Below are 288358 nucleotides of genomic sequence, written 5' to 3'. Positions count from 1 at the left end.
TATTTCTCTAAAATTGAGTGGGACGGCCCTGAAAACTCAAGCCACTGATCCTTTGTTTGGAGAGGGGAGATTGAAGTACGTGAATGAGACATGGGAGAAATGGGGACTTTCCTTAAGAGATACCGAGTTTGAGATGTTACAGACTTTTCACTTCTTTGCGCCTTTCTGAGTTTTCTGAAACTTGTTATATGAGTGCTTTTCGCCAAAAGGATAGCCATTCTAATAAGTACAAGCCGGACACAAAACAAAACAAACAGAAAACCCCAAAGCAACTAGTTTTATCAGTTGTGTGTAAAAGGATTAAAGGATAATTAACAGGTACGTCAGAATTCTTCTTGGGGACAGACAGTCTCTGTTATAATACCTTCATGGGTAATTGAGTATAAAAGACAAATCAGATCCAGAGTCTGGAAGAAGACAGAAGGCTAGAGTGAAAACCAAATTGTTCTGCATTCAAATCCGGGCACAACTAGTAGGGCTTGGTGGAGATTATGACACCTGAGAGGCAAGCAGGAAGAGAAGAGGGAAGGGACCCAAGAAACAGTGGGCGTGGTGCCAGGGGTTGTGTTGCTCTTAGAATCTCTGTGCGTAGAAGTGGCCAAGAGTCTTCCTAACCTTGAGAATGGGGAGGTCTTTAAGTTATTGTCGTTACCGTGACACAAAGACCTCCTTCAACCTTCTGCTACACCCACAAGGGTCTTGGCTTTGTTTACTCTATTATTTATCTATCTATCTATCTATCTATCATCTATCTACCTATCTATCTAATCTATCTCATGAGGTTGGGTAGAAATAAAGGGAACCAAAAAGATGAGATAGCACTTGTGGATAGGAAATGATGGCAGAATTATAAGCTCTAAATCAGGGCTGATTTGGAAAAGCCACAAGCTCCTCCCACTCCACAACCCCACCCATCCACAGTCTATTCCAAACTGCTTCTACATACCTGCAAAGGGGTTTGAGCTACTTTCATTGGTACCATACTATAAGCTTTGGGTTGAGAAGAAGGGTGGGACCATTTGGATAGAGATCAAGTAAGAAGTCATTATAAGGACATCCTATCTACACACTCACCTTAATCCTTTCTAGACCACTTCTCCTCTCCTCTTCCAATTCATTCACCACATGTAAAAATAAGGGAAAAAAAAAAATCCAACAGATGAGAAAGAGGGTAATACAATGATTCTTACTGGTATCTGGAGACTGTTCAAGATCTCAGTCCTTGCTAAGATATCTGACTACTATTTTGAGTCCAGAACATATTCCTTCTCATTATAGTCTTTCTTCCTCTGAAGAATCTTCTATTTAAATAGTAAGGACTTCTAGTAACACTAATTTTTCAAACTATTATCTATTGAAAGCCCAAAGTTCCAAGACAAATTGTCTCTCAACACACCCATTAAAAAATAGTGGAGAAAAAAAACCAGGACAACCAAAGATTTGTAAAATTTCCAGTTTAAAAAATAGAAGAATGGGAAACCTCGGCAGTCATTAAGCAATAAGGAAATAATCAGTTCTGTTGAATAAGAATAGCGATGACTTCCAGCTCAGGTATTTACTTGGTTGGTGATTCTAGAAGCTGCCCTCTGGGATGAACTCCCTGCTAATTATCCCATGTTAATTCATGCTTGGTGAGTAATAAAGAACATAGCTTTCTTGGAAAATACACACCTTCCATATACTTCTTCATGCTGGTGCAGAACTAGTGGCCTAGGATTAGTTTTAAGGATAAAATCACATGTGGTTGCCAGCCAGGCTTGAGGTGTCTTTGACAATGGGTTTCCTAAAAATCTTAGTTGCCCTCTCTTCCACTTCCTGTCAACTGCATGTGCATACAGACACAGCCAGAGATCCTGTGTGGACCGTCTTTAAATAGGAAGATTCCCTCTCTTTACATGTGACATTAGTGATCTGTCTCTTCCTTACTCCTTCTTCGATGTCTGCTTCTTTGAGACGATTTGAAATCATAACTTTTCATGGTGAGACACCCCTGAACCTGAAATTTTCCAATGGGTCTGAACAAGGTTTTTTGCTGAGAACTTTTCTTTTTTTAATTTTTATTTTAGAGAGACAGAGAAAGAGTGCGAGTGGGGGAAGGGCAGAAGGAGAGAGAGAGAGAGAGAGAGAGAGAATCCTAAGCAGTCTCCATACTCCACATGGAGCCCAACTCATGATGCCACAACCCCAGGATCACGACCTGAGTCAAAAATCAAGAGATACTCAACTGACTGAGCCATCCAGGTGCCCCTCTTACAGAGAACTCTTAATTGATGGGATAAAGTCACACAGCATTTCCAGCTGAGGCTACTAGCTTGATGTCATTGTTTCTAAGTGCTTTTTGGGGGGATAAAGAAGTGGTTGTCTTTGTCAGCCTTTCAAAGCTCCAGATCTTGGGGATTTTCTCCACCTCAGGTTGTGGCCACAGTCAGAGGGCACCTCCTCTAGGAAAGCAGTAATGGCTAACCCTAGCACTTGGTGCATGACAAAAGATACCTCACCTCTACCCAACTGTGGCTCCCATCCCCAAACCCAATTCCACATTTTAGATTTACCCTACTTTCACTGACCAAATGTGTTTATTAGTTTTTCTTTTCTTTTGCCTGCCTGCTTGCTTTCTTTCTCTTTCTTTCTTTCTTTCTCTTTCTTTCTTTCTCTTTCTTTTTTCGTTCTTTCTCTCTCTTTCTTTCTTTCTTTTAATTGCAAACTATAAAATCCATGCTGCTTTAAGCAGAATTCATTAAAAGTTATTTATTAAGATGCATCGGGAGATCTGAAGAAGAAGCTCAAGGCTAAACCCCTAGGAATGCAGCTCAGAACCTCATACTGAAGGGATATTCCTGCCACCACCACCTTCACCTGCAAAATGAAGGCACAGTGCTCAGAATCCAATCTGTTTCCTCATGTTGCTGACTTCCAGGTCAGAGTTTCATGTGGGTGTTTGATTGGTGGATCTTAGGGCACATGCCTGCTCTTTGGCTGCAAGGGATGCTGGGAAGTTCTTACCTGGGAAAGTAAGACTGGTGTAAGAAACTACGAAAATGTAGAGCAGGGGTATGACAGAATGGCAGGTATCTGTTAACAGAAAATTTCTTGTTAAAGTTTATTTACTTATTTTGAGAGAGAGAGAGAGAGAGAGCGAGCGCACAAGTGGGGGAGGGGCAGAGAGTGAGCAGGAGAGAGAAACCCAAGCAGGCTCCTGTGCTGTTGGCATAGAGCCTGACTCAGGGCTTGGGGCTCAAACTCACGAACCATGAGATCATGACCTGAGCAGAGATCAAGAGTCAGACGCTTAACCAACTGACTGAGCCATCCAGGCACGCTGAGAATTTTTGTTTTTTTTTTCATGAACAATTTTTTCACAAGACCCCCAGAAAGATTCAGGCTTCAGAACCACTGTGTACCGCAGAGAGTGAAGATGAAGCATGAGGCTAAAACACAGTTTGGTTGAAGGTCTATAGAAGGTAGATCTCTGGGTTCCCTCATCCACCTCTGTGCAGCCAGGCATTTATATTTCCACCCTTCCGGTCCTCTTCTCTCTCTTCTTAGAAGACTAGACATTTGTTCTCTGCTGAAGTCCCATGCTCAGGGATGCCAGGCCGAGAGGAGGACCAGGCCAAGGTGCTAAACTGAAAACAAGGAGATGAAGTTAAATCTTGCTTGGTAAGTGTGGAAATGATCTATTTTCAACCCCTGAAGTGATACTTTCGGCTATCTCCAGCTATATTCCTGACGCAGGCATATTAGGAAACTCCGCTCTAATTCCAGACATCTTTGCTGTGGGCTGGGGGAAGGGGGATGGAGTAGGTTGTATTGATCATTTGCTTCTTCTCTCACAACACACAGGGAGTTCTCATTCTCTTCTTCTAAGAATCTGTCCTCTGCCTGTCCTGCTATTCCATTCCACGCCACCCGGTGAGGCTCTCAAGAGTGTTCTGCACAAGCCTGTTTCCAGTTTAAGACGCAAGCAAAATGGTGTCCGGGTTATATTTAGTTTTGTTTCCACCACAGGTAACCTAGACATCGTAGAAAGACAGCCAAATTATCAAGCACAATAGCTAATAGCTGAAAGAAGCACACTTTTCTTCCTAACTAAAGTTCAGAATTTTATGGGAGAGAAAAGATGGCTTTCCCAGGTTCCAAGTGTCCAGGAGCCTGATGCCGCATGCCATCTGCTGGTCTTAATCTGTATAGCTCCGGAGTAACTCCAGAGAGGGAACAAAGGGAACCCTCACCTCCTTCAGAGGCGGAGACTCCAACAGGCCTTCTGCTACAAGTTTTAGACATGAACACGTCCAGACCACCACCTTAAGACGAATGAAGAAAACGAGGGCTATCCTATTTGGGCACGTATCTCAAAATTGTCATCATCCACTTAAAGTTCATTACCACAATGACATTCCTACTTATTTTCCCAGGTGTTGTAGAGTTTTGGGGTGGGAATAAAATTTCACTTCTAGAAACACAAGTTAGAGCACCCTGTATTTTACACCAACCCTCCTCTTTGAAACACAGGGCGTCTTTTAAGGAATTGTGTCGCGGAGTCTATACCAGGCTAATGTTGTAAGACTGCATCCTACCGAATGATCTTCCTTGGGTTTCAATCTTTGTTTCCTGCTGTGGCTTTTTCAGTGGCTGCCAGATAGCAGATACATGCAACCCACACCTTCTTAAATAGAAAATATCACTAAATAATCTTAAATAATGGAGGCCAATTCTACTCTTCTCCCTGCTCCTTGTATTAAATTGCCTTTCTGAGAACAAACTGAGGGTTGATGGAGGGGTGGGAGGGAGGGATGAGCATGGGTGTTGTATGGAAACCAATTTGACAGTAAATTTCATATTTACAAAAATAATAAAAATAAATTGCCTTTGATCAAAATTAAATTATTTGAGCAAAGCAGTGCTGGCCGTCTCAATGGGGTACCTAGAAAGACATGCTAAGGCAGCAACAGGTTTACTTTCAAAGTTTACTGCCAACCTTTTATAAACCCAAACACAAACAAACAAAAGTTTCTTTCACGGGGCACACATTTCTATTTGATCCAATAATCCATCAAAATGAGTGACAGAAAAATCACATTTATTCCTGCATATGAAAAATGTACTTAAGTCTGACCATTGTTTGCAAAATTGTAGCACCAAAATACACTATCAACGCTGAAAAGAAAAGAAAAGAAAAGAAAAGAAAAGAAAAGAAAAGAAAATGGTAAAAACAGTGTTTTCATAGAGTCTATGGCCAACCTACATGCAAAAACTTAGAATTCCAGAAACTAAGCCATTAGCCCAGAAGTGGAGAAAATTCCTGAGTCTTGTTCAATCAAGTCACTTTGAAAACACACACTCACTAGCTTGTATAAATCTAAAATATCCAAGGGATTCTTTCCCTGACATCTTGTACAGTGGATACAATGAGCCATTAATTGATAAAGCAATTGGCTTGGCATCTGCCCTGGTTGTTCCCTGCAAGAACATGCAGGTCTAGAAAACACCACAAGAAGGCTTGGTAGTTGGGGAAGAGGTGCAGTGGAGGGCAGGCGGTGGCACATGGATGTTTTCCAATCCTGCACAGACCACTGATAGAGCCTTCGATAGGCCATCCTTATTCCACACTCAATATATGGCGACCATAATGGCCAAAATGCAGATTCTGAATTCTTGGGTCAGTTCTGCTGTTTAGGTCTCCAGGTACAGAGAGACAATAGCAGGTGGGAATAAAGAGATATTGAGGTCTAGGCTGGATATCCTGAAAGCTGAGTTCCAGACCCAGTGTTGCCAGAAGTTAGCGGAGAGCCTTTCAGAAGCTGATTTACCTTTCCAAGCTGCAATTCTCTCGTCTTCCAACTCCTACTCGTACCCCTTTCTCACTTTCCCCTGCCCGCCGCCTGCACCTTTCCAGGCTGGGGAGAGGATGGGGAGCAGCAGAAAGTTCCGTGAGCTCCTTTCTCAAGTGCTAGAGTAGTGGGCCCAAGTCCAATGGAGTAATTTTTAAAAACACATGACTGGCCTGTCCCCCTCCCTGAATTTGGGCCAACCCATTACTTGACCTTTCCTTTCTCAGTTTTCCTTCTCCCTCCCTTGGGTTCTTTCCTGTCCTTCTGTGTCTATATCCACAACCTCCTTTCCTGGTACCCAACAAACGCTCCCAATTCTGTTTCACTTTGTTGGCCTAAGATGCAATATTCCCATGGCTATATGTTATGCCTTTTTAAAAATGTTGTGTGCATGGGTAGTTGAACTTACAGCAGAAAGTAGGGAAAATATAGAAAAGCCCATAGTAATGACAATGATAATGATGATGATAGCCATGGTTTTATTGAGCACTTGCTCTTTGCCAGGCAATGTGGAAAGCATTTCACATGTATTCATTCATTTAATTCTCCACTAGATAAGTGCTGCTATTATCTCCATTTTGCAGGTAAGGAAACTGAGGCACCGAGATGTTAAATGACATAAAAGAGAAAGTTAAAAGTTACCCACAAAATCATGCTGAGAATAACAATAACCACCCTGAAATCCTTATTTCTGCATGAATGGAAGGCCCCTTGCCTCATGCATACATTTATTCTCTAAAAGCAATTTTGAAGCGATTCTGTGCTGCCCTGGGGCCAGCTGTGGATTTAAGGACCTTTCCTGATAACACATTTGAGGCATGACCTTTTTTCATTAAATGCAGAGGGGACTTCTGGCCAGTGGAAGGAAGAAGTAGACTGAAATTCACTGCCATCCTACATCCTACATCCTTCCTCCCAGATCTGGTCATCCCAAAGACAAAAATCCAAAGAAGAACACAAGATCTTGCCAATAGCCAGCCTTGGAAATGAAGGTATTATAAATAGCAATCAAAAAGCGCCTACTACGTCTGCCCTGAGAGCAGTCACTTCAGTAACTGATATGTGTCCCAGGAGAACAAGTGTTGTCTTACTCCCATTAGTGATGGCAGAAACTATAACACACACACACACACACACACACACACACACACACACTATGCGTGTCTGAGAACAGGGAAGTGCTCATGATGGAGGAGAATGAGAACCACTGAAATGAATGTGTGTGTGTGGTATGATGGCAAACATTGTTTAAAAAAGGGGGGGTGGGGGGGACCCATATGCACTGCAAAAGTACTGGAATTAAAAAAAAATAGAAAAATTAGTGATTCTGCCTAAGGAAAGGTTATAGGGGATTTTTCTTTTTTTCTTTTCTTTTATCTTTTTTTTGTTTTTTTTTTCTTTTCTCTTCTCTTTTTTTTTGAGATCCCCAAATTTCTACAAAGAACGCATATTATTTTTAAGCTCAAAATGGAGGTCAATGAGGTCATTTTAAAAAAAAAAGGCTCTACAAGTCGATTAACAGTTGAGTCAGTAGATTATATTCAAGTGAAATTCAGAGTTCTTATTTTGTAAAAGGGAAGAAAACTAATATTTAGTAGCTAAGCATTTTCTCTTACATTACCTTAGGCAAGCTTTGTAAGGCTTTGTTTTTTTGAAGGTTTGTTCGTTTGTTTTTTAAATTTTTTTCATGTTTATTTATTTTTGAGAGAGAGAAACAGAGACAGAGCATGAGAGGGGGAAGGGCAGAGAGAGAGGAAGACACAGAATCTGAAGCAGGCTCCAGGCTCTGAGCTGTCAGCACAGAGTCCGATGTGGGGCTCAAATGACCTCACGACCGTGTGAGGTCGTGTGAGATCATGACCTGAGCCGAAGTTGGACGTTTAACTGACTGAGCCACCCAGGCGCCCCTGGCTTTGTAAGGCTTTGTAAAGTCAGTATTCTGTAGCTGTGGGGACATTAAGTAATGTGCCCAAGGTCACTCCCTGAGAAGGGGCAGAATGTCCAATTCCTACTGACTCCCAAACTCAGATTCTGTTCTCCAGACCAATGGTGTTCCACTATTTTATCTTCTAACACAAGTATAGTAACTATTTTCCTCTATGGCTCTTGGAAGCAGCAATGGAGAGAAAGGATGGGGAGTGAGGCAGGCGGTACCTCTCAGAACTAGCTGAAGGCTCCCATGTGATCTGGATTTGCTCTGACTCTATCCTCTGTCCCCCCGAAGATGTGGAAGTCTCAGGGGACCCATTGAGTCACGAACATGATTTCCAGGACAAGTGAGAAGGGCCATCAGCAAAACACGTCTCCAGAGACATCCTCTGGCTTAAGAATCTCTGTGCCTTTGGCTAAAATGCACTCGGCTGGTGTAAAACTGAATTATCCAATAGATTTCTTTCTCTGAGCATAAAGATGCCTTAAACCCTATCACTCTTAGCAACAAATAAGTTTGCCAACTTCTCTCCCAAGTGGACAAGAGGGTGACTATGAACTCCAAGGAAGACACATACATGGAAGGCAAGAAGGGCACCGAAAAGCCACGAGATCTACATGCCCTTCTTCACAGCCCTGCCAATGGCTGGCCTTGATTATAATATTTAGGTTTCTGTGTTTATATCTTGTCAAAGGAAAGCAGAATATCACATTCTATCAAGTCGCTTGAAAAGAACCACTGATTTACAACTCCGAGGCACTAACAGAGTGTTTGATTTAAAGAAGTGTATCTATGTAACTGAAATAAACACACCACACTCCAGAAAGTCTGTAGAGAGCTTCTCTGGGAGTAAATGGCAAAGAAGAACCACGACTTGTTTATATTCCTTCCCTTGCCTACGGGTTATCAGGGCCTTTTTCATCACCTTGGAGGGAAAACAAATGATCAAAAGATGGGTGACCCCTGTCCCTTGCATATCTCCTTCCTGGTATGTCAAAAGGCTTTCCAGCAAGGCAGGGCAAGCTAATTATTTTCTTCTAATCAATCAGCTATTTTAATGATGTGTGACACTCCTGATCTATCAGTGCCATTAAGATAATGTCTGCTCTGTTGGGTGGCAGCGAGTATACACACAGTTGACTAGCCAGCCTAGACCCTCTACAAATTCAAACTCATATTCATCTGGGTATGTATTCCAGGGTCTCAAGAGGGAAAATCAGACCCGGATTCCCCTGTCTAGGTGGAAAGGACTTGAGGAATTACTGAAATGTAAATCTGCCTCCAAAGGCCTACCACAGAATCTGAAATTTCCACTTATTCCTTTGAGGATTTTTAAAAAGTTGTTACATGCGTGTATGCACGTACATCGGTACGTAAGTATGTACGTATGTACTTATGTATGTATTTTTGGGTCTTCGAGAGAAGTCACTGTTAAAAAAAAAAAAAAATCCCCAAACGTACTGAGGTGTTACCATTTCTTTCCAAAGTACCTCAGAAATCTTTGTCAGAACAGCCGCCTTTCAGAATGCAAAGACACGAAAAGAAAGATCCGGAATACAGTCTTGGTGTCCCAGCTCTACTACTCCGGGGAAGGCGGAAATCAGTGGGAGAGCAGGAGGATCCTCGGGGAAGGAGTGGGAGACACAGTGTTAAGAGAAGGTGGGAAATTCTGACAAGAACAGGGACCTAGGTTAGCACGAACACAAACTCAGTTCTGCTCACCAGGTTGCTAGAAGTCTGCCCTTCAGATCGTCCATATACTAAGCAGAGAGTGAGTCCTCATTCTCACGGGCCTGAGTTCACAAGCACAGGCCAAGCAGGAGTCTACTGGTGGCCACCGGGGAGAGAAAGAGTGGAGAGAGTGAGCGTGGCTGTGCCGCAGGCCTCGGCCTTCCTGACAGCCTCACCCCAGGGCGGGCCGCTCCTCCTCCTCCTCACTTTCTCTTTGGCTTCGGCACTCTAGCAGTCTCAGGAAATCAGATGGGGAACTCGCTGGTCTCCGTCTCGCCAGCTGACAGTGGCCCCGACCAGATGTTTCGCCGGAAGTTTTCACACCCCTCTCCCATTAGGCGGTAATGGCACTGGGGCTGCAGGGGGAGGGAGGGGTGCTGGGCTGCTGGGCCACAGCTGGCAAGCAGCTTTTGTTCTGGATGACTTCAGCTTGAAAATCTGCCTTGAGAATGTTCTCCTCTCAAAGGAAGGGAAAACCCTATCAAGGCATGGACACAGGCTGCTTTCACCTCTGAATGGGGCCGGTGCGGGGGAAGGGTGCCATCCTCCCTGTTCATAGGCAGCTCTTTGTTCGACGGTGGGGGGTGGGGGGAAGGATTTGGGACACCACCATCAACCCTGCCGCTTGGCAGAATTCACCAGGAGTGGCCAGCTTGCCCTGCATCCTGTCTCTCTCTGCGGTGTGTGTAAAAATCTGCAGCCTCCTTGTAAAGGTATACTCCATGTCTCCTGTCCTCAGAGAGCTCCCCATTACAGCATAGGGGTCCAGAAATATGAACACAGAATTACAATAAGGTGTCAAAAATGCTAATAGGGATCTATGTGTGTAGTGTGGAGACACAAAAGAGAGATAAGAGAAAGCCTCACAGAAGAAGAAAGAGTGGTATGGGTCTTAAGGCAGAATGAGTAGGAGTTTGGAAATCGGGTGAGGGGAACAGGCAGTCCAGACAGAAGGAGCTGTGTGTGCAAAGGCACGGAGGAAGGGGAAAATTGCGGCCCATACAACTAACTGCCTATACTTTTCTGTGAGAATGAAGGGGAAAGAAGTTCAAAATTTATTTACTGCTTTCCTCAGGAGGCCTGGGAATGCCTAGCTGGAGGCCCAGGACTCCCACCTGGAGAACCTGTGGCTGCCAGGGCCTGAACAGATCTTACCTCCTCCCTCAGGCAGCCCTCCAGCCCAGGCCCCTTCCTCTTCACAGAGCTAGCGAAAGCAGCATATCAGTTCTAAGACACTACGACTGCCATGGCTTGGGCTGGAGCATTTGGCTACGTTCCCGGCCTCTCGTCCCCTTCACTCCCAACTCCCTGATAAGCCACAGACAGCCAGCCCGGGTTTTTTGCAGGGTTGGGGAGCGGTGGAATTGATTCCCCCACAGTCAGGGAGAGTTGGGGGCTACCATGTCCCGTTCGCAGACTGCACGACCCCCATCTTGGGTTAGGGGGGCTCCGTCAGCAAATGACTAGGAAACAAATGGAAAAAGATACTCACCTTTATGAGAGCTCAAAGAAATGGTTATTTCACTGCAGAACGTCCTCAGAGCCAAAGGTGGCTGGGTTGGTGGAGACCCTGGGAGACTGAAGCGGTGTGTCTGGAGAGCAGTTCCAGAATCAGTAGCTTGAAAAATGCTCATTTGCTCAGTAATTTCCCTTCTGGGAATGGGTCCTAAGGTAACCAGCAGACATGGCGGAAGAAAAGATTTGTGTATAAAGCTGTATCTCATAGCCTGTTACAACTGGGGAAATGGAAACAGTCTAACAATAGGGCAGTGGTTATGGAATTCAGCGTCCCCTGTAGGAAGATTATGAGGCCTTAAAAAAAGACGCTTGAAAAAAAAAGCCTTAATGATGTGGGAAAATATGCATAACGTTATATCATGCCCAATTGTCTTAATGGTAGAAACAACTCCACCGAGGAAAATTGCAAAGAAAGAAATTTAAAAGCAATGTGCCAAAGTGACACCTTGATTGGCTATAAATCTGGTACTTTGGGCTTTTTGTTTTGTTTTTGTTATTTTTGTTCTCTCTTTTCTTGCTTCTCTGTGACTTTCTGAATTTTCTACGTTTTTCTTTCACCGAAAGAAAAAATAATAATAAACCAAAAAAAAAATCTATTGGAAAAAAAAATTTATTTACTGCTTTGGCAAATATTTCCTGGACACCATCTTATGTTTCAAGCACTAAGGTATGGTGGGGAAACACAAATGAATGTGAACTTCCTGGAGCTTATGGGTGGACAAAAGAAAATAAATAAGCACATAAATTATAAACCAGGGCAGCTGCTTTGAAGGAAGTACAGTAGTCCCCCCTTATCCACAGTTGCATTTTCTGTGCTTTCGGTTACCCGAGGCCAGCTGTGATCTAGAAGCAGACGACCCTCCTTCCGACAGACCGTCATGTCAATAGCAGCCTAATGCTATGTCACAACGCCTACACCATTCACCTCACTTTGTCTCATCACGTAGGCCTTTAATCATCTCACATCATCCCAAGAAGAAGCATGAGTACAGAACATTAAGGTATTTTGAAAGAAACCACATTCACATAACTTTTAGTACAGTGTATTATTATAATTGTTTCATTATTATTGTTGGTCTCTTACTGTGCCTAATTTATAAATTAAATTTTATCATAGGAAAAAATTGTCTGTATGAAGTTCAGTCCTATCCACAGTTTTAGGCATCCAGTGGAGAGCTTGGGAACATATCCCCTACAGATTAGGGGCGACTACTGTAATCAGAGTTTATAACAGAGAAAAAGAAAGCAAGGGAGGGTTTGCCTTAGACAGGATGCTAGGGAGGCCTCTTGGAGGTGAGGGGGGATAATCAGCCAGAGAAGAGCCTTCCCAGCTGCAGAAACAGCCCATGCAAAGGTCCTGAGGCAGACAGAGGTTTGGAAAATTTGGGAATCAGAAAAAGTCACTATGGATGGTGGGTAAGGAGAGAAGAAAAAGGTAGGAGATACCTTTGATGACTTCTTAAAGGGCTAGATCATGTAGGGTTTTGTAGATGAAAGCAAAGGGTTTGGAGTCTTTTTTTTTTTTTAATTTTTTTTTCAACGTTTTTTATTTATTTTGGGGACAGAGAGACAGAGCATGAACGGGGGAGGGGCAGAGAGAGAGGGAGACACAGAATCGGAAACAGGCTCCAGGCTCCGAGCCATCAGCCCAGAGCCTGACGCGGGGCTCAAACTCACGGACCGCGAGATCGTGACCTGGCTGAAGTCGGACGCTTAACCGACTGCGCCACCCAGGCGCCCCTAAAAGCACAAGGAGAAGATACAGCATTGTTCTAAACAGAAGAGAGACATAATCTGAATTTAGCTGAGAAAAAACTGCTGACTTTTGTGTGACGAATATATTGAAGGAAGTCAAGAATAAAAAGAATAAGAATAAGAATAAGAATAAGAATAAGAATAAGAATAAGAATAAAAATTCCCCCTAGCCCGCTAAGAGCTTATGGTGACTCAGCCAACAGTGGTAACAATAGATATGGGAGAGGTGCATGGATTTGTGGTATTAGTTTGTCATTTTGGTTCTCTTTCCTGTCTCACAGTACTTTCTCTCTTTTGGGTGTCATAATTTAAGCTCCTCCAAGAACACTACACCATTTACCTTTATCCTTTCACTGTAACAAGTACGTGATAAGTGTCCTTGGTCTAGAAAAGAAGGAGGAGCCACAGAGAACTGAGGTGGAGACTCCAGCCCAATGACCCCTCATCACAAGAGACTCTTGGAGCTTCCCCGGCCTTCTTTGCTCATCCTTCTCCCTGCCCAGCCCTGTCTAGGGTGCCCACCTCAGGCTGAAATTAGAGAACTGTTCCTGGAGAAGAGCAGCTGAAGCCAATCTCCCGCCTCCCAGACACAAAGTACTCATTAAAAGCCATTCCTGGGGTGCCTGGGTGGCGCAGTCGGGTTAAGCGTCCGACTTCAGCCAGGTCACGATCTCGCAGTCCGTGAGTTCGAGCCCCGCGTCGGGCTCTGGGCTGATGGCTCAGAGCCTGGAGCCTGTTTCCGATTCTGTGTCTCCCTCTCTCTCTGCCCCTCGCCCGTTCATGCTCTGTCTCTCTCTGTCCCAAAAATAAATAAACGTTGAAAAAATAAATAAATAAAATAAAAGCCATTCCTCCCATAGTCTTTCTTGCTTCCTGGGGTCTGGGTAGAAGACACTCACAGGCATTTCTGTGCATGAGCAGCGTTGGCACATTTCCGGGATGTGTTACATTGTCTCGTCTCCATCCTTGACCCTGAGGTCTGGCAGATTACCGATTAACTGCCACTCCAGATGTCCAGGGACATGTCTGCAGAAGGAGATCAGATTGCTTTATAATTTATAAGGTGCCTCCCTCTAAAAATCTTTGAGGGAAGCCTCAGTCATTGTCAGGATCCTAATTCAGTCTTCAGAAAGTCTCCACACAACCTCCCCTTTTGAGAAATAGGAAGATTTATGTCACATTCTCTTGTACGAGACTTCATCGATTCTTTAAATATGCTTTGCCGTGACTAGAAAATAATTATCCCAATGTGCGTGTGTGTAATCGCCAATACATAACACATTAGCGTTTATAAATCACTTTCCCATACATCGTCTTTTACTACAACCCCATTTTACAGATGAGATGGGTCTCAGAGAGGTAAGGTTATGTAGGTATTGGCATATAACTTGTAAGTTCCAACAATGGAGACTTGTAAGTTCCAACAATGCAGACTTGTAAGTTCCAACAATGCAGACTGTGTCTGCATTGTTCTCCATTATATCTCTGAAGCCTAACAGAGTGCCTGGCACATAGTAAGTGTTTGATAAGTATTTGAGGAATTAATTAATAAATGAATTAGCGATACCTTCACACGGCTGGAATTAAAATTCTGAATTCTAGGGGCGCCTGGGTGGCTCAGTCGATTAAGCATCTGACCTCGGCTGAGGTCATGGTCTCACAGTTCATGGGTTCGAGCCCCACGTCGGGCTCCGTGCCGACAGCACAGAGCCTGCTTGGGATCCTCTGTCTCCCTCTCTCTCTGCGCCCCCCCTCCCCTTTCAGGCACATGCACTCTTTCTCTCTCTCAAAAATAAACTTTTTTTTTTTTAATTCTAAATTCTAAGTAACACATGTCAAAGCTGTATCACGTTTTAGTGACTCTACCCATTTGGTTTATCGTGGACTGAATGCGGCCATGCAGAGAGGAATTCCCAGACTAAGGGTTTCCCACCATGCTTTAGCTCCATGTCCCTTTGCGGTGCTTCCCCCCGCCCCCCACACCCACATCCCAGCCCTGTAAAACGTTCACGTATTGCCACAGGCCGTTTGCACACCATTTTGTGGAGCTCACAGTCAAAATCCCTACCCAAGTTCAAGACTGTCTTTGGAGAACCTTTTGCCAAAACAGATGTGTCACGGATAGTAAGTGCCCTGCCTCCTGCTGGGCTTCCAGGAGGAAGCCAGGAAGGAAGGAGACACAGAAGTTCCCCCAAAGTGGTGCTCTTTGTTGCATCCACAGGGAGACAACAAGTCTCCCCACGAGGATTTCCAGTTGGCTTGGAAAGCCACGGGATAGCCAAGTTTGGTGAAACGATTCTTTCAGACCCTCCGACTCAAGAAACCCCAGAGCAGCCTGCTGTTTAGCTGACTAGCTTTTCATTGATTTCTGAGGAATGAGAGAAGGTTGATTGTACATTTAAATCCTTGCTGACCCATGGCGAGGAGCTGAATAGCCCGGCATGCTAGGCTGTTCATGTAAATACGATCTACGTCGTGACTGATTTATCCTCGGAGAGGTTTGAAACCCAGGCCATCTTTTTGCCCCTTCCCCCCACTACTCTTCTTGGTAAACACAAATAGAGTGGTTTTATAAACACTCTTTTAATAAACCCCAGAAACCGCGCCAAAACTAGCATCCACAATCCCGCTTTCGGGAACCGGCCCCCTTCCCTCAGATCATTATTCCTTGTGAAAATACCACATTCGGTTAAACAGACTTGCTGGTGTGGTCACATAAAATGGTAAGACGCAAAATAAAAAACCTTTTGTGTGCGGGAATGAATGAAGTGAAATAATTCTCCTGCCGGCTCAAGTACATCCGAACATCTCCGGAGTTCCCTGACCTTCAAAATACAGATGAATTTGTGAAGATTAGCAGTGACAGCCATGGGAAGCAGAGACAGATAGCAGAGTCCAGCCGAGCTTTTAATGAGGAAAAAAGAATTCAACCATTGAGAAGTCGGGGGGCCCCAAATCCTGTATATAGCAACTGAACATAATGTAAGCTTCCCATATCCTGCCTGTTACCACTGTGCCCTCACTTTAGAGAGGCCAACTTTTTCCAACAGAATGAAAATCGTGGGCTAGCCTTATATAGTATATATACTTTTAAGCTATCGGAGAAAATGTACAAATATGTGTGTAATGTAACAAAAATAGGTACTTGGCAAAATAATGCGTAATGACAACATGCGTTCGTAAGTCCCTGTATGTATAACGTGTTACAGAAACTTTTAATACTGGCACAATCTTGAAAGTAAGAAATAATGACAGTCCTTAAGGCTCGTCGTGTGCCAGGCACCGTTGTCAGCATTTCACATGTGTCATCTCGCTTGATTCCCACAACGTCCCCACGAGGATCCAGTTATCGCCATTTCACAGTTGAGGAAACAGAGGCGCAGAGAGGGTGGGCAACTTGCCCAAAGTTATACAGCTAGTAAGTGGCAGAGCCGCTTTAATTCCAAGCTGTCGGAATCTAGACTCTGTGCTTTTGATCGTTACTCTAAAACAGAGCTCGAGGTCAAGGTGAAGACGGAATTCTCCATGGGCATGTTGGAGCTGGAGGAGCATCATTTGTGTAGGATGGGTATTAAAAGCACATACCCTATATGTACTGCAAAGCGGAACCCCAAATTCTGCCCCAAACGGGACACCGGGATATTCTGTTTTGATGTAGCCCTGGGAAAATTCTGTCCACAGGTTAGGGCCACAGGATATGGCACCAAAGAGAGGAAAGTCGTTTGTGCGCAACAGAAACCCTGAAACCACTCTATTCAGGAGCGGGTTCTGAATTCCCACTGCATAACACGGGGATGAGGCATTAACGTGAAAACCATTCCACAAGCGCACTTTTGACCTCCCCCAAAGAGATGCCTCCAGTGGCAAGGAAGGCTTCCTGAGGATGAGCTCAAAAGCACAAAAGGAAACAAACTCTCATGACAGACAGTGAGCAAATAAATACACAACAATAGCGATACCTGTGCAATCTGAAAGAGATTTTAATTAGTGTTTTCTAAATATTCAAGGCAAAAAGAGAGAAATGGGCAAAAAAGAAATGCTTTGGAGAAATCATGGGAATTTTTTTAAAGAGCAAATATAAATTCTAGCTAGGAAAAATACTGCCATTAAAAAATGTGTACAGGGGTGCCCGGGTGGCTCAGTCGGTTAAGTGCCCGACTTCGGCTCAGGTCATGATCTCACGGTCCGTGAGTTCGAGCCCCGCATCGGGCTCTGTGCTGACAGCTCGGAGCCTGGAGCCTGTTTCAGATTCTGTGTCTCCCTCTCTCTCTGCCCCTTCCCTGTTCATGCTCTCTCTCTGTCTCAAAAGTAAATAAATGTTTAAAAAAAATGTGTACAGCCTTAGCATATGCGTCAAACAGCAAAATAGAGCTGAGGAGAAAATTAGTAAATTAGAGATTGTGAGGAGACCATCAGAGCGCAGTTCAAAGGGAAAAAGCTGGGGCACGCAAGAGGGAAGAGGAAAGATACGGAAGTACAGTGAGAGGTCTGACATGGGGTAAAAATGTTTTCAGACATAAAGGTATAAAGAAAATTCTGAAACCTCACATTGAAAAAGAACATGGAATCCAAGGGCACCTGGGTGGCTCAGTTGGTTGAACGTCTGACTCTTGGTTTCGGCTCAGGTCACGATCTCACAGTCGTGAGATCGAGCCCCACGTTGGGCTCTGCACTGACAGTAAGGAACCCGCTTGGAATCCTCTCTGCCCCTCCCCCCACTGGCGTGCACTCAACCTCTTTCTCTTTCTCTTAAAATAAATAAATAAGTTTAAAAAAAAAAGAACATGGAATCCAAATATCATAATCAAGTACAAATGCATACCTAAATGCATATTGCTGAAACTGCTTTTATATAAAAAAATAGAGAGGCCACCAGACAGAAAAGACATATTACCTTAAAAGGAATGATAGTCAAATTAAAATGATGACTGACTTCTCATCACCAGTAATGGATTCCAGAAGACAATTGCATAATCTCTAAGGGCCAATGGGACATAGTTGTCAATTTAGGTTTTCAAGGGACCACTCTTAAACGATGGCAAAAAAAAAAAAAAAAACCTTTTCAGACTTCCAAAAACTAAAGCAGTTTTCTACTCAGATCTTCATGGAAAGAATTACCAAAGGATATACTTCAGCAGGAACAAAATGTAAAGCAGAGGAAAGAGATGCAGGAGAAAGCACGAACAGAGAAATAAGCAAAATACATAAGGAAATGTAAATGAGTATCGACCTGGGACATTCAGTGCTCTGGCCAGCAGTAAAAACCAGAAGAGACAGTGACACTGTGGAATTAGGGAGTTCTCGTGTACTTGCCTAATTCAGGAGAAACACAGACACGGATAAAATTCGCACTTTGAAAACTACGTCATAAATATAACAGTATAAAATACGCTAATCAAATGGGTGCTATTTACTACTTTCTAGTCTGTTAACCAGTCATTCCTAAATCCCTTGAGATGCTTTTTATTTTTTTTATTTATTTATTTTTTTTCTAAATGCAGAGTCCTTGGTTCTACCCCAGAACTACTGCCTCAGAACAGTCGAAGGTGGTGCCAGGGAATCTACTTTTTTTTTTTCAACGTTTATTTATTTTTGGGACAGAGAGAGACAGAGCCTGAACGGGGGAGGGGCAGAGAGAGAGGGAGACACAGAATCGGAAGCAGGCTCCAGGCTCTGAGCCATCAGCCCAGAGCCCGACGCGGGGCTCGAACTCGCGGACTGCGAGATCGTGACCTGAGCCGAAGTCGGGCGCTTAACCGACTGAGCCACGAGGCGCCCCTTTAATTTTTTTTTTTTAACGTTTATTTATTTTTGAGACAGAGCATGAATGGGGGAGGGTCAGAGAGAGAGAGGGAGACACAGAATCTGAAACAGGCTCCAGGCTCTGAGCTGTCAGCACAGAGCCCGAAGCGGGGCTCGAACTCACGGACGTGAGATCATGACCTGGGCCGAAGTCGGACGCTCAACCGACTGAGCCACCCAGGCGCCCCCTTTTTTTTTTTTTTTTTGAGAGAGAGAGAGAGAGAGAGCACATGCGTGCATACGGGGGCGGGGCAGAGAGAGAATGAGACACAGAATCTGAAGCAGGCTCCAGGCTCTGAACTGTCAGCGCACAACCGGACACGGGGCGCCAACTCACGAACCCGTGAGATCATGACCTGAACCGAAGTCGAAGCCTAAATGACTGAGCCACCCAGGCACCCCTGCTTCTGTATTTTGTAAAAGCTACCCAGATAATCTTGCTGGGCAGTAATAGCTATTACTGACTAGCCCAGTAGGCCTTACTCTACGGGTTTTTTCTCCTTGGGTCTCCAAGATGGAGAGACAAAGGGGGGTGGGGGGGGCACGGGTTTTACCCTTTCCAAAGGGTGGAACCCTTTGGAAACTCAATGCACCACAAAAGAAGCTCCTGCACCATAAAAGAATCCCTGTCCTGGGATTATAATGGGAAAAGCCTCTTTATTCTCTCTGGCATGTAATGTTTTTTCCAGGTGATTGGTTTGAGGAGGTAATTTAGTAGATCCTGATAACTGAAAACAAACTATTCTGAAGTGATGATTTAAATTGTGTATTGGCAAGAATTAAATATTTAGGCACGACGACTGTGAGTCAGAAAGTGATTTTTGCGATGAGGTAACAACTGCCAGCATTCTGCATGCAATAGCCCAGAGGTTTAAATGCTTGAAGGGATGAGCAGTGCTGCTTGCGAGAAAGCGCTTTTTAAAACTAGGTAAGAGCTCTCAGCTCCTTCTTTAGCCTGGGTGAAAAGTATAGGTCAATATCTGAGAGTCCCATGAAAATACAGTGTGGCTGTAATAAAAATGGGATATCACTTACCAGATCCTTGTGTTGAGGTCCCATGATCTATTTTTGAAGAATATTTATCAGTGGAGCCCAGTTCCCCAAACTCAGCAATGGATGCCCTACGTATAAAGAGCCAAGGTCTAGGGAAATGCAAATGTGCCTCTTTTTCTAACACCTGTTCTACTGAATTTACAGGATTTAAAAAAAAAAAAAAAAAAGATGTGTAGTGTGTTATGTTAAAGCCCTCCGCCTTTTGTTTGAAAACCTTGGGGTATGGGAATAGTTAGAATTTAGGAATCATTGGGGTGCCTGGGTGGCTCAGTTGGTTGAGTATCCAACTCTTGAATTTGGCTCAGGACATGGTCCCAGGGTCCTGGGATCGAGCCCTGCGTAGGACATGGAGCCTGATTGAGATTCTCTCTATCTCTCCCTCTGCCCCTCTCTGCTGCTCATGCTCTCTTTCTAAATTAAAAAAAAAAAAAAAAAAAGAATTTAGGAATTTAAGAATCAGGAGCTCTGCCTATAAAGTTTAGCATACCCAGCATTGAGTAAGAAGAGAATTATCCCTCAGTTCTTCCTATTGACAGCAACCCTTTTAAGAACAAGATCTGGTCACCCAAGTCACAGTGCAGTGTCTTAGTCCTTTGAGCCAGTTCCCTCTGTTACACCATAAATTCCTCAAGAGCGCTGGCTCGGTCTTATTCATCAGGGAATCTCCCGGTCTAGCCTTGTGTCTAGCATATAGTGGGTGCACAATGTATTTTTGGTTTTCAGTGAGTGAGAAAATGAATAAATGAAGTCCCTGAGGTCAATGTGCTTAACATCACCTCAGAAGAACACTTCCTCCCCTATCCAATGACACCCTGCCCCATGTAACCTGGGCTAGTTCAACACTTGGCTCACAACTTTCCAATATGGTAGCCACACGTAGCTATTTACATTTAAGTTCATTAAAATTAAATACCATTTCGGTTCCTCAGGCACACTAGCCACAGTTCAAGTCCTCGATAGCCATATACGGCTACTGGCTACTATCTTAGTATAGCCAGAGTATATCCGAGATAATAGAAAGTTCTATTGGACAGGGCTAGTATAGACTCATGCTGGGACTCCTGGAGCTCTATGCTCATCTCTGACTTTACCAGTTATTAACCCCGTGCATGCTATTCCCTCTGCCTAAAGAGCGCTTTCCTCATGGAGTCGTCTAATTAACTCCTTTCCTTTCAGGTTTCAGCTTACTTAATATCCCAAGCTAGGTCAAGGCATCTCACAGTACCTTGTACAATTCCTTGTCAAGGCTGACGTTTTATACAGTTTTAGGTGATCGCTTGATTAATACCTGTCTCTCATAACAAATTATCAGCTTCTGGAGGACAGGAACACGTCTGATTTTGTTTAGCATCGTACCCTCCGCGACCAGCAAATGAGTGACACTATGTGAGCTTGCAGTATTTGTTGAACAAACCAATGAATGAATGAACTGTCAGTTTCAATGTCTGTACCATAGCCATTGTGAGTGGTTGGTCCTCCAGTAGACTGATGCTCAGCTGAGACACACAGTTAAGGCTGCATCTGTTGTTCGTGGCCATCATTCCTTTGATTGCTAATTGCTGCCGGTGCTGAACATTTTCAAAACCGCCCCAGTGATTTGCCGGCATAATTAAAACTCTCAAGGTGAGTGTAGTGAGCGTACCAATGACACATTCACAAAGTAAAAGAAGAACACGACATTTCATGTAGGCATTGAGACAGGCACTGTTAATCTTCGTATCTACAGGCCACTCATCAAACTCTCCATCAATCAAATCAAAAACCTGGCACTGAAACCCTGGGGAGTTTTCTGAACAGTAATTGTCCTCCAGAAACCTCCCACCTCCAGAGGTGAGCATTCAGCTCAACTATGAGGATTATATATGGAAAGTTCGAAAATACACATGTCACGGCTTCAAAATTCTAGCTACGCTTCTCCCAATGGCCTCAGAGGTTTGCAACTGCCGGGCTACCCTGTGCATCGTCCCAGTCCTCTTGTTTCCGTGGAAACTTCAGGGAGTGGGGGCAGGGACCGTCCCCTGAAGGGGTTCGGGTCTGCACATACTGCAACCATTGAGTCCAGGCGAACCAAAACAGCAACAAAAAAGTCCGCCCACTCGGGCTCCTGTGAGCCTTCATGTCTGAGTTCATGCGGCTCTCACTTAGAAACGGAAGTGGAAAACCAAATAAAGTCAACTCCGTGGAGGTCCTGGGGACTTAACACTGAGCAGCCACACAAATACCAGAGCGATGCATCATGACTCATGTTCTTACAATAAATGCCTAAGAAAGTAATAAGGATTTGGCACTTAGTAGAAAGCATTGGCAAGACAACCCAAAGTTTTCTGCCTGTCGTAAAGTAGCCTGGGACATTTTCTCTCATTGAGCTATAGGCATCAGCAACGTTATCTGCAGCGGCAAAGGAGTTACTCATAAAGCTTTATTAAGGGATATCAAGACTTCTTTTTTTTAACGTTGGTTTCTGTTGTGGGAAAGGCTTTAGAGAGGCACTAAGTTGTTTTTCCCCAATGTGTCTATTCCAGCCCAATATTGGAAGATGAAACACATACCTGGAAGATTAGCAATCTCGAAATCACCTTTCCCAAAGTGATTCATTTTGGGAAAGACGTGCTGAAAAGTTAAACAAGTACCCTCTTGACTTAATCCTGCTCACATTTACAGGATAGATTCTGCAAAGGACAGAAACAAGTTGAGGCAAAGATCATTCCTATCGAGCAAGCATTTGGGGAATAACCAAAAGGCAAAAAGAAAAGAAAAAGACCGGATGGTTCTCCAGACCCTCACAGTATGAGGAAGAGTGTGATGCACAAAGGAGAGGGGCTTTTTCATTTAGAAAAATAAAATAAATAAAACTTGCATCTCTATGGCGGCTCGTCCAGCATTTCCATCCTGGTCCACTTCAGAGTGGACAAGGCTTTTGCTGGCAAGTCAGTTGTGTGATAACCTGTATTGCTCATGAAGGCAGCTGAAATAGATAGGAAAGGTGCAGGCCATTTCTCTGGTACATCCGCCATTTCTTCCTGGTGGATGGGCTGATGGTGTGGATTCTTGGTTTAAGAAAGAAAAGCTGGGGGCGCCTGGGTGGCTCGGTTGGTTGAGCGTCCGACTTCAGCTCGGGTCATGATCTCGCGGTTCATGAGTTCGAGCCCTATGTCGGGCTCTGTGCTGACAGCTCAGAGCCTGGAGCCTGCTTTGGATTCTGTCTTCCTCTCTCTCTGCCCTTCCCCTGCTCACACTCTGCCTCTCTCTCTCTCTCTCAAGAATAGAAAGAAAGAAAGAAAGAAAGAAAGAAAGAAAGAAAGAAAGAAAAGGTGGAAGAGGCCTTGGGAAGAGCTAGTCTTCTCTACTCTCCTGCTTCATGTGAGAGGTGCCTAGATAGCATCCCTACTGGTGTTCCAGATCTACGTTGTGAAGCACCGTGAATCTGAGGGGAGATCAAAGGGCAGGGGGACACCTTTGCAGGACAACATGGGCCCATGACAGGAGAAGGCCCTCCACCATCTGTCCCCCAGTCTCCCGACTTCCTCATGATCTCTCCTGCCTCTGGGTCTTTGCACACATGGTTCCTTTGGCTTGGGACCCTCTTCACTCCCCACCCTTCACCAACCATGCCTGGCTCACTCCAACTTCCCCTTGTTCGGAGTCATTCCTTCTGCCAAGAAGCCCTCCTCTGGACTTGGCAAGACTAGGTGAGACGCCGTTCCTTGAAGTCCTTCCACCCATCAGGGTGACCAACCACTCCAGTTTGCCTGGGCCTGAGGCGCTTCCTGGGATGTGGGACTTTTAGTGCTAAAATCAAGATGGTCCTAGGCAAAGCAGAGCAGTCACCTGACGTCCCGTGCTCCCCGCACTCACTTTCCCCAGATGTAGGGTCTTCCATTGTATCTGCCCATTTACTTGTAGTGCTGGAGACTCTCAGTTCCCTGAGGTCAGGGACGGCGTCATTCGTCTCTGTGATCTCGCTGCACACCTAGCACAGGTCTGGCACATGGCAAACACTCAAGAACCATAATTGGAATAGGTACTTAGTACTGAATGAATCCATATAAAATCGACATTCTGTTACAGATGGTTCACTCATCCCTGCTTCCTGCAGCCTCCTTCGTCTTTCCTTGAATCCGGGCATAGATCCTGCTATTTGCTATGGTACCTTTCCCACCAGCATCCGAGTGGCTAATATATGCCTAGCAGAGACTCCTGCATACAGATTAGACACCTTCCCTTCCGCTCCCGGCCACCATTTACCTTCAGCTACTGCTATAAAGAGACCAAAGCCCAGGAAACATACTTTTGTTACTGTTGATTTCTTTGGCTGTCATTAACTGAGAGCTTACACGTCAAGCACCACGTGGGGCCCCTACATTCATTTTCGGACTTACAACTCAAAATATCCCTATGAGATACTTCTCCCACCACTTTCCAGATAAAGATCCTGAGCTCCAGAGAAGTTAAAGAACTTGCCCAAAGTCCCACAGTTGGTTACAGGGGACCCAGGTCTAGAACCCACACTGAAGTCGTGGCTCCAAAGCCTATGCTTTCAATCACTACCCTGTACTGCCAGAGACTTTCCATGGAAGGCTTTACTGTCCAGTTGACAGCACAGTAAACTGAAGCAAGACACACACCGGACTGTTATGTCCATTGCCCAGTGTCCACCCTGAGCCTAGCCCCCATCTGAGCGAAAGGAAGCAGCGTTCAGGCAGGTGTGCTCCTGAATTTCAGGGAAGACTGGCCCAGTGGTTTTATGAGAGAGCCGAATGAATAGCTGGTAAACTGTAAAGACTCTCAAGCTCTTTATGTGATCAGTGAGACACCAGGATCAAGAGAGGGTTGTCCTCTTGTCCAAGGTAACACAGCCAGACAGTGGCAACACCAGCCTGAGACCCTAATCCCCCGACTTCCTGTCCACGTTGGGTCCCCACTTCCTTCCCCCATTCTGTGTCTATTAAAAACACACAAGGCGCTCTTTACCACATTCCTTGGGTTTTAAAACAGCTGCTCCTACTATCGTCCCTCCTCACTCAATCCTACCAGGTTTTTCTTTCTAACATCTGAGGAAGAAGGTGTTATGGTTAACAGCATTTGAATTCCAGTGTCCCTGTAACATGTAATACTTTTGATTCTTTATTATCAAAATGCTTAAGAGCTGCGGAAGACGGAAGGCTTTTCTCTTCCTTCTGATGCAGAGCTAACAGGTTTCCTCCTGTCATTGGCTGGGGGGAGAAGGGACTCACCTAACCCTCTCAGTGCCCACAGGAGGGGCCTCCACGATTATGCTGGAACTGCGCGTAAATGCCAGATTTGTTTTCACGCGGCCTTTGCCGTCCTGAGAAAGGCATGCTCTCCGAAACACCTATGCAGCGACCCAGGACCAGCTGAGTGAGCTAAGGGGGAAAGTGGACCAAGAGTCTGGTTACCCCAGAATCCACAGTAATCGGAAAATTCTGTCCCAACATAAGGGCTGCAGAAAGCATGGCACTTTCGAAACCGGTCTGGCAAACAAACCTTGGGGATGCTTCTAGTACTTTTTAAGACTGTGGCTAAAAGAACCAGACACTCTAAACCTTCCCCAGTCACCTCCATTGTGCTCCATACCTGCAACCCAGGAATTTCGCTTGCACTAAAAAGACACCTTCCAGAAGGACCTATGAACTTAAAAACAAACGCTGTTTCATTTGCCATTCATTAGGGGTATATCTGGCTTGATTTACTGCGGCCTTCTGACCCCGAGTCTTTGCAACAGCATTCCTTCACGATTAAGCGGAAATAGGATTCACGCGTGACTTTCAGGCATAAGCGTAGAAGGTACAATACTTCACATTTCTCTGTATCGGGTAACCCAGAGGAAACGCTCGACCCAATTCAGCAATGAAAGCTCGTGAGCCGGACAGGAGTTTGCAAGCTTTCTGACCCAGGTTTCCCCGAGCCTTTTCCTAAGGGGATGTGGCCGATGCTGAGCCACATACAATTGTTCAAAGAAATTGCAATCCCTTTTGATGCCGAGGAAGTCAGCTCTTCCTGGTCACTACCCAGGAGTGGGGGGGGGGGGGGGGGAGAAAAGAGAGAGAGAAAGAGAAAGAAAAAAAAAAGGCGGGGCGAGACCAGTGCACCAGGGAGAATAAACTGCTACTGTTAGCTCAGTAGGTCAGTGGTCATCAGAAAATGAGAAAAACCCTCAAAAACACTCAGGGCGGAGGGCCAGCAATTGCCCTTTAAAACGACATGGGCAGCCTCTGGGGTGGGGGGGGGAGTGCGCGGGGGGGGGGGGGGCACAAGCGTAATTACAGCAATTAAGAGGAAAGACTGCAGTCCCTTTTTGCTCTTAATGTGTAAACAAAACCATTCAGGGACTTGTAAGCCAAAGAGATTTTGGTACATCGGTTAATTTTTATCTACTACTGTGGCTCCCCTGGCTTTAACTGGCTTCCAGGAAAATTCCAAGGGCTGGGGCCCTTGTGGTTGTGGTTGTAGTTAAATACACAGATTTACCTGGAGCCCGGGTGGGGGAGGGAGAGCGGAGGGCTTTCACTGGCTACTCAGCTCCCTACAGACCAGTGAGCCCCCCAGGCTACCCCTCCGGACCTACCTGAAAGGAAGTGAGGCCACCTGAGGAAAAGGGATTCAGGATGAGGGCACCCTGGGCTCCAGCTCTTCCTGTGAGGCCCTGAATACCGTGTCCCCCTGGAGCAGCTGTGAGTGGATCTGACCTCCACTTCCTGCGGTCCTCTCCCCTTTACCGTCCTCCCACCCCAAAGTGGCACGAGTCCGGGTGGCTAGCAAGCATCCGAACTCTGTTTTGTTTTCCCGTTGAAGCCCAGTGGACATGGAAGAAATACGAAGAGTCCGGGGAGGTAGATTGGGCTGGGAAGTTGCTCAATTCCCGTGGTTCGGGAGGTTACTAGAAAGTCCTCGGATCCAGCCTTCTCGCCCAGGGCTGACATCCCACCATCTGCGAGTGTCTGGCTTCCCTAAGGATTGCTTAGGATTTATTAACGCAACTACATACAGGAATCCCTGGCTACTAACCGTGGAGCTCAGCTACATGGAATTACTGCTGTGAAAAGCAGCTTGATTGCAAATCAAGGCCCGAAAATTCTCCAGAGGATGACTTTCTACCTCTCCCCAAAGAATTTGGTCTAGTCTAGCTGTAAGTCAGACCATCCTAAACATAGCCTCTGAACATAGCGACGAGCCACGCAGCTATTTTCTCACGATGCAATCACAGGCCAACAGACAGAAACTGAATTTTGTTGATAGGGATTCATTTCTTCGCTTTAAGAGTTCCCTTACATTTCTCTTTCGAACGCAAGCGGGTTTGCTCCCCTATGTTGGTATGCATGCAAAGGGAGGGGATCTTATCTTCAGATGAGGCTCACGGAGGAACTGTTCGTGGGTAGGAGCTGGGAGACCGGAGCCCTCCCACCAGCTCTGGGGCTATTTGTCTGGAGAATCAAGAAGCTTTCCGGTTAGGCTCTCTCACTGTCTTGTAGACCTGAGCTCTCTTGCTGCTCATGCCTTCCAAACTCAGTCTCTGCAGGAAGCCCTCACCCTACCTCATGACCTCACAAAGCCTGCCTGGTCTGAAAGGGGCTAGAGCTACCCACGAAACCTGGAGGAGGCTGCCGACAGCTTCCCGAATTGAGATGGGAGCTAAGTCAGCGCAGCCCCTCCAGAAGGTTCTTCAGGGGTGGGTGTTTGTAGAAAACCACTTACCGATGCTTCCGAAAGCCTGGGCCCGGGGTGAGGGCCTGGGGCTGAGCCAGCAGCTCAGAGGAAGGAGAAAAACCAGAGGCCCGGCAGAAACTAGGAGGCCCGGCAGAAACTAGGAGTCACTTGTAGGAAAATTATGTTTATTCGGTGGTTTTTCCCTCCACACCATTCATGAATGTCCCGGCGGCAATATGGCGGTCAGCTCACTCTGGCCCACCTCCCAGTTATCACCATTCTCCAGTGATGACCCAATGTGGTGGTCGGGGAGAGGCGAAGCCGCAAGGTACAGTTCTGCATGTTCCTGACTGCCCCAGCTAAGCCCCTCCCCATGAGTACCTCATTCTTTCCTCGCTGGCTTTACCTTCAAACTCTTCTGCCACTCAGCTACTCAAGCCCTCTTGGCTCATAACCTTTGTCTCCTTTGCTCTGCATCATTGAAATGAAAAATCTTCACGTCCTCGGACACTTACTGTCCTTTCTCCGTCCAAGCTGCCCAGAGCCCTGACCTTGGAGAGGTCCTCAGTTTCACTGGGTCTTTGTAAATGGTGCCCATTTACACCACAAGGGGGCCAACAACCCTCACTGGGTTATTGAGAGTTGACAAAATCTAGTGAAGTGTGTGAAATAATGTCTAGAAAAGGGTTAACACAAGTAAACCCTCCGTTAGAATCAGCATTAACACATACGCTACGCTGTCTTTCGTTTTGTTTCCTCTGAAGAGAACCCATTTGTGAGAGGATGCTGAAACGACGCTGGCTTCAAAAGACCATCCTTTTCCTTAAAAGTTATTTAGCAGATCTGCCTGGATTTCTGTCAGACACTGCTTCCAGGAATTACAGTCTGAGACATTCCCTAAAGCCTCTAGCTGACTGATGGCAGTCGCTTGGCATAAAGGGAAACAAAGAAGGCACAGAGCAGGCAGAGGGGAGCATATTTCTGAAAGTTCCCCACCTAGTGCTAGGAAGAAAAAGAGGTGGAAATAATAGAAGAAAAGCAGTAAAAAAAAAAAAAAAAAAATTGCAGACGAGGCTTGGAAATACGTGGGGGGCGGGGAGGTGGGCAAAGGGACATTGAGTGGACAGCATATTTAAAGGGTTAGCGATCTTAGAAACCATCTACACAGCTGTTCTGTAAGATTGACCCCGAGGGTTCCAGGTGAGTGCTCCTTGCCCCGGCGGCGTGGAAGAGGCGTCGAAGGATTCCGCTTTCCAAACTGCTCTGAGGTCTGGTGCGGAGTTCAGTTGGGTGACCTCTGGAGCACCTGATAAGCTTTTCGCTTTAAGGAGACCTGCACTTCATCAAGCAGAGGAATACTTAATACAAGGCGAAGGGACAAAGCTATTTAGTGTCAGGCTGTTGCCAGATCTTTTCATTTGGAAGCACAGGGTTGAGCCAGGGCCAGAAAGAAAGAATGGTTGTTGGGTTGGGGAGAGTGCCGGGGAGGCGGGGAAGCAGGAGCATAGGTGTGATTCTTAGTCCCACTGCAGGACAGAGGGTCTCTCAGAGTCTCCGTTTCTGACGGCAAAGCTAGAGACAAAAGTCTTCCGCGCTCAGGAAATGCATGACCATTCCAAACGGTTTATGATGATTTTTCTGGGAAAATAATGTACAGTCAAAATGCCACGAGAGAATCAATGGGAAAATGCATAAGTACACAAGACGCTCCACCTCCCCACCGCCGTATAATGTCGTATCCCATCACGGAGGAGAAAATAGAAAGAATAATGTGTCCCTAGAGGGTTTAACAACATCTCAAGCCTATCTGTCCCATGAACGCAAATGTTTACATTATAGAGCCAGAGTGCCATATTAGGAAATTGCTTTTCTGCAAGGTTCTCTCAACTGGGTAATGGGCAAATGGATCCAAACTGATAAGAGAAGCATTACTTCTGTGGTTCTCCAAAGCGTCCTTATGACCATCAGACCCCACCTCCTTAATGACCGTCAGACCCCACCTCCTTAATGTGTAAGCAGGACGGGGGTGTCTGAATAATGCTTGCCCTTTATGGGAACATGGCAGGAATGGCCCCTGGGACTCTAACAACATCTATGGCAGGTCTGGGCATCACAGGCGCCACTGACAAAGTCCTGCGTCCCTGTTCATGGAAGCTCTACTCAGCGTGCAACTCTTCCCAGTGAACATCTCCATGACCAGCAATTACAGAGATAACTCCCTGCCAACTCAGGGACGGTCCCTGCGGTTCCTCCTTTGGGTTTGACTCGGCCTCCACCAAAGAGCAGCTGCATTATCTCTGGCAAGTTACTAGGCTTTGGGTGAGGACAGTGACACCTACCTCGTGGAGCGACTTTAAAGGTTAAATGGGCTAATAAATATAAGGCACTGGAAACTGACTAATGCTTGTAACAGTGACTCTCTCATCTGTAACAAACACTCCATGAAAGCTCACAATGGTTACTATTGTTTCTCCTGTGAAGGTTAGTATTGTTCTTACAAGAGTATACCGGCTGGCTTTCCAAAATGCCCAAAAGTGTATGTTAAAAACCTTGGTTTGGGTGAGTCCAGTATCACTGTCAAGTAGGTGAACGTGGTCTCCGGGTCCCCTTCCTTGGGGCCAAGATCTGTTTTCTATTAACCGTCGGAAACCCTTGACCGGACTCAAACATCTCTCCAAGCCCCGAAAGGCCCAGCACGCTCCTCCCCACCCCTGACAACACGCACGTCACCGACGACGACCGCACACAAACACCACCGTGCTTATCGATGCGGCCCTGGAGGCCGCTGGTTTGTGGCCACGCCGGACCCGCCCAACTTCGGGATACAAGGAATTAGGAAACTGGTCTCTATGAGGCAGCCCACATTACCGTGACCGAAGGCTTCTGCACGTAAGACCATCTCCCACCTTTCTGATCTTGCAAAGACAGAGGGGAGGGACTGGCTTTCAGTCAATCGTGAGCTTACAACCCGGGCTCCTTGCTAGGCGCTCACAGCGGCTTTCTCTGAGGCCTGCCATGTTCTCCTCTGCTAACAGAGAATGCACTACGAGGGTCAGGGCCAATCCTTAGTATTACAAGATCCTTTGCAGTGAGAGCCCTGCTTAATCATTCCAGCCAACTCCCCAGCAATCCTCCCCACAGACGGGCCTTGCTCTTGAGGCTCTGCCCGTGGTGCATCTTATACCGCTTCCTGGCAAACTCTATTCAAAAGCCGCATTCCCTGGTGTACTTTCCTAAACTCCTAAGGGTACAATTAGATACCTGCTTTGCTCCCGTAACACTTTTTTTTTTTTATTTTTTTAACGTTTATTTATTTTTGAGACAGAGAGGCAGAGCATGAACAGGGGAGGGGCAGAGAGAGAGGGAGACACAGAATCTGAAACAGGCTCCAGGCTCCGAGCTGTCAGCACAGAGCCCGACGCGGGGCTTGAACTCACGGACCGTGAGATCATGACCTGAGCCGAAGTTGGACGCCTAACCTACCGAGCCACCCAGGCGGCCCACCCCGTAACACTTCTTATTCATCTGTATGTCTGTCCTCCCAATCAGACCCCGTCTTGACACTATTTTGAAAACCCACCATTCCTACTAAGAACATAATAGATGTTGGCCAGGGGTTAATAACTTGTTGTCATTGTTTTGTCTTGTTTTGAAACAGTTGTTTGTAATTCAGAATTCAGATCCTCCTTTATGGGCAGGATTATTATATGTCTAACCAGTGTCTCAGCTTCCGGTCTGTTCTTGCCACCCAGTTGTGTTACTTCCGTGTACAGAAACTATCAGCGGCCACGCATTGTCTGTAGATTAAAGCCTGAACTCCACAGTTTGGTGTTCAGGGCTGCTCATGTCTTGCTTCACGCTTTGTTTCTTTTTTTTTTTTTTTTTTAATTTTTTTTTTTTAACGTTTATTTATTTTTGAGACAGAGAGAGACAGAGCATGAGTGGGGGAGGGTCAGAGAGAGAGGGAGACACAGAATCTGAAACAGGCTCCAGGCTCTGAGCGGTCAGCACAGAGCCCGACGCGGGGCTTGAACTCACAGACCGCAAGATCATGACCTGAGCTGAAGTCGGGCGCTTAACTGACTGAGCCACCCAGGCGCCCCAGCTTCACGCTTTGTTTCTATCCTCCCCACACGTCACTCGCCACTGGTCACTCTGGTCACTCATGCATCTGTAGCACTCTGGAGTTTTTAACCCTACTGCCCATAATCCCCTTGTCCCCTTCCCAGCCTTCAGAGCAGAGCTGAAACGTCACTTCCTGAAGTCTTCTCTGATCTCCCTCAGCAGCACCAACTGCTTCCTTCTCTGGGCTTTCACACACCTGTTATATGTGGTTTTGTCCGTTGAGAAGCTCCTGGTCTCCGTGAACAGCGCTCACCGGAGCTGTGTGGTGCCCAGCTTATGGGATCATTTGCGAAAGCTCCTGGGAACAGGGAACTTCCTGGGACCTCCAAATGCACCGCACAGGAGGCATCTCTGCTTTCTGCAAACAACATGCAGCCTGTACAGAACGATGCCCTCTCACTTTCAAAGGAGATTATATTTTAGGGACCAGAAGCTAGAAATTGACTCCGCCAAATTAAACTTCTCTTCTCCTGATAATTGTTGCCTTTAAAAGTCTTCAACTTACCCCCGACCACAAATGACGTTGTTCTCTTGCACTCCCCACTTTTCCAGGGGATGGGGAGAATTTTTCTGTTACAAAAGAATATGTAATTGATGGTTCATTCACAAGCCAGTGAATGCCATCAGCTCTGGCAAATCTATTGCTACTTTAAGTTCATTCATTCATGCATTCATTCGACCCAGGTTCATCTGGGCAGGGACTGTGCTGGGGGCAGGAGGCAGACAGGCAGACATTTCCTTGCCCTGAAGATGCTCACTGCCCGTGGCTTTCCTTTGGCTGCCGTTAGTCCTTCCATCCCTTCAAGGCAGCTGGCTCACCAGATTCCAGACCTGGGAGGGAAAAGCTTTCACGCTAGTGGAGGGAGACACCTCATCAGGAGAAACTCTGTAGAGCATGGTATCTTTACCCAAGACTGAGCCAATGGCGTGCCTGCAAAAGCAGTACTGAGCTGAGGTCAAAAGCCCAGTATTTTCTTTAAAAAAAAAATTTATGTTTATTCATTTTTGAGGGAGAGAGAGAGAGAGCAGGACAGGGCACAGAGAGAGGAAGACACAGGACTCGAAGCAGTCTCCAGGCTCCAGCACAGATTCCTGACCTGGGGCTCAAACCCACAAACCATGAGATCATGACCTGAGCCAAGGTCAGATGCCCAACTGACTGAGCCACCCAGGCGCCCCCAAAAGCCCAGTATTTTCTAATGGAAAAGAGAATGTATGAGTCAGAGGACCAGGAATGGTAGGGGCAGTCAGGCCAAAATCGTGCACAGTTTCTGGTCCCGGGGAGTCAACCTGGACCAAGCGGCCAGCACAGAGCTGACTCCTCTCCGAGAAACACACACAGAGGTCCCCCCATGCGAGGTGCTCCACTAGCATCCCAGCCGCTGTGGCTGCTGAACAAATCACCCTGAAACTTAGTGGCTTAGAAGTCGTTTTATTATCACCTCCCAAGGCTCTGGCTCAGCTGAAGGGTTCTCCCGTACACTCTCTCATGTGGCTGCAGTTTGATAGCCGCAGGGCTGGAGCTGTCTCAAGGCTTGCTTAGGGAAGTCTGAGATCGCTGGACGCCGTGGGTGGCGGCTTGGATGGGGTGTGGGTATCAGCTGAGCACCCACACGTGGCTTTCCTGTGTGACCGGGCCGTGCACAGACTGGTGGCTGGGTTCCAAAAAGAAGTACCCCTGGAGAACCAGGGGGAAGCTGTGTTAACTTTTATGACTCAGCCTCAGAATCATGTAGACTCACTTGTACTACATGCTACGGGTTGACCAGATTCAAGAGGAGGGCACATAGCCCAGCTTGATGGAGCATTCGAAGAATTTGTAGATGTTTTTAGACCACCGCAGCTAAGCGGAGGAGCTCAGTAAGCTGTCACGGGGTGACCATGACCTCATTTTTTGTATCAGTGGTAAAATGAGACCAAACATGTTGCTTGGAGCAGGAGCTTCAGACTGTAATGAATGATACGCGTCACCGTAAGTCCTCGCGGGCTGGGACAACGGCATGAGCACTGGACTGGGGATCCGAATACGTTTGTTCCAACTCTGCTATCTGCACTGCCCATTCACTGAACTTGGGCAAGTAACGTAACAGCTAAAAACCTTGATTTCTTCATCTCTGAGGAAAGGATAATAATACTGAATCATTCATGGTTGATGGAGATTTACAGGAAAGCAATGGAATGAAGAATACAAAAGGACAGGGGCGCCTGGGTGGCGCAGTCGGTTAAGCGTCCGACTTCAGCCAGGTCACGATCTCGCGGTCCATGAGTTCGAGCCCTGCATCGGGCTCTGGGCTGATGGCTCAGAGCCTGGAGCCTACTTCGGATTCTGTGTCTCCCTCTCTCTCTGCTCCTCCCCCGTTCATGCTCTGTCTCTCTCTCTGTCTCAAAAATGAATAAACGTTAAAAAAAAAATTAAAAAAAAAAAAAAGAAACTAACTCCGTGATATATCCTCCGATTTTAAATCATTAGTGTGAACAAGAGGACCTTATTTTTTTTTAACTGGTAAAATTTATTTTAGATTGTAATCAAAATGGAAACGACAAAATTAGAAGACAACTACCGTGCGAGCTCTCCCGAGACTGGATCGGATGGTCCTTAAGACGCTGTCCACTTCTCTGCGTGATTCTGTGGTTTGTGGGGTGACTCACAGAGCCAGCTCCTGTTCTGAGTTATACGCTGTGAGAGAAAAGGGACGTGTCGGCCATGTCTTTGAATCCTTCAAGGCATTTTGCATATAGGATGTACTCGGTAATTTTTGATCGAGAAGCAGTAAAAATGGACATTGGTAGTGAAAACTATAAACAGGACAATAAATTCACATTTGAATCCCATCTTTCTGCCGAACTAGTGCTTTATTATTGACGATCTTACTACTCCCCAGTGGAGGATGCCAGCGGCCTTGTGTGTTTTAGGATCGAATTAGCTCAATAGGTTCTCGCTTCTAATTAAACTGACAGTGATAGAAAGTGGTTGAAACAAAACTGATTGGAAGGAGGATTGAAAACATAAGATTCTTCTCTTGGCATTCAGGTCCTGCCTTATCTGGGCTGTCTCTTTCTCTTGAACCCCCTCGGAGCCACTTGCCCTCCCCTTTGCTGTTCCCTCTGTTTGGAACACTGTTCTCTCCACTCTGCCTAGATCTCTCCTTTCTCTCCTGCAGGTCTCTGTTTGAGTGTCTCTTCCTTGGCACCTGTCTGAGCCCTTCCATCTAAGTCAAGCCCACTGTCAAACTGCCTCCTGGCACCTGTATCTTTCCTTTACAGCAACTATTTATATTAGTTTTTGAGTTTGTTCAATTGCTGTATTTTCCAACTTGACCATAACCTTCATGAGGGCATCTAGTTTGTACATGATTGTCTCCCGAATACTAAGTATAATACCTGGCACAAAGCAGACAACTTTATAAATAAGCGAACATTTACCGAATACATAAACGGAACAAGCAAACAGATTTTTTTTTTTTTAAGTATTTTGTGGCCGTTCAGCACTGTGTTGCCACAAGCAACTGGTAAGTTTCTCAACCTATCGAAAGAAAAAAAAAATCTTCCCCTAAAACTAAGATTTCTCTTTTAAAACCACACAGCCCAGCCCCTGCTGCCTGTCAAACATGGCCACATAAGCCAGAGTGACTAAAACCAGATCTACTCCAGGACCCTGTTTCACACCGTTTCCAATAGGATGTGAATCAGACAAGATACCATCAACCAAGCATTCAGTCAGGAAACAGGACCTTGGTAAACCTTTCGGGGTGACCCGTCTTCCACTGCCAGGATCCAGCCCGACTGACAGCATCTATTAGAATGCTGCGGAACGAAACCCCCTTAAACCCCACAAAATGGGCTTTGGAGCAAGGCGGCGGCCAGCCACGGGAAGTGTGCTAAGTGTGGAAATTCCCTGCAAGCTTTTCAAGCAGCTCGAAGCCGTGAGCTCAGGAGGGACTTCAAAACTCCGAAGAGAAATTCCACTTTCCTTTTCCTCGGCCCCGGGTCTTTCCATTCCAAACACAGCCTCGCCGGTTGGAGCCACTTCATGAATGTGGGATTGTTAGGGGTGGTGCGGAGACGAGCCATTATTTTTCTTAGGTTAACACACACACACACACACACACACACACACAATTTGGCATCCACGTTCTCTTTCATTTGCCCTGAAGAAATCAATATCCCAGTCTGGGGTTACCAGCTGTGGTTCATATATATCCTGAGGCATAATTGCTTTATTTTATAGCTGCCGAGATTCTTTTCTGGAGCCCCAAGGCTTCTCTCTGCTCCATGCTCAAAAATGGACTTAACTGTGTAGTCGGTGCCTTCACGAGGCCCTTCTTTGGCACCGTGGTGAGGACTTCCCCTAGGACCCAACCTTCCTTGTCTCCACTCACTTTGCCCTGTGTGCCCGGAAGCCATTTCTAAGGAGGCAGCATGTTATCTGCTTGTTTTACAAACTTAAGGAAATTGAATTTTAATTTGTTACCGACTCCACCACTAAGCTCTGTGTTCGGGGGAAGTTAATTTTCCTCAAAACTTTAATTTCTTGATCTGTGAAATGGAAACAAATAATTGCATCTGTTCATAGGGTTGTCAGAGGATTAAAAAAAGATCCTGCAAGTACAGCACTTATCACACAGCCTACTTATAGTGGGGTAGATTAAAGATGGCCACAATTTTTTTTTTTTTTTTTTTTTTTTTTTTCTTTCCCTTCTACTGAGAGGTAGAGTCTAATTCCTCTCTCTTGGGATATGGGTATTAGTGACTTGCTTGATGAATGGAATTCAGTTCAATTGATTTTCCGAGACTCCCAAGTGTAGGTCATGAGAAAACTTCTGGCTTCTGTCTAGTCTCTTGGAAGGCTGATTCTGGGAGATACGGCTGGCATGTAAGAAGTCCAACTGCTCTGAGACCACCATGCTGTGAGGAAGCTCAAGCTAGTCACAAGAAGCATCTGTGTGGACAAAAAAAAAAAAGATACCAAGCCGGCCCTAGCCCTTCCAGCTGTGTCCAGGCACCAGTCGCGTGAGTGAAGAATCTTCATTTCAGATCCAGAAGGATATAACTTGGAGAAGAACCAAGGAACCAGACCACTTTCAAAACCAAGTCCCCAGCAGATGGCCCTAGGCAAGGCAAATATTCTCCAGCCATTTGAGCCACCCAGCTGAAGCCCCATCAAATGTGAAGGCGACACAAGGGCCGTGGAAGTTCCCAATTTCCAACTGCCCAAATTCCTGACTTGCCAAATTGTGCTATTTCACACCACTAAGTTTTGGGGTGGTTTTGTATGCAACAACAGAAAATCAGAACACGTAGTGAAACTCTAAAAACTGGTGATTATTACTTAATAAAAACAGTATCGTCAGCATTTGGAGAAGAATGTCACAATTGCTCCTTAAACTCTGAGTTTTGTAGTCTACAGGACACATTCTTCTTGGGGGCAGGTGGTCCTAGAAGGATCACAAAGCGACAGAAGAGAGGGTGTAGCATGGGGAGGTAAAGGCAGAAGAGAGGGTATACCCTTCCATCTCCCGGTGCCCTGCACCTCACGGGCACTCAACAAATGCTTTCTTCATGAATGACTGACATCATACATCTTTTTAGAATATCAGTTTTACTCCAGGATTATCTTTCCTATCTCACAGATTTTATAAGGGAATAGAGCACAGCAGTCTTTAAAATTTTAAAGATGAAATATGAGACTTCCCCCCAAAATTATAGCTCAGGTTAGCCATTCAGCTTCTGACGCCACTCCTCTGGCTTTGAATTCCCCCTTCTCTGCCATTAGGTGTAACTAACTGATTTGTTCATTGAACAAATACGTGAGTGTCGGGCACTGCTCTAGGTACAGGAGATAAATAGTGAACAACAACAAAAAAAATTACCTGTCTCTTGGAGCTAACATTCTAGTTGGGGGAGACAGTGAACAAAAAGATTACGTGTGTGTTGTTGAATGCTATGGGAGAAAATTAGAGCAAAGTGAGGGGGATCAGAAGTGCTAAGAAGGGGTAAGAGTCACCCTTCTTAAAAGGATGGAGAACAAGGAATGCCTGGGTGGCTCTGTCAATTAAGCATCAGACACTTGGTTTTGGCTCAGGTCATGATTCGTGAGATCGAGCCCCACACCAGGCTCAGCACTGGGCATGGAACCTGCTTGGGATTGTCTCTCTCTCCCTTTCTCTCTGCCCCTCCTGCACTCACACTTTCTCTCAAAAAAAAGAAACTAAAAACAAACAAAAAAAAAGGATGGAGAACAAAAACGTCACAGAGAAGATGACATTGGAACAGAGACTAGAGATAGTGGAGGAGTAAATCACATGCGTATTTAAGGGGAGACAGTGCCAGGCAGAGGGAACAGCGTGTGTACAGGTTTATTCAAGGAGGGTCAGGGGAGCAATGTGCCCAAAGTGAGAAGCATCTCCATGAGAATGCTAAGAGATAAGGTCAGAGAATTGGCTGGCCACCAGGGCAGACCCTGAGGCACCTCGTGGACTTGGGCTTTTTATTCTGAGAGAAGTGGGGACCCACTAGAGGGTTCTGAGCAGAGAGATGTGATTTGATATTTCATTTTAAAGAAAAATGGGGTGCCTGGGTGGCTCAGTCAGTTGAGCGTTCAACTCTTGATTCTGGCTCAGGTCATGATCCCAGGGTGATGGGATTGAGCCCCAAATCAGGCTCTGCTCTGAGTGTGGGCCCTCTGCCCCTCCACCCTGCTCATGTTCTCTCTGTAAAATAAAATAAAATAAAATAAAATAAAATAAAATAAAATAAAGGAACTCTTCTGACTGCTGGCTGCAGAATCAACTGGTGGAAAGTGGACAAGAACAGAAGCAAAGAGACCACCTAGGATGGCGACTTGGTACAAAAATTGAAGAATGGAGCTCTGAGCAATAAGAACCCCAACTCTGACTCTGGTGTGGTGAAACCAAAAGGGGATTACTCTTTTTGGCCTTTCGACATGGCTTACACCTATCTTGGCCTAGTGTCTAGGTGTCTAGGAGAAGCATCCCAAGAGTGAGTAATCCAAGACGCAAGAAGTAGAAGCTTCCAGTTCTCTCAAATCTGTGCTAGGCGCAGAATTGGTACAATGTCACTTCTGCTATATTCTATTGATCAACACAATTACAAGTTAGCCCATATTTTAGCAGATGGAAGGCAGAGAAAGGGAAGAAATGACAGCCATCTTTAAAGGCAATCTACTATATGGAGTATCTCTAGAAAGTATCTTCTAGATCCAGTAGAAGCAAAGGGCCTTCCACTATTTAGTGGAAATCAACTGGAATTGATTGCAAGACAATTGAACAGTTATGGAGGGGGGAAAGTACATAAATAAATAGATTTAAATAAACCTATTTGTAAAAACAACAACTACAACAAAAAACCCACAACCAACCCATCTCCACACCTCCTCTGTCCACACTAATGTTGCTCCCTTCTCCCCACACATACACCTGGAGGCAGAATGAGGCAGTTCAGAATTCTAGCAAACCAGCTGGTAGGGCTGAGCTGTGGAGTAATGGGCTTATGTCACTGTCTTCTCATTTAACTATTCCCCCAGCTTGGTATGGCCTGGAAAATTACCTGTTACACATAAGTAAAAATTCAGACCCCAAGGACTAAGATTTACCCATCATCAAGGCAATTCAAAAGAATATGCTGTAGGTTTGAAGACAATTTCCAGAGAGACATGCATTCCCAGAATATTTCTAGTAATGGCAAAATCATTGGAATAAGCAGTTGACCTCCTCCCTGGGGGACCATGCTCATTAAGATGTATGCGTTCGGGACTGTTAAAATTCCAACTCATTACCTAATAGTTGCACCTTATGCACTTGGATACCTCTGAAAATGCTTCCAGCCCTTCCATGTCAGTTGTAACAACCAACTGACAGTCTCCTATGCCTTCGAGGGGCTTCAATAGAATGTTGCTGTAGCAACGTTTAAAAGGAAAAGGAAAAAAACGCAACAAGGAAGTACTATTGATAATCCTCTCTATCCATTTTCTTTGAATTAATCTAAGATGCATGAGGAATGAATGTTTCCCAGTTTGGGGGTCAGCGCTCAAATCTTCATTCACTCCTTTCTCTCATTAATTCCTACACGCCACCAGGGAAAAAGGTAATCCAACCTCAAGAACAATTCCATAGCCCAAGCCAACAGAATCTTGGAGGCAACATCAACCAACATTCACTGATTACTAACACTTGTCCTTCAGGATCTACCTCAAGTATCCCTTGTGGAAGTTTCCTCTAATCCTTTCCTTGGGATAGTCATGTCATTCCGGCCATGTTCCCTTCACCCTTCTGTTAAAGTATTTGAATCTTTCTTCCCCCTATATTTAATTCTTTGTTTTTCCTCTTTCTCTCTTACTAAATTGGAGCAGCTTGATATCAGGGACCACATCGCATCCATCTCTAGGTACTCAGTACCTAGCACAGTGCCTGACACTGTGGGGAGCACTCAGTCAATGTTTGCTGAATGAATAAATGTGGTGGGTAGTTCTACGATCAATTTGCCAATCAGGTACACGGAGAAACCAACAAGGTAGGTTTAATTACAACCACAATAAAAGAGGCCTGACCTTAAGGAGGTTGCCCTCAAGAACAAAAAAATAAATAAAATTTGTGGGTGAATAATTATCAATTTAGTCAGGTCAGAATAAGGTATATAGAAAACATACTGGCTTATGAAATTTGGGTTCTAGGCCAAGCTCAGGGAATAAGGAGCTTTGATTTGTCCACTTGACTATTTATTGACTGCCTTCTATAAACCATGTATATCCTTCTTCCCTTCACTTAAAGCCTTAATTTATTCCTGAAAATCCTTCCATGAAATGGAAAACTGTTGAATGCAAAAGTATTCATATTAATATTAAATTAAAGGGAAAAAGTATGATGTGCTCCACTTCTGAGATAACTAACAATTTTTCACAGGTATAAAAATACACAATTGGACAACAAAAAGAGGTATTGATAATACACTTGGAAAGGAAAGAAATGCAATGTAATGTGAGGATTACATTATAGTAGGTGGTGGGAGGGACTCATTCTTTGGATGCTACATTCTGCATCATTATAGTTGCCATTTTTAATTCAGGGGAGCTTATAATTTCCTTATGCTCCAACTGTACTTATAAATAAAGTTTTACATGAAAAAACATTTGAGGGGCACAATATTAACATGTCTAAACCCAAAAGTGCTTCAAAGTGCCTGGAAATAAGGCATGCTCACAACAGCCTAAAGAGCTATAGGTGACACCCATCTGCCTCGCTTAAGTACAGCAAATAAAACGCCTTGGTTTATCCAAACACAGCATACAATTCAAATTAGTTCACATAATATTCCCTAACTAGGAACTGTTGGGTTGAATAAGTTGTTGTGTTTTTCTCTGCCTGAAATTGGAACACTGAAAAGTACTTCTTATGGTGTATTTATTGTATTCTTGGACAAGGAAAAAAAGCATTATAATGACAACAACAATAAGCCAGCAGTTGTTGCGTAATATTTAGTGCCTCATAACAAATTATCTCAAAATGTAGTGGCTTAAAACTACATATAAACTTTTTAAAATTGGGGTGCCTGGGTGGCTCAGTCAGTTAAGTGTCTGACTTTGGCTCAGGCTATGACCTCACAGTTCGTGGGTTTGAGCCCCACGTTGGGCTCTGTGGTGACAGCTCAGAGCCTGGAGCCTGCTTCAGATTCTTTCTCTCTCTCTCTCTCTCTCTCTCTCTCTCTGTCTCTGCTCCTCCCTTGCTCATGCTCCATCTCTCTCTGTCTCTCAAAAATAAACATTAAAAAGATTTTTTTAAATATTTTAAAATTATATTTGTTATCTCACACAGTTCCTACAGGTCAGGAATTCAGGCGCATTTTAGCTGGATAGTTCTAGCTTGAGGTCCCGTGAGAGGCTGCAGTCAAGATGTTGCTTGGGGCTCCAGTCATCTGAAGGTTTGACTGGGGCTGGAGGATCCATGTACCAGATGTACTCACAGGGCTGCAAACTTAGTGCTGGCTATCAGCAGGGGGTCTCAGTTTCTTGCCACATGGTCTTCATAAGGCTGCTGAGTGTCCTTACATGACAGCTGGCTTTCCCCAGAATGAGTCATCCATGAAAACAGGGCAGAAGTCATATCTTTTATGATCCAGTCTCAGAAGTTTATGCTTCACCATTCTTGAAATATCCTATTGTTCAAAGTTTATTTATTTTCACAGAGAGAGAGAGAGAGAGAGAGAGCACAAGCAAGAGAGGAGCCAGAGATAGAGGAGAGAGAAAATTCCAAGCAGGCTCTATGTGCTGTCAGCACAGAGCCCAACACGGGGCTTCAAGTCACAAACCATGAGATCATGACCTGAGCCAAAACCAAGAGGCGGAAGCTTAACCAAGTGAGCCACCCAGATGCCCCAGAAATATCCCTATTGGTTACATAGGTCATTCCTATTTATTGCAGGAACGGACTGTGCTTGAGTGTGAATACTAGAAGAAGAGAATCATCATGGACTATTTTGGAGGTTGAAACAACCAACAAGTGGTATGATTTTTCAAGAGCCATGAGGTGGAAAGTTTGTTAGCTACACAGGTAGGTTTCCTCCTTTTATGGAGCTCATACTCAAGAGGAAAGGAGACAAAAAAACAAAGGAACAAATAAGTTGGGGATTTCATTCAGCATTCATTGTTGTGAAGAATATAAAACCAAATGAGATGAAGTGAGGCGAGAAAGGGTCTTTTTTTCTAGTAGACAGTCAGGGAAGGCCTCTCTGAGAAGCTGACGTGTGACTTGAGAGATGGATGAAGAGAAGGGGCTGGATCTGGGAAAGAGTGTCTCAGATAAGAGGAAGAAGAGGAAAGATCCTGAGGCAGAAACATGTTTGCTATATTCAAGGAAAGGATAAAAAGAGCAAGGAAAACAAAGAGGACGTAGTAGAATATGAAGTCAGAGATCCACTTAGGGGCTAGACCATACATAGAGCTTTGGAGGCCAGAGTAAAGAATTTGAATTTTATTCAAAGCCTGATGAAAAGCCTTTGGAGGGTATTCAGCAGGTCAATGACATGATCTCATTTACATTTTCTATGAAACACTTTATCAAGGAGATTCTGTAAGAGTCTATTGCAATAATCCTGACAAGACGTTAGTTTACGCTAAGATAATAACGGGGTAACGGGAAGTTGGTAAGTCAGGATATATTCTGGAAGTAAAAGCATTCACTGGATTGGATAAGAACAAAGGTGAGGAATCCATGATAAATCCATGGTTAGTTTGACACATAAAGAGAATCATGCAACCATTTATAAAATGGGGAAGGCAGGTGGATTAACAGGTTTTAAGTGGAAAAAGCAAGAATTCTCTTTGGGCACGTTAACTTGAGGTGTGGATATGTTATCCAAGTGGATAGGGAAGTTGATCACATTGGACAGATTTCTACGGAGCACAGAGGACATAATATAAATATCTGGGATGTATCTTCTTCATGTACACAAGTTAAGATAAATTTTGGTTGTGTGATGTCAGAAGAGGAAGTGCCCATGTCTCACTGGGCATATTTTGGATGATTCATGGAGGAAATGGTGGCATTTGGGCTGCCCTTTCAAAGAAAATTTCACCAGTGGGGATAATGGAGGAAAGTTTAAAGAATAGAGGAACAGTCTGAAGGAGGGCAAGAAGACCAGTTAGGGGCGGCTGCAGTGAAGCATCTGAGGGGTGGAAGGGGCAGTGCCGGCCGTGACTGGACAGGGGGAGAAAGGGCATCTTCCACACACTTGGTACAGGTAGTCGAAAACTACCATGCTGGACTAGGAGGAAGAGAGAGGAGTCAAAGGAGAGGGAATCTTTGACCCCCACAAGTGAAGAATAATGCTGAGTCAAGGAGCTGCTTTGGGGTTTTGTCTGTTCATGGGGAAGAGGGGAGAAGAGATGGCTGTAGGAAGATGATGATTCTAAAACGCCAGTGAGACACCCAAATGGAGATGTCCATTTCTGTGCTCTAGAAAGAGGAATGGAAATACAAATTAGGGTTTTTGCTATCTAATGGTATTCCTAAGGATGAGAGGGAAAGACATGGTTAGGAGAAGAGAGAGAAGAAAAAGAATGGGGTTGCCCCTGGCTAGTACTCATGGGCAAGGCAGTCCTTCAAATACTCAGATGACAAGTAACATTTAAAGGCTGATGCTTCGGCTCTTCTTCCCAGAGCCTCATCCTCTTAGTGTGGATTAGGTGCCCAAGAAATCCGTGAATTCCCCTGAGTGGTGACTATCCCTTATGTGGCTGCAACTGTCCCCCAGTGTCCTCTCTTCTTAGCTGTAGCTTCTCCCATTGCCCCTCCTATAGACCCCAGGGTGCCCTTTGCCCTCCTCTGAGGCACAACTCATGTGGATCGGCTCTGAGTTGTTTCCCTAAGCATGGGGCAAGGCGACTTGTTGTGGGTGAGGGTGGAAATACTTATTGTATAATTTAAACCCTAGTTCTCTCTTATCTTTCATTGTTTGCTACTTGTCCTACCCCTGTAAAGTGCTGGGCATATGATGGGGGTGAGCTAGGGGTGGGGGGCGGGGGTGGGGAGAGGGTGGGTGGAGCTCCACAAGTCAAGTTGAAAGAGGGAGGCCTAAAGTCATGTTAGGTACACTGTTAATGTCTCACCTCGGAGACATTAAAAAGAGGTACATCCATGAAGGGTGTATGTTTGGGTGGGGAGATTTATCCTTAGAAACCCCACACATTTCTGTTGTTTACATAAAAATGAAAAAAAAAAGTCCTTTAGCAGGAAACTGCCCCTCAGTATGTCAAAAAACACCAGGGTAAATAATGCAATTTCATGAAATGTTTTACGTTAGGGAGATGATTTGGGCATTAAGATATTGCAGCCCCTGCCTAGGGTATTGGTGAGCTCCCCAACGGACACAATTTGCTATAATGTAGTATCTGTCACAGACTGACTTCATTTGTCCCCAGGAAAGTGACTGGATCGTCACATCACACCCTCCAAGTTAAAACTGCTCACGTTTCTTGGTTCTGACCCAGGGCCAATGAAGCCTTCCTTTCCAACAATGTCAGCTGTGAGTTTGAGGTATCACTCGGCCTTTTCTCAGGAATTCTCATTTCATGTCTCTCAGGGGCCAAAGCAAGGCTTCATATGAGTTGCTATTTAGGTTCTAGTCCCCAGGCATGTCCTTCTTCTCGCCTCATTTTTCTTCCTTTTGGACTGCAGTGCGATCGATCTACCCTGACTCTGATCGGACAGGCCTGCTCTATTTTTAGTCCGGCGAAATGATTTATCTTGCTTCCCAATAGCATCGGTGCCTTCAAATCCAAAGGCCAAGAGTGTGTCTTTCCCATTTTCTGCCTTTGAAGCTTCTGAGAGCTGTGTTCTTCGGTCAACTCTTCCTCATTCTGCATGACCAAGTGCTCATTGTGGTAAGCCTGGCTTTCTGCTTTTCCTCAGGCCTCACTTTCCCTGCTCTCTCTCCCATGGTCAAAGGTTAATCCCCAGCTCTCTGGGAAAGAAAAATACCATCTTTACCCGCTCACCACGCCGTTAAGGTTGAGAGCAGAATGGGGCCAGATCCTATCTCCAAGGAAGGGGAGAAAGAGAAGTCTTATAGTAGTCTGCTTGGGCTACAATACAAAGTACCACAGACTGGGAGGCTTAAGCAACAAAGATTTTATTGTCTCATAATTTGGGGGGCCGGACATCCAAGACCAGGGTGTTGCCAAGGTTAGTTCCTTCTGAGAGCCATGAGGGAAGGATCCGCTCCAGGCCTCTCGCTCTCTGGCTTGTAGCTGAACATCTTCCCTCGGTGTCTGTTCACATGATCTTCTCTCTCTGTGCATCTCTATCTCCGAATTTCCTCTTCTTATAAGGGGACCGGTCATACTGGATGAGGGCCCACCTTATTGACTTCACTCTAACTTGATTACCCCCATTAAGACCAAATACAGTCACATTCTGAGGTACTTGAGGGTTAGGAATTCAACCTATGAATTTTGGGAGGAGACACAATTCAGCCTAGAGTAGATCCCACTTGATTATGAAAGCTGGATCTAGGGTCAGGCTGAGCCCAGCCGAGTACCAGGAACGCCTCCATAGTACGCATCTCGCGTCCTTGCTGCTGCACCACGGTGGCCTCTCGAACTAACTTGCTTCTACGACAGTTGTCTTCCAACAGGGACGAGTTCATGAGCTTTGTGCTTCTTTCAATTTGGCGACGCGGAATATGTCTCAAATCTGTGGCGGATAATTACTGCTACTTTACAGCTGATGTAAAAGGCAGTGAAGAGGGGGGAAGCCCATCAAATTATGTGATGTTAAATCTCTTACGGGCTCCTGTTCTTCCTTTTTATTTATCGCTTGGGTCATACTGAAGATAGGACGTGAGAGGGTGGGATATCTTCTGCCAGAATTCCAGTATCCTTCTTTCATGAAGTCTTTCTTGTCCATCTCCAACCCCCCCCCCCAAACCCTGGTAAAGTGAAACCCTTCCTCCTGTGACCGCTTACATTCCTTAATTTGAATATTAACCATATTATTCTGATTGTTTGTGTACATATCTATCAATGCACCCCAACTCGCCAGCCCATCAATGAGAGTATCTAGTCCATTCAGGCTGCTATAACAAAAGTCCGCACACCGGATGGCTTATAAACGACAGAAATTTATTTCTTACAGTTCTAGAGGTTGAGAAGTCCAAGATCACGATGTCAGCAGATTCAGGGTCTGGTAAGGACCCACTTCCTGGTTTACAGGCGGCCATCTTGTGACTGTGTCCTCACATGGCAGAAGGAGCAAGGCAGCTTTCTAAGGTCTCTTTTATAAGCGCATTAATTCCTGTCAGGAGGGCTCCACCCTCCACATACCATTGTTACGGAAAACCCATCTGGATCACCCCGCAGAAGAACCAAGCGGCACTCAGAGATCTTGGAAGGAAGGAGGTTTATTTTACACCGGTGGGCCCAGAGGAGATCATTCTCCAGAGATCTGAGCCCAGAGCGTCAACAGAGGGGACAATTTATAGTCTGTTACTTCCGCCTCCCTCATTAATAGTAATTTGGCACCTGCGGCAGGTGGGTAGGAAGGAAATCCCGGAAGGGGAGCCTTCTGGCAAGGACTGGAATTCCCTCATCAGTCCTGTCGGTCATCTAATAACAGATTTTTCCCTAACACCATCACATCAGGGGTTAGATTTCAACATAGAAACTTGGGAGGGCGAATGGGGCATAAACAAACATTCAATCTATAACATCTCTGTCTCTTCAGCATCACTCACGGCATACCTAGTCAATGTTTTTATTCAAGGTTGAGTGACTAAGTAAAAGAGCCAGCACGCGTCTGTACATCAGAAAAGTTGCTGATACTATACAACATAGAATAATAGCCTACTTAGTATATGTGTCACGTCAGGTCCCCCAAAGCAGACACCAAAACAGGGATTTAGACACATAGCGAATGATTGCTGTTATTTGAGGGGAATTGTCTGTAGGAGAAAATGGGCTGTGGGGTAGGGGGTGGTAAGCAGAAAAGGCAGGGAGAGAGCCTTCAGACCCAGTGTGGTTCTGACCCCCGTCGAGGAGATGGGGTAGGAGAGTCTCGGGCACCAGTTCAGTTCCCAGAAACGGATCCACGCTAAACTCCTGGGGGTGTCCTTGAGCGGAAGTTGCCAACAGAGAAGTCCCAGGTCTTCTCGAGAATGAGCACACGTGGGCATCCCTGCCTCTTCTGCATCAACGACTTAGAGCGGCCAGCAGGAAGTGTGGCCTTGGGGCGAGCACGGTGCAAACTTGGATTTAGAGCACAGCGGCTGGGGCCATGTATTGTGCACACACGCTATTTACTTATTTACTTACTTCATTACTTATTTATTTTAGGACCACCTTCCTCCAATTCCTCTGCCCTCCAACTCCTGCCTCTGGTAGCCACAAATCCAATCCCTGTACATAGTTTTTTTTTTTTTTTATTTTGAGTATTTTATAACGTTTTGACATTTTAAAAAAACCTTTTCTGGCTGGAGAGGGACTGCTCCTGCAGGGGCTGGCCAGATCTGGGATAACAAAGACCTCAGCCAGGAGCACGCCTCCGATGTGCAAGCTAACCAATCCAGAGCACGAAGCTCTTTCTCTGGCCTGAACGGCCCAGGAGGCAATAATCCCCTGCCTTAATTATGCCAGGACCAGGTCGGAGGCAATTAGAGCCCACGCTACGGCCCAGAATCCACCGAAATTATTCTTACTAGTCAAAATCCTAAACTGTTTCCTCTGCCCTGCCTTGCTTGCAGAAACCCCAACGAAGGTCATGGTGTAGGCTTTCCTGTCTTCTGTCACTTGACCAGAACCGGGGTCTTCCCCCACCCCCCACCCCCCACCGTGGCCTTGCATGCCCTACGGTAACCCCCTGTCTAGGTCCCGTGAGTATAACACACTGTTTTCTTGTGTCTCCCCTGGGGTCCCTTTTGTGGCGCACCTGACCGATCGTGACCTGCAAGAACATAGACCAGTCCCTCGGTCAAGTACTGTCACTGCAGCAGGAGGTCTGAGCGGCCCCATTGGTGGCAGCCGCAATACAGATCGATAATAATCATCAGCAGGTGTCAGCGTTGCGTTCCACGTGTCCTACGCTTCGTCTCCTTACTGCTATCAAGACTCTGAGGTGGCCTCAGCTAACATGAGGAAAGAGAGGCATTAGAATGTATCTCTTCCCCCTTTGGCGAGCTGGCCAGAACCCAGGTGGCACCCATGGGTCGCTCAGCGGTCCGACACCAAGAACAAAGAGGGGCCTAACCATCTTGCGGCCAGGCCCTGGGGGCGACCACGGCAGCGGCCTGCGCCTCTGCCCACCTCTTGATGCTCAGAGCCCTTCGGTGGCTCAGCTGAGGCCTGAGGTCAGTGTAGACCCTTTTGTGTCCGACCCGAGTTTGTGCTTCCCTGGGCATGTGCCTGCTGGGGTCCGCCGACAGGGAGCGTGCGCGGCTGTCTGAGAGCTGTGTGACAGGAAGACGGCCGGCCCTGGGCCATGTGCTGCTGGCCGCGGAGTGTGGATGCTCTTTGTTAAGCTCCCAGGGTCTGGAAGGAAGCAGCTATGCTCTTGTTTAATTCCATATGAGCAGCTTTTTTATTTTTACAAATAGTCCTCTTGCTGTTAGGGAGTGAGTGAGCGACATAAATCATCATCATGTCTTTGGCAGCCGGGATTTCTCGGGCATGGTCCTCATTAAAGTCTTTAGTTGCAGGGTTCCTGGAGACCTTCCTTTGATACCTAAAAACATCAAACTGAAAAAGCCGTGGTGAGGAGGAGGAGGAGGAGGAGGAGGAGGAGGAGGAAGGGAGGGGGTGGGCGGGGAGGAGGGGAAGGGGCGGAAGCTCGCAAGGATCCCAGAATCACGGTCGGGAAAGGCAAGGCAAAGCTAGACTGGTTATTATTCACAGCTTAAAAAAACAAAAGAAGAAGCAGAAGAAAGAACCGCAGGAGCCGAGCGGCAGAAGCAGTGAGCCTTTCCTGCTGAACGGAATCCAACAAGCCCGTACAAAGAAGACGGAGCGACGCAGGCGGGAGGGGAAGCTTCTCGGAGGCGATGCACGGAAAGGGAAAGGCTCCCGGAGCCCCTTCCTCCGCAGACCTCAGCCCAGCAGGCTGTGGCAATCAAGGAACTCACCTTTTCCTAGGGCCCCGGTCTCCCTGCTGGGCGGGAATCCAATCCCCGGGCAAAGGTCACTGGGAATACCAACGTGCTGCTGGCGGCGGCTGTTCATTCACAAAATGAGCTCCTTTGTGATAAAAGAAGGGAGCGCAGCCCCGGGGTTTGTGTGCATTCCAGGCTGGTGGAGGGAGCTGCCAACACGCTCGGTCAGTGGGAACCCAGCAGCACATGCATCTCAGTTTACACGATTGATGTGGCCTCGCAGGGCCTTGTATGTTGAATTCCTATAAATCAAGTCACATTTTAAATGCACTAGGGGAGCTGGCCATTTAAAGGAACCCTGCAGCGAATCTTTTGGAGAAGTGAAAAATCACGGCTGAATTGATCTCTTTTGGCAGGCAGTAACAAATATTTAGGAGCCCTTATCATGTGCCAGGCAAAATGCTAGGTGCCACGGGCGGTGTTTAACATGAGGTGTCGTCCCCCAGCTCGAGGACAAGCCTTTGGGAGGGAGGTTTTTGTCTTTGGCGCAACCAGGACGAGCTGAGTACAACAGTGGGAAGAGAGGCTCCAGCTGGAGCCGCGTCCTGTCATTGCCATAGGACATGTACCAGTTGGTCTCCCTCAGAGTAACCACAGGCAATATTTCTCATTCAGGAAGACAAGCGCCGCTCAGTGTCTTTTTCAGGCCCGAAGCAGGAGGCTAAGGGCAGGGGCTCTGGGAAAAGACCAGGGCCTTCTGCAACCTGAGTCAGGCTTTCAAATCAATACCCACGGTAGTGGCCATAATCTCTATCTCTGGTTCTCTCCGGAAATCTCAAATGTCCAATTTATTCATTCTAAGCTCTGGCATGTACAGTTTGGTGTTACACAGATTTGCATATCCCTAGGGTCAAATCCTATCCTGAAGACGTGTAAGTGCTAGCCTCTAGCACTTGAGAAACGTATTGTGCTTGAAAACAGATCCTAAAATAATCGAGGCTGTGGGGAAAACAAAACAAAATCGAACAACATTTGCGTGAATCCAGATTCAGCTGGCGGGCAAGAGCACAGACTCAAGTGTTAGCCCCAGTGGAAGCCGGTTCTACCGTGTTGTGACATGACCTTGGGCAAAGTGTTTAATCAGCTCTGTGTGTTGGCTTGCTCACCTGTAAAACGGGCATAAATAATAGAATGTACCTCCTAGGCTATTTGCAAGGATTAAATCAAAAGTGATTTTACATCTGAAGGCTTAGAAGAATAACTAGAATATAGCACATACTCAGTAACATTAGTTATTATGATGTTGGAGTTCATTTAAAAAACAAAACCCTACGGAGCGCCTGGGTGGCTCAGTTAAGCGTCCGACTTCAGCTCAGGTCACGATCTCATGGACCCGTGAGTTCGAGCCCCGCGTCTGGCTCTGGGCTGACAGCTCAGAGCCTGGAGCCTGCTTCCGATTCTGTGTCTCCCTCTCTCTCTGCCCCTCCCCCACTCGTGCTCTGTCTCCCTCTGTCTCAAAAATAAATAAACATTAAAAACAAAAACAAAAACCCTAGACATACATAACATGGTTTAAGAAGTCGGCCGGTCTGGTATTAGCTGGTTGTCACCTGGATGAAGCATCATAAAGAAGGGACTGTGCATACACTAAAGTCTTACCACCGTTGGAAGCACATTCAGTATCTCCAAGGGGAAAGGAACTCTAAGTAAGCCAGGGAATATCTTTGCAGATACTATTCAGAGAAGCAGCTTTGGCATTCAGGATGGAAAACAGATCTTGTAAAGGAATCATTGGGTCCATCCCAATGATTTGTAGTGAGGACAAATAAAAAACTCAGATGAAGTCAGAGACTCAGCCAGGATATACATCTTCTCGGTTAAAAAAAAAAAAAAAAAAGAGACAAAAATTTAAGTCTCTGACCTTTCAAACCACCACGCGGGCTTCCCAGTAAGAAAGGGACTTTCTCTGCAGCTAGAATAACACATGATGTGCTTCATCAAACAAAGCAGATGGTTATCACCTTTCTTTTGGGAAGGAGCTGGGCCGGGGGAGGGGAACAATAATATATCTTGTCCAAATAGAGACGCAGATAGGTAACAGGTTTAGTAATAAAGTTCTTGTTTTTAGGGCTTGAAGTGTGTCCCAAAGTTCTAAGGAGATCTTTGAAGGCAATCATGTCCTCATGTGACAAAAACTGTAGAGTACAAGATGTGTGGGGGCCTCGGACGCAGCATGGCCGTTTCCGACGCCCGGAGGACATTCGTCCTTGGACCAACCGGGATGACGCCCCCGGACCACCACACCCAGTGGGAGATCAGAGCACGGGGAAGAATTCCTCTATGAGGTGGACCCTTCCAATAGCGTACCGGCCCTGCTCCTGTGAACCAGCATAGGGGCGGGATCCTTACCTCTCCCTTTGAGGCTCTTCCCTTTGAGGCTCTTCCCCCGAAGATTTAGTGGCAAGAAATCCATGTTGACCAAGCAGTTGCGGATTTACCACAGGCAAAAAGAATTCTTTTTACCTATATCAGTTCTGTAGGCTGCACATGCTTCCCAGATGCCGTCTTCTTCCATGTTCTTTATTAAAATGGAATGTACTGAGATAATGTCTCTTGGAAGCCTCTCAAGCTGAGCACAGATCCTAGGGAATTCCCAGAGACTTTCCCTGGCATCTGGGATAGAGTCCACACTGATGGGAGGAATCTCCTTCCCTAAGTCTTCTCAAACCTGTCTTCCCCAGCTCCGAAGCACAGACTTGCACTTGCTCATAACCAATGACAAGGCCGTCTTTGTCCTGGGGCTCTTCTTCCAGATCCCAGCCCCCACTCCACTAGCCTATGAGACCCACGGTAAAAGCACCCCGGCTGCACGTGACCATGTTTCAAAGTTAAAGCCGCAGCATCCCAGATACCCACTGATGTGAAGAGTAAACGAAAAGCTGTCTCAAGTCAAAATAGGAAAAAAAAATAATAATAATAATAAGGCTTGGACAACCTGGTCTCGAGGTGAGATGAAATCAGAATACAGATGACGGCATCCAGAATGGGACAACAAAATGACAGTGCTATTCAAAAGTGTCAATGATAAAACCTCAAAGGCAGTTGGAAATGCCGCGGAAAGCAAGTGAGACAGCCACGATCCTCCCCCCCCGTGAGGGCTGCCAGGAGGTGACCAGCAGAACAGCTGAGACAGAGAAATGGTAAACTGCGTCGACCTCCCTCCGTCTGCAAGATGATCCAGGTGCAGAAGCTTGAGAAGGGAAAACAGGTGGAGAAAGATGCGCTGTGTCCGGGAGAGAGTTAGGCAGTGCAGTGAGGCTGTGAAATTCTTTGGGTTGATATCCAAAGAATAGAAATCGTAGGCCAAGCCTGATGTCGCTCCTGCCCTTGGTACTAACGGGAAGCAGGAGGGCAAAACTCACCGAGTTTTGATCGAATTTTACATTGAATTCAAAGCTCTACATTCGCAGAGAACCAGACGGAGACTTGCACTTCAGTGCACATGGCAGGTCCCTGGGTTCTTGCCTGTGTTTTCGTCCTGCCCTCAGGGAAGGAGATAAGGCCACTGGCTGGGTGATAGGACTCAGTGCCTCCTTCGAGAAGACAGTGACCCAGCTGGGAAAAACAAATGACAAGTCTCTCCAATCCTCAGAAGGGGCTTTGGTGCCAAATGGTATGGGCTTCATGCAACGAAGAAATAGACGTGAGGACTTCTGGGAGCGTCTCTGGACTATAAGCTTATGAAAAGTAACGGTGGTGGCATTCTCGTTTTTGTCCGCCCCTGCTGAAGCCGGCTTACCGTTGGTGCAACGTGAGGGGCTGTTGAATGAGGTAGCAGGACACTGCGTGCGTCTTCGAGTCAGTCTGGGGGAGGTGGGGTCTGTCCTTGCACTGACTAGCCCATGGCCTTAGGCAAGCTCGTTTGGATCCCTGAGCCTCAACTGTCTCATCTGGAAAGTAACAACAACAGCGTCCACCACCCAGAGCGGCGAAGAGGCTGGCAGGGGAAGCCTCTCGTGGATCCAGCTGGCTGGCTGCCTGGCGCTCAGAAAACTCAAGGAGGCAGCCATCCTCGTCCTCCCCTTCTAGTTCTCACCCAAGTCTGTGAGCAATGCATGTCCAGGCAGTGACCGATATTTCCAGTCACCGAGGCAGCCAGGCCAATCTTCCACCTATCCCTTATGCAGTAACTGCAATGATCATCAAGTTCCTCTGTCTCCCCCGCTGAGTTCTAGAAGGAACTCTCTCTCTCCTCCCAGATTGCTAGCGTCTGAAATTTCCATCGCTTCTCCTGTCCTTGTGTGGCCCTCTCCCTGGGGCACACTGTGCCTTGTCTGGGAGCCCTGCCCCTTCAGCCTACACCCACTAGGGGGCAGGACCAGCAGCAAAGGGGAAGGGAAAGAGGGAAAGCGCTAGAAAGGGTCATCCCTAACACCAGCCCAGGAACATACCCCTGCCTCAGCTTCTCTCCCTCCTCACCCCTTCACTCCCGTCCGCTCCGGGGAGCAAAGGCCCGGGAGACAATCAAGTCTGGGCCTTCCACTTCTGTGAGGAAAGGCCCCCTAAACAGCACTGCATGCAACCTCAAGCCTTCACGTCTCCAAAACCCCACTATTATTCCTCAGCTAGCTTTTCTCCTTCCTGAGGGGGTCTAAGCGGAAAAGACGAGTCAGTGGGGTTGAGGACGAAGGCTTCTTATGGCTTGTCTGTTTCATGTCTTTGTTAGAGGTACAAACCCTTATACAACCTCAACATGAGTACAGTCTGTCTCCTCAGGGAGGGGAGAGTAAAGCGTAAGGCTGGCTTCCGTTTCTCCTCATCTCAGAGTGGAGTGAGGATCCGTCTGAATCAACAGGTAGGGGCAGCATGAAGAGGAGCAGACCATTCATTCCTTGTGGTCCAGAGGAGAAAGGGGAGCAGAAGACAAGGGCTGAGCAGGGCACTCACTTCCACAGAATTCTCCTCATTCCGTCCTCACCTCCCACTGCCTCTGCTGCCATTGGAGTTCCCACCGTCAGCCCTTAGATTCACCACTCATGACCTCTGAGCTAATAGAGTCCCCATTCTCACCATCCAGTTTGACGCATCAGGACGGGGAAGGGGGGAGGCTGCCAAGGTTGGGAGGCCATGGGGGCAAAAAAACATTTGTTCCTGTTGCCTGGGTTGAACTCAAGAACTTATGCGCCAGGGAGATGTTGGGAGTCATGGTAATCGGGCTCGATTACCAGGATCCCAAGATACAGGAAACCCAAGCATGCTTGAAACAGCATGTCCTCTTGAAAATAAAGAAAATCCAGAAATCCACGAGAAGCCGTGTTTTCTATTCTACTAAGCACGCGGAAAAGAGGGCCAATCCACAGAGTTTTCGGAAAACAAAAAGGCCAGAGGGAGGAATGCCGCTTTATGAAAGAATCTGGCATGGCCGCCATCATATGTCTAGGGATGCCTCCTTAGTAATAATCAGAAAAGCACAGACTGATATAAAAGAAGAAGAAAGCAAGCTTTATTTGTTAGAGAGAAAACCCGGGAGCGACGTAAGAGTTTATCGATGGGGGCATGATCCAGTGAGCCTTGACATACCCAAATAGCGGGGTATTGTTCAGTCACTACCGTGGAAAAACATCTGATGGCATGGAGAAATGCCCAGAAGGTGTTAATAAAATATATAAAGCTATATAATTAGTATGATCCCAATTATGTAAATAGATGCACACAAAGACAAGACTGGAAAGAGAAAAATGTTAATAGCGGTTATCTGTAGGGCATGGGTTTGTACTAGCTCTTTTTCACCTTTCTAATTCTTTTGCATTTAAATTTTTTCCTATAAATAGCACATTTATTTTTTGCAGCTACGAATGCATTTTAATTGTAATTAAATGAATAACTTGAAAATAAAAGTTTTTAAAAAGAGAGAGAAAAGCCCTCCCTCTTATGACCAAACAGGGCTTGATTGCTTTCCTCCCTCAACCGCTAACCTGCCAAAAAAAAAAAATAGGGGCAAATCATTTAACCCCCTCGATAAAAATAAACAGCATTGTCTTTATGGAACTATTTTGTATCTTAATCACTTTTGAGGTCTGTGTTTGAATTCTGCTGCCATAAGGAAAAGCCAAGATTTTCTACGTAGAGGGAGAGTTAGCACCCAGGTCATTTCTAAATCTTCTTCATCTCAATTCTTTGATGCAAAACCCGAGTGCCAGGCCACTGAGCTAAGCACCGTGGCATCTCTGTCCTCTGTGCGTTACCCCCAGAGAAGACTGTAGAAAGGCAGGCCCTCAGCATAGGAGCTGTGGAGAGGTCCCAGGAGATGTCTACGCGGGGTCCCCTGAGGTGCTTAAACTTTTTTTTGGTCAAGGTCCAATGTCAGAATTGCACCTTTGTGAGTCTCAGAAACTCGGAATGGGCCCATCTCCAGAGAGGGCAGGTGAAGACGGAGACAGGCAGAGGTGGGGCAAGGGAGTGAAGTAGACAGGGCGTGGAAGGTTGTGACCATTTTCACATGGCTTTTAATTATCCCTTCTTCCACCTTGCCTTTCATTCACTCCCCACACCCCCACCACACAACCGCAACCCCACCGCCATATACACCACAATTGAAGTGGCTGCAATTTTCACTGTCTTTTCATAAATTACTTAAAAGCCTTTCTGTTGCTACTGGGAAATGCCAGCTTTGGGAGCCTTTCTCTGCAAAAGGGACCCTCCAAATCAAAACGATACTTGGGAACTGAGATAATACAAATGTCAATGTTTACCTGAAGTTCTGTGATTTCCAGGGAAGATGCTAAGAGCACATCTGCAAACCTGGGACATCCCCTTGGGCATCGGGACAGCTTGAGCCAGTGAGCAGCAGGCTCTTCAGGAAGCAGACAATTCCAGAACCCTGAGGGATCACAGCAATGAACAGCAATAGCAGACACTGCTCATGTTTCTTTTTCCAACCTGAAAGGAACAAAAAAAAAAAATTTTTTTTTAAGTCCTTTCCTCCTCGTTCTGCCCTGGACTTTCTTAGCCTTCCTCACCTATCTCCCCCAGTGTGATTCTAGTAAAATATAAAATCCCAGTTAAATGTGGGTTTCAGATAAACAACTAGTAATTTTTAGTATCAGCGTACCCTAAATATTGCATGGGACATACTTACACTAAAAAATTATTCATTGTTCATCTGAAATTTAACTGGGTATCCTGTATTTTTACTTGCTAAATCTGGAAACCTGCCCCCCCACCCCCAGTCATACCTATTTTGAGAAATCACAAGAAAAAAAAGATTAAAGGAAGCCCACCATTTGCCTGAGACACAAAAGAAGGAGAAGAAAAAAAATATCCCTTTACTGGTCAGGAACCCTTATGACTTGGGATTTTAAACTTTGGACTTCAGGAAGAGGGAGAAATAAATTCTACAATGGACACATCCTGATCATGTTTAAGCTAGCATTAACATTAGTTTGAACTTAAGGAGAAAGAGCTAGAATCATTGTTTGCATTGTTAACCTGAAAGTAGTATTGTGGTCCAGCTGGCACATTTGGGGCTGCTTTGAATTAACTCTTCCTTTATTAGGAGCAGTTCTTAGGTCTGCTTCCCAGTTCAGAGTTTAGAAAACACCGACTCTTGCTTACCTGCGCTCCTGAAGTCTAAAACCTGGGCATATGGATTCTGTCTCAGGCCAACAGCAGCCACCTCAGACCACAGATAGGTTTTCTTGAGAAAGAGAGAAACTTGTTTTGGAGAAATACTTCTGTTGTTTTTAATAACGATGCTTTATCCCCTCCCATATGTAAAGTTATAAGAAATATTTCAGTTACCCGCACCAAATACCCTGAGTTTTTGGTAAGACTTCGTCTTGCTAAAAGGACTGAACAACCTCAGCTGGGCCTTCTGCTTCTGGGTAAGACTGCACTTAGGTCATGCCAGCAGAAACAGATTTTCTTTGAACCTTGTTTAAGTCAAAAATTCCAATTGTATTCCAAGTTACTGAAGCCACAGCAAAGTATTTTAGGGGAGCAGGGTAGGTGAATGGATTCAGATCCAGGATTCGCCTAGTGTCTGTGGCATGGTTTTGGTCAATTTAGTTACCCACCGTGTGCTTTGGTTTCCTCAGCAATAAAAGAAGGGTCTGGGGAGGATGAAGTGAGCTAATGTACGTCAAGTTCTTAGAACTGTGCCTGGTGCAGAAACGAAATCCGCAAGGAATGGTGACAATTAATATTATTATGTTGTACTACTGAGGGGGGTGCAAATAAGAAATAATTACCAGGAAACAACACGGCAATGGTATCAAGAACTTTATTTTATTTTATTTTATTTTAACGTTTATTTATTTTTGAGACAGAAAGAGACAGAGCATGAACGGGGGAGGGGCAGAGAGAGAGGGAGACACAGAATCGGAAGCAGGCTCCAGGCTCTGAGCTGTCAGCACGGAGCCTGATGCGTGGCTCGAACTCACGGACCGCGAGACCGTGACCTGAGCTGAAGTGGGACGCTTAACCGACTGAGCCACCCAGGCGCCCCGGCAAGAACTTTAAAGTTGTTCTTCCGTTGGACACAATGATTCCGATTTCTAGAAATCCCACCCTAGGAAGCTAACTGGAGATGTAGACACACATGTAGATACAAAGAGACGCATCACAGGGTGATTTATCATAGTCAGATACCAATAGCTGCTGAGCATCAGGTGCAACACCAGGGAACCTGTTAAGTAAACAGAAATGTATCGATTTGACAGACTATATGCGCTGTCACTAAATATCTCATTTTTAAGGAATTCTTATTAAATGTCACAGGAAATTATTATGATTAACTAGAAAAAGGAAAAGCATAGTAAAACATAGTTTTGTTTTATTGCATAACCTACAGTGACAGCCCCTAGTTATAGCTGAAAGGCAAGGGCTACCGGCCATGTGTTTATCCTTTTAGATGGAGTTAGACTAATGGCCAGTAGGAGAACCCTCAAAAGTAACATATGTATATTCAGTCTAATGGAGTAGACAGGAGAAGCACAGATGACTACAAACAAGGATCATACTAACATGCTCATGAGTCCAAGAGAGGGAACACATAAAATGTGTAGAGAGATGGCCTGACGTCCGCCAAGTGACTGAGACTCTGGCCCAGCTCACGGAAAACATGGTGGGATCCATTAGTGATATCTGGTGATGTCTAGGCAGTATGCGCAATATACACGTGTCATCCCTGACACGAGTGATGAGCGTGCCCAAGGAATCAAAGAATGGTGAATTTGTCCAAGAAAATTTCAAGGAAGAATCTTAATGAAATGGGGCTAGACTCTTTAACTTGTAAATACGTAACATGTCACACTTAACCAGGGGTAGCCACAAGTAAAGGATGGACCGGATAAGAAAGAAAAGCTGGGGAGCCAAATACGTTGGACTGGAGATCCAGTGATCTCCAGTGACTAGATCTGTGTGACTAGAGCAAGATCACATAATTCACTCCATTTGTTGGAAGGTCATGAAAAGCCAGGGCCCGGGGACATCTTGGTCGGGACCAAGGAGCATGCTGGTACCAGAAGTCAAAACAAGGATTGTCAAGCGTTTATCAAGCATTGGAGGCATTTAATCATCCCAACTCCCTCATATGGTAGGAAGTGTGGTCCTTATTTTACCAACAAGGAAACTGGGGCTTAAAGATTTTGGGGTCCCACAGCTAGAAAGGGCAGAGCTCTCTTCAACCACAGGTTTGTCAGATGCTAAAGACTGGAGGTGTATCTAATTCCCCAGCCCTCTTGTCTCTGACGGTGAGGCAGAACCTGCTGCTTGACTGTTTCTCGAATTTGCTCTCACACCGTGTTCCTCCTCAGGGTTATCTGATTTGTCCGGATCCACTGATAATCAATAATTTTCAAATGGCCAAACACTGAGCTAAATAGTTATCTCACTGAATCTTTACCACCTTCCTAGGTGGTAGGTACTATCACTGTGTCCATTTCACAGATGAGGAAAACGAAGCTTACGATAGTCTTCTGTCAAACGCCTGGGGATACAATGATGGTAAAGAACATCCTGTGAGGGTTTTTGTCCTCCAGGGTGTACTGAGAATGTCAGAGAGAGAGAGAGAGAGAGAGAGCCCGACATGCCCACAGGTGCTAAACAAGCCCAGGATAGACCTGAGACCTGGCCCAGCTCCGAGCTTTCCTCACTGCGGACTCAGCAGCGGGGTCGACAGAGGCTAAATCCAATTCCGTAAACACAGACTTCTGGTAAGCAAGTGCTCTCACTTTTGCTCAGTGTCGGCTGGAGGTTGCATATGGCTTGAGTACTAAACAGTTCTGCAGGGAGGCCAAGTGCAGAAATCCGTGCCTGAGATTTTCTACATTTACAAGAAGACTGACCATGTGGGGCTCTCAGCCAAGGTCAACCTGGAACTGGAAGGCTGAGCCCAGGCTCGGAGGAGCCAGAGCCAAGGTGGAAAGCTCCAGGCGCTGGGAGGGCAGGGACGGAGCGGCTAGCGTAAAAGGCCAAGTGTGGGAATGTTTCTTGAAAAGAACGTGCCGGGGAGGACCCAGCCCTCACGCCTCAGGGATTTGGGAGCTGGCCGTCTACAGAAGACAGTCCTGCCAGATGAGTTCAGCCATTCCCACTTCATAAAGTTCTTGGTACAAAACTGAATGGCAAACCCAGCCGTGAATGTAATTTCTGAAAGGAGATGATTGGGAAGGTGGTTCTGCTTGTTCAAAGTTCTATTCCGGCGGTCAGGAGAAGGGCAACGGGGAGAAAAGTTCCTGGACATTTGCCAACACCCCCATCGCGGCCCAGAGCCCCACTATGCCCTAGCAGCAGGACGAGGGGGAGCCCTGTCTTCAAAGATCTCTCAAGAGGAGGAGGGGGCTGCAGTCTGGGCCAAAAAGAACCCACGAGTCTGGATCTGGTTGCCAGAAGAGGGTGGAAGAGTGGCAGGGTCAGTAAAGAGGACAGGTCATGCACTGGTGTCCTCACACACTGACCCTGAAATAACACGGCCCCGGATTGCCCTCTGGGTGACGGAACTTCAAGGCGTACATTAGGCAGCTCGAGGAAGAGACACACTGATTACATATCTAATTTGCTGTCACTGTCCCCACGACATCACATATGTCCCTGTGGTTTTCCGGATTACTCTCGACTCTGAACACCCGAATCTATTTTCCCTGATGAGTCAGTATGAATTTTTTTTCTTGGCCCTGGTGTTATTTTCTTCCTTCCCGTCGGCTTCCCTTCTCAGATCTTTGCCGGTGTTTTTGGTGTCTCCCAAACTCCCGAACGTACAGGAGCTTTTTCTAGACTGCAGAGTCCTCTGGCCTTTCTCTCGCCTTATCACTCAAAATGATATCAAGCCTCACCAAACTGTCTGTCATTGCTGCCTCCGGGTAGATGTGGCCCAGCTTTTCCCCCTTGATGTTTTGCACTGTGTTCAGGGCGAGGGTAAAGTGAAGTCATCACAAGTGCTCTTTTAAGCTTAAGGAATTTGATAAATGAAGTTGTGTGGGGTCCTGGCAGGCAACATGTTTCAGCAAAGTACAGTGACCATCTGTGGACCAGTCTCCTGGTTTATTATAGGCACATATTCCAGTTCAAATTGCTTTGTGAAACTTTTTTTGTGGGTCTCTCTCTTTTTATATTTCAGCTTTATACAATTATTCCCAAATCCTCAAAACTGACAGTGAGGGAGAGTAATTTGAAAGGACTGCTCAACGTAAGTCTTTTGAAGATTTGCATCATAGCTACATTTTTCTAATTTCCTGGCATCTCCTCTGTTCTCCTGGGCTTTTCGAAAACAATTACAAGTGGGCGAATACGTTTAGTAACCGATTCCATCGAGACTTCTGGACCATCTTTTGGACTTTCTGTCTCTGGACATTTTAGATTTTAAAATTCATTTGGCACCCATCCGTGTTTCCAGAACAAGGAAAACGAGTGCATATTCTCAAGGATCTCATGATCTAATGAAGGGCAAGGAAGAGGTCCAGATTCATATGTCGTTTCTGAATATAGAGAATAACGTCAGGAGGAAAGAAGAAAGTTAGTAAATTAATTACCCTCATGTTCAGAATCACAGAATTTCTTTCATCCACTTTATCGGCTTGGGAAACAAAGTCATTCATTTGTTAAGTTTTCCAGATAGAATGTCCTGTCTTGATCTCTAGAGAGCAACTTTCCTTTTTCCCATCCCTGAGATTCTTTGCCTTCTTGTGACAAATGAAAAAGATGTGAGGGCCAGTTCTGATCCTAACTGCTCCAGTAAAATTTGGTTTCATCATCAGAGGCGATCTGGGGTCTTGAACTACTGAGGACGTCCACCAGAGTGCTGCCGGGAGCACTGAGGACGCGAATTGTCACCTCCGGTACAATGAGAACTGGGGTGTGCTCCTTTGAAATGGAAGTTCTGCCACTACCCCCCAAAAGCTTGGGAGGGGGGACTCGTGTGCTGCTTTTATAAACCGAAACCCTTCCCCCTCTGCCAGGGAAAGCCAGACCTGCTCCTTGCTTTGACTAGAATTTCCCTGAATTAACAGGTTAATTTGGGAAGAATTGGCATCTTTCCAGTGTTGAAGAACATCGGACTCTTGGTTTATTCAAGGTTTCTAGTAACATATTATCCTTCTCTTCATACAGGTCTTGCCCATTTATTGCTACATCTGTTCCTATGTACTTGAGAGTTTTTGTTGCTACTATGAATAGGGTCTTTCTTCCCTTTAAATTTTCTAATTGAGCATCACTACTGATCAGATCTCTTTTTTTTTAAGAATTTTTTTAAAGTTTTTATTTATTTACTTTGAGATACAGAGAGAACACAAGCGGGGGTAGGGGCAGAGAGAGAGGAAGAATCCCAAGCAGGCTCCACACTGTCAGCACAGAGCCTGAACCAGGGCTTGACCTCATGAACTGTGAGATCATGACCTGAGCCAAAATCAAGTGTTTGCGCTTAACCAGCTGAGCCCCCCAGGCGCCCCATTGACCAGATCTCTTATATCTGACTACCTTGCTGGACTATGTTAGTTCTAATGGTTTTTCACTCCAGCATCTTGGATTTTCTACGTAGATCGTGCTCTCTTTATTTCCAATCTTTGTACATTTTTTTTCTTGTTGCATTGGCCAAGGCCTTCAATGCTATGAGCAGTGATAGCTGGCATCATTGTCTTATTTCTACACTTAGGGGTCTGCTTTAGTATTTCATCAGTAAATACAGTGTCTGTTGCAATTTTAGGGTAGACAGATACTCTTCAGATAGAGTTAAGAAAAGAGAAAAATTTTTATCCCAAGTTTGCTAAGGTTTCTTACCAGGAAAGATGTTGAATTTCATCAGATGCAAAATCTCATGAAGCATAAGATTTCCATAACAATTTTTGATGATTCAGAATAAGCTTATCTTACCACAACTCTTATGCTTTTACAGCCTTTCCAAATTGATCAATATCATAGCCAAATATCTATAAGCAACTGTCCTTCTCAGGATTTTTAAAAAATCATGGTGGGATCCCATTTTTAGAGCTGTTAGCAGAACACAATGTATAATATAAGTCATTGTTCTGAAACAAAGTCCGCATTACAGAATACTATTTTAAAGGGTTTTTTTTTTGTTTGTTTGTTTTTTTGTTGTTTTGTTTTTGAGAAAGACAGAGATAGCACAAATAGGAGAGGGGCAGAGAGAAACAGGGAGAGAGAATCCCAAGTAGGCTCCGTGTTGCCAGCTCAGAGCCCAATGCAGGGCTTGAACCCATGGAAGTGTGAGATCGTGATCTGAGCCGAAACCAAGAGTCGGATGCTTAACCGACTGAGCTACCCACGCGCCCACAGAATACTATTTTAAAAATGATCAAAATTGTGAGTACCAAACCCCAAGCTACAGGTGTCATTTCATGCTCTGATGAAGAGAAGAAAACCTCAAATCTTACCTTTATAGATCTAATCAATTTCCTCACTCTAGGTCTTAACAGACTTCCTTCTTTCACGATATATCTTGTCTCTCAGTCCCAGTCTCAACAAAGGAACAGCAGGAATAAAGATCGTAGTTCTCCACACCTTGGAATCATACTTCACTTAAAACACACAACTGGTAAAAATCCAGACCCAACAGGGATGGAACGCTCCACAGCTTTGCCTTTCGTGTGGAGGAGAGGGAACTAGGCTGTGTTCTAGAATGGGGACCGATATTGGCTGATGTCTGGAAATGTCAACACAATTAACATGAAGTACCAAACTCATGTGACACCAGGGGCCTGGGGGTGGGGCCCCTGAATGTTGCCTCTACCGTGCTGCACACCAGGACCTTGTGGCTGACCTTGTGTGCTTCCCTAAGTCCTTGACTCTGCCCCTTGCAGCATCCCTGTCTCTGTGGATTTATGATGTGTTGCCAGTGTTATTACTTTCCCTGCTCCCACCCCTTCCACCCCAAACATTTTCAGCACTGTAAGTAACACATTTCCACATAAAGGCGCTGAAAAGTCAAGAAACAGAATTTCTCGCGAGAGGAGCTGTAGGTAAAGGGCCTCCCCCACCTCATCACCTTCGAAGCTGGCACCCAGGAGGCCCTGTCCACTAGTGAGAAAGACGGAGTAGAGAGAACGGGAGGAGAAGGATGCTCAAGGGAGACTGACTCATCTGGGGTCATTTCCCATCATGGTCAGTGCCAGGCCAGCCCTGGGAGCAGAGAGCTCCTCCCAATTTGTAGGGGCAGCCTTGATTCCCTTAACAAGAACCGAATGCCTCTTCTTCTGGTCCTGTGGGATAGTTGGTACAGTGAAAAGTTTTATTCATATATGCTGTCACCATAGGAACCTGTACGTTGGGGAACCAACCAGTGCTTCTAGTCTGCTATCGCTTTTGTAAGAAGTAAAGCATTGATGGTGACGTGGCTTTTCATGACAAATTTCTCCTGTCTCTTCTGGAACAGAACTGCTATTGTCACTCTTATGTCTCTCTTATTATTTAAATATGGGATCCTTTTGTCCCCTCCCCATGTTAAATACATGCGTGCTGACTGACTGATTATTCCTCCCTGGTTGATAATACAAAGCAAAAGTAGGCCAGTAATGACTGCTGAGGACATACTCTTTCTCACCCGTTACGTAATTCCAGCCAGAATCTATCCCAATCCCTGGATACTGTGCTGCCCCACCCAGACTACCATGCATTCCCTTCAGGATCAAGACTCTCAACTTCCCAGCTGCCAGGGGTTTGGGCTCCTAGCTGAGTCTCTTCAGCAATTCCCTTCAGCTAACGGGAGCTGCCTCACCCGCGGTTAAATGATGCCTCTTTGAGGCCCGGCTACATCCAATGCCTAGTCTGGCTTCCTTATGTCCATGGGACAAGTCAGAGGGGCCATCCCAGCTTCAGGGGATCCCCTGAGTTCTCTCATGCAAGACACATTGCGGTTCAACTTGTCCCTTGGTCCCATTCTGATTGTCTTCCTCTCTCGGGTATTGCTCCTACCTGAGTATTCACTCCTCAGTATTCTGCCCATAAATCTCCACCTCAGAATCTATGTCACAGGGAATTAAGCATAAGCCCCTTCCTCCCCCTGTTGGTTACTTTCTAATTGTTTCTTCATATAAACAGACATTTCTATCTATATATGGGATGTGTATATGTTGGATGTGTTTGTCATACAGGGACATATAGTCTGTATTCGCGTTTAGTCTGTATTCCGTTCCATCAGGGCCTGCGTCCAAGGACAAAACCCTGCTCTGGAGATGGCTTGGGATCTACTGGCTCACAGAATGGAGAAGTTCAAGAAGTAGTCTGGCTCCAAGAACAGCCTGATCAGGGGTTGAAATGATGTCACCACGACCTATGTTATTCCCTCCCTCAGTCTCTTAGCCCTGTGACTGCCATGTTGGCCTCATGCTGAAAGAGGCTGTATCAGTTAGCTGTTATCATAATGTGTGGCTGAACCAACAGCCACAAAGTATCAGATGGTGTTCAACAAGGAGCATTTCTTTCTCAGACACCTGCTGGTCAGCTGATGTCAACTGGGCTTATTCACCCCCTTGGGGGTCAATTGAGTTAGATTCTGGGTGGCTCTACTTCACATGGGGGTCCATTTGAACTTGGCTTCTCAACGCAGGCTGGGGATTCATCCTGGGGTTGGGCTGTGGGGGGGTAGCCACTACTCTGGGGGGTTCTTCTTATGGCTGTGGTAAAAGCACAAAGCAAGCCCACTGCACAAGCACACTCCATGCCTCTGTTTTTGTTCCATCTGCTGACATCTCATCGGCCAAAGCAAGTCACATGGCCAAGTCCAAACTGAAGGGCTGCCCACCCGCAGGCCAATCACATGGTCAAACCCATGTCTTCACAGTGAAGAAGCATATTCCTCTTAGGGAGGTAAGGGGGCTGGGAGGGGGGCGGGGAGGGTAAATGTTTGAATGGATAATCAAACCTAAAACAGAATCCTTCCCCCGTCCCAACACAGATACAGTCTCTTCAGTATCCACTTTTTCTCAACCTCATGTCTAAGGAGAAGCGTGCCTGCCTCAAATCCCAGCAGAAGTCATGGTGTTTCTCACTGGCCCTGGTGCATTCCCACCTGTCCCTGCACCAGTTACTGTGCCAAACGTGGACTAGAGCTAGGAGGTGGGTCACCTGACTCAAGTGGCACGGGTTAAATTCTACACACAGAAACCAGGGCACAGTTCTAAGAATGAGAGTCAAACGATCCTGGGCTGCAGGAAACCTCATCTGTCCGCTGTGGGGACCTCTCCCCCCACCCCCCGCTGTCTCTCCTCCTGTTCTTGCTTTTAGCACTGGGGCTGTTCCTCATGGTCTTGTGCCCGTTACACACCCTGCCCCTCTCTCGGGTTCTACACTCGAGAGTCTTGCTTTGGCCTCTGGAGCGCTGCCCTTGGCCTCCCTCGGGCTTGCTTCTCCGAGTGCTCTCCAAATTGCCTTTTCCCGGAGCATCAGCCTCAAGACAGCCATTTCTCCATAGGTGCCCATCTTGTTCGCAGGCTCGGAAATCAAAGACCTCCCTGGCATCACCCTCCTCTTCCCTGGGCCGTGTGGACACTCCCCACCCTCCGACCCCAGCCAGGGGCTGCAACCTGCCAGGCCACATACTGGCCACCATGACGGCCAAATTGCTAGACCTTGTGGGTCTCATGCGGCTATTCTGGGGCCTCTCTCCGGTCTGTTCTGAGGAGAGAGATTTATTTCCCTGAAGTTTTAGGGCAGGAAAAGACTGGCTTCCTGGAGGCATGCCAAGAAGGAGGCAATCCACCCAGGAAACAAACAAGACCCTTTTCTCTATAGTCTTTCCTGTTTCCCCATGGCAGACCTTCCCTGCTCCTCCTGAGTGAAAGGAAAGCTGTCAGGATCAAAGCCACGTATTTGTGATGAACGGCTGCTGGCTGGACCCGCCCAGGAAGGACTGTCAGCACTTTAACTCCTTCTTACCCAAGATGTGCTTGCTGGCTGCCTGCATATGGCTTCCGGAGTCGCGTTTCAGTAAATGAAACATCTTTTTATGAGCAGAGAGCCATGCCAAGTGGAGGGTTCGAAAGAACGTCTAGGGACTCAAAAGACAACAAAATCTGCCTTGGAGGATTTCTTGATCTTTTTGCAATTGCTTCATAATACATGATCTAACATATTTGCCCCAGCAGAATGAAAAGACTAAGAACGTGGGCCCTGGAGGCAGACTGGTTGTATTATTTTCTTTTCTACCTCTCTCTACCTGGGAGAGCTCAAATAAGCTCCTTAGCCTTTCTGCACCTCAGTATCCTCATCTGTATAATGGAGCGAAGAATTATTAAGGACCTCACGGTGTTATTGGAGGGAATAAATAAGATAATGCATAAGCTGCATTTAACCTAGTGACTGGCACATAGCACGGGCATCATTAACTTTCACTGTGGTCATCATTGTTACCATTTTTATTCTTCCAAAGGAGAGGAGACAGCACCCAGGCTCGCTGAAAGCCAAGTGTCAAAATTTCAAGATGTGCTCCGCATAATCAAAACTCAGCCTCAGAGTCTGTTAAATAAGCACGTGACAGAATCTTTGCCACACCTCCCAAGACAATGAAATGTGATCATTTACAGAGAAAAATGAGTTAGAACCTAAGATTACTGAGCAATCAATTGTATAGGCAGAACTGGGTAGATTATTCCCCAAACAGCTTCTAAGGACCCTGGCGTCAAGATGCAACAGTGAACAACAGGGGTTTGCAAACAAATGAGAGGAACAAAGCTATACATTGCTAGTATCCCTCTGTGCTAAGTGCCCAAAAATATAAATAAAACATTCTGGAAGGATTTTGCAACTCTGCATTTCTGGACTCCACACTTCCTTATGGACACTTTAAAGTCTGTTGTGGAGCCCATCTTAGGTTACTTCTGACTCATGGCAAAGCTAAGACATTGAGAAAGCACCTGGTGCTTTTGAGATTCTAGAGTGTTCCATTGAATATATAAATAAGAACATGCTAGGGCTTTGGTATTTGGCCCTGACAATTTCTAAGACGTACAAGCTGTCAAATAAATTTTATGAATTTACGTAAATGGGGTTACAGCCATGAGACTTTCTGATACCTGCCACTATCACCCAATATGGATCTGGAACCGTTGTAAACCATAATATCCCAAGTAGGATGGTCGCAATGCCCGAGGAAAAAAAGTGAAAAAAAGTGTCACTTGTGGTTTATTTTTGTAAAGCCATATTAAGGAGAAACAGGGCAGTTTCAAGAAAGAAACTATTAAATTTATGGAGTCAAGAAAAATCTTAGTCTTAATTAAAGTCTAGACTGCCTCTCTTGGCAACCATCTCACCCAACACAGAGTAATTTGTAGAAATGTGGGGTCAAGAAGACAGCAAAAAATGAGGAGTAGCTTATCTGAGCTTGATGTAGGAAACCCACTTCCTCTCCACTTGCCCAACAAGCCAAGCGGATAGAAAATTAATGAAGGACAAAATACTGAGATAAGACTCTTATCTAAAAATCCAGTAGACATAGCAATGGTAGTGCTTCCAGATTCTTTATTTATCCCTATGGTATTTATATGAGAGGGAGAACTTCCGTCATTACTGGCCTTAAAATGCTGTTAACTGAAATAACATTCTTTGTTGACCGTAAGGAAACCATGGGTCCAACTACGCTGTAAAGCCTCCCAATCCTCTTTTGCACAAATAAGTTTTAAAGTGTTGGAGGATAAAAGGGGTTGATCTATTTAAAGAATTCCGATAGAAAAATCAGATTTGAAAAATGTTCGACACTGTAGGTTTGGGCAAAATAGATATCGATGAAGAGGGAAGGGGTTGTAGAGAAAAGTGAATGACATGGTAATAGGTTACCAAGGGAAGTTTTCTCTTACAAAAATGGAGGAAGAGGGGCAGAAGAGGGGCATTTTTTTTTCACATTGCCGATTTAAAAGAAGAACGATGTGATGAAAGGCATTGTGAAGTCTTCCTCATTGCTACGAAAGAAGTCTCTTACAAATTAGAGACCTGTGATTTAGAGAGAGAGAGAGAAACACGAGCATGGACTTACAACCCAAGGAAAATGGAACCATCCTTGATTAATGCTGCTGGACAGCCAGTCAAAGCCACGGTGACGAGAAAGGAGGCCCCTGAGACCAGCCAAAGCTCCTCACGGACTTACATGGTGTGTAAGTGAGAGAAAACTGTGCTCAGAACTGCCTTTAACTTGTGCAGGGCCCAAAGCAAGAGTGTAAATACAGGCACTTCTATATTATGTATAAAGATTTTAAACTCTTAGGTCAAGCTCACAGACTCCTAAATAGACATTTTTTTCCTATCTAACAAATGTATTCTATTGGACAAATATTTTTTCATAACAATAAAATTAAATAATAGATGTAAGTATATGGTTTTTATATGAGTGAAAATCAGTAAAGTAGCAAAAGACTAAATTGCTTTATTATTGCTCTGGTTGGGGCATTCTGTTGGTGGTCAGTGATGTCCAGTGACGTCCAGATGAGTAATAAAATAAAAACATACATGATTGATGACTTATATATTCATTCTATAAAATAGTCTTTTCCTTCATTTAAGTTAAATTTATGTTCAACTGACAAGAATGATATGAAGGATTAAAATACAAAGAAAATTATATTCAATGTGCACAACACTTGTACATATCTTATTAAAATGTAAACTAGGCTAAAAGTGAAAAATAAAATAAAATTATTTTTCATTTAGGAATTCAGAAGCTATTTTCCACCTAAAATATCGAAAATTAGCTCTTAAAATTAAAATTTTATAATTATATACATTTATATAATTACATAATTATATAATTCACAAATTATAATTAATAAATACAAAAATATTAAATCATACTTAAATAAAGCTAAATATTTATTTAACTTTTTGAAAACCTTCATTAAGTCTTATTCGACATTTTTCTATAAAATCAAACTGTTTCCAGTTCTAGATAATCCAATGTGCATTACCTGTCATTGTAAAGAATCGGTACTTTGTTAAATGCATTTCAAGTCTAGATGTGTGTGTGTGTGCACAAATTCAATAGTAATATGAGTTGCTTAATGTCACAAAATATTCCTTAGCCACCATGTACAACTCTTGTGAATGCACAATAATTCATGAGTACCTCTGGAACATTTTTAGAATACAAAATGAAGCAATTAAATGCACTCTTGGGACTATAACAATGACTTTTTGCTTTTTTTTTTAATTTTTAAAAGTTTATTTTGAGAGAGGAAGGGAGGGAGAGGCGCAGAGAGCGGGGAGAGAGAGAATCCCAAGCAGGCTCTATGCCATTAGCACAGAGCCTGACTCCGGGCCTGAAGTCACGAACCATGAGATCACGACCTAAGCCGAAACCAAGAGTCCATCCCTTAACCGACTGAGCCACCCAGGCGCCCCTACAACAGTGATTTTTTTAAAAAAAAAATTTTTTTTTTAACGTTTATTTATTTTTGAGACAGAGAGAGACAGAGCATGAACAGGGGAGGGTCAGAGAGAGAGGGAGACACAGAATGTGAAACAGGCTCCAGGCTCTGAGCAGTCAGCACAGAGCCCGACGTGGGGCTCGAACTCACGGACCGCGAGATCGTGACCTGAGCCGAAGTCGGACGCTTAACCGACTGAGCCACCCAGGAGCCCCTGATTTTTTTTTTTTTTTAATGCAAAATCTGTTGCATCTGCGCAGTGGGAGAAAAGAAGGATTTGACACGTTCATAAAAAAATGTGCTTTTCTCTAACTGGGGGCTTCTGCTGCCCCAATTCTTCCTGCACTCAGACACAGTGCCTGCCTCAATCTCAGAAGTACAAGGAACCGCAGACCTTCATGGCATTTGGGCTATCAGCCTTTGTCTACAGCTAAGGGCAAACTAATATGGAGAATCGGTTCTCCAGGTCCTCAACATTGCAAGGCATGAGAAAGAGCTCGGTTTGCGGTGTTGGGTTGTATAAGCACTCAGGGCCAGATTCCAAGAGGTCAGTGTGCTATTTGTGATATGTGGGGAACGTCTAAAGACCCAAAGCAGGACCATTTCACCTGGGGGTGAGAAAGATGCCGGTTGTGTTTCATCCTCAAGGCAAAACAAAGGAAATTTATGTTAGGTTGTAAAACTGTAATTAATAGTACAAACACACCATGCCCAATTGATTCTTTTGCAGTTATTGAAACTTTGTTCTTGCTTGTCTATTTTTACTTACATATTTATTACAGTGAATAGTTAATACGTGAAATGTTGGCCACCATCATGGGGCCTTGGGCCCATCATTGTCTGTCTGTTTTCTCATCTGTAAACAGAAGTGGATGGACTGTATAATATCTGCATTTAACATGCTATAGTTCTCGAGTTCTATTCTTGCTTAAGGAGAAGGAAGCTTTAGTAATGGGGAAAGAACAAAGGCTCTGGAGTCAATAAAACCTGGTTGGCTCTGTGATTTGGGACAAGTTACTTAATCTCTCTGGGCCTCAGTCTCTTCACCTGTAACAATTATGTATATAGATAGTTATGTCTATATATGTCTTATGTCTTCATATGGAGACAATTATAGCTGCCTTATAGGAGGACATTCAGGATTAAATGAATTAATGCATATTAAGTTCCCAACAGAGTACCTTCCATACAGAAATGGATATTAGCTAAAGTTAAACTCACATTTGGAAGAGAAAGCAAGAGGGAACATGCGTGTGTATACACACATGCATACGTGTGTGCTTGTATGTGTGCATTTATTGAAAAAATTCAAGATGTATAGCGCAGATTCTGGGGTGGGGATGATGGGGGAATGGGTTGGAATTCATGGAACCAGAAAAGAAATTGCTGATTTCTGAACTGGATTTGGTAATTGGAGAAAATGAATTTCTCTGGAATTCATAGGGGGAAACATCTATGTCTGAGAGTAAGCTCTTTATTGAAGTGTAACATACACAGAGAAAAGTTAACGGTTCAAAGAATGTTCAGAGCATGCACACTCATGCATCCAGCATGTAATGAGGAAATAGAACACTAGGAGAACCTACACAAGCTCCCCCATGACACCTCCCACCCACCGACTAATCACCGCCACACCCCCTGGCAAAGGGAAACTCTTGTCTGATTTCTAGCTCAAAGAGTCCTTGGCCCATGTTTGAACTTTATATAAGTGGAATATGTAATTTGAACTCTTTGGTGTCTGGCTTCTTTCTCTGATTATTGTGTTTGTGAGGTCCATCCGTGTTTCTGGATACAGATGTAGTTTGTTCATCCTCAGCGCTGTCTAGTATTTCAGTGGGTGAACATGCCTCGGTTTACTTACTCATTGCACTCTTGCTGCTTGGAACATTCTAGTGTATGTCTTTTGGTGAACATTTCTGCTGAAGGTGTACACAAGAGGGCAACGGGTGGGCCATAGGGTATGTACGTGTTCAGCTGTTATAGATACTGCCAAGCAGGTTCCCCAAAGGACTATAGTAATTTACACTTCCAACAGCAGCACCCCCACCGGAAAGTCCCAACATCTATTGTAAGATACTTCCCAAAGAAAGGACCGGATAGCTTGGCTTCTTTTGTGGTGTCGGGTTTTGGCGAGAAATTATAAACAACTTCTCTTCTTCCAGAGTTCTACTTTGGTTCACTTTGCAATGTGATGCCACCTTCACTACAAACCTTCCCACACCCTCTGGTGCACAGTCCACTGCTGGGTGTATTCGATGGGGCCCTCTCCAACTTTCCACAAATTGAAGGTCTTTTTCGGTGGCCAGTGCAAGCTGATGGTCCAAATTGACCATGATGATTAAGACATACATATATGCACACAGAGCAGAAATGACCTTGCGCAAAGCGAATAGAAAGACTTGTTGAGCAAAGGCATTTGAAGGACAAATTCACACCAGGTACAATCACTTCGCCAAGGGAGAGTGAATTTTTGGCCCAAAGTCTCCCCGTCTCCCCTCGGCTAAAATTTCTGTGTTAATATACAATGCCAGGGGCTTTCCCATTACTGTCACCCCCATTGAGCTCAGGCATGACCCCAAATCTGCTCCTTGTTGCCATGTGGAGAAAGTTGAAACAAACTAGCCATCCCTCCCCCATCTGAGCCATGCTGGCTCCTGGAGAACTGGTGACGCCAAAGCGCGAAGCTGACACTGTCTAATTGTCTTTGAGCAAGAAAGTCTGAATGACCCCATTTGAATCTCTCACTTTCATGTGGCAATGGGAAAAGCAGGCCGTTTGCACATGACGGATAGAGTGCAAGACTTGCTGTAAATGTTGTTTATATTGCCTGGGGCAGATCAAATGACTTGAAGGATTAACATATCAGAATAAAAAAAACTCAGATGCATGAGGAAAAGCCAGAAAACCCCACTCTCCTCAACACTGAGTCATTTTTTGACAGATTCAACTTGGCAAAAAAACCCCACAAAACTATGTTGGGCTATAGTCCCTGCTCTGTTATAGGAGACTTTGTATGAAAGCAAAATGTAAAAAAGGCAACTGTTGCATGAAACCATTAGACCCTAGATCCAATGCTCTTTTTCTGTCCACTCTTTCAGGGATCTCCAAGCCAGGGAGGTCTGCAGACAGAGCCTGTGCTGGCCCGTAGGTATGGCCTTCTCCTGGCCCATTGCTTTTCTTCTTACAGTCTCAAGGAGGTAGATACCCAGAGCTTGTACTAAGTCGGGATCATAATCAGCAGCACATGCAGTGATGAGCCCAGTACTGAGCCATTTACACATTCTGGCCATTCACACATCTGCAGATTACTGGGAGAATGTGGGGATGGCCCGGGTGGGTCATTTCTGGAAAGCCATCCTTCACACACCATGCTTGTCTGCCATACCCCAGCAGTCAGTCCCAGGCCTGGTATTTATGTTCGCTTTCAAATCCCTGTGTCATATTACAAACAGCACTAAATTCCTACTGCTGCCTTTTTGGGGTGGGGGTTATAGTATTTTTCCAGCACTGTTTATTTTAAATTTCGAGTTATTATTGTTATTTCTTCTTGGTGGTTAAAAGTCCAGTTGGAAAAGTTTTCCACAAGACTGAAAATTCCTGAGAAACCCTGACAATATTCAGCATTCATGATTACCTAGACGGACATATTTTATGAAAATTGCATTGCCTTTGAATGACTTCCTATGAATGAGCTTGAATGTTGGGATTCTGTTGGATTGGATTTCAGAACATATTTAACATATTTCCATCTGGCAACCTTGGGATGTCTCTCAATAACAGTGATTATGAAAGGATTGTTATTTGGTATAAAAACATTTGCTCAGGTTGGACAAGGCTTCCTGAAAAATGTTGTACATCTTTATGGCTGACGTTTTTGTTGTTTTGAAATCGGTGGGTTTTTTCTACCACCAGTTTGAAATATTTCACCATAAAACCCTCCCTATCCCACCTTGAACAAAGCTGGCAATTTTCCCTCAGAATTGTAAGAACTCAAATTAAATCAAATCCATGAAAATACTTTTATTAGTGGGGAGCTCAAGTTTCCCATGTTTGTATAAAAATACTGATGCTTGTATAGTTTCTCATTTCTTAGGCTGGAGACGCAAGGAGCTGAAAGCAGGAGTACTCCTAAAATTTAATTTTTTAATGATAGACTTCATGTTCAAAGGAAGTTAAGATTTTTTTTTTCTTTTAAGTCTTCAAAATATCTCTTAAATAATTTGTGATATTCACAGCACTTAGAAATATCCAAATAAAACAATACTAAAGGTCCAATCTTTTGTGCCTAAGGGAGAGAACTGACATGAAAAGGCACAGTCAAGTACAAGGATGATGTAAAAATAACTGGCACACAATCCTGGAGAAAAAGGTGGGAACTTATGGAAGGCATCAATATTTATATGAAATATGAAAATATGAAAGTCTTTACTCACAGGTCTGTTTAGAGATAAGAAAACCAAAGACCTAGAAGACCGTAATGACAGAAAAGCTCCATGAAGAAAAGATGTTTGCTCTCACTTCTCTCTTGATGGCTCTGTCTCAATGCGTCACTTAGACGTGTCCAGTGTTGATCACCATTCAGAAGTTCAAAAATCTCATCAATGAAATCCAAAACATGTCCTCTTACTTGACCAGCTATCCACCTCTCACTGAAAAGGACCTCAAAGTTGAAGAAGGTACTCTTTGGGAATATGAGCTATATGGAGGCTACAATAGATCTTTTAAGCTGTGTGAGCAATCAATTTTGAGGGACTTTGAAGTTAAAGCACTATTTTGAACATGGCACTATTTCCTTCTCTTTCTCCTCTCAAAAATTACCCTAGGAGAAAAAGAAGAACAAGAAATGGAAAAACAGATTCCATCTTTGATAAAACTAGAAAACATATGCAAACACAAACTACATTATATAAAAACTGAAAGTAGATGGAGAAAAGTTAAATGACATAGCAGAGTGGAGGAAAGTCAAATCTAAGGATTCTCAGAGGAGATATTGACAAAAGTTGTCCTGAAAGAAAAGACACAAGAACTGGAAGCTCTAGGTACTCCAAATGATGGTATTCTTATTCAGAGATGGGAATGGGGCAACAGGGGAATTGGTTAAGAAGCCCAATAGGAGGAGACTTTTGCTTCTAGCAGTGTGGCAGATTTGATACAATAAAAATTTCCCTCCTGACAAAATGCAATTAGAACCTGGATAAACTACAACAAGTATTTTAATATATTTTGAGATTACTAAAAAGTAAGAGAAATCTTCAGTTTCCTTCCCTCACCTTCTTCTGAGGAGGAAAAAGAAGAGGTAGCTGAAACTTGAGTACAGAACCACAGTACCAAATAAACTCCAGTAAGTAAATTCCTGAGTTGCTTGCCCTGGGGTAGGAAAAGCAAAATTGTCAATACTTGAGTTGGGGTTGATAGACTAATCATGGCCTCATGTGAAGATAAGAGAGATGAACATGAATGGATGGAGACAAATCCACACATGTAAGAAAAATCATGTATACTAAGCAGGATTTGAAAAAAACGATGCAGTGCAATTGAAGAATTATAAGGAAAAAGGCAATTTAAAAGCACTCATAGAGAGGAGAGAGGCCACCTACAAGAGAATAAGAATTAGGACAGCTAAAAAAGAGAAAACAACACGTTCAAGTACTCTAATATATGAGCTCACCAGTTAAAAGAGATTGTGAGGTTGGATTAAAAAGATTCCACTATATAATGTTTAAAAGAGACCCACTAAATATAAGGTTATGCCAAGGCTGAATATAAAAGGTACATGCAAAAATATATATGCTGAGCCATAAAATCTGGAATTGTTATCTTCTTTTTTATGAATCAAAATAGATACTAACTAAAACCATTATTTGGGATAAAGGGGATCATTACATATTGATGATATTTAATTCACCTGGAAGAAATAATTATACTAAACTTGTATCACCAAAAACTAGCCTCAAAATATACAAAATTCAAGAAGATAGAACTACAGAGAGATCCTGAAAATCTGCAATTATACGGGAAGATTTCAAACTATTCCTGCCAGTTATTGCAGGTCAAGCAGAAAAAAAAAAATTAGTGAAGATAGAGAAGAATTGAATGATGCAATTAATAACTGTCACGTAACAGAATTAGTAATTAGAATAGACATCTTTTTCTTAAGTACACAGGATATTTATAAAGATTGGTCACATCATAGGCTGTAAAATACACCCCAGCAAATCTTAAAGAATAATTATCATGCAGGCTTTGTTTTCTGACCACAGTTAAATTAAAATAAAAATCAGTAATAAAAATATATATGAGAAATCACACTCCTAAATAATTCATAACTCAGGCAATCATAATGGAATTTTTTAAAAATTGAAGTGAATGATAATGAACATGTAGAAACAAAATTTCATAGGATGCAAAAAAATACTATTTTAATATTAAATTCTTAGAGTAGAAAAGAAGTAAGAAATTAGTAAGTTAAGCATCCAATTTAAGAAGTTAGAAAAAAGAACCCAAATAAAGTAGATGAAAGGGAAAATACAAAATAAGGGCAGGAATGTACTAAATAGGAAGCAAAGATACAATACAGAGGCTCGCCAAAACCAAAACTGGTTGTTCCAAAAACTAAAATAAAATAGACAAATCTTTGGTTATCTTAGTCAAGAAAAAAACATGTCACAATTAAAACGTAATAAAAATGAAAAGGGGCCCATAAATGTAGGCGTGGCAAATATTAAAAACAGTTAGTGACTAGTGTGAACTTGATGTCTATAAATCTTAAAACAAAGTCACAGTAAACAAATTCTTAGAAAAATTAAGCCTAATAAAAATGAAATCAAGAAGTAGAAAGTCTGAAGAGTGTTATAACCACTGAAGAAATAAAATCAGTAGTTAAAATAATCCCACAAAGAAAGCATTAGGCCCAAATGTTATTACAGGTGAACTCTACCAACTACCAAAGAACAAATCATTCCAATCTAATGCAAACTCTTCTGGAGAATTGTAAAGAAGGTAACATACCCTAGCTAACTGTATAAAATCTATATACTGTAAGGGGAGAACGAGGTAAGGACAGAATGAATGAAAAGGAAAAACTATGAGGGACTCTAACTCATGAGCCCAGATGGCAAAATCTCACCCAAAAGACTAAGGAACCGATTCTACAAGTTGAATTTATCTTAGAAACAAAACACTGGTTTAACAGTAGAAAACCTATACACGTAAGTTGCCAAAATAACATTTTAAAACCTTCAAATGGTACTATAATTTTAACAGATGCAGAAAAAGCATTGAATAAAAGCCAATACCAATTCATGACAAAAAAAATTGTCACCAAACAGAGGGGAATATCTGTAAGTTGATCATCTCCCAAACCAACAATAGTATTTTTAGAGGTGAAAGTAAGAATCATTTCCCTTAAAATCAGGACCAGCACAAAGATTTTTGCTAACACTGTAATGTTTAACTTTGCATTGGGCATTCTTGCCAATATAGTAAAAAAGGGGGGGAAGTGGTAACCATGGAAGAAAAGATTGATAAATTTACTACCTTAAAATTAAGAATAACTGTTCACCAGAGACAAAGTATAAAAGTCACCATAAAGAAAGTGAAAAGATAAGCAACAAACTAGGAAAATGATTGCCAAACATATAAAAGAAAGGATTTTAATATCCCAAATGGAGAAAGAATGCCTGTAAATAATTTTTTTTAAAGATAGCCATAAACAATTGGGGAGAAAATGGCCAAACATCATGGATAAGCATTTTTCACAGCAGAAGGAACACATATGGCAATCACATAGGAAATACTCGCCCAGTGCCCATCAGAACAAGTGGCGAAAGGCCCTCCCAGTGGCATAGCAACTTTTCCAAACTCTAGTGGCAGAGAAAGAGCTCATAACCAAAGGATTAGAATCTCCACTGGATAACATAACAGCAACTCTAGAAAATAGAAGTCAATAGAACAGTGCTTCCAAATTCGAAGGGAAAATGACTTTCACCTTGGAGTTCTAGACTGCCAAAATATTAATAAGGTGTGAGCAGAATAGAGTTGTTTTCAAACACACCAAGTCTCAAAAGTTTAACACTGGGCACGCCTTTTCATAGGAAACCAAAGATCTGCCTGAATGAAATGAAGATGTAAATGAAGGGATCCAGTACCAAAGGAACCAGCACAGGAAAAATGTGATGGGGATCCTCAGAATGATGACCCAGTTAGGATCTAGGGCATCAGGAGTGCAGAAGGTCTAGAGAGCAAGTGATCCAAACTGGAACAGGGAATTTCAGAGGTGTGAGTAGGCACACGTAAGCACACTAGACTTCATTATGGATATTTCTAAGAAAAAGGTGTAACTAATATATTATCTGATGTATTTGAGAAAGTGGAGAATTGTTTTAAAGTTATTTTATGAAGCTGTTGGAAGATGTAGAAAGGCTTCAGTAGAGAATCAATGAGATAAATGAATAAATGAACAAGTGAGAACATAAGACAGTGATTAAATCCAAGGAAAATCAGAAGTTGTACAGAAGAAAAATGTGATAATACTATCCTAACTTGGCTCAACAGTAAACAATTATTTTCATTGTTATAATAATGGAGACCCTACATGTGGATGTAACCAAAAATTGTGATAGAACTTTGTTGGATGGATGAGGGGAGAGAAAAGAGGGATGTAAGAGTTAAAATAATAAGCCAATAAATGATGTCTAAAATTAATGAATTAATAGACGGCAACCTGTAATATCATTTCAGAGCATGAATAAGATGTCCTCAGAGACAGTAAGAAGGATTAAAGTGACCACGCCTAGGGAATATGACAGAAGGGGAAGAAGGGCCAAGATCTCTTTCTCGTTATGTCTTTTAGCACTGTTGTGCTTTTTAAATCCGCACATATATTTCTTTAGTTTAACAAATGTTTTGAGAAATATATCAAAAGCTAAGTCACAACAAAGTAATTGAGGTTCAGAGGTATTTAAGGAACATTCTTAAGATGGTGGCCAGGAAATAGGATGGCCAGGACTTACAGTGTTCCCTGCTGATTTGACTGATTCCATTAATGGCTCTAAATTTTCATATCTTTTGATGTCCATCCCTTTGGTAGGGCTTGCCTACACTCGTTCCAGATGTGGTCATGTAACCCGCTTATGCCAGAGGGACAGTAACAAATAAGACAACCAGAGGTGTGAATAGCATTTGCACACTCCCACTTTATCTCCTAATCCCTGATGAGAACACGCGCAGGCCAGCTAGTCGGAGGGATGTGTGGGGATATAGAGGAGAACCCTGTTGTCTCAGCGGTGGCCAGCCCCCAGCCAGCCCTCCAGCTGACTGTGGACCTGTGGCATAGGACATGTGTCACCACTGTATAGGAAAGATGCTGAGTCTTAAACAATGAGAAGGCAAGTGCTAGCCAAACTACTTTTTTACAGGGAAATAAAACACTTTCACTCTCAATATTTGTAATGTTTTAAATTATAGTATACTAAATAAGTGTTTGTTTTACACTTTTTTTTTCATTGCCCAATACATTTGTGATTGGGACTGTAAGAGAGACTGTAAGAGAGCTTTCAGTGTCTCAACCAAAATTTTTAAGGATCACAGAACAGCTGGAATTTTCCCAGGTGATTATGAAGGCCACTTTGCATCATTTCAGCTTGCATGGTTATTTTTATGGTCTCACACTATCATGCAAAGAATTACCTGTGTCTAATGTACAGATTATCACTGGTGCCCTCACTGGACCCACGGGCCCAGTGGTCACATGTCACACACAGTGTCGGGGAGAACGCGGGAGGTCTTCACCTCCAGTGTCGACTGGAGGCACCTGACGTGCGCCTGCTCAAGATTTATGGATATCTGTAGTTGGGGAAATGAGCCCTCAGAGTACTGACAAGTGAGTAAAAGATGATTTTCACAACTGAAGTGTGGACTGCAGCTAATAAAAATGTAAGTCTAAACAAGCCGCAAGTAAATAACACGGATGCCACTTCTGATTAGAGTGTCAGCCACTCAAGAGGACGAAGCGATGATCAGATCCGTCGTAGAGTCAGCCAAAAATGTGAAGTGATTAGGATGAGTATATGAAATATCAATGTGTCCCCATGCTGTTAACAAACCACCTGCTCCGAGTGTATCTTGTACCTTGTATTATTAGCAACTAATAAGGTGACCATCACAGCGAGCCCAGCATTTAGTTACCAAGTGCTCAGGACATGGAAACCAACTTTAAGATTTTTTTTTCAGTGAGGTTTAGCATTGCATAATGCTCAACACACTGCTTTATCAACTTTCAATAAGCGTCGTGATTCATGTTTAGTAAACTACGAAAGACCACATATCAATTGTTTTTTCCGCCCTGATGAACGTATCTAAAGTAACATGAAAAGAAGATAGTAACAAACTAAAACGTGTTTACAGAAAGTAAATGTCATTGGAAGACACAGAGAAAGTATGCTGAAGATGTGAAAGAAACTAGTGATAGAACAAATTTCACCGTGTGGAGATTCTCTTCAAAGTCGCATTTAAGTATAGATGTTTCTAGGGTCACCTGGGTGGCTCAGTCAGTTGAGCATCCGACTTTGGCTCTGGTCATGATCTTGTGGTTCATGAATTTGAGCCGCGAATGGGGCTTTGCACTGACAGTAAGGGACCTGCTTTGGGTTCTCTGCCTCTCTCTCTCTCTGTGTGCCCCCACCCCATTCATGTGCGCGGGTGTGCACACGCACGCACACACGCGCATTCTCTCTCTCTCTCTCAAAGATGAATATTTTTTAAATTATGTTAAACATATACATAAAAAAGTATGTTTCTATCACGTCTCAGCTTATGGTATTTGCTAGATGAAGAACTACTTGTGTGTATGTGTGCGAGCCCATAAAGGGAAGGTGGAAATAACACGTTCAATAAACGTGTTCCATGGCAAACTACCAATGCCATGGCTGCTTTGACTAGAGTATTAGAGAAAGAATGGATTCCACGAGAAGGTTACAGAAAGACCTCTGCACATGAAAGTCATCCCCTGCACTATTTTATGCATGGACAAGCCCTCTCACTAAGGGACTGAAGCCACAAGTGTGACAGCATGTCATTGGTGTGGTTAATTTTATAAAAATAAGACATGGAAATATGGTCAATCTTTATAATACCTTGCAAGGAGATAGCTAATAGCTACGACAATATTTTATACTTACTAGTGACTTCATGAAAATGTTATCAATCTTAAAGATGAGGTTTAAGTTCCAAATTTTCCAACAATTTCTGTGAGGACAAGTGTTGGTTAGTAGTATGTAATCTAACTATTATCTAGAAGAAATATACTCAATCCATTCCTTCAAGGTAAGAGTGACATCTCAACAATGAGTAAGTGCCTTTTAAAAGAAATTCAGGTCTTGGAGGGAGCATTTTGAAAATGGGTATTTGGAACTGGTACCCTTTTTGTGTGATGTTTATTTTTTTTTAATGTTTATTTATTTTTGAAGGAGAGGGAGACAGAGTGTGAGTGGGGAGGGACACAGAGAGAGGGAGACACAGAATCCAAAGTGGGCTTCAGGCTCCAAGCTGTCAGCACGGAGCCCAACACAGGGCTCGAACTCACAAACCATGAGATCATGATCTGAGCCAAAGTCAGACACTTAACAGACTGAGCCACCCAGGCGCCCCACTTTGTGTGATGTTTATTGCCAAAGAGGTATGTGTCTTACCTTAAAGAATAGTTTAAAATCAAATGCTTTTAAAAAAAACCTGAGGTTGGGGCGCCTGGGTGGCACAGTCGGTTAAGCGTCCGACTTCAGCCAGGTCACGATCTCGCGGTCCGTGAGTTCGAGCCCCGCGTCAGGGTCCGTGAGTTCGAGCCCCGCGTCGGGCTCTGGGCTGATGGCTCAGAGCCTGGAGCCTGTTTCTGATTCTGTGTCTCCCTCTCTCTCTCTGCACCTCCCCGGTTCATGCGCTGTCTCTCTCTGTCCCAAAAATAAATAAACGTTGAAAAAAAAAATTTTTTTTAAAAACCTGAGGATTCAGATTTTAAAAGCTAAATACGACCCAGTTCAATGGCTTTTTCCCATTTGCTAAATATTTTTCTAAATATCTGAATAATTTTCAATAATACTTTATTGACATCTGGGAATATGAAGATCTACTAACCAAGATTTCACAGACACCTTTGTATACCAGCAGTTGGGATTTAAAAAATGAGTATCACGATCCATAAGTGAGCCTAGAGTGCACCTTTCCATAGGGATGTCATTGTGGAATGTAGTTTTCAGGGATGTCATTCACTTAAGCAAGTATTTAAAATAAACTGAATTTAGATCCAGACCTGAAACACTGCTTCACCAAACTGTTAAACCTAAAGTTTAGAAAATTAATGATGGATTCCAATCACACCTGTTTCACTAAAAATTTTACTTAAAATCTTAATATTCTAGTAAAAGCAAAAAAAAAAAAAAAAAGCTTGGGTACCATTAAGCTAACATTTAAATGCGTTTTAAATGTATGTTTTATATTTTTATCCCTTCTTTTAAAATGACCCATCTTCATGTATAGTTTAGAACATGGACACTAGCTCGCTACAGTGATGGATGTACATAAAACAAAAGTAAGTGTTGATACTAGATGTACATACGTAAGAATTTTATATTTCTGGAGCTGCAGGACCAAAAAGTCTCCCCATGTAAGAGCAAGAGCTTTGAAGTCAAATGGCCCTGTCTTTGCCATGATATTTTCTAGATACATTATCATGGTGAAGTTATTTAACCTGCCTGTGCCCCGGTTCTCTCCTCTGTAAAATAAAGATAACAATATTACCTACCTCGGGGTCACAAACCAAACGCCTACAAGAAACAAGTAGGTTAAAAAAGAGTCACATGGCTTCCAGAGTCTGTATTTGATGTTCCCATTTTGGTAACGACAAGGATACAAAAAGATTTGTCTTTTGTAAGAAACAATAAAGCAGCACAGGTAGGAAGATAATTGGGAGCCCATAGGAAGCAGTGAGGCTTGCAACAGTCCAGGAATGTCATCACCTCAAGTACGAGGTACCGCTCGGCACAGTCTGATAGCGACCCAGAACCGCCGGGTTCCACCTCTGTCAAAAGAATCTGGAAGTGGATTATTATGTAAGGTCTCCTAATTTTTAAATATTGGCTCATAGGTTTTTTGAAAAGGTGTAGGTGAAGAAAACACACCCTCAGCCTCCAGTCTGTGACTTCTCTCTCACCCAGATCGAATGAGATAATGAATTTTAAGAGTCTAGCCTCGGGGCGCCTGGGTGGCTCAGTCGGTTAAGCCGCCGACTTCGGCTCAGGTCATGATCTCGCGGTCCGTGAGTTCGAGCCCCGCGTTGGGCTCTGTGCTGACAGCTCAGAGCCTGGAGCCTGTTTCAGATTCTGTGTCTCCCTCTCTCTGACCCTCCCCCGTTCATGCTCTGTCTCTCTCTGTCTCAAAAATAAAGGTTAAAAAAATAAAAATAAAAAATAAAGAGCCTAGCCTCTGAGAGGCCCCTGGGTGGCTCAGTTGGTTGAACGTCCAACTCTTGGTTTCAGATTGGGTCAAGATTCCAGGGTCGTGGGATTGAGTCCTGCATTGGGCTCCATGCTGAGTATGGAGCCGGCTTAAGATTCTCTCTCTCGCTCTCTCTCCCTCCTTCTGCCCTCTTCCCAACTCATGATCTCTCTCTCTAAAATAAAAAAATAAAAAATATAAATATAAATATAAATACTCTAGCCTTTAGTAAGTGCTGGGGGCAAGTGGGCTGTAGTTGTTACCTATCAGGTGAAGGTTCTAGAAGGATCATGAAGGGGAAAGAGGCTTGGGGACATGGTCATTGCCCGGATGACAGATCTAGGTGGATATTAGAAGAAATGATGGAGCAAGACAGAGAAAATGGGAGAGGAGTGGAAATGAATATCACCATCTCTTTTGTTTAGGCCTGATTCTAGCTTTGTTCCATCTACTAAGATAATTATTCCAAGCGTCTGTCCTCAAGAGGAACTCCAAATCTACAGCCAAGGCATAGATAGTGATAATGGAGGTCCGTTTGTGCTAGGGGAAGAAAGGAAATTGGCAATGTACTTTAGGAAAGCAATTCTATGCCTGGATTTAAAGGATGACTCAAGTCTACCACTCAGAAAAGGCAGGAAGGCCATTTTAGGCAGAAAGTATGTGCCCTGAAAATGTGGCAGAAATCTGAATGGCTGGGGGTAGGGTGAGGAAGCGGATGTGAGGCTGGAAGGGGTGGGCTGTAGCTGGATCGTGAAGGGCCTCTCTGTAGGCCCTGCTACCTGGTGCTTGGACCACATCCCAGGGTGGATGCCTCCGAATGATTAGCTTTATGTTTTCAAAAGATCATCGGTGGCCTCGTGGCCTCTGAAAGAAATGGAGAGACCCTGAGAGACAGAAAGCCAGTTGGCAACTACTGGCATCGTCCAGATGAGCTCAGGATGGCCTGCCCTTGAGCAGAGCAAGCAGAGTAGAGGTGGAAACAGATAGGAAAGACTTTGCAGAAGCTGCTTTCTTCTTAGATGTGCTGGACCCAGAGAAAGCAGAAATAATTACTGAGACCTCCTTCCAAGAACCTCTACCTCCTCAGGGCACCTGGGTGACTCAGTGGGTTGAGCATCTGACTCTTGATTTGGGCTCAGGTCATGATCTCACGGTTCGTGGGATCGAGCCCTGACGTCGGACTCTGCGCTGACAATGCAGAGCCTGCTTGGGATTCTCTCTCTGTCCCTCTCTCTCTCTGACCCTCCCCTGCTCACACACTCTCTATCTCTCTCAAAATAAATAAATTAAAATGTGGAAAAAAAAGGAATCACCCTCTCCTCTTTCCCCTTCTTCTCCCCTTTCTCCCCTCCCTCTTTCCCTCCCCACCTTCTCCTCCTCCCTCTCCTTCCCCTTCCTCCCCTCTGTCTTTCTCTCCCTCCTCCCCCTCCTCCTCTTGGTTCTCTCATATATATATATATATATATATATATATATATATATATATTCTCACAGAGGATAAATGTTTTTAACAAGAGAGAGGAGGTATATGAAAAAGCATTGCATCATGGGACGATTTTGGAAAACCACTACTTTTCAAAGTAACCAGAAGTATATTTGGAAAAAGTCACAGCCCATACAAGTCCCTTACTAAACTAACTGCCTCCCTCTCTCTTGTGTCTCTGGACTCTTTATTCTCTTCTCTGGGAAACCACCGCGTACTCCCCAAAACACTACGTCTCGTCTCCAAATGTCTCCCCTGACTGTGCCCCTGTCTCTGCTATATCCCCTTCTCCCAGCTGAGAGGAGGTGAACACAGCGCTCACACTTCTGTGTACCCCCACACAACATGCCGGCATAATGTGGAATTAGCTGCGTGTCTGTTTCCCCAACTAACTGCAGGTACTGAGTCTTACTCAGCTTTCGGTTTCCTGTGCCTCTCCCATCAAGGGCTCAATAAATGTGTGTTGAATGGACGAACCCTGTCCAAGGGAGATAAGCAGGACACGGCAAAAGTAGAAAACTGTTTTGATGTTCTTACTTGGCAAGGTGAACGTTGTGATCGCATCTAGTAGGGAAAAGACTTGGCATTTGTAAAATCTGACATGACCTGTAATACGTGTTAGAATTCTGGGACTTGGTACTAAGGAAAAACTCCGGGAGAGATTTGAGGAGATCTTTACGTTTTTTCCCCCAAAATCTCTTTGCCTTTTCCCTAAGGGCATAAATAGAAGTTTCGGGTGTAGAGAACCAGGAACCCCACTGGCCATGTGTGGGGAAAAGGCCCCTCCTATGTAATTGGATGCAAAAAAAAAAAAGAAAATTTCTTTTAGACAGGCACAGGATCTTGGCTGAAGTTCAGCCACATACCTATTCTAAGCTGAATTTGGGTATAACCCTAATAATTACAGTTACTCTTTAGAAAAAGAGCCCAAGAGGTTTACCTGGAGATTTTTTCCAGATGTAAGCAGGTATGTGAGAAGCGCAGTAATGAAGATGTAAACCGGATGAGGCCATTTTGTGCCCCGTGGTCCTCCCTCCAATCGCTCGAATGCTAGGAGATGTTCCCCAGCAATCATAAGGATGATGCAACGCAGCCATCTAACAAACACCAGATGCCTGACCGGCCTTACAAGCTGTGGTGTTAAAGAGAAGGGGGGCACGAAACACCAAATTTGAATGCCTCTGCAGTTATCAATCGGTCATAAATTGTAATCAAACAGAAACAAACCTCTTTATTCCGTCAGTTCCTGGGATAGGTCCCTCATATGCCTTGCAGGCCTCCTCTGGGTGTGGTTGGAGCCCTCGGGAATCTGTCCCCCTTCTTCAGTCTCTGCAGAGTCTCACTGACTGGGTGACGTTGCTCAGGACACCTCATCTCCACCCCCCAGGGCTCTACATCTTTCTAGATGAGGAGCCATTAAGTGGCTCAGCTATGCCAGAAATGGAAGATTTTCATCAAGTGCATCTTTAGCATCATCTCTATTCTTCCTTTTTTCCATTTGGATTCAAAGGTGGCTTCGTGTGTGTGTGTGTGTGTGTGTGTGTGTGTGTGTGCGCGCACGCGTGCTTGGTAGTCAGAAATCACTAGGAACATCAATGTTAGCCCTTGGGGGGCGGGGAAGAAAACTCTCCATCATTGAAGTGTAAAAAGATCAAGGTGTACAATGACTAATTAGCCCTGTCTGAAATAAAGCATTCACATGGCAGATTATAATTTGGAAGGACAACTTGCAATTAATTTGAAATAAGAAGTGATATAGCCACATTTTTCTACTTGTGTAAAACCTTCTACGGAGCACGATCCGAACAGCCAGTGTCCTACGTTGGAGGCACTTTAGTGCTGAGGGGAAGCCTTCGAACAAACTTGGGCTTCGATCTGGCCACGTGCTAGCTGTGTAACGTGCCTCAACTGTTCTGAGCTTTAGCTCCACCATCTGTAAAACGGGCAGACGACTACCCACCTCCTACTAGAGATAACGGATCGAGTGCCTGACTTCTGGACATGACTTCATACGCAATGTCATCAAGGTAAAAAGAAATCCCATGGTGAAGCTGAGGGCCTTGGGGATAGAGCTTCGGGAAACCACAGCTGAACTCTTACCAACTATCTCCTGTGCTAATACAGACACCCTGCCTCACTTTGCTTTCTAGTTATGGCTACAGCTTTCTACACCCTCATCCTGCCAGTACAGTGCTGAAGTAAGCACTCAGTCGCTACTAGCTGACTTGCCTGCTGCTTATTCCTGCAAACGTGTCAGGCTCCTGCCCAGCCGGGATGAGAACATGGGAGTGTATTTGCTGAGACTAACGGTGGTGGACACTGCGGGGGAGGGGGGGGAGTGCAAAGCTTGAAATAAGAACGAGGCTCCCCGGCACCCGTAATCCCACAAGTTAGTGTGGTTCTGCAGCCAGCCCAACATTTGGAAAAGTCTCATGTGGGCCGGAGGATCTGATCTGGTTCCCAGATCTCAGGTCATTGTGGCCCCTAACGTGTGATGGTTGCGTGATGGCACGGCAGGCTCTTGGTCCAGAACCTGCAGTCGTTGTCTGGCTGATCCTTCTCCAGGTTGGTCCAGGATGAGGCTAGCCTCCGGGGGCAAGTGCATGGGAAGAGTTCTTGCTAGAACATTCTGCTGTGGCATGTGCACCACTTCAAAATGGTGCACTATCTATCGGTTACGTAGTGTATAATAAACTTTAGTTAGAAGTCAGTACAGGTGCTTGGAAATCTGTCCCCAAGTGTTTTGGGTTTTTTTTAATGTTTATTTAGAGAGAGAGAGGACAGAGAGCGAGCATGAGCAGGGGAGGGGCAGAGAGAGAGTGAGACACAGAATCCGAAGCAGGCTCCAGGTTCTGAGCTGTCAGCGCACAGCCCGACGCAGGGCTCGAACTCACGAACCGTGAGATGCTGACCTGAGCCATAGTTGGGACACTTAACCGACTGAGCCACCCAGGCACCCCTCCCCAAGGGCAAGTTTTAATTCAACCTTTCTTGTATGCTAACATCTCTTGGAATTCATTTCGTGATTAAGTTACGGGTAATGACAGCAGTTTTCTGACAAAAAAAAAAAAAAGTCACGATTCGAATACATGGCCACCTTGTAAAAAAATCTCTTGATGGTTTTAAATAAAACCCGTGTCGGTGATGATAAAAGGTACAGGGACAAGGAAATGGAGGGGATGGTAAGGTCATGTGTCAATTTGTGCACTGAGGTCTGTTCTCTAGCTCCTGGAATTGCTGGGCCGAGCCCTGCCACAGACACCCTGCAGTTCTAGAGAAGCGCTGGGCAGCCCGGCGTCAACCCGCAAATGCAAACTGGGGTTCAGGTGTTGGCTGCGGACGAGGACACACTGGGGCTCCAGAACAAGACGAACGAGTGGGCGGCGAAGGACGAGAGTGGCTGACCGCCATGACGCTTTGGGAAAACCATTTGACCTCTCTCTATAGAAAGACAACCAGTGACGATAATACGAGGCATGTTTGAGTCATCAAGAAATGCTTTTGAAATGAATACTGATTGCCTTCTTCTCACGAAGAGTCCCAGGGCAGTGGCTGTCAAACTAGAACAAGGACCCTCATCACACGGAGGGCTTGCTAAGACACAAACTGCGGAGGCTCCGTTCCAGAACTGCTGTTGTGGTGAGTCTGGGGGGAAGGAAGGCCTGAATATCTGTCTGCGTAGCAAGCTCCCGGGTCATGCCAGTGCTGCAGTCTGGGAAGCACTTTTCGAGAAGCACAGTTCCCAGGTCCGCTCCGCGAAACTGCCGGCCTGTGAATTTTAGGGTCCCGGGAATTGGCTGAAAACCAAGGTCTTCACCACCTCACCACCTCTGCAGAATCAACAGATCAACCAAACAAACCAAACAAATTTAAAGATTTCCACCACAAATACGACTATACCGAAATGCTTCTGTACAGATGACTTTGAAAGGTGATTTCATCTGTGAGCAGCGGGGAACTCCTAATGGGCTACCCCAGAGACCCATCCTTGACAACGGTGTAAGTTTCCCGGCAAAGTATTTAACAGAAGCCAAGGCATCAGCATGGCATCATTCCTACATTTTTATCCACGGAGTTACCATGATGGAACTCCCCAAAGTCCGTATCTTAAGCACGCGGGCTGCTAAAGATGGCTGAGGTGAAGGTTGGGTAATTCTGCAAACATATCCCTTTCCTCCAATCTTTCCAACCCCTGCAGGCCTTTCCTGGGGCCTGGGGTATGGACAGTGGCACTCGACCCTGTGATGACAGCCCCTGCGAGCAGAGGCCACATCAGATAAAAGGCCCTCTCTACAAACTACAGACGTATCAGCCGGTAGGAGGTCGACAGAGCGGTCTGGCAAACCAATGGATGGTCCGTGTGTCCGGGCTACAATAAGAGGAGACTTCAGGAGTCAGAGAAGAAAACATTTTTATAAAGAAATTTTATTGCATAATTTCTGTATACAATAAACATAGGAAAAGGGTTTTTTAATGAAAATTTCATAACGTTTTTCAAAAGTTTTGAACCGTTTGGAGAAAAATCATTACAAAGCTATCTAAGACAAAAATACCTGACCTTCGGAACAAACGAGAATCCCTTTCATAATAGTCCGCGTTTGAAGCAGGGCATCTCGATTTCAATGAATATGGAGAGGCTTTTGAGTTGCTATGGCATTTGCAAGAAGTATTTAAATGCATCTAAGAAGTGAAAAGTTTAAACGTGTAGAAATGTTCTCTAATACAAGATAGGCTGCTGCTTTCTTCAGATCCATTCTGCACGACTGGACGGATGTACTTTTTACACACCAGCAGAAGCCCACGTCTCCTAATGGTAGAGCAAGAGCTGGAGTGCAGAGAGGGAAAGTCCCGTGCATTTCCTATGTTAAATGGCACAACTCTCACCGATCACATACACCTTGCCATATTGACTCAGTTCATTGCACTCCATATCCTGCAAAAATAAATCTAGTGCTCGACAGCTGACATTACTGCTCACCGACGTTTTAGTAATATATTTCTTTAACATAAGACAGAAATACACTGAAATTTTATACCACTTAAACTCAAAAGCAATCTGGAATTAAACCACATGCATATACCCCGCTTTTTTTTTTTTTTTTTTCTTTTCCAGTGGATGCTGCATTTTTCTTCAAGTTGATGCTGGAAAATGTGGTAGAAGAAAAACCGGCCTTCCTTGAAACAAAGACAAAGGGTTAGAAAAGAAGGAGTTGTTGAGGGGGCAATGTTAGGCCCCATAATAAAAATGAAAGGACAATGAGAATTCAGAATCTCTGGGGGGAAGGGAAGAGGCTCCTCATCTTCCTTGTCTACCCAGATATGGTGGCTCGTGTCCAGCAGACCCTGGGGCAGGCTACCACGCACAGCTGGAGTGATGGGAGAGGGGCTGGGTGACCCAAAGGGTGGGTGTGCCCTGGGGCAGGGAAGTCTCAGGAGGCCCCCGTCTTTAGCCGACCCCCCAGGGGATCCTCCAGTCTCTGGGAAAGGATGGGGCTCCCTCTGTGAGCTCAGGGCAGCCTGCCAGGATGGTCCGGGAGCTGAGGCTTCAGTGGTCTTGCATCTTACACCTCATTTCCAGAAAAATCCCAGGGCCCGAGGCGAATCAGCCAGGAGCTGGGAAAGGAAGAGCGTGACTTGTCTGGAAGAGCGTAGGCTACGTGGAGCTGTGGCCCACGTGACGACACAGTCACCAGAGTATCAGGGCCTCCCCAGCACGCGGTGTAGACACATGGAAGAACGCGGACGTGACCCCACTGCCATTTTGATTTGTCACTTCCCATTTTAACTCCTCGTCGTTTCTCATTGTAAAACTGTCATGGGTCCCTCTTTCTTATTTTTGTCTTGGTGCTTACAAGGAAAGATGTCAGTTTTCATCAGCCTTCAAAGATTTACAGAAGGACATTTTTTTCGGGACTGCATTTCAGGATTCGCGGTCAAGGCTACAAACACAATATACACCAGTCATAAGCTGTACCTTCACACCTGGCTACGGCAATGTCATCTGAAAGCACCACCGTTCATACCTGTGGAAACCTAATTGTGCACAGCGCCCCCCACTCCACCAGGCTAACTGCTACACAGCAACTGAGCAGCGCTTCTCGGAGTGAAACCAGCCATATTGCTACAAAGAAAACTTTCTGGCTCTTGGCCCAACTGTTTCCATACCAATCAGCTAAGTCAACCTTCTCTCCACTTCTTTCCATTTCAAATGCTTGGGCTTCAGCCTTTGAGGCAATTAGAACCAGATCAGTTTAATTTTACAACACTGATCTTAACTGTACAGCAATATAGTGACTTTGCCCTGAGAGTGTCGGTTATCTTATAAATATTGTTAAGTCCCAGTTTACACATGAAGAGTAGGCATGGAGAGGCTAAACGGCTGGTCCCTTGTCACACAGCAGAGAAGTGTCAAGGGTGGGACTTGAGCTCCTGGTTCTTCCCGTTTTAACCCCTAGCCTCCTTCCAGAGGTCATGTGAACCTCTATGTGCAAGGCCCCCCCCACTTTGGGCTCTGTTACTTGCAGTATCTCATCAGCTTTTCTGCTCAGCTCTGGGTATTTTAATGCCCAGGACTTCCTCCTTGGTCCTCCCTGCTCCCTTCCTTCCGCTGCCCTGATGAAGTGTATTGTCCCCAGTATTTTCTTTTACACAGTGGAATTCACCAAAATGCCTTTCCAGCTGCAGCTGGCATTAGGTGCGGAGGCACGGACTTCTAAAAGGCAATGGCAGGTGTTCCTCTTTGTGGACTTTGGACAAAATGGGGCTCAGCATTTTACAGTTGTCTTACATTCCAATGTTTTCAATGGAAAATAAAATAAAATAAAGGCCTAACCGTGAGGTAATGTTTATTCTCTGCCACAACACTCGGCGCACCCCCTCGGATCTGGCAACAATTTAACATAAGGAAAGACTTTAGACCTTCACACCCCTTTAGTGAGAATAAACGACCTTAGCTCAAACTTTCCACAGAGCTGAGGAGTCTCACAAGGCACCAGTCCGCCCTTATCTCAGGTGGGCCTGCACAAATGCCGCAGGGCCATGCGTCTAGAGGTCTGGGTGCCCGGCCCCCCGCTGCTGCGCCCTCTCTGCTGCACAGGGGATCTCGATCTTCACCGTTAGAAGGCCAAGCGCCTTCCACCTCGTAAGCAAGGGTGGGGGAGGGAATCTCAAAAGAAGCTATGTGCTCAAAGAAAATAATGCCAAATGGTACTCAAGTGGCTTGTGAAGACGTTCCCCACAGCTATCTCCGTTCGCTGAAGTTATAAACAGTTCTGGATCTAGTCAATAGCAAAATACATCGATGGCCAGGGCCTCTGTTTAAGCAAAAGAAGAAAAATATCGATAGCACAAAACTGCCCTTCTATTTTTTGAAAAAATATATCTAAGACAATTCTGAGTATTTTTTTTTTTTTAACAAGCTGTGCATTAAGTACACTTGTTTCCATCGCTCCCCACTCCCCTACAGCTCCGCGTTGTCTGCCTGGGCTGGGCTGCCCGCCCCACGGCCTCCCTCGGCGCCGCGGCCGCTATCTGCAGGCGTGAACGACAAGGAAGCCGAATTTATGCAGTATCTTTTGCCGGTTGGACGAGGTCCGTCATCAAAAATGTGCCCAAGGTGAGCACCACACTGAAAGAGAAGAGCAAAACATTAAGGGAGAGCGCGCACAAAGCGGGCTTTGAGAGGAGCTCACGTTCAGCAGTTTAAATGGATGACCAGCCTGTAGAGAAACGATGGAAACCATCATGGATGATTTCTAATCCGCCTGTCAATAGCTGCAAGGATGGTTTCTGGCAGGCTTTGCACCACATGCTGAGAATAAAAAACACCAGAACTGTGCATATCAGAAATCATTTCGGAGCCACTGTATTTTTTGATCTATGAAGTCTCTCAGCCAGCTGAAAAAGGACTGCAGTAATTTTATGAATTGAGTTGACCCTTGATCTCCCCTTGTAAGAAACATGGCAGAAGAAAATCCCCCCCCCCCCGCAACTGGCATTACTTTTGGCTTTGGATGGGTGGGTTTCAGATATGCAGAAGTCCACTGTAAAAGATACTGTTTAACTGGCCATGACGGAGGTGATGTTTGCTTTCATGGGCAGTAAAACTTAACATCAGACAAGCACTGGATGTTCTTGGAACCCAGCAAAGCAATGGCAAGGCTCAACAGATTTATGTCATGGTCACCAGGACTGCAAGTATGGCAAATAGAAATGTCGCTAGCCCACACAATCGTTTTATTCTGGCTTCCAGTAGGTGGAGTGCCGCTGGCTTCTTTACCCACGTGAACTCTCTTACGTGGAGAAGGAATAAGCTCAAATCCATGCTACAGACTATCCAAAAAACCTGGGAAGGAGAAGAGGCCCAGAATCCAGATGGAAGGAGAAGGAGGGACGACTGGCTATCACAGTGTTTAACAGAAATCCAGCCCAGAGATAGCTTCTCCAGGAAGGCTGGCCCGGTGAATAGAGCCCTGAGCTAACCACTCCGATGCTGGGTATGGCTCCAGGTGACAACAGTGTTATGTCATACTTACCTATCCCACACCCTTTCTCAGCAGGGACAGGAGTGAGGGATATGGAGACGTCAGTGCATCATATTCAAACAGGCTATGAAAACACATCATCCATCATGTAACTAGGAAACTAAAACCCGGGGCAGATGACTTCCACTCATTCATTTAACAAATATTTATGGAGCACCTACTACCTGCCAGGTGCTGTCTCAGACACCGGAGATATGGGCAACAGTCCCTGGCCTCACGGAGCTTACTTTTTCTAGCGGGAGAGACAGGTCATAGGCAAAGAAATAAGCCACTGTCAAGTGTGGTGGGTGGAAATAAATGCTAAGGAGAGGGGAAAAAAAGAGGCAGTGATATGAAGTGTTCACGGTTGGGGGCTGATGTTGCAGGCACGACGAGGTGGGGCTGCTTTCCTGGCATAGTCTGGAATACTCTGGAATAAGAAGCCAAAGGAAGTGAAGCAGTGGGTGTCTCGAGGAGCATTTCAAGCAGATGGCAGAGTCAAGATTTAGGGAAGAACGGGAGAGAAAATGCCTATAAGGTGATCTATTAATTCCTCTCACTGTGCTTGTTTGGTGTGCACAATACTTACCAATTATAGGGAGAGAAAGTAGGAATTGACACGGGAGTTGGGCTGATGGACCAAATGGAGATGATGAGAGAGAAGTGAAGGACGGTGCTCGTTACAATGGAAAGAACTAGAATCTCAGTTTCTCTACTCACAGTGCTACACTCAAATCTCAGGGGTTCTCTAGTTATTAATAAATAGCACAAACAGCAACTTTGACTATATGGCACTTCCATGTTAAAAGTGCATTCTTATTTTACTGCCAACATACTGTGTCAGCTTATTAAAGAACTAAAAATGAACCCTGAACTGATTTGATCTATTGCCTGGAAAATATGAAACAGGCCTAAAAAACAAATCTTGCACTATTTTACCACATTCTAGGCAGGTTTAGGTAATATCAAGGCTGACAGCTCAGATTGCTTTTCCTTTCTATAAACAATTGAGGCCAAACTTTCAGGCACCGGCAGCTAAGATGCACCAGTAAAAATCCATATGCTTACCCAATGGGCGCAGGAAAACACCTATTTCGGCCTTCCAAAACGGTCAGTGTGCAGGCCAAGAGTAGGAACTGGTGCTCTCGGTGATCAGTATGTGTGCACAATTATTGATCTCACATGCAGCTCTGGCACTTTGATCACTTGGCATCCGAGAGGCGGACTTTTCACATAAAAGCCTCCAATAGGTTTTCTGGTTTTGTTTCTTAATGAGAGAATACAGCTCTCTGGCAAAATAAATGCTATTACCTTTATTAATCCTCTCTTGGGCATATTTAGAAAACGGTTCTGTTTACCTTACTCTAAAAATAAAGCACCGTAAGGATAGACTTGAAGCTCTGCAGGAGTGTTTCTATGGTCTTCACTTCCCAAATCGTCTTGAAAAACTCCAAATTAGAGTAATTGAATCTACTGAAATGAGTTGGCCATTGGTCTGCAGTTTCCTTTGCTAAATCTGGAACTGGTGTTTTGGTTACACAGAAAGAGAAACACAGATTCTAGATGTCCTTAATCCAACATGAAGAGGGAGGGGGGTGAGGAAGAGAACTTACAGTTAGAAAAGAAAAAGGCAACAAAAATGGTTTGCGGACAACTCTATGGGTTGGGGAGGGGGTAGGGAAATCCTCAGAAAAGGTGGGAGTCCCCTAAACACCACAGTGATAGCTTCATCATGCTTGCCACAGGGTGCTCTGGAAGATTCACACCGGGCCCAGAAAACTGAGGGAGGAGCGGCATTTGCAACCATGGCCAGGTGGTCGTTTATACCTGCGCCACGACGTACCTGCCCGCCCCGATGCCTGCAAGGCTGCAGCGCCATTTGTCTGCAGGAAGCCTAACCACACAGCGCCATTTCTGCTTTCTCCCAGGTACACCCAGTCTCCCATAGAAGGGTATGAGCCGGGTTCTTTTAAAAGTGCCTGAGGCCCGAAGGTTCCTCCCTGAGGGGAGCGCACATGGAGCCCATTCTTTCCAGCTTCTACCCCTGGCCGAAGGCTGGGATGATGAATGGAAGTTGTCAGTGATGCATTGTTTCTTTAGCCGCCTTAGAGCTCTGCCTCCCCAGCCCCAGCCAACTGGCAATGTGTTGGGATCTCAGCACACCTGGTTGTAACTGAAACAAACTGGCTGCCCAATGAAGAAATCTGTGAGACCTGCTGTTAATGATTTATTTCAGGGTAAAATCTTTAGTGTGCATTTTGAAAGTTGTTTTAGAGTGGTTATGCATTTATTTTATAGGTAAAATACAAACTACAACTGAATATTCTAGCTCGCGTTCTGAAAAACACAGGAGATAATTGTTCAAAAGAAAACTTTCAAATTCCCAAAGAAATCCTTTATCACCTAAGCCTCCCACTCAGAAAAGCTGGCAACTAAAGAACCTGGGGAGAACTGAGGCAAAGGGGACCCCACCACACACACACACACACACACACACACACACACACACACACACACACAAAGGGAACATCAAATTTAACATAATTCCTTAAAATCTGATCCCAACTCCCAATCGTGTGCATAAGAAACACAAATAGTGCATTCAACACAGTTACATATTTGCGCACTGATGTATTTCCAACTGTCCTAGAGGGTTTTCTCCTAGCTATTCCTAGGATGTTTTGGGCTTTATTATTGTCATTTTCTCTTAAGTGTTTGATCTACAAGATGAAGCAGTTTCAAAGCAGGGCTTTTACACTTGGGCACATGGGGCAGGATGAGAAGGAGAAAAGAGTTTAAGAAGAAAAGCAATTTACTTTGCCAGTAGTATCCTGTTTTCTCCCACCGTTATTGAAGACACTTGTGTGTAAGTAGGGCTCTTTTCCTCTGTGCTTGTGATATTAATCTTTTGCCAAGGAAATGATTGTGAAGTCACCAGTTTAGCATTATGATTTTACTGAAAGATCAAGAAAAAGAGAGATGGGCTGTGAGTCTGAAACCCTATTGTAACACATGGGTATCTTTAATCATCAGCAATATATGAGTTGTCATCTGCAAAAGATTAATAAGGCTTGGGGTTTTACCAAAAACTGTTTAACTTTCGAAAAATACTCTGTATTGGTGGATATTTACCTTTCTGTTGCTTTGGCTGCCTTAGAACAAATTAAGGATGATCGAAAACAAACTTAAGGGACTCTACCATAGATTCCAGCAGTAACAGCAGCAGTCATAAATGGACTCCAACGTAGGTAAACTCCAGGAATCTGATGGCTTCCTTAAAGATGATTACGAAAAGTTCGGTGATTTACTGGTCTCCCATTTGCTGCAGATGTAGAATTTGGGTCTAAAGAAGGGAGAATTCCCCAAGTGCCACCAGGAGGGACTTACTCCTCTGAACTACAGCTTAAACCATGCAACTCTTACCTCTTTGCACTGAATTTAAACTCCTGACAAAGCACTGCTTAACAGGCTGGGGGTGGAGGATTAGGGAGAAACTGTCAAACAATTATTCATAGTAGTGAAACTGGGATAGACACAACATATTTTATCACTAGCTGAAAAATGTAAATTCAGTAACATTTTTAAGAATTCTTTAAAACTGAAAATTTTCTGAAAATTGCCACAGCAAGGAAGAAGAGACACATGCCCACTAAAATGTGCAGATTTAAGATAAAAACCCTCTTCGAAAGAGACAAGTAGAATACAATTCAGTAGGTAGAATAGTAAAAGAAAACAAATATGGTTGCAACAAAAATCAGAATGTAACCAGGCAAGCAGGAATCCTAACAGAAGGCACTGAAGAATCTCTAGCACCCTTGCTTGTTTTCTGCTCTGTTAACTTAAAGATCAGGCAGTGTACTAGGTTTCTTACGGAGCAATTCTTTTAGAAGGACCTGACTGCAAGGTTTCTCTGAAAAGTGATGACAGTACCGAATCAATCTTAACTTTCCCAGTAAAATCTTACTAAGATATTATTACCAAAGAAGTCACGGGACACACGGAAAAACTATAGCGTGGTATAAAAAGTTATGGCTCCCAGCATGTTTACAGTTCCTACCCATATATGTAAGGCCTAATTCACTGCATAGCAAGATCCATATCACAATTTTAAAAAACAAAAGAAAGAAGAAGAATCCTAAGTACTAAGGTTAGAATTAGGGGCCAATAAACCAAAAAAAAAAAAAAAAAAAAAAAAAAAAAAAAAAAAGCCATATTGCCCAGCCAGCAAGGTTAAGCATACTGGTTTTGCCCATGGAATCTCAGTCCATTTGTATAACATGGCAGTACGACAGTCTTCTTATGAACCACATCAGTGAATTCAGTTCAGAGTAAGGACCAGCCACGTGAACTCAAAATGTAACAAGAATTTTAGAAAGAGGAGAAGCAAATCAGATAGGTTTCCTACACCACTCCCCCAACAATGATGGGAAGAGTGTGAGTAGGGGGAAAGGCTATGTAAACCGAAAGAACAGAAAGTTTAAGAAAAGATAAACTGATAATGAAAACTAGTGGTAATAATGAGAAACTAGGAAATAAAATACAAGTGGTTACTCTGGTATGGAAACCATTAAATCAGTTACTTTTTTCCAAGCCAAGATAAAAAGGATGAATGAGAAAATGGAAAAGAAAAATACTAAATAGAAAGGTAGAACAAAAAGAAAATAAATGTGTGAATGAAACACACATTAAAAGAAAGAAAGACACCCAGCACACTTGAATTCAGTGAGCTATTACTGCACTCGTGAGGCAGACATCTCCCACTCTGCCCACATGGAGAAGAATCTGGCAAACATATCATTCTTTAGTGCTGGAAGCCGATTATTTTCTCCATGAAACTTACTTCCCAAAGCATGTGGTTTTACACATGCCTTAATAGAACAAATTTCCCTCCCTCTTCCCTTTAAATTTAAGACTTTAAGAAAGAATCAAACATTTTCCAAATATGAGAAGTAAAAGGAGTGGGTAAAGAAGCCGAAAGGAATAGCTAGCTCAGTGTCAGTTCCTCACTCGCTAGGAAAGGACCCAAAGGTACAGTGACAGTCACCGATGCCTTTGACCGAAGGGCTGGGAGCTGGGCCTGGAGGGGCTTAATATTTTTTATTAATGTTGCCTGATTTGGGCGGTTTGTAGGTTTCATCTGTCTTTGGTCACTGTAGAACAGATTCATAATGTTTTTTTCTTGACCAGTACTAATATTATCTCTGTGGTTGGCACAGAGAAAGGAGGAAGTTTTTCTAACTGTGAATTTTAAGAACTAGTCACAGAGACATTAGAGAATAGGGCATAAGGAAAGTTATTATCTTATGCCTCCCTTTTTCTGTGCCTTTTTTACTTGGTTTTCATAGGACTCAATGTTTGAAAGTGGGTTCTGAGGAAAAAGGAGAGTAGCAGTCACATAACAGCCTTTAAGGTAGCTTAAAACAACAACAACAACAACAACAACAAGTGTGAGTCTTACAAGAGGTTTATTAAGTGCTACATATACCTAAGTTATACATTACTATATACCATCCTATCCAATTCCTTTTTTGTCAAATATTTCGGAATCCTGGAGAAATAATCATAGTTAGTTTTTGTGGCCGTTATAAACACATCAATTAAAATTCAATTGAATTCAAAACTGAGTTGAATTAAACTAACTGCTGGAGATCACAGAATTTTTTTTTTAATGTGACTCTTTCTGTCTGGCCTATCTACCTGTATACCTCCCTCCCTGCCTGCCTGTCTAAGCACCATAGAGCCCTGGAGCTAGATGCCCAAATCTGAGTCTCAGTTCTGCCACTTAAATCTATGTAGATTTACACCAGCATAACTGCCCTCTTTGTGCCTCAGTTTTCTCAACTTCAAAGGTAAGAAAGAATAAGAGTATCTACTTCACAAGGTTATTGTGAGCATTAACCAGGGCAGCTTTTAAAAACGCTGATAGGCAGGCCTCACACAAGCCAACTAAACTAGAATCTCTGGGGGTGAGACCCAGGATCAGAAAGTTCCACTATCGCCCTCAGAGACTTATATCTTAGAAACAAGAGTGAGCTGAAAATATGACTTAGATAAAATATGAAGTCTGTTTTTCAAGGGAGAGAGTGGTCTTCACAGTTAGAAGACAGTAAACTTGCCAGCTTTATTTTTTTAAAAAAAGAAAGTACAAACTCATCAGATGGGTTAGGTTCTAACCAGTCCCCCTCCCTGGTTGGTAGTAAATATGCCACCTATTCCCTAAAACCCTTGTGCTTGATGAAGGGGGTTAAAGGGCAGGTAGAAGAATGTCGAGGGAGGCCCACGTGGCAATCGCTTTGCTATTTCAGCTGCCTGATGGTGCCCCCTTTACCTCTGACATGCACAACTGACATCCCCCAACAAAATACTAGGTAGTACCAATGAATTTCAGTGCCACAATACTCAGACTTTACATTTCACTTATTTAAAGCAGACTAGAACAGTACTTTCTACTCTAGAGAAGAATGGTCAGTTTCTTCTATTCTGTGTACAGACGGTCCTGGCTATGTCTCTGGGTTTAAATACAAAATACTCTATGAGTTCAAGTCCCTTGATTGTGAGAGATTAACTATTTTTGCCTCCTCAACACATGCTCATTTTCTCCCTTAGAGCCAGTCCTAATCTGAGTAGAGAAGAGTGATAGGAACTAATTAGAACATCCTTGGGAAACGAAGAGAGGTCTATCTACTAAGAGAAGTAGAGAAGGCATGACCTTATCACGTATCCTCGCTCTGGCTTCTTACAGCCTACCACGGAACTTCCTCTTCCCACTGCCATTCCCCAACCTCCCACCTCTCACCCACACAGGGAAAGCCGTTTCTGGGGTCTTTACTGACCACGTTTGGATCATTACCATTAGAGGTATTACAACTGAACGGGTGCACAGAACTGCAGAGAGAGGGCTATTACCTAACAACAGATTATATAAAGCCCCATAGTGAAATCTTCATATGCCCTAAGAATAGCCCATTTCCCAGTGCACTGAGTCAACTGAAGACAATTTTCCCTACCAATGTTTTGGGGTTTTTTTAAATAGTGTTGAAGCCAATGACTGGCATTTAACTGGACTTGCTAAACACCTGAAGACCGAGATATCATTAAGACGTTGTAGAGACTTCACTGCGCTCCTCTGTCGGTGTTGTGATCGGTCACTTGGCCTCAGTTGCTATATTTAGCACAACCAGGGGTCCTGAAAGTGTTTTCAGTGCAGAGTGGACAGCATACTGGCTTTTCAGGTGGGGTTAACTGACCTGAGAGCAGCTTGTTTCCACCCTGTGCATCCCGTAGGAAAAGTCATCCGTGAACGTGATTGCGTCAGAACTGATCACATCGTGGAAGGAAGGCCAACCTGGGGCAGAGCAGCACGAGAGCAAAACAGAGAGGAGAGATACACAGCGTTGGGTTAGAATACAGTTTTAAAGAATTACTGTGCAAAAAAGGACAATCTTTAGTATATGAATCATGCTGAACTTTTTCAACCTGAAAAAAAAAAAAGTCAAAAGCTGAAGGATAACGTATTTCATAAGAGTGCAACTATTTTTTAAGAATAACCTTTTCCTGGGGCGCCTGGGTGGCGCAGTCGGTTAAGCGTCCGACTTCAGCCAGGTCACGATCTCGCAGTCCGTGAGTTCGAGCCCCGCGTCAGGCTCTGGGCTGATGGCTCAGAGCCTGGAGCCTGTTTCCGATTCTGTGTCTCCCTCTCTCTCTGCCCCTCCCCTGTTCATGCTCTGTCTCTCTCTGTCCCAAAAATAAATAAACGTTGAAAAAGAATAACCTTTTCCTCACATTCAGATTACAGTTGCATTGGGATTTTATGTTTCAAGAAGCATTCTTAGCCCATCCAGTAGTTTTTTAGAGCATTCCTGAATTTATAAAGCTGTCTCTTGCCACTTTGTCTTGTCTCTCTTCTTCAGAGTCACTGGGCACTCATGATGGGTCTTACGGTGTGACATTTTCCAAAACACAATCCAACTGTTCTGGCTGTTAACTTTTGGACTATTCCATGCCTTTTTAGGAAGCATGCTTTTTTAGTACTTAGTTTGTATGGTTAAAATGTTTACAAAATCGGGGGGCCTGGGTGGCGCAGTCGGTTAAAGCGTCCGACTTCAGCCAGGTCACGATCTTGCGGTCCGTGAGTTCGAGCCCGGCGTCGGGCTCTGGGCTGATGGCTCAGAGCCTGGAGCCTGTTTCCGATTCTGTGTCTCCCTCTCTCTCTGCCCCTCCCCTGTTCATGCTCTGTCTCTCTCTGTCCCAAAAATAAATAAAAAAAAAACGTTGAAAAAAGAAAAAAAAAATTTAAAATATTTACAAAATGGTATTCCACAGTTTCCATCTTTATCTAATTTCTTGGGACAGAGGTATCTGGAAGTCACAGCTTCTACCTATTTTATGGGCAAGAGGCTTGCTCACTTCCTAGAAAAAAGTCAGAGAGCAGTGTTCTTCAGGCATCTCTAGGGTGCATCTTCTCTCAAACAGCATCTCGTTCCAATTTTCATTTATTCTCATGATTTTTAAAATATGCACACTGCTTTAAGAAACTCAGTGATAAGGGCCTTAAGATTGTACAAATGTTTATGAGTGTACAGTCAGGATTTTTATGTTCAGTACCTATAGGCCTGTTTTTACATATTTCCAGAAAATTTGTCTGCAGTTACTGAGCTGAAGCCCAAAATGATGGAAGAGGTGCGATGTTGCTGAACTGCTGGTACATTTTTTTCTTTCTCTTTCAGAAGCCAAATTTATTCCTGCAGAAAGCAGGAGGCCCTTTAAAAACACGGTGCTTTGTGTTAATACACCAACTGAACGAAAACAGAATGCAGACTTCAACAATATGATTTCCAGTTTCAAACAAAACAAATTAGCTCAGGCCAAGTTTTTATAAGAAGCTCCCCATCCCCCACCATGCAACAGTACAGCTTTCACAGTTGGTGCTGGGTTTAACAGCACCATCACTTTCCAATTCCGTGATCTGAGTTCAAGATTGCTGCAAATCACCCGAAAAACCTCAACTTTCCAGATATGATAGCACTCCTCAGAAAGCCATTATGCCAAGACACATCAGTATTCTCAGGACAACTTTTTCTTCCTGCTCTCTAAATTCTAAAGAGAATCTCAACTTACTCCAGGCTATGGGTTTTGGTTTATAATGACTACTGGACACCTTTAAGTCTTCTTCTTGTTCAATGGCAGAGGTGCCAATAGCTAGCAACGAGAGGTTTAAAGGCGGTGTTTGAAGACGTTGGGAAATAACTTAGCTGTGAAAAGAAAGAAGAGAACATTCTATGTTTTTTAACCTCCCAGGCTACATACCACTCATTCGACTGCAGTTTTATGGCAACTAATATCGTGAAGGGACATGTTTGATTCAGTGGGTAACAGATAACGAGTTAGCAATGTTGTTGTCGTCGTGAATTTACCATAAAGCTACCCCCAACACACATGCATTTTCCTATTTCTAGAATTCAAAATAGGTCTGGAGAAATGTACATAAAATATATACACTTCCCCCTCCCAAGTTACCTCTTCAGTTTTTAAAATGTTTATTCAATTTTGAGAGAGAGAGAGAGAGAGAGAGAGAGCACACCAGTGGGGCAGGGGCAGAGAGAGGGGGAGACAGAGGATCTGAAGCGGGCTCTGTGCTGACAGCAGAGAGTCCGATGTGGGGCTCGAACTCACAAACTGTGAGATCATGACCTGAGCCGAAGTTGGACGCTTAACTGACTGAGCTATCCAGGTGCCCCGCCTCTTCATCTTATATACACTTATCTTCTTCTACTGATCATACTGGATTTTTGCCGTATTTGTTTTCATGCTTTCCTCTCTGACTAGGTGGTGAACACTTAGAAGGCAGAGTCTGTACAAATAAGAAAATGGGGTGAATATTTATGGTACATTACAGAGTCCCACAGGAGAGAGAAAATATAATCACATTCCTTTTTTACAGGCTAGATTAAGAAATAAGAATGCTGTTTTTTCAGTGGAGTAAACAACTTGGCTCAAACATCATAATTAAGCCTCTCTTTACAGGTAGAGGGAGCTTATTATTTATTTAGGATGGTAAATCCATGAAGATCATCTGGGTCACTGGCTTAAACAGAAGTTTTTGTGGGGAGAGGTGGGAGAGGGAGCAGAAGGACACGGGACTTGCCGATAGTGGCAGGGGCCAAAGCTAGAATCTGTGTATTCTGACTCTGGTCCAGGGTTCTCTTCTCATGTTCCACTTTCTTCATCCACAAAAGGCCAAGACATCATTCACTTCAATACTCCAACAGGAAGGAGGCTGCAGGTTTTAAGACTGGATGGTAGTTACATTGTGCCACTCAGGAGCTTCTAGGTTGAAGTGGATAATGAATGCACCCTACACAACACCGATTCTGTCACTAACAACCAAACTGTTCCAAGAGAAAGTCCAAGAATAATGACATAAATGTGTAACCTAGTTTGGGACATGGGTAACTTTTTATTCATTTATCTAAAACAACTGCAAATACTTAGAAGCTCACTTTATGTAATAATATTGAGAAAGCTGTCGATCCTATTTGGGGTTTCTTAATTCTAATTCTTTCCAAACAACTGTGAATCATTGCCTATTAAAATTTTGGAGAGGGAAAGGAACTGCTTTTGAATGAATGAGCTATTAAACCACACAGCTATACATTTTGTCTCCATGAATTAAATATTTATAGAATTTTCCAGAAAACCATATTCAAGATTAGACAAGGATGAGGTATAGCGACACAGAGTAGAGGCTCTCAAAAGATTTCAGTGTTTCTGGGAAAACTGTTGACACCTGAATAGTGTACTAATTATTTCTCATGGCATTGTTTAAACATCAGAAGAGACATTAAAAAAAACAAACAAAAAAAATTTTTTTTCAAAACTCCCCAAAATTCAGTGTCTCTTTGCGCTGTAGAAGACATGCAGTTTTCAAGATGGAACGTTTGATACGTCATTCAAATCTTCATTAGTGGAGACTGACAAGGGCAACTATGTTGAAGACTATAAATAACCCAGTGTGGCGGAACACATTTCAAAAGAGAATCATGGCCAAGTTCATTAAGGTCAACACAGGAGAACACTGAATTCTTTCGCTAGGTCTCCCAGAAAAAGCGGAGCTCTACGGAAGGAGAATCCATCAGAAAAGTAAGTCCTTATTGACAATCAAACTAAGAAGGACCTTTACCCAAGAATAAATTGTCTCATGGCAGAGAAGCCACAGAGATGACAGCACTTTGAAAGCGGAATTCCCTCATCATGTGAAAGTATTTAAAGGAGGAACTCTTCACTGCTGCAAAAATCCTCAAAGGAAACCCTGCCCCCACTCCTAATAATAAGGAAAGTGCTTCAAAGGGTGATAGGCAAGACTGAAGCAATCTGGGTCTTGTTGAGAAAATTATCTTGAGCAAAAGGGGGAGGGGGGTGTGTTTATGTCAGTTTTGACATTAAAGAAAGATCATCCATTCTCCTTTCTCTAGGATTTCCCTTTTGGTCTTCTCATCTAACAAAACATTATTTGTTTTGGATGCATTCCATGCACTTTTTACAAGAACAGTCATTTGAAAACCTGTATAAACAGTTGGTTCGCCCCACCCCCAATACATCCCTTTGTTTCTATTTGATGAGGTTGGATTCGGGTGTATTATCATTTTATTTCTAAAAGTATACACTGTACTTTTTAGATATTAGCCTGTTATCACCAGGAACGTCCTCTATTCAATAAATAGATTCTCCCCTCAAAGACTTCTCGCCTCCTGACAGCATACAGATACAAGTACCACAACTAAATCAGCCAAGGTGGTCTGTAGGCAGCCCTGCTTCAGTGTGACCCAGCCAGCAGGCCACATTAATCTGCAGACATAACTTCACAGTACTGGCATAATAGGAAGCAAATCCAGGATATGTTCATTTACATCTCAAATAGAAGAGCAAGGGATTCAGTTTAATGGAAGATCCTTGGGGCTTGCTACCATCTACATTAGAATGGATTTTTTTTTTTTTTTTTTGAGACTGCAGTAAAAAGAAGTTTTCCTTCGGACTCAGAATGTGGCTCACCGAAGCTGCTCAGAGTCTACTTGAACCCATCCCTGAATAGTGACATAGCTTTCCACAGTGGTGTTCTACTGACGAGTTGTAAGTGTTTTGTTCTAACTGCCTCCTGAGAAAAGCTTTCTCATCGCTCCATGCCAACCTTTTCCTCCTCCCTTTCAAAAATCTTTGAAACGAGTTGTCAAAACCAGCAACACACTATAAACAAGTTGAAGCCAACCCCATCTGTACCACGTCTAGAAAATGGGGTCCTCCTACCTCTACTCTTAATTTAACAAGGATTGCTATACAGCTGCCGTGTTCCCCGTATCTTCCCCCAACCCTCAAATAAAAATGAGAAACCTCAGTAAGTTAGCTGCAAGACCCAGCAACAGAACACAACAGAAACTACCCATGACCAAGAATTCATTACACTGAAATGTAATTCCAAATATTTTATTATCTTCAAGTGCAAAATCAGCTTGGACACAATAAATCTCAGCTGGGCTTAGATGATGTTTTAATAATGATAAATATTTGAGGGGCGCCTGGGTGGCTCAGTCAGTTAAGCCTCTGACTTCAGCTCAGGTCATGATCTCAAGGTTTGTGAGTTCGAGCCCCGCGTCAGGCTCTGTGCTGACAGCTCAGAGCCTGGAACCTGTTTCGGATTCTGTGTCTCCCTCTCTCCGACCCTCCCCCGTTCATGCTCTGTCTCTCTCTGTCTTAAAAATAAATAAACGTTAAAAAAATTTTTTTTTAAAAATGCCTCTTTAAAAAAAATGATAAATATTTGAGCATGGTTTTGGTGAGACACAGCGGACACTTACAGATCTGTATTTTTCTGTATGTACCGATTCCCACAGCTCTATAATTCTAGGACCATATTTCAGAATTTGTAGCTTTTAGTATCTCTGAAACCAGAATCTGTTAACCTCACTGACCACAATTTCCCTAATTAGCTACCTCAAGCCAAATGATACAACTCTCTAGGAAGACGCCCTGCTAACGAGAATCGTTTGAAGTTTAGAGTTCTGATTCTTGCCCAGCTATTCACTTCAATTGACACATCAAACGTTAACTTCTATCTCATCTTTAAATGTTGGTTCTCTATTCCCCCTCAAAGACCCAAAAGTTTAAGTAGTAGTCAACCAAATATATGTATGTAGTAGAATATCAAACAGTGCAAGGTGACTCGTAGTGAAATATTCCCTTTCAATTCACCCCACCCCTGCAAACAACCATGTTTAACAGGTGTTAGGTTTAATTCTAAAAAAATAAGCTTATGCTGCTACCTTAATGCCTTCATTTTCAATCCGTGCTGTCCAATACAGAAGCTACCAGCCACATGTTGCAACTTAAATTTAAATCAATTAAGATTAAATAAAATTTCAGTTCTTCAGTCATGCTAGCCATATCTCAAGTGTTCAACAGTTACATGTCGTTAACATGGCTACTATACTGGACAACACGGGTATAGACGTAGAACATTTCCAACCTCATTTCCACAGATATAGAAATTCCCACCATTGGACAGGGCTATTTTGACATTATAAATTGATTCCCTCCTGTCAATGATGAAGATAGAGTATTCATACTTCCACCAATCTCCCCTCCCTTCCCCCTTGCAATTTTTGATAGTTGTATTATTTTTAATTCTTTTAAAACTTTGCTTAATGTCTTCCTCTTGAATGTAAGTTCAATAAGAGCAGAGAATTTGTCAGTTTTGTCCACCCATGTATTGCCAATCACCTAAAACGGTGCCCGTGACATAAAAGGTGTTCCAAAACTATCTGACAGATGAACAAATGAATGTGTGACTATCCTATAGCTTAGTATCGTTTGACTCTTCACTCTCTAAGATGGCCTTAGCCCCCTGACCCTCCTCCTACCTTTTTCTCCCCATTCCAATGCTCAGCCATAGTGAAGTCTTCTATGCTTTTCTATAGATTGGTTCTGAGAGTTGAAAACTAGTAAACAGTGTTAGTATTATTATGGCTATATACGTGGTGCTTACTGCACAACTAAAGAGTGCTGGGATTAAATCCCCTTCTCCAAGGATCCAACTGGCATAACCCCAGGCTGCCTAAAGTCAGACAGATTTCCCTTCTTTTATAGTGCATCACTATTAAAAGGCATGTCACGTTTTCTTTTTTTTTTTTTTCGTTTGGACCATGACTTTCCTACACAATTGTACAAATATGCTCTATAATTCAATATTTTAATTTTCAAATTTTAATTAGAAATATTTCAACCATGCAACCATATGCAAAAATATTTAGGATATATAGGCATCCATGTTTAACAGATATTAACTACCCAAATTTAACAGATAGTATTGTTTTCTGTATTTGCTTCAGCTTTTTCTCTTTTTCTAACAAAATAAAATGTTACAGTTACAGCCAGATCTGCCTCCAGCCTTCTCCTCTACCCTCACACTTCCTGGTGCCCCAGAGATAATTGTTTACGTACCATTCCCACACTTCCTTTGATTCATTTTCTACATATGTCTATATTCATAAGCAATATACAATGTTTTAAATTTTTAAAAAGCCACATGAATGACACTGCATCATAGGTATCTTTTGGCCACATATTTTTTTCACATTATTCCTGGTCCCTAGTTTTGGTTTTTTGGTCTTTTTTTTTTTTTTTAAACAACATCATCTTCTTATTTTATAAGTGAAAGATTTCAAATACCTCTGAGAATATGAATCAGAGAATTGTTGTAATTTTGGTGTTTCTATTATTCTCTAAAATATCTCTGCTTCCTCTGGGGGCATTTGTTCTCTTTTTCTTGGTTTTTGCCTTTCTTGCTGTTGGTTTTCTTCGTTCGACCGTTTCTATTTAAGAATGGAGGTCTGGGTCAGTTGTCCCATGCAGCGGACATACGCTTCCTCTGCTATCAGGTACAGTACAGGTTTGTTTCCTGACTAGCTCTTAGCCCTGAACAGAAAAGCTGATGGGGAGCTCTGGGGACACTGTTGTCTCTTGCTGAGGGACAAGGGTATGTCCCAGAGTTCCCTGAATACCTATCTGGGGAATGGCTCACTCTGGAGCGCAACACCTCACGAGCAGTCCCAACTCTCCCAGACAGGCTGTTTAATATCTTTAGAGAGTGGTCTTCCAGGTTTGTTTGTTTGTTTTCCCCCCTGTGGGTAACTGATGATCTGCCATTCCAACAATGAAAGTGAGAAAGCTGTAAAACTGGTCTAGCTGTTCTTTAGTCTTTCAGGTAAACAACTTGTCGTCAGCCCCCCATTTTGCTCTTGACAATTTGTTCTTGACTCTGAGCCTCTCCGTAATTCTGCTGGGCACCTGGGCCGTAAGTCCTGTACGTATTTTGGGCTGCTGCTTTCTTTAATCAGTCATGCCCAATAATGCACTGCCAGCCATTTTTTTCTTGGAAAAAATTGGTTAAAATTTTTTGTCTGCTCAACACCCCACCCCTACTCCGATTCTCTTTGCAGTGGGGTTCTTCTTCTTTTATGCCTCCTCTTCCTCTTTCTTCGTCTTTTCCTTAGGCTCATTTTATAGGGTTCTCCTGGGAGAGAGGGTAACGAACATGTATGCTCAGTCTATCATCTTGAACAAGAAGCCGAGATTTCTTTTTAATAAACTGCAGATTTTGGTCTCTTGATCTAATATTTTATGGGGAGAAGCAACAGATTTCAGGCATCATAATTTTTCTACTAACCACCATTATATTATTTTTTGCCTTACTGATAAAACCCAAAATCAATGTAAGGTTTAGCAGCTTTAACTGGCTCAGATTTGACGCTGGCTACAAAGTGATTCTGGACTCACTGCATGAGAGGATGACGTCTGCAATGCCCTCTGAGTTAGAACTGCAGCAGGCCAGGACCGTCTCGTCCTGGAGCTGGTTCGGTGGAAAAAACTTTATAGAACACTATTCAACTCTATACTTGGTCGTTCCTTATGGTGTGAGGATGTATTCTATTTCCGCCCTCTTGCCACTGCAAATATAAAGACAAGTATCCCCCTATGTGCTGATGACATGATTTTATTACTGCAAACAAGCAGTGAGTCTCAAGAGGCAAACTATTCTAGTCAAGAAAATGGTTCAACAGCAATTAGGACAAAAAGAAAACCATCGGTTTTGGCAAACATTCTCCCATGCTTCATTCAGCTTTATTAAGCAGTACCTCAAATAAAAATAATACTTAAAACACTTCTCTTGAAAAACAGGAAGTTTAAAATATAAAAAAATAGCATAGATCTACAGACTCTAAAAATTCATGAAGATACAAAATGCTCAAATGCATTTTCAAGCATTCATTTTATTTTGGTTATTGATTGCCTTGCTTTTTCATCTTGTCAAGTAACCCTGTTATGTAGTTCTAAGTGGCAGTGGCATTTTGAATGTCAGGAACATGTTAAATGGCATGATGACTGGGTCACCTGAAACAGTCTAGTAACATAAGCAGACTAATACTTTAGGAAAATGGTTCTGGAAGCAGACTGAGGGTGGGGGTAAGAAGGTGAAAACAGGTACATCAAATGCAAGACTGTGTGGGAACAGAAGCGATGAAGCTCTAAATGAAAGCATTTGCAATGGGACTGGAGAGCAGGTGACAAATTATGGAGAGATTAAGAGACCACAATTCACTGATTTGGGTGGTACCTGCTGGGGAGTGAAGGAGAAGAGTAGGGTCGAATTACTACTAGGTTTCCTGCTTGTATGACTAGCTGGGTCATGCTAGTCATACATGTTCCAGGGAAAACAAGAAAATCAGTTTAGTGTGGCACTATCTAGGAGGCTTAGGGAGATGTGGGCTCAGAAGTGAGACCCTGGCTAAAGATACAGATGTGAAAGTCATCAGAGCACAGAAGACAGTAAGGTCATGGATGAGGATATGCAGGAGGCAATAAGGGAGAGCCAGACAGGTATTTGAAAGGTGAACTGAGGAATAAGAGTCAGTGAAGGAAAATGAAAGAGAGCATTTCAAGAAATAGGAGGAGGACAGGGGAACCAGGACAGAGTCAGATAAGGGAAAACTGTTTCAAGTTGGAGGACAGTCGCCAATGACATAATCTACCGAAAGGACAAGTCAAATAAGATCAGGGAGGAGACTGCTGAATTCAACAATTAGGAAGTCTGGTGGACTTTAGGCAGAGCCATTTCAACGCACTGACAGAAGCCCAACTCTGTTGGGCTGAAAATCTTATGTGAAGTGGGGCACCTAAACAAAGCTGCTCTTTACAGAGCCTGGCAGGGAAGGAAGGTATGGGAGGTGAACGACTAGCAGGAGAGCATAATGATATATATACGTTAACATACTTGGATACTGGGGCTCGATTCCCACCTTTCTGTGTTTTCTAAGGTGTTTAAAATTTCACAGTATTTTCTAATGGGATTTTCACAATAAAATGAGTAATATGCTAAAAATCTTAAGCATGACTCAAATGCTCTTTAGGATATTGAACAGAAGCCATATTTGAAGAAAGACTAAAATAAAATTCCACCTCCGGGATCTTTTTTATCTTTAGTTTATTTTTAAGTGGTTTGTTGCTGCTGTTCCTAATATCTTTCAATCTACCAAACTGAGAGTGATGAGTGTACTCTTTTAAGTGGCTATGATAATCTGTTTTGCCTTTGGGCACACAGTAGGTGCTCAACAAATGTGATTAAACACAGGAATCCAGAACTTTAACGCTAGGTCAAGTTCTCCTGCCAAACATGTTCACAGCACCCAATATTTTCTCTTCAAAGCATGTATCACGGTTTGTAATTACTTATTTAAATAAATATGGGTAATAAATAAATAAATAAATAAATAAGGGTAACTTTTGATTAAAGCCTGCTTCTTTCCCCAAGCTCCGTGAGACCATGATTGCTGTTTTTTGTTTACTTATTTGTTTGCTACTGTATCTTCAACACTTCACTCATAAAAATGTTTGCTCAATGAATTAATAAAGAATGTATCATATTTCATTACTTAACAACAAAACCGGACTTTATTAAAAGATCATCACTTAGTTTATAGATACATCTATCTCTAGGCCAATCAAAGACATTTTTTTAAAAAGGCAAAGAATTTCTACTATTTTGCTTTAGGCAATTTTTTACAAATATCAAATTTAACATCTTGTTTATTTTCCTACCAAAAATAGTGTCTTTCTTCAAACTGATTATCAGTAACTTCTTCTGTAGAAACCACATAGTCTTATCAATCATAATCATGTTGGGCATTTGAATCTCTTAAAGGACAAGATGACCAAAGACTGTCAAGAACACTGAGGTGTCCTTTGGGCAGTGTGAACATCTGGTATCTATTGTCTCTGGAGATTAATAATGTAGCTGTACTGCAGCAGGCTTGACTAATTCCTTTGAGCTCCGCACAGCATTTTGAAATAGTTCCAAACACACAAGATCTCTAATTGGTACGGATTTCATCCGCAGTTTTCTTGCAATCTCAAAATGTCTCAGAAACTCCTAAGCAGGAATTGACAGGGGCAAGCTTCTCTGTTTCCCTTTGAGGAGGCAGCTATTAATAATTTTTTTTCAGGTTCAATAAAATTACTGAACTCAAACCATTTCAACCAAAAAGCTGAGGAAGGGGACTTTATTTTCCCTGGCCTGAACACTGTCTCTTGCTACTTTAAATCATAGTTAATGTTTTAAAAAGTGTATCTTACACATAAGGCAGTTGTAGACTTTTAGCATCAAAGGATCTGAGCAACATCACATGTAACGACCTGGCCTTTGGCTATAATTTCTAAGTGCCATTAAAAAATGTCTCTCAAACTGGTTTTAAATTTAGTGTTGACCTAGTAACCTTGATCTAAAAACATTCAACTTTAGATGATTATTTTATTTTGCTTCCAAAAGCTCTTCAGTCCAGTGAGGCATCCATTAGGAAGCTTCACAGAGAGTTGAGTTTGCTCAGAATTTATTGGCTACGTCGAACAGGAAGATGGTGATTTGGGTTGCTCGCTGAGTGAAGATTATTTACTGTGCTTCACTGACCTTAAGAATGCCAGGAGGGATATAGGACGGGGAAATTCAAAGAAATAACAGATTCTATTCTCAGCGACATGCAAGCCAGACTAAAAGTGAAATAATGTTCCATTCAACTGCAGTCCTGAATTAGGTCTATTCACTACATAGCATCATTTGGGACTGTAAAACTATTACTTACATTCTTTAGTTGAGTACCTATCAAGATTTTCAAATAATTTCTTTCTTACATACATGTGCCTGATAAAAAAAAATGTTAGATTAACTCCTCTGAGAGACTTGTCTTGAAATTTTTTTACTTATCTAATTTTCCTCCTGATATTTTTCTCTAACTGAAACCTCTCTAAATTTTGGAATAGACTTTAGATTGTTATTCTATTATATACTTCTAAGTACTACAATCTGAATAAAATACTTCCTTGTTTTCATAAATGTATGATCCTTCACTGGTCTACATCACCTTTTTATGATGCATCAAAACTTAGTTCACCTACTACAATTTAAATTTCTGACAACCCATCCTGAAAAAAATATTTTGAAACAGAACAGATTACTAAGGAAAGCTTTTAAACACATATATTTTAGAACAAAATAATTGTTTATACAACAAAAGATGTTTTGCCCTTGTAGCACACACATGGCAAAGTTTAAGAAATTAAACACTGTATATTCTCTAGCATGTTAAAGTTTTTAAATAAATTACATCAAAAAGGCACGAAGCAAACTACATCAAACCAAGGCATACTCTGATAACTATATGTTCTTTTTAAAGTCCTTTAGGGAAAACTTGCCGACACTCAATCCTCATTATTCTGCTCTTCTTTTTCATACATTTAATCACATTCTAATACACTATAACTTACTGTTTACATTTCCTGTTGTTGTTTATTGTCTGTATTCTCCCAACCAGAATGAAAGCTTCAAGGGGGCAGAGAATTCTTTCGTTCCTGATGCATTTGAAGCTCCCAGAAGGATGCCTAGTTACTCTGGAAATCTGGGATTTAAAACTAATCCTTGGTTTTGTCTTAAAAGACACAGTCACAAAAGTCTTTGTTACAGAATTACTTATAGAATCTCTAGGTCACTTACTAATATTTAATGATGATTTTGGCATCTGGCTGACAGTTTTCTCTCTACCGAAAATTCCTACCTACATTCTAACCCACTTAATACCCCTTATAGCAACAGCTCTTTGAGCCCCTCAGAGAGGTGAAACTAAACTATTCTATGTAGCCAAGGTCCTGTACCAAGCAAGACCCATGGGTACAAGTGGTCTTTGTAATTTGAAAGTCTCAATGGCTTTGCTTCTGACCACAGGCAAGCTTAATGCATTAAAAATTAGATGTGATCACGTGAAGAAAGTTGAACTTCAGATGGATGAAATTGGTTAAAGTGGTATCGTACTGCATACATATTTTAATTTGGCCCTGGACAACCATAACAAAAAACAAATGAGAAAAATTCCATAAAGGTCTAAGCACATCCATAGTATATTCCATGGCCTATAGGTTGACATATTATTCTGTCGGTTGTGCAATAATACTCAAGTCTTGCTCCTCTAAACCATTTGTTGTTTAAAAAAAATTTTTTTAACATTTACTTATTTTTGAGAGAGAGAGAGAGCGAGCAAGCATGAGCCGGGGAAGGGCAGAGAGAGAGAGGGAGACACAGAATCTGAAGCAGGCTCCAGGCTCTGAGCTGTCAGCACAGAACAGGACGTGGGGTTCGAACCCACGAACCGTGAGATCATGACCTGAACCATAGTCCGATGCTGAACCCGCTGAGCCACCCAGGCACCCCTCGACTACTGGTAAATGAAGCGAGGTGCAGGTACAAGACTTAGCTACTTAGTACTGAGTAGGCACTAAATAAATGTTAGCTGAAAAAGTGAACCAAATTGAGGCTGAAGAAAATATTAACAGAAGCTATGAAAATGGTATCACACTACATCAACGTCTGTATTGCAGACATTTTTGACAAAGATCACCTCTCAAGCATTTATTGTTCTTTCATTACTACAGACCAGCGTATAGCACTCAATGGGTTACTATCTCTTGATAATATGTCATGGACACCTATGCAATTTCTTTGATCTTTTCTAGTTTGAATAGCATAAGATTGTGGAAGGCATGGTCAGCATCCATAAACATAAAGCACCCTGGCACTGTTGCAGCAGCAAATAGTCTCCTTTTATTGAGATACTTGGCCTCCTTTCAGTATAACAAAAATTTTTTTAAGTCTCAATCATGTATTATTAAAATCATGGTCTTAAAAGCGAGGTGAAAATTAAATTATATTTCCCATAATAGAAACTCCCTTCAGAAAAATCCCTTAAGGGGAATTTTGCCAAAATCTAGTGCTATACAAAAGACTTTTAAAAAGCATGTACTTGGACTTAAGGTGTAAATCAAGAGCCAACGTAATAGCTGTTTGCTCTTTAACGGTTTTTCTTTCTGTGCATGTTTGTAATGTATCTTCCATACAAATAATTTTTACCTCTCACTTGCTCTGAACTTTATGTTCAGTTCCAGGTATTGCCCTGAGTGTCTGGCTTACAAGATATCTTAATGCTATTAGTCTTTCAATGCCTCACTGCTTAGCTCCCATTGCTTTTGAAAAATGTCACACACACATTTTATTAACCATATATAAATGCATAAATGGGAATATATCATATGTACTTTAAGTGCAACTGTTTCTCCCTATTTTCTTTGCTTCTTTCCGCATCCTTCAGGAAAGCTTATGGTAACAACTTAATAAGGGTTCTACCACATTTTTTCCATGTTCTATTAGCCTCACAAAATCATAGGTATCCACACACACATAAATGTAAATGTTCTAGTAGCTGCATAATATTCACTGTGCAACCATCCCCCAAATGACAGGAATGACTTTGTGTCCAATTATTTTCCTCTATGAAACATACTGCTATAACAACCTTGCATATATGCTCCTATCTCTGGTAGAGTTTTTCTTCCTATGGGATAGATTCTTAGGAATAGGATTGCTATGTCAAAAGATAAATGCATTTTTATGTTTAATAAAATTTAATAAATATGTTTAATAAATATGTTTAATAAATATTTCTAGATGGCTTTCCAAAACAAATATAGTTAAATACCTTTTCCTCCATACCCTCCATCAAAAATAGGTGTTGCAGCTTTTTATTTAAAGTTTATATATTTATTTTTGAGAGAGAGACACAGAGGGAGAGGGAGCAGAGGAGGGGCACAGGGAGGGAGAGAGAGAATCCCAAGCAGGCTCCAGGCTGTCAGCAGCAGAGTTCCACATGGGGCTTCAACCCACAAACCATGAGATCATGACTTAAGCCAAGATCAAGAGTTGGACGTTCAACCAACTGGACCACCCAGGCACTGCAGGTGTTGCAGCTTTGAAAAACTTCCAGGAAATTATTGCCAGTAGCTCATTTAAGCAAAATTTATATTTCAGTGACTATCTGTAAGATAGCTAACTTTTATTGGGGGGGGGGAGAGTCGGAGGGAGAGAGGGACAGAGAGAGAGAGAGAGAGAGAGAGGGAGAATCCCAAGTAGGCTCAACGCTCAGCTCAAAGCACGATACAGGGCTCTCTCCCATGACTCTGGGATCATGACCTAAGCCAAAATCAAGAGTCGGATGCTCAACCGACTGAGCCACCCAGATGCCCCAAGGTAGCCAACTTTTAATGCTTGTTGGCTATTTGCTCTTCTGAGACTTGCATCTTCATATTCTTTGCCCTTTTTCCTACTGGGTTATTCATTGTTATTTTTCTTTGCAGTTGGTAACCGTTCTTTGTATATTGCAGATGTTAATTAGTGGCCTCTGCATTACAGCTACCCTTTTATATCTGTTGTTTCTGTACTGACTTTATGATTCTTTTTAGTCAAGTATGTCTATCCCTTTCTTTTGTGCTTTCTGGTCTCCTAGCTCAGTAATTAAGAGCTCCCTGCCTCTGGACTATACACACGGTATCTTATATTTTGTGCAGGATTTTTGTTTTGTTTTGCATTTAGATCTCAATTCATCTGCAATTTCTTTCTGTATATGAAATAATATTTCAATTTTATCTCCTTCCAAATGCAAGAGCAACGGGATCATCAACAATATTTAAACTGTCCATCCTTGACTGAATTGAAATACTATGTTTAACTGATATTTATTTACATATTCTCTAGTTTACTCCACTAATCTATTTATCTATTGCTATACAAATATAATTTTATTATTATGGCTTCACAACATGTTCTTATATTAGGAAAAGCAAGTATCTACTTACTGGTTTTCTTTTTCATAAACATTTCTGTTTGTTTTCGTTTTGTTTTGTTTTCCTTAAATGGGTTCATTGTAAGTTAATCGGGGTTCTTTTTTGATCTTTAAAAAAATCATCTTTAATTCGCTTTTTCTTTCCACAATTGTTTAATGTTTTCTATTTCATTAACTTCAGCTTTTATCTTTATTCCATCTTCCTAGAGTTTTTATTGTTTCTTTTATAAAGTTCCTTTATTTTTCATCTTTTTTTCCCTTTAATAACAAAGGTATGCAAGGCTATAAATTTTCCTCTAAATATAATGTTCAGTGTCTCCCATAGAGTTAGATATTTACTGCTAATTTCATTGGATTATTATAAAAATATGGCCTCTGCTTTCTAAAATTTATTAAATTTAATAATACTTATTAATATTTTCTTTGTGACCAAGTAAATGATCTATTTTTTTTTTTTTAATTTTTTTTTTCAACGTTTATTTATTTTTGGGACAGAGAGAGACAGAGCATGAGCGGGGGAGGGGCAGAGAGAGAGGGAGACACAGAATCGGAAACAGGCTCCAGGCTCGGAGCCATCAGCCCAGAGCCTGACGCGGGGCTCGAACTCACAGACCGCGAGATCGTGACCTGGCTGAAGTCGGACGCTTAACCGACTGCGCCACCCAGGCGCCCCAATGATCTATTTTTTAATGTTCCATGAAAATATAGAATTATGTTTTTTATTTGAGGGATTTTTTTTAATTTGAAAGATACTTTATATATCTACTAAATCAAGTTTATTGATTATATTATTTGCTTATTCAACCTCCTTAGCTTTGACTACTCATATGTCTGAATCTGAAAGAGACATAGTGAAGTTATCCATGATAACTCTGTATTTTTTTTTAATTTTTTTTTTAACGTTTTTATTTATTTTTGAGACAGGGAGAGACAGAGCATGAACAGGGGAGGATCAGAGAGAGGGAGACACAGAATCCAAAACAGGCTCCAGGCTCTGAGCCGTCAGCACAGAGCCCGACGCGGGGCTCGAACTCACGGACTGCGAGATCATGACCTGAGCCGAAGTCGGCCGCCCAACCGACTGAGCCACCCAGGCGCCCCGATAACTCTGTATTTTAAAATTAAGTTTTCTTTAAAGATTTTGATTCATATGTTTAGTTGTTATGTTACTTTACACCTACAAGTTTATGATTGCTCTATACTCTTCATGAATAATGCCCTTTTATGACCACAAATTTGCCATTTTATCCTTTTGTGTTTTTAGCTTAAAGTCTACTTTGTCTGATGGTAATACGACCATTTCTCCTTTTCTTTTTGTTTACTTTGGTCTGATGTCTTTTTGACAATGCCTGTATTTTCAAGCTTCCTTTATACTTTGTCTTTGTAAGTGGCAAATGCTAGATTTTAACTCAGTCTCTGACCACTTCTGTCTTTTATTGGGGGAATTCAATCCACTGATATTTAACAACTGACATACCTATCTTCCCCTCATCTTGCTTTGTATTTATGATTCATTTTTTGCTGTATTTTTCCCCTTGTTTCACTGTTTGGATCAAATTCATATTCATTCCATTCCCCTCCCCCATTATGTCATTTTTCCTTTTTCTGTGCTCACAAACACTGAATTATCTACAATACACTACATCAAGACACAGTTTCCTCCACAAAGACCCATTGTTTTCCAAATCAAGACCCTATATCCTCCTTCTATTGCTCCCCCTTTCTCCCACCCATGTGAAACAAAGCCTGTAGAAAACTTTTATTCTCCTCCTTTCCCCATCTATACATAGGATGTATTCTGCCATCTTCCAGCTTCCAGGGTTGCAAATAGAAATCTAACACTAACCTGATACTTCTATTGTGAATTTGGAAGCCTATACAACTAGGTTCAAATCCCAGCTCTGAAATTTGCTGTCTGTGAAATCTCTGACAAGTAATACAACCTCACTGAACCTCAGTTTCTTCTTCTATGATTTGAAATTTAAAAAATCTACTTCCTGAGATTACTGGAGATTATTGAAAAATGGATGAAATATCTGGACCCTTTCCAGAAAAATATTAATCCAAATACATATACTAAAACTTCAGGAGTTCACAAACCGGGGCTTACTACCCCTTGCCTTATCTTTTACTGTGAACTTGATGAATTCCTTTCTTATCAGAAAGGAAGGTCAAGACCTCTACCTTCCAGAGAAGGAGGAAGGTTGCCTAGAAGTCCATCAACACTGTGCTAGAAACTTTCACAAAATGTTACCAAAATGTTTCAAAGTGCTTAACAGGAAACATGATACGCTGAGCCTGGGTCATCAGTGTACTGTAACACTATAATAGTGTGAATAAGCAGGTGTACAAATTTTAAGAAACCTGATGTGCCGTTCTTTATTCAAAATCAATACTGTTCAAGCTATAACTATGATGATTATTACCAAATCTGAATTTAACACCCAGCGAGATATGTGGAAAATTGGAAAAGATTCAGAAGACAATCACAAATACAATAAAAGGGTTAAAAGAAATAGCCTATACAAATGGTTAAATAAACCAGTAATTAAAATTATGTAGTCTGGCAATAAGAAAGGTAAAGAGTAAACTCAAAATAGTCTTGAAATACATAAAAACATTTTTAAATGTAAACTTGGTCTTGGCCAAAAGATAGAGAAACAACAACAAAATTTTAAACAGGAAAGTGCAATGGGTATTGAGGAGGGCACCTTTTGGGATGAGCACTGGGTGTTGTATGGAAACCAATTTGACAATAAATTTCATATATTGAAAAAAAATTTAAAAAATAAACCGGAAAGTGCAAAAAGTCAGAAAGAGTTCTTTATCTCATCTTACAAAAAAAAAAGTGAGTGGATTCAAAGTAAGAATCAGACTGGACTTGCATATATTTTGCTGATAATGGCATCAGCATTGTTTAGTTACCAATATTCAAGACTCATCTGTTATACTCCCATATCCACTTATTCATAAACTGCTGTGATTACTACTACCTCTAATTTCTATCCCTTGTCCATTCCTCAGCTACCATCAAAATTGGGGGCCTCACTATTTTTATCTGATAACATCTAACTTGCCTCCCAGACATGAGGCTCTTCCAGCCCAAATCACCCCCCAGTTCTACCATTTGTTAGCTATATAAAACTTCTAGCAAGATAATTAGAATCTGACTACCTCATCTGTTACTTCACAAGGTTGTTATAGGGGCCAAATGATATATAAGAGTGCTTTAAAAATATTTAATCACCACACAAATGTAAGGAATTTATATCATAGAAGCCTACAGACAGGAAAAAAAAAACTTAGGGGGGAAAAAACCTTCCATAGCCCCGTATTTGCTATCTCCTTTATGGAAAGAAGATGGGAGTATGCAGAGGAGTACCTTCATGGTTGCATCAATATACTCAAGTTCACTACCGGTTCTTTTTTTCGAGTGCTTTCATTTGACTGGAATTTTGCCATCTCCAAATCTCAGCCATTCATTAATAATATCTTGCAGGGGCACCTGGGTGGCTCAGTCTGTTAAATGCCTGACTCTTGATTTTAGTCCAGGTCATGATCTCACATTCGTGGGATCCAGCCCCAAGTCGGTCTCTAGGCTTACAATGGGGCCTGCTTGGTATCCTTTCTCTCCCTTTCTCTGCCCCTCCCCTGCTCACTCTGTCTCCTTCTCAAAAGAATAAATGAACATTTTAATAATAATACCTTGTAAAAGTCCCATATGTTCCCCGAAGCTTTTCATAACTTTTCCCCACTACTTCTGATTGTCAATGACACCTACCAACTCTGTTATACAACCTAAAGCTTACTCAATGATACTTTAAACTACTGTTTGTTATTTTATTATGTTAAGCTTATCTTCCCAACTAGATATTAAACTCTCTGCATACTGGGTGCTCTAAAGGATATACTAGAACAGACTCAGAGGAGCAGATAAAAAGATCACAGTAGGAAAGCCAATTCCAAAGAAGCAGGACTGAAGTATAGGGATAGAGCCAAGAGCTTGAAGTCAGATGTTGACATGAATGGGTAGATCCAACTCACAGGTGTAGGTACAAAGTAGACAATAAAAATCCATTTTCAGAAAGAAAGGAAGAAAGAAAGAAAGAAAGAAAGAAAGAAAGAAAGAAAGAAGGAAGGAAGGAAGGAAAGGGGAGGGGAGGGCCAGGGGAGGGGAGGGAAGGGAAGGGCAGGGCAGGGCAGGGCAGGGAAGGGAAGAGAAGGGAAGGGAGAAAGAGTGAGTAGAACCCACACAGGCTGTAAATAAGTAGCCTTTAAACCAAGGAAGATTCTACATAAAACTGCTGCAAATATAATTTGAGCATACTTAGAAAAGTGAGCACCTCAAAGGCAAAGATTCTCCATTACTGAAGACTTTCAAAAGGATATGCCCATCCTTTTTAAGAATCTGGGGAAATGATCAAGTTTCTCCCAGCAGATACGGTAACCCAGAAAGCCTGTGATGCTGTCTCTGGCTGGGCACCAGGGCAATACAAGTGGAGTGGGTCATTTATCGTGGGGCTACAGTATGTGGATCTGAGAGAATATCAGAGAGAAGCAAAAGCAAAAGCCAAGAAGCACACTCTGGGAAAGGAAGCAGCATAGATGCAGACTTGAAGATTTCCCTTAGCAGAAACCAAATGAAGTAAGTTTTTGAAACAGCCAAGAATATTTTTTTCAGTCCTGAAAAGTAGGAAAATTATCAACATCAAACAACAACCTTTGAGAAGTGTTATCAGTGGAGCAAAAGGGTGATGAAATTCAGAAACCCCCAAGCAGCCCTGGGACAGTACCCAGGTGTGTGGGCCACGGTGTGAGGGGTGGAAGCAGACCTTCGAGTCTCATTCTGCACATGACGCCTGAAGAAAAGATGGCCATGAGGGGAACTACTGAAATTGGACATCCAACATCTCTGGTAAGGGTAGGTGGGACTTGGAGAATGATTTGGAGGACGATAATTGTCCTCACTGACAAACAGGGCTGGAGAGAGAATGAATAAGAGGGAATCACTCTCCCCAAACATAAAAAACAGTGGACCACATTAAATGTATAATCGAAGGCCTTTGGGGCCTTTGTGTCAGAGTGCCCCAAGGGTCCACTCTGAAGTGGGAGCACAGTTTAAACCTGGAAGGTGTCCCCAGAGTCAGCAAGTGCCGAATGTAGGGGCTTCTAGATGCAGAAGACCAAACAAACCAGTCACGCAGTTAGAAGGGACCTCCCCCTGCTCCTCCCCCAGTGCTCCTAAACCGTTAACGAGTTAATAGTCCTTGCTCCTCCTGCTGAGACTACAGACAAAGCCCCAGTAAACAGGGAGGAGCCTGAAGGACAAAACACCTACCACTATTTTTGGACAAAAAAATTTAGAATTGCCTTTCTTAAATGGGTAGGGTAAAAAAGAAAAGAAAACTTTTAACAATGGAAGAAGTCTAAGTATCCAAACGGCAAATAATGTTTGGGTTATTTTCCTGGAAGTTTTATCCCACAAAACAGAGAAAGAAATTAAAACACAAATGGTTCGTAACTCTCAAGGAAATTAAAGAGAATATGAACACCATGAAATATTTTAAAAGCAGATAAGTGGACAACAGAATGAAATGAAAAGTCATTAGCAGAGTCGAGGAAAAAGTCCCTATTATTTCAGAAATAGGAAATGCATTAGAAATATCAAAGAGCAGAACTGACACAGAAAAAAAAATGAATCTCTGGCAAGAAAACATAGCTCGAGAAAAGTGACTATGGAAGAAAACAGACAAATGGAAGTAATCATGCAAGTATATGTAGGATATAATTGGAGAGCAAACAACAAACCAGGGAGACCCTGAAACAGAAAGCAAAATGAATAAAAGCCATTTTCCCAGTTAAAACAGAAGGAATGTTTCCTAAAATGAATAACTAAATCTATAGATCGTAAGGTTTAAAACAGTTAAACACTTAAAACAGAAGGAACGTTTCTTAAAATGAATAACTAAATCTATAGATCGTAAGGTTTCAAGACGTTTCAGGAAAAATTAATACAGGCCCTCAAAACAGAATTACTTAAACACTCAAGATATAAACTCCTATGAGCCTCTAGGTAGAAAAATCAGTTGCCCACAAGAAAAAAGAGTTGTGTAATTGTAGTTCTGTTTGCTTATTTCATTCAAGGGCCATTCAAAAAGTTCTATTTTTAAAAAGTTGTTGGAATTTTTGCTTCCCCATTATTATTAATTTCTACTTTCCTATATTTTACTCAGATTATGATTTGTACCATGGTTTGGAATAATCAGTGGTTTATACTCTAAGGCTTTCATATTTTCTTAACTCTTTGGCTACTTGCAAATAGGTTGGTTGTATCCTCAAGTTACCCTCACTAAATTGATGTATTTACTTCAGCAATGTTGTGGATTATGTAGTCAGAGCCCCATGTTCTCTTTTTCCCAATATGGTATGTCAGACACTGAGAGACATTGAAGTCTCTCATGACATTTGTGTTTCAATTTCTTCTATCTCTAAAAGTTTTTATGTGTTATTGGCATTTACAGTTTTTTCTTTTTTTAAAAATTTATTTATTTTTGAGACAGAGCATGAACGGGGAAGGGGCAGAGAGAGAGGGAGACACAGAATCGGAAGCAGGCTCCAGGCTCTGAGCCATCAGCCCAGAGCCCAAGGCGGGGCTCAAACTCACAGACTGTGAGATCGTGACCTGAGCTGAAGTCGGATGCTTAACCGACTGAGCCACCCAGGAGCCCTGGCATATACAGTTTCAAGATCGATATATCTTCACTGTGGATTGTAGCCTTAGCCAATTTTTTAAAAAAACCTCTTTTAGAAACGTTTGGGGTTTTTTGCCTTTAATTTCATTTTGATAGTAAAATGTGTGACTCCTCTTTTCATTTAGTTTGCTGTATCCTTGCCATTCTTGTATTTTTAAAAAAAGTGTTGTTAATGTTTATTTACTTTTGAGACAGAGAGACAGTATAAGTGAGGGAGGGGCAGAGAAAGAGACAGAGAGACAGAGAGAGAGAGAGAGAGAGAGAGAGAGACACACACAGAATCTGAAGCAGGCCCCAGGCTCTGAGCTGTCAGCACAGAGCCCAACGCGGGCTCAAACACGTTGAAGAGAGATCATGACCTGAGCTGAAGTCAGACACTTAACCGCTTAACTGACTGAGCCACTCTGGCGCCCCTCCATCTTTCTATTTTTAACTTAACTTCTCTGTGTCATTTTGCTTTGAGTATCCCTTTTAGATAGAGTATGCCTTTTACAAAGTTGAATTCTTTAAGCTAATCTTGAGGACTTCTGTCTCCTAAAAGGAAAATTTATCCCATTTACATTTATATAAAAGCTTTCCCCTAAAGTAGGTGTTTCCTTTGACTTTTTCTCTAGCGGATCAGTAAATTATCTAGTATTTTTAGTTTTAGATGGATTAAACCTTCCATTTTTCAAATGCTTTTTAATTTTCCTGTATTAATTACATGCAATGAAAGTGCACCCGTTGAAAGTCTTATGTGTAAGATGAAGAAATCAGCACAAATTTACCTACCCTTGCACCTTTATTTCCTAATTCTAACTTGTTTGGTTGGCATAAACTGGGACTTTTGGCCCAAGTTACTATAGGTGAAATTATCCATTTTTTACTTGATATAACTGTCCTTTCAAAAATCATTTTGACTTTGCATTTTGTGGTGATACCATCTTTGAAACAGTGATGTTAAACTTAATCCTATGTTTATTGTTTCATGCTCACAAATAGTCCTTATATACTATACTTTCCCCATAATCAAGTTCTCTATTTTGGTTCATTTCTCAGCAGCTTGGAATACTTCACTAAGTATTAACTATGTGAACAATATGCTTCCCAAATCATCATGCATTGAGAAGATCTTCCTGCTTCTTTCATAGAGAATGGCAGTTGACAGGCTATAGAATTTGAGTCCCAGTCTTCTCACAGCTCTAAAGCCAAATGGTTTCATTGTCTTTTTTAAAAAGAAAAATGTTTATTATTTTTGTGAGGTGGGGGCGGGGGGGGGGGTTGGGGTGTGTGTGTGTGTGTGTGTGTGTGTGTGTGTGTGTGTGTGAGTCGGGGAAGTGCAGAGAGATGGGGGAACAGAGGACCTGAAGCAGGCTCTGCACTGCCAGCAGCAAGCCTGATGCAGGGTTTCAACTGACAAAATGTGAGATCATGACCTGAGCCAAAGTCAGACACTCAACTGACTCAGTCACCCAGGCAGCCCATCTGTCTTTTTTTTTTTTTTTAACACTTATTTATTTTTGACAGAGAGAAGCAGAGCATGAGCAGGGGAGGGGGAGAGAGAGAGAGAGACAGACAGACAGACAGACAGACAGAATCCAAAGCAGGCTCCAGGTTCTGAGCTGTCAGAGCCCGATGTGGGGCTCGAACTCACAAACTGGGAGACCATGACCCGAGCTGAAGGTGGATGCTCAAACCGACTGAGCCACCCAGGGGTCCCCATCTGTCTTTTGATGGACAAGGCTGAGATGATGCCTGGGACAGAACTGATTGTTGTTCCTTCAGAGACTTCCTTTCTCTGTTTAGATGCTTAGAATATATTTTTGTGAGTACTCCTTTTTGTTTTACCTGAATGCTGGATGTCTAGATGCTGGTATTGTTTCACCAATTCTAGCAGGAACACAGTAAATGTGGTCTTTGAAACATGCAGTTCCTATCTTTCTTAATATACCTCTTACCGTTCTTTTCTTTGCTGTTTTGTCTTTTCCACTCTCTTCCTGAGGAGAATCATTGGCTCTGTTGCATCACTGTTTTCTGTCATCTATGTCTGTCATCTTAGGACCGAAACTCTTCAATTATTTTTTCTTTTTCCTCAGCATTACAAAATAGTTTGTCAGGTGGCTCTCCAGATTATTATGCATATATTTAAGAGATTCAATTTGCTTCTTCACTGCTTCTAATGAAGTTTTCAATTCAGCTACGACATTGTTAGTTTCCTTGCAGGATTTTCTTCGTTCTACCAGCTGTGTTACATCTCGGTCTGTGATGACATTTCATCTTTCATCTCTTTTATAAAGATTTTTTTTATCTCTCACTGAGAACGCAAATATTTTTTCAATAAAAATATTTTTTAACATGTATGCTTTTCCCCAGAGCTTTGTTATTTTCATTTGCTCACACTGCCAAATATTTTGTAGTTCCACGCTTATTCATTTTCTGCTTCCCACACCAAATGAGAGAAGTGCACTTTGGCCTGCTGTCGGCCCCAAACCATCATGAACATATATTCCTCTTCAATCCTTTCAGTGTCCACCTAAGTGCTGTTACGAGTCTCCTCTTACACAGAGAGCTGAAGACCTCATTCATCTTTGTATTACCAGGTCAGTGATCCAGTACATTGAGGAAACAGGAGGGGGCAGGTGTTACAGGTTGTCTTCCTTGTGGACATCTATCTTTCTATACTTTTCACTGACTTTGGCCGATCTTTTATGCCAGGGACCATTTTTCCCACATGGAATTTACTCTGTGGCCTGTCCTCCTACCCAAGTATATGAAGGGACTGTGACTGGTGGCCATCTGAATGCTGGTTACTGCCTGGTCCAGCAAGGATAGGTTCTAATTCTTACCTATATCGTATAATGACAGTTGCCTTTAGACCTAACGCATTCAACTGCTTTTGAATTTAATTGCTCCATAGTAGTGAGGATTTCCAAAATGGAAGGTTCCCCACCTGTCATGAGCACTACCCTGGCCTTTAAGTTCTCACAACTCTCCAGTTCAGAAGTATTATTTAGGTTCGGACGGGATCGCCTCTAACTTACAACCATACCACTTTCTCATAAGGGAGAATGACAAATCTTCCCCTGGTATCATCCATTAATCACATCCTAATCTACCTTACCTGGCAGGAATTCTCAAAGTTTAGGAAGTCCTTTCACATTACTTTGGTTATTTTAATTAGGATTTGGGAAGGTAGGGAAGGAACACATATCTTTTCATCTTGCCGGTTGTAGCTCAGTCTAACTTCCTCATCTTTAATCTCTAATTACGATGGTTTGAAAAAACTCTTAGAGAGTACTTTTAAAAATAAAAACTATTCAATAATAGTGAAGATAAATAACATTAGATAATATATATTTATATACGGTGATATTGTGATTTATAAGCAATACATATTTTGTCTTCGCTCCTGTTCCTGACACGATCCCGCTGGAAACAATGCAAGCCTAAGTGGTCTCTCCCTGGGACACACATTTATTCTTTTTTCTTTAATTTATTGATTTATTTTGAGAAAGAGAGAGAGCACAAGCAGGGGAGGGGCAGAGAAAGAGGGAGAGAGAATCCCAAGCAGGCTCTGGGCTTACGTGGGGCATGGGGCTCCATCTCAAGAACTGAACCCCGAGATCATGATGCTTAACCGACTGAGCCACCCAGGAGTCCCTGACCTACATTATTCTTAACGATTAAATGAGATCTTAGTAATATGTCAGTACCTTTTGACTTTTATGATTGTTTTGCTGTAAGGGATCCAGGTTTGAAGATTAGGTGGTAGACTGGTAATTCTACTTGTCATAAGAAATATATGCAGTGTTTGGTCTTTGCCCCCTCTTGGCACAGACTCCTAAAAATCTTGGAATTTCCTAAGTGATTACAGTGACAAATGTGTCTTTTGTTATTCATAACAAGCCCCTGTCAACCACACTTGAGTCTATGTTAATGAGATGACTTTTGGAAAGCCCCTGGGTGACTAAGGATGGGGGCTGGTTGCCACAAGAACCAACCTTGTGATTAGACAGTTGAAACTCCCAAAATTCCTGGGAGGGGAAGGCTCTGGAGATTGGGTTAAGTCTTCCAGGTTGATCAACATGAGGAAGTGCTGGGAGAGTCACGCTCCCAGAGAGGTCATAGAAGCTTTGCCCGAGCTTCCCACATAAATGCCCTGCGCATCTCTTCCACCTGGCTGTTCATGAGTTACATTCCTTTACGACAAAATGGGCATCTAGTAAGAAAACTTCTTCCTGAGTTCTGTGAGCCGCTCTAACAAATTAATTAAACCTGAGGAGGAGGTTAGAGGAACCTTCAACTTATAGCTATAGGTCCATCAAAAGCACAGGTAACAACAACTTGGCCTTGTAATTGGCATCTGAAGGGGAGGTGGGGAGTGGGGGAGTCTTGTGGGACTGACCCCTTAACCAACATGCGGGATGTGATATTAACTCCAGGTAGACAATGTTAGAATTGAGTCAAATAGTAAGATACCCAGGGGGTGCAGAATTGCTTCATACGTGGAAAACCCACATGTTTGGTATCAGAAGTGAAGTGGTATCGGGGAGCATTAAGAACAGAGTAGATAGACACACAGGCATATGTTTTTTCTTGTTTTTCATATATATGTATATATAGTAGTAAAATATGCATAATATAAAGTTTATCATTTTAATCATTTGTAGGTATACAGTTCAGTGGCATTAAGTACATTCATACTGCCGGGCAACCATCACCTCTAACCATCTCCCAGAATTTTTTTATCTTCCCAAACTGAAACTTTGTACCCAATTAAACAGTACCTCCCTCCGGCAAACCCCCCTCCGCCCTGGTCCCTAGTAACTGCCGTTCTACTTTCTGTCTCCAGGACTCTAGGTCTTTATGAATTTAACTACTCTAGGTACCTCATATAAACGGAATCGTATAATATTTGTCCTTTTGTGCCTGGCTTATTTCACTTAGCATAATGTTTTCAAGATTCATCAGTGTTGTGGCATGTATCAGGATTTCACCTGTTTTTAAGGCTGAATAACACTCCATTTTAGGTATATAGCTTAGTCTGTTTACCCACTCATCTTTCAGTGGGTGTTTCAGCCGTTTCTACCTTTTGGCTACTGTGAATAATGCTGCTGTGAACACTGGTGTACAAATATACCTGTTCAAGTCCCTTTCAATTCGTTTGAGTTCACACCTAAACGTGGAGTTGCTATGAATTGCTGTACAGTTTTCCATTACCAGCTGCACCATTTTACATTCTTACTAGTAGTTGCCGATTTCTCCACATCCTTTCCAACACTCCTTATTTTGTTTTTTGTTTCTTAATAGTAGCCATTCTAATGAGTTCAGAACATATTTTTAGTGGGTCATTTCCATATTCACACACTTCCTCATCTCAAATTTATATAAGAAAGGGTGTGGGGAACAATAGATGTCTGGATAAAGGCCTTCTGACTGCATCGAAATACTCACACTGGCAATCAAGCGTGTGGCCCTCGCATCATTAGCGACATGCTTACAGCCACTAAGGCAACAGACTCCAACCACTGTGTCAGTGGCTAACACAGAGCTGCTTCTGTTAGGAAAAACGACTGTTAAGGAAGGACCGCATCAGCGGATGAGGGAAGAGGCTGGGGAGACGTTACAATGCCAGACATCTTTTCTCCTATCTCCACCTGCTAAGTAGGTGAGCCAGTGCATTTACCTAAGTCAGGATCAGAAGAGCTGGAGGAGCACACAGACGAATTAACTGTTTTCAGTATCAGCTTATGCTAATGTATTATCTCCAAACCCCATGTCAGCTCTCTTGTTTTACTGTGGAACCATCAAGCTTTAAAAAAAAAAAAAAAAAAAAATATATATATATATATATATATACATATATATATATATATACATATATATATATATATATATATATATATATATATATATATATATAAAATTTTGGAATCCATTCCTCTTTCTTTACCACAAAACAGTCCTGTGCCAGAATCTGGTTCTTTTCTCATGGGTCTAACATTTCAGCTTGTTATAAACAGCATATGGATATAGATTATGCAATGATAATGTGTGCTACATTCCAAGGACTTATATCTTCTGTATGTATATATAAATAGCAAGTAATTATTGCATTGATTTTTTCTCTACTCTAAAAATAAATCATATACTAATCAACCAAGTAAAACACTAACCTGGTACATATATGCTTTTATGCTTTATAAATAGAATCCCTTCTTTTACTGACTTCAAATTTTTGAAAAAGCCTTGTGCTGAAAAATGAGAAAGTAGCCATGAAAGAAGTATTATACAAGTACCTAGCTTTTTGGATAAAACTCTAGATTTGTCCTTAAAGGCACCAAACATATTGAAGTCTAGTAAAAGATTTCCTAGTAATCAACTTCTGAATAATTTGTTAGTGTCAATGTTCTACTAGCCTTACATTTTTCGTTTGTCCCATGATAGATGAATCTTGCCAAACAGCATATCCAGACTTAGACGTCAGTTGTCTCTGTGCATGCTCAGCTGCCATTTATTATCAGAACACTGCTCGGCATTATCTTTTAAAACACACAGAGACGTGCACACGCAGATGACGCTGCTCACATTAGCGAAGTGTGTGTTCGCAATAATCACCAAGAATTTCTGAAACTCAAATGTCAAAAAGTATCATCTTTACTTCCCTGGACCCTTCAGATGAGAACACACAGGGTTCTGCCTCACTATAACCTGACTTTCACCTTCTTCAAAAAGAGCTTATAAAAGAAGAAAGAAAGAAAGAAAGAAAGAAAGAAAGAAAGAAAGAAAGAAAGAAAGAAAAGAGAAAAGAAAAAAAGAAAAAGAATACCCAAAGGCATGTCTCATCAATTACTAAATGGTCCAATATATTTGTAACTCTATCTCCTTTTCCTTTACACCAAGCGAGTGATGAAAACCTGATGGGACAGGCGAGCAACCCAACAACATCAAGTCACCGGGATGTATTCACAGAAACAGACAAAAGCAGGCCCAAGTGGGCACATAAAGATTAATGCTGGGAACTGCAGGAGCAGCAAGTAAAAACATCTCCATCACGAGAGGAAGAGGTTAAAAAGTTTAAGAAAATGTCTGAATACAGTTACTAAGACTAAGGCAGTGAAAGGGATTAATTTTTCAATTTTCTTGAAAAGCAGGAGTCAATCTGTGACCCGGCTCCCCAGGTATTACACACAGACCTCAAGAGCACAGTCATTTAGAGAGTAACTGCTTCAAGGAGTCCAGCTAAAACTATAAAGACACGAAATTCCAGGCAGACACAGGAAATTCTCTGGGGAATAAAAGAATTTTATGACTCAATCTCCTCAATACTCACTAAAGTAATCTAATGAAGTATTGTCACCAGGAAAGGAGTTTGATAAATTTATGTGTTGTACAGGAAAATTTAAAGCAAAACAGGAAATTGGACCAACGTGAACCTATATTCATTCGTAATTTTTCCCTTTCAGGGTAAAACTAACCTCAAGGAAGGACACCAGAATTTTTTTATATGGTGTGACATTCTATAGGATGCCACACTTTTCACTACTGGGGTTTTAAGCAACATTTCGTATCCATATTAAAATAAAAAAAGATCGAGTTGGCCCGGGATTCAAATGTGGGTCATTTTGAAGGCTCTTAGACTTCAAGGTTAATACAATTTGAAAGAAGTTATAAGAGTTGAAGGTAGAGGCATGGGCCAGATGCCAATGTAAAGAGAAGGAAGGAGGTCACATTTTTCCTGGGGAGATCAACAACAACACAAACTGGAGATGGTATTGTTTCTTGACTTCAAACAATGCTGAGGCATGGTAGGAAATCAACATCAAGAAGGCTATCCTTACTTCACAACATGTTCCATTTTTTTTTTTTCTAATTTAATCCTAATTCAAAATTTTGTCTGTTCTGTACGGAATTCCCTTCTGGTAACAGGTTGTAAAAACAAAGCAAGCAACGAGAGCCTCTGTCTAATCTTTCCCCAGAACAAACACGGAGTAACGTACGATATGTAACTATGAGTTGGATTGCAAATTACTTTTATTTAATTTAGTCCAGTGTTTAGTTTCACCTCTGAGATATCAGTCTTCATCCTTCTATTTCGGTTTGATTCTATAGTCCACTTAAAACAGTAAATGTTTACATTGAAAGGACAAGAGAATGTGTGATGTATTTTAACTGTCAATGTGTTGTGAACAGCAGCAGCTGGAAGAAGAATGTGTAGTCCACTTCCCTGTTATTTTGAAGCCTTTTAGATTCTTCAATCAGCAGTTACATCCTTCAGTGCTATATTGGAGATATATATATATCTCCAATTACCATCTTGGAAAAAAAGGTAGTTACATTTCTAGAGTTCACTTGTGGTCTTTGCACTGGGTTCTGCACTAACTTTCTGCTGGTGTAGGGAGTGAACTCATCACTGGACTTGGGAGCTTTTCTTTCATTTTTTAGGTCACTGCTTCAGATGGAGACGAAGGCCAGGGGCAAAAGAAAGGAGCTCCGTCCTGGCTATTACCTAGAGAGCTCCACGAAGTGTACTTAGTCTAGTTCCTCTTGCCATCGTCATTCACATCATCCTGAATTCATTATGATATGGCTCCTGTCAAAGGCCTGCTTAGAAGACCAAACACTGAAAACAAGTTGATTCCCTTAATGTTTCCAAATCTGGTGCAATTCCACCGAGAAAACTGGAGAAATGTATGACCCTCTTGCTCTTATTGCTGTGCTATGAGGTTCAGTGGGAACACAGCTGGGGAGAAGCAGAGCCTCACGCCGTGCTGGAGGATGAGGACAACCGACACATGCATAGATAGATGACACATTCAACTCAAGAATACCTGAAGTAGACAAGAGCCTCCATGGTCAGCCTCCTACCTATCGCCCTAAACACATCTCGAACCACACTCTCCCTTTGCACTCCACCCACACTAGTGTTCTCTCTGTTCCTCTAACATGTTAAGTTCTTTGCCATCTCAGGGTCCGTTGCATTTGCTCTCTCCTCTGCTTTCAACACTGCCCCAAACTCTCTGTTAGGATGGTCATACTTCAGACCTTAGCTCAGATACCGCCTTCTCAGTGAGACTGCCCCCCAAACCCTCTTTCTAAATTAGTGCTTCCCTCTACTACCACAACCACCCTCCCCTACTATCTGATCCTTTCTATTTCCTCTTCACCTCTTATGAGGGGTCATCATGTTTGCTTACTTATTTAGTGCCACACACACACACATTAGAATATAAATAAATTCCTTAAGAGCAGGAGCCCTGCCTGTTCACCACTGTTTCTACTGTTCCCTTACAAGGCAGTAAATAGTGAGTGGATGTGACACTCTACTAGAGGCTGAGGCTAAAACAAAATGAAAAGATACAGACTTGCTCTCAAAACCTTATAAAGAGAATGGAGACTGGCAAGTTACCATAGTATAATTGTTTGGCAGGGGGTGCATAAGTCTAGTAGAAAGAGCCTCCATATATCTTAACAGAAAAAAAAAAAAAAAGTCTATTCCAAGGGTGTGGACTGTGTGTGCAAAGGCACAGAAAGAGCTATAACAGCACAATTCTGTTTGGGGAGGTGGGGGAGGGTGGGGGAGTTAGTTTAGATCTTATAAACTATAAAATGCTAGGGGTGGAGGTGGGGAGAGGAAGAATTAAACAGAGAACAGGATCTAGGTCATGACAGCCTCTCCTTGCCGTACAAAGGGGGAGGGATTTCATCCTATAGCCAGTGGGAAGCCATTGAAAAGCTCTGGGCAGAGGAGTACCATGATCAGATTTACATTGTAGAAAAATAACTGATAACAGATTTAGGTGATACAGAAGATCAATTATAGGTAGGTAGCAGAGGGACAGCCAACAGCTGCACAATATATAGACAGGTATCAGAGAGGAAAAGGGACTCGATACAGACAGAGCTCACACAAATTTTGCTGAACACTCATCTCGCCTCTGGATGGTTTTATTAGGCCATACGCTGCGGCATTCGTCCATGGTGCCGTCGGGACAGGCGGGTCTAGATACCAGTGTCTATTCTAAGAAGTGTTATCTACAGGGGCTGAATTGGTCACTGGATAGGGAGCTTTTTTGCCAATGCTTCGGTATTTAACAGTCCCAGACATTCTCCCCCCTGAATACAGGCAGGACTTGGAAGGACACTGCTGCCAATAAGTAGGGAATTCTGTTTCATGGGTGTAGGGACATTTCTCATCCTTCAGACCCAAATTCTCTAGCTCCAGTGCCAGTAGAAATAATGTGACCTACACAATGTATTCAGGCAACCTGTGTATGCAAGGCTGAAATGTAGTGGCAAGAGGCTTGTTAGTCCTACCAGGTCAAGCACAGGAAAACCAGTGAAGGGTGGGGGTGGGGGGCGGGAATGGCTATCACTTCAAGCACTTGAGCTTGCAAAAACATAATTAACACTTACGACCATCAGGCACTTGTCACAGAACTTCTGGGATGACCAAGCACTCTGGAGGTGAAATGAGATCGTGATGTCATCTGCAACTCGGAGGAGAGCCCTATGGATCCATGACCCATCAGCGGTGATCTTTCACACTCACAGCCTTTCTCAACCAGAGTGCCCAGAGAATTAAGCTTGAAAGTCCTGAATAATACTTGGTATGTATCATCCTTGGGAAAACTGAGACAACTGATACTCAAATCATTTTCTGTGGCCTATGGTTCAGGTGAGAAATCCAGGGTAAAAAAGCTAACAGGGGTTTTGCTCTGTTCTCTCATGCTTCAAGACTTGCACTTAGTCTCATTCCAGTGCTTGAGACTATTCTCACCCCACCACATCCCCTGCCTGTCCAGCTGTCTCCTACTCATCCTCCAGGTTTCAGCTTAAAGCCAGAGGCCTTCCTTGACCACTTATACTAAGTGAGTTTGCCCGGGACATGAAGGGTCCAGGCCGTGAAACCCCTTATATGCCCTTATATGCCATGGGAGAGAAATTTCATCCTGTAGCCAATGGGAAGCCCTTGAAAAACTCTGGACAAAGGGGTGACATGATCAGATTTGCCAGTTCCAAAACCTCATACCTCTTCTGTGTAATCTTATTTTAAAAACTCATTCAAGCTATAAGATGAATAAGGTCTGAGGATCTAATATATAACATGTTTGTATCAACACAATTGTTAATACTTATTTTATAATTGAATTTGCTAAAACAGCAGAAATAAATATTCTCACCAAAAAAAAAAAAAAAAGGTAAATATGTGAGGTGAGTGAATATGCTAATTAACTCAATACGGGAAATATTTTCACAATGTATATACATATGTCAAATCACAACAATGTATACTTTAAATATTTTAGCATTTTGTCAATCATACCACAATAAAGCTGAAAAACATCTGCAAAAAAAAAAAAAAATGCTCCAAAAAAATTCACTCAATTAAGGCAGGGCCTGAATCTATGCTGCATCATGTATACTCAGTATCCAACCCATTAGAACAAGTGTTGAAATAGTGTTTCAATGAAGAAAGAGAGACAGAGAGAGAGAAAGTGAGAAAAGGAGGGAGGGAGGGAAAGAAGGAACCATCTAATATTTGAACAACCATGCCTTGATTGGATACGAAAGAAAGCATTTTAGCAGTTTAAAGAGGCATTGTTAATAAACAGAAAACTATCAAGGGCTACTTACCAAAAATAGCACTGAATACCTCACAAGGAGTGGGGAAAGAAAATTAGTATTATCCAGGGCTACCATGATCAATCCAATAAGACAGAGCAAGCTACAATTCTAATATGTTGTTTCATGAAAAGGCACATCCATTGGAAACATCATTTTCAGGCCTAACTATTAAGCCTGTCCGTTAATTATGATGATCTTGGCTATTTGGAAACCTTTGAACATGGCACACAATTTCAAAGCTCACAACAGGCACAATGAAAGGCAAAATAATCACTTACCCCTCTACTGAGGCTTTGAGACAGGTATATACATAACATACTTCAGGGAAAAGATAAAATTAAATACTTTTATTGAGTTGAATGAAAATATGACTATAGTAATGGTATCAGTAAATAGCCCTGAATACTTGACTAGGTTCCTGCACATGAAACCTTGGGTAATCCATGTGCTGCCTTTCTGAGCTTGTATTATTTGTAAACTAAGAGCATTAGACCACATGATCCTTAATGTTTGTTTTTTAAGTGGTAACATTCTGTTCTTATAAAACCAAGTCATGACAAATCACATACTTCATTTTATATATGTGTGTGTATAACATATTTTAGTATACTAAATATAAATATATGTTTATATATATATATTTATATATACATTATACAATATACATATATTTATATGTATATTTATATATACATTATAAATAATCTAGTTTATAAAGGTTTCATCAATAAATTACAGAGTACCAATACAACAATGATTCTTTCTTCCCTTCCATAAATAAGCACTTTTGTTTTTGCCTTTCTAAAAGGCATGTGTGATTGAATATCTTTAAACTAAAAGCAGCTTATAAAGGGAAGTTTGTGAGCATTTAAGCATCTTCCATTCTCATGATCAAGTAGATACGATGATCGTTACAAATTTTTCAAAGGTGAAAGAGTACAAAGTTTGCATTTGTTTGTACACGCAGGGTTTTCAGGAGACTTGAATATAATGGGTAGCGTATGTACAAAGGTTGCACCAGTGACCATAGAGAGAACACACTTTATTTAAACGCAGAGTATACAGATACACAAAACTGATATAAAAAGAAACAACACAATGAAGATATCCCTATGGAAAGCTCACATTCCTATTCCTCCTAGCATTTGGGAGAGAAAAATGTCACAATCAAAAAAGAACTAAAGTCTCCATGGCATATTCAGAGGTAGAAACACGCTTTTGTTCACTTGGTACATCTTTTACCTGTACAACTGCCATTATTATGGAAGTAGGAAAAAACAGACTTAATGAAGTATGCTGTATCTGAAAACAGTACTCTATTTTTGCTGAGCTTTATTTATTTGAAAAGTACACTTAATTGAAAACCTACATAATGAGTACCCAACAAATACTCAACTTGTTGAAACAAAATAAGAATGAGATTGCCTATCAAATATGCTACCTAATAAAAGGGAGGGTACATGCCCAGGACATGACCACTGGCAGCAGTTCTGATAAGCAGGACCCAAATGCTACATTGTAAAACGGTCTTCAGCAAACTTTGACCTTGGGGAAGGTTAATTGTCAGAAGCCAGATAGAGCAACAAATATAACTCATACACTCATTCATTCCACACCATTCTCTTTATCTCTGTTCAGCTAATCTGTTAAAAAGAACACAAATAGTAACAGCCAGAAATAATTGAATGTTACTACATTATGACAGGTATTATGCTAAGCCTTTTAAGTCACTGAATCCTCTCAACAATCCTCTCAAGTTGGCACTATTGTTTTGTATCAGTTTTAGCAGTTAAGAGAAATTCAGCCATTTCCCAAGATTGTACACAGTGAACAAGTGGCTAAACTGGGATTTGAATCCAGAGTGCATGCTCTTAACCATCTCCCTAATGAATTCCCAACAACTGTTCTGGTACCAACCAGAAAACAGCATAAATAAACCTATTAAAATATCAACTGGGTAAATTATTTGTAACATAGATGATGACATCCTTCATATACAAAGAGAATTTACAAAGCAACAAAATATATATAAATATACCAATAGAAAAATACATAAATTACATAATCTGGCAATACATAAAAGGAAAAATGTTCAATAATTATATTTAAAAATTTAAACTCATTAATAAGGAATGTAAATTAAAACATTAATGAGATATTAGGTTTCAAATATGACATACATTCTCAGGTACTAAATAGGATGAAAATATTCAGTATTGAAGAAATAGGGCAGGGAAATAGAAACACCCTCAAATCCACGTGGAAATTACATAAGCACAACTTTTCTAGAAAGCAATTTGGCAATTACAGCAAAAGCCTTTAAAATGTTCATAATAAGACCAGGAAACACTCAGAAAGTATACCATTTCTATTCTGGGATGTTCTAAACATTGTTCTTTAAAAAAAAAAAAGAAAAAGAAAGCTCAAGGTAAGGGATGACTTACTATCTAATAAATAGTTATGATAAACAAAACTTATAAAAGTTATTTCAATGTAAAATCCACATAATTGTTGATAATATGGTTTGAAGTATAATGTAACATATAAAAGGGATTTTATAAATGGATGAGGAATTTTATAAGAAAAAAATTACTAATAATTTGAAGCACAAATTCCCAAAATTCCCAATTATTTCAATGAATCTGTAAAGGTACCAGTGAGAAAAAAAGCAAATATATATATATATATATATATATATATATATATATATATATTTATATATATATAAGCAAATATATATATATATATAATATATATAAGCAAATATATATATATAATATATATATAAAACACACATACATATATTATACACACACACATATATATATATATATATATATATATATATATATATATATATATATTTCCATTAGCAGTCACTTCCTATTTCCCCTCAGAGAGTCCAGCCCTAAGAAACCACTATTTTATTTTGTCTCTATACATTTTTCTCTTCTGGACATTTCATATCAATGGAATCATGTAATATGTCCTCTTTTATTACTGACTTTCTTATATAAGATAATGTTTCCAAGGTTCATCAGATTGTAGCATACTTCAGTATTTCATTTGTTTTTCTGGCTAAGTAATATTCCATTAAATAAATATATCATGTTTTATTTATCTACTTATTAGTTGATGGACATTTGGATTGTTTCCATCTTTGGGCTATCATGAACAATGCTACTATGAATATTTGTGTACAAATTTTTATGTGAACATACGTTTTCAGTTCTCTTAGTTTTATCCTAGGAGTGATAAAGCCAGCAGGGTCATATGCTTGCTCTATGTTGAATGTTTGAAGAACTGCCAAACTATTTTCCAAAGAGGCTGTACCATTTTACATTCCCTCCAGCAATGCATGAGGGTTTCGATTTTTCTACATCCTTGCCAACATTTGTTATTGTCTTTTTTTATTATAACCATCCTATTCGGTGGAAAGTGGTTTCTTATTGTGGTTTCACTTGCATTTTCCAAATGGCTAATGTTTTGCATTTTTTCAAAAATGCATATTGCCCATTTGTATATCTTTTTTGAATAAATGTCTATTCAGATCCTTTGCCCATATTTTTTCTCCTGGTCAATAAATGAGGTTTATTTTTCTAAACTCATGAAAATCAGACTAAATTTTTATAATTCTTGAAGTTTTGTCTAAATCGAAATTATTTTTAAAGCAGAATTATATGCAAGTAAAGAGCTAAGAGAAATTCCCATTGAAATACATTTTCTGTATCATCCTTTTTTAAAAATAATGATTTACTAAACCAGTACGTTCAGTAACATCATAAACGAGTACTAACAAGAAATTTCTGAGCTATCACTATTAACACCAGTAGACACAAATCTATTTTTGACAAATAAAATTGTATTTATTCAAAGTGTAAGTGTGATGATTTGACATACATATACTTTGTGAAATGACCACAGCAGGTTAATTAACACATCCATCACCTTGCAGTTATCTTGTCTCTCTGTGTGTGTGTGTGTGTGTGTGTGTGTGTGTGTGTGTGTGTGTGTGTTAAGAGCACTTAAGGTCTACTCTCTTAGGAAATCTCAAATACAAACACAGTATTATAGTCACCATATTGTACATAGATCCCCAGAGCTTACTCATCTTATAACTGAAGGCTAATACCTTTTGACCAGCCTCTCCCCATCTCCCCCACCTCCTAGCCCTTGGTAACCACCATTCTACTTTCTATGAGTTCAACTTTTATTTTTAGATTCCACATCTAAGTGAAATCACACAGTATTTTTCTTCCCTCTGGTTAATTTCATTTAGGATAATGTTCAACCATGATGAACATGGTTCATCCATGTTGTTAGTAATAGCAGAATTTCCTTCTTTCTCATGGATAAACAATAATAATAATTTATATATATATATATATATATATATATATATATATATATGTACACACACACACACCACAATCCTCTTTATCCATGTATCCATCAACACATCAACAGACACTTAGGTTGCTTCCATATTCTGGACTATTATGAATAGTCCTCCAATGAACATGGGAGTGTGGATAGCTCATCTCCTTTGGATATGTACCCAGAAGTGGGATTGCTGGAACATATGGTAGTTCTGTTTTTAATTTTTTGAGGAACCTCCATGGTGTTTTCCATAGTAGCTGCACCATCTTACATTCCCACCAACAGTGCACTAGCATTCCATTTTCTCCACATACTCATCAACACTTGCCTCTTGTTTTTTTAATCACAGCCATTCTAATGGAGTTAGAATGAGTTAATATCTCATTGTGGTTTTGATTTTTATTTCCCTGATGATTAGTGATGTTGAGCATCTTTTCACGTACCTTTGGCCATCAGTATGTCTTCTTTAGAAAAATATCTATCAGGTTCTTTGTCCATTTTTAAATTCAATTGTTTGTTATTTGGCTATTGAGTTATAGGAGTTCCTTATATATTTTGGATATTGACCCTGATCAGACATATGGTTTACAAATATTTTTCCCCCATTCTGTAGGTTTCCTTTAGTTTTTGCTGATTGTTTCTTTTGCTGTGCAGAAGATTTTTAGTTTAATGTAGTTCTATCAGTTTATTTTTGCTTTTGTTGCATGCCATTGTGGTGTCCTATCCAAAACTGCCAAGACCCATGTCAAGAAGCTTATTCTCTATTTCTTCTTCTAGTCATTTTACAGTGTCAGGCCTTACATTTTTATAGTTTCAGGTTTTACATTTAAGACTTAGATCTAGTTCAAGTTAATTTTTGCGAGTGGTGTAAGATAGACGCCCAGTATCATCATTTTGCAAGTGAATATCTAGTTTTCCTAGCACCATCTATTGAAATGATTATCCCTTCCCCATTGTGCATTCTTGACATCCTTGTCAAATATTAGTTGACTGTATAATGTGTGAGTTTATACCTGGGCTCTTCTGTTCCATTTGTCTATATGCCTGTTTTTATGCCAGTACCACATTTATTTGATTACTATAGCTCTGTAATATATTTTGAGATCAAGAAGTGAGATACCTCAGCTTTATTCTTCTTTCTAGGGATTTCTGCACCTATTTGGATTTTTTGTGGTTCCACATGAATTTGGGGAATGTTTTTTCTATTTCTGTGAAAATGGCATTGGAATTTTCATAGGTATTGCATTGAATCAGATCATTTGGGTAGTAGGGACATTTTAACATTACATTCTTCTGATCTATGAGCATAGGATATCTTTCCATATACTTGTATCTTCTTCAACTTCTTTTAGCAGCGTCTTAGAGTTTTCAGTGTACAGATCTTTCACCTCCTGGTTAAATTTATTCCTAAGTATTTTATTATTTTTGATGCAATTGTAAGTGGAATTATTTCATTTATTTTCCATATAGTTAGTTCATTGCTAGTATATAGAAAAGCAACTGATTGTTGAATATTGATTTTGTATCCTGCAACTTTACTGAATTTATTAGTTCTAATATTTTTTTAGTGGAGTCTTTAGGGTTTTCTATATATAAGATCATGTTGTCTGTGAACAGATATCATTTTATTTCTTCCTTTCTTATTTGGATGACTTTATTTCTTTTGCTTGCCTAATTGTTTTGAAAATTAATTCCAACATTATGCTGAATAAGACTGGTGAGATTGGGCTCCCTTGTCTAATTCCTCATCTTAGTGGGAAAGCTTTCAATCTTTCGCCATTCTGTATGATGTTAACTGTAAGTTTGTAATGTGTGACCATCCTTATGTTGAGGTACATTCACTCAATTTATTGAGAGTTTTTATCATGAAAGGATGTTGCGTTTTGTCAAAGGCATTGCTGCATCTATTGGGATGATCATATAATTTCTACCCTTCATTCTATTAATGTGTATGTCATATTTATTGATTTGCCAATGTTGAAACATCCTTGCATGCCAGGAACAAGTGTAAATTGATTATGGTATGTGATCCTCTTAATGTCCTTTTGAATTTAGTTTACTAGTATTTTGTTGAGAATTTTTGTCTCTGTACTCATCAAGGATATTGGCCTGTAGTTTCCTTTTTGTAGTGCCCTTATCTGGCTTTGGTAACAAGGTAATGCTGGCCTTGTAAAGTGAGTTTGAGAGCATTCTCTCCTCTTTAATTTTCTGGAAGAGTTTGAGAAGAATAGGCATTAACTCTTTTAAATATTTGGCAAAATTCATCATTGAAACCATCCATCTGGTTTGGGCTTTTTTGTCAGAAGGTTTGCCTGTTTTGCCTGTTTGCTTGCTGTCTCTTTTTATTTAGTATTTGTAATAATTGCTGTTTTGTTCTAGTGGTATTTTTGTACTACTTAAGTACCCTACTTACTATCTTTTTAAAAATTTTTAATTTCAATGTAGTTAACCCAGTGTTACATTAATTTCAGGTATACAATATAGTGACTCAAAATTCCATAAATGACTCAGTGCTCATCAAGATAAGTGTATTCTTAATTCCCTTCACCCATTTCACCCATCTCTGCCCCCCACTTTGCCTTTGGTAACCATCTGTTTGTTCTCTATAGTTATGTTGAGAGATTTTTTATTAGTTTCACTGTCTTGTATTGGTCTATTCAAATTTTCTATTTCTTCATGATTCAGTATAGTAGGCTGTAAATTTCTGGGAATTTGTCCATTTCTTCTAGTTTATCTAATTTCTAGCAAGTAATTATTTGTAGTAATCTCTTACTATCTTTTGTATTTCTGTGCTGATTGTAATGTCTCATTTTTCATTTCTGATTTTATTTATTTGAATCTTCTCTCCTTTTTAAATTTGTCTAGCTAAACATTTATCAATTTTGTTTATATTTTCAAAACCAGCTCTTAGTTTTGTTAACTGATTTTTTCTACTGTTTTTCTGAGAAATCCGCTTTAAATATAAAAACACAGATGCATTAAAAACAAAGGAAGAGAGAAAGATATACCATAACAACACTAATCAAAAGAAATCTGGAATAGCTATATTCATTTCAGACAAGACAGACTTCAGAGCAAACAAAATTAACAGGGATAAAGATGGGATATCATTATATAATGATAAAGGGGTTGATTCTTCAAAAAGACACAGCAATCTTTAATGGTTAATGCTTTTAAGAACATTGAGACAAAATACATGAGGGAAAAACTGATAGAACTTCAAAGAGAAAAATAGACAAATCCACTATTATAGCTGGAAACTTCAATACCCCTCCATCAGTAATTGATAAGTTCAGCAGGCAGAAAATCAGTAAGGACATAGTTCAACTAAATAGTACCATCAATCAGCTGGATCTAGTTAACAATTACAGAATCATTTGTCCAGCAATAGCAGAATACATGTTCTCAAGCTCACATGGAACATTCACCAAGATCTGGGCCACAGAGTATACCTTAACAAATTAAAAAAAATAAGTAAATCACACAAAGTACACGTTTAGACCACAATGGAACTAAATTAGAAACCATACCAGAAAGAGAGCTAGAAACCCCAAATACCTGGAGATTAAACAACACACTATTAAATAACACATGGGTCAAAGAAGAAGTGTCAAGAGAAATATTAAAATATTTCTAATTAAATGAGAGTGAAAGTCCAAGTTTTCAAAATTTGTGAGATACAGCAAAAGCAGTAGAGGGAAATTTATAGCATTAAATGCATACAGAAAAGAAGAAGAAACTAAAATCAATAATCTAAGCTTCCACTTTGGAAAATTAAGATTGTATTAGAAAAGGAAGAGAAAATTAAATCCAGTACAAGGAAAAAAGGGAGAGAGAGATAGAGAGACAGACAGAGAGAGAGAGAAATAATAAAAATTAGAGCAGAAGCCAATGAAATTGATGATACGAAATAAACAAACAAAAAAACCAATAAAACCAATGGCTGATTCTTTGAAAATGCCAATATGATTCATATACCTCTAGTCAGGTTAACTAAGAACACAGAATAACAAATTTCTAATATTGGAAATAAAAGAGAAACCATCACTGCTAATCTCATGGACATTAATAGGATAATAGAGGAATATTATGAACAATTCTGTACTCACAAATTCGATAACCTAGCTGAAACGGACCACTTCCTTGAAAGACAAAATCTACCAAAATCCACACAAGGAGAAATAGATAATCCAAATAGGCCTATATCTATTTAAAAAGTTGAATCAATAATTAATAACTTTCCAAAACAGAAAGGGTTCACAGGTACATTCTACCAAATATTTAAGGAAGAAATGAGACCTCAAATCTCTTCCAGAAATACAAATGATTTTGTATATTGATCTGGAACCCTGCAACTTTAATGAATTTTTTATTCGTTTATTTTTTATGTTTACTGGATTCCTTAGGATTTTCGATATACAAGATCATACCATTTGCAAACACAGATGGTTTTACATACTCCTTTCCAATTTGGATACCTGCCTGCCCTCCCTCCCTCTTTCTTTTCTCCCTTCCTTCTTTCTTTCTTTCTTCCTTCCTTCCTTCCTTCCTTCCTTTCTTTCTTTCTTTCTTTCTTTCTTTCTTTCTTTCTTTCTTTTCTTCCTTCCTTCCTTCCTTCCTTCCTTCCTTCCTTCCTTCCTTCCTTCCTTCCTTCCTTCCTTCCTTTTGTCTAACTGCCCTGGCTAAAACTGCAAGTACAATGTGAAATACAAGAGGTGAGAGTGAACATCCTTGTCGTGTAGGAAAGCATTCAACTTTTTGACCATTAAGTATGTTGTTAGCTTTGTTTTTTTCATAAAGGCCATTTATCAGGTTGAAGGAGTTTCCTGCTATTCCTAGAGTGTAGGAATGCTGAGTGTATTCATCATGAAAAATTGTTGGACTTTTGTCAAATGGCTTCTCTGTGTCTATTGAGACGATTATGTGGTTTTTGTCCTTTATTCTATTAATGTAGTATTTTATATTAACTGCTTCTTAAATGTTAAACCAACTTTGCATCCTGAGATAAATCCAACTTGATTATATTTCATATATTGCTGTATTTAGTTTAGTAGGGTTTTGTGGAAAATTTTGTGTATGTATTTATAAAAGATACTGTTCTGTAGTTTTTTCTTGCGATATTTGACTATTTTTGCTATCAGGGTAATACTGGCCTTGTAGAATGAGATGGGAAGTGTTCCTTCCTTTTCTATTTTTTGGAAGAGTTTGTGAAGAACTGATACTGATTTTTCTTTAAATATTTCACAGAATTTACAGTGAACCCATCTTGGCCTAGACTTACCTTTGTGGGTAGTTTTCTGAGTGATAATTTAATCCCTTTACTTGTTTATTCAGATTTTTCTTCTTTTATTTATTTCTATGCATTTATTTTTATTTATTTTTATTCTTGTTTATTCATATATTTCTTCTTGAGTCAGTGTCAATGGTTTGTCTTTCTAGGAATTTGTCCATTTCATCTCAGCTACCTAATTTATTGGCATTTGCTGGAATATTTTAAAATAAATATGTTAATTTTACCTTTTATTACTTAAATAAAGCATATATTTTTATTTAAAATTGTCCATCATACAGAGATATTTAATACATAAACATATTTAAGCATATATAAGCATTCAATCTATATATACGTATATATGCATATATTTTATATAAATGGCATCACATTCCACATATACTTCTGTAAATTAAAAACCTTTCCACAAGCCTACATAATCATACTTAATCAGAGGATGGAATAATTTACTTATTTACTTATAAATGCTTTGTATTAAAATGTATTTTAAAATAATAAAAATATATTATAGATAAATATTTAGTGGCAAAGTGTTCATAATACCTCTCTGTTCAGTGGGGAAAAAACGAGGTTACAAAGCAGCATAATCATGATATGCTCATTTTTATTTAAAAAAATTAAAGGAAGACACTGGAATTATACATATCTATACACATCAACAATAAGATTGATGAGCATTGATGGGGGGGGGGGAATGAGGAGGGATTGGGTTAAATGTGTGACAGGTATTCTGGAGGGCAGTTTTCAGGATAAGCACTGGGTGTTATATATAAGCGATAAATCACTGGGTTCTACTCCTGAAGCCAAGACTATACTGTATGTTAACTAACTTGAATACAAAAAAAACAAAAAAACAATAAGATTGAGTAATAGTACTACTAGAGATTTTTACTCTCTTTGTGATTTCCACATTTTATAATATCTGTATATATTTGTATTTATGTATGTATGTTTTTTCTTTATGAGCAAGTGTATACACACATACATAGAAGACAAGAATAGCAAACAAACAATAAAATAAGATGGTAGGTACTTTAAAAGGTGTCTCCCTAATAAAAAAAGGGAAAGGCTTAAATTCTTCAATTTAAAAATATCCTCAGATTTTAAAAAAGCAAAAATTCAGTTGTAAGATGCACACATAAGGTAATATGACAAAAGAAATTTAAATATAAAGACATAGCAAAGATATACAAGGCAAACACAACATAAGGAAAGCAGGGATGATACTGTTACTCAGACCAAAAAAATTCCATTCTAAAAATGTTAACTAGGATAAAAAGGAACATTTTAATAAGAAATGATTCTCAAAAACAGAACTCATGAACTTTTATGTACTATAAAGCATTAAACTATATAAAACAAAAACTATTAGAAATACACAGGGGCACCTGGGTGATTCAGTCAATTAGGCTTCCGACTTCGGCTCAGGTCATGATCTCACAGTTTGTGAGTTTGGGCCCTGTGTCAGGCTCTGTGCTGACAGCGTGGATCCTGGAGCCTGCTTCGGATTCTGTGTCTCCCTCTCTCTCTGCCCCTTCCCTGCTCGCATTGTTTCTCTCTCTCTCTCTCTCTCTCTCAAAAGTAAATAAACATTAAAAAATTTTTAAAAAGAAATACATAAAAACTTGGTAACCCTCAAATATTGCGTAAGCTATTAATGTGCATCTTTCGAAACAAAAAATAAAATATGGAAGAAGAAAATGATACAAATAATATAATTGATGAGGCTTACTGAACAAAAAAAAAAACTGTTTCTGTGCATTTACAAACTACAATTCATTCCAGAGCAAGAGGGAGTTTACAATGGCAGGACATGAGTACACCGAGGGAGAATCTGGGGAAAGCGGTACTGAAGAATTTGAAGTGTTGGCCAAATTTACAGGCCCTCAGCAGTTTGGCTGAAATTCTGGGGCAACATTCTAGGCCTTAAGACAATGAGTCTGACTTGAGAGGGTGACAATTCTTGATAGGTTCCTGACAACAAGGATTGAGAGACAGGGACCAAAGAAGAAGACATGAATTAGGGACCAAAAAGCACCTCTTAGGAATCAGAGGATCAGTTGTCCGAATTGATGCAAAGTCAGAAAGAGACTATTGTGGGCCACAAATGTGACCTGAAGCTGAATTATAATATATGGAATTTGAACTATTTAAATTCATTCATTCCTCATTCATTGATTAATTCTTTTATTCAAGCAAATATTCACTGAGTTCCTATTAAATGTCAAGCACTATGCTGGATGCAGTGGTACAATGGTGAATAAAATAGACACTCACTGGAACTTCTGAAAGATGATAGAGTAGGAGGATCTCAAGCTGACCTTGCCCTATGGATACACCTAGATAACACCCACATCAGTGTAACTGACCACGAGAACAACCCAAAGACTGGCAGAACAGACTTTCCACAGTTAACCATACAGAGCAGGCCACATTGGAAATGGTAGGACAGGTGGAGACCGAGTTGGAAATCAAACGCCTGGCCAGTCTAACCACAAATGGGAGGGACACTACAAGCACAGAGAAGGAAGAGGAGCAGAGCCCCAACCAGGGACCCCAGACATAGGGCACCTGCACTGGGAAATGAGTCTCCACAATATTTGGCTTTGAAAATCAGTTTTCAGTGAAGTTTTGAAAACTTCATGAGTTTTACAACCAGTGAGGCTTAACTCTGGGTACTTTAAAAATCACAGGCTTCAGCTCTGGGAGAGCCGGAGGGTGAAGGAAAAGGAGTCCTAACCCTTAAAGGGCCAGCATAATAAACCATCCCATTGAGATATATCGCAGAAACAGCAGTTTGAAAACCACAGATTTATTTATTAATCTCCGGATGTGTGCTGGAGGGGCAGGGATCTTCAGGAGACTTCTCCAAGAACAAAAAAGCTGGCAGACGCCATTTATTACTCCTACTACCCAAGCTGGATAGCCAGACACTTGTGGGAACCAGCATGAGCACCCACCACCTTGCTTGCTAACACCACACACCCCACCTACATTGTCCTCCTGCAGATCCACCCCCATCCAGTCCACCCCACTCAGGAGGAGTCCCTCGCTACCATGTCACATCCTGCAAGCGGCCCTGGCAGGGACCAGCGCCACTCCAAAGTGACTCCTGCCCTGGGGAGAGGGGAAAATAACCACACATACCAGTACCCTTGCAGCCCCAGCAGCTGAACTTTATTAGCAGTGTGGAGAGTGCCCTGCCAGTTAGTGTGTCTGAAGCCCCAGCAGGCATCTGGCCTGACTGCTGCCCCTGCCCACCAACAAAAGTCTCTCAGGGGACAAGGCAGGCAGAGTACCCTGCAGGTCGGTACTACAGCAGCTTCAACGGACAGACTGAGGACAGACTTCAGGTTTGCCTGTAGGCCTCTCCCACCAATGAAAACCTCTCAGGGACAAGACAGGAAGAACTTTCTGTAGTTCAGTGCGACCACAGCCCTGGAAAATGAACTGAGGGCAGGCATCTGGTCCGACTGCTGACACTACCCACATCTACCAGCCCATGACAGCCCCAGACTGGCCTGTAACAGCACAGGGACAAAATCCTCCCCACAACAGGCAAAATGGACCACTGCAGACGACTGGACTGAAGGCAAATGAATCTCAACCACAATAGTAGGACACATACAATACACATAGGTGACACTCCTGAAATGCCTGGTTCCAAAGAACAAAGGGAGTTGTGCTGCAGAGCACTAGAAATCTCCTCTTCATAAGGCCATTACTTTCCATCAGGTAACACAGTCAACTTTCCAAATACATAAAACAAACACAGAGAGTTAGACAAAACGAGGAGACAGAGGAATATGCCCCAAATGAAAGAACAAGACAACACCACAGCAAAAGAGCTAAATATGAAATGGAAATAAGCAATATGCCTGATAAATCATTCAATGTAATGGTTTAAGATACTTAGTGTCCTTGAGAAAAGAGTGGAGGATCTCAGTGAGACCTTCAACAAAGAGATAAAAAATATTAAAAAGAACCAACCAGAGATGAATACTCAATAACTTAAATTCCAAGTACATTAGAGGAAATAATAGCAGATTAGAGGAGGCAGAGTATGGATCAGTGACCTGGGAGACAGGGCAATGGAAGCAACCAAGCTGAAGAGCAAAATGCAAAAAGAATAATGAAAAATAGGAACAGGTTAAGGGAACTCAGTGAAATCATCAACTACAATAACATCCATATTATAGGGATCCCAAAAGGAAAAGAGAGAAGAAAGGGGGCAGAAAATTTACTTGAAGAAATAATAACTGAAAGCTTCCCTAATCTGAGGAAGGAAACAGACATTCAGATCGAGGAGACACAGAGACCCCTCAACAAATCAACCCAAAAAGGCACACACCAAGACACACAATATTTAAAGTAGGAGAAAGTAGTGATAAAGAAGAGAATTTTAAAGGCAGCAAGAGAGAAGAAAACCCAGCAAGAAATCAAAACCCCGTAAAGCTATCAGCTGATTTTTCAGCAGAAACTTTGCAGGCCAAAGAGAGTGGCATGATATACTCCAAGTGTGGGAAGGAAAAAACCTCCAACTAAGAATATTCCACCCAGCAAGGCTAATCATTCAGAATAGAAGGAGAGAGAAAGAGTTTCCCAGACAAACAAAAGTTAAAGGAGTTCAGCATCACTAAACCATTCTTATTAGAAATGTTACAGGGAATTTGAGTGGAAGGAAAAGGTCACAATCAGGAGTAAGAAAATTATTAAAGGAAAAAATTTCACAGGTAAACATAAACATAATAAAAGTAGTAGATTTCACAAGTAAATACAAACATGATAAAGGTAGTAGATTAATCTACTATTGAACCAGTGCAGAGGTTAAAGCACAAAAACAGTAAAATCAATTGTATCTATAAAAATCAGTCTAGGGGCGCCTGGGTGGCTCAGTCGGTTAGGCGTCCGACTTCAGCTCAGGTCACGATCTCACGGTCTGTGAGTTCGAGCCCCGCGTCGGGCTCTGGGCTGATGGCCCAGAGCCTGGAGCCTGGTTCCGATTCTGTGTCTCCCTCTCTCTCTGCTCCTCCCCCGTTCATGCTCTGTCTCTCTCTGTCTCAAAAATAAATAAACGTTAAAAAATAAAAAAAAAAAAAAATCAGTCTAGGAATTCATAAAATAAAAAAAAAAGGAAAGAATGTCATCATATACATAACATGCTGGAGAGAGAGGGGAATAAACATTTGGTGCTTGTAGAATGGGTTCAAACTTAAGCAACCACCAACCTAATATAGACTGCTATATGCATAAGATGTTATATATGAACCTAATGGTAACTACAAATCAAAAACCTGTAACAGATCTGCAAAAAATAAGTAAGTAAGTAAGTAAATAAATAAGTAAGTAAATAAATAAGGAATCCAAGCATATCACTGAAGAAAGCCATCAAACCACAATGGAAGAGAGCAAGAGAAGACAGGAACAAAGATTTACAAAAACAACTATAAAACAAGTAACAAAATGGCAATAAGTATATATCTATCAGTAATTACTTTGAATGTAAATGTACTAAATTCTCCAATCAAAAGACACAGTGTAACCAAATGGGTAAAAAAGCAAGACCCATCTGTACACAGCCTAGGAGAGACCAGCTTCAGACCTAAAGACATATGAAAGTGAAAGGATGGAAAAACACTGACCATGCAAATGAAAGTGAAAAAAAAAAAAGCTAGGGTAGCAATACTTATGTTGGACAAAACCGACTTTAAAACAAAGACTGTAACAAGACGCAAAGAAGGACTCGACATAATGATAAAGGGAACATGTTGGGTGCATAAATATTTGTAATTGTTATCAAGAGGATAACTTGACATAACAATTGTAAATATATATGCACCCAACATGAAAGCACCTAAGTACATAAAGCAATTATTAACAGACATAAAGAAAGAAAATGACAGTAATACAATAATAGTAGGGGACTTTAACATCCCACTTACATCAGTGAATAGATCATCTAGGCAGAAAGTCAACAAGGAAACAGTGGCTTTATATGAAACATTAAACCAGATGGACCTAACATATATTCAACATTTCATCCCAAAACAGTGGAATACACACATTCTTTCAAGTGCACATGGAACATTATCCAGAACAGATCACGTTAGGCCACAAAACAAATCTCAATAAATTCAAAAAGACCTAAATCATATCATGCATCTTTTCTGACCACAACAGTATGAAACTACAAATTAAGAAAAAAAAAACAAAAAACAACTTCTGGAGAGAACACAAATATGATGAATACATGAAGGCTGAATAACATGTTACTAAACAATGAATGAGTGAGTCAATATGACACATTTCATGGAGACATGAAAATAAAAACACTTCCCTTGTGAAGGGAATCGTTCAAAAATCTTTGGATACAGCAAAATCTATTCTAAGAGGAAGATTATGGTCTAATTCCAGAAGCAAGACAAATCTCAAATAAACAACTTAACCTTACACCTAAAGGAGCTAGAAAAAGAAGAACAAGGCCCAAAAGCAGTAGAAGGAAGGTAATGATAAAGATCAGAACAGAAATAAATAGAGACTAAAAAATAATAGAATGGGTTAATGAAACCAGCGGCTAGCTCTTTTAAAAGATCAACAAAATTGATAAACCTTTAGCCAGACTCATAAAAGAAGAGAAAAAAAAAAGAGAACCAAAGGTTTATCAATTTTGTTGATAAAATCAGAAATGAAGGGAAATAACAACTGACACACACAAATACAAAGGATTATAAGAGAATACTATGAAAAATTACACGTCAAATTGGACAACCTAGAAGAAATGGATAAATTCCTAGAAACACATAAACTTCCAAAACAGAATCAGGAAAAAATTGAAAATTTGAACAAACTGATTACTAGCAATGAAATTGAATTAGTAATACAAAACTACCAACAAACAAAAAATCCAACACCAGATGGCTTCACAAGGGAATTCTACCAAACATTTAAAGATGAGTTAATACATACTCTTCTCAAACTATTCCAAAAATAAAAGATGAAGGAAAGCTTCTAAATTCATTCTACAAAGCCAGCATTACCATGAAACCAAAACTAGGTAAAGACACCACAAAAAAAAAAGATAGGCCAATATCTCTAATGAACATAGATGCAAAAATCCTCCACGTATTAGCAAATCAAATCCAACAATACTTTGAAAAAAAGTCATTCACCACACACAAAAACAAACAAACAAAAACAAAACAAAACAAAAATCACCACAATTAAGTGGGATTTATTTCAGGAGTGCAAGGGTGGTTCAATATTCACAAATCAATCAACATGATACATCATATTAACAAGGGAAAGCATTCAAACCACATGATCATTTCAACAGATGCAGAAAAAGCATTTGACAAAGCACAACATCCATTCGTGATAAAAACTCTCAAAAAAGTAGGTTTAGAGGCAACATACATCAACATAATAAAGGCCATACATGAAAAATCCACAGCTAACATCATCCTTAATGGGGGAAAAACTAAGAGTTTTCCCCTGAAGTCAGGAACAAGACAATGATGTCCACACTCACCACTTTTATTAAACATAGTACTGGAAGTCCTAGCCATAGCAGAGAGCAAAAAGAAATAACAGGCATCCAAAGTGGTAAGGAAGAAGTAAAATTTTCACTATTTGCAGATGACATGATACTATATACAGGAAATCTTAAAGACACCACCAAAAAACTACTAGAACTGATCAATGAATTTGGTAAAGTCACAGGATATAAAATTAACATACAGAAATCTGTTGCATTTCTATCTACTAATAATGAAGTAGCAGAAAAAGAAATTAAGAAAGCACTCCCATTTACAACTGCACCAAAAAGAATAAAATACCTAGAAATAAACGTAACCAAGGAGGTAAAAGACCTGTACCCTAAACACTATATAACACTGATGAAAGAAACTGAAGATGACCCAAACAAATGGAAAGATACTCCATGCTCACTGATTGGAAAAACCAATATTGGGACACCTGGCTGGCTCAGTCAGTAACGCATGCAACACTTGATCTCAGGGTCATGATTTCAAGCCCCACATTGAGCATAGAGCTTACTTTAAAAAAACAAACAAAAAAACCCACAAATATTGTTAAAATATCTATATTATCTAAAATAATCTACAGATTTAATGCAATCCCTATCAAAATATCAATAGCATTTTTTGCGAACTAGAACAAATAATCCCTAAAATTTGTATGGAACCACAAAAGACCCTGAATAGCCAAAGCAATCTAGACAAAGAACAAAGCTGGAGGTATCACAATCCCAGATTTCAAGATAGAGTATAAAGCTTGTAGTAATGAAAATAGTATGGTGCTAGCACAAAAACAGTCACATTGATCAATGGAATAGAATAGAGTCCAGAAATAAACTCACATTTTTATGGCCAATTAATCTATGACAAAGGAGGCAAAAATATCCGATGGGAAAAAGATCTCTTCAACAAATGGTGTTGGGAAAACTGGACAGCTTCATGCAAAAGAATGAAGCTAGACCAACATCTTAAACCATACACAAAAATAAACTCAAAATGGATTAAAGACCTAAAGGTAAGACCTGAAACCATAATATTCCTAGAAGAAAACATAAGGAGTAATTTCTTTGACACAGGCCATAGAAACAGTTTTCTAGATATGTCTTCTCTGACAGAGGAAACAACAGCAAAATTAAACCATTGGAACTATACCAAAATAAAAAGCATTTTCACAGCGAAAGAAACCATCAACCAAACAAAAAGGCAACCTACCGAATAAGAAAAGACATCTACAAGTGACATATCTGATAATGGGTTAATATCCAAAATATATTAAAAAACTCAGCACACACACACCCACCCACACACACACACACACACACACAGACACTAATCCAATTAAAATTGGGCAGTGGACCTGAATAGACATTTTCCCAAAGAAGACATACAGATGGTTAACAGACATATGAAAAGATGCTCAACATCACTAATCATCAGTGAAATGCAAATTAAAACCACAATGAGCTATCACTTTACACTTTACATCAGAATGGCTAAAATCGGGGTGTCCGCGTGGCTCAGTCAGTTAAGCCTCTGACTTCAGCTCAGGTCATGATCTCAAGGTTTGTGAGTTCGAGCCCCATGTCGGACTCTGTGCCGACAGCTCAGAGCCTGGAGTCTGCTTCAGATTCTGTACCTCCCTCTCTCTGCCCCTCCCCTACTCATGCTCTGTCTCTGTGTCTTAAAAATAAATAAATGTAAAAAAATTAAACAAAAAGAACGGCTAAAATCAAAAACACAACAAATAAGTGTTGGTGATGATGTGGGGAAAAAGGAACCCTTGTGCACTGGTGGTGGGAATGCAAACTGGTGCAGCCGCTGTGGGTACGGAGGTTCCTCAAAAAATTAAAAATAGAACTACCATGCAACCCAGTAATTCCACTACTGGGTATTTAACCAAAGAAAATGAAAACTCTAATTTGAAAAGATATATGCAGCCCTCTGTTCACTGCAGAATTACTTACAATAGCCAAATTCTGGAAGCAGCCCAAATGTCCATCAGTGGATAGACGGATAAAGAAGATGTGGTATATATACACAATGGAATACTACTTAGCCATAAGCAAGAATGAGATCTTGTCATTTGCAACAACATGGATGGACCAAGAGGGCATAACGCTAAGTGAGATAAGTCTGAGAAAGACAAATGCCGTATGATTTCACTCCTATGTGGAATTTAAGGAACAAAATAAAACAAAAGCAAAAAAAAAAAAAAAAAAGAGAGAGAGAGAGAGAGACCATCAGAAAAACAGTCTCTTAAATGTAGAGAACAAACTGGTGGCTATCAGAGGGCAGGTGGGTGGGTGGGGGACGGGGCAAACAGGTGAAGGGGATTAAGAGTACAATTATACTAAGAAATATATAGAAGTGTTGAATCACTATACTGTACACCTGAAACGAATATAACATTGTATGTTAACTATATTTGAATAAAAAATAATTGTTCTTTAAAAAAAATAGACACCCACTATTTCTACCCCATGTAATTGACTCCTGACGCTAACCAGCAGTTCTCCACTCTAATTTCACATTAGAATCATATGGGAAGCTTTTACAATACCAGTGCCTGGGCCCCAACTGCAGAGATTTTGAGTTAATTGGTCTAACATGGGCCTAGGCACCTACATATTTTTTTTCAGGTTTTTTTTTTTTTTTGAGAGGGAGAGAGATAGCACAAGTGGGGAGGGACAGAGAAATGGAGAGAGAATCCCAAGCAGGCTCCACACTGCCAGTGCAGAGCACGACGTGGGGCTCAAACCCACGAACCGTGAGATCGTGACCTGAGCCAAAATCAAGAGTTGGACGCTTCACCTACTGAGCCACCCAGGCGCTCCAGTCACCTGTATTTTTTTAAAAGTTCCTCAGATAACTCACATGCATGGCTACGATTGAGAAAAACTGCTCTAAATGAAATTGTACCTGATAACCAGATCTAGGGTTGGGCTTACAGTGAGTGTAAATAACTCCAGGTGTGGGTAGCGGGACTACTGTCGCTAGAAAATCAGGCAGGCTCTTTAGAGCTTCATCACTCAAGAAACTCCACTTTTGAAGTCTTCAATTATCCTCTTCTCCCCTCCATATGTAGATTCCTGGGATACTCTTCCATTTTCTTTTAGCACCTGGCTCAAATTTTCTCTCTAATCCAACTTTTCATGATCTTGTATAACGTCCAAAACACACTGAGAATTCTTCCAGCAGCCGCCTTCATGTTCCTCAATGTCCGCAACTCCAAAAACATTCCTTTTCGTTCCTCCATTGTGACTGACCAGCTCGGGCCATCTTGTAGCTAATCACCTTTAAAAACTGCTCAAAACTCCTACACAAGCTTACAGCTGAGGGACTCCTTTTTAACTTACCATAAAATAGGGGAAAGGGAATTTTATTCTTGGCATCCCAACCTGAAATTCTGGATGAATTTTTCACTGAGACTATTATGCATCCTCATGTACATTATAGGCTAAATGTGTTTGGTAAACTGGCCTTGAAATCTAATTTTTCTATAGTGAAGAATGAATTCTCCTTTCAAAACAACCAAAGTACAAATGAACTTCTAACAAACAACCTATTCATCTCTTTGAGAATGATCTGCATATTATATTCTGTTCTGTGCCCGATATGACAGCATCATGTGTATGAATATGAGTTATGAGCAAAGGACAGAGATTGAGGATGCACACAATGAGTTTTAGCCTATATATGTAATGTCACAAATTAAAAGTCTCCAGCTAGAAGCATATATCCTGGACATTTCTATGTAAGCAACAGCTGCTCCTAGCCTCTGAAGAAGAATATACTACTGTCACTCATCACTTTTACTCATGTTCTGGAGAAGGAGACAAACCATCCCTATTTTCAACTTAATAATGTTTTGGTTGTCAGTCTTAACATTCAGTGAAATTACGGGACAACCTACCCAACACTGATGAGCACCCACCAACTATTAGCTTAAGATGACGTGGTTCCTTTGTTTCCAGTTGGTTCTCTTTCCTCCCCTTTACTGCTTCCACACATCTTCCATTGGTGAGTTCCTCTTCTCCCTTCTCTAACATTCTGTACTGGTCAATATGTTCCTATCATTGTTCACTTGATGGGAAAATCATGTTCCCCCTCCTTTCCATAATGTACTCCAATATTTCATGAAAGCAAATTAAGGAATAACTGGAACACCCTGAAAGCTTATAGACATATAAACACCTGTTTACAAAAATCTCTGTTCTTTGGCCAGAGACAGAGAAGGAGCAGGGGTGAGGGGTGTTAAGGGTTAATATATGTAGTTATATTTTTTAACCTTTCATTTTCTCTGGTTACAAATTCAATCAGTGTTCTTATAAATTAAACTAGAATTTTACAGGAAAGTGTAAGGAAGATAATAAAATCACCTGTAATATTACCACTCTGAAGCAACTACCATTATCATTTTGGTATATTTACTTTTGGACTTTTCTCTATGTAGAGAGTGTAGTAACTTGCCTCCATTATTGAACATTTAGGCTGTATCTCTCTCTCTCTTTTTTTTTTGCTACTATAAATAATGCTTCATTAATGTTCTTTCACATTAATCTTTGAATATTTTCTTTATAATGTTCCCTAAGGTAGAATTATTGGATTAAATTGTTTTTCTGGAAGATTGCATCAATTTATACCTCCACTAGTGATATTCAAGAGTAAACATCTCCATACTCTTGAAGCTCTAATTTTTTTAGTAAACATTTTTGTGGCTAATATAACTTATATTTATATGATTAATAATGAAGTTAAATTTTTGCAAATGCTTATGGGCCTTTAATAATTCTTTTTATTTTTTTAATTTGAGTGAGAGAAAGAGAGAGAGAGAGAGAGAGAGGAACAGAGAGTGTGGGGGAGGGGCAGAGAGAGAGGGCTCCAGGCTCCACCCTGTCAGCACATAGTCCCACACAGGGCTCAATCTCACAAACCCTGAGATCATGACCTGAACTGAAATCAAGAGCTGGATGCTTAACCAACTGAGCCACCCAGGCACCCCCTGGCCTTTAATAATTCTACTCTCCTCTGAAGAGGAGAAAGTAGGAATGGTAGTGTACTGAGAACCTTGATTCCAGTGGAAAGATCCAACTGGTAAAGGAGTAAAGATTTCAATGGAAAGAAGAGAACAATGTTGAAGGAGTTATGTTTTGTTTGATTTTTTTTAAATGGGATGATTTGAGCTCACCTCCAGGTTGAGGGGAAGAAGTAAGCAGTATCAAAGAGCTTCGGAATTCAAGAATTAGAGTAAATAAGTGACGGAGTAACATTCTATAAGAGTAGAATTGATGGGATCACTGGAAGAAAGAGCCTATCTTTTTCATCCTCCAATCTCTTCACAAAATGTTTCCTTTATTTCCTGGCTTCAGTCATGTAGGAAAGGAGGTAAGTGTGGGTAGAGATGCTTGCTTGCAGTCACAGGAGGGAAGAGCTGGAAGAACTCAAGCTTCATAGCCTTAGATTTCTCTGTGAAATAGGAGGCAAGATTGTTGCTGAGACAGAAAAGGGTAGTAGAAAGGGGATTTGAGAAAAGTGGTGAAGACTTATAAGGACTGCAGAGTAGTGGCAAGAGGTGATCTGAAATTAAAGACCATAAATCTCTAGAGGCCACTAACCCATAATTATACTCTTCTCTTTTCTTTAGCAGAGCTATATAAACTGGGCGAAGGAGCTACAACTGAGAACAGATGGTTGGGGGATTTTCTGGGGAATTCAACATAAGGAAAACAAATCTAGAACCCAGAGGATACTGGCAAAAATGACAAAATGATCACCAAAGAGTACAGGATGGATGGGGAAGAAAGTAAAACAATGAGAGGCATAATAGACGGGGAAGAAAAGGAAGGGGCCAAGACATGGAGGTTGGAGAAACCAGTTGTGGGCTGGGCTGGCCACATGGTCACTAAAATCACCCATGAGGAGGACAAGAATTTGAGTGGAAGACTAAAATCCTCAGTAAATGAAAGGCATTACCAGGAGCTAATAGATCACAGCAATGATGAAAGGCAGTAAGTGGCTGAATAAGATGGCAACCTCAAAAGGGCAGTTCTTACCTGAGCAAAGAAAGCTAAGACTCTGAAGAAGGTAATGAAGAGTTAATACTGACACTGTGTCTAGGTATGAGGAAAAAGTGCAGTTGCATGGACAGACCTTGGGACAGAGACAAATCTCAAAGCCAGGAAATGAAGTAAACATTTTGTGAAGAGATTGGAGGATGGGGGGGGGGGGAAGAAAACCCCACAACTTACAATGGAATGAGAGCTGCCTAGTAAGAAAGAATCGTAACTAATAAGTTAAAGAGGGAATCCAGGGGGAAGAGAGAGGAGCATCGTAGGGTGGTTAAGCACAATTAGAGGGGGCGATTACTGCAAAGCACACTTTGCTGAAAATTTAATCTAATACCTATCAATTTTCCCATAACAAGAAAAACATTCAAAAAGATATGTCTCAGATGGGTCATTAACATTTCTATTTACTAGGAGGAAGAAATCAACCCTTACCAGCACATGAATTAATACCCAGGGTAGACAAATAGAGGCTGTATGATTGGTGCCAGTGCTCTCTTATTTTTCTGTTCACAATATTCAAACAAAAAGGCTTTTCTTTTATAAAAAGTACATGTATAAAAGATTGCTCAATTAAGTTGAATTATGCAGGCAGATTTAGATCCATTAATCATTAATTTCTTAATCTGATTCCAAAGGCCATTTGCGATAACGCTGAAACATGGGGCCACCTCATAACATGGTGTAACGTGGGCAATACTAACAGAACTTGGTGGAATAGGCAAGCAGGAGCTAAACTCTAGCTCACACTTTCCTCACTTCCAGGCCTGTGTGTTTGCTTTAACTCAGAAAAGTCATTCAGCTGCATTGTGGGGGAAAGGTAGAAGGAGGGGAATTTTTCTAATTCATTGCCCCAAGGACGGCACCATTTTCTAATGGACACAAAGGCATGGCATAAAATAGTGGAGGCCCTTCCAAATAATTCAGATGTACTGTCAAAGTCTTCAGGCATTTTTTTTTTTTAAATAGGCCTCATGCCCAGCACAGAACGCAATGTGGGGCCTGAACTCATAACCCTGAGATCAGGACCTGAGCTGAGATCAAGAATCAGATGCCGGGGCGCCTGGGTGGCTCAGTCGGTTAAGCTTCCGACTTCGGCTCAGGTCATGATCTCACAGTCGGTGAGTTTGAGCCCCGCGTCGGACTCTGGGCTGACAGCTCAGAGGCTGGAGCCTGTTTCAGATTCTGTGTCTCCCTCTCTCTCTGCCCCTCCCCTGTTCATGCTCTGTCTCTCTCTGTCTCAGAAATAAATAAACGTTAAAAAAAAAAAATTAAACAACAAAAAAAGAATCAGATGCTTAGCCAACTGAGCCATCCAGGTGCCTCTTAAGGCATTTTTAAAAATAATAACTTGTTAACTTATTAAATAATGTTTTCTGAGTTAATTTGACCAGAGTAAATGTTAAAATTTTCCCAAAGATATGAAAAAATCATATTATTGGTTCACTTAGTCTGAGTCACTAAAATTAATAATTCCATTTACAGCTCAGTCACATTCAAAAATATTCCCATCATATTTTTATAATATTGCATGTGAAGAAAGTTTTCCCAACAAAATCTCAAAGTAAAAATCATAAAAAAAGACTGACATGATACTAATAAATTTTTTTTAATTTCTGTAAAGAAAAAAAGTCTTAAACATCAATTGGGAAAAATATTTGACACATTATGACTTTTTATCAGCAGCAGCATCACTGATGTGTTTTTCTAGGCACTTTAACTATATATTATTTTATTTAGTTCTCACAATATTAAGGTAGGTATAATAAGTGTTCTTGTTCTACAAATGAAAGCTCAGAGAGATTACATGATTGCCCCAAAACACACAGCGCTTAAGAGATAAAGCCAAGATCCAAATGACAGTCTGTCTCATGTAAGCTCTGCTCTTACTCCTAGCCTCAAAAAATAATAATGACAGGGGCATATGGCTGGCTCTGTCAGCGGAGCATGTGACTGACTCTTGATCTTGGGGTTGTGAGTTTGAGCCCCATGTTGGGTGTAGAGATCACTTAAAAATAAAATCTTTAAAATAATAATAACAATAACAATAATAAATATTAACAAAGGAAGTATAAATGATCAGTAACACAGAAGAAAAATGTTCAATATCTCTGGCTATTAAAAATGCAAATTAAAACAATGAGAAACTACTTTTCACCTATCAGACTGGTAAAGAAAATAAGAGAATAATAATACTCAGAGTAGGTCAGTGTCCAGGAAAAAAAATACTATATACAACTGAGGAGAGTATAAATAGGTACAGTTTTTCTGGAAGGCGATTTCACACACACACACAAAATCCTCAAAAGTCTTAAAAATGTGCAGCAGTCTTTACTTCCATTCATTTTATCTTTATTTATTCACATTGCCAAATTTTTCCTTTATTTCCCTTTGTTCACTGCCCTCCATTTTCAAACTATATTCTTTATTGCATCAAACTAACGATCGCTGAATGCTTTTAAAATGAGATACTGATGTTGTATTGTAATCCTGTCATCCATTAGCTCTACAATAGCCTTACATAAATAAATCCAAAAGTTGAAATAATGAAATAAGACTGAGAAATATCAGAAAATATAGTCTATATTAAAAGTACATGTATCTGGGGGCACCTGGTGGCCCAGTCGGTTAAGCAGCCTACTTCAGCTTAGGTCATGACCTTATGGTTCGTGAGTTCAAGCCCTGCATCTGGCTCTGTGCTGACAGCTCAGATCCTGGAGTCTGCTTTGGATTCTGTGACTCTCCCTGCCCCTCCCCCGCTCACTCTCAGTTTCTCAAAAAATAAAAGTTAAAAAAAAAAAAGTATATATATCTGCATAACAGATAATTCTATGCCTTTACTTACAACAAAACTGACATGAAAGATCTTTGTCACATTAATCTTTGTGAACTAGAAAAACAAAGTGAAATCCTCTCATGCCTTGAACTGCTCTAACATGTAGTTAATTTAGCTAAGTATCTGAAAATGGATAATGACATTGAAAAAGCGGGGCCACTTATACCCCGATTTGATCAAAGATAGTAATATATCTTTAAATTTTGCCTTGCATCCATTTAATTCTAAAGTACGCTTAAAGCAAAACTCAAGAATTGTAAGCCATCACATGAAAAATTTCAACTATAACATGAAAAAAAAAAACCCATCTCAGCACATTTAACCAAGTATTGTATTTACCATGCTCCTCCTCAATACTGGATATTTGTTGCATAGAAAGGATGCTTATCAAGTATTTGTTGAAGTGCATATTTTTAACTGAATGATACCTAACAAATTCCCTTTTTTGCCTCTTAAGAGGAAATTCTTAGCAAATGAGTTATAAACTAAAATCATACCTAAAAAAGTTTAGCACGTAAAAGAGAAAAAGAAAGTCCACCATTAACGAAAGCACACCCAAAGATCTTAGAATCACACAAGTTCTATTTACCAACTGCCATGCCTGAAGAATAAATTTACAATGGTGCATCTTCTGCCTTGAATCCTTTTTGACATTCAAAGTGTGAATAAATGATCTATATATAAAGTAACTCAAATAGTTTGCTGTCTTGAACCAATTCTGAAAGAAAACCTAAAAAAGTACTATAGCAAAATGAAAAATAGATCTAAGATCAGGACACAAGAAACAATGATGAGTAGATAAAGATGTAAAATTGCATAATTAAATCGAGGTAGTAATTAATAATGCAGCTTTAACACAACGGCTTCTTGAGATATGATTTTTAAGGAAGTAGATAGAGGCATAATGAGAAGTGTCCTAAAAATTCCAGATTGAAGTCAGCCCATGGGCGTAGGCATCAGAAACAAATTAAAAGTACTAAAGTTCTTATACTAGGAGAAGCAGAAAGAAGTTATACATTTTAATTAATTCCCAACATTAACAGAAAAATACAAGGTCAAATATGTTCCTTAAAATTAAATTGTAGATGTAAATAGAAATAGTATGTTTAATTATAACCAGAAGTTTTCTTTTTTAAATGATAAAAATTTACTCAATCTAACCAAAGGAAAAACAGGAAACAAAAGGAGAGAAAGGACAAGCATAGTACAGAGAAAACAAGATGGCAGGAACAATACCAAAGATGCTAGTTTTCATAATAAATGTAAGCAAATGTAAGCAATAAAAGATTAATTCATTTGGCATGAGCTTAGTAAACATTTATTCAGTCATCACTTGTGACTTAGTGCTGGAATTAAACAGAGCGCTGTCTCTAGAGAGTTCACAATATAAAAGTTAAATAAAGTTATTTTATTCCATTTTGTGAGGTTTCAAAATTGGAAATAATTAAAATAACATATTCCTTTTCCTAAATTCATATACATGGCATTTCTAGAAAACTGTTCTGTAAGATATCTAAGGATTAGCATAGGTTTCTGGCAGAAATCAATGCAAGTCTTCATAAAAATGGTATGCCAGTGATGATGGAAATTCAGAAGCAATGCAACTGCATGTGCGGCCGGGGGGGGGGGGGGGGGGGGGGGGGGGAGAGGTGCCGCGAGCAGGGAGGGTGATTCCCTCAAGTAGATACAATCAGAAAAAATTATCCAATTTTTAAAGGGGCTTAATACCAGTTGATATAATTTGCAACATATTTTTGCTTTGGTCTTAGCCATCGTCCTCCTCCCACCAAACAAAACTCATATCACTATGCTTTCAAAGACAGATTGTGTTTGTTTAAGATGAATGGTATCTTTAGACAAAACAGACTTTCTTCCATTTGCCATTTCATGTAGTATTTACACATAACCTCAGTGAAGGAGAAAAATGAGGGATTAAAAAGACTTCCTCTAGGTAAATATGACAGAGACTGAATATACATCATTATCTCTGGATAAAAAAAGACAGAACAACTAGAATCAATGGGCAAAACTCCAACATTAATAGTTGTACTTGTCACCACGTATATACATAGAAAACATTTATAGTTAAATTTACTAAAATGGCCTATTTCCAAATGATGAAGATCTGCCTAGTTGTAAAGATAAATTTTAAAAATTATGTACTGACTGAACTGCCTAATTAAAAACAATAATCTTAGCTCTTTTATGCTGAACCTAATAAATATTAACACTTCGATGAATGTATTTAAGAACAGCACACAAGCTATATTTCAGTTAAAATTTGTTTTTAATTTATGCTGTTTTGGCTAAAAAGCAGGCACAATCTGATAAGGTGAAACACAACTTCAAGTGGTTTATAAATGATATATTTTGCCTGTAATATTTTACTAGTTATAAATTTTAAGAGTAGAAACTTAAAGATATCGGTCATTAAAAACAGAATGTGAAAATATTTTAATCTTTTTCAATCATTAATCACGTCATTTTTACCACATTGCCCTGCTAAGTTATTTCACACAGATTAAAACATTTCCTAAACCACAGCTCTCCCATTTCTGTTCATCCTATATAAAATCAACTTATTGACTCTTAGTGAGAAATGCAGATAACAAGAGAAGCATTCATCTTTCTATTACATAGACCAACGACTTGTGTGGTGATATATCATATCTAGCAAAATTCATATGAATTGGGAAAAAAGCTTTTTGAAAAATTATGCCAAAAGAGAAAGATTATTAAATCTAGCAGTAAGGAGAATAAAGTAGAAAAGTAAGTTCTTACCAATCATTTTATAAAAGTAAGACATGGTATCTCCTAGATTTCTAATAAAAAAATTTGAAGTACTTTCAAAGAATATAAAAGATTGCTTTCTTATGAACTGGTTACAAGATAGAGATGACAATCGAATTACTTTTTAAACTGGGAATTTCTAAAACGCAATTTAAAAAATAATTGCTAAAACATGATACACTTCAAGTTTCTACAAAATGAATCAGAGTATTTTGAAAAACTGTAAAAGATCTTTTTTTTAAAAAAAACTGGTTACAAAATAGAGATGAGAATTAACTACACATAAGAATTTAATTAAGCCGTCTTTAAACATTCCCCTCAAATCTAAAGAGTCACGTTTATTAAGTAATAAAGTTGGTTACAATTGAGCTGCATATCTTCACATTTAAAATAATCTTACTAACAATGCATCTTTGTTCATTTATATAATGTTCCATTTTAGGAAAAAATATTGTCACCTGTACTACCAAGAAGTTTACAAATACTAAAATAATGTAACAATAACCAGCTGTTGAATCAAGAGTTAAAAAATCAGCTGCATAACTAAACTGACACTGGGATCTGTGATAATTTTTTCTTTAGGTATGTGTTAGGCACACAAGCACAAAATAATCAAAAGCCCCCTCTGACCTTGTTAACTGCAAAATAAATAGCAGCAGAGAGGCGACTGTCTTTTATGCTAATCCCAATCATGTGTGAATACCCTAACAGTAGTAAATTTCTATGCTGAGAGTTATCTCTGTTAGAAACTAAATTATTCTATAATAATTTACAAATAGTTTGCTCAAGGCAAAGCTTTACCTTAGTGCGCAATCAACAAACATTTGTGGAACTGAACACAGTTTCATTAAACTTCCAAATCGATAAAATGGCAGCCTTTTGACATTAATATTTCCCTTTTAATTTACTGTTCATTCATAAAATTTTGTATCATTTTAGCAAAACATCATAATGTTTTGTCCATATCTGACATGGCTATATTTGCCAGTTTACAAAAATGCATTCTAGTTTTACACAGAAAAACTTTTGGAAAAAAATTATATTTTGTCATAAATGAATCTAACAATTTTTAATCTAGATTTTGGGGGGATATTTTTTATTTTTCACATGTGAACATATATACTGGGAACTACAGGCAATTTTAAGCGCCAGTTATGCAGTATTCTTCAACGATCCCCCCAAAAAATCTAAAATACGATAGGCTACCAAAATAAATGTATTGGTGCACTGCTTAGAATTTTAAACCAACAAATTTCCAAATAAATAAATCAGCAAAGCCACATATCTAGGCATTATTTTAAGGAATACTGATAATTAAAAAGTAGGTCATGATAAAAAGTATAAGTATGACTTAAAAGGCAAATTATGTACAAGATTAATATAAAGCAAACCACAAAATACAATAAATTTAAATAAATTCCTATAAGGATAGCTCTAAGGCATTACATTTGAGTTTCAATGCTACTTTCATTCATACGGTAAAAGTAGAGTTTATTGACTATTAGCATACAGCAACACAAAGGAAAAACTGAATTAATTTTAATACAGCATAGAAATACATTTAAATCTAAAATGTTAGAATAATATCCCAAACTCTGGGGAGCCTGAGGCTTATCATTTTTGATAGGAAAAATACTGATAGGCTATCTAATTTCAGTCTTCACATTACTGTTTTGTGCTGCTATGCTCTGCTATAACATATCTCCATTGCTATTGAATTTTATTGTCCTTCACATCTCTCACCTTCTACATGATGGCCTTCTATCCATGATGTAAATGATTTGGATGACAAGGTAATTTATAGACACACTCTTTGAAGAAAAATGCAATTTAGTAAGTATTCTATATTATTTTGGAAATGGCAAAAATACATCTTTGCAAAACTCAACATCATCCCATTTATCAATCATTCACTCATCACTTATTCAGTGAACATTACCACATGTTATTGTGTGAAAATATGATGTCGACTAAATATGCCTTTAATATATATCAATATGTCCTGCATTTCAACAAAAACAAAAAAAGTACAACTAGAATAGAAGATTACTAATTCCAACATCGAATATCACGTAAGGCATCTGGCCACTTAAGTTCTTAATTAAGAAACAGTACTGGAATCTCCAAAACATATATATTGAAAATCACTAAAAAGACCCATGATAATCAAGCAAAAATTTACTTTAATTTTTATCTTTGATTATCTTTGATTTATCTTTGATTCCTATCCAGGGAATTAATGAAAAATCAAAAGAACCTCTTGTAAAATGTTCTTTCCTATAGCTTAGCTCTAGAATACAAAAGATAGAACCAAAAACTTACTGAGACATAAAAAAAGAACTAAAATGTCACTGGCATTTTAAACTATTTTTATCAGAACATTTTGACATAATAAGCAAATACTTGATAGTTTGCTTACTGCATTTGTACTTGTTCTCTAAACAAAATATTTTCATACTGCAGCAAAATGTTAAAAATCTTACGCCTGCAACCAAGTAATGTGTTCAAAACAAAATTTCTACCCTTTGTAGTTAAATGGATCTTATTTCTGCCCAGGAATGAGCAAGATATGTCAATTAACATGAATGGACAAATAACCCATGTGCTATCTCTCCAGAAGGTAACAACGACTACCAATTCATTCCACTTGATGGATATCTACCAATCTAAGGTAAGCATTTCACTTCCTACAGCAACTACAGTCAACTATATTAATTGAATTATCTTAATTTTGAACTGTATTAAAAATAAGGGGCTGTCCAAAACAAAATTATTATCAATTCTCTAGAGACTGTTAATTCTTCATCAATCATTTCTTTACAACAAATCCCGTATGAGTATCTTTTTCCACAGGTGATTTAATGTTGTGGGGACAATCTGCTTTTAGAAACTAAAACTCAACATCACCTTTAAAACCTGTTTCTCAACAGATTCCTGCATGAACTTTTTGGGGGAGAAAATTTCTACAATCATGTGTGACTGTATGGACAAGTATGTCATGTGTATGAGTAAGAACGGTCATGTGTATGAATAAGAAGGCATATCAGTAAAAAGTCATAAATATTTTTTCATCACGTCAACCCATATTCTAGGGGTTTTACTGCATAATGGTTAAGACTGTGGGTTCTGTGATTAGGCTACTTAGGATCAAATCTCAGTTCTGTCATGTACTAGCTATGTAACTTTGGGCAAAATACCCAAGCTCTCTGTGCCTTACTCTACTCAATTTATAAAATGGGAGTAATAGTGCATGATTTGTACAAATTCAATGAATTAGTAAACATATAGCACTTGGTACAGTGCCTGTCACATAGTAAGCATAAAATCAGTGTTAGCGATTGTTACTATTATCTGTAGAGTGAAGTCCAAATTCTTTAACCTGTGGTCTCTAACAGACGCCCAACTGTACCATTACTTCCCAACAAAAGTCCTCTACTTACTGTTCCTCAAATACTTTTTGCACTTTGCCTCTGTGCCTGACTTTAAGTGGCTCTCTATTTAAAAACCATCTCTTTTATCTCTATCCAAATTTGACCTCTGAAGATCTAAATTGTACCTCCAACAAGGAACCCGCCTAATCAGTCACTGTAGCCTACAGTAATTTCCCTTCTAAATTCCAGTAGGACTCCATTACTGGAAACTGCCCCTCCAGATATTTTTGTGTATATGTGTATGCATGTATCTCATCTCTTCAATTACATGACAAGCTCCATGAGGGCAGAAACTGTGTCACACTCCTATATCCTCCACCACGTCTTAGAGTAAGTGTTCTACATGCACAATGCATTACACTGACTGATCATGAAGCGTCAAAGTAAAAATGTCTACATACTGCCTCAGTGCATTAACAACAGTATTCTGGGCCTGAGAATTTCAGAAACAGAGATAGCTCAGTAAACCTAACTGCATGAAGGGTAGCCTGACTTAGACCAAAATATGCATCCCAACTTAATACTACACAGCAGTTAACTGCTGGTACTTACAAATAACATGATTAAATCTCAAAAACATTATATGGAGTAAAAGATTCCACGCACAAGAGAGTACACACTGTATGATTTTATTGTATATGAAGTTCAAGAACAGACTAATCTCATCAATGGTGATTAAAGTCAGAACAATGGTTGCCTCTGAGAAGTGGGAGTTGACTGAAGGAAAATATGAGGGAACATTCTAGGTAATAGAAATGTTCTATATCTTGATCTATATATTGACCTTGTTCTGCATCTTAATTTTAGTATGCTGACGTGGTATGTTAAACCATGAAAATTTTAATACATGCTTCAATAGCTAAGAAAAATTTAAACTATGAATTTTAAGTTCTAAAGTTTCCACACATGGTCTCCTGCTCTAAGAACTTGGAAACAAAGTCTCAGGTAATGGACTCATAGTATGTTTTCCAAGCCCAAAGGCAAAGCTGTCTTTCATAAGGATGGATGGGTAGATGGATGGATGAAGGTGAAGTCAATGAATGTTAAATTATATCAAGCCTCACTGGCCAGGACGACCCCTATTTTGAGATAGATAATTCATGTTAACTTAAACTCACCAAAGCTAAATATTTCAATCTGTTTATTTCCCTTTTTTTCTTATTTTGTGCTCAACAGAGCAACTTTTTGGTTATGATCTGACTCCCCATGTAGGTGCCTGCCTTTAGGGTGCTAATATGCTATGGTAAGGAAATTTCAGTCCCAATATGTAGTGATTTAGTTCGGTCAATTGATAAAGTGAGTTCTTACTGTGATTTTTGTGAGTCACATAGCCTCACAAAGAGAAAGAAGACGCTGATCATGCACATGTAAGTATTCTGAGGCATGGGAAAATTGTATTTATCATCATACACAAATACATTGGCATTCTAGCTTAATCCATTAGTATTGTGGGTTTGTCAATATGAGTCCATCCCTAAAAGATACTAAAACATCTAAATTTCTGGGCCTGGAAGTTTAAGACTAGATACGAGAACACAGAAAATTCACCAAGGCAATTAATGTTATCTTTTGAGGCCTCTTGGGAAACTGCCAGCAACCTTTCAATGGCCTACTAAAAGCCACATTGAAACCATATATAAATCTGTATTACACTTTATATTTTCAAGGCATGTTTATAATCATATTATGTTTAATTTGAGAAAAATACATTTTATAATGTATAACAGTTGCTAAATCGGGGCACCTGGGTGGCTCAACTGGTTAAGCATCCAACTCTTGATTTCAACTCAGGTCATGATCTCACATTTCATGAGCTGGAGTCCTGCATTGGGCTCTGCACTGACAGCATGGAGCCTGCTGGGGATTCTCTCTCTCCCTCTCTCTCTCTGCCCCTCCCCTGCTCACACACACACATGCATGCTCTCTCTCTCAAAATAAATAAACTTAAAAAACAAACAAACAAAAAAATAACTAACCCATGATCTAATAAAAAGGACACAGTCCTTGCAAGTTGGAGATCTGAAGTCCAATCTCAGATTGGCCATTTACTGGCCATGTGGCCTTAAACAAGTCATTTAACCTTTCTGTATTTCAACTCCTTCACTGATAAAAAAATATCCCTGTGTATCTTGCTAACTTTTGAGTCTCAAACTTGGTACGATTTATCAAAGTACCGTTTAAATGGCAAAGCATTATACAAATATTTTCATTATCATATACTATTAATACTACATCCAAAGTTAGGTTACTGTAATGTGATTATAAAGAAGGAATTGAATTCAATTTAGAAATATAATATTTCCAACTCTATAAACATTTTACCAAAGAATTGATCCAAGTACAGGATGTGCTAAAGTAGTAGATTCCACTATAGGCTCCTATTCTTTTCCCTTTCCCATCGCTACACCTTTTACCATGTGACTCAGCAGTTCTTCCCACCAGAAGGAAGAGAGAATATTTACATGTGCATGATTAGTGAGGAGGAAGGGCAGAATTCTTTCCCCTTCCTTCGCTTTCAGCTTGGACATGTGACTTGCTTGGCCAATGGGATGTTGGCAGATCTGATGCAAACAAAGGCTTAAAATGTGCTTGCATAGTGAAGTCTGCCCTCTTCTCTTTTATCACCAATGACAATACCCGTGGAGCAGACCTGGACCCAACCTGTGACCAACCTATGTCAGCCAACTCCCAACCAGTCCACAGACATATGAGCAAGAATATATTATTGTTGTTTTAAGTCACTGCTTTTTTTTTTTTTTTTATTTTTTTTATTTATTTTTTTTTTCAACGTTTTTATTTATTTTTGGGACAGAGAGAGACAGAGCATGAACGGGGGAGGGGCAGAGAGAGAGGGAGACACAGAATCGGAAACAGGCTCCAGGCTCCGAGCCATCAGCCCAGAGCCCAACGCGGGGCTCGAACTCACGGACCGCGAGATCGTGACCTGGCTGAAGTCGGCCGCTTAACCGACTGCGCCACCCAGGCGCCCCAAGTCACTGCTTTTTAAAGTGACTTCTTAAAGTCACAATACTGTATGATTGTGACAATTGACAAGTGATAGGCTTGGTGATTATACAGAACACAGTATACTATATTTCTATGATCCCTCATTTAAAGGATCATCTTTGGGTTAGACAATATAATCCCTAGCCATTAATTTTATCATTTATCCAACAATAATCAATGAGCACCAACTATCTGCCAGGAAGTATTCTAGGCACTGGGCTAATCAGGGTTTGTAACTTTAGCTGCCATAATAAACAATGGCAAAATCTCAGTGGCTTATTACAATAAAAGTTTATTTCCTTCTGCATAAAGGCCACTGAAGATGCTCTGAGGTGAAGGGCTCTCCTGAGTGAATCTCTTCCAAGCATGACTCAGGGATACAGACTCCTTCCATACTGTGATGCCATCATGTTCAACATGTACCTCTGACATAACTTCAGAAGAGAGAGGTGGAGTATACTGGATACTTAATCCCCTAACCCAGAAATGACACATACTCCACCGGAGAATTAGTCACATGCCCCCACATTGGTGGAGAGGGATGGGAAACTGCCATCTCTCACTGAGTAGCCACTTCCCCGTGACTCTGAAAGGGGAGAGTAAATCTTTGGTAGTTAGTTAAGCATTTCTATTGCAAGTGAAGAACAGAACTCCCAACCTCACGGAATTTTTGTTTATGAACTAATTATTCATACCAGATACCAAGGCTATAAAGGTGAATAAGACACGGTTCTTTCTTCAAAACACTCACAGACTTAGAGAGAAAGAAAAGATTCACACAAATAAGTATAGCAGAGCATAAAGGCTGTAATAAATCCAAGTATAAGATCCAGTGTTTGCCCACAGGAAGGAATGATTAACTGCTGGGGAGGTGTAAAAGATGGCTAGATTTAATTGAGGGGGCAATGTTTGGGCTGAACCTTAAAACCTAAAGGCTTGGAGCCACTTTCCTCACAAAGCTATGGGATGACATTGAGGGCAAAAAGGAAGGGGAAAGCATCAGTGTTTACAGGTAGCATAACAACTTCTTGCTTCACATGTGAATTTGGGATAGCATCAGTTTCCTTTTTGGAGGAGCCTTCATTTCTTTGGGCACTGCTTTGGAAAAACGTTCTCTATAGGAAGGCAAGTACAATACATGACCCAAGCAAGGTGGCTAATGCCGGAAAACACATAGTACCTGCAGCTGAAAACATAGGGATGGTGATATCTAAAGAGGTAGAATTCAGGTTAAAATATTTTTTTTTCAGGTTAAAAAAATATATATATATATATTTTTTTTTGACAGAGTATCTCTCTTCTCAAAGTCCTTGTCAGATAAAAGAGAAACCAAATAAATAATGATATATATCACGACTCAGACTGATCTAATAAATATACATGGAATCCTTTGTATTTCAGAGAATACACTTTTTGTATCACCCACAGAAGAGTTATAAAAATTAAATATATATTAGGCCAAAACTACAACTTTAATAAGTACCGGATAATAGACTTACTAAAAAATAGTAAGGCTACATTCTCTGACCACCAAGCAATGAAACTGAAAATTACAAACAAAAGTAGAAAATAGTACATATGGAAAGGTAAAACACTTTCCTAAATAATCATTGTGTCCAAAAGAAAGTCAAAACTGCAACTATTTACAATACAATATAAAAAATATCTGGGACCCGGCTAAAGCTTTAATGAAGGAAATTTGTAGCTTTAAATGCTCTAGTTCTAAATTAGAAGAAAAGAAAAAAATTAAGTATGTAACATAATGGTATACATGAAATCCAAGAAAGCCAACAGAAAATTATTAGACATAAGGAGAGCCTTCATTTAGATCTATCTGATGCAAAACCTCTGCACTTAGCTGCTATGCCTTGCTGCTTCCTGGTGTGTAAATCACTTTATAAAAGGCGATGAAAGGCTAGGTGCCCTCTACTTGCTTCTACACAATCCAGTGAGACCGTTCTAAAGAAGATGGCCTGATTTTTCAGGCCAACCCTGATTAGGATGCAGTAAAAGAACACATCAAAAGTTCAATAAAAGTGAAGAAGAGAACAGTATTCCCAAACATTTGTCATTGTTCTCTTGTAAATTACTCTCTTTTAATGACAATCAAATGTGAAAAGTCACTCCTTATTAAAAGCTATAGAAAAATTACACACTAACCAGTCGTATTATTAGGCTGGTTTCTTACAAGTCAAAGTAGAAACCAAAGTGATACCGTTTGAATAAATTAAAGAAAGATAAATATGTCAAAACCTAAAATAGATTAGCTTATCTTTAAACATCAAGAGTTCTTTAATTCACCATCTGGATCTAAATTTAACCTTGTTAGCCCTTTTTAGCTAAATATGCAGAGAAATCCATGTGAATCTGTAAAACGGCCCAACTAGCTGTAAGATTCTGGAAAATGAATTGTATCCACCCTGTTCACAGCCATAACCTCAGCATCTGGGTATGGCATACAGCATGCATGATAAATGTAGACTGAACGAATGAACAGATGAATAGACAATATTTTTCCTATTTCTATTAATGAACGATGCCCAACGATAGAGATTTACATTGTATTTCCTTGCTCTTCGTTTGTCACAAGCCATTCAAAAATAAGAAACTGAAAATGACAACATTGATTTGAAGCAACTGAAAAGTATTACCAATATACTGTCACATAGATAAGATCTGAAAATGTTTCCTTTATTAATATTTCTTAAGAAAGCCTCACTATGTTAGGGCAGACTGTCTCGTTTGTCGCAAGCTTTCAACACCCTAAGTTCTACACCATTCAGATTCCTCATTTCCCTTCAACCTAGTGACCACCATTAGCAGCCCACTGTATTTTTCACTGCCCTTATGTTTTTGCCTCAAGCTTTAACTGATTATATTCTTTGATTTCCTTACCCTGGCGTAGAGTCCTTTTAACTACAGATCTTAAAAGCGACACTAGCTGCTTTTTGTTCCTTGGGTTTTTTTTTCCCCCCTTCAGGATAATTATATTCCGTTGTGCCTTTTATTATCGTGTCTTTTAGGATCTCCTAACCTTGTACACTCTTGGGCTTTATTTAATAGTGAGCTCCCTCCTCTACTCTCCACACTAAACCATGCTCATTAGGTTTCTTAATCCTCCATAATTTGCTTTCATGAAATCTTATACCTTTGAGTTGCTGTGTTCTGCGAGCCCGTATCTTTAGTATAGCTATTCCAAGCAGCCCAGAATCAACAAGCACCAAACATAAGCTTATTCACTTTCTCAGCCAACATGACTCTACAGAAAAGAAAAAAAAAATCTTTGTTTTGAATGTTTATGGACCATGAAACCATCATTTTAACTTGGTATTTCATTTTCTCATTCAAACATGGCCTGAGAAGGTTAACACCACAGATTTAGACTCCAGGCAGTCCTTGACGTATAGTTATTAACTTATAGGCTTCAGGTTCTTCTTGGTCAGAAAACTATCCTATTTTAACAGAACAGAAATAACAATATCCTGATGTTAACATAGTGACTAGTAAATTCCAACTATATGTTTGCCTTATATTCAGGATTCAGGAGAAGAGAAAAACATCTTTTTTCAGTTATTCTCCAAGAGCTCTGCTTTTCCAAATGTTTTTTTTTTTTTTAAAGACATGTGCATGTTCCTGAAATCTGACTATACACTCAACTCTGCTCTTTCCAGCAGTTCATCCTCTGCTTTCTCTTCAGTTCTACTCATCACTCACACCTTTGCTAATGGGTATGTACAGGAGGGCAAAGACAGCATATATTCGGTTTTTGTTTTTAACTTCTTTCGGTGAAATTAAAAAAAAAACAAAACAATTTAGTAGAGAACTGAAAGAGTTAAGGAAGTTTCCAAAGGTGCCTTGCTTATTCAAGCAAAGTTTACACTTCAGCCCTGTGCATGTTAACTTGTGATCCTCCCCATCCAGATGACAGAAAGCAAAGCCAGTAATTTCTTTATTTAATTGGTTTGCATCCACACACTGACCTCCAGGGCTCTGTTTACATAGCCTATCATGCAATATGCTCCACAGTTCCCTGCCTCTTTCCAAAGCATGTTTCTCCTGAGATTTGATATATAGCTTTCATGTTTAATCACTGCATTAGACTCAATGCTCTGCTTCCTCCACATCAACTAACTTCCCTTCTTGGGAGGTGGGGAGAAGAGCACGGCTTCTTGCTACTCCTGAACATAAAAGGAAGTCTGTTTCACTCTATTAATAAAATCACCAGCTACACACGAATGCAGGCAAGCAACAGCAGTGCATCAACTAGGAAACAGCATTAAAATGGAAACCCTAAAACCGCGTGAGAAAGAAGGTGGCCTGATTGCTCTCCATCGGCAAAGCCAAAAGCTTGACGGGACTGAGTTATAAACCAACAGAAACAAACTTTAATCAGTATATAACTCAGTACATAGAGGACACAGCTAGAGGGCAGCTAAAGTGTTAATCAAATTAATCTCCAGGACAGAACATTCCTGGGGTTCTCAGATCAGAATTAATTCAGTGCCGCTACCTTCTGGTTAAAGGTTTTCTTAACCTTCACCACAAATAGAACTTTTGAGGACCCTTTAACTGATGTGGACATGGTAATGCCACAACCTTTTCCAGAAGAATCTGTATGTGACCCACATTTCTGAGACAGACAAAAAAAACTCAAAAAAATAGTTGATCTCTTTCAGTAAATCAAGACAATCCATAACCTTCAGGCTTCAAAAATGACATGAAATGGACGTATTTTACTTTAAAATATTTCAAGCAAAGAAAGGAAAGTGAAATAAATATGGCAAATTATTAACAATAGTAAAATCTAGATGATGGATTATGTGGATGTCCACTATACCACACTCTCTAATTTTATAGAGAGTTGAAATTTTTCATTATAACATTTTTTGAAACTTTAAAAACCACAAGTTTGTTTGCAGATGCTTTTATAGAAAAAAAAATTGATATAATTTTGATGAGAAAAAATTTAAATCTCTCTCTAGGCTGATCATTCAACAACCGACATTTTTCCCCATGTGATGACAGTGAAAACCTCCCTTCCTTCCTCATGAATCTCACTCCACAGTCAGAAACTTGGTTACACACACTACAAATGTGCATAAGCCTTGCATGAATTGGGTTCCTCACTTGGGAGGGGAGCTATAGGTACATACATATACATGTCACATTTTACTTTGAAATCCTTTCCTTTATGGCTAGTCACTGACCATACTGTTTATTTTTTAAGTGTTTTTGTTTTGTTTTGTTTTGCCTTGGTAAGATTGGCATCCTCCTTCATTTACAAAGTTTACTCTGTCAGGAACACTCTTACAGCTGTATACAACATTAAGCAGAGCAAGTTCACTTTCTGTATTTGATGAACAATAGAGAATCTGAACCTATTAAAGTCATACATTTAATTGTTCCAATATGCTATCTTATTTCTGACCAAAATTTGCATGATAGAGCGTGCCAAAGAATACAGGTCCAGCTTCCTCTGCCATGATTCCCTCATTCGATACTAAGCTAAAAGAGCTTATAAGAAAACATAATTACCTGTTTCTTAATTTGAAACCATCTGAATTCTTTCCATAACATATCTAAATTCTAAATTAAAAGAATAAATAAACTTTTCATCAGTATTCCCCATAAGATTTTTCAGGGTACAGAACTTTGTACTTTTCAAAGACATGCAGATGTGGTCCGTGATAAACCTGCTTAAAAAAATTAGGACTTAGAAAAAATAAGGATCATGAACAAAATCTTTGGTCACTAGAGTGAAAGATGTATGCCTGTACAGATGTTATAACTATCACGACAGGAGTTTAGCGGCATATTTTAATTTGGATTTCAAAATTCAACGTAAATTTTCTGACTTTGACAATAGCTGCCTAATATTTCAATTTTGTACACTATTTCCAGGTTTTACCTTCAAAATGAACCTGGTGGACTTTTTCATTTTTGAGAACTATGTTCCAGATACTATACCCTAAAATCAGTTTCTGATTGATGTTTAGGGAATTAAATCGGATCATAACAAAGTAGGCCCTTAATATGACACTTGGTGACTTACTGGCAAATGATAAAAAGACATCCCACTTCTATGAAAAATTCATTCTCTATCAAATCTATTCATTTATTTTTTATCATACTTAAATATTTTACTGTTTAAAAAACGACAAAGATTTTTCACCTTATTTTGAGTCATCTCCTATGAATCAATAAAAAGTCAAGTCACTGATATAAGGCCACCATGACTTCAGTCTCCATGTAGTCAATATTGTAAACGAGAAATGTTGGTTTTATGCTATTAATGTCAGATGTGATTCAGAAGCCCAAGAACACACAGAATGGAAAGATTTCTGGTGAAATTGTTAACTCAAATGTACCAACTTCATATTAAAGAGGCTTACCAAATTGGAGACATTCATAAAGGAATACAATAAAAGAAAGATGAAGCTTTTAATGAAAAAGCATGTTGGCTCCTTAACACCACTACCAAAAAGAATATATAGTCTTTAGTTCCCTTGGGAGCATAATAAACAAAAAAATGTTTTTAAGTTAAAACATAATGGAACTCAAACCAGAGTCAGAATGTTACTTTTAAATTCAATAAATTCTATGTTTCTCTGAAAATTATTTTCTCCTGGAAAAATAAAAAATAATCAACGTTTATTTATCTACTAACAGTTCACTAAAGGGCATAAGGCCTTTGTACTGAATAAGAGGAAATTTTTGTGCTTTAATTATAAACACCATTAGAAATTCTGGAGCACATAAATCTCAGAAAATGACATAAAGCCTCAGTCAAACCTAAGGATTATATGGCTACATTCATGCTTAATGAAAAGAAAACATCTAATGAGGCTGATATGCCACTGTTTGTGAGAATGTGAATTTTGTCTTGATAGATACAAAAGTAATGGCTTAAGGTGACCTTAGTTTTGCATTATCCACTCCCACAACAAAACAAATTTTTTAAAAAACTAATAAATCATAAAGAAATTTCCATTTCTACTGGCTAAAACTCCTTACAGTTTGCTGGATTAAATGTATTTATTATCCACATTTGACAAGTCCCTTGCACATAATCTTCAAATTATTCAGGATGCTTTGCCTACTGAGAGAATAATATTGTATTTTGAGCGGCAAGAATGTACAACCCCCACTTCTGCTCTTAAAATGCAACTCTGCAGATAGAGAGCATTTAATGCTTATTGCAGAACTATCGAGAATCCCAAAGTGAACATCTCAAGTTCTGATTCCAGGCAGCCAATCGCCCTGCTTTGAGGTGGGGTTCATATTTTGAAAAGAGGCTGCCTCGTCTGTTTAAAATCAAAATGGCTCTTGATCTGATGAGTTGCTCCTCAGAGAATAATGTAAATAAAATATACTCAGAATAACATCACTAATGTAAACATACCTGAGCCGGAGTCAAATTTGCTTTCTGACCTGCAAAGAGAAAGAAATGTTTTACAATACAAAAATTGCATATTAAAGAACAACTGGTACTTTATGGGAGGGGATGTAGTGGTTACAGATTTCAGTTCAATGGCCAACAAGGAAAACAGCTTTTTAAAATGTAAATACATATCTCTTTTAACTATTTTAAACATATGCATTATCCTACGTCCCCTGAACATGCACATATCTGCAGAGATAGCAAGCATGAAAAAGATACTAACTTTTTAACTTGTTTTGAGAGAAGGAGCATAAATTGCGTTAAAAAAAAAAAAAAAGAGGTAGATTAACTTGTTTCCGTAATATAATAAAGCAATAAAAAACTCAAATTTAAATTTATCCTCTTTACTTATTATTAAAGATTTCCAATTATTCAACACCAGGTAATTTTTCACTAAGTTGTTCGCTGGGTAAATGAACCTGGTAACCCCATACATTTAACAAGAGGGAGAAAAAAAATCTGAGCCCTTGTGGGAACATTATGTTTCAGATATAGGCTAATACTGGTTGTAAATTCAGAAGCCTTTGAAGCTCTCAGTTCAGCTGTGGGAAAACTTCTGTTGGGTAATTACTCTCAAGATGCTGCTGATGTGCTGTCAGGCAGAATTAACCCTATGACTAGGCCTATCTACACAAGCTACTATAAGACAGCATTGTCTATATCTAGCTCTCAAACCAATTAGTGGGCATGCTCCAGTCGGATTTATATCACACATTAACAATCAATAGTATATATGTTCACAGCTGCCACAGCAAGATACAAGAACCCACCAGCAGGAGTCCTGTTAAGGGATGTTACATTGACAGAGAAGATTTTTTTTTTTTTCCTGGGGAAATGTAGTTAACTGAGTGGGAAAGGAGATTTCTTTGAAATTATGCCAGGGTACCAAAGCACTTTTGGAAGCGGTGGCTTTCTTTACCTAAATTAGTTTCAAGAGAAGTCATCAAAGGGGAGAGGGGGAGAGGATAAGCAAGAGGCAGCTTTCTTTGTCATAAAAACCCATTTTCTCAAGTATTCCTAAATGAGGTTTCACCTGATACTTAGAGTCAATAATGGTAAAAACAAAAAAGTGTTGTCACGGCCACGGTTGCCGACAACCAGCAGCGCGATGCAGGCCCGCTCTCCCAAGCCCTAGCCTGACCGCACTCCTCATCCCACTCCTTCACTTAGACGGCCCCGACTGCTCTTCCAGGTGCAAACACTTTTGCTTTTTGTCCTCTCTCCTCTTCTGGAAAGGCTTGCCTCGTGCTCTCTTCTTTGTTCCCAGCATCCCTGAGCACAGCTCGACATGGCGTTGGCCCCACATCCTGCTGGTTTCCTTGCCTATCTTCCCCACTACACCTTCCTCATCTCTGCAGCCACAGCGGTTGCACAGCACCTGCTGCTTGTACCCAACAACTGTCTGTTGAGGGGAACTTCCACCAACAAACACACATCCTTCTCACCTGGATAGGAGGTGTTCTTCCTTCTGTCTGGGCTTTTCTCCACTTATGTGCTAAAATGCATTCTCTTATCTGCCCTGGAACCGGGCTGGATGAATGACTCCTCTCTGCTCTCTTTTTTTTTTTAAGTTTATTGGTTTATTTTGAGAGAGACACAGAGAGAGCAACAGCAAGGGAGGGGCAGAGAGAGGGGAAGAGAGAGAATCCCAAGCAGGCTCTGTTCTGTCAGCGCAGAGCCGGACGCAGGGCTCTAACTCACGAACCGTGAGATCGTGACCTGAGCCGAGATCCAGAGTCTGACGCTTAAAACCGACTGAGCCACCCAGGCGCCCCTCTCGTGTCTTCAATATCCAGGTTTCCCGCAGGTTTCTCCTCCCTTCTGAAGAAGAGTGCTCAGGAATTAAATAAATGTCCTCCTTCAAGTAGGTGCCCTATTCTTGTTATCTGCTTTCTTCCTATGCTCACAATCAAGCCTATGGGAAAGGATAAACTATACCGTATGGTGTATGTTTTCTTCTCCTGACCTCCCAACACATTCGCTGTTTGAGCCACCACGATCTGTCCTTGCTAAGGTTTATCAGTGGCTTCCCGTTGCTAAACCAAAAGCCCTCTTACCATCCCTACTTTACTAAACCTCTCTCCGACTAACAAGCAATACTACCTGAATGTTGCACTGGGACCTCAAATGAGGTCCTATGTACTAAGTGACCTATGTACTAAGCTCAATTCAATGTATTTTCCTTCAAATATAATTCTCTGCTATATTCCCTATCACTGAAATTGGGCATCATGATATTGTCCTAGTTTTCTTCTGCACCCCCTGTATCAAATTGCCACTAAGACCTGTTGATTTCACTACCTTCCCCTTCTCTCTGTTCTTACTCTTACCACCTTTGGGCTTATCTCTGACTCAGAATCTCACACCCAGAAATCCCACCCACCCATCCAATCCGTCACCCCATCAGCTGCCAGATGTTTCCAAAACACGAATCTGATCACATTACCACCACCTCAAAAACTAGAGCAGGCCTCTCCAAACTTGGGTCACAAATTGACCCATTAGTGGATTATAAAATTAATTTAATACAACTAGTATTTTTTTAAACCTGAACTGGAATAGAAAAGAAGACAAATGCACTCCATATATTGAGAGTCTGGGCAATTTTGCACAACTTTTGGGTATATGTACGTGCATTTGTGTCTGTGTGTGATGGCACACGTGCGTGCTATGCAGCACTAGCCTTACAAGTGAGCTAAAGGCTCTGCTCTGGTCTTCCTCTGGCTGTGCCCTCCTCCCCACCACGCAGGGAGTCCCCTCTTGTATCCGAAGCTCCAAGTACCAGGGTCTGTGGCATTCTTCACCCAAAGGGCCCTGCCTAAGCCAGCTTCCTCACCCTAGATGGGCCCTTTCTTCAAGTCAGGTTGTTCTACTAGTGTATGTACCTCAAGCCCGAGGGGTGGCCAAAAGCTGCTGCTTGAAGGAGGGAGCTTGGACCCAAGGGCAGAAGGAAGGGGACACAAAGAGGACAGGGCAAAATGTTATTTCTGCTCAGAGAATTCTTAATTCAAACCCTTCCGTGAGAGTGGAGGATTGGAGCACCTAGGGGTCAGAGGTTGCCCCTTGGACCAGACCGGCAAGGTCTACACAGCCTTGGAACTCAGGCGCAGGGCCGGTGGAGATGGGGAAGGGGCGATGATAGGACAGAGGCTGGCAGAAACGAAAGAGCTCCTCCCCCCAGAAAAGAAGAAAACAAAGGAGGTGTTCTCTTATGGATTCCACAGCCTTTGGAAGAGAAGGCTGAGGGAGACGTCCCCTCCTCTTCTCCCACTCTTGGCCCACTTGCCATTGTCTCTGCATTTCCCCAGGATGAATAATGAATTAATAGTCTTTTGGTGGAAGTCTAAATTAACTTTATTTGCACTGTTCTCAGTTATTTGGTATCAATGGTTTTACAGTTTTCACTGCTTTTGTCAAGATAGATTGGTATATCCTTTTCTAACAGTTTATTGCCTTGATTTATAACTTCTTAAATGACTAGCTATCTTGTATCACCATTTGTCCTCTTGCCCAGGTCCTGCAAGTGGTAGGACCAGGCCTGGTAATAAATCGTCATGTAAAAAGGTACTCAGTCCAGGCTCCTCCACCCCATCTCTAATCCACACCGTATCCTTCACTCTCACCAAATAAAGAACCGTTACCACATTATGAGCCTGCATCCAGTACTCTCAGGCTAGAATGCCCTCCCGCCAGCTCATCACTGACAAACTCTTACTCAACTATAGACTCCCCTCCATCCCATCAGCACCCTGCCTGCCCCCCTTGCCTCCCAGACACTAACCTCAGCAAGATGCAGACTGGGTTTCATCCATCTGCATATTCCCAACACTTACTGAAGCATGTGACATTTAAAAGTTTTTAAAATTTTACAGTAGGGGGCGCCTGGGTGGCTCAGTCAGTTCAGCGTCCGACTCTTGGTTTCGGCTCGGGTCATGATCTCACGGTTTGTGCGTTCAAGCCCTGTGTCAGGCTCTGTGCCATGGCAGGAGCAGGCATGGCACGGAGTCTGCTTACGACTCTCTCTCTCTCTCCACCCCCACCTCCCCCCCCAGCTCTCCCCTGCTTGCACTCTCTCTTTTTCTCTCTCTCTCTCAAAATAAACAAGTAAACTTTAAAGAAATTAATTAATAGGAATTAATTACATGAATTAGTACATGAACAAATGAATCTGTAATTAATTAATTAATTAGTAGGAATTAATACATGAATAAATGAATCTGTGAACTAAAAGAAAGCTAAAAATAAGGTACAGTGGCCCAAACCTCTATAAAATGCATCTTTTGAGACATGAAAAATCATATCAAAAAACTTTTATCCCTCAGACCATCTTATCTTCTCCAGAGATAGCTGGCCAATACGTAAAATACACCCATAAAGTGCAGAGTAAACATCTTCACAAACTAATTAATGATGTTGGGTATCAGTTTAAAAACAAGAGTATTTTTAGAATTCTCAAACATAGTACTGAACCTTCAAAAAACTCACAACTACTCTATTAATAATTAAGACATAATAATAGAGTTAATACTATCAGTTTGAGGGTTAAGGAAAATTGGTCCTATAGTATAAGTTAAATCAGATTTCTCAGATTTTCTATACACACATGGAATCAATACACACGTACACATTCAAGACACAAAGTATGTACTGTGGACTATGATCATCTCTCCTTCTAAATCCTCTTTAAGGAAGTAAGCAAAATATAGATCGCAACAAACAAATGGCAAATGTGGGGAAAAAAAGGATTCACACATAATACAGATTATACAAGAAAAGCAAAGAAAGGATGTTCATTCATTCATTCCAAGCCATGTATGATGTGCTTTTTTTCAGTAATTCACTAAGCTTATACGGCAGGGATATGAAAATGCAAAAAGTAAGGTTATACGGGATATAAGATGCGTAAGTAGAATTGTCTCCACAGACACCCATTTTTCCCCTTGATTACACACTCGCATCTAAGCTTCAAGCCACTCAACCAGCCCCTTTGGCAACTGCCAAAAGTCGGTGAGTACCGCCCAGACTGCTACTGTCTTTCAGCATCCGTTCTCCACTTCTTAATTTTATTTTTAATTTTTTTAAAGTTTTATTTATTTTTGAGACAGGGAGAGACAGAGCATGAACGGGGGAGGGTCAGAGAGAGAGGGAGACACAGAATCCGAAACAGGCTCCAGGCTCTGAGCGGTCAGCACAGAGCCCGACGCGGGGCTCGAACCCACGGACCACGAGATCGTGACCTGAGCCGAAGTCGGACGCTTAACCGACTGAGCCCACCCAGGCACCCCACTTCTTAATTTTAGAAATAGACTAAGTTTTAGATGGGTACACGGGCTTCCTAGGTAAAACAATTTTCCCACACTATATCCCACCTCTCTTGTAGCTAGTTGTGACCCTGTGACTAAGTTCTTGCCAAAAGGATGCAGGCAGAACTGATGTGTCGAGCACCTGATTATGCCCCTCAATAGAACTGCATCCCTCTCTTCTTCCCCCTGGCTGGAATGTCGATGTGATTCCAGGGGCTGAAGCAGCCATTCTTAGATCATGAGACAGAAGCTGACACCAGAGCATCAGCCTTTCACCACTCCTTGTACTGAAAGTACACACACACACTAGTAGCCCGTATCAATCCTGTTACATGTTTAAGCCACTATTACTTTAGAGCACTTGTAACAATATTACCACAGTAGAAGAGGCTTACACTAAAACTCCCAAATTTTTAAACCTGAATAGCTCTCATGAATTTGTAGTTGCTAGGAGAATTTCAGTATCATTACTACGTTTTAAATAATTAAAACATATGATATATGCATTCTTTCGATAACAGAACTATAGATTTTCAGAAGAGGGCAGTTTTAGTCTTTGTTTACAGTTCTATAGTCCTGAACAAATTTATAAAACTACTAATCTCTATTTATAGGAAATTAACCCAGTGTCCATGAAAGTTCTGTGTACTGAAGTCAAAAGCTTTTACCTTATTTTTCAAAACTTTATTTTCTCTTATGAGGAATGCACAAAGTCTCAGAAAAACTGCTTTTTGCTTAATGTTCCATGCTATTAAATTTTTTTTTTTAATGAGACCATGTAAGCATGAGCTACATGAAGTTAATGCAGGCGGTATGCCAAAAGGTTTCAGGTAACATGTAGAAAAATGAGGGTGATGTTCTTATTGGTTTTCTTTTTCAGCTTATTTGTTTATTTATTTATTTTGAGAGAGACAGAGAGCACGAGCAGGGGTGAAGCAGAGAGAGAGAGAGAGAGAGAGAGACGTGGAGCTGGACACAGGGCTTGAACTGACAAACCATGGGATCATGACCGGAGTCCAAATCAAAAGTTAAATGCCTAACCAACTGAGCCACACAGGGGCCCCTGTTCTTACTGTTTTTAATTGATGTCAATATAAGATTCTAGCTGCAGAGAATTTTTAGAAGGAAGAAGAAGGTGTAACAGACTGATTTTTGTCTATAAGGTCATTATACATGTCAACTCCATACCCAGGATTTTCTAAGACAATCCAGGTCAAATAACCTATCCTGTTCTCCCCTTAATTTTTTTTTAAGTTTATTTATTTATTTTGAGAGCGAGACAAAGCACACAAGTGAGTGGGGGAGGGGAAGAGAGAGGGAGAGAGAATCCTAAGCAACATAGGGCTTGATCTCACAAACCACGAGATCAGGACCTGAGCCAAAATAAAGAGTCAGATGCTTCACTGACTGAGCCACCCAGGCCCCCCTGTTGTCCCCTTAAAGCACAGAACATTTTCAGAAATTCTAACACTTCAGGATCCTACTTATAAGCCTAAGAATTTCTTCTTACTCTAAAAGTAATTCAGGGGTGCCTGGGTGGCTCAGTCGGTTGAGCGCCCGACTTCGGCTCAGGTCATGATCTCGCGGTCTGTGAGTTCGAGCCCCGCGTCAGGCTCTGGGCTGACAGCTCAGAGCCTGGAGCCTGCTTCATATTCTGGGTCTCCCTCTCTCTCTCTCTCTGCCCTCTTCGGCTCGTGCTGTCTCTCTCTGTCTCTCAAAAATAAATAAACACTAAAAAAAAAAAAAAAATTAAAAGTAATTCAGAGGCCTTCATGAAACCAGTGGCAGTAATAATAGCGGTGAATATCTGTGCCCCTTCTTTCAGCTACAGAAACATAATATGCTTCCTCTGCTTGGAACGTCCCCTCCTTCCCCCCCCACCCCCATTCTAGTATCCCTTAACCCCTATGCCTACTTAACGTCTAAAACTCACTCCACATGTTAGCTTAATTATCAATTCTTTGAAGAAGAGTGGCCAGACTACGTTAAGTTCCTTTAGTTTATACTTGCACAGCACCAACTGCTCCTTCTTTGCACTCATCAGAGTTGTCATTCTACATTCATCGGTGTGGTTATTTGACCATATTAAAAGAGTTCAATAATTGTGGCAGACACTCTTCGTTACCCATCTAACGGCCAGTCTTCCTTTTCCCTGAAAAGAGAATTTTAATTTTTGAAGACTGCTAAAGATGTGTCCACCCCAGGAATAAATCATAATTAGGCTCTGCCAACTGTGGCAATCCTACTCTCCTTTGTCAGTGGCTGGTTCCGGGACAGGCATGTGACCCGGTTCTCAGCAGTGAGAGGCATAGGGAGGACAGCTGGGACACTTCTTGGAAAGGTTTTTCCCCATGAGAAGGACAGGAGGGATTTAGGGAGAAGGCCCTTTTCCTACTCTCTCTCTCTCTCTCTCTGTCTCTGTTTCCTGCCTTTGAAGTTACTGTGTAAGGATATGACACCTAGAATAAGATTGTTATAACAATCTTGTAACCACGAGAGGAAGGCCAAGAGAATCACAGAAATGCCAACACAGAACTTTGATATCATTCCAGTTCCAGAACAGCCTTTCTCTTCTAGAGTCCTTGTTGAGTTAGTCAAGTCTGTCATTGTTAGGCCACTTTTACTTGGGTATTTCTGTTACTTTTAACCCAACATATTCTGATATTGTTGCCAAAGCAGTACTAGGTTACGATCTATCTACTTTTGTGTTTAATACACAGAAAGGAAAAGAATAGATTTAAGCATTTAAAGCCACGTTAGCTACCACAACTAAAAACTGAGAAAAATGTACAAATAAAAGGTGTCCATTAACTGCACACTTATTTTTTTTTTTAACTGACAGATATGGGATACCTGGGTGGCTCAGTCGGTTAAGCGTACAACTCTTGGTTTCGGCTCAGGACGTGATCTCACAGCTTCGTGGGTTCATGCCCCACATCGGGCTCTATGCTGACAGTGCAGAGCCTGTTTGGGATTCTCTCACTCTCCTCTCTCCCTGTCCCTCCCCAACTCATACTATCTCTGTCTCTCTCAAAATAAATAAATAAACTTAAAAAAAATAACTGAAGAAACTGGAAATATTTAAGAGGGAAGGAAGACTAATGCAAAATAATATAAATGATTTGTTTACACAACATAGAGAAGAAATCTTATTTGTCCTTAAAAGACAAATGAAACATTCTCTAACTAAAATAGTTACACAATGTACTCGACAACATATTGCAGGACGAATCAAGAGACCCACGAATCTAGTTCAGAAAGTAGAACAAGTCATTTAACTTGTGAGCTCCATTTTCCTCATTAGTAAAATGAGGCATCTGAAAGAAATCAGTGTTGTTCCACACAAACTATTCCATGGAGAGGTAGCTGTCTGAAGTTTTCTGTAGTTCCCAAGAATAAAGAAAAGGAGATGGGGAAAGGAGAGCACAGAGGAAAAGTGAGTGTGAGGTGACAAAAATTTGCATCTATAGACCTCAAGCCTATGGACAAGGAAGACTGAAAAAACAGATAATTCTTAAGGCCATTTTTGGCTCCCAAGTTCCACAACTGCTCCCCAGACCATACTGGTAACTGCCTTCTTCAAATTCCAGGATCATTTCCGGTCTGTATCATTTACAGCACTTTAATCGTATGTTTCCCTGAAAATAATTCAATTGTTTCTTCTGTATATTTATATCTCTAGGGAGAATAAAGCTCTCAAACTAAAGATACCCTTAGCTACTGAAAATAAATTCAAAACGCTAAAGAAAAACAGTGGTAAAGAGAACAGAATACACCTTCTTCGTATTATGAACTGAACTGTCCTCCCCAAATTCTTACGTTGAAGTTCTAACCCCTGGTGCTGTGACTGTATTTGAAAATAGGGTTTTTGAAGAGGTAATTAAGTTAAAATGAAGTCATTCAAGTGGACCCTAATCCAATATGACTGGTGTCCTCATGAGAAAGGGAATCAGAGGGAAGACAGCCACCCACAAGGTAAGCGGGGAAGCCTCAGGAGAAAGCACCACTGCTGACACCTTGATCAGGGACTTGCAGCCTGCCGAGCCACGGGACAATACACGCCTGTTGCTTACACCACCCAGGCTGCGGTACTTTGTTATGGCGGCCCTAGCGGACCACCGCCCTCCGTTTCTTCTTCAGCCAGATGTTCAGCAACCTCAAACCTCCAGCACAAGCCCAAAACCCAGAAGTTAGTCGGAAATAACAGTGTCCACCACTCTTATACACTTTAACCCATTTTAGGTACGATGTCATTTTGATCTCTCTATTCTCCCTATTTTTAACCGCTTTCGGCCAAAGTGCTTTACCTGCATTTTGAGCACGGGGCAGCTGCTCCTGCAAATTACCAGAGGCCACCAGTAGGCAGACATAAGACCCTGATCAATGGGCTCTTTGTCCCGTCATATCGCGGCGGGAGAATGTTTCCAATGGTTTTGCCTGGTTCTTTAACACTGGTGTTGTGTACAGATTTGGCACGTGCTCTCTGGGGGATGAGGCAGACTTGGGAGGTGGTGAAATTTATTGCCCGACATCAGTTTTACACATCATATTTGTGTTCTTATTTTCCCTGGAGATTTTCATTTCTACTCTAGGTTGTAATCAGAAGTAGAACAACAGAAGTTGTGGCTAGCAGGTTAGTGCTAGACACAATAATTGGCAGATCCTAACATTTTAGAGAGAGACAACAAAAGAAACTCAAACAAGGGCAATCCAAACTTGATGAGTGTAGAGGCAAAGACTTTACACACCTCAGCGGCCGATGGGAGCTGTCAATGGGAGATGAAAAGATAAAAGAATATCATCCTCTACATTTTCCAGAACTCTGTAAGAATTCTTTAAAGGGATAAGCAGGGCCGTATGTACCTCATTAGGGTCTCACTGGTGTAACAACTAATATTAATAATGATGGCTACAAGTCATGAAAGCAATCTTTTAAGTATGCTATGTAGTAAGATACGGAAGTACATTCCTTAGGGGCTCTTGGGTGGCTCAGTTGGTTAAGTGTCCTTCTTATCCTCATGGCTCAGGTCATGATCTTGCGGTTCGTGGATTTGAGCCCCGCTTCGGGCTGTGTGCTGACAGCTCAGAGCCTGGAGCCTGCTTTGGATTCTGTGTCTCCCTCTTTCTCTGCCCCTCCCCTGCTCACACTCTCTCTCTTTCTCTCTCAAAAATAAACAAACATAAAAAAAATAATAAAAAAGAAGTATATTACTTAGACAGCATTTTCTTTTTAAAATCATTAGTTAATACTTTTAAGGTTAAAATAGATGTTTTACTTGTCTAAAGAATATGTTTACAAAGCCCTTCATTTCCTAGATATTGCTATACACAAACAGAAGAAGCAACACAAAATTAGGAATAGAAAAGCACAAATTAAGAATAAAGAGACCAGGGCAAAAAGATCTAACTGCCAGTCTTAAGGGTACTTCTGTTTCTACAAAGCACTAAAAAAGTCATTTAGATCTTTAAAAATCAGTTGTGTTTCCATTTGCAGAGTAAAGATAATAATATCTGCTACTCTATACAGTTCTTTTTTAGAACAAAATGAGTAATGGCTGAAGCACAGGAAAATGCTATAGGGATAAGTTTTCCTTGAGAATTTTAGGATTAAACAGTTTAATAATTAAACTGAATATAGGAACTAATTTTCATGACATTCATTATTTCACTTAAAAATTTTGCATTTCTAGTTGACGCCATTAAAACTCAGCCTAAGGCAAACTTTCAAGGGCAAAATGGGTGAGAAAGTCATCGATTCCTTTCCCCATTCATCCATTACACATATGAATTGAGCACTGACTATATACAGGTACTGCTTTAGGCCTTGGGATATAGCAGAGACTAAGTCAGACAAGGTTCCTGCTCTCAAGGAGCTCACACTCTGGTGAAGAGAGTCAGATGGCAAACAACCACATAAGTAAGATTATTTCATATAGAGGCTGAAATAGAATGCCTTCCATCATAAACTCTAGAGGGTACTGGGATAGAAAGTTCCTGAGGTGGGGGTGGGGGTGGGGGGAGTGGGGAGGCGACCTGTTTTAAATAAACTGTCAGAGAGATGCTGTAGGAGGATATGACATTTCAGTTGCCACCAAAGAATGAGAAAGAGCCCACATCCAATGTGGGTGCAAAACAGAATTTTGGTACAGATTCCCAAGGAAAAGGCAAATGCAAGAACCCAAGATTAGCATGGAGAAAAAAGAATAGGAGCAGGAGGGGGGCAGAAAGGAGGAAGGAGAGAAGAAGAAGGGGCAAATAAAGGCCAATGTATCTGGGAAGAAGTGAGTGAGAGAACGGCAACAGATGGAAATCAGAAAAGTAAACAGGGGCCAGATCTCAACTTTAAAAGCCACTGCCAGAAGTTGTGATTTTTAAGCATAAATCATCAGAGTTTTTAAAGAATGAATTATAGTCTAATCACAATTATGTAAATTTTCACTCTACTATGTGAGAAATGTACCACAATGGAACAACAACCGAAACAGAGAGGCCACCTGGCACCTGATCTTGGTGGTGGTGGTGTTCTTTTAAGTAGGCTTCACGCCCAGTGTGAAGCCCAACATGGGGCTTGAATTCACAAGCCCAAGATCAGAACCTGAAGTGAGGTCAAGAGCTGGATGCGTTAACTGACTAAGCCACCCAGGTACCCCGAGATCTTGGTTTTTAATACCATTCTCTAATAAAAGGAGCCAAAGCTCCTTGGAGAAATGACTGATTCTAGAACTGGGGTAGGAAATACACAAGATAAACCTGGATTATCAAGTAGTGCTATAAAGCAAAGAAGGGCTCAAAAATAAACAAATAAAAACCCTACATTGATGGAGATGTGTCAAACAGACACAGGAGCCAAAGCTGGAACAATATGAACAATAAAATAAAGTAGTATTGAATTATAAGCCAAAGTATAAACTAAATATCCATGTGTCCACATTGTATAAATAAATGATTAATCAAATAAATGAGAGAAAAGGCACACATTTCTCTTGGCAGAAGAATTCCAGATAATTTATGTAGCTACTCTGCCCTCAAGATGAGGAACATAACTCTCCACTCCTTAAGTGTGGGCTGTGCATAGTGACTTCCTTCCAAACAGTACAGAAAGTGGAAAACAGAGTAACTTTGCAGTGGGGAAACCTAACAAATACTGCCTCAGCCATGTGACCAAGTCAATATTAAATGTGATATCATGTTGATAGTATGTACCATTGATATCATGTGATTGAAATGGCACTTTATCTCTGTGATCTTCCTCGCCAAAACCCATAACCACAGTCCAATCATGAGAAAAACATCAGACAACTTCCAACAGAGGGGCATCCTACAAAATACCTGACCGATATTCTTCAAAACTTTCAAAGTTATCAAAAATAAGGAAAGTCTGAGAAACTGTCACAGTCAAGAGAAATCTGAGGAGACGTGACGAGTAAATGTAAGGTGGTTCCCTGGATAAGATTCTGGAAGAGAAAAAGGACATTAGGTATAACCTAAGGAAATCTGAATAAAGTATGGATTCTAGTTAATAAACATGTATCAATATTAGTTTATAACTTATAACAAATATACAAATGTAAGATATTAATAATAGGAGAAACTGCATAAGAGAGTATATGGGATCTCTCTGTACAATCTCTTCAATTTTCCTGCAAATCCAAAACTGTTCAAAAAAATAAAATATATTAAGAAAGCCACAGCAGAAAAACCATCACAGAAGTTCAGGTAACAGATGATAAAGATAATGGTAAAGCAGTGAATATGGTGAGGACTCAGAATCCAAATGTGTTTTGAAAGCGCACAGTGCAAAATGTGTTGGTAGATTAGGGAGGGTGAAGGAAAGAAGAATTAAGGATGACTCTTGGAATTTTTGTTCAAGTAACTAGGTAAATAATGAATAGTACCTTTATTTAGTATATGGGGGGGGCAAGAGAATAGGCTGCTTCTGAATCATTTGCCACTTCTATTTGTTGCTAATTCCTGATTTACTCTTGTGACTTGGTAGGGTCGATAAAGTTTCAAGCTGTATGGTCCCTCACAGGATCTCACATTACTATATACGTAATATATATATTTATATTTTTTTAACCAAAGACACAAAAAGTCTACTTTCTAATAGAAAAGTACATAACTGCCTTGAAAAGAGATGATAGAAGATGTTTCTTGACCTAACTTTGAAATAAAAATCAGTACTAAACCATTATGTTACCCAAATAAATGAATCTGGAAGATATAGGATTTTCTGAATTATATCAAGCTTTTACAAAACACAGATCAAAGAGTTTGGAAATCTATACTTTTCAGTTCTCCAGATGATCCTAAGAACCACTGACCTGGATGGCATTCCTTTATTTATTTTTTTTTTTTTTTTAATTTTTTTTTTCAACGTTTATTTATTTTTGGGACAGAGAGAGACAGAGCATGAACGGGGGAGGGGCAGAGAGAGAGGGAGACACAGCATGGGAAACAGGCTCCAGGCTCTGAGCCATCAGCCCAGAGCCCGACGCGGGGCTCGAACTCACGGACCGCGAGATCGTGACCTGGCTGAAGTCGGACGCTTAACCGACTGCGCCACCCAGGCGCCCCTGGATGGCATTCCTTTAAAGCAAAGAAAATTTCTATTTAAAATAACAAGGCATCCCACTTTTCTTCTTTTTATATATATATTTGTTTATATATAAACAAATTTTAATTTGTTTATATTAGTAATTTCCAAAGTAACTTTTTGCCCAATAAGGAAGTAAAAAATTTCCCAGGGCTTTTGTATGAATTCCATATTCAGAAATTGTTAACACATCCCTGTTATAAAGTTATCTTTGTGGGAAATAATGAACTAAGCACCAAACTAGTGAAAAATCTGTCAGAAAAGACTCAGTTCCCAGGCAAAATAACAACAACAACAACAACAACAACAACAATACATTTGCTACTTTCTTGGTGAACTTACTAAAAATATTTTCTTTTACAGCTATTGTCCCTGCCCACACGAATGAAATGATAAATCCTTAGATTCCATGAATCACTCAGACTGGGCTGGCAAATTAGCTAAAAAGATTATCACTAAGGTGATGTGTCTTGTGTAGTCAGTAAATTTACGCTCCATTACACTCCCAAGTAAAAATAATATGAAAGACAAACATTCAATATCAAAAAACCTTCCTTCAAAGCTGGAGACCATGAAAAGAAGTTCACCAGAAGATGTGAACTTTCACAAAGTCATAGTCAAAAGCATTTATGGAGTGCTCACTATGTGCAAAGCACTTGATTTGAAGGAAGAAGTCTTGTTTAAAGTAGCCATAATTCAGCCCATAAAGCCCTTTATAGTTTAAGATCAACAATTTGAACCTCAGAAGCAAATGGGTAGCTCGTTCATACTGGAGGATGCAGGTGTAATTTGGTCAGTGCCACTCAGTTTCTTAAATTGAATGGACCTTTGCAGTTTGTGTAAATTCCACTTCTGGGTGGTCTTCCAGAGCAATCTCAAAGAGGGCACACCACAGAGGTACTGGAGTTAATTTATGCTTATGCAGACTATGAGTCATGCAACGGCCATTAACACTATATACTTAAGTGAGTACATAGAAGTAAAACGTGCAAATCTCCAGAAGCATAAAGCCAACTTCCCTCAGGGCAGAAAAACTTCAAGTAGGATGAGCACTGAAAAATCTGTCAAGGCGCTAATGAACAAGTGTAGCTTGTTCCAAGCACGTTGCAAGATAATAAGAGAGAAAATATAAATGGCAGAAGAATTCGTGGGTTACATCCAGCTAATTCACGATTATGAAATACAGTAATGACGTAAGGTAACAAATACAGTTATCTGCTTTGACTTTGACTCTCCTTTCCTTTGTCTACTCACTGGTGGTGGTGTAAGGCAGTAAAGTGTTCAAATAGCGGAAGCGACAGCGACACGAACAAGAGTCGCCACGTGTTGAACTCCTGCTCTACGGCAAGCATACTTTAACATACACAGGCAAAAAAAATCTAGACAACCCAAAAAATTGAATATTAAACACTTATCTCAGAGATGGACAATCACTAATCTAAAAGAATTCCTTTTGGGGTACCTGGGTGGCTCAGTCGGTTAAGCGTCCAACTTCAGCTCAGGTCATGAACTCGCGGTTCACGGGTTCGATCGAGCCCCGAGTCGGGTTCTGTGCTGACAACTCGGAGCCTGGAGCCGGGAGCCTACTTTGGATTCTGTGTCTCCCTCTCTCTCTGTTCCTCCCTCACTCGTACTCCGTGTCTCTTTCTCTCTCTCTCTCTCAAAAATAAATAAAAATTTTAAAAAAATAAAAAAGAATTCCTTTTACCTATTTCCTAAAAGGAGAAAAATTAATCTTCTGTTTTAAAGTTTACTCTATCTGGTCTTTAAATCTCTTTCCCTCATTTCTAATACCTTAAATATATCCTTCTTTATGCCTTTCTTCAGTGTATCAAAAAACATAAGATAAAATTTTCCCTTGAGTTTGCTTTCCCTCCAGTTACAAGGGGTTAGCCTTACCATTCCTACCTTAACTATAATGATGTGACTATGATGACTATGTTTCCTGGGATCATCCCAATTTCAAATATTTTACATTATCTCCACTTTGGTTTGTGGTTTGAAACCATGAGATTGCATCCAAAAGTCTTCACAATCTTTGCTCTCACTACTACTTCTAAAGAAATTGTTCTCTCACAATTGCCAAGCCCAATGACTGGTTCTTAGTCTTCTGAGTCTTAGCATTTCATAGCCTAGGTTCATGCCTTCTGTGATTTCTATATACTTTGCTCTACATACTAAACTTAAATATCTTCTTTGTCTACTGTGGCATTTCTCAATGTGTCTCAGCGGTAATATCAGCTGCACAGTATATCCCTAGGTTAAGATTCTCAGGTCAGAATCTTTTTTGAATCATTTTTTGAATCATTTTTGAAAATGCTACATAGAACAATCCACTTCCGGAGCTCTACAGTGAACATGAATGAATTGTGCACTCCTTGATTTTTATGATGAAGCAACCATGAAATTCATTGTAACTCTGTTTCCCAGAGAGCAATCCTGTGTATTTAGAGTACACAGAACCCTCTTTATTTTTCATGGAACACATATCAACATGTCACAGAGCTAGTCTTTTGCAGGAGTAGTATTCTGATCGAACAAATATTCACTAGAAACATGCTGTGGGGAATATTGATACACCTGAAATTTTAGGTTACAACCTGAAATCTATCAGACTTCCAAAGCTGAAGTAATCATCTTTTTCCCCAAGCCACACTTAAAACAGCAAATTAATCTTTAGTAACAGCTTTTGCTCAACAGACGGTTGAGAAATCTTTGCAGCTCTTACTGTCTGTAGTGTTTGTTGTCTGTAGTGCTGTTCCCTCCTTCTCATGGCTATTGACATCACCCTAAGGCAAATCCTTCTTAAGTCTCATCTAGATTCACCCAACCAAGCATAAGAATTAGAGGAAAGCTTTAAAAAACAAACAGACTCCAGGCTCCACCACAATCTTGCTAAAAATCAGAATTTGGAGGGGGGACAGGCTTGGAATTTGTGGTTCTAATGGGCAGCTAGATTTACAAACTGCAGACCACAAAGGCTCCATGCCTTCTCTCCTCCCCTTGAGCTGAGCATTTTCAGTTCCCTTCCATCATCTGTTCAAGTAACACAGTTTTGAGATTCCTAACCATCAGTCACTCTTCCCTGCATGTGGTCCATTCGGGCTATGAGCCTTTTAAGGCGAGGGTCTTACACTGAACCACAGAGCACAGCACTCCAGAAATAGGCTGGCCAACTTGTGAGAGAAGTAGGGCTATCGATGATCTATTGTCTCCTGGGTTTATGCTGGACAAGCAAAATCAGTCTCCTCCTTATCCCACCCCTGCAGCAAATCACTACTCGCTGTCATCAACACCAGTCTGCAATAACCACTAGGCAGTGATCGCCAAGCAGACAAACTTGCCAGAAGCTTAAAGCATTACTTACTAACTGACCTTCTGGTCTCTGTTCTAAATACGTGGCATGCTTCCTGTTCTCTAATGAACTTTCATTGTGAAAGCTGCAATGTATGCCAGTCCTTAAAATGCTTTGGTATCAATGCTGCACATGTGTAGTGTTTTTTACACTTACAAAACATTTCAACACTGTTTACTTAATCCTCTCAAAAGTTTTCATGACACAGGTATTATCTTCATCTTGCAAATGAGGAAATTAAGGCTCATAGAGGTTAAGTCGCTTATTTAAGGTCGCACACATTAAATGGGGAAAATTGTGACTTTAACCTCACATGTCTTACACCTTAATCATAGCTTGCTCCACTTTAAAATGCAAGCATAGTCACTCGGCTATCATTAGAAAATTAGCACCAATTAACACCAGAGCGTGACAGCTACCAGATGGTGAATTACTCAGCAAAAAGAATAATCAGCCAGAATACAAGGAGGCATTATGACATAATATAGGAGCGAAGGAGTGCTGCCTCTAGGAAGAGCCAGACCTGAATTTGTGTCCTAGTTGCACCTCTTACTGCCAGTGTTCCCTTGAATAAACTGCACACCTTTTGTGAGCTTTGATTTTCTGTTTCAGTTAAGAAGAATAAAGGAGACAATTTTCTTTAGAGTGCTTAGCATAATGCCTGGTACATAGTAAGCTCTCAATCAATGGCTGCTTTTTTTTTTTTTTTAATCCCAATTCAAACATGACAGTTCATGAAAATAAGTCTGGAATACCTCTTCTAAAATTGGTGTCCCATCCTTCATCAGTTACCTCCAGGTGTCTGGAAACAAGAGCAGGTGAGGACTAGAGGCAGATGGAAGACAGTCATGAGAAGGGAGAAAACCTGAAATAATGTTTGAAGTGTAGGCCAAGAGAAGGTTTGCAAATAGGTCTTAGCAAAGTTTAAGATCCCAGTGGTTACCTTTCCTGGAATCGTATCATTATTACCAGTCATTTAGGGATAAAAGAGAAGGCAGTGGGTAACGTATCTACTTGGGTTATGAGTAAATTATTAAATGGACAAGATGAATTTGGGCTCTAGAAAATAAATTTGGAATTACATTCTATTCCATTCTTTCCAATTATCACTGGGGAAAGATAAATTTGGGGATAGAAGAATGACATTTCTAAGGTAAGTTTTTAAAATAAATTGTTCAGGGGTGCCTGAGTGGCTCAGTTGGTTAAATGTCTGATGATCTTGCGGTTCATGAATTTGAGCCCCGCATCGGGCTGTCTGCTGTCAGCACAGAGCCCACTTTGAGTCCTCTGTACCCCCATCTCACTGCCACTCCCCTGCTTGTACTCTCTCTCTCTCAAAAATAAACTGTAAATAAATAAATAAATAAATAAATAGTTCAATGTTTGTAACACACAAAGACAAAATATTTAATATTTTTTTCTTATCACCCCCTAAAATACATGTTCATCTTTAAAACAAATAAAAAGTTCAGATAAAAAAAATTACCTATAATCTAATGACCTGGAAATAACTACTATTGACATTTGGTACATAACCTTATTCTAAGCTGTTTTATGTTCATGTATTTATAGATATTTGTATTTTATAAGTATGGAGTCACATGTAATTATTACTTTGTAAACTTTTAAATTTGTTTTAAATTTCTTTCCAGATCATTAAGCATTCTTTTGCAATATTATTTGAAATGTCACATACGTTTTCACTAGGGAGTTCATTTAGCTAGATATTCAAATTAATTTTTGCTCTCATAAAGAGTCATTAAACACATTCTTGTAGCCTTATTTTAATGCATTAACATGATGTTTAGCATAAATTGCTAGCAGCGTATTTGCTAGATTAATGGCATTCAGAATTCTAAGACTTCTGACATAAATCATTAAGTTATTGTCCAGAAACTTACTACCAACCCACACTCCACCTAGCAGTAAAGTGCTAGTTTCCCAGACCTTGACCGACACTGAATTTGATGATATTACAAGTAAAAACTATCTCTCCTTTTACTTCATTTTTTACTGTTTTTCTTTTTTTTCTTAGAGAGAGAGAGAGAGAAAGAGACAGCGTGAGCAGGGGAGGGGGCAGAGGGGGAAAGAGAGAGAGACAGAGAGACAGAGAGACAGAGAGAGAGAATCTTAGGCAGGCTCCATGGAGCCTCACGCGGGGCTCAATCCCACAACCCTGGGATAATGACTTGAGCCAAAATCAAGAGTTGGACGCTCAAACGACTGAGCCACTCAGGCACCCCTTCATTTTTTTTGTATTCTAAGAGCTGGAAGATTTTTCATCTTCTACTCATCTCCCAATGCTTGTCTTTCTCAATTGATTTGAATATTAATCTTCCATTTCTCACATGAGTCACATATATTCCTCCCAGGTGGCTTGTTTGCCAGTTTTTTTAAAGTGTTTTTGAGCTATAGAAATGTAAAATATTTAGGTAATCCAAACATATTTTTTTTTTTATTTCTGCCTTGGGAATCTTGTTTAGAAAGGCTTACCTCACCCCAATGTTATACAAATTTACCTTTATATTTTCCCCTAGGACTTGTATGGTCTTATTGTTAATATTTTAAATTTTTATTTAACCTAGAATTTTATTGGGGTGTAAGATACTGGGTTGTAAGATATTGAGGGTAGGATCTAAATTTATTTTTTAAATATTTAGCTGGTTACCCCAATACCACTTGTGGTACTTCATTGATTTGATTGGGTACTTTTTATATTTAGCATGTTCACATTTCTGAAACCTAGATGTGTCTATGATCAGTAAGTAGCATTTCACAATTTATATGGCAGGTTTTTTTCCTTGGTGTTGAATAATAATTGAATAATAATTCCTTCAATCAATGGCTTCTTAGATTTGATGAAACACAATATTTAATCGTATCCCTATTTCACTAAGAATTTTTTTTTTAATTAAGAAATGTACTTTAAATTTTTATAAAACCTCTTCTGGGCACAATTACAATGATCATAGTTTTTCCTAAGATGTTCCAGTATTGAACTATCCATACATTCCTGAAGTAAATCTTACCTTGCCATGGCGTATTACTCATTCAACACACGGCTACATTTCTTTTACTAGTATCTTATTTAAAATCCTTACATCTAGGGGCACCTGGGTGGCGCAGTCGGTTAAGCGTCCGACTTCAGCCAGGTCACGATCTCGCGGTCCGTGAGTTCGAGCCCCGCGTCGGGCTCTGGGCTGATGGCTCAGAGCCTGGAGCCTGTTTCCGATTCTGTGTCTCCCTCTCTCTCTGCCCCTCCCCCGTTCATGCTCTGTCTCTCTCTGTCCCAAAAATAAATAAACGTTGAAAAAAAAATTTTTTTTTAAAAATAAAATCCTTACATCTAGGTCCCTCCTCCCCCAACGTGGCTCAGTCAGTTGAGCATCTGACTCTTGATTTCAGCTCAGGTCATGATCCCAGGGTCATGGGATTGAGCCTCACATCGGGCTCCACACTGAGCGTGTAGCCTGCTTAAGATTCTCTCTCCCCGTCAGTCCCTCTCCCCTGCTCACACACACTCTCTCTCTAAAAAAATAAAATAAAATTAGTAAATAAAATAAAATCCTTATACCTGTTTTTATAATTCCATTTGGTCTATATATTTTCCTTGGAATATCTTTGTCAGGTCTTGGTTTTTGAGGCATTTTACATTGGTCAAAGAAGTTGGTAAGCTTTCATCTATTTTCTGCGATTGACACAGTTTGTAATTGCATAGGAGTAATGTTTTTTCCTTTTTCTGTAAAAGACTAAGCTGGTTTGAGATAATTCGCAATTTTTTCTATGGTTACTGGTCAACTAAAGTATTATAACTCTCCTATAGTGAAATTTTGTATCTTACCTAATTAAAAAAAAGTTATGCTGAGATTATTAATTAGAATAGGAATACATAGCATATTACATTAATTTTTTTTTTCCATGTCTTTGGTTTTATCCAATTTTCATTCCTAGTGTTTGGGACCTATGTTCTTTTCTTTCTCCCTCTCTTTCTTGATTGGGCCTGAAAGAAATGGTCAACTTTATTGGTCTTTTCAAAGATCAACCCCTTGGTTTTATTTAATAGGTCTAATTGTTTTTATTTTTCAAGTTAATTTATCTGAGTGCTTTTAAGACCTTCTCCTTGCCTTTGATTTTCATCAGATTTGCTGTGATGTACCCAAATGTGGGTTTTTTGTTTTGTTTTGTTTTTTGTATTCACCCTGTTTCAGATTTATAGCACTTTTTAAATCTTGACTTGAGGTGGTTTTTTTTTTTCCTCCATTTGGGAAAATTCTTGGCTATTATCTCTTCAAATATTGCTTCTTTCCCATTACCTGTTTCTTCCCTTTCTACGGCAGTAATATGTTATTCCTGAAACTGTAATTCTTGTATTAGCTTCTCAATAACTTTTCATTTTTTTTTAGCTCCCTTAGCTTCAGTCTGAATATTTTCTACTTACCTGTTTTTCTGTTCACTAATCCTGCTTTTTTCTCTTGTATTTATATTTCATGTATGGCATTTTTCAGCCCTAAAACTACTTTATACTTTAAAATAGATTCTAGTTCTCCAGTGAAATTCATTTTGTCATCTATTTTTTTTTAAATATGTTCATCAGAGTTATTTTAAAGTCTGTGTCTGATGACTTAAATATCTGGATATCTGGGCCATCTGTAGACCTGTTTCTTTTGTTAGTTTATTTCCCTTAGTCCTTCACTTTGGTATACCTGGTAATTTTTGATGAATGCCAGACACTGTGTATGAAACACTGGATGCTGGATAATGTCACCTTCTTTTATAGATGGTTCATCCTATCTTCTGATAGGTAGCTAGAGTGGGAAGGGGAAAGGGAAGATTACCTTAATCTAATCATGGACTTGAGGCTGGGCTGAAGGTTTTGATATATTTGGTTTTCCCTTGCTTTGCACCCATAATTTGGTGTGCTGAAGCTTGAGAGAGCATATTGCTAAAATTCTAGGAATGTAAGAGTCAGTTGCTAAGTATAGGCATTATTAAAAATAAGTTATATAAATTAACAATTAAATAAATTATATTAAAAGCAAAAGTAATACTCCCAAACTCACCATTTCTAATTTTTTTTTTTTTACTAAATTTAACTGTTATCTGTGTTCTTTACATCTGTTGTAGGTGTATACAGAAAAATTATATAATGAATGGTGTTACTACGCATCTCTTTCCAACTCCACATTCAGTGAGGTCACATTTGTAGCTTGAAATATGGCCCATGGTAGAAGTATCTGCACACAGAAATCAGCAAACACTACAAATCAGAGCTTGACTTACTGTTCTTTTGGTTGTTAAAATCAGTTGTTCTCAAATGGAGGTGATTTTGCACCTCCCCCCCCCCGCCCCTGCCCCATGGGTATTTGATATTATCTGGAGAAATTTTTCTTTGTCAGCTTGTGGGGATGGGGTGGGAGGGCTGGGGAATGAGACTAGTGCTACTGGCATCTAGTGAGTACGGGTCAGGGATGCTGCTACACATCCTACAATGTATAAGGCAGCCCCCTGTAACAAAGAATTATCCAGTCCAAATGTCAATAGTGCTGAGGTTGAAACACCCAGGTCTGCTGGTATCTCTCCTTCTGAATGTCTGGCAATTCCCTGGAAGGAAAGGTGGGCACTTTACCCTAGTTTATTTTATTGTTATTGTTATTTTTCTAGCATTTTGAGTTGACTATTTAGTTCAGTTATTTTTAATCTTTCTTATATTTAATAATAAAAAATATTTGACTACGAACTTCTCTTTTGATACAGCTTTGGGTAGCTGACTCTTATTTTTTTTTGTCACTTTTTGCTCTTTTAATGTTTCCTTGTATAAGGTTCCAGCCATAGACATTTCCATCTCTTCCTTAGTTGGGACAAATATGCCTTTGCAGCTGCAAGCAATTCTATTGTTGAAATAAGCATCCAAAGAAAGTTCTATGAATGATCTACAGAAAACACTTTAGAAAGTGTGGTAGGAGATAACAATTAGGGGAGTCTATCACCAAGTATCTATTTATACTTCCCCCATTCCAGTATCAACTTGAATCATTTAATTCTACAATTATTCTCGACTTAACTGGAATTAAACCATTTATCTCACAAATAGTTGAGTACCAAGGATAAGCAAAGTCCTGTGCCCCTGCACTGGGTGGAGATGTGGATTACAAAAATCCTAAATCATGACCTACTCTCTCAAAAGTTTATAGATTTGTTAGGGAGAGACTTTCAGCTAACTAATGTATTTAAACTCTCAGCTACTCATGTAAGTCACATTATTTGGGGAATTTAGAATCTATACTAAATTTGTTTTTAATTATTCAGCAGGAACTAAAACTATTTTGGGTATGGATCACTAGGTCCAACGATATTATAAAACGTGGTAATGTTGGAATCAAAAGCAAACTATACTGACTTAATTTTGAGAACTTTAGATTTGCCTGCTGTTTATACTTTACCATGCAAATTTGCTTAAAGCTGCACAGTTTTTTTACAAACCTTACTTTTTATACTTGTATCTTTATATCTTTTACAGCATGCTTATGTAATTATTACATTTGCTACAGCAGTGCCATGAGTTAGAAAGGGTTGATACTATTTTCACCATTTTAAGATGAGAAAAATGAGATGGAACACTTAAGTAACCTGCGTATGGTTATACAGCAAGTCCACACGGGAACCTCCACCACCTTCCATCTGGTACTCTGGATGGCTTCTGCACTTGTGTTTGATAATGTGATGGGTTACTTATCCACATAGAAGACACACTGAGGACATGAATCTGAATGAAAATTTATGCAGTCTCCTTGAATCAGTGACCATGTTTTGAAAGAATTATCCATTCACAGGAAGAGGCAGCTTTGTGGATGGCCTTGGAATCACTCGCTAAAACTTGCACATTATTTTTCAGAAGATGTCCTTCCATAGTTTCAAAGTCTGTGAACTGTCATAATAATTACTCATTAATATTCTGGTTCATATTCATGCAAACAAGATAATTTACATGAATCATAGTTAAAACTTTGCCTACTGTTTTTCCCAGTTTAATCTAACTATCCATTCTAATTCATTAAGAAGAATCTAAGCTATTTCTGTCCATATTTGGAAAATGAATGAAAGAACTGGGATTGTGATTTAAGTAATAAAGGGCAAGATTGCTCTGCCCCCACTTTTCTTCTTGCAAAACACAGATACACACACACGCACCCAAACTCACTTCCAGCTATCCAGGGATTTTATGTGTAGGCATTGCTCCAAATCCTTTTTGTGTCAGGAAATGCAGTCATAATTACCTTTGCATATTGTTAAACTCTGAATCATGACTTGCTATAGTTTTCTGGTTTCTCAAATGGAGTTGTTCTTTGTTTTATGTATGCTTTTATGCTACTTACGCTTTTCTTTCTTGTCTTGTCTTTCTTTCTTCCCCCACCCCCACCCCCACCCCCAGCGGTTTAATGAGTCAGACATTAGCAATGTTTTTTTGCTCCCTATCTTTGCCAGTAGCTCCAGGAAGTACATTTCTTTCAATCTAGCTGTGGTCTTGCCCTAAGCTTTCAGATGAAATGTAGATAGAAAAGTTAACTCCCTCTGTTACAGATACTTGTCCTGTAAATCACTGTATGTGGGGACAAGACAGGAAGGGTCAATGGGATGAGAGAAGTCAATTTTACATTCTCTTCAAAATAATATATGAGTTATGTAGATATAACTCCAGTTTAAGCCACTATTCAGAAATCTAGTTCATTTCAGAGCGGTTTCATTGTACTGGAAAGTTTACTTGGATTAAGGATTTAGAATGAGGTGAAGGGCAATTCGAATCTTCTAAATTCAAGTTAAATGCACTTTGTTAAAGGTTAGAAAACATTTGCTGGAATCATGAGCAATTTCTAGCTAGAGTTCATAAAAAGAAAGCTAGAAGTTAAGTTCCTATTACTCTTCCTGGTAGGATTCCATAGTGACCGGAATGGTTTATGAATAAATACTATACGGATAGCATTTTAAAGGGTCGAGAGAATAGGATTTGAATAGACAGTAAGAATGGAAAATGCCCCTCCCTTTTACATCTCCTCCACTCACAACCACAACACACACGTGTGCCCATATGCACACAGGCACACCCGCAGACACAATATTGTAGCAGAAGGGGAAAAGTTTATGTGGAAAATCTCCTTTAATGCTAAGTGAGTAAATTGTGTGTGGCACCGAACTGGAATTTCTTCAGTGAAAGGGCTTATGTTCTTAAAGAGTTGAAAAACTGCTTAAATTTTCTAGTAGCCTAGAATAAAATTGCACAGGAGGCTCATGTGAAATGTAGCATGTGTGAATACTTTGGCAGCAGAGTTCCATTTGAAATGTAGCAACACAGCTGAAGCAGTGACTCATCACACTAATATCTACTGTTAGCAGACAGACCCCCTCTCAGAAGCCTGTACTTTCTCACATTGTAAGGAGCTTCTTAGGCTGTTGTGATAGTAGGATATGTTCCCGAAACTTTGTCAGGCCACTTGACTTTAACATTTGTTGAATATCGGCCATACGCCTTTTCCTGTATTCAGTTCTTACACCTGTTCGGTTTTATTTTGCCCCTTTTCATAGGTGATAAGGCTGAGGTCACACATCTGGGCTAATATTCAGTTGGTGCCACCAGTTGCTTTTAGCCCTTGCCTGTTCTGAATTTTTGGTGAAGGGGCACCTGGGTGGCTCAAGCAGTTAAGCGACTGATTTCGGCTCAGGTCGTGATCTCACAGTTCATGAGTTCAAGCCCCTCATCTGGTCTATGCTGACAGCTCAGAGCCTGGAGCCTGCTTCAGATTCTGTCTCTCTCTCTCTCTCTCTTTCTGCCCCTCCCCTGCTCTCTCTCACCCTCTCTCAAAAATAAACAAACATTAAAAAAATTTTCGAGATAGAAGGAAAAGACATTTAAGATAGCTCATGTCAGGGAGCCCGGGTGGCTCAGTTGGTTAAGCATCAACTCTTGACTTTGGTTCAGGTCATGATGTCACAGTTTCATAAAATTCTCTCTCTCCCTCTGCCCTTCCCCCCCCCCCCCCCCCCCCCCCCCCGCTCCACCTCTGCTAGTGCTCTCTCTCAAAATAAATAAATAACATTAAAAAAAAGAAAAGATAGCTCATGTCAGTTGGCCTCAGCTTCTCAGAAACGTATAGAGAGAATTCAAAAAAAGTGGTGAAAATCTGGAATACAGTTACTTGAGAAAATGTAATGGGGGCGGTCAATGTGAAAATAAAATGACCTTCAAGTTTCAATAACTAGAATCCTGCCCATGAACCCTGCTGCTGTTCTACCTCACAGATGCTGAAAGGCCTGATGGCTTCCTGGACATTACTACATCTTCCTGCCGGGATTCCAAGGGACTTCCCTAAAAACAACCAGTGTGAAGCTGAGTCCTTACTGATGGCCTGCCATGATGGGTCTATCTACCTTTGGTTCAGCCCTCCCTGGATTGGAATGGTCTTCAACTGTCAATTCAACTACTACAACGAAGAGCAGATTTTTCAAGGAACTGAGGTGGGCGCGTGGGTGGGCACACGCACGTGTGTGTGTTCCATTCATTCCATTCATTTCTATTCAGGAAAATAACGAGACTAGAGTGACCAAAATAAATTATTAAAACTTTATCTTCCTTTAATTCTTTACCTTTCTTCTTGCCTAAAAGTTTGAGTGTTACTATTCTAAATCTATTTGTATACTGGTATGTGATCTTCTCAAAGCATTTATCCTCTCTCAGTTTCTTCAACTGTAAAATGTGCTGTTGTGATGAAGATTAAAAAGCTGAATTTACATAAAGCACTTATAACCATGCCTGCCATATTAAGTGCTATGTAAATGTTAGTTCTTGTATTATTTATTATTATTATTATTATTATTATTATTATTATTCATGACCCTGTATAAAATGAGCTGTTTATTCAGTGAGAGGCCTGATAAGTTAATGCATACAGAATAAAAAGTATCCTATATGTTTCTTCCAAGTCTTAAACAAAATTATTAGGAGTTGATTATACATGGATAATGCTGAGGTTTATTAGCTACCAAGGAAAAAAGTTTCCACTGAGGCTGTCATACCTTTATTGCCTTCTCTTTTCACCCCCAGAAATCTATCTTCTACCCTGTTGTGGCTTACTTCCCATTTTCATCACGCTACTGACTTATCTGAAATTTCTCCATAACCCATCTAACAAAGTTTAGACATGAATCTGACCAACAAACAAATACTTAGTGATTATTACATGCTAAGGGCTAGAGATAGAAGTATGAGTAAGGCCTGGCCTTGCTGTGGGAGTTCCCTTACTAGTGGGCAGACAGGCATATAGACAGGTAACTGCAAAACAACATGGGAAGTACATGGATGGAGGTGGACACAAGGTGTCGTGGGAGCAGAGATAAAGGACACCAAAGTTCACCCTGGAAGGCTGAGTCTGGGCTTCCTAGAGGAAGAGATCCCAGGGCTTAAAGGGTTTTAGTAGGAATTTAAACGTCCTCTCTGGTATCTCAGGGCCTTCTTAATTGGTCCCTTCTAACCCTCCAGCCAAATCTCCCACTACTCCCAACATAACTCACCTCCCCACTCCTACTGGACCAGTCTCCTAACTGTTTCCTTGCAAAATCCACTTTTGACCCTATCTCCAATTCTTCTTCTCCATGGCATTCTCTATCAGGCATCCTCCACCTGGAAAAAACGAAACCCTTCTCTGCCTGGTAAAGTGTGGTCTCATCAACTCTGCCACAACTGGTCCAACTTTGATGCAGTCACATAACCCTCCTATTACACATGAACGCATTTCTAACAGACACATCCAGATAGACAGTGGCATTATTTTTCCATATTTTATCATTGTTCATTCTGTTTTTCCTATCACTCCAACAAAACTGTAAGTACCTTAAGGAAAAAATAGTTCATAAATTTATTTTATTTGTTCCACAACACCTGGCAAAGTGTCAGCCAAAGCAAATATAAGTGGTCAAAAATACATTCTGAATTACATTATTTCACCAATGCCTTCTCTGGTTTATCTGATGTGCAATAAATTCATTTTATGAAATTTTAGAAGTTCAAATAACCAGAGGGGAGAACATTCTTACTTCTGTCGGCTAATTTACTAACTGAAACCCAGGAATACTACATGAGAAATAAACTAGGTTGGTAGAGTTTGTGTATGTGAAGAAAATGTGAACCATGGAATAAATTACACATTTGGTTTATACGCAGTCCGTGAATAAGGTTCTTGTACTTGGTAAGCAGTAAGAAAGCAGTATATTGTTGAAAGGGAGCATACTCAGGGTAGAGCACAAGTTTGAAAATGAAAGGAGAATAATTGAATGGCCTTTTTTGTAAGGAAATATTATGTATACAGATATTAGTCAAATGAAAGAAGAGAATTATACGCATGTGAATGCACATGCACATACACTATGAATACTGATAACAGAAATGACAACTGGGAAAACAATCTTTTCACATTGCTAATGCTTGGGCGTTTTCAAATTCAGCACTTCTTTCTTTATTTTACCTTACTTTTTATCTGTTTCCCTCACACTATTATTTCTCATGTTGTTACTTTATTTGGTCTCTTCTGCCCCATCTTCTTCCCTTACTCCCTGCTCCCTAACAATCAAACAAAAACCCCATACACTTTCTCACTCACACACCCCTTTGGTTCCTTGCACCTTGTGTCCAAAGTATGAAACCAACTTGAGATTCAACAAGTTGTCTGTTAGTGATGCCATTAATTCACTAAACTAGTGAGTGGCCTTCAAACTTAGTCATGAAACTCAATAAAAGAATTTTGGGAAAACACATATATTGGGATATATATGTGTGTGTGTGTGTGTATAATCTGGGAAAATATGTATTTGTATATATACATTCTGTGCTTTTTATCAATTTATTGCCTCTCTGTCCTCTAGCCTTCCCTACTCTGCTAAAAGGGAGCTGGGACCTTTAAACATTTTTTTCTTTGTCAGCTAACATGATATTAAACTTTGTCAGCAGAGGGCACAGGACAAAGACCGCGGAAGAGCAAGGTGTGTTCCCCTCCTAGTTTCAGGATGTTTGCTCAGCAGGCTCCTGCAGAGCATGTGGCTTCTCTAGCATCTGGCTTTTGCAGGGCACGTCGCTTCTCTTCTTCTGGGCCCTTGCTGTGTAGGTAGCTTCTCCAAAGCCAGGCTGCTGCAGAGTGAATGGCTCCTGCCGCAGCCGGCCCCTGACAGACTGCTCTCCCAGCACCCGGCCTCTGCCCCACACACCACTCTTCTGGTGACAGGCTCCTACAGCACAAGCAGCCTCTCTGGTGCCAGGTGCTGCCTTCAGGGCCAGGAATCAGCAGCACCTGGCAGCCAGCAGCTTCCCGTGGCGCCCCCCCCACCCCCAACCCAGGTACTTTTGCAGTGGAGTATCTACAGTGAGATACCTCCCTATACACAGCTTTCCCCAGCACTTCAGAGGGCAGATTTCCAGAAAGTCGCACAGTCATGGCACTGCGGTGATTTCTCTATTTTAGGTACAGCCATGCCCTCTCCAATAAGACCCAGATCTCAGCCCCTGGGAGAGGAAAGTGGGGAGCGGGGCACACGGGGAGCTTTTCCCTGGGCTCTATCTCAGCCCTAGTGGTCATGATTCCTTCTTCTATTTGTGAGTTCTGTATTCTCTAGAATTTCTATTTACTCCCTGCCAGCCAATCCCTCATTACCCCAATCCTCTGTTGGAGTAATTCTTTAAATTATACTTTTCCTGTTCAAATTACTGTGTGGTTTACTGACATATACTCCCTTATATATTTTAAAGTAACCGCTAACATTTCTTATCAAAATTTCAATAAGTGAAAAAATAAGTGACTTTTCTGGTGTCTGTAAATAGATTACATGCTTAAAATACATTTTTGTCAAAACCTTAAAAAGCTACGTATTTAGATCATCTAGGAAGTGAAAAAGTCCACCATATAACTTCATTGGCAAAGGTAGTCCTCTCTGTTGTATCAATCAATCAAATCAAACTATCAAAAAAAAGAGTTTCATTTTTAAAATTTAAAGAAATATGTGGATACGTATTCTCAGGGCAACCATCTCACTTAAGGAGACAGGTAGAAAATGAATAGACAGACACCAGATAACAGATGAAGAGAAAGATAAGCAGATAGCAGTCTTACCAAAACTGTCATTTTGCTTGATGCCTTAGAGATGCTATCCCAGGACAATAAATCATAGTAAGATTTGGGATGGGTGAAAGGTATGATATCTTCTGTAAAGCGGGAGAAGGGGATTATGATAAAGGAGATAGGAAGAAAGAGGCAGCTGACCACAGACTCTCTCATGCACATGAGTTTCAGGGACGCATACATACAGAGGCTGAGGACCAGAAAATTGATTCCCTCAAAACTGTCTGTGCCCTGTGGCCCCTGGAAAGTGTTGGTGGACACCTTGCTGTCTCCAGTATGAAGACGGCAGCACTAGACCAATGAATGAATGCATTCTATAATAAAGGCTAAAGCATTCCCCCCACCTTAAATTGACAAGATAAGAGGAAGCATACAATTTAAAAATAGGGTGAGGGAGAAATAGAATAAAAATATTAACCCATATTCCTTAGAAACTTAGAAAAATTAAAGGTTTCCCTACAAGAATGCTAAAGGAAATAGACATAATGTCACATCAAATGTGAAACTCCTTGAATCTCACCAGTACCTATGTTTAAATAAAGGTTTTCAGTATTTGTGACTCAAAATCTCACATGGGTTAAATCCTTCATTTATAGTGGTTCTGTTTCTTATTTAAAACAGTAAGCTCTCCTTAGATCCACTACTCTACCGAATCACATGATACGGAAAGAGATGGGGAATCTTAAACAAAAGGCAAAGGGGATGTGGCCAATTTTTACCATTTGGGATATTAACAAGTTTAACATGGCTCAGCAACTATCTTAAGTGTTATATCAACTATTATGACACAAGCTAAAGGTGTTGAAATATAAAGATGTGTGTTTTCTGAGAGGAAATGGGTGACAATTTGAAGGGCTGGTTTTTTTTAACATGAAGAATAAATACATAAGAATTCAGAACAGATTCTCAACCAACACTAATGTGCAATAAGGTTTATGCAAGTTAAGAAAGGTTTTAAACTTTTTAAAAAAATTTCAAGGAAACTACTGTTTCCTGTTATTTCTGGAAAATCTGTAAATGCAAATGCTTTAAAAGGGAAACATTTATGGAGAGATATTAAGTATGTTTTACATGCTACACGTATCAGATTCTTGTTTGTTCAATTCCCCTAAGAAATTTGTAATTTTGCTTTAAATAAATGACATTTACCCTCAATTAAGCTTTCTGTCTTTTCATTCCCCTAAATCAGCATCCCGGTGGGAAGTACAGGGCTTCTAGGATTTTCTACACCTAGATAAATAAATTTTGGTGAAGATTTTCCTCTCTTGAGTAAGATCCATAATCTCCAGAATACACTGTCTGAATTAACAATTTGGGCGAAAAAGCCTATGCACTGCTTGTTTCATAGGAAACTACAGGGAATCTTTAAAATAAAGATTGTGGATCAGTGCAAAAACTGTCAAAGTCACATTACATAATCTGTTTACATATGTACAACTATCTGTTGGAAGTCCCATGTTACTTTTGATACAGGTACTGCACTTCCTCGCAGAAGTAGGAGTAATCAACTAGGTGGCTATCACTCAATCTGAAGGATGCACACGAAGAACTTTCACCACGGCCCAATCAATAAATTCAGGGCCATCACTTGATAACAGAAAAATCAACAACTATATAAGTGTTTCTATGCCCACCAAAATCTCTTTCATAGCCCTTGTAAGCACCATGGTTAATTGCGATGAACAAGTTAACACTGTGAATTTTAAAGGTCCAAACAGTGCAAAGTCAGCCAGCCCAGCAAGCTGGTAATTTATTATGAAAGTCAGTAATTACTCTTGTGGGGAGAAAACAGAAATAATAGAAATAAGAGAATTTAGTAGTATGAAGATTCTTTTTTTTTTTAGCAGTACTATAAAGATTTTAATGTGAATGAGCAATAACTAGCTTGTTACCATCTGTGAACTGTCCATATCCATAGGTTTTTAACATACTTACTTGAACAATGGAGTTCCACAAACGACACATTTATATATTCCAGGATCTTTGTGATGTGTATATTCTCCTTCGAAGGCACTGATAAACAAATACACAGGGCATTAAAACAATTAAACAAAGTTCGCATTATTTCTTATAGAATGTATTTGCTTAAAATAGATTTCTCTAATAAATCTTTCAAGGGCTTTTTGTCCTAAAATGAGAACAGACCAAACATATGGAAATCTGAACATTACTAATATACTTCAAATCTATATAATAAAATGTGCATATAACTACTCCAAACTAGTGCAAGTTAAATAAAAAAAAAAAAAAACTCAAGCCATCTAGTTATGTAATGCTTAGAAAAAATTTTTGCTATTAAAAAAAAAAACAGCTTGTAGTTCAGATTCGCAGAACAAAACATTACTACACAAGATTTCTGCCTACTCTACAGTGTCCAAGAGTGTATACCCCAAAATGCAGAAGGGTCCAAGACTTCAAGTGGAAGGAGACTTATTTTTTGGTTTGAAAAGGAATATTGCAGCTTTAAGGGAATATTTTTCTAAGTTAACAATCTTAAAGGCTAGGAGGTCATTCCACTAATGCAAATCAGCTGTGCTAGCCCAACAAAAAGTCTATGTGCTCTGCAGCTTGTTTTTATTATCCTTTCACCCTCTTTATGAGGTCCAATTTTTTTATAAACAGAATTTTTAAGAATGACCTAATCTCTAGTTGTTTGTGTGCATTCAATCATTTTGCTCGTCATGTACACAACAGGACGGGCAGAGGTCCTCCTGGGCTGAGACTGAAGCCCACCGTCGGCTCGTTGTGTGGTGAGGGTAGACTCTGTCAGAGATTCAACATTTGGCAAACTCAGTAAACAGTATATACTGTGACAGGAAGAGAGTGTTGCCTATTAACAAGGACCCCATGTGTGGTAAAGAGCTCTTTCAGTTCATGAATGAAAACAAGAAGTTACATCATTAATAAATTTGGATCAGAGGTAAGTCACGGCCTTATGCCAGCCTCCATGGTATAAATTAAACAACAAAATGGTTGGACCTTGGCAAGTTACCTTTGAGCTGGAATCAGCTGAGAGAGACTTTATTCACTAAAAACGTCTTGGAAGTGAACAGACTCTTTTTTCAGGACTTAGGGCGAATTTCCAAGGACCAAAGCCATGTGAGGGCAGTTATTGAAAATTTTTGACATTCCAACCACAAATGAGCCAATAAATACTTTCTCCACATGTGCTTCAAAAAGAAATTGGAGTGGGGTAGAAAGGAACTAAATTATGCTACCTTCTTTTTGCAGCCAAAACGTCTATACTTACAATGGCCACCTTCAAAATTTCAGCGTCCTGGCACAGCGCCATGTCCCTCGTGGTTTTGCTTACTGTGATGTCTTCCCCAAAAATGTACCTAACTCGCTATTACTTCCACACATTTTGTAGTAAACTAAAAACAGGCCCTTAATAAAAGCCTTGTGACTTTACATAAGATAGAGTGTTCATTGAATGGGGGAAAGAATAAATAAAACTTAGTCTTCACCTAAACAGTACCATTTTCAACCTTTTCAAGGATACCAATTTGTAGATGTTAGCAAAGAGGTGTAGCATTCTTTAAATTAAATGGCAAGGAACAGGATTCAAAGGGGGGGGGGGGGGGGGGGGGGGTGAAGAAAACTAGCTCTTACTTAATGTAATGACCTTTTCTCACAGCTCATCTTACCTTTCGGTCCCTTTCTCCTGAGTGACATGGTACTGCAGGGGTGTCAGCCGCTTCCTTAGTTCCTGCTGGGAAAAGACCACCTTACAGTTCTTTTTATCCCTACATGACCCTGGAAAAAGAGAGGACATGGGAGAAGGAGGCTTTTTAGCTTGGATCCCGAATGCTTGCTTTGGCTGGCCGCCACAGCCCAGCTTTAGCAGTCACTGGTCAACCACCAGACCAGCCCCTCACGCACCAAACTTACTTCAATGCAGCTGACTATTTCTCTCTGTTTACAGAGAATCCTTCTCAAGGTTCAGGTGATTCCATGGGAGCACTGACAAGGTGCTAGAGCCAAGGATATCAGCATGTGATGGTAATGACTCACTGAACATTCACAAAGATGGTAGTACATCCTTTACGTCTCCTGAAACCATGACCTTCTTTTTTCAAATAAATTCCAAAAGCATAACTCCATTTATAAGCATTTACACTGTATATATATAAGATGATGGGCATATTCGGTTAAATAATAACTCCCCATTCAAAAACTTTGCAACTCAGTAGAATAGCTGGAAACTGTCATTTAATTTCCATTCTGGGTGATTTAAATACCATCCTATTTTTTTTTTTTAACTCTGAAGATGCATTTTTTCCCGTGACTAGGAATCGCTGTTCTCTGTGATTGTCAGATACTGCACTAGGTTCTGTGGAGCCCTTAAAAATGAATGTCTTTTAAAGATTGTATCTTACCAGGTTAAGCAGGCAGCAAGAAAATTTTAATAGACTCCAGAAGGCATTGACACTAATGTAGATTCAATAAGTTCCAAAGAAAAGGTGAGAAAAATAGGGAGGGGGGAAAGACAAAGAGAAGAAGAAAAGTGAATGTGATTTTACTTACAGACCTACATCTTCTGTTTGCAAAGTGTATCTAGGAAGACTTCACTGAGTATATTTGAATGGTGAAATGATTTTAATGTGATTTTAATAACAATGGCATCTTTTATTTCAACCTATACAGACTGCAGTAAAATGTTCAGACAACACCTGTTTATACGTAGTATTTTATTTTACCTACACAAATGAATTGGAAAAGAAATATAACTCTGAGACAGGGCAACCCTTACTCACTGCAGTCAAATTGCTTTTTTTTTTTTCCTTTTGTCATCCATCACAGTGGGAAAAAGGCTTGCAGTTGGCCCCATGTGCAAAAATCTCTTACCACGTTTTGAAGTTACTGAAAGCTTGCTTCGTTCCCTGAATACTAAACTCAACTTCTGTGAAATAAAAAAGAATTCTGATTTAGAATAGAAACGTTTTCTACTTCTTTTACTTGTCAGTCCCCCAATGTCATAGTATGTGAGATCACTGAAATTAAACCAGGACAAAACTGACTAACCAGTTACCCTGATTGTGAGATTGAAGAAGCATATCAGCTTCCAGGATCAGGGCCACCAAGATAGAGTGGTTGATTCTCTATGAGAAAATACAGAGGCGGGAAGAGAGCTAAGCAGAGCCAAAGAGAAAGTCGCACCTTGGAGCAGGCCTGTGGGTTGTCAAACAGCGCCTCTCCTGACCTTCCACAGAGCACGCTGGCCCTGCTCTGGCCTGGAAAGATCCACAGGAACAGCTGGCATATCACTAATGGTGTGCTGGTCTCTCATCTCAGTGGAACCCATATTATACTAGGCTTTATCCAAACACCTACTCCTTACACTTGTAATATTTCCAAGGGGTAGATGAGAAGTGTTTGTCCTGTCAGAACAAGCCTCTCCAGAGCCTGAGTGCTGAGCTGCTCTTTGTTACGTATCAGTTGACTGGGATAGCTGAGTTTCTGCTCCGTTCACTCTAGACTTCTTAAAAATTATTATTTTTTTTTTTTTGTATTTCTTTATCAGTTGGAAGGGTTGTACCTTTGTGGATTTTGTTAGGCTAACTGCATGTCTAACGTGACAAAATCTACTGCTTAAAAGTATTCCGTCCAGTGGCATGGTAATTAAAATCTATACAACTAGAATTAAACAATGCTGTCCAAAATATTTTTGTTAATATATGTTCATTCATACAAAAAGACCAATTGTGTTCCCAAAGTTGAGAGAACTAAGCTACCCATCTGTATGTCATTTAGTACAAGAGAAGCAAACTGCAGGTTTAAATTACATGGTATTGGATTGCAATTTCCTAACATTGGATGCTTTTCTGCTTTTTTACCTTGAGTCATTTACTAAGGAGTGTTCATAAAAAGTAGCTTAAAGCACAGATGCTTGCAAATCGTTTAGGCAAAGATGTTTCTCTCTTTTTCATTCTCCCTCTCTCAAAAAAATCTCCCTTTTCTGAAGAAAGAATAAAATTGTTGGTCAGTATTGACGAACCATGTCAAGCATTTGTACAGAGAGAAAAGGTAAAATTGAAAACATCTGATTGAAGTAAATAATACAAACATAAAAGCTTTAGTCGTGAATGAAGGGTATTGAGGAGACCTTATTTCATAGATTAGAAATTACTTTTGATCTAAACATTCTTAAAAACAGATTGTTTTCCACTATGAACCATCTCATTAACTGTGCTACAGAGACCTCGTTTTAATGGCAAGCTCTGAAAGGGTGCTGCTGTACTCTTTTGTCAGACCCCATCTGATTTGGGAGGGGGATAAAGATTTCATTCCAGCTTTCTTTGTTTGTCTTTCAAGAACCACTAAAGCAGCATTCACACAAATTTTGTAGGAATGTGCCCTATGTCATAGCCTACAAATTATTTGGTTTTGGTGCACTTAAAGGTCATCTTCCAAATTAGCAAAATTTTCCTATATCCTGGCTTTTCAACCTTAAATATAAATATTGTTTCCTAACTGTAAGTGAGGTGTTTTTGTTTTTTTTTTTTTTCTTTAAGAAATGCTAGTGCTTATTTAAAGTTGTCAAACTTTGTACGTTTTCATTCTTTGGTCATACCACGTGCTCAAAATAATTAGGCTTTTAAAGTGTACCTAATAGCAAAAAGAAGGATATGTAGACTAGAACAGCTATTGTGATTTTATATTAAACAACCCGGTGAGCAGTTAGTCAGATTTTAATCAATTTCTTGCCACATAGTTTAATAATACACTTCCTGGACAATTGAAAGCTCTACCATTACATTAGCTCTTCCAGCATCATAACTGAAAACTGACATGTATAAACACAGAAAGGCTTCTCTTTTGTCTCTGATCTCCCTTCTCCCTCTCAGACTCACTTCCCTGAAGTCATATGGTGCCACTGTTAATTTTGAAGAAATTATTTCATTTTGAAATTCTACAATAATTCATTGGATGGTTTCCCTTTACTATCTTCACTTAGGAACTGTAATTTTCTTATTACACAGGGTAATTTAACATTAGTATTATATGACATCTGTTCAATGACCTCTAAATTGGCTTAGAAGTATGTTATGGAAAGATTTTTCCTTTATTTAAATATTTAATAGAGTACTTTGAAGGCACAAGTGAGGCTGTGTGTATATATATATAACTGCAACACAAAGTATATTTGAGAGGGTGACACTGCCACTTTGGTATCTAATCACCACACCATTCCCTACAGAGCAACTTTGGTATAGATAAAGATCCATCTTGAATGCCCTTCAAGGGTATTTATTTACTGAAAGACGCCCAAATTCTCTTTTATATTAACGCTTGTTCCATTGAGGCTTGCTGCCTCAGAGCCAGTATTATCTTGAAGCTCCAATGGAAAGCTCTTGCTCTAAGTAGAAACAGACTTTCAGCAGAACTCATGTTCTGGCTCTGCCTGCTTCCCACTCATGTGACCTTAGGCAAGTCGGTCTCTTAGCCATGTACTGACACCCTCACAGGCCTGCTGTAAGGATCACGGCAATTATCGCTTAGCAAACACTGTCCGAGTAAATGCAAGATCACATTATCATTCTGAATACAGTAAATTCTGAAGTCAAAAATGTATTCTGAAAGGTAGCCAGGTCAAGTATTTCCGCGTGCTGCAGTATCTTATTCGTAATTATTTTTCTATAATAATTCCCTTAGGACAGTATTTTTCTCACAAATTGTCTTTAAGAATGATTAAAATAAGAATTAAAAGAAAACTAAAATTTGAGTATTTACTATGTGCCAGGCACATTTCTAAGCATTTTTACATAACCACATTTAATCTTCTCAATAATTCTAAAATATAGATATCATGCTCATTCTGCAGATACGAAAACTGAGGCTCAGAGAGGTTGTAACATAACTTAATAGGGACAAACAGTAAATAAAATTATCAACTCAAACCAGGGCTCTCTGACTGCAAAGCCCATAGTCAATATTCTGTGAGGAAAAATTATGCTACAACGTTCTTCTTTCTTCTTAAATTATGCAATAACTTTTAGCTCCAAAACTACCACTAACAAGATAATAAAGGAGAAAAGTAATAACTCAGTACATCCAGAAAAATACCTTTGTCTGCTAGCCAATGTCTGTTTTCCCTGTGTTCATTCCTTCAACATAGGGTCAGTGACAAGGTTCAAATGGGATTCTCACAAAGTCTATAAAACGTTGAAAGGCTTTTTAACTTCCTGTTAAGAAGTAAATCAGATCTGTTACCTAAGTCTTAGAACACTTTTAAGTCATAAATCTTACGTTCAGTGTGAAAAATCAAAACAAAACAAGACCTAAAGATCCCATAACTTTAATTTTGGTTCTAGGATCAGAAAAAAAAAAAAATGAAACTATTAAATATTTCCCCAAGATGATAAATAAATAAAAGATGACAAGAGCATCTTGTTTTGCTTTGACCTTACCGGGTTTAAACAGTAAAATTCATGTTAAAATAGCTTGCTACTATATTTCAAAGTAGTATACTCTGATTTTCATTACAACGTTCAATTTTCTGTTGGTTATGAGTCTGTCATATTGGAAAGCTGAAAACTATCCGGATATGATAGTGTTAGAAATTTCTAAATTAAGTGGGCATTTATAAAAGCCAAATCTGGCCCATTTTTAGAAGAGAATGCAGAATGTATTCCATGAACCACTTTTTCATATTTGTTTGTCTGTTTTGCATTCCAATAACCAATAAAGGAAATGTCAAGCACAGGGAAGAAAAGCTTCCATGCTAGCAGAAGCATACCCAGTTCTGGTTTTTCTCTCCAAGTGGACCTACACAAGAAGAACATTCCCAGGATTAACATGCAGTCATGACACTTTTGCTACAACTGTGGCTTCCATGAAACTAGGGCGGCAGAGCTTACTTACAGGGACACTGATCCAGCGTTTTTTTTCTTACTATTTTTTCAAAGTCATCAAAAGTGTTGACTGTTAACACAGTGCCAGGTACTGTGCTAAGTAAAATATATTCAATCATTCCTTCAGTAACTATTAAGCACCTACTATATGCTGGCATTATTCTAAATACTTAGAATATACCAGTGAACAAAATAAAGATCCTGTTCTCATGGAGCTCCCACGAAAGCAGCAGGGGTAGGGGAAGATAAAGAAAAACACAATGAAAACAAGTGAGTAAACTGGATAGCCTCTTAGAAGGTGGTTAAGTACACAGGAAGGAAAAAAGCTAAACTGAGCACAGCAAAGACTGGGAATGCTAGAAGTTAAGGGCTATAACCTTAAGTATAGTGGTCAAAGTTGGCCTCACTGAGAAGATGATATTTGAGCAAAGTTCTGAAGGAAGGGAGGAAGTTGGTTGTACAGACATCAGAGGGAAGGGCCATCTGAATACATGCAGGACAGGCCCAATGCAAAAGATGGATATGCTAAATTAATGCTCTAGCGGTAGAGACAACATACATGGTAAAACCTGAATGTGAATGGAGCAGAAACCAACAATTTAAACATGCGAAGTAAATGTTTTTAAAACCAGGAGATTTACAATTAACGTATCAGGCCAGGCGTTGTCTGGCATCACTTCTTACTCCCAAGAGAAAAATGTTAGTGAACGTCCTTTTTAGCAAAGTACTATCCTCAAAATAGCTCTCAGAGAGTATCTGTCTGGCTGAACTTTGAACCCAGCATCGGACTGCAGCCTCTGCTAATTTGCTCTGTGTAATTAATGTCATCCCTTTCAGACTACAGATTGTCATTCCAACCTGGAGTCATGTGTAAGAGGATACTCAGATGTTTTTCAGTGATAAATTTTTGATGGACCCAGACAGCAAAATCCTATGGCCAAACAATGATGCTTTTACCCTCCTGGAACACCCCAGTCACTCTCCCCTTCAGAGTGTTCTTGTAGGTGATGTCAGGGAATATCCATAACTAAAAAGAGTATAAAATTTGTACCTCAACTTGGTATCCATCTTTAAAAAAGATACTTAGTTTCTACACTTAGGTTCAGTTTAATTTTATCTATCCTCCAAGTCCTAAATATAATACAGAGAAAATAAAATTCCAGGTCTTAGGAGTCAGAAAGCAAGACAATACTTTCTTCTTAAGTTAAAGATTTTTTTCTTTTCTATATGTGAGAAAAATCATGTCTTTGTCATAGACGTTATCGCATTTCATGCCTTCTCACTGCTTTTCTATTACTTCACATAAGACAGTTCTACACATCAGTTTCAGTTATATTCTACTGATGCATGCGCAGAGTTTTAATTAACATCAATGGACATTATAAGCATGCCAAAGCAATATGCCATTTTAAACTTCTTGAATTAAACAAGACCATATGTTTTAGTGGAGCATAGTTGAATGATAAAATTAGTCTTCTGGTTTCCATACTAAAGGTTTGAATAGATAAACAGAGAATATACTTTCAAGCAAGTTTTCCTTCCAAGTCTACCTACCCTAATAAATTAATCCCTACTCTGACAACTCCATTCCTCTGGATACCCTTAGTACCAGTGCATTTACTCTGCGAGGTGCTGTTTACATAGGCTAAGATAGCATTTTACAATTATTCTCAAATGCCTTCAGGCATTTCTGCTTTATTTTCCCAGACTATAAATTCTTTGACAATATGTTGAGCCTCGTATTAATTCATACTTTCTACAACCACTTACTAAACATCTACAGTGAATCAAGAACTAAGATGCTGGAAAGTCAAAACATGAACAAGTCGAGGAGAGCACCCATTCCAGCACGAAAGATAAGAAAAGCAATCAACACAATGTATAGTCATACGGTGAAAAGTATGTGCAAACTTCTGTGCATGGAGAATTGACAAAGAAGACATCAATACTCTTAAACTTTGCCCATCTAGATTGGCTAGGTCCAGTTGTAATGAGATATGGAAAGCTCATAATTTGTAGAAACAGCATCTAAGGACCAGAGGGCCAGGGAAGATTCAAATAGGACAGAGACCCTCCATCTACACAAGCTGAGATGTAGGGTGATCAAATGTGCCCATGTCAAGATGGTAATTACCCTGCCCTGACGAAAGGAATGCAGACGGTCTTTCTCGTAAGTGGTATCGGCCAACTTACCAAAGTAAAAACAGCCAGGATAAAGTTGTAGATTTAGATTTGGAAGAGGAGAAATTGGGGAGCTAAGAAATAAGGCAGTTTTAATATTTTTTTTAATTTTTTTTTTCAACGTTTATTTATTTTTGGGACAGAGAGACAGAGCATGAACGGGGGAGGGGCAGAGAGAGAGGGAGACACGGAATCGGAAACAGGCTCCAGGCTCTGAGCCATCAGCCCAGAGCCCGATGCGGGGCTCGAACTCACGGACTGCAAGATCGTGACCTGGCTAAAGTCGGACGCTTAACCGACTGCGCCACCCAGGCGCCCCAAGGCAGTTTTAATATTAAGGGGAACGTGTGCAAGCATTTTCTCACTGGAAGTCAACGGGAGTAAGTTTATTTCCCACAGCTTCCAAAGCCTATTAATATGGTTTAAAACTCTAGCCTCTAATAGTAAGTTCTCCTATGTGGAGATATGTGACTTTCTTGAGAGGAGACATGGAGAGTTTTACCATTACGTGCATTCTGATGAAACATTCACCTGAATGACTCCATAAGATAGAAACCACATTTTGCATTTCTTTTACTTGTGTGTTACAAATTTTTAATTGTTGAATTCAGGCGTGGTAATAATTGTATCAACATTCTTTAAGTACTAAAAGAATTAAACAGTACTTTATCAATTCTTCAGAATGTAATGCAAATATCAACAGCAATGATTTTTATATTAATGTGGACCAAAAGCCTAGAGTTTAGGAAAATATTTAAAACATGTCTTGATCCAAAAGCCTTTTCTTGCTTGCAAAACATATGAGTAGAAAGAGAATTTTTAAAGGAACTGCCATCATCAAGTGACAAGAGTGGAAGAGAAAGTCACTTAACTTCAAGTCTATCTGATTGCATGTGAAATGTCTGACAAAGTTGGAGTTCCCTGTTTTTAATTCTTTTTTTTTTTTTTTTCTAGTATGGGTCTTCACTAGAACATCATAGCCCATACAGGGAAAGAAAAAAAAATTAAAAACAGACAGGCTCATTTCCATTCTGCATTTCACATGCAATCAAAAAAGACTTGCAAAAAATAGCTCACTCCCCCATTCTCCCTCACCCCCTTGGGAGCACAGACTGCAGGGAAGATGAGGGGTAACCATCCACAAGAAGGAAGGATAGGATCCCTCGCTTAGATGATCATGCAGAATTTTGTTTAAATGTAACATTAAGAATACTTCATTAGAAAGAAAATAAAATGTATATTGTCTAAGAGCTCAGCTTTGTAAATTTCCAAAATTACATTACTGCTCAAATCAAATTTAAAATCTAAATTAATTCTAAAACAATGGGCAGAAAACAAGTCTACAATTGCCACTCAATGGTCAGCTGAATTTGAGTCCGTATGTTCCAGAAAAAAATGTGAAAGTGTCTGGAGAAAAAAGTCAAAAAATCTCACATTTTTCTTTGTCACCCGGACATGTAAAGGAAAGCCATAAGGCTTCTTCTGAACTATACAATCTCCTTGAAAGACAGTGTACATATATATGTTGGTTATCTTTGTACTCCTAGCACCTAGCAACATGCCTGGGAAAGAGTAAGTACTAAGTAAGTATATGTTGTATTTAAAGATTTATACAACTCTCCATTTTAATTAATTATATTTAAATTTTCTTCCTAAAAGATGTGTTCTAACTGATGCCTTTGGCTATGTTTCTTGGAAGTTAGTTTAAAAACTACAACAGGGGCACCTGGGTGGCTCAGTCGGTTAAGCGTCTGACTCTCGATCTCGCCTCAGGTCATGATTTCGCAGTTCGTGAGATACAGCCCGACGTCAGGCTCTGCGCTGACAGCACAGAGCCTGCTTAGGATTCTCTCTCTCCCTCTCTCTGCCCCTCCCTTGCTCGCTCGCTCTGTCTCTGTCTCTCTCTCAAAAATAAATAAGTAAACTTTAAAAAAAAAAACTGCAATAAATAGGGGTACCTGGCTGGTTCAGTCAGTGGAGCATGTGACTCTTGATCTCTGGGTTATAGATTCAAGCCCCACATTGAGTGGAGAAATTACTTAAGAAAGAAAGAAGAAAGAAAGAAAGAAAGAAAGAAAGAAAGAAAGAAAGAAAGAAAGAAAGAAAGAAAGAAAGAAGGAAGGAAGGAAGGAAGGAAGGAAGGAAGGAAGGAAGGAAGGAAGGAAAGAAAAGAAAAAAAGAAAAAAACCCTACAATAATATTTAAAATCAGTGAAAAAAAAATGATGACGGATTAAAATATTTTTGCCTTTATTACTACTGTGAATCCTTTATTACCTCTCTCGAGTTCTACATTTGAATCTATTATTATGGCTAATACTCCATTAAATCTCTGGATTTAAGACTATGAGATTACCTAATCCAGCATTCCCCAAAATGTAATCTGTAAAACACTGGCTCTAAAAAAAACACTAACAGGTTGTTCTTGTGGGGAGCAGGGGGGGATTGGCAAGAATAAGTTTCCACAGTCCAACCAGACTGGAAAAATCAACATTACGTGGGCTTTTTAATGAAGATCTCAGAGATTTTCTTAATGCTGATGTGCATTACTAAGTATGTGGTATTCTGACACACCATTATTTTATGCTCCACTAGAAAAGTTAAAAAGTTGCCAATGACACAATATTTTCTCACACAATGGTTTAAACTGCATCCTGATTATCAAGATGATAAAATGTGAGAATAGAATTGATACAATATGGTAGTATGCAGTTTCTCAATTTGACAATGAGATCAGTTTACATGGCTTTAGTAGAACCAGTGTTCCTCCGGTTACAATTCGGAAAGTGATAAACTCCTAGTCCAAAGTTCTCATGAGGAGACCAAGGCCTAACAAAGTTACTGGACGTGGTCACACACCTGGTTAATGAGAGCCAGGCTCTCTGGTCTGCAGTGTTCCTGCTTTAATTTAGTCATTCATTACATTTCTTTCTTGAACTCATGCTTTGTTGTGCTTTAACATGCCCATTTTTTACTCACCCATGTGCTCACAGTCCATTCCCACCCCCATGCCGCCATCCCCCCACCCCCACCACTTCCTGCTAATTACATCTACACATTCCTTCAATATCCTTCAGAAGAACTGTCATTGCTTCAGATCCTATTCCAAGAAGCCAGTCTGCCATTCTGTGCAGAAAGAGAGAGGCACGGCGCTTCTCACTTCTTTTACTCCCTCCCACCAGAGCAAAACAAAGGAGGAAATATTTATATAGAATCATAAAACCATCAACTATATAACTTCTTTCATCCTATAGATAACAAAACTGGGACTTAAATGGCCATCTTTCTCACCAGAATGTACATTCCTTAAAAACAGAGATCACATTACTTACAATGTGCCATTATTTTGATACATAAGCTGATACTACTTATTTACACCCATTCATTCATTCCACAAATATTTATTGAACACTTATTATGTGACAGACACAATTCTACTTGCTGAGATGCAGTTGTGAACTAAAGAGACAAAAAACTTCTGCCTTTCCAGGGATCACTTGGCAGGAACCAAGGATTTCCTACATTAGAAATAGACTTTGGCCGATCACCTTTCCCAGACTTTTTTGACATCCCACCCCCCTCCTTTTTTAATTTTTCCAGCTTATTCCCCTTACAGCCAGGGATTAAAGTCACACAGAATAAATTCTGGGAAATGTGAAATAATGTTAACACCTGAGGGTTATATCTAATTGTGAAAGGTTTGACAAGAAAGTTCTATCATGCTTAGTTTACAGATGAAGAAAAGAATAAAGGACACAAAACAGATTCATGGGGCCAGAAAGCAAATTGGTGGTAGAAATAAACTCGTAAGTACAGACTAAGCTTCTAATCTGTTTCTTCAAATACTCTAATGATTTAAATTAACACTCCATTCTGTTTGTAATTATGTGGCTAAATGTAATAAATGTATCTATTGTTGAAGGAAATGCTTATCCTAACAGTTGAGTAAATTTAAATTCTATAAATGTATAGGTCTTACAAATCACTTAAATAACTGATATCTTCATCATTTCATGGTATATTTTTTATAACATGCATTTTTAAGTGACTAACACAAGCGCAAACATACTAAATGTAAAAAAAGAAAAGAGAAAAATATTAGGGAGTTGAAAATAAACAAATGGAAATTTTCATCTTTTAAATAAATGCTTGATTTTAAATGCAAAGGCACAAAAAGTAATTAGAAATAATTTGCCACTGCATCTCAGTGAAATCTTTTTATTTCAAAGCACTTTAAATTAAACTGTATCTGGCAAAAACAGTCATGGAAATTTAATTCCTAATTAAAATGTTTAGCATGAAGCTATAAACTGGAAGAGACCGACGATGACAGTCCCTCAAATATGTAACCTCAATATTAGAGAGTCTCCGGGAACTGCCATGCAGTCCTCATTCCTTCATTAAACATATGTTTAATGACAGCAAAAGGTGGCTCAGGCTTATCTGAATAAATCCTTCTATGATCTGATAGGTAACATTACTGTGAACATGTTTAGATGGACAAACACCTAATAACTTCACTTATAAGATTCCCCCAAAGTCCATATTGTCTAGATAATCTAACCCTGTAGAATTATCATTTGTTTTCAGAACTCATATGTTTTATATTCTTTCCAGTCATTGTTAATTAGCTGACCAGTGAGTTTCTCAAACTAAAATTTGTTCTTTTGTTTGTCCCCATTTTCATCTCTGTTGCTACTAGATGTTGCTACATATTTGGTAATTACTAATGTACATATGAAGAATTTATTCCATATTTACCAACAAATTAACAAAATCCACATTTAACAGACCATATGCCCAACACCTTATTCATACAGATGTATTGTTCTATAATTTAGCCTTGTGCGCAAATAACTTTTAAAACTCATGTGGGAATTGGATGTCATACAGCAAGTTTTCAACATTAACATTAAAACTTTATTATGTCATAGAGCTACTAAAACATTTTTTTAGAAAAAAAAATAGCTGCATCAGAGCACTCATTAGTCAACATTTTAAATATAATTTTTCTTAGTTTCCAAAAATATTTTAATTCATGTAAAAAACTATTCATGCATAACAATCAACATGTTAAACTAATAACATTTTCAAGATTATATAAAAATTTGAAACACGGCAAAACAAAATGTGAAATTTTCTTTCATTCTTGGGTGGTCTGCTGAAGAAAATTTAGTTGCATATAATACTATAAATTACTGTTAAATCACTATTTGGATTTAAGATAAGTTAATTTATGAAAACTTGTTTCAGTTTATAGAAAGTCCACACATGAAAGACAATTTCGATGAGATGTCCAAGCATAAGGGACTTGGATCCTAATGAAAATGGAAAAAGGTTTTGCACTCTACAAATATTGTTTGAACATTATATAAGCAGAAAAATTTGTGGTTTGTAAATCCACATGTTCTTAACGTAATATTCTTGACATACTTTTGTTTAAGTTTTCACAATGCACCTATGTGCTAATGAGAGCAGTACGCATTCATGCTGTGAAAGAATGTAAACCTAGCGCCATCTACTGGAAAAGTAGGTACCACTCAATCAATTAATTGCGAATTATTTTGTGAATTGTGTGAGTTGAAATTTGTATGTCTATTTTTTTTTTTTTAATTTTTTTTCTAACGTTTTTATTTATTTTTGGGACAGAGAGAGACAGAGCATGAACGGGGGAGGGGCAGAGAGAGAGGGAGACACAGAATCGGAAACAGGCTCCAGGCTCCGAGCCATCAGCCCAGAGCCCGACGCGGGGCTCGAACTCACAGACCGCGAGATCGTGACCTGGCTGAAGTCGGACGCTTAACCGACTACGCCACCCAGGCGCCCCTGTATGTCTATTTTTTAAACACTATGTTCTCTAAAAAGAAATCTCCCTCAAAGCATTTTAATGTAATCAAAGAAGTTAGGTAAGATGAACATGTAAGACAATGGTGAAACTGAAGAATGGAGGGCATTCATCCAAATACGTGGCCAAGAATTCCACTGGTGATATGAATAAAGAAATCAGGAATACTGTGTTCTAATCAGAGTTTTTTATGTTGGTTTCACGTGTATCTTTTAGAACACAGGTTCTGAACCTGTGGTCAAAGAGCCCTTCCCTTACGAGTTTCAGAATATCTAACAAAAACCTTTGAATTACATACAAAATTGTGTGCAGGTGCACATAAGTACTTTCTGGGAGAGAAGAGTCATAACTTTTATCAAAGAATCATGAAGATAGTTCATCTTTTCTTAACCATAAAAGGTTAAAAAATAAAACTGGAATAGAAGGCCAGCCTATGCAGTAGATGAACAGCACACTGATGATTTCAATTATTTTTTTTCAAGGTAAGTAAATATAATATTAGATGCCATTAATGAACTATTGCCAGCTCAAACTTGGACAGTAATTATTCTTACTTGTGGATGGTGCTTTGGTGCATATCTGTTGTAGTTCCTCTTTACAAATGGAAATTTTAAAGCACAGCAAACAACATTAATTTGCTCCAGAGAAAAGTGATCAAAAGAGCCGGAATTCCTAATTCTCATAATAAGCATAGTATGTACTTATTCCCTTCCTCAAAATTTTATCTACCACCAAAACCCCAACTGTTTGAGAGAAAAAAAAAATAAAAACAAGTCTGGATAATATATATTGAATCTGTGTTACCCCTTTTTTGCTCTCTGTTAAGCTACAATGTGTTTTATATCTCAGGTATCAACTGCATTGGATAAAATGCAATAAAGTGAGAAAAGAGAAAGGAAATTGTTTTCCATAATATATTCAAAAGCCAACCAAACTATAAACTTTACTTTTAATCTTCCCATGCAAAAGAGGCTCAAGTAAATTTGTATTCTCTGTTTTAGCTATCACTTCACCTACATGTAAACTTTCCAAATGTTTATCCATTCACTTAACAAATATTTATTAAGTGCCAGGCATTGTGCTAAGCTCTAGAGAGTTCTAGTTATACAGATGATATTCTATGACTTGCAAACACCATTTGCAAAATATCTCTAAGGCTTGTAATTTCTACATTAGAATATTATGATATGGTATCTTTACGAGCTGCCCAAGAGCCATGTGGCTCTTCAATCCATGGTGACTGTAAAATACACCAATGAAGTCAAGTAACAACCACATATTATGTGTATGATGTTAAAGAAAAGTATGATTTATCACCGTAATTAGTACTATTTAGACAAATACTTTCACTTGGCTGGAAGCTACCATGCTATCTAGTCTAAGCTACAATTAGACTTAATTTTTATCAAGCACTGAAACTATGTATAAAACTGTGCTCCCTAATCCCTCCTCAGATAATGCTTCAGTCTTGATTTAGTGGTAAGGAATTCTAATGTTCAAATGTGGAAAAGATTTCTGTTCTCCCACCACAACGTGGCAGATTTTTCTATAAATTCCTAGCCATTAATTAGTTTCCAGATTTGATTAAGCCAAAGCCAAAAATAAAAACAAGTAACAGTTAATAAAATCACAGAATCTCAGAACTGAATAGATGATCTAATTTGAATTCTTCGTTTTAAAGATAAAGAGACTGAGATCTGAAGAGGTTTACAGTCATGTTCAAGGTCACACAAGTTAATGACAGGGCTGTGGTTAGAGTTTTCTGACTCCTATCCCAGTGATCTTTTAATACAAAATGAAACTGTTATAGGAAATTAAGACGAAATTCTGAGAGAAAGAAATTACCTTTAATTACAAACATGAATGAACCATAACTCAGATGCACTTAATGAGCTCTAAATTAAAATTATGCTTTATTTAAAAATAAGAAGTAAAAGAAGTCAAAGCTGAAAAATGATAGATCACTCTTCTGGGATGTGGCCTTCCTACAGGTCAATCCAGTTATAATCAATTTTAAGAGCCTGTTCCAATTATTTTTTAGTTCTGGAATTATTTTGTATTGAATAATACCTGAAATTAGTAGGGTACTGGCTAAGGGAGCAGAAATCTTTTTGATTTACAGAGAATTTTGTTGTAATGGGTTTTGACCAGGGAACAGTAAATTAAAGCAAGACTCCAGACTTTCACCTTAATTTCCCATATCTCCAGTATTGGCCTCTTCCCTCCGTACTTACACAAAGTAATAAGGACCAGAATGCCCACTTCAACTTCTCTTTTCAAAATATAAATAGTTGGTTTTATTGCTATTGAACTTTATTTCTTCAACATTTCTATATTTCTAACAGTAGAATTCTGTTAGAGAAGTGGATGGTAACAATTTTACTAATATTCAAGTCATAAAATATGTAAATGCTGGAAGACTGACTTTCATTAACACTGTAAAAAGTAAGTGGTGCTTGAATGGCTAAGGAATTATGGAATACTATTCTAGCCAATTCATCTAGTGAATTAAAATGGATTTGCAGGCCAGAAAAGCAAGAGACTGAGCTTCCATCAGTCCTGGATAGTTAGAATAAAAGAAACATGTATACAGGACTTGAATTCCGGTTCAGCAGGATGCATTAAGTAAAATAAAGCTATAAAAACAGGTTGAGATGGTTATTTCTCAAACATTAAGTGCATTTGTGGTTCGTATTAAAGTGAAAATAGTTAAATGAAAGGACATATTTAAATGTTCTTAAAAGTCTATTATACTAGGAAAATTCATGATAGATCGATAGATAATAGATAAGATAGATAGATAGATGGATAGATAGATAGATAGACACAGAGACCTACAGTGAACTTAGTTAACATTTATATATTGTGCTTACTGAATTCCAGCCATTATCCTATGCACTTTTCACATCCTCATCTACTTCATCCCCTACAGCAACCTAATGCTATTATTAACTCTCATATTACAAATGAGGAAGACCTAGTACACAGCCAGTTAAGCGGCACGGCCAGCCTTCAAACTCAGACTCCAGAATCTGTGTGTTTAAGCCCTGTGCAGTAATGGTTACTGCTCAAGAATTATCAGTTTTGTCGAATTTATTGTTGAATCATTTTGAGACCAAAATTTAAAGACACTTATATCTCAATTAAACAATTCCTTTAATTCCATGATTAAAGGAATCAAAATCCTTTAATGAAATCCTTTAATTCCATGATTCTAATATCTCAAGGAATATATTATTAATTATTTATTAACTAATGAGGTGTTTCTGTAAATACTCAGCCTCCTCTGTGTATAGAAAACTCATGTTACAAGAACAATATTGGTGCTTTTCACACTTTGGGGTGTTATTCAGTGGGAAACCTGGTTATATATAAACTAAATAACTCTCATATATAATGCATAGTTAGGAAAAAGTTCCACATGGCACAGGGACCGCGTTAATTGCTGTTCTCCCTCAAGCTCATATACAATTCAGCAGGTAAACCTTGTCAGTTCTACAACCTGAATCTCTCTCGAGTCCCTCCCCCCTTCTTTCCAAACCTGAGGCTCTCAGCACTTTCTGCACTTTCTGAGTCCCCTCCAGCCTCAAACTCAAACTCCCCCAGTGTTTTCTGTGGTGGCGATGCAGGGGCATGGCTGGCTGGGGAGGAAAAAGTACTGACAGAGTGACTGGGGCCCTCAATGCATGAAGCTTCATTAGCCTCTCAATTCACCACAAATAGACATAAAATCTATTTAACAACAACAACAAAAACAACAGCCGTTTACTACTCAAATACAGCTTCAAAACAAAGGCCTTAGCCACCCTTCAAATCAGGTTGCCATCCCAGCCTTCTCAGAAACATCTGGAACCAGCATGGACTTTCCATCATACTAAATCAATAATCCTTATAAAATGCAAACCGAGTCATGTTATTTCACCTTCTTCCCCTTCTCCAGGATTTAAATTCTTTAAAACATCACCTAAGACATTTCATGATCTGGCTACCTTCCTTCCTCGCCTCGCGCTTGCGCTCCCCCACCCGAGCTGGCCATATTAAATAACCTGCCTCTCACTGGACGTACCTTGCTCCTTCGGGCCTTCGTGTCTTGCCCACGCTAGTCCATACCGGAGAGCTGTCCTTCCCACTCATTGGCCACCTGGCTAACTGATGCTTATAGATTGAGATTTAGCTTAGAAACTATATCCTCCACGAAGCCCTCCTTTAAACTTCAGAGACCTTCCCTCCTTTCCAAATGTTTTCCCCCCCACCAAAGAACGAGGACCACCCTTCTCTGAATTCCCCTAGCGTCATTCAGCCCTATCACCACACAGTTCAACGGTCTTCACACAGCACCATTTCCACCCTGTGCTCATTAGAGAAATCAGCTTGATCTTCTGTATCATTATATCCTCACTGCCCCACACAATGCCCGGCACTCACAGTTAATATTCAGTGAATGTTTAATGAGCTGGAATTAAATTCTCTAGACAATATAGCAATAGAGATATGTATATTAATAGAAAATAGAAATAATGTTGATAATAATGTTCACACAAAATATCTGACCATTCTGACTTTCATAATAAAAGTAAAATATTAAGTTCATGCTATAGGCACATAAGGCAATTTTGGACTTTCATGCCTCACTTGTGTAACAAGCTGAAAATCACATTTTTTAAAAGTATAGTGAGTGGTTCTAAATTAAGAACCAATTGACACGTGCATGCTATATATGTTCTGTTTATTTGGTCATTGTTAAGTACAACATCATTTCTTTTTGACTATAATAAATAAGTAACTGTATTATACTACGGTTGTTCATTTTCATTTTTCCGTTCCCAAAGTAATGGCCACATGTGAAACGAAAACCATTTTCATTATCCTTTAACAAGAGATGAATATCCTATTTGGGTGATTTGGGGCAGTTTCTTATGAAGACTGCCAGCCTCTCATGAACATTATGATTTTCAGATGTGTAGTGTGCATTAAAGAACAAGAAGATATCATGAAATATTAGTGACAATTATAGACTGAACAAGGAAACTGGACAATGTTTCCAAGAGTTATAAGGATTGTGGAAATGAGTGTTACTCCAAGTAGAGTGGTGATTTATAACCAATTTCCGTCTTCAAATTAGGGCCCAAGTGAAAGAAAACGGAATTTAGCAAAACGTTCTGGTGTATCATTTCCTGCAGCAGAAACACCCACCCAGACCAGTGCCCTCACTAGGTACAGGACAAGAATCAGCAACCTGAGGGAAGCCCACAGGCTCGCAGGGCTACTGGCTGGCTCTTTGTCACCAAATGCAGCAGGTTGAATGCAGACATCACTGTGATATCTTCACCAACAAAACGAGAGGCAAAGAACAGGGGCAAGAGCTGAGTAGGAGAAAAAAAGAAAACAAAAACAAATTAAAACATCACAAATGTTAATTAACCACATTCATTGCACAATTGATGGTTACGGTTTTATCTGGAACTGAACACATACACACAGTGGTAATAAATTTCAAATGCCTATTTTTCAAATGGTGAGCTTACTTGCAACCCAGGCTTATTTACATCTTATGAAAAAAACATACAAGATATAAAAGTGTAATCTGTGAACACACTTTGCAAGAGGTCAGAAAAGAGACCAAGTTTAAAACAGTTGAAAAGAATCAGCATTTACTGAGTCCATACCATGTGAGAGGAACCGTCTGGGGCCTAATACACACATTGTATCATTTAATTCTTACAATAAACCTAGGAGGTAGGTTTTATCCCCCAGTACATATGTGAGGAAATCGAGGCTCAAAGGTCCAAGGGCACAGAGCAAATAACCAGTGGAAAAGGTATTAGAAAACCCTGTTTTATCTCACTGCAAAGCCACGCTCTTTCCTTTACACCATGTTGCCTCCTTCCAGCAATTATTTGTAAATCTCCCTCCCTGAAGAAGACTGTAAAATATTGCAAGATGAAGAGAATCCTTTTGTTACAGTTTCTTTCTTAATCTTTTTTTTTTAAATAGAGAGCCAAATACCCTACAGACAACCAGGAGACTTCACTTTAGAACGTGTTAAGTTTGAACAAAGCATAGCAAATAGGAATTTCCATCGGACCTTATCATTTATAATTTCTAGGCCAATTCTGTGAGTAATATTCACAACCTAGCCTTAAAAAGGCTAAAACTATTTTATAAAGTTTTGGAAATGAATCTATGTGGAAGAATCTCAAAACTGTGTAAGTGTTAAACTTTAGAGAAAAGTTCAGCTGGTATTTTCCTTCAAGTTTTGTACGATCCTGCCACTGATAAACTTCAAACGAAGCCTGGAAAATACTAGATTAATACTAACTTCTAATATTTTATTTTAAGTTGGCATCACAAGTGACCTTAACCACTAAATGTCCAAAAATGGACATAAAATGAAAGTCTTATTCATTTCCTGGCCCTCATCCCCCCAGAATAAAAGTCTGTTCCTGGTCTCTTCTGACATCCTTGAAGAACAAACACATAATAAACAGTAATGTATTTTACCAAATCACTCTGGAGTATATCTGACAGAAATCTGCTTGTATTAACATACCTGAACTCTGACTTCTTCAAACTAAACTCGCTACAAACCTAAAACATTTTTGTGTTATGAACTAGAGACAAAAGGGAGGAAGAGGGAAGGTAAGTATCACAATGCACAGCCGAAAAGAACCATTAAACATAAATAAACATGTCATTTTCACGAGTGACTGCAGAACAGGGAAAAGAGCATTCCTTTGGAGCAGACTACTGACTAATAAAAGATCAAAGGTCTATACCTCACAACGCTATAAATAAAAACGTATTTTTTTTTCCATGTGACCTTCTCCGAGAGGAATAAAGTGTGCACGATGAATGTAATTACTTAGCGAAGCTGCTGCCTCATTGTGCTCCCACAGCTGACCATAAAACGTCTTCCTATCCTGTTTCATCAACTGCGGTACCAGGCGGCCTGCGCGCCTACCGATGGCCTCGGCCATCTGGCTTGTGTCAAAGCCAGCACACAGGAAGAAAGGGAGTGATGTCACTCTGCAGGTCAGGCAAAGAACAAAGATGCATTCTACAATTAAAAGCTGGGGGCCTCGAATACCGGGGGGCCCTCCAGCGTGATATGACTGTGTGATTTAACGTCCAGACTGGTGCATTTCTTTCTACCCAAAGAGCCAGGGCTCCATCTAGTGGCAAATTAGTTTTGCCCAGTTTTCTTTAAAAGCAAACCCCTGAAGTGTTACATTCGCACCAAGAAAGTAGAACAACTAAAACGATCAACTTTTAGAGCAGTCTAGTATTTTTGCACTGAAGAATGCAAAAAGTATATTCATCACAATGCTCTCCGTTTTAAAATCCTATGAAGCACACATCTCATAGGTGAGGATTTGATAGAACCCTTATATTTTTAAAGCTCTAACCCTAATTATAGCAGAAAAACCAGCTAATTTTGCAAACTGCATGTAAAGTGACATTACTTACACACTACTCTGAAAATATGTAGCTAAGATATAAGGTGAAAAACAGTTCTAAAGAACGGACACGTGCATCCAGATGCCTTGGTGAAATCCAACTCAATCTTCTACATCAACAGAACACAAGAATCACAGTCAATATGGCTCTAACGTGATGCCAAGAGCAACTCTAGGACAGAAAAAGAACTATCTTCAGGCTGAACTGATTTATGTTTTAATTAATGTTTTCCACTTACATTTGCAGTAAATGGAATTAAATATTTTGACAAAGTGATCTAAAATACAGAACACATTTGCACAAAAGATGGGCTAGCACAGCGGATGCGTGAGCTATGGGGTCAGATGACCTGGGTTTGAACCTGACCCCGCTCCTAACTAGCTGTGTTATCTGGGACAAATTGCTCACCCCCTCGGTGCCTCAGTTTCAACTCTAAAATAAATGAACTGATAAAAAGCACTTGGAACAACTTCTGGCACAGAGTATATGCTTGGCAAATGTTAGCTGTTATTATTATTGTTGTTTACATGCACAAATATTCACTGTATTTTAAAATTACATGAATTAGATATTTCTAACAGCCCATTTACACCCAATCCTACTTAGATATAGCAGGCCATTCTCCAAAGACAGTATCTTTTTTAGGCCAGAAAAACTTACTACTCTTTGATGCATTTCCACAGTAAATTATTACCCTAACAAAAATGGTAGGATCAAGATATCCTAAGGCTAACCGTTGATGAAACCCTTGGCGTGTGGCAGGCACTGCTCTAAGCACTTCAATTTACTGGCTCTTTTAACCCTCGTGGCCTTAAGAGATACATATGATCATTTCCCCATTGTTAGATGTAGAGGCATAGACAGGTTAAGTAATTTGGCTAAAATCCTACATCCACTAAGGACTAGGGCACTTAAGTAATTGGACTGAAATGATTTAATAGATTTGAACACAGGCCATCTAGTTCCAGGGCCAGTGCTCTTAACCACACAATACAATTGACAATGAAAGCCTGAGGCTGTACCAACCCACTCTAAATACTTGATTCCATGTTTCCCTACTAGATAATGTGACTGACAATAAACATTCAATAAGGATTCAATTAATTCAAGAACATTATTTGAAGATTCTCTCCCTTGACACTGAGTGAAACAAGTAAGGACTTACGGAAGAAAAAAAGTCCAAGACGTTCTCAGATTTCTAGATTTGCTCTTTCTGTCCACCAGGTGCAACTTCCCTTTCTCTTTCACTTTAATTATTTTTTCTCCAAACCCCTTGGATACACCTTCAGGATATCTCCTAAAGATGTCTAGAATTGACTCCCCTTGAATCTACCAAAGCTTCAATATGTTGATAATATAGTACTTTTGAGGGCCAAGAAACTCAATAGCTACACCTCCCCACACGCCCGGAAAAAAAACAAGTTTCCCTTTGGCAGCTTTCTTTCCTTTATACTCCCTTAGCTGCCTGGGTGAGGGCCCTAGCCAGAAACAACCCTAGTCCAAAAAGAGGCAAAAGAAGCACATGCATCTGAGGAGTGACAATCTTTGGGGAAAGAATTGACATTAAACACCCTGAAGAAATTAGCACTGAGCAAAAATCTAATTCTCCAAGTTTATTCTCAACTTCCTCACTTTGGTATTGCCTCTGATTCAAATAATTGCCTAGCAGAATAACATTTATAAGTAATCAACATGTTGTGTTTTTAATGCCAGACACACTCCCTATGCATCTTTCTAATTTCCCAGAATATCTAGCACATCATTTTGAAAATATCTGGTGTTTAAAAACACTGGTTGAACAACATCTAACGCAGTATCACACCATGCATTAAGAATAGAATCAGATTACATGATAGTCCATAACTTTCTGATTAAAACTTTTTGTTGATTCCCCAATGCGTATTTCAGGGTTTCCCAAACCATGTTCTGAGAAACAGGAGATACCCTTCCAAACAAGTCTGTAGTCAAATAGTTGTGGAAATGCTATCCAATATAAAGAATCCAAGAGGTTTCACAGTAAATACCTGCTTAACTGTCTCAACTGGTGCCTCTCAAATCGTTTTGACCATACAAAACCCTTTCTTTCCTATCACCACCCCACAAAACACATTCTGGTAAATCTTTTGGGTGAAGTCCAAATTCGTAAACAAAGCATCTGAAGTTCCACATCTATCTGTCACCTAACTCTTGAGACTTTTCTTTTACCATACCTCCGCATCCCACCCTGCCCCATGCTCCTGCCACACCGGGATACTCAGAATTTCCCCCAAGTAAGTTCACTGTTTCCCACTTTTACCTTCACGTCCTTCTTCATTCCATATCCTTACTCTCCTCGTCACCATTCCTGACCTCTCCCATCTGGCCTCCACTGAGGGGCCAATACGCTATCACATCCCCTAAAACAATTTTCAGGGCACTAATTGCTTATGTCTCTGTCTCCCTCTTCTGGATTATAGAGTTCCTAAGCATAGTGATGGTATCTTCCTTATCTTGGTATCCCAGTATCCGGCACCCAATAGCCACTCATGTACTGAGTGACAGAATGACTCCATGAATGACTGACTCCATGGATCATCATTTCCCACCCTGCTATTTATCTCTGCTGTCTCAACTGCTAACAGTGCTTAAAGGTGAGAATTTGAATTAAAACGAGTTGGTTCTTTCACAGGAATCAGCAGTTCCTACAAAGAGGTGAGAAGTTGAAAACACAATCTGACTTGAGAGCCAAAGATAATTCAAATGTCCTACTTTGGTCAAAAATTTTTACTTCTTCCCCATCTTTTTTTCCCCCCAGAACTCTGCCATCCAAAAATTTGACTAAAATTAGTTTGTTGGTTTTTTGGTTTGGGTTTATTTTTATTTCCTTTTACTTTTTTCCTTGCAGTTGAACAAAGTTGAACTCCTTGCCAAAGAGAGATGGTATAAACGGAATCCAGAGAACTCACGAAGTTGATAATTAGCCCCAGAATAAATGAGCTGATTGTCCTAGTGGATTTAAAATGTCAAACCTAAAGGTCAAATCTCTTTCCAATAAATACCAAAAGAATGTCTACATCAGTGGTTTTCCACAGGCTGGTAAAATATCCCCCGAAAACTGCTGGGGTCAACAAAGAGCAGACAAATTTGAATTTTGTCAAATAAAAATAAAATAAAAACAAAAGCCCAAACCCTAATCTCACCATACTATCAGAAAAGAAAGACTGTTAAAGACTAGAAAAAGAAATATTCTGAATAGAATATAGTTAGTTTTGTAGGAAAATTTTTTCATTGTTGCTGCCTTTGTTCCATTATGAAAAGAAGAAACATCATGGGCCACCAGTTGAGAACCACTAATCTAAATGTCTACCATAAAGTTCTATAAAAATATTGTTGTTCTTATTAGCACAGTGCCTAGCACAGTTTATGTTCAGCTAATGTTTGTTGAATGAAGTGTTCAATTACGTCATTTACTTCTTGCAGTCAATAGGCCATTAGCTAGAACTGGACATCCCTTTTGTTAAGCAAAGATCTGTTTGCATTTGTTACAAGAAACAGCCAGAACCCTGGCTATTCAGAATCCCAAGTCAATCTTCCAAACCATTTAGACATAACACTTTGAAGATAAGGAATTTTTTTTAATTTATTTAATTATTTATTACCATTATTTTTAAATCCAAGTTAGTTAACATATAGTGTAATAATGGTTTCAGGAGTAGGATTTAGTGATTGATCACTTACGTATAATACCCAGTGCTCATCCCAACAAGTGCCCTCCTTTTTTTTTTAATGTTTGTTTATTCTTGACAGAGAGAGAGAGAGAGAGAGAGAGAGAGAGAATGAGTGGGGGAGGGGCAGAGAGAGAGAGAGTGGAAGAGAGGATCTGAGGCAGGCTCTGTGCTGACTGGCAGAGAGCCCGATGCAGGGCTCAAATTTATGAACCGGGAGACCATGACCTGAGCTGAAGCTAGACGCTTAACTGACTGAGCCACCCAGGCACCCCCCAACAAGTGCCCTCCTTAGTACCCATCACCCATTTAATCCATCCCCTCACCCAACACCCCTCCAGCAGCCTTCAGTTTGTTCTCTAAGAGTCTCTTATGGTTTGCCTCCCTGTTTTTATCTTATTTTTCCTTCCCTTCCCCTATGTTCATCTGTGAAATAAGTCAGTCAGAGAAAGACAAATATCATGACTTCACTCATATGTGGAATTTAAAAAACAAATATGATAAGGAATTTTAAAAAGTTACTCAGTTCATCTATATACATTCCTGGGGAAAACAATGTGCTAAGAGCTGATGAATATGCAAAGATGTAAGATATAGTCTGTGCTACCAACAAATATACTAACCTAGATGGAAACATAAGACATGCACTAAATGCCTTCCTTAGTAGAGGTGGAAATAAAGTACATGGAATTATAGAGAAAGGAATATTGCTTCTAACTTCAAAGGAGGGAGTGGCAGAGAACCAGGGGTGTTGAGAACCAAAGAAAAGCTACATAAAGAGCTTTTTTTTCCCCCCTTAAATATCTCTGGGGTTAGTAATTTTTTAATTTTTGATCTCAGGATCTCTTTACACTCATAAAAACTATCAAGGACTCAGGATGTCTTTTGTTTATATGGTCATACCTATCAATACTTAGCATATTGAAAATTAAAATGAGTAATTTCAAAAATATTTGCGTATTCAATTAAAAAAATAAATATTTTAAATGACATTTTTAGTGAAAAATAACTGCATTATCCAAAACATGAGTTTTTTATTTTTGCAAATCTTTTCTATCTGGCTTAACAAAAAAAAAACTGGATTTTCATGTGTCCTGTGTTCAATCTGTTGTGATATGTTGTTTTGGTTAAACTATGCATATATGAATATCTTGCCTCACTCAGGTAAGTTCTTGGAAAGGGAAGAATATTTTAATAACTTTTTCAGAGAATTATAGGTATTCTTCTTTGATAATATACCAAAACTCAACGAAATGATCATCTGAAACTATTATCAATAAACTTTTCTTTTTTTTTTTTTTTTTAATTTTTTTTTTTCAACGTTTATTTATTTTTGGGACAGAGAGAGACAGAGCATGAACGGGCGAGGGGCAGAGAGAGAGGGAGACACAGAATCGGAAACAGGCTCCAGGCTCCGAGCCATCAGCCCAGAGCCCGACGCGGGGCTCGAACTCACGGACCGCGAGATCGTGACCTGGCTGAAGTTGGACGCTTAACCGACTGCGCCACCCAGGCGCCCCATCAATAAACTTTTCATACAATTACATTAAACTCAATGGTCTATCTTGCATTTTGAATGGATCGTCTAACTTTGCATGATTTTGTAACATCATGCAATGTTCATCTGGGTGATGCAGATCTTTCCTAAGTTGACACATTTCATTATCAATATCAAAATTATATTCATTAATATCACTGCTGATTTCGTCAGAAAAGTCTTTAAACACTGAGAAGCTGTCAAACAAGCTCATGGTGGCAGGCACAAGTTTTCCAAACTTTTATTTTTTACCTTGAAAGCTCAAATTTATCATTACCAACAATGCTGTCGGCTGTTTTCCTTAAAGTGGCAGCAGCACTTCATTCACTAAGAAAATGCATGCCAAACCCAAGTCGAAATAAGCAATTTGTCTGTTGGTCATTCTGTCAAGCAAAATGGTGTTCCAAACAATTGCACAAGTGCTTTGCCCGGAGACAACCATTGTTCTTTGGTGTGCAGAAACACTTTATAAAATGTACTTCCCATTACTTCACACAGAATATTACAAAGATATGTAATCAAGGTCAAGATTTAATAAAATTAATATAAATTTTACTACCTCATCAAGGACATTCTTATGTGAAAATGGCTTTTTCCTCGCACGGGTATGTTAATAAAGCATAAAATGATTACTAATAAAGTTTGTTGCCACAAAACCTTGATTCATACTAAGATACCAGCAGTGTTATCCGCTTTGGCTTTTCCAACATCAGTGCAAATGTCAGCACAATGAAAACAGGAAATAATATCTTGGTACTAGTAGGAAAATAGTTTTCACCTCATGAATCCCTTGAAAGGGTCTAAGAGACTCTGAGGGTCCTCAGCCCACACTTCAAGAACTGCTAGTCTGGCATATTGCTTGGCACATAGCCAGCACAATGAATCTTCAATAAATATTTGTGGAATAAATGAACAATGAACAGAGAAATACATGTATAATTTATCCCATGATGTTTAAGAAACAACAAGTGGTTAGAAAATAATATCAGTAGTCTATTTAGACTTCTCACTACTTCTAGAGGTAACTAGTACATTTCCTATTTCATATAGTCTGTGGACAAATGCAAAATGTTAAACTGTTTTATCAAAATGAAGAGGGTAGTCATGACAGGTTTCTGAAAGTAACAATCAGAATGTTACAACCCAATTTTCTCAGCACCAATCTTTGAAATTCACAAAATCATGTGTACTGATAAAGCAGAAGAAAACAAATTCTGAATTAGTGTTATAGCTACAAAAGGGAAATTAACTTGTTGATAAATTCACTCAACATTTCTGAACCTATATCATACACATGGTACTATTAATCCATGTAATGCCTACCAATAAAAACCTGCAAGTAGAATAACCAAAGAATTAGACCTTTTGGAAATGCTTGACAATAACAGAAATGTATCATTACATAGGTTTAGAACTAGAAAAAAATCTTAGAGAACACCTAACACATCAGTTTTTGAACATGAACTCACCACCCACCATGGGTAAAATATGAGTTATGAAGTGTTTCACAAGTAATTTGTTAAAAATTTACTTACTTAAAAGTTTAATGTGAGACAGAGCATGAGTGGGGGAAGGAGCAGAGAGAGAGGGAGACACAGAATCCAAAGCAGGCTCCAGGATCTGAGCTGTCAGCAGAGAGCCGGACATGGGGCTCAAACTCATGAACCATGAGATCATGACCGGAGTTGAAGTCAGAGGCTTAACCCGACTGAGCCACCCAGGCGCCTCAAAATTAACTTTAGATGTCAAAGTTTGAGAATAAGATATTTTAAGAAAACTAGGATGTATTTAGAGTTATCTCTTTAACAACGTCACCCTGGTTTTACTAGTTTTCTGACATGTTTTCTTGAGTGGGAGAGAGAAGAGTGGAGTTAGAACTCGAACCAGGAATGTGCGGCCTAGACCATCTGTTCCTCGAGTCTATAATCACAATCTGCCGTATGACTGTGTGACTATGCTGCTCACAAAGTATCAGCCATCATGTGTATCTCAGTGGGAAAAAAAAACAGGAGAAACAATGAACTGATCCAAATCTCTTATTCTGTAAACAGCAAAACAGAGATAAAGAGACTTATCAAAGGTCAGACGGCCAGCTGGAGACAACATTAAGCTAAAATCCCTCTTGTCTATATTCTGCAGCATCTACATTTTATTATTCAGTTCACATAAAAAGTAAGAAAAGGACATAAAGAAGTGTACCTAATATTGGCAATGCAAAGGTTACATGGTGTCCATTAGGGTACATCAATGGTATAATTAAAACAGAAATATGGACAAAAGCCCATCTTCTGATGTCAATTATAACTTTACTGAACGCTATTTTTTTCAGGATTCCTGTTTTGAAAAGCATCTAGTCAAATACAGGGATTTATTCATTCTCACAGTAACATTTTATGACTTCTATCTCCAATATAAAACATAAATCTTTTTATTCTAAAATGTACACTGATTTCATAGCTCATAGCATCTACATTATATATGTTTCATCTAAAAAGTATTTCTTAATATTTAAAAAGTGCCAATGAGAAAGCAAAACCCGTATCAATCATTTTTGATTACTACAAAAAATGCCTTCAGAATTTTTCAGTATGACTGTTTCATTTTGTTGTGTTTACATAGTACAGTTTCCTTTTGCTTTTCTGTTACTAGAGTTCAAATTCAAACTTTCTCACTGACGAGTTAGGTTTCATTTGGCAAGTTTCGTTCTGAGCTTTGAGAATCTTATCTGTAAACACGGAATTTATAAAAGCTTCCTTGCAAGACTGCTACTAGAGGAGCACCTGGCACAGAGACACCTCTCAATTAAGACTACTAGTCCTTCCTTAAGTAACATTCTCTATTGATTGAATAATACCACACCCCCCCATGGAATTTGCAGAACTGAATGTCAATGCCTCTTCGTGACATCTTATGTAGTTGATTTTCCTTATTGAAACATTCTTCACTTGTTCTTTCTTTTTTTAATTTTTCTAAGTTTATTAATTTTGAGAGAGAATGTGAGGGCAGGAGCAGACAGAGAGAGAGAGAGAGAGAGAGAGAGAGAGAGAGAGATTCCCAGGCAGGCTCTGCACTGTCAGTGCAGAGCCCAATGCAGGGCTCAACCTCACCAACCATGAGATCATGGCCTGAGCTGAAGTCAGATGCTTAACCCAGGCGACCCTTCGCTTGACTTTTCTATGACACTACACACTATCATTTTCTTCCTCCCTTTCCAGAAATGACTTCTCTCTCTCTTGTTGTATTTCCTTCTATTTCCAAACTGTGGTTATGCTTCAAAGCTACCTGTTCAGTGCCCGGTGTATTTCTATTTAATCTCTTTCTTGCACATCTCACCTACTCTTACGACTTCAACCATGTGAAGATGTAGCTCCAACACTGAATCAAGCTCTAATGCTGCATCTCTAATATCTATTAGATAATAGCACCAGCTTGCATCTGTGCACTGTGTTCTAATTTACAAGACAATTTCATATAAATGGTGATATAGTCTTATATAGCTTACAAGAAAGAATCTTTAGTCACACTTTATAATATCATTCAAATATTTTGCACCCATACATCTTACTTGATATTACTATTAATGATAATCATTTTTGAGCACCTGCACTAGGTCATTTTGTATGTAGGCATGTATCATTTAATCCTCTTATCAACCCTCAGGCAGGCATTCCTATATCTTCTGGTCATTGGTGCTATTTGCCGAGCATTTCTGACTCTCCGTTTTCAAGGCAAATTAAGAATGCACTTCCTGACCCCCTGTGATTGAGTGAGACCATGTCATTAGTTCTGGGCAGTAAGTTGTGAACATAAATGATAATGTATGTCACCTCTGAGACACAGCACTTAATTGTTGCTGTGAGACTCTCCAGAACTTTCTTTCCCTCTCCAAAAGTGACCAGTAATTTCTATTAATTAGATAGTGGCTGCTCCATTAACGATGATCCTAGAGTCCCCCCACTGACAATGAATGTGCAATACAAGCACGAAATAAACCTTCAGTGTTTTAAGCCACTGGGATTTGAGGATTATACATTCCAGCAGAATCTCTGGTTCAGAGAATAATTTGCTTGAGGTCATAAGGCCAGTAAATGATGCAGCCAGAATTTGAACTGTGGTCTCTATTAATCTCTTCTACCACATGAAAAATTCTTCAAGGGCAGGGACTCTTGTGCTCCAGATTGTGTCCTTGTTTGGGAAAATAACTGGGTCTGGAATGATTAGAAGTCCAATACGAAAGACAACGAGACCACCTTGAAAAGCCCAGAATCTCTCTCATTAGTCAGCCCTTCTATTCCTAAATACCCCAAAGAGATTCTTACCTTGGTCAGAAAACACAGCTCTCCTCTCATACTCAGATATTAAAGGAGAGACCTACTTCACCTTGGATCACCTGGAGATAACAAACCAGTCTCAGTCCTTCAAGACAGAAGTTTTCACTCAGCTGCAAAACTGAGTAGTTCCTGGTCACAATAAAATTCCTGAATACAATGAACCTAATTCCTGAAGTAACTGAAAGAAAGCTCCCTGAGCACTAACCATATTCCTTCGGTGCTGCTTCTCTTACGGAATAAACAAGTCAGTGCCTAGATGCAGACCTTAGAAATACAGTGCCCTGATTTTAATCAATGTATGAAAAAAGAAAAAGAAAAAACAGTCCATTTGCCATGACTTATATCCTTTCCAGTGGCCCAGAGATCATGACCCTGAACCTAAGAAGAAGGAACTATGGCAACAGCTCATTTTTTTTACCTGAAAGTAAATAAGTATGGAAGTAACAATATGAGCATTTAGAGACCAGCTACACACAGAGATTTGGCTGCAGTTTCAGAAGAGAAGGCAAACATTAGTAACATCACGTTTTAAAACAAAAAGAACATTTATATTGTGGACAAAATGTACAGAAGGCCAGAAAGAAAGGTAGAGGAAGGGGTAAGAGTATCAGGACTTCATAAAGTAACACCAAGAGATACTAACTAGACCAGAAAATGCTAATTGACTCTTAGAATCCACTCTTCCTTCTTTGTGTTAGTAATAGAACCCTGTGCAATTTTTTTTTATTTTTTTTTAACGTTTATTTATTTTTGGGACAGAGAGAGACAGAGCATGAACGGGGGAGGGGCAGAGAGAGAGGGAGACACAGAATCGGAAGCAGGCTCCAGGCTCTGAGCCATCAGCCCAGAGCCCGACGCGGGGCTCGAACTCACAAACTGAGAGATCGTGACCTGAGCTGAAGTCGGACGCTTAACCGACTGAGCCACCCAGGCGCCCCAGAACCCTCTGCAATTTTAGCTGAACATACTGCTACCTTTCTCAGCCTCCCTTGCTGAGACCATGATATTAAGTTTTGGCTGATGGAAAATAATTCAAAAGATCGCGTCACCTCCTTTACAAAGTGACTTACTTCAGCCGTCCTCTTCTTTGGGAAATGGCAACGACTGTAGCAGCATGCCTGGACCGTGCCATGGAAGCTACTTGAATGGGAAGGCAAGCCACCTGTGGGCTATTACCTACCCTGGGCTACTGTGGGAGAAAAAAGAAACTTTTGCTCACGTAAGTCACTCTCCTTGGAATCTTTGTCACAACTGCTTGGCATGTAGCCTACCAACAGCTGATGAACAAATATTTATTGTTACAAAAGTGAATAGTAAGGGAATTTCAAAGTCAACGGCGGTAGACAGATTGGAGAAGAGAGAGCAGATAGATCCTTCTTTTTCATGACTGGATATCACACAAAACAGATGAATCAAGAAGCAGTGCTATAACTATATTGACTAAAATTAGGGAACTACCAGAATGATTTAAAAACATTACTCCAGAAGAATGACACAGAGATGGAGACAGGGGTGGAGTTGGAGATGGTTCCCATGTACCAAGAACCATGCGCAGGTTTTTCATAAAAAAAAAAAGCTTATACGTGCAAAAAAGATGGAATGCCTTAATGGACCATTTCACCTAAAGAAAGAGTTGCTAATGTAGGCTGACTAAATCCTACGCCTGGGACTATAAACTACAGTATCTACATCTATCACTAAAAGAGTATTTTTAATGAGTTGACTATAAGCCCTAAACATATGTGTCCTTAAATCATGTCTCAAATATTTTAAGTTAGAACTCTGCCACCATTCCAGGAAAATAGAAAGTTTTAGCACCGGAAACTGCAAATAAATATTTGCTCTTGTACCAGAATTTTAGCATTCCTCCCCTCCAAGTTTATGTTCTGCTGCAGAACGTAAGAAAATTATATAATGAAATTCTCATGACGGTATGTGTTGTGGCTTGAATCTGATAGCGCAGATAAAGGAGAAGTTTTATGAAAATGGACTCCTATCACACTGAAAGATAAAGCTTCACGGCCTCTATCAACTACCCTTTGATCCCAAGTTGGACTTAGGAGAGAGGAGAAGACATGAATGAAATCATAGAGCGAAAGATATATAATATTTTACAAAATGTCTTTCTACTTTGTCCCACAGTAGTTTTCTTTACTAATTTTAGGTGGTCAAATCATGTGTTTAAAAGAATTTGGGGGGCGCCTGGGTGGCTTGGTCAGTTAAGCGTCCGACTTCGGGACTTCGGCTCAGGTCATGATCTCACGGTCCGTGAGTTCGAGCCCTGTGTCGGGCTCTGTGCTGACTGCTCAGAGCCTGCAGCCTGTTTCAGATTCTGTGTCTCCCTCTGTCTCTGCCCCTCCCCTGTTCATGCTCTGTCTCTCTCTGTCTCAAAAATAAATAAACGTTGAAAAAAAATTAAAAAAAAAAAAAGAATTTGGGTTTTCCATATGCATCTCAAACTATTCATTTGTTTGTTTCTTTACCAACTTATTATTGGTAAACTCAATTTGTTTCTTTCTGTACTAATTTGTTATTCTTTCTGTATTCCTGATCCTGTTAAAAACTACTTCCATCCACCCAGTCACTAAACTCCAAATCTGAGAGTCATCCTCATTTTTTTTTTCATTTTAACCATTCATATCTAATTGACACTAAGTGCTGTCAAATTTATTTCCAAGATACTGCTCAAATACATCCTTTTCTTCTCATCTTTCATCTAGAATGCAGTAATGGCCCCTTATGGTCTTCCTGCCTCTAACCTGAGTCCCCTCACATCTACCCTCCCTACTGCTGCAAAAGTGTTGTGTACTAGTTCTGACCATGTCAAAAGCCCCGCTTCAAGTGCTTCCAAGCTCACTAGCACCTACAAGGGAAAATTCAGCCAATCTGGCCAGGCATTCAAGACCTATCAGCTTCACTTCTTTTCCTGCTTGTATAACTTCTGCCCGCAACACTCCCTGGTACATGATAGGCTCCATGAACTCTCTTGTCCTTTACTATGACTCTAGTACCTTACACAAAGCCTAACCCCTAGTAGGCATTCAATAAGTATTTTTTGGTAAATAAATACTCTGTTCTGATGGTGGCCAACTATTTATCCTACCCTCGCCACACCACCCACAGACTCATAAAAGGAATGATCTCTTCATTTTTATCCTTCAAGACCAGTTTAGACATCATTTCCTCCAGGAAACCTTCCCTTATGGTGGTTCCACACACTCCTCTCCCTATCCCTTCCATTAGAAAGGAATCAACTCTTCTTCATAGTAGTTCTTACTTCAGTGCCTCTATTATTATAACTACTTCTGCACGTTAGAGTTTCAGGTTTATATATATGCCTCTCCTACAACCTCTTTGAGAATAGTCAGTGGTATTTGCCACTGTAAAATAAAGGCTCAATAAATGTTTTCATGGAACCAAACTCAAATGTCACTTCCTCTGTCTTCCCTCATCTCTGTGCATAACATCCCAGTTCCCGTAAGACTAGAGTCCTATGCTCTATCTAGTCAATGTGGTATACAGGAAAGAGGCAGAGCTAGGTTCAAATTCTGACTCCATCACTTAGCCCACATGATAAATCTTGAGCAAATTAGTTACTTTCTCTAATCCTCAGTTTCCTTACTTACATAATGTAGATCATAACACTTCATTAGGTTTTGGAAGGATTAAATGAGATAATATTTTTGAAAGCAATTAGCAGACTGCTCAATGAATTTTGCTCCCCTTACTGAAAAGAAAAAAAGTAAGAGCTATCGTGTAGAAACAGAAATAGAACATGAAAGAGTGTGTATGTATGTGTGATGTGTGTGCATGTGCATATATGTGCATATATGGCAGCGTTTAATTAGCTTAGTTTTGGACCAGGTTAAGAATGAGGTGCTTGTCTAACAGACAACTAAGATTAATTTGAGATTAGTTTTTCTATTACAGCAATATGTTTCAGTGACTGCCAAAAAAAAAATCATATCTTTGACAAAAAAATTTCAAGTTTTGCAATCAACTGTTTCAGTCGTTCACACAGAGTGATCTAACTTTATGCGTGAGTGAGACCAATGTACTAATAAAACAGAAATCTGACAAAGTAAACTTTTGGTCAACTCTAATTTCAACATTTCAGTAAGAGAAAATACTGTTGCAATGCACCTAAAAACTGTCAATGTCACTCACAAAGATAAAACTGTTCTAGAACTTATAATGAATTTTGCATCACGACTCAGAATTAGAGGTACTGAATTTCCAGTACTAACCTTGTGACTGATACTAATTTGTCACTTGAATGCCAGTAAATTCTATTATTCTTAGGCTCTTCTTCCAAACAGATGCTAGCAACTTTTTATATTTCATAATTACACTATTATTTACATTCGGGTTATTCTATAAGCATTTCAAAGCCTCCTAATTGTGCTTTGTTGGATTCCTCTTATCAATTAAATGTTGTTTTGCAAATAAAGGGCTTACATGTTATATAACACTCTGTAATTCCTTCAGATAACAAGAGAGCTCAGGAAACATGCATGCATATATTCTGCATGCAGGGGAAAAAAAGGCCTCAAGGATGAACTCTAGCCAAATGATACAACGATCATAATATCCTTAAGAATGGTAAAATTGAGGTAGAAAAGGTATGATGGTAATCACTAAAGGCAGTAGATGTTATATAATTAAGTGAAATATGTTCTCTCCTTAAAAGAGAGAACATATAAAAATAACACTTCTACAATAACCATGTGGATCTATAGCCCCACTTTCGTTAACAAAGGCAGAGCAGAAAAAATAAAAGAATCCCAGACTTCTCCTGCAGAGAAGAGACAAATGCTATTTATTGTATCCTGGTTTTTTTTCAAATTTAGTATTTAAATTAGTTTAGGCTCAATGATGTTTCTAAACACTTTTTCAAGGTCATAGAAGTTAAAATATGTCAAACTTTCAAATCCCTATGAAATATAAAAGCAAATAAAACACAGAAACTATATGGCAAAATACTGAAAACTAAGAGGAAAAGATCATAAAAAGAGTATAAAACAACAGGACAAGGAATGCCATCATAGATGTCCATGATAACATAAAATATAAAGGATTTAAATGCACCTACTAAAAAATGATTCTCATATAGAGTTACAAAACAAAGAAATGACAGGGAGGGAATTTTTAAAAAGCAGAGATAAAGAGAGCCTGCACACTTGCATACACGTGCACACCACACACACAAAGGCGGCAATACAAGTAAATATCTTTTAAAGAGAACAGAGAGGAAGATGTGCATCCGCACTGGAAAGTGAAATAGGATAAACCCACTCTGAAATACTTCTGCTAAACAAAGTGCAGAGCAAACATACTGGAGAAGAAGCCAATCCCAACTCCTCTCATGTGCAAACATTGTTCCTGCAAGTTAGTGAACGAGAATCCAGCAGATCCCTGCCAGGATTGTGAATAGGCGCCAGGGCCAGAGAGCAGGTAGGTCACAAGTATAAAGAGCTTAATAACTGGCACAGAGTATATGTAGAGCCAACAGTTAACTCTGGCAAGCACTTCTGGCATGGAGGCCACACTAAACAGGGGTTCTGAGGTAATGCACATGCCTAGCATACCACGGATTTGGGAAACACTGCCATGGCTGACTTCTGAAAAAGACAGGCAAATGTAGGGAACTAGGGGCACTGCCCTGGAAATTCTGGGCGCTTCAATAAGAGAAAAGACACCGAACCCTAAGGCACCACTTCTTGTTCCAGTCACCTCCAGTTCTGATGCTCCTTCCCCTCTCTCTACACTGTGGCCACTGGAGTCAGAAAATTAAACTACAGTAAACCTAAACTGTTCTCTTCTTCTCTTTACCACCCTGAAAGATTAGGAAAAGCACACATCAAACTCAGCTGCAAGGCCTCTCACTTCCCAAACTGGACAAGCCCACACTGCATTCACCCTTTACTCTATTTAACAAACAGATGCTGGGGACAAAGTGAGAAACAACATGCCATGGTCCCCACCTCTGTGAAGCTAACATATTGTGAGAAAGATACTATTAGCAAGTGCAGTAAGGATCACAGAGAAACAAAGGGGGCATAAATACCCTTTATCACAGAGGGAAGTAGTCTAATTGTCGGGGGAGGGAGGGGAGGGTATAAGAAAGCCTTCCTGAAGGTAGTAACATTTAAATTAAGAACAAAAGATAAAACTGTGTTGCCCATATTAAGAATGAAGAAACAAGTGTCCCAGACAAAGAAAATGATGAGCAGTGGCAGATAAGAATGAGTGTAGTCTGTTGGCAGTTATGAAAGAAGAGCATGTCTGGATGGTGTAGGTGAGAAGTACAGGGGGGGGCCGATAAGGCTCACAAAGTAGGCAGAAACAAATCCTGGAAGCCATTATAAGAATATGGAACTTCAGGGGCGCCTGAAGGGTGGTTCAGTCAGTTAAGCATCTGACTCTTGATTTCGGCTCACATCATGATCTCATGGTTTGTCAGATCAAGACGCATGTCTTGATGAGCACTGAGCCTACTTGGGATTCTCTTTCTCCCTCTCTCTGTGGGTCTCTCTCTCTCTCATTCTTTTTTTTTTTTTTTTTTTTTTTACATATTAAAGGGGCTTAAGACACAGCCAGCCAAGCAGAGATAATATAGAAGCAAGTGATATACAGGACTGTGGCTTGGGAAATAGATCTGGTTTATGGCTAGATTTAGGGGGAGTTAATTTTATACAAATGGAACTAAAGCAATGGAGTAAATTAGATTGCCTTAGAAAAGGTGTAAAATGAGAAGAGAAAATGTCAGAGCCCTGAGGAACTTCAACATTTATAGGTGAGGTGGAGGAGAAAGAGTTAGCAAAGAAGACCAAGAACAGGCACTGGCCAAAGAAGGAAGGGGTCAAGGAAAGTGTTGTTCCAGAAAAACAATGATAATGATGGTTAGGACAATGATAAGGATGTTGCTAGCTAACATTTACTGTGAATGAACTCTGTGGAAAGCACTGCACTAAGTAATCAACATTTATTATCTAATTCAACGATTATAACCATCTATGTGGTAGGAACAACACTATCACCATTCTACAAGTGAGGAAAACTAAGGCACAGATACTTTAATTAATTTGCCTAGGATCACATATATAACAATAACAGTGCTACAAATCAGTAGAAAAGACTATTTCTGGAAGTAAACAGTCAATGTATCAAACGCCCTGAAGTCAAGAAGACAGGTACCCAAATTGAGTCCACTAGGTTTAGTGATATGGACGTGATTAATGGCTCCAATCAAAGAAATCTCAGTGGAATAGCATGGAAGGTTCCTCTCATTTTCTTAGATCCTATAGCCAATCCATCGGCAATCCATGAGTTTTGCCACCAGCACCATTATTAAGTACAGTAGACTTTAATGGTTTACCTGCTTCCATTTGATCCCTACAATCCATTCTCCACACAGCTGCCAGACTGATTATTTTAAAATGCAAATCAGATCTTGTCACTGCCTGCTTAAAACCCACTAATGGCTTCCATCACACAGAATAATATCTAAGCTCCTCATTATGGTCCAAAAGCCGCATATGATCTCACCATCCTCTTTGCCCTCAACTATAACCATCTTCCCTCCTGCTCCTACCACAGAATGGTCTTCTCACTCCTTCTACAACAGGCTATGCTGGTTCCAAACTGAGAATGAAAGTAACTAGTCTCTCTAGCTCATGCTGCATCCCCAGAGATTAGAGAAGTTAGTTCCTGATACATAACACAGATTTAATATATATTTTTGGATGGATAGGAGATAGACAGCAAGAACATAGACAACTTGTAAAACAACTTGGTCACAGAGGATGATGGCAAGTGGAGTAGGCTTTTTGTTTGGCTATATGAGAGAAATATGAGCATGTTTAAATAAAGGATATTAGGAAATTATCCAAGACCTTGGGAAAACCTGAAGACCTCATAAACTCACAATGTAAGAGAAAAAAAATCAGTTAGGAAATTAATCAATTTAGGAAAAAATTAAAGTTATACAAGAAAGTTACAGTACAAAGGGATTTCACTCCCTATGCTGAAGTTTTTTGTTCTGCAATTTGAGGGGTTGAGGAAAATCAGTAATTTCCAACCACTACCAAGGACTTCTCTTTACTTAATTATTTTCCTTCATGATCGCCCATGGTTACTTCACACTGAAAGGAGGTTCTGATTAGCAATTACATATGTCTGATTAATGAAATAATTACACTTAACAAATGCAACTTAGTTGGCAAGTCCAAGGCTCAGGAAGATTAACTGATTCATTTAAGGTCACAGAAATATTTTTTAAAAGAGGATGCCGTTGTCTAAAAATGAAGAAAATGGTCCAAATTAGTGCAGGAAATCAATGGAACCAATTCCAAGCCACATACTAAAGGAAATGACTGAAAGATTTTAGAAGAATAATGAAGAAGGTATACTTTTTAATTAGGGGAAAAAGCAATAATAAATCCCAGAGAATTCTTTAAAACTTACATTAAAAAGTCATGGTCAAACCATGAAGGAAATTAAACTATAGCATGACATTAAAAACTGGTGTTGTGCAGGAGAACCAGCTTGAAGCTCACACTAGGGTCATTCTTTTTTGAGAGTCACAAAAATGGTTGAATACCTTAAAAAGTTAAATGGGAAAAAATATAACTAAAAAAAAAAAAAAAAAGACTACATAGGAGTCACAATAGTATAATTAGTAGGAACATAAACTCTGCAGCCAGACTGCCACGATTCGAATCATAGTCATGCAAATTATTGAGTTCCTCGCTCCTACGGGCCTCCTCTCAAATATGAGCTCTCATGGTAACATGCTACCTCCTTGATAAAGTTGCCATGGACAGTAAATAAGTTAATATATGTAAAGGGCAAACACTTAGACCAGTGTCTGGAACAAATAGTAATTACACTAGTAACATCTATATGTGAGTATTTGCCATTATCATTATCACTATCATTATTATCATTATTTGGGATATATGGATGGCGAAGCATAGAAGCAGTGGGAGAAAATACAACAATCTGACTTCACAGGAAAATAGAAGCACCCTACCAGATAAGTGTGAAAGGAGCAGAAATAAATAAAAAGTAGAAAAACAGGGGCGCCTGGGTGGCTCAGTCGGTTGAGCGTCCGACTTCGGCTCAGGTCACGATCCCGCGGTCCGTGGGTTCGAGCCCCGCGTCGGGCTCTGGGCTGATGGCTCAGAGCCTGGAGCCTGCTTCCGATTCTGTGTCTCCCTCTCTCTCTGCCCCTCCCCCATTCATGCTATGTCTCTCTCTGTCTCAAAAATAAATAAATGTTAAAAAAAAATTAAAAAAAAAAGTAGAAAAACATATGGATAACAAAAGAAATGTTCATCTTTAAAAATGAGTTACAGACACCAATATGGATAACACGAACATAATGTGATGGGGGGAAAAAGCAAGTCACAGAAGTTACACAGCAGATGACACCATTGACAGGCCTCCAAACATGCAAAAGTAAATAATAAAATATGTAGATTTAGATACATCTATGGTATAACTATAAAAAAAAGAAGCAAGAGTGTATTAGTTATCATTTGTGTGAAGTGATCATCACGGAATGCAGGACTGTGGGTACTCTGAGCAGAGAGGGAAGCTGTGAATGAAGGTCACACAGGCAGCTTTTACCATTCCACTTTTGAAGCGGAGTGGGGACACCTAGATTTTTAAAAATTACTCTCTATGTCTTATATAGAGATGTGATATATTCTTTGTGCATGTGAAATATTTTATAATAAAAAAGGGCAAACGTTTACTAATACGTTTTAAAGGCAAGAGAAGTTTGTTTTTTGTTTTTTGTTTTTTTTTACCTAACTAGTAAAATTGTTTTTCTTCCTTAAAGCTCAATGGAGATTTTCTTCTTTAATGATAAGAGCAAATTAACTAGTTTAAGAATTAAATATATTTCAGGGCGCCTAGGTGGCTCAGTCACTTGAGCGTCTGACTTTGGGCTCAGGTCATGATTTCACGGTTCCTGAGTTTGAGCCCCAGGTCGGACTCTGTGCTGATGGCTGGGAGCCTGAAGTCTGCTTTGGATTCTGTGTCTCCCTCTCTCTCTTCCCCTCCCCCACTCATGCTCGCGCTCTCTCTCTCTCTCTCTCTCTCTTTCAAATGAATAAATGTTAAAAATTTTTTTCATTAAAAAAAAGAATTAAATATATTTCTAGAATGGTCAAAAGCAAATTCTATTAGCAGTGTACCCTAATTAAAAGAAGACTGTTCTTATCTGAGATATATCACCAAGCCTAAATAAGCAATGCTTAGCTATACATTTAGGACAACCAATATAATTCCTAGTGCTTACTGCCATTACTTCAAATGGGAGAGCTAATATGATGCTTCTAATTCACTGTAACCTATCCTCTAAATAAATACTAAATCTTTAAAAGGGTTATATAACTTTGCTTATGGCTCAGATTACTGAGCACATTAGGCTACAAAGTTCAAACAGAAGATCTTAGTCACAGAACAATATTTATACTTAGTTCCACAAAACAGACAACTTGAACCAAACATAACAAGAAAAGACATAATTACATATAATTAATTATGTCATTTCCATTAAAAATTATGAAAGATACTTGCAGACTTTTAGACGACCCATACACTCACTACAGAATCCAGACACTACAGAATCTTATATATTAGGTATTACTCAGTCCAACCAATTCATTTTGCAGATGTGAAGACTGAGGCACAGAGAGCTTACATGCCTTAGGCAAGAAAAGGACTAGGAAAACCCAGTCTTCCAATTTGTTATCCAATGTTCTTTTTATCACACTACACTGATTCCTTTGCAACATGAACATATGCACAAGGATGCAAATATATTAATGAGTCTGCAGTTTTTCAACTGGCTCTGCAAGTTGGTAAACATCCCCACCTCAACTATGCTCATCCTGGCTCTCTACAGTGACCTAACTAGAGGGCATATAGATAGGAAAGATGGTAGTGTCTGCACTTTTTCATTCTCAGTTACTGTGAGGCCAGGGCTCCCAGGGACCTTCGGTCCCTCAATTGCTGTCCTATCTAATCTTCTGGACTGTGTACAGGGAGATATGGCTCTGCCTTTCTTTCCTTATACACACTAATCTAAAATAACATATCCACCTGTAATAGTCACTGTAGATCTCTCCCAACCCCAACCACGCCCAGATTCTCTAACAATCACACTCGATATAAATTAAGAGAAATTAAATAAATAAATAAATAAACAGCAAATAAATAAATAAATAAAAGTCACGGCTCTCTGATTTACACAAAAGCTGTCCTGATATTTTTTAAAGACTCTAACATGCAGCATAGGCTTATCTTCAGTGTTGTCTTAAATTTAACATATGTACTGAGGGAGTGGTTGGTTTTGTTTGCAGGTTTTTTCCACTTTAAACAAAATAAACTGACCTAAAAAACCATAAAGATTCATCATGTAATTTACTGTAATAGAAGACAGTTATGCCATAACAGAGACTGCTGTAGGGATGTATTTGTATGCAAATCACCTATTAAATTTCATCCTAAAAACAGGAGGACAGCCCTAAGAATGATGCTCATATACCTGAAAATATAATTATAAAACGTATTCATACACTAATCCCTGAGACCTGCTTCACAGCCCAGTCTTAGCATAAAGTACATTGTCTGCATAAAATAGTCAACTGCTGTTGCAGGAGCATGTTGAGAAGGTTCTTGTCATTCCAAAATTTCAACCATGGTCAGATTCTCCGCCCCATTCTAAAGTGAGGTGACAATGAGCTCACTGAAAGCTGAGTCAGAACCTCTCTGAGAGTATCCACAAAGCAAGAAATCAAGCTGTCCATAGACTCTATATACCATAATTCCTACACATGTGTACTTTCCAAACATGAGAATGCTTTTTTTTAATATTAAAAAAACTCATTTAAAACCTCAATAGTGGCTTTTTGCTAGTAGGCATTTTCTCAGTCAAAAGCCATAAAAACACAATACTACCATATGAGATGGTTCCTTTTTTAAATTAAAGTAGAAATTGTTCTTAATACTCTAGACTGACATAAATATGTCATTTTAGACAAATGTAATGAACAGTGTACTATTTTTAGAAACAGAATCAGGTTATACCGTTGGTCAGGAAGCCAGGCCCTGAGAACACATGTCCTATACCAGCATTATTACTCTATTTCACTTGCAGTCATCTTCATATCTTACAAACCTCTACAGTTTGTGCAACTGAAGTCCTCTCAATGAAGTAAATCCCTTCTGCTTTCCTTCAGAAAGTCAGATATCAAGAAATTGTCTCGTGGTTTCCAAGTCAGCACTCAGCTGGGTAACCCATTCTTACAAATGCCAGGCAACAATGCCACTCCAGGCTACCATGGCGAAATGTCAGAGATCGGGGTATGGTGGCCCAGGTGGCCAACTCAAGTGTTCAAGAATCATGCAGGTGACATTTGAAAAGGTAAGAAAAAACATGGCATTCTGTAAGAAAGAGGTAGGAATATGATTTATTATACTTTTTATTTTATATAGTTTAGGGAAATTGTCAACAGTTATTTTATGGATAAGACACTTGACCATGGCAATAAAAAGTGCCCACAGAGAACAACAACCAAAAAAAGCCAAGAGTACTTCATCTGTGGCAATCACATTGGCTTCACGTTCTTGGGGAAGGTAAAGGGAGGAATGAGAGAGACAGTGTAAAATGTGTGTTCGAAGGCCAAATGAACCACTTGTGGGAAGCTTAGAGTACAGACAAATCAGGGCTTGGTGATGAGGAAGACATTTAAGGAGTTAGTTCCTTATCTTACCATAAGCCACTGGAGAGGTTAAAAGGGAAGAAGGAGCAACAATTTTGCAGTTTGGGAAGGTCTTTCTGGGTGCAGTATCCTTTGTTCAGGCTTCCCATGTACTATTTGTGGAGTGCGATAATGTGATGTCCCCTAAATAAGGGAAAGTTCATGGACAAAATGCCACATACTAACTGGGCATCTTTCAAAGCCAGATGAAACTGCATCTTCTTGATGATGTTTTTCCTGTCCCCTCCCTCTTATTCCAGCAACAAAAATGTTTGTTTTCTTCTACCCCTTTATTTTTAATCTTCCTTACTCATGATTTTTTTTTTAAACTGTACTGCTTCATTCTTTTTTTTTAAGTTTGTTTATTTTAGAGAGAAAGCGAGAAGCAGCAGGGGAGGGGCAGAGACAGAGGGAGAAAGAGAGAATCCCAAACAGGCTCCCCACCACCAGCGCAGAGTGGGATGCGGGGCTCAGCACATGAACCATGAAATCCACGACCTGAGCCAAAACCAAGAGTCAGATGCTTAACAGAACTGAGCCACCCAGGTGTCACATACGTTTGATCTCCAGACCCGAACCTTCCATTTCTGATTCAGCTACTTGTCTCCACATTAATATTCTACCAGCACCTCAAATGCAATAGATCTAAAATAAAACTCATTTTTTATCCTCACCCACAAACCTCCTGAGTTCACATTCTTGCAATCACCCAGGCCTAACGTCTTTCCATCATCTTTTATTCATCCCTCTCTTTCACCATCTCCAATTAATTGTTTATTTCTGTCCAATCTATATCAGCAACACTTCTCCAATCCCACAGTCACTAACCTAGCTCTTCAGTCTCTAAGAAAAACTCAGGGCACCTGGATGGTTCAGTCAGTTGAGCATCCAACTTCAGCTCAGAACATGATTTCACAATTCGTCAGTTCGAGCCCCACATAGGGATCACTGCTGTCAGCACAGAGCCTGCTTCAGATCCTATATCTCCCTCTCTCTCTGCCCCTCCCCTGCTTGTGCACTCTCAAAAGTAAACATTAAAAAATATATATCTTATAACCCTTCTTTATTAGTCCAATGTTTCTTTCCTGACTCAGTTCATCCTTTGGATTATTAGATAATATATCTTATACTCCAACTTTGATTATATATGTGAGGACACAAAAGACTTCTATCTCATAGCTTACTAACCCAGTCCAAATTTTCTGGCCTAGGATTAAAAGCCCTCCACGTAGGGGCGCCTGGGTGGCTCAGTCAGTTAAGTGTCCGACTTCGGCTCAGGTCATGATCTCACAGTTTGTGAGTTCGAGCCCCGCGTCAAGCTCTGCATCAGGCTCTGTGCTGACAGCTCAGAGCCTGGAGCCTGCTTTGGATTCTGTGTCTTGCTCTCTCTCTGCCCCTCCCCTGCTCATGCTCTGTCTCTCTGTCTCAAAAATAAATAAAACATTTTTTTAAAAAATTTTTAATAAAAATAAAATAAATTTAAAAAAGTCCTCCACATTCTAGGCCACACCTAATCTTCAATCTTTATCTTCACACTATTTCCCTTCAAATAGTCTCCAATGATTTTCTACACCACCCTCTCTATCTGACCTGGTAAATACTGGGTGCTCACACAGTTGATTCCTTCCACATCAGTTTGCTATATTCTCTTTCCCCATCTATCTCGGTTTGCAGGAAAACACTCTATCATTCTATATATGTGATTATCACACAGGAAATTACAATGTTCATGGAAAAGCCTACAATATCTAAGAAACAGCAAGGACTGAGAAAGAAGAGCAGTGGCTGAACTCCAATGTCTGAAGAAGAAGGCAGTGACAAGCAGGATGCCATACAAGCTTCAGAACATTTGAAAAAGCTGGGGTCATTATACCTGGGATGACGGATGCTAACAGCCCATCCGAATTTTTCTACATGATCCATTTGTCTAATAGAACTTATAGTCTAGTGAAGAAGATGAATACGTATGGATTTGATAATGCAAGATGGTAAAATCATGCTCCAATCAGGGTACAAAATGTCTTGAAAACACAAGGAAATGACAATTCTAAGAGGTGAAGAAAGCTTCACAAAAGACCATGAGATGGAGCCTTAAGGACAGGTTCCAAGAGAAAAATATTCCAGACAGCAGAAGCAGTCTAAAGGAAAGTAGAGATGGAAAATGCTAGACATGTGAGAAACAGGAAAATAACTAAGGAACTCCCTCAACTATTACTATTTTGAAAGTCTCTAATTATTACTTAAATAGTTTCAATGAATTCACCCTGAAGAGCTATTTGAGCTCAGCATTCTAATGCAGTGAATTCCTAAAAAATATGCAGACGATTGTAGGATGGATCAGTTGTCATTAAAAAGGATTTTCAAGTCAGGTGGATCCTGAGCTGCGTTGTAACTCCTGAATGTAGTGCTAGCCCCCCCTCCCCCCACCCCATTTACTCCCCAAAGGCTCCTCTTCAGCATTCCTGCCTCAGTATGAATGAACTGCTCTAACATCCTAGGATCCCAGTGAAGGTGGCTTTTCCACACACGGTGCAATCAAGAGAAAATTATACCTTTTAAGGACTAATAACCCCATAATACAAAATGTAAAAATGCAAAATCAAACCACGTAAATGTCTGCAGTCTCTACTACAAAGAATTCTAGAATTAAAAGAGACCTTAGGGGAAATCTGTGTCAACAATGTGACCCACACTATGTCTATTGTGTTCTTTCTCTCGGGAATTTAGGATCAAGTCTCAACGTATCAGTCTTTCCTTGTGCTTGGAACCAAGGGACACGTAAATACTCAGGGGCTGCTGAACAGTCACATTCAACCATGAACACAGGAAAGCGGAAAAAAAATGGTCAGCAAAGAAAGAACAGTGAAGCAAAGAAAGGCAAACAGTAGAGAGCAGGAAAGTTCCAGGTTTTCCAGTCCCTGGTCCCTAATAAGGTCTGTCTGCATTTGGCTCCCATCAAATTTCTTTCTTTCGTTTTCTTAAAACTAGTTCATGTTTGTTTCTGTTACTTGCAACAGAAGCTTAAATGAGGCAATAACCAAATCCTCTATAAAGTCAATTGGTTGATTTATTACTGACCTACCTTTTCTATAATTTCTTGTCTCTTTATTTGCATTTCCTTAAAAGCCATAAACATGACTTTGGTATGCTATAGAGAAAATATGTGAACAAGGATCAGGAATCACGTTGAGCATTTTAAAAGAAAATCTCACTGTGCCCAGGAAGGAGAAAATATAGAAATACTCAAAGTAAAGCCTTGAGCAATTTGTACAGCAATCACAGATGCTAACTAACAAGTAGTAAATGAAATAGCTATCTGATTGCCCTCCTATCCAAACTCAATTTAATTCTGAGTAAACCAGATGGGTAGGTCCAAGTATGATCAATAGGGCATTTTGTAGGAATGTAGGGCATTTCATCTGGAATGGCTCCAAAGAACTAGTCACAGGCCTCCAACTACAGAAAAGTTTGGGCGCCCTACAGTGGTATCCCTAACCCAAACACAAATTCCAAAACTGAATACCAGACCATCTTAGGGCCTGGGCTTAGCTGTCCCCAAAGAGCAGTGAGACATTTACGCCATGACATAACCAGCACCTTCTGCTATTAGAGAGGGAAAGAGAAAGTAACAGAAGCTTACTATCATGGAACTCTGTCAAGGTGTGTGCAACTGTGTGCATATGCCAGATATCAAGATGTTCCAGAGGCAGATTCAGGCTCCCAAACCTGGATCCATACCAATCATTTCTGACTACAGGTAGACCAGTTTAACATGCATAGCAAGTAAGAGTTGACAATCAGAAGTTTGAATCAATGTAGTCTGGGTAACTGCAGCATTTTATAAACAAAAACAATATTTCAGGATCCTGGAGTTAGAAGGGACACGGAGACTATGTCCAACTTCATCACTTTACAGAGAAGAGAGCTAAACATCTGAACGGAATCCCCAGCTATAATAAGTAACACGGCTGAGATAAAATCAAAGAATTGCAACCAGATAACAGAACCAAAAAGCATTATTTCCTAAAGTTCCTCTTTAATGGTTAAAATTTCATTTGTAACTTAAAAGAGATAAACGTATTCAAATAGAGAAAACCTATGAAACTATTGTTGGGATCTTCTTTGCATATTCTTGTTACTTGGGTTTAGCAAAACAGTAAAGATTTCTGACCTAATGGGTTAACACTTTAGCTAAGATATTAGAACAAGCACCTTTAAAAGCCAAAAAACCGTGAGTTGATTCAAAATCTAAATTATGTTGTATGTTTGCAACCTCGGCAGACAGGCAGTTTAGGCACTGTGACAAAATTCTCCATGGCAGAGAGCTACTTATTTTAATATAAAAAAATTCCAGACGTTCACATAGGGCCCTAATAAAAGTCACCAGAAATTAGACTTATATGTCAGCAGGGACCAAAATTAAAAGAATGAATGTTTAAATGGTCCAAATATAAATTTGGTGTTCAAAATTGCTGGAAAGGGGCCACAGTACGGTGGATTTGGGTCTTCAAGGGCTGCTTTACCACAAGTATTAGGTAAGTCAACATATCACTGAAGGAAAAAGAAAAAAAAACCCATATTCCCTGGCAGTACAATCCACTCTTTATCGTGCAGCACAGTATTTTCTAGAAGACCACTAATAAAAAGTGCTGTTAGAACCTGATGTATTTCCCAAGAAGTACTATTAAAGGTACTCGTAAAATACGAATTCATAAAAGATCTTTAAAAAAAAAAAAAAAAAACAGTACTAATCAGTACTGTTTTCAATCATGCAATTGATATCATTGCTTAAATTAGTATTTATAAACTGCACATTTAATAAAATTAAACATTTAAAAAGCTCCCATTAATCTAAATTGGCAATTTTATAAGTTACCTGAATCCTGAAGATTTTTGTTATAGACGAGACCAACTTTTAAAATCTATTTTGCCACCAGTGTTACAAATGGAAATATGAAGAAACAGACCAGAGGGTTCTGAACATAATATATGCTTAATAGAGTCGGCTTTCAACTAATTTATAAGTCCTAATTGTAAGCCATATCTAATGTTGACAGTTTAGTCTACTGGTGGCAAAACCAAAAGCAAACTAAAATTTTCTAATCTCAACTGAGGAACTAAAATTTTTGTTCTATCATTCCAGAAAAAAAAATTAAGAACTGAGAAGCTCTGATGATTAGTAAGTTAGATACTCATCACAAATAGCAACGTTCGTGCAATTTCACATTTACCTAAACCTACACTTGTAATCTCTGATCATTACTTTTCATAAATAACCTTACGTAAAAGAAAAAGCCCTCACTAATATTTGAAGAAAACGATCTTCAAAAATTATCGTGTTAAGACCTCAGAATTACCACAATTATAGTCCTAAACCAAGGAATGCAGGAATGGTACCTTCCGTTCACACTTTCGTTCACTTTAAAACAGTCCACTGTAAAACTTACAAAACAGATTCGGATGCTTTTTTCCCCTTAAAAACAACAAGACTGGTACCTGGCATACTCGGGGTTTTGTTCGGTTTTGGCCTATTAGATACCAGCGGGGCCCGCGGGAGTCTGAGCCTGAGCCTGAGCCTGAGCCCGAGGCGCGGGCGACGCGGCGGGCGGGGGGGGGGGGGGCGGCAGTGCGCCCCCGGTGTCCCCTCCTCGCCTCCCGCCGCTCCCGGCGCTTCCTCCCGGCGCGTCGGCGCCCCACGCCCCTCCTGGACGCCCGGCGGGAGGCGCGGGCCTGACCGGCGCATTCCCACGCGCCCCGGCCCGTTATCCGAGCGGGCACTTTGGCGGGGCGGTCCTGCGCCGAGCGGGGGCTCCGGGAGGCCCCCTGCGCGGCGCCCCTCCCCTACCCCCTGCGGGCTGCCCCGCCAAGCCCCTCCCCGGGGGCCCGCGCCGGGCGAGCGCTTCCCTCGGGCTCAGGTTCGCGCCGGGGACGAGATAAGGTGTCAGCGAGGCGGCCAGACGCCTCCCGTAGGCGGGGGCGAAGCCAGCTTGACCTCCTTCCATCCACCCCCCCCCCCAACCCCACACACACACACCGCCCGCGAGGGGCGCTCCTCTTCCGCGCCCCTCCTGAGCTCAGGAAAGGGGGCGTCCCCTCAGGAGTCTGAAGGGGGCGCAGCCCGGCGCTCGGAGGGATCAGGGTCGGGGTCACACCTCAACTCGGCAGGGCTGGGGTGGGAAGGGTGAGGCGGCGAAGGAGCCCGAACTTACCTGACTGCGCGGCTCCCCGCGCCGCAGTCGCGGCCAGCCAGAGGCAGAGGCAGAGCGAGAGGGGGCGCGGGAGGGTCCGCCGTGGGCGCATGGAAGGGCCGGGGAGCCGCCGCCGCCGCCGCCGCCGCCGTCCGAGCCTCGCTCCCTCCCTCCCTCCCTCCCAGGCTCCGGCGACGGACGGGGCGCGGGAGGCATGACGGGAAATTCCTGGGCACGGGCAGCCGAGTCCAAATATGAGCATGGGAGACGAGCGAGGGAGGACCGCGGAGCGCGCCCGCCGCGGACGGGGCCCGCTGCCCGGCCTCGGCGGCCGCCAACTCCCTCCTCCTCCGAATCCTCCTCCTTCACCGCCGCCGCGAGGCCGCCGGCCGCCGAGCGCGAGCGGGAGGTGGAATCTGTCTCCCAGGGCGCATCCCTCTCCAGGGTTGAGGCCCAAGAGCGGAGCCGAGCACCCCACCCAGGTCCCACCTGAGACCCCTGAAGGGGCAGAAAAGAGAGAAACCACCACGAGGAGACCGGACAGCGAGCCAGGGACCCGCCGGAGGACGTTTAAGGGGTTTGAGGAGACTGTTGCGTTGCCCCTAATCAGTTGAGAGCTTTGGGTAACGAGGGGATGAAAAGATGTGGCAAATACTTCTCTAAGTGTGGGAGGGTGAGGCTGGAGCGGCACTGTGCATTCAGGTGAGCCATCCAGCACGCAACAAACATGCCGTTGTAATGCTTAAACCACCCACCCGCATTCCAGGTGAGCGGTCCCTGGACACCAGGTGGTGGTGTTCCGCAGGGTGGGGTGGGAGGGGGGGGTGGAGGTTCTTAGACAAAATTACAAAGCGACTCTTCCCAAACTAGTATTTGAATACTATATATGGACTTTAGGCAAGCTACTGTGACATCAGTTTTCCTAATAGCTAAATGCTGATGTTGAGGCCAGTCGGCCTTTCCTCCACCAACCTCTCTCCAGCCCTTACACTGGTTCTGTATTTGCTGTAGCTCCTCTAAAAGGCAGTGTTGAAATTTATTCCAAAGGTGCTACTTCTGATGACCGAAATGTCAGTCCCAGATGTTTAATTACAGGCCCAAGCCAGTAAGTAGTTCCTGACTTTTCTTTGGCACTGATAACTCCTTCAGTAATCAAGTCCAAATGACCCTTAGCTTTTTAAGACAACATAATTATGTCTTGATTACTATAATTATTATTTTTTTATTCACACTAACGGGACAGGCCCTGGAGATGCAGGATGTTATATGATTACTTATGCGCATTTTAAGATGCTACAGAAATGATTTATTGATGCAAAATTCTTACGGGGTAAATGTCCAACAGATTTAGAGTGGATTATTCTAATATGAACTGAAGGATGGTAATTTGTACATCACACTGCTTGTTTTAAAACGCTTTGTTTGAAAATCAGAAACTTCGAAACAAATGTAATTCTGGCAAAGAATTAAGGCCCACATGTCAAAATCCAGTCCATTTGCAAGGGGCTCCCCTTAAATCATCTGGTACTGACAAGCACAACCTCCCATGAATTACTCCTGGCAAATGGGCGGATTTCAGCCTTCATGTACTAGCAGTGATAATGGGACTAAGGGCAGATGATCTAAGTAAGCTAGGGGCAATAAACTGCAAGACAATAAATGAGGGATTTAAAAGACACATGGTATTATCATTCAGTTTAGCTCCCCAGAAGCTGGGCAGTGGGAAGAGGATACTCAGGAAGACTGTCGAGTATTCCCTCCCTTTCCTCTTCTTTGTATCTTTAACTGTGTATTACATAAGCATCTGTTTTTCTTAATTCCCTTACAACACCTAACATAGTTCTTTGCCCAGAGTCTAAGGAGTTGTTTAAAAAGAAAAGGAAATGAGCACAGTAATTTGTGGACTGACTTACAGGAGTGCTGAGCTGAGTGTAAGGAAAAACTTGTTTAAAAGGACTGTAATAATTAAGCCATATGTAAAATAGTTTAGTTGGCCTTATATACAACACCTAACTCATAAAGAATGCATTGTCATACAACCTAGTTCATATTAGTGTGAGTGGAGAGTGAAGTAATTGTGTCGATTCTGCCGACTTGACAGAAAAGCAGTAGCTGTTGTAAAGGCTTCGAGAAGTCTGTTGAAGAGAGGAGAAAGAGCTAAGGTTACTTGAATGCATGACAAGTGCCGGGAGCTCTGCTGGTGTTTTACACATGGTACTTTATGTAATCCCTACAAACATCTCTGAGCCTATTGTTTTTCATCCCTATTTTACAGCTAAGGAGACTGAGGCATAGATGATAAATTACGCTACTAGGAAGGGGTGAAGTAGTATGGGGGGATCAAGCCTCATTCCAAAGTCATATCTAGTCTTTTGACTGTACTGATCTGTCCTATTCTCCCTACATTTAAAAGAAAAAAAAAAGGCACTCAAAAACTATATTCATTGGGCTCTTGCGGTTTGAAGTAACCTGTGCCCTCAAGTTGCCTCAAGTCACAGGGGTAAAGGATACATGTGGAAATAAGACCTGAGGCTTAACCGGCTTGTCAGGTCGTCCTTTGTGGGCCTGGGAGGTGGGGGCCTGTGCCTTTGATAGGCATCAGGAACCAGAAAAGTACTACCACATTCTGACCACATTCCTATGAGCTTTGTACCTGGACGACTGAGACTTAAATCACGTATTTCACCACGTTTTCTCTAATGTCTTTTTTATTATGATCTTAATACCAACCGCGGCAACATACTACCTTAAGCATTGTTTGCTTTTCAGACAAAGGACCCACAAGAAGAGGTGACTGCTTCCCCTGCTCCCATCCCTCCCCCTGCCCAGCGATGTGCTGGTAAATAAATGTTGAACAACCAGATCTGGAGGCGGGAGATCTCAGCTGTAACAAAAATCAGTTTATGTGGTGCCAGTGTTCCCACCGACCCACGGCAGAGCTGGGAAGAGATGCGAGCACCAGCTCTCGGGCCTGTAAGGGCCAGCCCCGGCACACCTCTGCGTCAGCTCTTTGTCAGATTGCCTTCAGAATGCGGCCATAATTCAAGGTGCACAAACACCGCAGCTCTTTCCATCCTGTTCCCACTTGCTGCCAGTTCTCTGTCTACTATCAAATGTCCCCGAGGAGAGAATCTGTCACCATTGTGCTTTTAGGGGAAAGCTCTCCTTGGAGGCTATCTCGAAGCCACTGAGCAGCCCATAGGCTGGCTACCTCTGAGCCAGGTGTCCTCTCCTACTCCATCTGTGGCTAGGATGGACGGCTCACATGCTAGACAACATGGTCACCCATGCTGAAGAAACAGACTGCGTTGCTACCTGCTTAGGGGGTTGTGGTCGGGGCGGCCTCTTCGAAAGGAGGCTGTAAGCACGACAGGCTTTCAAGCGGTGGTCTCTCTGACGTACTGTTCTCAGCTCTTCAGTGAGATCCTCTCGGCCACTACACAGAGCTTTGGACAGCTTCTTCTCCGCCACGTACCCCAAGGAACATCTTGGGTAGGTGCCAACAACTGCAAACAGGAGAATGGACAGGTTAGGACTGGATAGGATTCAAAAGCCCCTCATTTAGGGGGAGAAACCCTATTAAGTTCAGTGAACATTTATCAAGTGCCGTTGTTTCAAACCAATAGTGATGATTGGAGAGTAAGGAAATCATCTCATAGGAGGATGTCGTAGACGATCCAGGAGAAGGGTTTCCAGACTACACTCAATCCAAATTCCACAGATTCTGCTTTCCTAATCTGGGAAGTAGAACGGCGTGACTCAGCTCTGCCGAGAACACTTCTATATTGGTAGAAGCGTGCCCCTTGCCTCAGTGTGCTGGGGTGGGAGTGGGGTCGAGGAGAACTATTCTCAACAACGGAGGGACACAGTCAATGCTGACTGGCTCACGGAGACACTTGAAATCTTCTTTTACACAGTGGAAGCCATCCCTTTTGTTAATTCTGGAGATAGTTGATGTATTCCCATGATGGATGCGCTACCTGATTCTCCCAGCTTTGGATAGGTGGCTGCACTACAACAAACAATAACTATTTTGACAAGATTTTCAATATTGTAGACCATTAAATAATCCTCTCTAGACCAGCAAAGCTGCTTGACTGTTAGCAAGATCGCATCACATAAAGTGATATATGCTACATCAACCATATACACATACAGAAGAAAAGAGAGCGAAGGGGAAGGAGCGAGAATGAACAGTTGAAACTGCACAGGAAAATTCTGATGGGAGACTTGATTCTACTTTCATTCAGTCTCTTAGTGCTTCTTCTGTCGAGAGCACCTAACCCCACAGTGTGTGCATCCAGTGTTTACAGGTATTTTTCGAACCACGCACAACTTGCCCCTAACTGCAAACTACCTCCTTCATATGTTCAGCCAAAGCAGCTGCAATCTGATCCAGTAGTAGAGGAAATCCCGGCTGTGCTGGGCTTTCTGGGAAATGGCATGTTGCTCTCCAAAATGGTCTCCTTACAGGATTTTCTGCAGTAGTTTAACCTCTGCCTAAATTTCACTCTGCGAGCTGCCATTAGAACTTAATCTCATAATCAGATACAGCTCCACTCAGTAGTCAGGGACTTGAGCTTCGGGATCAGATAGATCTAAATTCATGCATGGCCTCCACCATTAAAGCCCATGGGACAGTAGGCAAGCTACTTAACTTTGCCTAAGCTTTGACATTCTTTTTTCTTTCTGTAGAATGAAAAAATAAAGATACCACCATGCATGACATTTAGCACAATCCCATGCTACCTATGTACCTATGTCCTTAATAAATATCAATATAATACTAATATTATTAACCTTTATCATCACTTACCAACTTTCAATCACCAGAGTCGCTCTTTGCCTTTAAGCTTTATCTGACATGATTTCCTGTGTCTGAAATGACTCATAGTTTCTCTGCACAGCTTAGAGTCCTACATTTGTATTCATAATCACCTCTTAAGGAAGTCAGTTCAGATTTAATAATACATTCAATGTGTGTTTTCTTCCAATACTTTTTATATTTACATCCACGTTTGCTAATAGTAAATATGTTATCAAATATGTTTTTCAGTCTTTACTTCCTCAAAGTAATCATATTAGAAGGCTGCACACACTGATGAATGATTATTCAAACTGTTTTGTGAAAACCAGTTTTAGATTTGCATCAAAATACATGATGAAATTTTTAAAATATCTCCAACACAGGAAAATCATCTTCACATTCATTTATTCAAATATTTACTTATGCTTACTGTGAGCTGGGTAGAAAATAAGATAAGCTGGCAAAGTATTTAGTATCTTTTTTTAATGTTCAAAAAAAAATTTTTTTTTGGTTTAGTTTTGAGAGACAGAGGGAGGGAGAGAGAGAATGAGTGGGGGAGGGGCAGAGAGAGAGACACATACAGAATCAGAAGCAGGCTCCAGGCCCTGAGCTGTCAGCACAGAGCCTGACTCAGGGCTTGAGCTCATGGACCAAGAGATCATGACCTGAGCCGAAGTCAGACAGACGCTCAATCGACTGAACCACCCAGGCACCCCTAAAATATTTAGTATGTTAAAGTGGTAACTGCAAATAAGAGAAATAAGGCAGGGAAGGTTGCTAAAAGTGTTGGGGAAGTAACATTAAAGACGTACAAGAAAGAAGTAAGTCATGCTGGTGTGTGAGAGAGGAGGAACAGCAAGCAAAAAGTCCACACCCAAAGCACCCTGCCCTGTAGGAGGACCATCCAGGAGGCTGGCATGGGGAGAAGAGGGTGAAAGGGGACTGTGGTGAGAGCATCAAAGGTTGTGGCCCCAGAGGCAATCAGGTAAGGTCTTATGGACCATTTATAAATAAGGACTTTGGCTTCTTCGTAGTGAGATGGGAAGCTCTGATAGGCTTTACACACCGGAGTGACATAGTCTGATTTACATTTTAACAGAGAACTTTGGCTCTTCTGTCAAGGCGTGCAGAGACAAAAGGGGAGACCAGGTGAGAGATAATGGTGATTTGGGTAGGGAAGCAGTGGACGTAGCAAAAAGGGATCAAACTGAAGATATATTTGAAATGTGGGGCCCACAAGATTTGCTAATATACCAAATGTAAGGTTTGAAAGAAAGAAAAGAATGTCTCTAAACTTTTTTTTCTTTTTTTCACCCCTGAGCATTACAGAATTGACATTTCATAAGATACATGTTAAATGTGAAATGGCTTTTAGACACACAAGATAATGTTCATCTGGGTGATTAAATATGAAAGTTATATGTATAGAGGGTGGCTGGGCTGCAGATATAGAAATGATATTCAAGCCATGAGAAGTCCATAGATTTTCTTTTTAAACTGTTGGTGACTATGTAAATTGGTGCGGCCATTGTAGAAAACAGTATGGAGATTCCTCAAAAAATTAAAAATAGAACTACCCTACGACCCAGGAATTGTTCTACTGGGTATTTACTCAAAAAACACAAACATTAATTCAAAGGGTTACTTGCACTCTTACGTTTATTATACAATAATATACATTATACATTATACAATAGGCAAGCCATAAAAGCAGCCCAAATGTCCATTTGATTGATAAACAGGAAAAGAAGAAGTGGCATATTTCAGCCATAAAAAAAAAAAAAGAATAAATTCTTGCCATTTGCAACAACACAGATAGAGCTAGAGAGTATAATGCTGAGTAAAATAAGTCAGAGAAAGACAAATACCATATGATTTCACTGGAATTTAAGAAACAAATGAGCAAGGGGGGGAGACAAATCATAGACTCTTAACTACAGATGGTTATCAGAGTGGGGGGGTGGTGGGAGTGGGATGGGGGAAAAAGGGGCTGGAGATAAAGAGTGCACTTATAATGATGAAAAAAATAAATAAAATTATTTTTTTTTAAAAGGTGAGGCTAAAGAGATAGGAAAAGTATGGAGGACTGGGAGGCAAATGAAGTTTTATTTTTATTTTTTTGAGAACACATTTGTGGAAAAAGACAAAATTTAGAACCAAGCAGAATCGATGAATAACCAAATTAAGTTATTCCCTTTTTATGCTTTTAAGTGAGTAAACATAAAATATTAATGATTTTGTGACTTATAAATGAGCTCTGAAACACCCTGATAATCTCTAAATATTTGAGGAATAGTAGCAATGGAACACAGGTATATTCCACCATTGTGACCACATTAAAAAGCCATCCCTATAGGTCAAATGGCCAAACATCCAATCGTTGTGATATGTAACTGACAGCTAAATGACAAGGTCCACCAGACAGAAGGGAATGAGAACATCTCTTCAGGGTTGGGAGAGAAACCTTTCTGAGGCTTAAATATATACAAAGCTTATGGGGCACCTGGGTGGCTCAGTCGGTTAAGGATCCAACTTCAGGTCATGATCTCTCGGTTCCTGGGTTCGAGCCCCACGTTGGGCTCTGTGCTGCTGACAGCTCAGAGCCTGGAGCCTGCTTTGGATTCTGTGTCTCCCTCTCTATCTGCTCCTCCCCCACTTGTGCTCTGTCTTTCTCTCTCTCAAAAATAAACATTAAAAAAATTTTTTTAAATATTGTTTAATATATTGTATCAAAGTTGATTTTATATTTTTCAACACTGGTGGTCCATAAAAGTAGACAGAGAAATCAACTTCAGTTGGCAGATTCCTATTCAAACTCTGGCTATGCCATGTAATTGTTTTACAATTCACATCTCTGGGATTTAGTGACCTTGTCTTTGAAATGAAAGTAATAATGGCTGACCTGCTGCCTATCCTGCAAGATGTTGGCAGGAGTTGAATGATATGAGGGGGCTTTCAACCTACTGATGTCTAAAGGAAAAGTCATCATTGAGGCAAGGTGCATGTTTCTAAACTCACCCACTTTTGTTTCTTCGTATAAGCCACAGTTCTTCACATAGCTCAAAGATACCTCTTTGAGATTCTGTTAAAAGAGAAAGGTTCACCAAGGAAATGCATAACAGACACACACAAAATCTAGTATAAAATTGCACGGTGAAAATCGCTTTGGAAAGCAACGGAAGCATCATACTTTCTTGTGTGGAAGAGAAACATAATGAAAACAGCAGTTTTAAAAAATTTAGTGTGTAGCAGGCTATGAGGGGAAATCAGAAGAGTAGCGCTGGGAAGGCCACCCAGGCAGGTGCAGATACCCAGATTGGAGGTAGAGTCCCTAGTCTAAGATATTAGCAGTAAGACTAGAGATAAACAAGGTGTTATGGTAGGAAAAGAGTTGCCAGAAAAAAATGCAGGATACCCAGATAAGTCTGAATTCTAAATAAACACCAGATAATTTTTAGTATATCCTAAGTATTTCATGGAGCATTATTTATAGTTTATCTGAAACTCAGTTTAATTGGGAAACCTATATTTTTCATCCTCATATTTTTCCGAGGCAGATTCTGAAATAAAATGTGTGCAATGTGACCACTGTGAAAGGGAGAGAAAGTCATCAAGAGCTAGTCCAGCGATTTTGTGGCTCCTGAAGAGATCCATAAAAATGTCAAATAGTTCTTTACAGACCTATTTATTTACCAGCCAGGGCATGAACTTTACTAATATTGTGGCTTTATTCTATTCTCGATATTTGGGTTTTATACCATCCAGTACAATCTATATGAACGTGTGTGTGCACGCCTGCTTAACGTGTGGGTTAATCAGCAAAGAAACCACCAGCTCACAGCTGCCTGGAGAGAATTACTGAATAAGAAACATGAATCGGAGGACCCGCAGTCAGTTTGTCTATCATCCTCCACCTACATGTATGCATACACACGTACACACATATGCTCAGACAAGGACGTCCCTTTCAGTGGAGGAATAGAGGGAGTTGAAAGATTCAGAGAAGGAAGGCTTTTTGAGGTGGTAATACAGAACTGAAAGCAAGGCAGGCAGGAGCATTCGGGAGGGTGACTTTCTCTGCCTAAAAGGTCCCAACCCTTGAGATCTTATCCCCTGGGAGATGCAAGTGAAAACCCAAAATAGTGCTGCAGAGCTTTAACCTGTATCTCTCCTACTTAATGATGCTGTCTGAAATCTCCTTCACCAGGTGCTAGTGTCTCACCCATGGAGGCTGAAAGGTCAAAACGACAAGGAGAAAGCAGCCTGGTTTCAACCCACTCCTTTTGTAAACAGAGGGGCAGACTAGGATTCGGAACTGATGATCACGCGTACCCAAGAACAGCCCATGGTAAAACCAGAAGGCCCACAGTGCATACGGCTGGGGAGCATTCTGGAGAAGACAGGTGGAGGAAATACTAAGGTCAGCCTTGATGACCGACCTGTGGCTTAGCGAAGGCTGCCTCGAAGCAGAAGGGAGTATTGCGAACTTTGGGATAATAGAGCTGTGGAGCGAGATTTGAATTCTACTACTGAATTCTCAACAGTAATAGAATATTGAAAAGGAAAGCCTTCTTTTGCGACTTCCCATAGTGTAGTAAGTGCTTCATAAATAAATACTGTTGACTGACCCTTCAGATGGGGTTAGGTGGATAGGGAATTGTTGAAGGGGGAAGGAGAGAGGTGGTTAAGGGAGGTTTATGCATGTCTAACTCTCATGGGAAAAACCAATGGAAACTATCAAACAGAACTATCATCAACTTAGCTTTCCACAGTGGCATAAAAGGAAAAAAAAAGGGAAAAAGAAGTTCTTTCTAAATACCATTATATTCTGGTCCCAGTGGTAACATAATTATAACTAGAACTACAAGTAAAATTGGCTTGATTAACAAAAATAAGTAATTCTTTGGCATCTAAAGCTCTGAAAACTCAAGATACTTAGTGAAAAGAAACCCCAAAAGACATTTACTATAGTGTTCGAAGTAAAAGCAAAGCATTAAAACAATAAAAACATGTTCCAAATGAATCAAATGATGCTCAGCTAATTTCATGTTACTTCACATCAATAAAGAAAAATACAACAAGAAATCTACACCTTCAGTAAGCCTATGTTATAAATATGAATGAAATAGCTCTGAACTATTTCCAACTTTGCCTCTCAAATCCCTTCGGTCTGATGGTAGAACATATTATTTCCTGTTCCCATACTCCGTGGGAAGTGGCACACCCACTTCAATCTTCGTCATTTGTTTCCTGTATCAGCATTCATGGGAAGAATTGTTTTGGTGCTGCCTACCCTAGGTTGCTCACTCAGGTCCAGAAGCCATCTGGCAATGATTCACAAACTTTTGTGAGAATTACCTGGAGAGCCTGTCACTATCCTGGGATCTTTCCCAGATACAGTGATTCAGCAGGTTTGGTGAAGGATACAGGAATCTGCATTTCTAATAGTACCCTAGATGATTCTAAGACAGGTGGTCCACATGTTCTTTGAGAAATTCTGGTTTAACCGGAGTAATTTTCATTTCTACCTTCCAACCGAGGAGGGTAAGTTTCAACCTCTCCTTTCTATAATGCCCATAACAGAGGTAGACAGGATTATAGGAAAATACATGAGGGCACATACAACACAGCTTTCATGACCTTTACAAAACATATATGCTCATTCATAATCCAAATAATCAGGAAATTCAAAGAATTTTCATTTTACCCTGTACTGAGGTTCATGATGAAATGAGACACTGTGGGGCGCCTGGGTGGCTCAGTCGGTTAAGCGTCTGACTTCAGCTCACGGCACGATCTCATGGTTTGTGAGTTCGAGCCCCACGTCGGGCTCTGTGCTGACAGCCCAGAGAGTGGAGCCTGCTTCAGATTCTGTGTCTCCCTCTCTCTCTGCCCCTCCCCTGCTCGTGCTCTGTCTCTGTTTCTCAAAAATAAACGCTAAAAAAAATAAAATCTGAGACCCTTTTATTAAGAAAAAAAAAAAAAGGAGGCACTGAAAGATTCTGAGCTGCTTCCTGAGCCATCAATGATTAAACCAAGCTCCCCAGAGTTGTAGTGCTGTGAATATTTTATTGTATTCTTTGAAAAGTGGTTATTTTTAAATCAGGATATAACTCTTAGGTAACTAAAATAACTAAATTCATCAAGACATATCTTTAGGGGCGCCTGGGTGGTGCAGTCGGTTAAGCGTCCGACTTCAGCCAGGTCACGATCTCGCGGTCCGTGAGTTCAAGCCCCGCATCAGGCTCTGGGCCGATGGCTCGGAGCCTGGAGCCTGTTTCCGATTCTGTGTCTCCCTCTCTCTCTGCCCCTCCCCCGTTCATGCTCTGTCTCTCTCTGTCCCAAAAATAAATTAAAAATGTTGAAAAAAAATTAAAAAAAAAAAGACATATCTTTAAAAATTACTCCAGGTAAGTAGGAATTTTCTGTACCCATCTCTCTATTACTAGAATATGATATACCAAATTATAAGTACATATTTTTTCTGAACATAATGAAAATGGCATACTTCTCTAAACATTTCAGCTACGTGAGGCAATATTTATTCTACCGATCTCCAAATATGATAAGGTTGTCTTATAACTAAATAGTATTTGAAGTACATTCAGCTGCCCTTGAGGAAAACCAGGAAAAGCAATTTTGATTTTTCCATGTTATTAAAGCATAGTGGAAAATCAAAATGGTAACTTTGTATATAATTAGACTGAGTTTTATTTTTTTTACTTTTTATTTAAAAAAAAATTTGGGGGGCGCCTGGGTGGCTCAGTCGGTTAAGCGTCCAACTTCGGCTCAGGTCATGATCTCGCGGTCTGTGAGTTCGAGCCCTGCGTCGGGCTCTGTGCTGACAGCTCAGAGCTTGGAGCCTGCTTTGGATTCTGTGTCTACCTTTCTCTCTCTCTGCCCTTCCCCTGCTCATGCTCTCTCTCTCTGTCAAAAATAAATAAACATTAAAAAATAAAAATTAAAAAATAAATAAAAATAAAAAATAAATTTTTGGGGGGGGCGCCTGGGTGGCTCAGTCGGTTAAGCGGCCGACTTGGGCTCAGGTCATGATCTCGCAGTCCGTGAGTTCGAGCCCCGCATCTGGCTCTGTGCTGACAGCTCAGAGCCTGGAGACTGTTTCAGATTCTGTGTCTCCCTCTTTCTCTGACCCTCCCCTGTTCATGCTCTCTCTCTGTCTCAAAAATAAATACATGTTAAAAAATAATAATAATAAAAATAAAAAATAAAAAAAATTTTAACATGTATTCATTTTTGAGAGTGAGAGAGACAGAGCATGAGTGGGGGAGGGGCAGAGAGAGAGGGAGACACAGAATCCCAAGCAGGCTCCAGGCTCTGAGCTGTCATCACAGGGCCCGACGCAGGGCTCAAACCCACGGACCGTGAGATCATGACCTGAAGTCGGAGGCTGAAGTCAGAGGCTTAACCTACTGAGCCACCCAGGGGCCCCTAGACTGAGTTTTATTGAGATATGACATACAATACTTTTTGAAACTGAGGTTTTATTTAAATGTGAAACCATGTAAAATTTACAATGACGAATAACAGAAGGGGTGGACACACAACACTCGTGGCTAGCTCTTCCAATGTGAGAAGACGATTCAGCCCACAATACTGCCCACAGAAACAATGTCTCCTGCTCACTGTCTGCTTTTCACTCTTCTCTGTTGCTCCTGGTACCTTCCAGGGAGGTACACCATACAACAGAGCCTCATTATTACCGGACGTGTATTGCATAAAATTAATTTCTAAGACTTCTATAGTTAAAAGATTATACCAGCCTTTATGTCTGGAGTCACAGTAAGGAACATTCTAATAACACAGGACTGATTGTGGACAATCATTTTCAAGATTTACTGGCTTCCATTGGTGAAACACATCCCAGTCAGGCGCTGACACCACTCTAATGACCTACACTACTACCCTAGTTCCAGTGATAATTCTTGAACACTATCATAGCTGAGATCTGAACCTCAATGTTATTCATATTGAGAAAAATAAATTCACACTTAGACTTTCTATCTTTTTGAAGCAGAAACACTTGAGTATAAAAAGGAAGAATTTGGGGACAAAATAGTTAGAAAAAAATAACAATAAAATGCATTTCAGAGAGATGAGAAGACTAAAAAGGTATACCATTTCAAAGTAAAATAAAATGGGAGAATACAGTAGTCTCAAAAGAACAAAAACAGTTAATAGTGAAGAACATCAAAAGCTTGTTTCAGAAATGGAAGGAACCACTGGGTGGTTCAGTTAAGTGACCGACTTTGGCTCGGGTCATGGTCTCAAGGTTCGTGAGTTTCAGCCCCACATTGGGCTCTCTGCTGTCAGCATGGAACCTGCTTTGGATCCTCTGTCTCCCTCTCCCTGTCCCTTTCCTGCTCTCTCCCTCACGCAAAAATAAGCATTTTAAAACATATATATTTTTAAGAAATTAAAAAAAAAAAGAGTCATTTAGAAATGAAGGAAGAGGGGTACCTGGGTGGCTCAGTCGGTTAAGTGTCCAACTTCAGCTCAGGTCATGATCTCACAGCTTGTGAGTTCGAGCCCCGCGTCGGGCTCTGTGATGACAGCTCGGAGCCTGGAGCTTGCTTCGGATTCTGTCTCCCTCTCTCTCTCTGCCCCTCCTCCACCTGCACTCTGTCTCTGTCTCTGTCTCTCAAAAATAAATAAACATTAAAAAAAAAATGAAGGAAGAAGTCAAAACAGGTTTCCAAACTGCACCCAATAGGGACACACTAGAGAACTTACAATTAATGTTTATTTTAGGGTTTTGGTACATAGTTTTTATCAGATTTAGGAAGTTCCCTTCTGGTTTGTTAAAAGTTACTTTTTTACAAAAAGATATATGGATGTAGAATTTTATTAGATGGTTTACTGCATCTATATGAGACGATCATATTTATTTCATGTATTCTGTTAATGTGACAAATTATATGGATTTTTCTAATGTCAGACCAGCCCCGCATTCCTCCTGGATAGATCCAACTTGGTCATGGTGTATACTTACTTGTGTATTGCAGAATTTGGTTTGCTGGCCATTTTGGTTTGGGGATTTTTGCATCTTTGTTCAGTGAAATCGGCCTAGAAATTTTCCCTTTCTGTTTTCTGCATCAAGGCTATGTTCATCATGAGTATCTCCCTCCCCCACCCCCGACCTTTTTCTATTTGCTGGAATAGAGAATATGTAATTTAAAAAGGGAAGCACTGAAGAGATGATAAATTTTGAAAGGTCTCTCTTACGCATGATCACTGTTTGAGTGACTACGTTGAAGAAGAGCAAAGGGACATTAAAAATAAATCACATTTTCAAGTAGTTGCTCTCATAGACCTTGATTTAGAATCCCAACAGGGATATTACATGATGGGCCTTTGACATTTTTCGTTTCATTCTCTCCATTACACAATTATCATTGTTGTAACAATGAGGAAACTGAGTCTTACGACCACTTAAATAACTTGCTTAGGGTCATACAACTGAAGGGTCAAAGCTGAAATTGGAGCATGGGTCTCACTCCAGAGCCTGTTGAGCACCCCTCCTTTTTTCTTTTCTTTTTGATCCCTCAATGCAGGGATCCAGGGTTTTGGAAGACTTTTCACACACCTGCTGACAGTAATAACCCACAGGTCTGCAGCCAAAATAAACACAGCTCTTTTCCAAAGTGCTGAAATTACAGAAAGTCTAAAATGCCTGAGCTTTGTTGCCAAAGGTTGGTAACGATTCAAAATATACTAATAGGGGAGATCAAATTAAGAAAATAGACTATAAACAATTATGCGAATCCTAATTAAGGTAAACATTTTAAATATATGTAATAAATGTTCATGGAGAAGTTTTGTAAAATACGTATGTAATCCAACACATTGGGCTTCACTGCTAAATTTTGGAGTATCTCCCTCCAATTGCATATATTTAGTATATGCCTTTCACGCTAGACAGTTTTTCATTTCTAACAATTCTGATATAGAAACTCATTTTAGAAGCAAAAGTGTCTAAAGAAAAAAATGACTGACAAAGTTACAAAAGAAAAGATTGCTATCTGCATGAAGTCCAGTTTCGGCCAGAGGACCGATGTTTGCTTACCTGGGGGAACTTACCAATTGTGAGCATGACATTTTCTCTCTGCTTGAAGTTTTTTGGATCATGGTGGTGGTAGGAATTAGAATCACGCTCTGAATGGGAACCAACTCGTCTCTTTGCTGTCCCTTTCCAGAGACAAGTCTACTTCTCATTTATTCTGACTCGGCCTACCTTTACGCCAGGGTCTTCTATCAGATTTCATATCTTGGGTGTTATTTTTATTGTTTTCTTTCTTAGTGCCAGAGAAAATGATGCCTCTTCCAAATAATAGTATCTTAGATGAAATATAGTATATTTGAAATAACGTACATCAATTTAAGCAGCCTACAGACAATATTTTCCATACCGTATGTATTCTCCAAAGACATTATTTTAGTGATTACCCAGGATTCCATATTATAATCCATAATCCATTATTCTCATTTTTGTAGAATTCAATTGCTTCTCATTTTTCACAGTATAAGGCTGTGATGAATATCATTTCATGCATCTTCAGGTCATTTCTGATCATTTCTTCAGACCAAACTCCTAAATTAAAGCATAAGGTCTAAGGTATGAAGATTAAGACATTTTTTAATGTATTGCCAAATTGACCTATAAAAATGCTCATCACTTTACATAACTACCAGCATTTATATAAGGGGCCTATTTCCCCTAAACTTAAATAATGTCTGTCAAATTTCTTATGTAATAAAAACTTTCTCAATTGTTCATTAATTCGTATTTATTTCTGTGGCTGGATGTTTCACATTAGTTGCTCATTTACAGCTCCTCATTTATGGATCATCTCCAAATGTCATTTGGCTATTTTTCTATCAGGATGTTAGTCTTTTATGTTAGAATGATTTTTATTTGTAGAATGCTATTGCACTGTTGGTGGGAATGCAAACTGGTGCAGCCACTCTGGAAAACAGTGTGGAGGTTCCTCAAAAAATTAAAAATAGACCTACCCTATGACCCTGCAATAGCACTGCTAGGAATTTACCCAAGGGATACAGGAGTGCTGATGCACAGGGGCACTTGTACCCCAATGTTTACAGCAGCACTCTCAACAATAGCCAAATTATGGAAAGAGCCTAAATGTCCATCAACTGACGAATGGATAAAGAAATTGTGGTTTATATACACAATGGAATACTACGTGGCAATGAGAAAGAACGAAATATGGCCCTTTGTAGCAACGTGGATGGAACTGGAGAGTGTGATGCTAAGTGAAATAAGCCATACAGAGAAAGACAGATACCATGTTTTCACTCTTATGTGGATCCTGAGAAACTTAACAGAAGTCTATGGGGGAGGGGAAGAAAAAAAAAAAAAAGAGGTTAGAGAGGGAGAGAGCCAAAGTATAAGAGACTCTTAAAAACTGAGAATAAACTGAGGGCTGATGGGGGGTGGGAGGGAGGGGTGGGTGGGTGATGGGTATTGAGGAGGGCACCTGTTGGGATGAGCACTGGGTGTGGTATGGAAACCAATTTGACAATACATTTCATATTTTAAAAAAACATTAAAAAAAAGAATGTTACTGCAAATCATATATGCTGCTGTGTCTTCCCATTTGCTTGTTTTTAAATTTCTTAGAATTTTTAGATGTACTGATCATTTTTGTTTCAATATAACCATATGTAGCATTTTTCTTTCCGATTTCTTTCTTTGTTTCTGTGCTAAACCCTACATCAAATGTTTTCCTCTAACTTTTCTTTTATGACTATTGCTCAACTCTTTATTCCTCCTGGAAATTATCTAGGTATGTGTAAAGGACCAGGAACAAGTAAAAACTGCACAAGGCTCTTACTAATGTAAATTGATGATATGATCTAATGTGAAAATAGAACGAGGGTGAATTCAGATTCAGGAAAAAGTCTAATCTGCCCCCTCAATCCATTTTCTGCTACAATCTATTTTCTTCCCTAAACCAGATGACTCTGTTTGCATAATGATACTATTCATGTTCCCATTGTTTACAGCTAATTGCTTATAACAGTGCTCCCCAGAATTTTTTTTTTTTTTTTTTTTTTTTTTCATGGCATAGAAAGAAAAGGAAAAGCATTGTACAGTGCACAGTTAAATGGGAGAGGCTACATAACAGCTGCCAGAGTTAAGGAGGCCTTGAGCTCCACCACTCGAAGGGCACGTTAGCACATCCGTAACCTGTGGCATAACACTTGAGAAGGTTTGTTAAGGAAGGGCTCGGCTACTTATCAGGTTCCTCTGATAAGATTTCCTTCTCTGCTGACATGTTGCTAGGCTTCTGGAAAATAGATGCTGGTAGTGATGTAGAGAACCCCAACTATGACTGTCAAATAAAAAAGAAAGCCCTGGGGCGCCTGGGTGGCTCAGTCGGTTAAGCGTCCGACTTTAACTCAGGTCACGATCTCGCGGTCCGTGAGTTCGAGCCACGGGTAGGGCTCTGGGCTGATGGCTCAGAGCCTGGAGCCTGTTTCAGATTCTGTGTCTCCCTCTCTCTGCCCCTCCCCTGTTCATGCTCTGTCTCTGTCTCAAAAATAAATAAACGTTAAAAAAATAAAAATAAGTAAAAAAGAAAGCCCTGAACAAAATAAGCATCAGGAAACTATCCTCCTGCCCTTTTGTTCTGGACCTTGCCATGGCAAGGAGAGGATATTATACGTGAAGAAGACAACACAATACTTTTTGTGTTATTGGGGCATATGAAACTTGCAGGACTCAAAGGCCCTGGCATTAGTTACATTAAGGTTCTTAGTCTCTTAATTTTATTGAAGGATCTACTTTTCCTGATTTTTAAAATCACCTTAAAAAAACTTTTTAATGAAAAAAAAAGTCACCTTTATCATACAATGCTTTTTTAAAAAATATATAATTTATTGTCAAATTGGCTAACAGTGTGTAAAGTGTGCTCTTGGTTTTTGGAATTCCCATGGTTCATCACTTACATACAACACCCAGTGCTTGTCCCAACAAGTGCCCCCCTCAGTGCCCATCACCCATTTCCCCTCTCTCACTCCTCCATCAACCCTCAGTTTGTTCTCTGTATTTAAGAGTCTCTTATGGTTTGCCCCCTTCCCTCTCCATTTGTAACTATTTTTTTTCCCCTTCCCTTCCCCCCATGGTCTTCTGTTAAGTTTCTCAAGTTCCACATATGAGTGAAAACATTATCATACACTGAATTCTTATATACCAAAGTGTCCTCATAACTCAAGTATTCATCGACCATGCAATCTGTTATTGATGTTGAGTCATAATATAAAATACTCTTTCTTAAAAGTAAGGGCCTCTTTTCATATCTTTCTCTGCTTTACAGTATCATCTATGTTAATGCCTGTGTTTGCCAGTGTCTTCCAGACTGTCATTCAAAAATACAATGCAAGTGCAATGAAAATTCATTACAAAGTGAGCTAGCAAATCTCACAAAATATGTCAGATTTCATGAAGTTGATAATGATGGAGAACTGTTCAAATCATGAGCAGAGCTAAGAATGTGTCAGTGCAGCTTGCAATCAAAGGGCAGAAGCCAAGGCCAAAAGGGCAACGACACAAGAAGTGTATAAAGGAATGGTCTGATTAGAAAGAAACCCTTACAAAAATGAAGTCTAGGATATTTTTGAAAAACGATTCAATTAAGGAGGAGAAATCAAACATGAAATGAAAATTAGCATTTCATGTTTCAAATAATTTTGTCAAGAAAAATGCCAAAAGTTATTTCTAAAAGTTAAAATATTTAGAAGTTAACTTCCTTATATAGAAAATAAGTTTATTTTTATATTTTTAGCAAAATATTTCAAGTTAGTTTTAGTAAAACTAGTTATTATAAAAATTTGATCCTTGATTTAAGTGGGTTTAATGTAAGTGACCTTCTGGTACCAGTTATACTCGATAATTATCTGTTTCAAGGTATTAATTGTCTACTCCTATATTTGTGTAACAGTGTTAACACAGATTTAATTTGCTTTCATATCTGATAGGGCCAGTCTCTGCTTTTCAATCATATTTTAACTTTAAAAACTTACTCTTTTTTGTTTATCCTTTTAGCTGATATCATAGAAATTCATTTAAAAGCCCTAGAAATTAATTTAAATCTATTGGAATCTTTATTGGAATTCATTAAACCTCTTTACTAATTTAGTTAGAATTAGATAGTGTATTTGCTATTTTCAGCATTTCTATCAAGGAAGAATGATACATATCTCCATTTATTTGTTTTTCTTGATCTCTTTTAGGAAAGTTTTCCTCACATAGGTCTTATATATTTCTTGTTGAATTTATTCACAGGTGATATAAGTTTACCTATCTATTAAATCACCATGGAAAAAAGAATCTCTCTATTGAACCAAGGCACCAATCACAAGAGTGAGATTACTTTTCTTTAAAGAACACAAGTGATTTTCAAGGACAGGGGCAATAAGGAAGGGATAAGGTAAGAACTTATTTCCAGCAATAGAATGGAACGACAGACTGAATAAACCTCTCATTATAAAATATCTTTTAGAGGCACCTGGGTGGCTCAGTTGGTTAAGCGTCTAACTTCCGCTAGGTCATGATCTCGCAGTTCTTGAGTCCCAACCCCACGATGGGCTCTATGCTGACGGCTCGGAGCCTGGAGCCTGGCTTGGATTCTGTGTCTCCCTCTCTCTCTCTGCCCCTCCCCTGCTCGCACTCTGCCGGTCTCTCTCAAAAATAAATAAACATTAAAAAAATTTTTTTAGATAAATGAATAAAACATCTTTTATACCCGATTAAACATGAAAAACATCCCTTTAAGTCAATTACTGATCTGGCAACAGTGTAAGGGAAATTCTTCGAGGCCCATAACAAAACAAAAGCAGAAAATTAAAGATTTGATCAAGTATGGGAGGCAGTTATGGCCCAAAGAATATCTGTTGATGTCTGGTCACCTAGTTTTTAACAGCAGGATATACATTCTTCACAAGTTCACACAGAACATTCCTCAGGATAGACCAAATGCTAGGTCATAAAATAAGCTTTAAAAAGTTTAAAGGGACTGAAATCAAACAATATGTTATCCAATCACATGGAATGAGATTAGAATCAGTAACCGAAAGAAATACGAGGAATTCACAAATATGTGTAAGTGAAATAAGCTTCTAAATAACCAATGGGTCCGAAAAGAAACCAAAAGGAAATTAGAATACTTTGAGATGAATCAAAATGAACACCCAATATACCAAAACTTATGAGATGCAGCTAACACAGTACTTAAAAGAAAATTGACAGCTGTAAATGCCCATGCTAAAAAAAAAGAAAGAAAAGATTTCAAATCAATAACCAAAACTACACTGGAAAAAGAAGAGCAAAATAAACCCAAAGCAAGCAGAAGGAAAGAAATAAAAGACTAGGGTGGAAAGACACGGAGAATGGAAAAATAATAGACAACATCAACAAAACGAAAAGTTGATTCTTTGAAAATATCAACACGTCAAACTTGTAGCTAGACTGACCAAGAAAAAAGGAGAAAAGACTCAAATGATTAAAATCAGTAAAGAGGGGGCATTACTACTAACATTACAGAAATAAAGATTATAAGGGAATGCTATGAACAACTCTATATACACCAAGAAATTGAATAGATGAAATGTAAAAATTCCTAAGACATAAGCCACTAAAACCTAAGAAGAAAGAGAAATTTCTAATAGACCTATATTAAGTGAAAACATTGACTTAGTAATCAAAAAACTACCTATGAGGGCCAGGCCTAATGACATCAATGGTGAATTCTACCAAACATTTAAAATATGAAATCTTTCCACTTGCCATGACATGGATGGAGCTAGAGAGTATTAGTCTAAGCATAATGCTAAGTGAAATAAATTAGAGAAAGACAAATCCCATATGATTTCATTCATGTGCGGAACTTAAGAAACAAAACAAATGAGCAAAGGAGGGGGGGGACCAGGCATAAACCATTTCCTCATCAGAATTTCTCAAATGTCACAGTAAAAAAGAAAGAAAGTTATTTCAAGAATATGTAAGCGAAAAATCTTAATCAGGAAATGCAAATTAACCTCACAAAGGGCTCCTTTATACCCAGGATTGTCAACCTTGAATGTGCCATCAGGATCACCTGAAGGATTTGTGAAAACACAGATTACTAGGCCCCAACTCCAAAGTTTCTGATTCAACAAGTCTAGGTGGGGCCCAATAATTTGCTTGGAATAACAAGTTCCCATTCAATGCTGCTAACTTGAGAACTACACCTTTTGAGCATTACTGACCTAGAGAAACTTGAATGTGTGCAGCAGGAAATATGTTCAAGCATGAATGTTCACAGCTACCTTAATTATAATAGTAAAAAACTGAAAACAATCTCAGAGATACTTGAATAAATTGTGGCATATTTCACAACAGAATACTACACAGCCACAACAATTAATGAGAGCTACGTGCATCTGTACAGATGAATCTCAATGACGATGTTGAACAAAAAGTCAGTGAAGTAAGTATGCATTTGATTCTATTCATAGAGAGGTCAAAAGCAGTAACAAACAATATAGTATTTAGAGATTCATACATATGTGGCAAAATTATAATGAAAAATAAAGAATTATTAACACACAATTCAGAACAATGGTTATCTGGGTGTCGGAAAGGAGAGAGACGCATCAGGCAAAGGCAGAGATGTGCTTCCAAGTTAATATTCTAGATCTTAAAATGATGCTATGCTTCAAAATATAAATAAAGTATAAACTTTCAATAGATTCTTACAGGTGTAAATCATTTCATAAGTAAAAAAGGAGGCAATGACCAGCAACGTCCCACGATGCTAAGAGTTCAAGAAAGATGAAGCTATAGAAACAACTCTTGAATTTGGCAAAAGGAAGTTTTTTGGTGCTCTGGAGGAGCAGTTTCAGAGGAATGATGAGGACTGAGAAGCCAAAATAGAGCAGACTACAAGAAACTACACCACAAGCAACTGCCGAAAACAGTAAGAGGAGTGCAAAACAAGTATTTCAGAAATGCACCTAGAAGGAATAACTTCTAGCTAGAAATAATCAGAAACGCTTCCTGGAGGACACATTTGTATCACATTTTACAGGATGGGCAAGGTTTGGGTCTATGGAAACCGGAAATGAGGATGTCTCAAGCAAAACGAACGATACAACAGTGTCAGTAAAAGTGGAATCAAGCGACAGTTACTGTGCCCAGGAAAGACAGCAGTGCAATTTAGCTGGAGCCTACTGGCAGTCGAAGTGGGATTTAGCTAGAAAGGAACAGGCCGGTCTAGACCTGCACTGTAACCATGGTCGACACTGGCTACACATGGCTACTGAGGATTTAAAATACGGCTACTAGAGCTGAAGAACTGAAGTTTTCATGTGAATTAATGTAAACTTAAAAAGGGATACCTGATTCAGTTATAGGAAAACGTTTTACGGAAGTTTGGAAGAACCCGCGTATGTGAATCTACTTTTTCCAACTGTAAAGGTTACAAAATCTAAATATAGATCAAGTGTTTTCAGTGAAAATGTAGTATCTGAACTGAGATGGGCTGTTAATAAGGTGACCAACTGTGTAAGGTTTAGCACTGTAAGTCCTACAACACAGGGTCATGCTAGCTGTAAGTGTAACATATACAGTAAAACCTCGGATTGTGACTAACTTGTTCTGCGAGTTTTCTGCAAGACGAGCAAACATTTCTAATAAATTTTAACTTGATAAGGGAGCAAGGTCTTGCAATACGAGTAGTCCATTACTCCGAACATCACATGATCACTACTGAGCCAGTGGTTCTTCTTTCTCTCTGTCTCTCTCACTGCAGGATTGTGGGTGATAGTCTCCGATGCTCAGATGCTTGGTCTCAGGCCACGGTGACCACCAATGAACTGATGGATCTGCATCTCGAGCAACAGCAAGATATTATGGAGGAGGTCTTGTCTGCAGAGGAGAAAAAGGCGGAGGAAACTCTCACCTCAAATGAGATCAGGGAGATGTGTAAAATGTGGGAAACAGTGCAATTCTGTAGAAAAGCACCACCTGAATAAGGCTGTAGCAATGAGAGCAATGAACGTTTAACGACAATGTAGTATCACATTTCCACGAAATCCTCAAAAGGAGGCAAAAGCAAGTGTCACTCAATAGGTTCCTTGTTAAAGCTGTACCAAAAGAAAAAGATTCCATTGAGCCAAAAGACAGCAGTGATTCCGTTAGTGATAGTGAAAGTTGTCCTACACAATAACTCCCCTCTGGTCTCCCTCACACCAGCCATGAAGGTTTTCAAAGGTAAGTGCAGGTTATTTTTTTTTATTTTGTATTTTATTATTTTCTATTATATTACAGTATTGTAATCATTTTTATGTGAATATTTTTAGGTTGTGGAACTAATCATCTGAGTTTCCTTTTTTTTTTTAATGTTTATTTATTTTTTTAAGACAGAGATAGATAGAATACGAGCAGGGAAGGGAAGAGAGAGAGGGAGGCACAGAATCTGAAGCAGGCTCTGGGCTCCAAGCTGTCAGCACAGAGCCCGATGAGGGGCTCAAACCCATGAACTGTGAGATCATGACCTGAGCTGAAGTCGGATGCTTAACCTACCAACTGAACTACCCAGGTGCCCCTCCATTTTTTCTTATGGGGAAATTTGCTTTGATATACAAGTGCTTTGGCTTACAAGTGTATTTTCGGAACGAATTATGCTCACAAACTAAGGTTTTACTGTATTCTAGGTTTTAAAGCATATAAAATAGCTCAATAAAATTTTTGATTACATGTTGAGATGATAATATACTGAGTATATATGGTTAAATAAACTCTATTAAAGTTAACTTTACCTGTCTTTACCTATTTTTTCCTTTTTTTAACTTGGCCATCAGAAAATTTTAAATTACACATGGCTAACATTATATCTCTATTGGACAAGCACTGGTCTAGATAAAGGCAGGTCTTGAATACCAACTTGAACTTGGCTATTATTCAGTACAAAATAAAAAGCTACTAAGATCTCAAAATGTCCACATTAGTAGCCTTTGTGTGGGGAGCTGTAAAAGGAAGTATTGCAGCACTCGGAAATACAAAAATAAGACTGCCTCTTAAAAGTTAAAATTTTAGGGGCACCTGGGTGGCTCAGTCGGTTGAGTGTCCGACTTCGGTCGGGTCATGATCTCACAGTTCATGCATCGGGGTCTGTGCTGACAGCTCAGAGCCTGGAGCCTGCTTCAGATTCTGTGTATCCTTCTCTCTCTGCTCCTCGCCCACTCATTTTCTCTCTCTCTCTCTCAAAAATAAATAAACATTAAAAAAAAAAGTTAAAAATTTTAGGGGAGCTCAGTTAGTTGAACATTTGACTACTGGTTTTGGCTCAGGTCATCTCACAGTTTTTCAGTTCAAACCTTGTGCTGACAGTATGGAATCCGTGTGGGAGTCTCTGTCTCTCTGCCCCTTTTTCCCACTCCCTCAAAATAAATAACTTTAAAAAGAAGTTAAGGGGCGCCTGGGCAGCTCAGTCAGTTGAGCGTCGACTTCGGCTCAGGTCATGATCTCACGGTTGGTGAGTTCAAGCCCCACATCGGGCTCTGTGCTGACAGCTCAGAGCCTGGAGCCCCCTTCGGATTCTGTGTCTCCCTCTTTCTCTGCCCCTCCCCAGCTCACACTCTGTTTCTGTCTCTCTCAAAAATAAACGGTAAAAAAAAAAAAATTTTTTTAAAGAAGTTAAAATTTTGGGGGCACCTGGGTGGCTCAGTCTATTAAGTGTTAACGACTCTTGATTTTGACTCAGGTCATCTCACAGTCGTGAGAATGAGTCCTACTATCAGGTTCCACTCATGGCATGGAGCCTGCTTAAGACTCTCCCTCCCTCTCCCTTTGCCCCAATCCCACTCACGTTCTCATTCTCTCTCTCAAAAAAATACATATGTACATAAAAAATTTTTAAGTTAAAATTTTAAATTAATTCAACAGATCAAGGCAGAAATGAAGTTGCAAAAAAACATGGTTCCAGACCTGTAAGACCTGACTAGTTAATACATAGCTTCAAGTAAATTTCTAGCCTTGGGTTGGCAAACCACTCACTTATGAACAGTTCTATTTAAAAACCAACTTTTGTAATTGTTCTTTCTTTTGACAATCATAGGTTTCTAGATCTACTCAACATCTCATTTTTCTATGATCCAGGAAAATTTCTAATCAGTTATCAGAGAATCGTAGAGAACGCCAGAACGTTATGTCAAGTAACAATTATGTATTTTAGAAAGGTAAGATTCTCAGACAATCCCCTCTTGCCCTTCCTCTAACAATGTCCTACATTTGAGAAGTCAGAGGATTATTTTGATTAGCTGCTACAGTTCTGAGACATCTTATCTAGCACCCTTGATTGGCCTCTTGTTCCCCACTCCGGTAACCCATAATTTAGGGAATGTCACCACCATCTAACCAGTTGCCCAAGTCAGATATGTGATAGTCATACTAAATTTCCACTTTAACTTCACCCCAAAGACCTTGTTACATTCCACCTTCTTAATTTGTTTCAAATCTTCCTTAATACTTCACCCCCTCCCAACCACATCATTAAATATGGCAGAATTGGCATTGAACTAAATTTCTACGGATTCTCTCTCTCATTCTCTGGGTCATCTAATTTACTTTCATGGTTTTAATTCCCAAATTGTATCTCTAGCTCAGATCTTTCTCAAAATACAACAGAATTAGAAATCCAGTCACCTGCTAGGAATATCCACCTGAATATTCCATAGGCATCCCAATCTCAAAATGTCCAAAAATTCAATTACCATCTTTTCCATCCAATTTGTTACTTATCATCGGTTCTCTAAATGTTGTGATTGTTAGAATTCCCACACTAGAAAACTGAACATCAGTTTCTCTCCCAATATTGAATCAAGTCCTTCCCATTTCTTATTCGTTAAATCCTTTCTCCATTTTTCATCATAACAAATCCTTACCTGAATTCCCTTTAACCAACATCCAAACTTCATAATGTGACCTACAAGGTCTTCCATGGTCTTATCACGGTCTACTTTTATATTCAGTTTATACATGCAGTAGGTTTATCTTATCAATCTTTTTTCATGTGCTTTCTATGCCTAGATAACCTTTTCAATTTAAGGAGCATGTGCAGGCTTCCAACGTCCACCCACTCATAGAAAAAAAGGTGAGTCTAAGTACATGGGTTCTATTGGTTTTAAAATCTAAGAATCAACAAAATGAATCTATCCTGCTGCCCCTAGTAGAGGTTCTCAGGTGTAATCAGGATGTATTTCTGTTTATAAAGTTTCTCCAAGGAGGCTTAGAGGCAGTAGTAGCTAGTCCTGCTTACTGGACCAAGAGGATGAGCATCCTGGATATTCAGATTCTTTAAACCACAACTTTTGGTTTCTGATTATTTTCAGTTCTTAAGTACCTGTTCCTCAGCATCCTTTCCAAAAGAGTGGCTGCCCAAATTCTGCTTGATTTAGCATCCTCTGTTGAGTCATCTGGAAGAAGTGACTTGCCGAGATAAGTCTAGGGAAAAAGGGCGAAGAAGCCATGTACATGACCTATAATAATGTGACGTTACTAGGAGCAGTGAGAACCGTAATGTCAATCGTATTAAAGGAATTATTCTGGGCATGTGATATTAAAAAACATTGTTCACTTAGACAACTTGCCATCCAAACAGTGAATACCATACAAGGAAAATATAAAGAAGTCGAATATCAGGCTTCCATATTCACAGGGTATTCAGGAGTCTACAGACCAATGAGTCTGAAAATGGATTTTGTCATAGCTTTAGTTCCATGCACCAATTTTTATGAGCTCATCACAAGAATAAAAGTTCCCCTAGGAGCTCAAGGGAAAGGAGACTTATCATTGTAGCTATACTAATTAAGAAGTGTTTAATAAATGTTTAAATTAAAATATGGCTCAGCTGTTATCTCATCTGCCTTATGTCTTTCCCATCTATTAAGATGCAAAAGGTGCCTCTCTGTACTCCCAGGATTTCTTCTGCTTTTTTCTCTCACTATATTCTCCACACTATCTTTTAACTTATCTGTTCTATGTTCTTCCTCTAGAGTGCAACCACCTTGAGGACTGGGCCATGTCTTTTTCATCTTTGCATCCCTAACAAGTAACAGTGCTTGACCTTTGTTAGCAATCAATAAAAGTCTACCAACTGACCGATTAACCAAGTCTTTTTTTTTTTTTACTTGATTAAACCATTAAAAAATCTAAACCAATGCTATTCAAAGTAGCTAGCCCTTAAACTGTTGGTTTATAAGGTGATACGGAGTTTGAGCAGAATGTGTAAAAGAATAGCTTCCTTTTTTGAGAAAGTCTTGCTATGAAAAAACTGCTGCTTTAGTGACACAGCTGATGTACATAGTCTTGCCCCTCTGTGATCCAAACACTTGAGAGTCAGAAAAAGACATTTTCATAAAGAAAAGGAAGATGCTGAGGAATGGATGGTTAAAGTTAACTTTAGGGTCTTCATCCATCTTTATGACCATACATACATATATT

At 40.3% G+C, this 288358-nt stretch overlaps 1 protein-coding gene and 2 long non-coding RNA genes across 4 annotated transcripts; all 3 read right to left on the bottom strand.

The window, feature by feature from the left end:
• Window positions 1-2765: 2765 nt before the first annotated feature.
• LOC115518334 lies at window positions 2766-9650 on the bottom strand. The gene is made up of 3 exons (XR_003970239.1): window positions 9484-9650; window positions 3402-3626; window positions 2766-3003 (listed from the first exon to the last, which is right to left on the bottom strand). It is a non-coding gene; the product is annotated as an uncharacterized LOC115518334 (long non-coding RNA).
• An 82577-nt stretch (window positions 9651-92227) lies between these two features.
• On the bottom strand, window positions 92228-261128 carry MSRB3 (methionine sulfoxide reductase B3). The gene is made up of 7 exons (XM_032594008.1): window positions 261051-261128; window positions 230272-230398; window positions 211803-211911; window positions 210091-210168; window positions 177709-177737; window positions 100598-100695; window positions 92228-92455 (listed from the first exon to the last, which is right to left on the bottom strand). Exons 2-7 carry the CDS (start codon window positions 230345-230347, stop codon window positions 92288-92290), a joined length of 558 nt encoding a protein of 185 aa, XP_032449899.1. The 5' UTR covers window positions 230348-230398; window positions 261051-261128; the 3' UTR covers window positions 92228-92287.
• Window positions 261129-262824: 1696 nt separating this feature from the next.
• Window positions 262825-274347, bottom strand: LOC115519267. 2 transcript variants are annotated; one of them, XR_003970445.1, is made up of 3 exons: window positions 274315-274347; window positions 264345-264535; window positions 262825-263164 (listed from the first exon to the last, which is right to left on the bottom strand). It is a non-coding gene; the product is annotated as an uncharacterized LOC115519267 (long non-coding RNA). The 2 variants fall into 2 exon arrangements; XR_003970444.1 differs by lacking the exon at window positions 274315-274347 and having other exon boundaries at window positions 264345-266370.
• Window positions 274348-288358: the final 14011 nt, after the last annotated feature.

Source organism: Lynx canadensis, chromosome B4 (genome assembly GCF_007474595.2).
Source record: "Lynx canadensis isolate LIC74 chromosome B4, mLynCan4.pri.v2, whole genome shotgun sequence".
In the NCBI taxonomy this organism is placed as follows: Eukaryota; Metazoa; Chordata; class Mammalia; order Carnivora; family Felidae; genus Lynx; species Lynx canadensis.
This window is presented reverse-complemented; position numbering and strand designations above follow the sequence as displayed.

What these genes read in the sequence shown, in the direction of transcription:
- MSRB3 (XM_032594008.1), bottom strand. Translation starts at nt 230,347, where the DNA reads ATGTCTGCATTCAACCTGCTGCATTTGGTGACAAAGAGCCAGCCAGTA. An exon ending in TGTGGAACTCCATTGTTCAA is followed by an intron (nt 177,738 to 210,090) that starts GTAAGTATGTTA and finishes TTCTCTTTGCAG; the next exon opens with GTCAGAAAGCAAATTTGACT. An exon ending in TGGAAACAAGCTGCTCTCAG is followed by an intron (nt 92,456 to 100,597) that starts GTCAGTTAACCC and finishes CTTCTCTTTCAG; the next exon opens with TGTGGTGCTCACCTTGGGCA.